Source organism: Delphinapterus leucas, chromosome 5, assembly GCF_059928025.1.
Source record: "Delphinapterus leucas isolate spDelLeu-1000000601 "Yukka" chromosome 5, BTC_Dleu_Yukka2, whole genome shotgun sequence".
NCBI lineage: Eukaryota > Metazoa > Chordata > Mammalia > Artiodactyla > Monodontidae > Delphinapterus > Delphinapterus leucas.
In genome coordinates, this window is record NC_143133.1 from 38,993,547 (window position 1) to 39,281,904 (window position 288,358).

General features: G+C 39.5%; 1 protein-coding gene, 3 long non-coding RNA genes and 1 other non-coding gene across 22 annotated transcripts; 4 read left to right on the top strand and 1 right to left on the bottom strand.

Annotated features, from left to right (window-relative positions):
• Nucleotides 1-10,216: 10,216 nt before the first annotated feature.
• HS3ST1 (heparan sulfate-glucosamine 3-sulfotransferase 1) lies at nt 10,217-40,921 on the bottom strand. 7 transcript variants are annotated; one of them, XM_089911677.1, is made up of 3 exons: nt 40,000-40,921; nt 16,775-20,169; nt 10,217-11,546 (listed from the first exon to the last, which is right to left on the bottom strand). In XM_089911677.1, exon 3 carries the CDS (start codon nt 11,435-11,437, stop codon nt 10,502-10,504), a length of 936 nt encoding a protein of 311 aa, XP_089767803.1. In that variant the 5' UTR covers nt 11,438-11,546; nt 16,775-20,169; nt 40,000-40,921; the 3' UTR covers nt 10,217-10,501. The 7 variants fall into 7 exon arrangements, with proteins under 7 accessions (XP_089767803.1, XP_089767801.1, XP_089767799.1 ...); XM_089911675.1 differs by having other exon boundaries at nt 16,775-39,692; XM_089911673.1 differs by having other exon boundaries at nt 16,775-39,692; nt 39,887-40,921.
• On the top strand, nt 40,533-56,204 carry LOC149749117 (uncharacterized). Of its 2 annotated transcripts, XR_016393234.1 has the most exons (3): nt 40,533-40,634; nt 40,745-41,264; nt 55,870-56,204. It is a non-coding gene; the product is annotated as an uncharacterized LOC149749117 (long non-coding RNA). The 2 variants fall into 2 exon arrangements; XR_016393233.1 differs by lacking the exon at nt 40,533-40,634 and having other exon boundaries at nt 40,641-41,264.
• A 13,675-nt stretch (nt 56,205-69,879) lies between these two features.
• LOC149749118 (uncharacterized) lies at nt 69,880-92,876 on the top strand. Its single transcript, XR_016393246.1, has 3 exons — nt 69,880-72,387; nt 72,631-72,753; nt 80,173-92,876. It is a non-coding gene; the product is annotated as an uncharacterized LOC149749118 (long non-coding RNA).
• Nucleotides 92,877-97,117: 4,241 nt separating this feature from the next.
• On the top strand, nt 97,118-242,364 carry LOC149749119 (uncharacterized). 11 transcript variants are annotated; one of them, XR_016393243.1, is made up of 4 exons: nt 97,141-107,648; nt 136,069-138,634; nt 140,021-140,070; nt 141,026-242,364. It is a non-coding gene; the product is annotated as an uncharacterized LOC149749119 (long non-coding RNA). The 11 variants fall into 11 exon arrangements; XR_016393236.1 differs by having other exon boundaries at nt 97,125-107,648; nt 136,069-205,184; nt 205,329-242,364; XR_016393241.1 differs by having other exon boundaries at nt 97,132-107,648; nt 136,069-155,661; nt 155,832-242,364.
• On the top strand, nt 150,829-150,922 carry LOC115801993 (small nucleolar RNA U83B). Its single transcript, XR_004022366.1, has one exon. It is a non-coding gene; the product is annotated as a small nucleolar RNA U83B (small nucleolar RNA).
• Nucleotides 242,365-288,358: the final 45,994 nt, after the last annotated feature.

Sequence of the window (288,358 nt, forward strand, 5' to 3'; positions counted from 1 at the left end):
TAAATTTTCATTGTATGGATAGACCACATTCATTTATCCAGTAATCTGTTTATGGACACTTGAGTTGTTTCTACCATTTGGTGATTGTGAACGAGAGTAAGACTGGATTTTAATAAATAGATGGTCATGGCTAAAATATCCCTTGAAATTTAAAACCCTTTCCAGTTTCCTTTTCAAATTTGCCATACCCCCTGGGTCAGGGGGGAAGGGGGGAACTAAGCAGGACATTGTACATTGGGAGATGGGAGAAACTGGATTTTAAAGGAATGATTTTGGTACAGATGAGAGAAATGACAGTTAATTGAAAAACAGTCATTTTATGTCCTTGGCAAATAGTTAGGAGCCTTCTTTATCAAAACAGGTACATTTACAAACTATTTAGTGGACTATATTTTCTTTCTAAATTACCTTTAATCTGCATCTGTCATGTATAGAAAAGAAAGGAACAAAGAGGCCATTCAAACTTATCTTCTTCATTATTTGAATATTTCAGGAAAACAAATAGACTTTTATTATTCATATAATTGTCTCAAAAGCTGTGTTTGCTTGTCAGTGGCCTGGATTTATGTGAATGTTTATGTTTAGAGGCACAACAAGATCTCACTGATTTTGGATGTGTTGCCCTTGATGTTCATAATGGGCACTGATACCCCAAGGGCTGTTCTATTCCAAAAGCCAGTTCTTTATCGCAGACCCTTTGGAGGGGTCCACAAAGAGGGTATTAAATGAACAATGGGGCTTCCCTGGTGGCACAGTGGTTGAGAGTCCACCTGCCGGTGCAGGGGACACAGGTTCGTGCCCCAGTCCGGGAAGATCCCATATGCCGCGGAGCGGCTGGGCCCATGAGCCATGGCCGCTGAGCCTGCACGTCCGGAGCCTGTGCTCCGCAACGGGAGAGGCCACAACAGTGAGAGGCCTGTGTACCGCATAAAAAATAAATAAATAAAAAATAATAAAATAAAATAAATTTAAAAAAAAATTCATTAAAAGAACAATGAATGCACATGTGTTGAATGCCTACTATGCACCTGGCTGTGCTCTTGGCCTTTAAGATAAGTAAATAAAAGACTGTGCTTTTGGCCTTTTACTTAAGAATTCCTTAAATAAAATCTTATTCCCATTTAACATATGAGCAAACTGAGCCTCTAAAATAGTTAATCAAATTTGTCTAGTATTACAACTAAAGTCAAGATTTAAAACCTAGTTTTCTTACTGGGAAGCAGGTAAACAGATAAACAGAGGGGAAAAAAATGTAAATCACAGCTGAGGTAGAGTCCTTAATTGTGTGGAAAATGTAAATTGTTACTAAAAATAGAACTTCCAAATTAAAGAAAGTAGAAATGGAATCTGCCATGCATTCTTTTCTGAATGTTATACACAGTTTCTAATATGCAGTGTTAAATGTCTCAGCAACTTTCTTTTTTTTTTTTTCAGCAACTTTCTTTTGTGTTTGACAGATTTTCTAAGATGTTCTGTAGGTTTGCCTACATTAGAGGACAAAATTTTCCCTGCTGACCAGAGTCCACAATTTGTTCTAAGTATATCTTTTTCTTATGTGGTTTCATTGGGCTATAATAAAAATACAGTATAAGCAACATGGAACAAATGATTCATGCAAAATCACTTAACACCATCACATGTGATCAAAAGATTGGACTGAAAATAGGCAAATGCTTTAGGTCAAAATTGCTGAAATTACATAGTAGGCCCAAGGACTTGTAATAATGATAGCTTACATTTGTATAATGGACTCTAAGGTTCATGAAAGCTCATACCTATATTAATCTCCCTTTTAAATATGACCAAAAATCCATTAAGTAGGTGTTCTGTCCAAGCATGAGAGCCAGTCCCCCCAGTGAACTACACCTCCTATTATTCAGCTCCTTATGTAGTACTTTCCTACAGAATCTGGGCTGGCCCCATTGGAACAACACAATGTAGCAGTAGTTTCACTATGTAACACTTGCAACTTTTGCTTCATTCTTCTAGAACAATCACTCTCATGGGAAAGTCAGGTACCATAAAAAACATTCCACCAATGACCTTAAGTCTATCATGCTATAAGGAAGTCCAAGTTGGCCACATGGTGTGTGTGTGTGTGTGTGTGTGTGTGTGTGTGTGTGTGTGTGTGTGTAGGATGCCCAGCCAGCCCCCAGGCATTTTAGTCATTCCAGCTGAGGCATCAAACATGTAATGAAAGAAGCCATCTTGGACCTCCAACACAGTCCAGCCTTCAGGCAACTTCAGTCCTAGCCACCATCTGACTACAACTGGGTGAGCACCCAAAGAAGAATTGGCCACCCACAGAACTGTGAGTGATAATAAATTGTTGCATTAGGCCACTGAGTTTTAGAGTAGTTTGCTACACAGCCATGGGTAACTGTAATACCACGTCTGCGTAGCTTTTATTGTTTTTCCCATTGCACTAAAAACACTGCTAAATGAGAACTTTAATCAGCCACGCTCACCTAGATATCAGCTTCCTGCAAAACACTGTGAGGCACTGGTTTCATAGGAAGTGCAGGCCTTCACCTGGGGAGCAAACTGTCTGGTGGGGAGTTAGACAAGTGATTAGACATCAAACATACAGTGTGGAAGGTATTAGGAAGTAGCTCTGAGTTCTCATATAGATTCAGCATGAACAGTGACCTGACTCCTCCAAACCTCACAACCTTCTTCCATAAAACAAGAAGATTAGCTTAAATGACTTCTAAGATCCATTTCAACTCTATCAATGGATAGGTATCAGCTGATGTTTACTCTCAGGTTGCTGAGTTATCAAAAAGATGTAATTTATTTTTTAATACACACACACATTCATGTGTTGGAAAAATCTGAAACTATACAAATCAAAATGTTGACAGTGATTATTTCTGAATAATCTTACTTGAAGAATCTGGTTTTCGTATAATGGACATGTGTTCCTTGGGTAGCAAAAAGTCATGCATTTTGTTTGTTTTCAAGAGAGAGTATAGAAAAGTGAGTATAAACTGAGAAGATGGCTAAAAAGTAGATTTAAGTCTTTGTATTAGTTTCCTATTACATAAAAAATTACTACAAACTCAGCAGCTTAAACCAACATACTTCTACTATCTCAGTTTCCATAAAACAGGAGTCCAAGCAGGCCCTCACTGGACGACAGTCAAGGTCTCAGCCAGAAGTGTTTTCATCTAGAACTTGGGGCCCTCTTCCAAGCTCACAGCTTGCTGGAACACTTGAGTTCTTTGCAACCGTAGGACTACGGCTTTTGTTTCCTTGCTGGATGCTGGCTAAGGGACACTTTCAGTATTGCTGGCCACTGTAATCCCTTGCTAGCCCTCTCACATAGCAGGTGACTTCTTCAAAACTAGTAGGAGAATCTCTCTCCCTCCCCAGTCTGCTAAGTTGGAGTCTTAGATAACCTGATAGGTCACATCCCATTATCCTTATCCATTATCCCATTAATATAACCTAATCAAGAGGGTAAACATCCCATCTTATTTACAAGTCCTGCTCACATTGAAGAGGAGAAGATTACATGGAGTGTGTACACCGGGGGCTAGAAATCTCGGGAAGACATTCTTGAATTCTGCCTACTACGTCTTTTTGCTGATTTTTATCTTAAGTTCCTAATCTCTATTTTTTTTCTTCTTTGTGCTCTAGCTCTTTTCATGGGCAGATATGTTGGAGAAAGGGTTCTCTTTTGCACTGAAAGGTAGGGTAGCCAGGAGGTTAAGTATGGTAGCCATGAAGACAGACAGCTCAGGGAACAGATCTGGCTCTGCTATTTACTAGCTATGTGATTTTGGGAAAATTACTTAATATCTCTGTGCTTTGGATTCCCCATCCATAGAATGAAGTTAATAGTAATATCTGTCTCAGAGGCTGACCTAAAGATAAAGTGAGATAATACACACCCAGCTTTCATTAATACTCAGTAATTATCCCATTAGCCTCTATAAGGGATGACACCAGTCATAAGATCTGAATTACTTTTCAATATTAGATGAATTTTTATAGAATTATGATCTCTTATATTTATACATTGGTCACTAACCATGCAATACTCATAGAAGCTCTGTGAAGAAGGCATGATTTATACTGTTTTGCAGAAAGTTACCAGAATTTCAGAGAAGCTAGGGAAATTGCCCAAGGTCGCATAGCTATGAAAAATCTCTAAGTTCAGGACTTCAGAACTCAAGGCCAGTGTTTCATCCAGTGTGCCAATACGGAAAAGTGGAATGAGACTTGGTCTCCATGATGCCCTGTGGTAAACTCATTTCTATTGGAGGAAGCTACGGGAATAGAGATTTAGTTACAGGAAGTGTGAATTTTAGTAGCCAATTTGGAGATGTAATGGGTTGCCTTAGAGAATACTGGATTCTCCACTAGTGCTATATTCAGGAAGTGTGGTTGTATAGTACTGCGTAGTGGAGAGAGCTTGGGCATTAGAATGATTCATTTAGTTAATAAATATTTGCAACTCCTATGTCAAGCATTGTTCTATTTGCTGGGGATATGATGGTAAGGAAAAAACAATGAGCTTGGATTGATTATTTCCCTAGGGTTTTCTAAGGATTAAATAAAGCAGTATATTGTGAAGTGCTAGCAGTGCCTGGCCCAGAGAAGGTGTTCCCAGGAGGTCAGATCATGAAGCTGGGATATAGTAGAGGGGATTTTCACATCAGATTGACAACTGGGCTAGAATTACAATTCAATCCACAAACAAGTACTTTCTGTCTACCATGTGCCAGGCACTGTGCTAGGTGCCAAGTTGTTGCAACCAAGAGCAGAAAACATTCATGCACAGGCTCGAAATGAAATACTTATTAAACAATAGAGATACGATATCCTGTAACATAAGATAGCGTGATGCCCTTATATTTGTGAGAACCAGAAATCTTTCATGAAGTTAAAGTTTGATGTTGATGCATGAACACTATGTTGATAGTCTGATAAGCCAAAGAAGAGACAACTATTATACTTGGTAACAATTGTGTCTATTATTGTATTTAGCTCTTTTATGTGTCAGAGGATAAAACAGACTCATTCCTTATTGTCTGTTATTTAACTGGAAAAATTATAATAACCCTGTGGGCTGGTCATATTACTCATATGAAATATAGAGAGAATAAGACATGTATGCAAGTTTACTATCTTAGATTGTATACCCTAGAGGCAAACCTGAGATGGGGATTCCTGTATTCTTGGGCAAGTCGTTTACTAAGAATGGGATTACAGAAGAAGCGGGTAACAAGGGGCACAGGATAAAGTAGAAGAAACTAAGCAAAAGCGTGGTTTCAGAAGTCTAGCCTCAGCCTGATCCCAGGAGGAGTTCTGGAGCATAAGTTGTACTATAGAGGTTGCCCTGCCCAGAGACCAGTAATCTGGGCTGCTTCCCCAAGACCCCACTCCACATCCCACATCAATCAAGTGTTACTCACAGGCAACCCCAAGGAGAGTAGAAAAGAAGGGTGGGCATAACTTCCCAGGTACCTCCAGGGAAGGCAGCAGCTGACAACTGAGAGAAATGCTCCAGAACACAGTACAGGGTGAGCTTTTAGTAGCCAACTCTTCTGATGGTGGGGAATGGGGACACTTCCCTGGTAAATGGGCTCTGGATGGTGCACCAACAGCAAAGGCTACAGTCCCGAAGCTGGGAAATGGATGGAGAAACCAAGGCAGTGGGTGCCTGCTGACTGTTTCAAAACCAGTTTTGGTCTACTTCCCAAAGTTCTAAATGCTCTTAACCACTAAGCCACATACCCACAGATTTTACAGTTTTTACTTATCTCATTGAATTCTCCCCCAAACAGAGTTAAGCGCATTTACATTGAGAAAGAAATTGAGCTTCTGAGAATTTGAACCTAAAAATTGGTAGAGGTGGGATTCACATCCAGGTCTCCTGGCTCTACTTGATTTTTCTCTCAGGTCACCTAACTGGGAAACTTGAGGAAAATGGAGTAAAGATATTGATATCAGGGTGAACCGAAGAACCAAAGCCATTTCTTACATCAAAATACTTCAGTCAAGCATCTCAATCAGAGACAGTCTGTAGCTTTGGTCCTCACCCCTTGCTTGCCATTTGGAGAGCTCCATTGTGTTGCTTTGGTCTCTAGCTCAAGCTTAGACTTTCTAAATGAATATCTGCTGGTAAGGAACATGCTTTATCATGTGTCCCTTGTATCAGGTCCCAGCCACTCCTGGCTTGAAGGTGATCTGATACAACTCTCTCTGTGCATCCTGGCATTCTGGATGCCCATCATTCTTCCAGGCTCTGCCTAATAGACAGATGCCTATGCTCTATTTCTTCCTCCCCTGTCCCACAATTGCATAGACTGCAAAGCAGCAGAGCGTGGACATTAGACCCTAAATTCCAGTTGTGGCAATCAATGGCTCTGGCATCATGGGCAAGCCCTTTAGTGTCTGAGTTTGAGTTTCCTCCTTTGTACAATTAGTACTATGCCATTTCCTGCTTCTCAGAATTGTCACATGGATTAGAAGCAACCTATTTCAAATGCCAAGCACATGGCAGGTATGCAAAAAATGGTAGTTATTTTTATATGATAGATACACCTGCACAGGAGACAGAGACACATGGGTGCCTTCTAAGCAAGCTTCCACCACTTGGAAAGCAGATGTCAAGGCCACAGAGTGAGTTCCCAGTGTGCTTAACTCACTCTCATGACCAGTAGACAGTCTCTTGCCTGCATCTCTCTACTTCCTTCCCCCTCTTCATCACCACTGTCGTGATTCCTCAAGCTGCCCTTGTTCAGAATGCCCTGCTCTGGTTATGTCCTTTGCCTCCTGTACTCCAGCTCTATGGCAATTTCACCAAGACTTCCTGTGGAAAGAACAGGGCCCTGTGGCCCACAAGGTAATGATCTGGTTCACAGCTTGGCCGTGCAGCCTTCGGGAAGATTTCCCATCTCTTGCTACTCCTGAGTAATGAAACATGTCTCTGTCATCTCTCACTTTCTGTGTATGATCCTTAATTCCAACATTCCCCATCTCTGGGACAACCATCCCCCTACCGTGAGTAGTATTCCTCTATTTATTCTAAAACAATGAGTACAGGTCCATTTCTTATGCCCAGTTTAGTCCTCTCTATCACAGGGCTAGTTGATTTCTCCCAGGGATGTTCTTGAATTCAATGAGAATGGCTGCACTGGTCAGTCTACACACAGTTAATACTACCTGCCTTTTTAGCCTTTCCATCCTTTCCATGTGTGTCTTTTTGTTTGTTTTGTTTTGTTTTTAATTTAAACACAGAACAGTTAATGACTATTCGTTATTGCATTAACATTTTCATACTCCTGAGGTCTTAATACCATGCTAAGCACATAGTAGGGGCTCAAAAGAAAAATACAATTTTAATGAATACCTGAACTCTTGGCAGTGATCTCTGATTCCACCTCTGTAAGTAGCAGGCACCCTGAGCAAGGGCCTCTTCTGCCTCACACCTCCCTTCTGCTGAGTACAACCTCCCAGGATAGAAAGGGCAAGGCGCTCTGCTCAGAGGCACATCATCATTTTTGCTAAAATGGCAAATTTTCAGGCTGGGAGCTGATAACCAAAGTGTTACCAGGGTTTCAGCACTATCCAGTTCCTGGAGGAGGGGAGGGGACTGTCCTGACTCAGAAGCATCAAGTGGAGTGAATATTCCAAATATAATAGCTGAGGCCCTTGCTCAACTGCCCTCAGCCACCTCTGGGAGGCTGTCATCCAGAGGCCCCCAGGCTGCCCCTGAGCCTGGACCAGTCCAGGCAGCAACCTCACTCCCTCAGCATCTCTCTCTTTGTTAACAGACTTAGTATTAGGTGTGTTTGGAGAGGGATCAGGTGCCCATCTGGCTCCCGAGTCATTGCATTTGTCTCTCTGTGCAGGTGGTCTACTGCAGGACCTCCTCTGAATTTGACAGAGCTCAGATGAGATCTACGTGCTTGGGCTAGGTCTGGAGCGATAGGCTCCTACTGCTTATCTCTTCCAAATGGCTGGCTCGGGTTGTACCATAAATAGATGAATAGAAATATTCATCTGACCCCTGACCCCTTGCCCATGGTGGACCCCATGAATGCATTTTTAGTCAAGACTCATACCTCCAAACCAACAATTATTGAATTTATACCTTCTGATCATTTTAAACTGGATCATCCCCTACCATCAGCTGTGTGAGCCGCAGCAGCTAGATGTGTCTCCAGTGCTTGGTCTTCCCCTCCTCCAGCCCCACCCACCACCTTTTGCCCCAACAGTGCAGGCTTTAAGCACACCATCCTTATCAGGGAACAGACATGCATAAGTATTTTGCAAAGAGCACCCTCTTAGGAGTCAGAAAACACACCCTGGAGTCTCCACTCTGTCAGCCAATTCCTGGGCGAACTTGATAACTCAATTTCACCTTTGTTGGTCTCTCTCTTTTTTTTTTTTTTTTTTTTGTGGTACCGGGCCTCTCACTGTTATGGCCTCTCCCGTTGCGGAGCACAGGCTCCGGACGTGAAGGCTCAGCGGCCATGGCTCACGGGCCTAGCCGCTCCGTGGCATGTGGGATCTTCCCGGACTGGGGTGCAAACCCGTGTCCCCTGCATCGGCAGGCGGACTCTCAACCACTGCACCACCAGGGAAGCCCGGCCTCTCACTTTTTCAGTCTTGAATGAGTGTGATAAAAGTAAGATCCAATGATGTGCTACAGAGAGAAACACTCTGCAAATGGCAAAGTACCATGTCAACAGGAAACCTGCTATATTTCTGCCACACCCTCTGGGGAGTTGGTTGTTTAATGACAACCTTAATAAAGGAGGAGAGAAGACATTCTCTGCTGTCTGTGCAAGGCCCAGGCTGGGGCATGGGCCATGCTAAGGTCAAGCCAGGGTGCAGCTGCAAAGCACAACCAAGGTGACTCATTTCCCTGATAGCACTGCTGAGAGAACCTCAGGCTCATTCTTGCCCTTTTCCTCTGGCTCAGGCTCACCTCTTGGGGTGGAAGACATTTGGCACGAGGGAAGGAATATGTCAGGAAGAACTGTCTCTGAGTCTGGGCCTTTCCATTTGAATTTAGAAAAAATTGTGTAGGAAAAAAAAAAAACACACAACCCAAAAACCCTGTGCTTTGGCTTTAAGTGGACTCTGAGCTCTGGCTTATAGCCAGTGTGAACTTGCTCAAGTTCCTTATCTTCTTCATGCCTATTTCTTCCTCTTTGAACTTGCTGTAATAATTCCTTCTTCCTGGGGTTGCTTGGGGGAAATTTCAATGAGTTCCTATACATAATGTCTATTTCATTCATAATAAGAAAAAATATCCGATTTATTTAATTCTGTAAAAGGCTGACTGAATGAAGAACGCATGAGAAAACTGAGGCACAGAAGGGCTTATTCTATCACTTCTAACAACCCAGTTGTTCGGGGCAGAAGTGAAACTGAAATTGGGCCTCTGGCCTATCGAGGCAGGTGCAAGGGATTCTTTACCTTTCACCATTTGCTTTGCACTTTTCTCTTTTCAATTGCAAACCTTGGGAGTTTAAATTTCCTTTCACCTTCAGGACTCAGGACTCCAGAGTCGATTTTTAACCATACATACACCTATGTCTCAAAGTATATGGAGTATAATATTTATATTTCAGGAAATAGATTAATAGACTTCCAACTCAAGGAAACAGTTACCACTTTAGTCAGCTTTTTACAAATGGGGACATGCATAGGTTTTGCAATTCCTCTTTTCTATTCTAAGTGGCTTTCCAGAGACCCACTGCCACCTGGGGCAAAGTACACAGCCCCAAGATCGTTCTGAGACCAGGTTTAATTCCCTTTATTGTAGTTTCACACATTGCTGCAGTCAGAAGTAAGTGCAAGCACTCTCTGAGGCAAGCCTCTTGCTGGTTAGTAACTACTTCTCCAGCTTAATTTCTTTGTCCACTTGGAGTTTACATGGGGTTAAAATCCACATTCAGGTACTTGCTGAAGTTGGGAATGGGTGAGACTATCACCTCCAAAAATAATAGGGGATCTCAATGAAGAGAAATCTCACCATGCAAGTAAAAAAATAAATCTGATGACCACAGCGAGCCATTAAAATTTTTAAAAGGTAATGAAGAAGGGAGAGAATGGGAGAGGAGTATAACAGCTATGAAAAACGTTTTTTTTTTTTTTAAGTAAGAAATAAAGGAATATGTGCAGTGAGTGAACACAGGCAGCTATCTTGAGTTGGGGGCAAGTTAACTACATTCAAAAAAGACAGCGTCTCCAGAATTTTTTTTTTTTTTTTTGCAGTGAAATATTTTAGTTCCTTCATATAGAGACATATTACACATGTTAACAACCATGAAAAACAATACAAAATGCCCTCAATTTAACAAGTAGAAAAATATAACTAGTATATATGGCAATTGTGAATCTAATACTGTACAGAAGTAATTTATGGATTTTACAAATAAATTATAGCTTAAATGCCCTTTTAAAATTCTCTTTCCCCCCTAGATGTACACTAGAACTTACAATAGGAAAGGTTCTGAGCCTAGCTTATCGCAAATCAGTGCCAGTCAAATGTTCTGCCGACAAGCTCGAAGAATTTCTTATTTGGCTCGTGAAAATATTCATGCAGTTTATTGAGGAGCTTGGGGTCGACTTGCGGGTGCGCCCGGCCTTTGGACTCGTGTAAGCAGCGGTCCCGGCCGCTGTCCCGCAGGCAGTAAAAGCCCTTGGTTTTGTTAAAGTAGAAGTTCGAGGCATTGATCTGCGGCGACAGCCTCAGGAACCTCTCGACCTTTTGGATCTCGGGGAAGGGGTCCCTGATGAGGCGGTCGCCGTCCACGATGTGGATGCGGCGCAGCGAGAAGAAGCGAAGCCAGTTCTGCATGTGCACGTGATACAGGCTGCGGTTGAGAGCCTTGTAGTCCACGTTGAGCCGGCCATCACGCACCAGGAACTCCTCGATGGACGGGTAGGGCTTGTGCTTCTGCATGTGGTTGTAGAACACTTGGGTGTAGTCGGACAGCACGCGCTCTGACGGGTCCCGCAGGATGAGCAGCAGCCGGATGGACGGGTTCATGCTGTGGACCCGCTCAGGCACTTTGGGCGACGTGAAGTACGCGGGGGTCTTTTCCACCGTGAGCTGGTGCGGGGAGGAGAAGGGCATCTGGCTGAGGTACCAGCCCAAGCCTTGGCTGTAATGCTCCTCCCAGTCGAAGAAGTGCACCTCGTTCTCTGCGGCCGCCACGTCGGGATGCAGGCTGAGCATCTCCAGCAGCGCGCGTGTGCCCCCCTTGCGCACACCGATGATGATGGTCTGAGGCAGCTGCTGGGCGGAGCCGTTGGGGGCCGCGCCTTCCCGGATCTCGTCCTGCAAGGTCGCCGCTTTCCTCACAAGCTCCGGCTGGCCCAGCTCGGCCCCGGGCACGGCGGGGCGGGAAGGCACTAGCTGGAGCTGGGCCACCAGCATCACCGCGCCCAGGAGCAGCGCGGCCATGCTGGACACCACGGTGGCTTCACTGGGCGGGGCGCCGCTGGGTCATGAAGCGCTGCCGCGAGGGATGCCTCCAGATCAGTGACACATGGGTGTCGCAGGCTTCCGATTACTAGGAAACAAAGGGGAGAAGTATTAACCCCACATAAATACTGGGCTTAATCAAGCTGACAACTCTGTCGTCTTGGGCACGACATTCACCTCCTGGGGCTTTCTCGGTTCCTTTATCCTATGAAGCAGGGGCGGCGAATGGTTTCTGTACAGGCAAGAGAGTAGATGTTTTAGGCTTTTGGGGACATATAGTCTCTATGACAACTCCAACTATGCTCTTTTGCTCTAAAGCGCCCATAGACGATACACAGAGAAATGGGTGTGGTTGTGTCCCAATAAAACTTTATTTATGGACACTGACATTTGAATTTCATATAATTTTCATGGGTCATTAAATATTCTTCTTCTTTTAATTTTTTTCAAACATTTGTATTTTTACAGCTCTGTTGGCACTAAAACCAGGCCAAGCTTTGGTCTGCAGTCATAGTTTGCCAACATCTGCTATAAAGGAAAAGGTTGGGAAGGACTTTTGGACCTTGGCAAACATCAGAGAATATCTACCAGCTGCCAGCCCCAGGCAGAGGGGCAAGCGATATGGAAGCAGGCATTGTTTCCAACCCACTAGGGGCTCCTGATCTAACAGGGCAGGTGAACCTGTTTGAAAGATTGAATGATTAACTACAATTCTTTACTCTTCCCTGAATCCAATTCTTGCTCTAGCCTCTTTGTAGGGGGAGTGTGCTTCCTAGCAATTTGATTTTTTTTTTTTTTTTTTTTTTTTGCCACGAGAAGAACATGCCCTGGCCAGCCAGCTGCTGGTCCCAGGAGGAAGACGAGAGACACCTGCAGTAGAGCTGCCCCATCAGCCCCCTGTGTGCAGCCCAGCCATCTCCCTCAGGAGTGAGAATGCATGCTTGTGGTTTTAAGCCAGTGAGTTTTGGGGTGGTTTGTATTACAGCACCAATTTGGCAAAGGTTAATTGATACAACCGGACTGCAAGCATCAGTGCCATATATGTTACGATTATAATTTAGGGAGAGTACTGTGAGGGCCTATGTTCATTCATTTTGCCTGAAATGATTAGGGATGTCTTCCAAGTAAAGCAAATGTTTGAAGTGGGCCTAGAGGGATAAACAGGCGAGGTTATTGGAAAGAGCAAAAAAACTTCATGCATGCAAAGGTTTACTATTTATAAAGAACAGGTCTTGCAGTCTGCTCAGTGGATTGTCATTTTAACACTACAGTGTAAGGTAGAAACGCAGGACAGTTATAGAAACACAAGGACACAAAAATTTAGTCCACTTCAAAATTCACGGTCCAAATTTAAAATTCGAAATTCAGGGCTCTTCCCGTGAACTGCCTCCTTTATACCTTTTTCTCTTTAACTGAGACTTATCACATTTGGGCATTAAAGTCCCTCAGGAACACGGGCACTGCTGGGCTACATGGCATGGAGTTCCCAAAGACACATGAGCTATGGTTGTTGTTTTTAGGAGTCTGATAAGCAGCAATCCGTGTTCGACCCTCTCCCGGAAAGAGCAGATTGGAAACTCTCTTTTTTTTTTTTAAAGTTTATTTATATTTATTTATTTATTTTTGGCTGCGTTGGGTCTTCATTGCTGCGCGCGGGCTTTCTCTAGTTGCGGCGAGTGGGGGCTCCTCTTCGTTGTGGTGTGCGGGCTTCTCAATGCAGTGGCTTTTCTTTTTGTGGAACACGGGTTCTAGGTGTGCAGGCTTCAGTAGTTGTGGCTCGCGGGCTCTAGAGCGCAGGTTCAGTAGTTGTGGCGCACGGGGCTTAGTTGCTCTGCGAAATGTGGGATCTTCCCAGACCAGGGCTCGAACCCGTGTCCTCTGCATTGGCAGGCGGATTCTTAACCACTGCACCACCAGGGAAGTCCTGGAAACTCTCTTTTAAGTAATCTCTGTCTAAACACAGCTCAGGAAGAGTTGCAGAGAGGCCCAGTTTGGGGACTATGGGATTTACAGAGCCAGAAAAATGTTTTCTATCAAGAGGGCCCATCATCTTCTTTATGCCAGGTTTAAAATTCACTTTATTAGCTTAAAACTTGTCTAGAATGTGTAAACAAAGAGCAACAGGCAGGACTTCCGTGTTTATGATCAGACCAATTGATCTACCTCCCTCAGATATTAACTGTAATAGCCACTTTGTAAAATGTATATTAAAGATCAAGCAATTAAAAAGCTGAAACCTTTAGAAAATCACAGAACACTAGAAAAGGGACTTGCCAAATCGCCTGACATACTTATTTAGGAAAAAGAAAGAGAAAAATTTAAGGAGGGATGGCCAAACAAGATGGGGCTCAAGGCTGGTCTTACTGATTGGATGAGCCCAATTTAATGGGCCATTTGCTTCAGTCAAATGAACGTTTTAGTATGTTTCAGTGACATTCTATTTCCTTCTCAACTGCTCATGTGGGTTGACCAAAGGGACCAGTTGTGCTTGCTTTTTACTTGTTTGGGGTATGTGTGTGCCGGTGCAAGTGTATGCTTTTGTGTGTTTATGTATGTATGTGTGTACACGTGTGTACGTGTGTGTGCACATGTATGTGTGTGCGCGTGCGTGTGCAGGGGGTGGGGTGGGTGAAGTGATGGAGAGAGTAGCTTCTCCACACTAAACTGCTATACTCTCTGTGGTGGGTATTGTCATCCCCATCATACAGCTCTGCATCCAGACTTAGGAAACAACCTGATCCTGCAACATCTAAGGGTTAGAGTCAGAGCCCAGATCTGAGATTCATATTATCTGACTATTTATGCTCTTTCCATTCTGTTATGAGGCATCTTGATTAGCACAGTGCACATCTGAGATCTTTTTCCTAAAGGGAAATCACCAGCAGACAGCAGAAACAAGAAACTAAATATAGTTTTTCCTTTACAAAAACAAAGCAAAAAACCCTCCCAAACAACCAAAAAACTGGGCAGTTTGTAGTTTAAAAGCTCCTCATTTATAATGTAATAGTTTCTAAAATGTATATTTACTTATTCTAAGCCATCTACATTACATTCCAAAAGTACTTGAGGTATACGGAAAAAAAAATCTTAGCTAAAGTCTCATATGTACACGTGTGTGTGTGTGTGTGTGTGTGTGTATGAAACTTTAGCTAAGTTTTATGTATATATTATACACACATATATATTATGTATATATACACACATATATTTGTACATCTAAATATATATAAAATGTAGTTACACACACACAGTGGCCATTGAGAGCCAAGTTCTTCCTGTTGTAGTTTGATAATGTGAATTCCTCAGTGGTACAGATAGAATTTTTGTGCCTTTTAGTAACATTCTCAGAAAAGGAAAGATCCCCAAGCTCAGGTGAACCTGTAAGCCAGGACATCTGGGCCAGCTGATCTTGACAATGGAATTATGAGCATCAGAGCATCATGTCATTAAGTCCCTTTTTTTCATTTTATGGGTGAGGAGGCCCTGAGGTGACAGGCCCAAGATCAGGTAGAAAATCAGAGCCTAGAACCTGTGGATCCTGAGTTCCAGTTCTGTACTCTCTGCTATTATTGCTATCTCCCTGGCATGTGGTCTTAAAGCAATGGCAGTGTTTTGGGGATCCTAAAGAAGAAAGCCCCCCGAAAAAACCTACCTAGCAGTGACAAGCCCTGGCTGCCAACTCCAGAATCAGCTGGTACACAGGGGATATACATATAGCACGTGGGTGAAACTCATTCATTTGTTCTACTCAGTAGAAGAGTTAAAGGAATCACACAGGCTATGGAGTCAGGAATCCTGTCTCCAGTTTTGACTTTGGTCCAAGTGCCATAAACTCTCTTAGCCTCAGTTTCCTCATCTGTAAAGTGGTAATAATTCCACTTGCCTCAAATGGCTACTTTGGGACTGAAGTGAGATGGGTTATCAGCACTGTCCTATAGAAATGTAATGTGAAGCACATATGCACTTTTTTTCCCAATTATCAAATAAATATTTATTGAATTCATGCTACATAGCTAGCATTTTAGCTAAGCTGTGAGATGAATTCCCGACTTTCACCAATACTTTCTCCCCTCCATTATGCCAACCACGATGCCTTCCCCATAGGAGTTATGCAGCAGATGAGTTGTGTAAATAAAAAGTGTAACACACAGTTTTACTACATTCGGAGAAAAAACTCAAATCTCCTTAGGCGATCTAGAGATGCTCAGGAAAGTAACAGCAACTCCCCTCAAAGGTGATAGCAACCACTATTTATTTATGTCCCTGACACTTAGTCATATCTTGCCCTAAGACAGATCATGTCTTATTGTTACTTTTATTATAGGTGTTAAAATGACCCACATACGCACTTGTACATTTTCCAGGAGCCCCTTTTTAAAAAGGCATCTTTTATGTAAGCCAGTATTTCCAAAATGTTATCACTCCAACACATAATCACTATATAAAATTAAGGAGATATTTCGCATTTTTTTTGTTTTCAAAATCCAGTGCGTATACATTTACTCTTACAGGACATCTCAAGGCCACATGTGGCTACTGGCAACTGAGGTGGACAGCAGAGAGATATTAGAACACTGAGCAGTGTTGCAGTTCTTACTCGGAAATCCCTTTAATTGTGGAAAGTGCTTTCTTAATAAGTAAGATACTCTACCCCATTCACAAATTAGGAGCTTCCCAAACAGGAAAAGGACCAGGAAGGCAAGTTTGAACTTGCAAGCAGCACAAAGATAAGTTGATTATTCTCCTTCCGGAAGTAAACTAGGTACTATCAAAGGAATCTTCTGAAAGTCTGGAGCCCTGAGCTGGCACAGGCACAGACAAAGACTGTTTAACAGAACCTGGAACCCGAGCCACATTCCTCCCAAAAGCAATGATGGCAGCTGCCATCTGCCCTCGCTACTAAGCGGACACTAGGCTGGCAACTTTGCACACAGGACCCCTGTGATGCTCACTGCATTCTCAATAGAACTGATAACATTATAAGAAAGTGAGGCTCAGAGAAACAGAGTGGTTTGTCTAGAAAGTTAGAGGCAGTACTAGGACTCAAACTGTCTGAGCAGGCAAAGCCAGGAACCTCACCACCCCTTACACTAGGTGGCAACACCCAGAGTTAGTGTATAAGTAGTTACTGGGCTCCTTGGTTTGTCTTTGGTCTTGTTGAACCATCATGCCAGCCACTGATTCTTTGATGAAGAACAGGATTCCTTGGAATGGCCCAGTCTTGCTAGAATGAGCATAAAATGAACCCCATCCTTCCCTTTGTAGATGGCTTAAAAGGTCCCCAAAAGAGATCCAGCCCACTCCCTGTTCACTCACTTTTATCCGGGAGGCTGTTTGCTTCATCCTGCAGTGATAAACCAAGCCCGGAGTTTCAAGAATTCCAAAGACAAGAGTCTTTCCCATCAGCAGCACTAGGCGTCCTTGGGCCCCACCATGAAGATGCTGACCATACACCAGGCATTGGGAACACATGGGAGAGGACACAGGATTTTCCAGATGGAGATTTCCTTGCATTAAAAATTAAATCGAGGGCTCCCCTGGTGGCGCAGTGGTTGAGAGTCTGCCTGCCGATGCAGGGGACGCGGGTTCGTGCCCCAGTCCGGGAAGATCCCACATGCCGCGGAGCGGCTGGGCCCGTGAGCCATGGCCGCTGAGCCTTTGTGTCCGGAGCCTGTGCTCCGCAACGGGAGAGGCCACAACAGTGAGAAGCCCGCGTACCGCAAAAAAAAAAAAAAAAGAAAAGTAAAAAAAGAAAATTAAATCGAAACTCCTCTTCAGGTCAGGAAGGAACCTAGGATGGGACCTGCCTGCCCCTCCCGCCTCCTTTAAGCCAAGCCCTGGTTTTTCTGTTCATTTGAACACACCAAGCTCACACCAGCTCTGAGCCTTGGCATTTAATACTCCCTCTTTCCAGGATGCTAGCCCCAGGCTTTGCGAGGCTGGCTCTCTCTTGTCATTCAGATTTTATTTCAAATGTTGGCTTTCCCGCAATGTCAGCGCCCCCACTCTCCTTTAATCACTTTCTTTGACATCATCTTGTTTTATATTCCTCATATACTATCCAAAATTGTTTGCTTGTTTACTGCCTGCCTCTCCACCCAACAATGTTAATTCAGAGCTTCCTTATCGATGTCCTGTCTCTCTTTGCTGCATCCTCTGGGGCTGGCATGATTGCTAGTACACATTGGGTACTAGAGATGCTATTTGCTGAATGAATACATTGAATGTTGTGGAAAGTCAGGCAAATGATTGAAGGCACTGAGAAAGGCTTTTAATTCAGCAGAGAAACTTAACAGTCTGTCCCTTTATGAAAATGTCTGTGTCAAAAAGTAGTGAGTTTTCCCTCCCTAGAGGGTCAAGCAGAAACCAGATGTTAAGAGGGGGACTCAAACTTTCTCATGGCGATTGGACAAGATCACTGAGAGTCTAAAACATATTTTCATTACAAAAGGAGGGGAAGCAGTGAAATCACCCTTCAAAAATATTTTAATTTTCTCCTTAAGTCTTCTTACTACATAATTCACATCATGACCCAGATTTCCAATGTAACTAATACAATATATTTGCTCTCAGTCCCACCACTGGAGTATATTCGTGGATAAAATGAAATAACTAGAATATTTAACAGGAGGGAAATTCAGTGCATCGGGAACAGTGACGCCTGCGGTCCCTGTGTCTGCAGGAAAAACTTCCCAGCCTCTCAACAAAAGACGGTGACCCAGCTGGCACAGGTGAGAATCTCCTTGGATAACAGGGACGATCAAAACATGGAGACCCAAGTCGTCTAAGGGATCTGACAAAAGGGTTGAAAAGAAATAGATTCCTCCCTGGGTGCCCACTGTGTATCAGGCGGTAGGCACTCGTGTATAAATTATCTCCTCTAATACTTGTAACGTTAGTAAGAGGTGGTTAGTCTCCTTTTATTTTATATATTTTTTAAGCAATGAAAAGGCAGTGTGCAGTAGTAGAAAAGCAAAGAAGCTTTTGTAATTGGACAGAACCAGGCTAGAATTCTTATACCTAACTGACCTCAGCTAAGTTTCTCACCTCCCTGGGGCTCAATGTGCCGTTCTGCAAAATGGGCTAAAATCTACTTCATAGGGATGCCATCGTGACTCAGTAAGATTACCCACGCCAAAGAGATAGTGCAGTGCCTGGCACTCGGTGGGCATTCAACAAATGTTAATGGCCTGTCTCTCTCCCCAAGGCAGACATGGAAACATGCTATTAAGGTTAAATGACCTTCTCAAGGTCACAGAACCAGGAAGTGTGATGACTAAAATTCCGCAGGCCATCTATAAAGCCCATTGTGCTGCTTTGCCTTTGAATGGAGATGCCTTCTGTGGGCAGCGGCAAGTGAATTCCCGGCAGAGGGGAGAGCTTACTCCAAAGAATGATGATAACATAGCAGGAAGGATAAGAGCTCTTGTGCTGCTCTACAAGAATTGTTTCTCTCCAAGCATCCCCGAGTATTGAGTGATTTAATTTTCTGGAATGCACTGATACCTGAGCCAAGACAGTTTGATCAGAACTGTCATTTCCATTATCCAACCAAACTTCTGAGCAATCAACAGTATATGATTTTTTGTTCATCTTTAGGAGAAAAAAATGTCTTCTCTTTTACCTTTGCACTGCTAACTTAAGAGTGCATGGCAGAGCTGTCAAATTTCTATCCTTGGCAGATCATCTTGGAAACCAAGAAAGAGGAAACAGATTTAGCTCATGCCTGTCAGTCTACAGAAGGACAGTGAGATCTCAAGACTTGCATTAATATTTATTTTCTTGAAATTGCCTACACATGACACTTGTCATCCAGTGTTGACATTCACTTCTGTTTGGGTTTACTTATGGTAATTGCTGTGAGGTAGGATGAGGTGGAAAGAGTCCAGGGTAGAAAAGACCCCAGGTCAGTCCACATAATGTTAATAAGTTTCTCTGGGTCACATTGGCTATCTGGGAAAAGGAGGAGTAATTGGCCCTGTTTTCCCCTTGAAAAAGATCAGGACTCTTCCAACACTCCCTCTTCCAGACTTTCTATGCTCTGTTGCTTCCATGGCACAGCTGGGAGGTTCCATATATACAAAAGGTTACCTGCATAATGAATGTATTTCTTCAGGATTGAAGGAAGGAGGGACCTGGGCCAACCAGGGAGGGCAGCATGGTGGGGCAAGGCTTTAGGGCCAGAAGATTTCAGTCACAGTGTTTTGCCAAGCTTCTGAGAATTCCATGATACTATGAGGATGATAAAGGAAGACTGTCCCATAGGTAGTCTGAAGTCAACCCATACAACGTTGTTTTCCAACTTAGTGAGAGATTAGGGTTGAAGCATCTAGAAAGGAGTTGCAAGTGGGAGGTGACTAAAGCATCCCCCCAGGAGCTCTGTCTGCCCCATGACAATCACCAGCAACAGTGCTTTGAAAACTTATACGTGCACACCGATCCGCTAGAGATGTAGTTCAAAATGCAGATTCTGATCCAAGAGTTCTGAGGAGAGGCCTGGGAGTCTGTGTTTCAATAAGCTCCCAGGAGAACTGGTCTGCCCACCCATAGCCCTCAGAATGGCAAGAACTCAGTGAGACTGGAACAACTGTGTTCATTCACATTCAGATCCTGATGCCCTTGGCCTTGGGCTGTGAAGGCTGATGTGCCTTTGTTTTTTGTTTCTTATGATTGTTGGGGCAGTTTGTTTTTAAATCCAGGTTTGGAACCACCTGCAGTAGACAAAATAGAGAGGGATCAGTCCCGTCACAGAGGTGGTGTTATCTGTGGAGGCGGGCAGAGGGGAGATGTTGGAATTCAGAGGATTAGAGCCAAAAACCCAGGCTCAAACCTCAGCTGTATAACTTAAAATCCACAAGACAGTATTGAAATCTCAGAGCCTTAGATTGAATGCCTTGGCCCAATATATACCAATTTTGAGGATTAAATAGAACAGTCTGTGTGGTGCTTACGAAGTTGCCATATTGCCTGGCCCAAGGCAAGCCCTTCAATCGTGGTAGCTATTTCTGTCCCTAAAAAAGAAGGCTGTGTGGTATAATGGGAATCAAGGATGATAATTAGTCAAACGCATTTGTTCATGATCCAAAGTACTGCAGTGACTCAACCAGACAGAGGCTTACAGAAGAAAGGACAGTGACACACAGAAGCAATCCAGGCTCTCTATCTGGGGAGGGGGCACACAGAGGGTCCTCCATGAATACCCCCTGCCTGAGTGATGGGCAGCCATATGTGTGCAGTGGGGAGGCCCCCAGGAGGGCTGAGGAGGGGCTACTTCTCCTCAACATGTTTAATCTGCGGTGCTGTGCACAGAAGGCAGCAGTGACCTAAATAAATCCTTCATTAGAAGCAGAAACACACTGGCACAGGCAGAGTTCTGTGACAGGAGGGCGGACAGGGCCTCTCTTATTACTCAGTGCGGCTGAGTGGAAAAGAGGGCCGTGCTAGCAGACAGGAGACAGGAGCTGGGCTGCCTCAGTGCACTTGGATATGCATGGCTCGATCCCTGCTCCAGCTGTGACCCAGCCTCCCAACAGGTACCATCTGACTGTGGGAACCTCCCTGGCTGAGGTGGACGGTGATCATCACCCCAGAGATGGCCAGCACCTATGAAATCCATACATTTCCCCAGAAATGGCAAGGAAAGACACACAGAGCATCAGAGGCCAAAGAACCCTGCGCTGTCATCTTGTCCTGTCCGTATCCCTGTTGATGGGGAAACAGGTGGGCACAGAACGGGAATCCCAAGGTCAACTGTGTAGGGGCTGAAATGAATCAGAAAGCAAGGTCTCCTGATTCCCATGCCACCAGGGCCCAAACACATGGGAATCTGTGTTTCTTTTATGTTGGGACAGGGAACATTAGAATACTTTTGCAGCTGAAAATACATATATACAAGCCAAAGTAAATTCTTCCCCTGGGTGGGGAAAGGTAGAGGGCAGATTTGTCTCATTTCTTGAGCCAGACTGTACAGAGAGAATTTTGTTTCCCTCCAAAATTCAGAGGTTGAAGCCCTTATCCCCAGTGCAGTGGATATTTGGAGATGGGGCCTTTGGGAGGTAATTAAATTTAGATGGAGTCCTGAGGATAAGACCCACAATGGGATGAGTGTCCTTATGAAAAGAGGAAGAGAGATTGGTACTCTGCCTGCCACTTGAGCACACTAGGAGACAGCAACCATCTGCATCCAGGACAGAGCTCTCACCAGGAACTGAATTTGTTGGCATCTTGGTCTCGGACTGCCCAGACTGGAGAGCTGGGAAAAATACATTTTTGTTGTTGTTTAAGCCACCCGGTCTATGGCATTTTGTTATAGCTACCTGAGCAGACTCATACATAGCCCTTAGAAGAAATAGTAAAGAAAAAGAGTCGGCTTGGGACTGCTTCCACTGTGTAAGTTTTCCCAGGGGTAGCACACAGCGGTCTCCTGGATCAGGCAAGTGACATCCACCTAGGAAGGCTGCTGGCCAGTGGGGACTGCAGCAAGCAGCCACGTGTGTACGTGGTCTGTCTAAGGAGCCAGCTGCTGCCGACTCTGGCAGATGTGGTTGGGGACAAGAGACCCGTGTGGGCTGATCTTTGGAGTTTTCAAGATTGAACTATGGATATTTATGTGAAAACTCATGATTATTATTATTTATGAATGTAATAGATGGCTATCAGTTGCCAAGACAGGTGAAGATGAAAAAAAGAAAAGATTAGAAAGCAAGTCTGCAAAGACTGATGCCTCAGGTCTATACTTTGCCCACAGGTGCCCCCCCAAACTTTTACAAGGCACCTATGATGTTTCTAAGATTGTAATGAGTTCCCAGGGACACAGAAATAACCCAGTCACCGTCCTCAGAGCACCTTGTAAAGTAGAAGATACAGGTGGAAGGAGACCTATTACCGTGTTCAGTGTGGGCAGGATCAGGTACAGTTGCATCAGAGCCCAGGGGAGAGAGGCTACACAGGTAGAAGACCAGGGAGGGCCTGGTGCCATTCTACTAAAAGGTGATCAATGGCCGGGTATAACCTGAGAGGAGGCTTGGGGTCTGCTCAGCAGGCAGTCCCCCAGGGACAATCATCCCAAATGGAGTTTGTAGCAGAATCAGGGCAGGGCAGGGCAGGTTGTGAGGACTCGGCCGGTGCTGGGGTTGGCTGTGGAGGTACAGTCTATGGGGGAGGGTGACAGATATGAGGCTGCAGGAGCCAGCAGGGGCCACGACTTGAGATTCGGAAACACAGTGGAGGGAAAAGAGCCATGGCAATGGAACAAAGCAAAAAGTGCTGAGCTTGAATCCCAGCAATGCCACTCACAGACTCCAAGATGGGGCAAGTTAATGGAAAATCTTGGAAACTACTGCTATCTTTTGGTCTAAGAGCTTGATTTTGTCTTTGCTTTGGTTATGCATGTTCTTGGTTTAACATGATCATTTAAAGGCAGACATTTAAGTGACAGCTTAGTACTGACCTTGAAACACACTGGGGGTGCAGTGAGGACTGACATCCCTGCCTGCAAGTCGCTGAGGGGGAAACAGGCATGGACAGAAAGCATGGTGCCATGGCTGGTTTTGATTTTACATTGTCTGTGTTTTTTTTTCTTCCTTTTTTGAATTAAATTGCTGCTGTTCCTGTAACAGCACTGAATACAGCAATGGTGGTGCATGGTTTTTTCCTCCATCCCCCCGCATACACATAGGGCTGTGATTTCTGTTCATCCCTTAAATTTTTTTTAAAAACACTCTTCAAGTTAAATATTCCTTTATTCTTAAGCTTCAGGTTTTAAAAAATGAATTAGTGTCTCATGTGCCTCTGATTTGAGCTTGAACTTATCTATAATGAATTTACTTTAAACAGGAAACACCTACCTTATTATCTCAGTCATCTTGAAATCTTTAAATGCCATTTAATCTATCGAAAAGATCTTGCACTTGACACAAGCTTCTCTGTGATCTCTTGTTATAATTTCAGTATCTTCAGATTAAATATAACACTCTACAATAAGTTCAGTCATCAGCCTGGTCATTTATTCTTTCTGAATGTTGCTGCAGAGTGATTTATGGTTTCTTCTTTTAAAATATTTTCAATTTATTATTACTTAAATAACATATTTGAAATGATCTGGCATCTAAGGGAGACATTCAGGAATCCTAAGATGAATTACAAGAGCTCAGAGGGGGCAGGCTGGTGGTTAAGAGTGTGGGTTTGAATCCCATCTCCATCCCTTACTCCCTCTGTGTGACCAAGAGCAAGTTATGTGTTCTCTGTGTGCTTCATCTGTTTTTTTTTTTTTTACCTGAAATGTAGGGATGATTACAGTATTAATTCTGTAGGATTGTCATGAGGCTTAAAGGAGATATTTACTACGTGAGTGCTAAGAAGAGGGCCTGGCATATAGAAAACCCTCACCAAATGTCATCACCAGCCCTGGCAGAACTCTGTTTTCCACTGTGGTGGCTGATAAAGGTCTTATTCAGGCAGTCAATATTGCTAACACCGATCATTCCAGGCACATAAAATGCATCTCCACAAAGTCACCTTTGCTTGAAAGGACCAGTGCACAAGAGTGAGCACGGTGCTGAGCTGGGGTCAGGAGCTGGGGTCTAGTCCCAAGTTCTGTCCTGACTTCTGTGTGACCTTGGCCAAGACAAAGAAATACTCTAAGCCTCTTTTACAAAAGGAAACAATAGGACCACAAATGCTAAGAACATCCGCCCTCTTATATCTATCTACAACGCAAAGGCTTTAGAGAATTAAGAAACATTCTTGACTATCAAAGCAAGATACTATTATCCAAAATTCCAAACAAAACAATTACTGTTAAAAATAAATCATAAAGATTTGTCACTTGGCATCAGTCTAACATTTCATGGGTTAAAGGTAGCAACATGTCTTGAATTTCTACACTGCCAAAGTCCTTTTGATATAAGGGAAAATAATACAGCTTCTAGCAGGAAAGACTGTCCCCTTGGGTAGGGTCTCCCAAACTACCTGCTGCTCTGGTTCTATTCAGATCGTATCCAGCGTTCATTCAACAAATATTAATTGAACGTAGCACCTGACTAAGAGATGGATCAGCTAGATTAGAGAACCATCTCCAAAGGATGCTTAGTCACCACTAGAACAAAACAAGATGAAGAAAAATAGCATTATATAAAAGGCTTCTCAGTGATAAGAAGATATACATTTAAACCAAGCCCTTCAGGCTAGGGTAGGGGCTGAGGGGTTGTGTGTGCTGAGATAAGCCTTCCCCACACCCAACTCCAAAGGGTCAGCTTCAGGACCTTCTAGGCTGGATAGAAGCAGTGGACTCTAGGGCTTTTGCTTGTGTAAGAGAGGGATGTAAGTTTGGGAGTGAGCAAAATTGCCTAAGACAACAGAAAAGGGCTGAGGGCTGCCACAGGGGTCCATTTTCTTGGTTCTGACCACACATAACACTCAGTCTCTCCCTAAATAAATGAAGATGCAACCTTTGAAGAATAGTAGGATGTGCAAAAACCCAATTATCAACCTGCTCAGCATAGCCACAATTCAGACAAGCCCTAAATAGACTAGCTGTGTATCAGGCACTGGGGAATTGGAGATACAGCTTTCATCCTGTTCCTTCCCTCAAATAACTCAGGTACACGCAGGGGTGCAGGGTGTACTGGGAGGCAAATGGAGGGAGAGGGGGCAAAATATGTGATGACTGCACTAAGGTTAGGGCTGAGAGATGGCTACAGATATGCTGCTTATTAGCAGAAAGATTCATAGACAACAGAATAATGGGAAGACATACATCACACATCAAATTATTTTGGTCTTATTAATGTGTCAAGAGATGAGAAGAATTGTAACAGAGTTACATTTAGAAATAGCTTGTTTTGTGTTTCAAAATCAAAGATGGAAAATGGCGTGGGAATGAGTTATCATGTCCCAATAACTGTATTTCTTTCTCCAATTCTTAGTGAACAAGAAGGAAAAAGCAAAGGCATTGGAAGAGGGAGTCTTCATGTGATTTTCTACATTGCTCTTTGTTTTCTGGTGTTGATTAGATTTGATGGAACTTCAGTAGGGCTCATCCATGGGATTCCCCATTCCAGTTCCTTCTGAAAGGAATTTGCTACATAAAATTGTGTGTGTGTGTGTGTGTGTGTGTGTGAGAGAGAGAGAGAGAGAGAGATAGCTCCAATGATGAACAAAGTTTTCAAGACTTCCTGCAACTTTCACACCCTCTCAAGGCCATCAATGCACTAATGAAGCTAACACGTGTCTTGAGGTCCTGCCCATGTGATGCTTCCATGACAATGAGTTTCCAAAGTTGTCAAAGAAAAAATCTGACTGTGTCCCCCTTGATCATTGAGCCACATTGCTTTCCCACTTTGACAACTACCTTCATTCCCCCATCAGCTGGTAGGAACGTGCAGGCCTGGCTTTGTACTCCAGATTAGGACCAAACTCAAACTAGCATTGGTGTCCAACATGCCAGGGAAAAGGAGGGGCTTGGCCAAAGCACAAGTGTTCAAATTAAATGAGGTTTTGAAGATTGTGCTGAAATTCATAGTTTGGCTTTCCACAAGTCTCCTTCAAATGTTTAGAGTCATAGGAAGAAAGACATTTAGTGTGAGTCACTAAATTAGATTTCAAGAAGATTTCTTCTTACACATATTACTCTCCTTCTTCCCTCAGACACCACCCAGGAGTCTATGTGATTTGCTCAGGACACAGACACCAGGCCTCCTGAGGGCAGGTCCCTTCCGGGCATTGCCCAGGGATACAGGAAGGAGACAGGTCCCCCCTCAGCCTCCAGGAGACCACTGTGGAAGGGGAAAGATGGATGTGGAAATATATACTTACAGCCCAATGAGATGGAAGAAGCTCTGTGGTAGACACTATTTTAGCAACTTAAAGGAGGCCAGGAAGAGGAAGTTTGTGACATGCTTCATGAAAAAAATACCTAAGAAACATTCAGAGGTCTGATGAGGACAAAAACCAAGCTCAACGCTTTTAACTGACATCCAGGGTAAAGTATATAAACAGAAAAATAGAGAAATAAATAGAACGGTGTGGGAAGATCAAAGCAAGTGAGTTGATATCTGCCAGAGTTTAAATCCTGGCTTAGTTATTTGATCACGGAAAAGCTACATGCCTCCCTGGGTCTTATTATTTCCCATCCAAAGATAGGGTATGCTTCCTACCATGTTGAGTGGCTGTAAGAATTAAATGAGATATTGCAGAAAAACACCTCAGTCCATCTGACACAGGGTTAGACCCTCAATACATAGGAGTTCAATAAAATTAGTTCAATCAACAGTAGTATGATGAATTAGCTTGAAGAGAAAAATAAAAGGACAATAATAGCAATTAAAATTCAGATTTTTGTAACAACTAGGCTGCTAAATAATTGTCGTAAGAAAGGAATTGCAACATTCCAAAAATTGACAAGGAAAAGCATTCTTCAGAGAAAGTGGAAATTTTTGAGTATTGAGAGCTATGCAGAGAGAGATAGATGGCAAAGAAAACAGCAGAATGAAAAGCACCAAGTGGCTCAATCTAATGTTTTTAAAGGACAACAATTATGAGATAATTACCCTTTGAACCATCTTTGCAGAGGACCGTAAAGAACTATTTAAGTAAGAAAAGGCGGCAGGTGAAGGCAATTCTGAACACATGCGATTGTTTAAATCAGCAGGGCCCGGTGGCTTGTGTCATCAGGATCCTCACTAATGGCTCCATGCCAACCCCGAGCCCTTCTGCTGCATCTGCTGGAATTCGTGTGATGGAGGAAGTGTGGCTGGGATCAGAGCAAGGCCAAGGCTGGCTCCACTTTCAAGAGTAAACAGTGTAGAGCCTTCCCTGGGACAAGGGCCTCCCAGGCTAGGGGAAGGCTTATGCACACAGGGCTGCCTGCAGTGAGAGGGCTCGGGAAAGGACAGAGCGCCGGGTGGCACTGACTTTACCCAGAGGACATTTTCTGGGGTCACTTTCATTCCTCGGTGGGTCACTAAGGACAGCTGCCCACGTGAGCTCAAAAAATCTGAACTAAAACATCAGGCTTCTCTCAAAGACTGATGTTTCTGTTTATGATAACGGTACTTTTACTTCCCAGCAGTACATTCTGTTGAGCAATCCTGCACTGAGATCAGGGAGCAGGTGGGAGCGGGTGCAAAACTCTAAGAGCAGTGGTTTATCCTGCTCTCTGGGGGCAGCTGTTTCCTGAGGGATGCGGTGAAGCCCACAGCAATCACAGCAACGTCACGGCACCAGAAGGAGCCAGGAGAACTGAGAATCGACCCCACATCTCAGTGCCTCCTCCCTCGGCAGCTTGTCCCACTCAGGTCGGTGGCAGGACTCTGCCTTGAGGCTCTCAGAGACCTAGAAAGACAGTGCAGGCCATCACGCCAGAGTGGGGAGAAAATGCACAGAACCTCAGCTGGCCCTTCAAGCTCCAGGAAGTGACACTTCACTTCCTCTTGCTTTCACTGCCCACAGCAAGTCACAAGGCCATCTAATCTTCAGATAGGAAAAATGCAACCCTACTCTGTGCCTGGAAGAGAGAGAGCCGCAGAGCTGCCACATGCAACTGCCACATGCACGTTATTTATTATGGATGGAGCTGGGGGGTGTGGTGGTTGGAGAGCATCCAGGACAGACCTAAGGGAAGGACAGAGTCTGGAGCTAATAAAACAGGGGGAAGCGCTTCCCTGCTGGCACGGTGGTTAAGAATCCGCCTGCCAATGCAGGGGACATGGGTTCGAGCCCCGGTCCGGGAAGATCCCACCTGCCACGGAGCAACTAAGCCCATGTGCCACTACTACTAAGCCTGCGCTCTAGAGCCCACAAGCCACAACTACTGAGCCCATGTGCCACAACTACTGAGCCCACGTGCCTAGAGATCATGCTCCGCAACAAAAGAAGCCACGGCAAAGAGAAGCCCGTGCACCGCAACCAAGAGTAGCCCCCGCTCGCCACAACTAGAGAAAGCCCAAAAAGCAACAGCAACGTGCGCAGCAACGAAGACCCAACACAGCCAAAAATAAATAAATAAATTGATTACTTTTTAAAAAAGGGGGGGAGGCTGTCAGAGGGAACAGCATGGGCAAAGGGTGGAATGTCCACATTCCTGATTTATCTGGGGAAACAATGGGCAGTCCTGTGGTCAGAACACAAGGTGTGTGTCAGAACAGAGGATGGTGAGGGACGAGGCTTGAAAGACTAGAATGTGAATGCCATGCTGCAGGATTTGAATTGCATCATTACTTATAATTATATTTTCAAAAAAAACAAAACAGCAAAAGAAAAACTAGGTTTTGAGCACCCACTCTGAGCATTAAATGTTCCCTATGCACCACCACATTTAATCCTGACAAATCAGAATTAAAAACAGAATATATTGGGTTCTTAGGTTTTTTCAACAGTTATTTCCTGGGTGCCAACTGCCTACCAGGCATTGGTTCAGAATTGATCCAGGGTTGTAGCCTCCATCCTCCTAAGATTTAATCTACGGGAACAGATTAAACATTAAATAAGTGTATGAAAAAATCCATAATTAAAAATCACAGAGTATGTGAGGTTTAGAGAGACGATTACCTTGCCCAAAGGGATACTGTGATGTAGCAACATGGCTGAGCCGAGATCTCATCTATGTTTAAGTGTCCTGCACTCAAACACTAATACTGTAAATCACGGGGATCCATGGGACATTCTTCATCAAGGGACAGGGCAGGGACCTGATTATAGTTGTGTTTTGTAAAGATTGTTCGGGTCAGGGCTGGAGAAATTAACATAGAGAAATACTGCAGATGCAAATGGTTGTAAAAGTTATGGAGCTGGGGAGGGAAAGAAAAGCATAACCAGGAGAATCCAAGATTCGTATTTCAGCTGAAGACAGAAATAAAAGATGTTATGAAGCAGAGCAGGATCCATTGCCAATTGCAAGATACAAACATAAATGTAATAGTTGCTCAAAGGCAAGAGGGATCAATTCGGGATGACCATATTCGATTAATTGGCCTCTTCCACAGTTTCAAATGTCTGTGCCTTAGTTTCTCCTTCTGTAATTCTAGCCTGTGGGCAAATTTTTGGCTAATGGGACCCACGGGGAATCTTCTGCAGGCTTTTGAGAAAGGTTTCCTTCCCCAATTAAAAGAGTTCCCCAAACTTGCTCCCTTCCTATGTTAGAGCAAAGGGATGAGGGAGGCTGCTGGGGCCACCATGGGATTCTCACCACCTAGACAGAGATCAGTGGAAGTGGGAGGTGAACTGGAAGGCAATACACAGCTAGAGTCTTAATAACATTCTTGATCTGCTTTTCACACAAAATCAGGCTTACCAGCAAGAAAAGCTAATGATCACTACTAAGTGCGGCATTATACACACTTCCTTGGTCCAGACTCTCAAATCAATGTTTCACATATGTTATTAAATGTGATTCTAGCAGCAAAAGGTCCATGAAGTGTAATTCCATTTAACAAGGCAACCAAGGTTGGTAAAAACAAAATCATTTTTCCCAATGTCAAACACCTCAGATAATACACTACCTTTTGGAGCAGGGACAGTTCTTTTTCGTGACCTCCAGAGTGCTCTGGCCCCGAGGATGCTCCCAGCTTGCTGAACAACTGAGGAGGACCGACCTGTCCCCCCAGAAAAGGTCAGTTCCTCTGATGTGTGGTGTGGAAAGTGCTTAAAGATCAGAAGGGAGGGAACCATTTCACAGGGAGAAATAGGGGCAGGAGAGATGCCACACTGAAACTCTCTCTAATAAGAGTCCATGTTTAATGAAGGGAAATGTAAAACTAAACCCAAAATAACAGACCCACCCCTCGCAGCAAGAGGAGGACCAAGATGGGCACGGTGGCTGTGTCCTCCACACAATGTCACTGGGTTCCCTTGTGTTCAGTTGTCATCTAGGACTTTATGCTGTTACAGAGCAGGGGGAAAGGTTCCAGTTTCTCTATTTCCATCACGTTCCACACTCTTTCCAGTTTCACCATTACAGTTCTTGCAGTCCTTCCCTCAAGGTCATAAGTATTAAGTTGGGGTACTGAGAAGACTTGGGAGAGGGAGAGGGAGTGGCATTTACTTAAATGACTACATCGGGATGGGATTTAACCAGGGACTTATTGTTACAAGATGTCACTGCACTTCCCTGGGCTTCAAATCCTCTGTCTTCTTACATTCCTTTTTTGCCCTGCTTCTCTCCCTTCTCTTCTCTTCCCTCCCTCTTCCCCAGGTTCTTCCTCCCTCCCTTTCACTCTCTGTACTTTGTGTCTTCCCCTAACAGTAAAACCTTTTCTACATTACTGCTTCTAAGCTATTGGCCCAGAAAATGAAATAATAAGATCTGTATGGATTATATAAATAAAGACTAAAGAAACAAAGGGCAAAAGACTCAGAGAGTCTCCCATGAGTATGATGCATGAGATTCAGTCCATGGTCTCTGTGACATGACATTGAGTTTGCAATCTCAAGGTCTACACTGCTTTCTTTTGTCGTCTTATTAATAACATTTTTTAAAAAGCTGACTATGAGCCAGGCACCATGTAAATGCTTGACATTGCTTATTTGGTTTAATGCGCACTAAGCAATCCTCTGCTATAATTTTAATTGTGCCCAATTTGAAGATGTGGAGACTGAGGCTTAGGGAGGGGAAGTAACACCTCCTACTGCATGGCCGAGAAGTAGCAAAGTAGATCTAACCAGATCTCTCTGGCTGATTAAGGCTGCATCCTCACCACCATGCCCCTTTGCCTTCTTTCTGGTCCATATTCCATATAAACATAATGCTAGTAAGCAGCTCAGGTTAAATGAGGAGTTAGTAATATAAGCTGCAACAGAAACTGATTATTTTGGCACGAGCAGTATCTCACTATAGAAGAAAGCATTAAATTCTGCTTGGGAAAAGTCTACCGGCAGCCAAAGTCTTGCTTATTGAATTCCCCAGCAGGTTATTACTTGAAATGGAAACACATTTTCATGGCCATCCTCAGAACAACATATTCTAGCAGTCCTGGGGAGATCTCAGACTCAATTCATAACCTGAGTTCATCTACTTGGGAGGAGCGGGTCTGAAAGGCCCTCTCACTGTTTTATGAGCTTTGGATTCATCAGCCGAGGGAGACATTGCAGGTGTGAGTTTTCAAAGCACAAAGTATTCCTTCAGTGTACTCAGTGGAACCCTTGTGTGTGCCTCGTAGTTCCAACTCCAGCCCTGTGCAGTAAATGAGCTCGGAGCAATATTGTTGAATCATGTGCTACGTTAGCGGACTGAATGCTTCCCTGGTAGCCTCACGGGATTAAAATACCTTCTTCCCAAAGGGTATTGGGAATAATCTGGTGCATGCATGGGAGATATCTGACTAACTTATTAAATGCACTCAGAGATCTGACTTTTCCACAATTCTTCTGCTTCTTTTAGCAAACAAGTAAGCTTGCCTTGGTTTAATCTGTTGCTAAGCTCATCAGAGAAAACAGCCCTTCCTGCTCTCCTTGGAACCCTGGCTAAGTCATTTCACCTCCAAATTACTGTATTCTCCCCTCTGTAACTGCCTACAGCTCTGGAACTTTCACCAAAGGCATCACCCAGAACTCTCACTGCAAGAATAGAGATACTTAATAAAATATAGGACTTCCGGTTAAATTTAAATTTCAGAAAAAACAATCAATCATGTCTTAATATTGAGTATCTGGGATATACCTATACTAAAACAGTATATGCTATTTATCTGAAATTAAAATTTAACTGTGTGTCCTGTATTTTTATTTGTTAAATCGGGCAACTCTGCATAAGATGAATATAAGTTTTCTTGAGCATTACACTAGGCATTTGATATGGGCAATCTCTTTTAATCCTCATTAGAATGTTGAAAAATCTGAGACCCAGAAAAACTGTCTTTTTCTCAGGGTGATACAATCAGTAAGGAGGGGAATCAGAAATGCCAACAGACATGACTTCAAAAGCCATGCTGTTTCCACCTCAAGAATAACTCCGAAATCTAATCCCAGAAATCTGTAATTGACACCTTTTCTGCCCTTCCTGTCCGGGACACTGGGAAAAATCTGGTTGAAGACGTAATTTACATCAAGTGCAAGTGAGTTTTCCAGAGACAGTGCCAGCCTGCTTTCACTCCATGCCACTTGAGTATGTATTTTTCTGAGCACAGCTAAAAGAGCATGCCTTTCTATTTCAGCTGCATCTGCAATCACCTTTCTCCCACTGTATTTTAACTGCTGATGCAGGACTCTGATTTACTCTCCTAAACTAAAGAGTGAAGACATTTACATAAAGCAACCCTATTGCAGGGTGTACCTAATCTGCAGAATTCTAGGGGAAATTCAACAAGACACAAAACACATCTCAGAAAGTGCTGAAATGGAAGTTCTTAACGAATCAAAGGAGACGTGAATGTTTGAAATCTAAATATATTTCTTCGCTTATGGAAAACTCAGTCCTCCAGGGATTTAACCAGTCTCCACCTTGAGCGATCTGCTCACTGCAGGCGGAGAAGCACAGCCCTGGATCCAGGGTCTGCTGCCTTCGTTCTGAGGATCTAAGAAAAGTCGCTTCACTCCTGGACCTTGGTTTCCTTAAATACAAAATGAAGATGCTAAGAGCTCCCTGTCTGCCTTGAAGGACTGGGTACAGAAGAAAAAGGAGACAGTGGGTATTAACATACTAGATGGAAGTAAAGAGTTATCATTTTCACTCTTTTCTCTCTTTTTCCATTTTTTTCAGTCTTTTTTAATCATTTTCATTCTTTTCATGCCAGAGTGCTTTGGAGCTGCCAGGATCTAATCAGGGAAGGGTTTGTATTTAGCATGTCAGCTCTTCACCTGGGCTGACCACACTAGGAATCCCTAAAACCGACAAATGAGATCGCACCTAGGGCTTGGGGCCATATTTTGATTATCTTGTATCATCATCATTCTTTGGCTTTTGTCTGCAAGCCTTTCTCTTTCCCCCATGAAGCCTTTCCTAATTCCCCCAGGCAGAAATGTTGCCTCTTGTTTCTTTTCTGAGCAACTACTTGGAACCAGACACACTGTTCTGGAAGCTGGTGGGAGAAACAAGCCTGCACCTCCAGATGCCTGCTCACACAGGGTGCATATTCTGATGGGGGCGTGAGAGATAGTGAGCAAGTGAACCAATGAAGTAATGAGAGGACTCCAGATAAACATTATGGCTACAAAACCATGCTGTGGGAGCAAGTACTGCAATGAGAGAAATAAATAGGGTGATTGTAAAGAAGGTGTTCTCAAGGACAGGCTTACCTGATGACACAGGCAAAGGCTCAAACAGGATGCATTTCTCAGCTCATATGCAAAAAAAAAAATTGCTAATTTATCTGACTACCATACTAAACTGTAAGTTCCTCAAGAACAAGAACTATTTTCTTTAATTTTCTGCACAACTTCCCTGGCAACAACAGTCACTGTCAATGGCTGGGCCAACTGGGGAGAGGGTGTACTAGAGTTTCAAAAATCATAAGTACATTTCACACTTAGAACAGATTTTTTAAATACTTTGTTTTCTTGACACAAAATGAAATTTGGTAATCACACAAAATGTCATGGCCAAGTAAAAAAAGCTTTAAAAAAATCTTCACTGATGATGGGGTCCAGGATTCAAATAGGTTGAGAAGCACAGACCTAAACTGTTCCTGACACATATCAGATGCTCCATTAAAAAGATGCTGAATGCCAGCATTCCGAATGTCAAAACTCAATAGTTATGACACCCTTTCCACCCTCCTTGCTCACTTTCGCCATCTACTCTTTTGCTATCATTTATTCATGTCTTCCATGCTGGTCTACAATTTCCTTGAGGACTGTCCCTTGATTGGTTTTGTCTGTTAGTGGATTCTAGCACCTAATCCAGCGCCTGGCACCTGCTAGACACTCAATGAATGGGCTCAATAGTTGATTTCATTAAAATTAAGATAACAGTCTGTTATTAGGGGTTTACCCACAATAGTCACTCCCAGAATATAATCCAGGGTCCAAATTCCCACACCCCAAAATCTTTTATTTCCGACAGTGAAACTTGACTTTGGTTATGCTGAGTCAGAGACTGAACTTGGAGATTCCTGCCCCGCCTGCCGCAGGTTTTACCCCAGCACCCTGATACTTCCTCTGATTTACTTTTATTCTTAACACATCTCGATCTAATCTAGGATAGATTGTCCTTACCCATCTTGCTTTTACCTGTCTCTTCCACTAGAAGACAAGCAGAAGGGCAAGGCTTTCCCTCTGTTTTATTCCCTACTGTGTCACCAATGAGAACAACTCTTGGTACATGACTGGAACTCAATAAACATATGTTAAAGGGATAAATGCAATTGGTGTAACTGCTTACAGGACAAGGAAAAGGAATACCGCAAACACAAATTCTGTAGACATGAAATTTAACTCACTGGAGCACTGTCTACACTACACTCCCAACATACCCTTGCCTCAATACTCCCAAGAACTGATTTTACTTAGCCTCATATTCCAACCAATTTCTTTTCTATTCCCAGAATCCAGAGGCCATAAATTGGAGGCCTGTGGGATATAGATGAGGAGGCCTACCTGTAGAATTGCTTTGAATTAGCGGCTGGTACTTAAAAGTCAGTAGATTCTACATAAAATTGTGAACTTGCAGCCTATCTTGGAAAAAACAAAACAAAACAAAAAACAGATGTGGCAAGACAGGGCCTGAGGTCCCAGCTTGTGTGCTGGGTCAGAGCTGCAGCCCCCCACCCCCCTTACCCTGATTGTTCCCAGGCCTGTTTTGCTCAGGCTATTCCTTGCCTGGCTGCTGAAGGCATTTGAGTGAGCGACCCCTGCTGGAAAGTTACCAAAAAGCATGTAACATGAAAAAAAAAAAAAAAAGAAAGAAAGAAAAGAAAAGATGTCCCCTGGGATCTATTTCCGTTATGTTTACGCTATTTCTTGGAAGAATAATATATTCATTTTTCTAGAACTCTGGTGGTATCACATAACAACTGACAAACTATGGCCCAGTAAATATTATTCTAACGGCCTGAAAAAGCTATGAGCTGAATTCCCTGTGGGTAGAGGAAGCTGAGAATGCTTCATGCCAGAGGCAGGCCTGAAGACAAACTGTGAACGGCTGTGCATCAGCTGGTTACAACTCTGGCTAAATCAAACAGAGAAAGAATTTCCCTGAAGACTGTGAGTTACCTCTAGGGATTAATGAGAAGCTGAAAAGCCAGGCTTGGAAATGAAAAGGAATGGAGGGAACCTGGCACCAGGGCCCGTCAGGATAATGACATAGGAATGGCATCCCTGGGACATCCTGTGACATTGAGGCTGCTGCTGACACCACTTGATTCGTGACCCATGGTCATAAATAAATGCTCAATTGTCCCTTTGTCCCTTAGTTAGTCCCTCGAGATTCCAAGTCTCAGGTGGGATCATCCAGCTGAGCCCCAGTTCAAGGCCCGGAGATGTGGACACAGAGAAAGAGCCCCACCCCACCATGGAAAAGTCCCTCCATGAGGGGAGGGTGGTACCCCCCGAATAAGAAGGGTGTTTGGTTGCTGGGAACCTTCCAAAATGCAGAAGTCCACTATGGATTAGGAGGAGATTTTAAGTGGTGATGGGAGAGGGAGGGCAACACAGGCAGTACAGAGGAATGGAATGAGAACAGACAGACCTGAACTCCAATCTGGAATCCTCTGTATCCTCAGAAAATTAATTAACTTTTCGAATCAGCAGATTCCAAATCTTTAAAACAGAAATGATGCCATCTGCCTGTGTACAGCATGGGGTTGCTTGTGAAGATTCAGTTCAATCGTTCATTCACTCACTTCAAAAATACTTATCCAGGGCTTCCCTGGTGGCGCAGTGGTTGAGAGTCCGCCTGCCGATGCAGGGGACACGGGTTCGTGCCCCCGTCCGGGAAGATCCCACATGCCGCGGAGCGTCTGGGCCCGTGAGCCATGGCCGCTGAGCCCGTGCATCCGGAGCCTCTGCTCCACAACGGGAGAGGCCACAACAGTGAGAGGCCCGCGTACCGCAAAAAAAAAAAAACAACAACAACAACAAAAACCTTATCGAGCATGTATTAGCCACTTAGCTAGGTCCTGGGGACAACTTTTGAACACCAAAATGCAATAGAGAAACACTTTATGTTGATGACAGAGGTAGACAAGGGAAACCCAGGTCATCTCCTGAAACGGATACACTCATCTGCAAGTTCCTCCTGTTTTGGTTAATCAATATAAGGGCCCTTCCTGAAACATATATTTCCTGAAGACATACGAAATGCATTAAGCTAAAATAACCAAAGAACACTCAGAAATTTAACTCTGGTTCTACAAACAAGAAACTAATAGTTCTCAAAAGCCAGGAGCCCTGATGCTGGTGAATTTCAGGTGGCATAATCACAAGGAGATACTGGTCCATTATATGGAATCCTCTCCCTCATTTAAAGTTTAGCATATGTAATTCACACAGACATTCACAGACTATAATAAAATTTAGCATTAAAATAGACCAAATGAAATTGGCAGGAAAAGCATATTAAGTAACCTTGTACATTTTTCACCAGTGTTTGAGAACTGCCCAAATGCTCTTCACATACATTTCTCACTTTTAATCTTTCAGTCTCTATTTTGCAGAGGTAAAATCTGAGGCTCAGAGATTAAAAAATAATTTGCTTAGGGTCCTGGGGCAAGAAGCTGGCTCCAAATTCAGCTAGCACTCTTGCCATTCCCCACTGGAAAATGTTGGCCTTGCTAAGAAGCACTGGGTCATTAGTGAGGTTGAAGGAAGATACTTACATCAAAGTGATGGGGAAAAACCCAGATCTTTTCCAACACCAGCTGGAAAGTTACTGCATTTCCCACAGAGCAGTTAGAAAGTTGCTACTCCCCAAAGTTGCCTTTACTCCTTTACACAGGCCTTTACTCCTCCAAGACTGTCTCTCACACAAGGACCCTGGCTTAGAAGCATGCCCTGGAACGTGGATTCTCAGCTGTGACCCTGAATACAGGCTCAGTTCCATCAGGACATCACTACCTTTTACTGTCCCTCTCTCCAAACTGGCCTCAATAGAGAGAAAATGACTCTGTACTCCCTGTGGGTATGGGCCACCCTGGGTAGATGCCCTGTTCTGGGAAAGTCACTGTTTATCCATCAAGCAATTTTACATCAGCCAGTCCACCTCCCTAGCCCCTTTCTATTCGCCATCAAATTTTAGTTCAAGATAAGAAAAGCTTCCACTTTGTATTTCCCTTCAAGGAGCACTCCAGACTTTTCCAGTAAGAGGATTTCTTCTTTTCACAACAAAAGTGCATCCCCAATTATATTGTGGAGTCCAAGGGTTCCTGAAAATCTACAAAGTGGAGGACTTGAAATTTCACACAAAGCACACCACAACACAGCTGAGAACCATGGGTTTTTCCTGATGCCCTTTGCAAGTTCAAGGTAGCACTTTCTCACCAGTTTCCCAAGCAAAGAATTTCCCATCTTAAAGCTACGGTGCCCTGAACAGCCCGCAGCTTCAGCCTGGATCTCTAGCCCGGAAACACCGCTCAAGATGCCTCCATAAGGGATCTTCACTGGATGTTACCTCCGTAATTAACTGCTTCGACTTAAGAGTGCTTAGTCACGAAGTTGCTGATCCCAGTCAAACTCGGCTGAAAGAGTTAGAAAGGACCCACTGAAGCCCTGAAAAGCTCCTTGAGAAGCTGATCTTTCCCTGCCTAGCGCTGGAGAAACCTTATGTAACACAATGGTCCATTTCAATGTTATTTGTGCAATCCTATGGGAGGGAAAAAAGAAAAAAATCTAAGCACTGGAAACACAAAGAGTAACGCGGGGATTTGTAGCAGAAGCGTCCATCTCCTGAGATTTCACTGGGTCACGTTTATTCGAATCGCACCCAATCGTTACTGAGAAAGCAAAAGGCAACAGTAATTCCGAACGCCAAAGGAGGGGTGTTGGGTTTTAGAAACCCATTTAGAAATGCAGAGAGGCAGAAGTTGGGTTATCTCCCCTTCCTTTTTTTTAAACATGAAATTCCTGAAATTAACACTTGAGTGGAAGTTGGTAATTACATTTCAACAAAATAAGGTAAGATTTTGAGGCAAGGCGAGAACGCCCGTGTAGGACCCAAAGGATCCTGCGTGTAAAAGGGCTGTGGCCACTAAAGTCGGTCAAGCACCTGCGCCCGGGCCCTAAGGAACTCTCCGGGGATCGGCTCCCGCAGCAAGCGGCGGGCGGAGCAGCCGAGCCGGTGGTGCCGGGGCTTCGAGAGCTCAGGCTGCAGAAGGAGAAGCGGGCGCACTCCATCCTCATCCCCTTGGCTGCTCCCTGCTAGCAGGGCACCGCTTCGGGGAGCGCAGCGAGAAGGCAGTAGATTTGGAGTCGCCTCCCTAGAATCCCCTCAAAAGCATCTCTGTACAAGTAGTGGATAAAAATAGCCGGCGGACAACGCTGTGGGGAGGAGCGAGACTCGCGCAAGACAAGGAACGGATACAACTGGTCCTGCAAAGTGGAGGGCGGAGGAAGAGGGATGCAATCCCCTCCCGAGAGAGGGGCCCGGGAGTGCGAGGAAGCGTGGACTCCCGCCCGGCGGAGGGGATGAGACGGAAGACTCGCAGAGCCGGCAAACGTCCGCGGAGCAGAGCACACCTCACACCCCGCGCCCTGCATCCCAGCTCTTGCCCCCGCTCGCTTCTCCATCCCATTTTTTTTGCCGGCTCAGGAAGCGGCCCTCCGGCTCCCGGCACAGGCAGGGGCCAGAAGGGTGAGCAGCGCGCAGTCGGCCACCTGGCTCGGAGGGCGCACCTGGAGACACCAGGCTCCGTGAGTGTGCCCCTGGTTCTGAGCCGGGTTCTACGCGTTCCCACCGCAGGTTGGCGCCCCTCCTCCCCTCACCTTCATCTGCCGTCACCACCCAAGGTGCTCGAAATAGAAACAGATGCAGGGGAAAAAGAAAAAGAGTAGAAAGTAACACGAAAAATCAGAACCGTGCATAATTGGCATTAGGGGAAAAGGGTACTTACTGTCTGTCGCCTCGATCTCTCTGCTCCCGAGCATCCCCGCCCCTCGGGAAATGCCCCATCTCTGCTCCGCTCCAAAAGCAAACCAGACCAAGGTTTCCCCACCCTGGATGCTCCCTCAACACACTGACTTTTTGCTGACTGTATCCGCGCCCCAAGTTCTCAGCCAGAGTGGTACCCGGGCTCCGCTGCGCTTTGAGCTCCTGCTACCCCTCACGGTCGGTCCTAGAGAGAAGCCTCGGACAGGAGCGAACCTCCTGACTCTGCTAGGGGGTAAGGGAAAAAAAAGAATCCAATTCACCAAATCAGAAACCCGGATACCTGCCTGTAAAAACCAGTCCCTGAAGACTTGCACAGCTGAGGGACCAAGTCAGGAGGTTAGGAGGATGGGAAAACCTCTGGCCTCTCCTTCCTTTTTCCCCCAATGTACACTCCACTTGCTCCAGCCTCAACTCACCTTGGGCTCTGCTCTTGCCCTAAGTCCGGGCTGCCAGGTCAGGGCACCTCGACGGCCCCTCGTCTTGCCACTCCCCAGACTGACGGCCCTCGCCTCGCGCGCTCGTCACTCACCTGAGCCGCGCCACCTTCCAGCAGGTCTGGCGCCCGAAGTCGGCTCTCGGGCTTGGCCATGGGCAGCGCCGTGGAGCACCGGCGGCCGGCGGAGCGAGCCTCGGGACGACCTGGGCAGGCGGGTGAGGCACGGGCGCAGGCACCCACTGAGACCAGGCAGTGGCGGAGGTTCGTGGCTGCCCGCGAGCCGGGGACTTTGCAGGCGCGAGGCTAGGTTATCAGACCCGAGGAGGGGAGGGGCAGGAGGAGGGGCAGGAGAGGGAGGAGGGGACGGAGGAGGCGGGCGCTGAGGGAGAGCGCGTTGGGCAGAGGAGGATCGCGAGCGCCCACTGCTGCCCGGCCCGCGCCGGTGCTGCCCCGAGTCGGGTCCGCTCGGTGACCGGCTAGCTACTTAGCGCTCGCGGCGGCGGGGCTGGGCTGAGGACTCCCGCCGATAGGTATTGAAAGAGTCAGTCCCGCCCACCTGACACGGCAGTTCCTCGGGTTTTAGTCCCGGGAGGCTGGGGGGTGGGGATGGGGGCTTGGGGAGGGGACCAGCGCTACCGGGAGGATGGGGTCTGTTGTGGGTTGGGTGACTCTGCCGTCGCTGCAAACCTGGGAAGTCCTGTCTACTCCGTCACTCTTGCTAGGGAAAGGTAGGTCCGAACCCCGAGCCCATCTCTTCCTCCACTTTCCAGCTTTGCAAGGTCCCCGATACCTGCGCTCCTCCCACGTGCGTCAGCATGGCCGGTTTCCTTCCCGGCAGGTGCCCTCTTTAGGCGTCGATGCTCCCCGCGCCGCCCAGGAAGTAGGGGGAGCCATCCTCACACACCGCAGCCCAACCGGGACGCCAGTGGCTGGGCACCCCGGGCCGGGATCAGCGCGAGCAGCCGGCTCCCAAGCGCTCCGTGTCGCCATGAACACGCCCTCCAGCTTCGGTTTCGCGTCCGCGAGCCGATGCCGGTTCACCAGGGGAGGAACGCTCTGCCTTTGCTAGTGCACCAGGATTGCAAATGTCAGCTCTGAAATTAAGCAGGTCTCCCTGCCCCCTACCCCGCGTTCCTGTGGCTGGGAAGTTTTGTGTGAGAACTAGACCGGCCTTCAGTTCAATTTCAGATTTAAGGTTTCCAGGGGCCTGGAGTTGGAATCTCCTTGGAAGCTGGGCTTCCTGCCTAGCCGAGCCAAAGCAAGTCGCCCTCAAAGGCAGATCAGCAAACACGTAAAAAAAAAAAAGAAAGAAAAAGAAAAAGAGAAAAAAGAAGGAAAGAAAAAAAGAAAAATGCCAGGTGAGCGTCAAAGTAATTTATTTTAGATGAAATTTCAGCAGCTCTTCCATATCTTAAATATTGGAAGATAAATACTTGGAATAATTCGAATCTGTCCTTTAAGTTAAAAAAAATCTTTCATTAACTTTGTTTAGATTAAAAATACTCTCCCATCTAAGTAATTAATGCTGTAGGAAATTGACCCCTTTCTCACGTACTGTTACCCAGTGCCCTTTTACAATAGAAAACAAGATAATGACCAACATTATCTTGCTGTCTAATAAAGCTAGTAGCATCTGGAAGGCCAAGGCCAAGTCTTATTTTGGAAAATAAGCTTTTAGGGGTTTTAATGACCCTGGTTACTTCTTTGAGCCAGACTAATTTTGACATGTCTATTTTAGATTGAAAAAAAAAAAAGGAAAAGAAAAAAGAAAAAGAAAAAAATATATATATATGTTTTAAAAAGTCACTTTAATCAGACTTATGGTTAGGGGCTGAGATTGGAGGAAGGTGGTCAAAAAGTACAAACTTCCAGTTATAAGATAAATAAGTACCAGAGGTATAATGTACAACATAATGACCATAGTTAATTAACACTGCTGTACGGCACATAGGAAAGTTGCGAATAGAGTAAATCCTAAGAGTTCTCATCACAAAGTGAATTTTTTCTTTCATTTGTTTCTTCTTTCCTTACTTTTTGTCGTGTGTATATGAGAAAATGGATGTTAGCTGAACCTATTGTCGTAATCATTTCACAATATATGTAAATCAAACCATCAGGCTGCGTGCCTTAAACTTACACAGTGATGTATGTCAAACTTATACAATGATGTATGTCAATTATTTCTCAGTAAAACTGGAAAAAACGAAGTCAGTTGAAAGCCCCACTTTGAAAAGCCTTAACATTCAAATTTACATTAGCTTTAAAAGAAGTGCTTTTTCCCCCCTATTCTATGAAGCCGTGTAAAATCATGTATGAGGCTGTGTGGGTCAAGTGGTAGTTTAAGATATACCCTTGCCAATTACTGGTGTCCTTAAGCTCCTACCAGAGGCTAAGCCCTGCACAGACCATGAGTTCTTCGAAATAGGGAGCGGCTTTGATGTACTAAGTTGGCATGATTACTTTTCCTTAAGAGTTCAAAGTGCTTTTGTGCCCATAGTCCGAATTTCACAACTCATTTGTAAGATGTGAAGGGAGGCTGGCAGTGATTCCATTTGCACCCTGGGAGCCAAAGTCGGGTGAACTGATCTGCTTAGTTCCCCACTACAAGTCCAAAAAGGGAACTAGAACCTCAGGCCCCAGCCTTGAGTCTCTGTTACAAGCTTCACTTGCACCAAGTGACTCAAAGCAGATCTGGCAACTGGCAAGAGTTTAAGGACTGGAATTTTAGCTTCTTTCAATTTTTGATTTTAGCCAACATTCACTGATCGATGGTGAGTATTCTTGTGCTTAGATAACTAAGAAAGAGTTAATTGGTTATTTTGTTATTTAGCATTTTTGTCTTTGCCAAAACATTTGTCATTTCTCCTGAACAACCTTCCCTGACCTCTTCTGGGCCTGAGTTAGGTTTTCTATCCAGGTGTTTATGTATCACCAGAACTCAGCTCTGCTATAACAACACAAACACTGTACTGAAAATATCTGCCTAGAGATCTGTCTTCCCCACTAGGTTAGAAGTGCTTTGAACATGGGGAGTACAATTTAGTTATCTCTTCCAGAAACTTGCATGGTGTCTGAAACATAGTATACTCTCAAAAAAGATTGTAAACTGAACTTCCCTGAAGGAGTCAGGGTTTAGGTCAGATGTGGTTCCGTTTTTCCATTTCAAAGCTATCAGTGTCAGAATGGATGGTCATAGGAGACACAGTAACAGTCAACTAGAAAAGTGGGTGTCACTCTCAGATGGGTGACCTAAGACCTTCTTACTCAGTGTCATCAACTAGAAAATGAGAGGGTGTTAGTAGGTGATCTCTCAGCTGCTCATATTCTAAGACACCAAAGTCTTTATAGAGCACCCAGTAGGTATGTGTTTACTACTATGCCAGGTACTCAGGAAGAGATCGCCACTGCCCTAAGGGAGCAGAAAATCTTATCTCAAGGAGAAACAAGACTGACAGAACCCATTTTTACCAGGACTCACTGGCATCAGTTAAGTTTCAGACTGTGTCCTGCAGAAGATAAAGGCTGCAGGAAAGAAATGGAAGCGGAAGTAACTGGCCTGTGTGTTGGATCAAGAATCAGGAATACCCCCAGCTGAGACTCATCCAAGGCTTTTGTGCCAGGTTCTGTACAAAGTGAATGATATGAACCTCGCCATTTGTTCTTTCATCGACCTTCTTGGAAACCATGATGTCCACATTTTACAAAGAAAAAAAAGGCACAGAAGTTTAAAGTCATGACATGAGTGAGTGGGAGTAATGAGGGCACCAGAGGAGGAAGTGATTTATCCAAGGCAGCTACCCTTCCAGTAAAACTTAGACTCCTAGCCCATGCTCTCTATACTTGAATAGTTTGCTTATGTTTGTTTTTGGTATTTTTGGTTGTTTACTTTCCCCCAAATATGTGATGGAAGAGAGAGGTCAGGAGAAGGGGAGTTGGAGAGAGAGAGAAAGAGAGAGCTTGCTTCCTTGGAGCACCTCCAGGACCCACGGTCACTCTACCTGCCTGGGCTCAACCTGATTTTATCTGTAAGGCTACCCTGCTCAGCCTCAGCCTTCCCTCCCTTAATGGCCATTTGACTCTTTCAGGTTAATAGCATGAATATTAAGGAGTCCAGTGGGATTCTTTATAAGCAGAGGAAATAGGGAGCAGGTTAAAAATCCAATTTTAATAAACTTTTCAAGTCTTGGTTTAGATAGAGCTCTAATGGCTCTCAGTGCTGAATCATCTTAAAAGTCAATATTTTTTGGGTTTTTTTTTTTTTTGCGGTACACGGGCCTCTCACTGCTGTGGCCTCTCCTGTTGCAGAGCACAGGCTCCGGATGCGCAGGCTCAGTGGCCATGGCTCACGGGCCCAGCCGCTCCGCGGCATGTGGGATCTTCCCGGACGGGGGCACGAACGCGTGTCCCCTGCGTCGGCAGGCGGACTCTCAACCACTGTGCCACCAGGGAAGCCCCTAATGTAGTTTTTAAAAGGTCCTTGCTGTATAGAAAGTTTGATGGGTATTGTTTAATTGTAGATTGTGCGTTCCTGTCTTCATAGGAGAGATCACATGTAAAACTGATCAAAGCAGATATGAAATGCCACCATCCACAGAGCTGGTTGGGTAGAGGAGAGGGAGTTGGGTTTGAAAGATAATTTTCACTCATTTGACCGAAACAAAGAGAGTATGATTACACTGTGTGGAAATGGTATCCTCAAATAACTCCTCTAATTTGATTGTGCTGAGGTCTAGAATTGTTTCTATATCTTTTGACTTGCTAATTAGCTGGAGCAGACGGCTTGTGAGAGAGAAAATGAGGGTCATATCCAGAAAACACGTAGGATCGTGGTTCCTTCCAATCAGCACACCCATCACGCGCCTCCCCCAACAGCCCGACCGACTCCCAACTTTATCTATATGTCCTTGAAAACGTTTCACGCCTCTGTGATTAATAGATGATTGGATGTTTTTCTGAAAACAGAACTTTCATCCCCTTCCCGATACCAGATGTATTCTTGGCACATGCGGTTACAGGGTTTAGTTCTAACTTTTGCCTTTATAGGACCTATCCTTCACCAAAATGAATGAATTAATTAAAAATTAAAATTATATTGCATGACTACATTGGTGTAAAGAAGAGTATATTATTCTTATTTATTTAAATATTTTCTGAGATATAAAGCTTGTTATGTCTTCTGATTTTAAAAGAAATTAAAACTTTTTTGAGAAGCACTGAAAGTACCTTGGGCTCTCATGACTTCTAATGGAGAGCTTGGCCATGTGTAGATTGTGATATTGCAAGGGATGAATGCTTAATTGATTCTGGTGAAGAATGTATGATAAACCCAATTTCATACTCATACCTTATAGTCCATTTGTTGTGTTGGGTAAACAGCTCTAGACAGCATACTGCTTTTATTTCTGATCCTGTGTCAAACTTTGCCCCAAATTACACACATCAGTGCTGCAAAAATTGCAATATTGCAGGTCCAAAGTGGTCCCCTTGTTCAAATTATTAGACCCTGCTGAGTGCTGGAAAGCCTTCAGGGCAATGGGAAATTTTGGCACTCTCTTTGATTTCAGGTTTGCTCCGACCAAAGCTGACTGATGCTTTGATGAGCAGGTCTTGCTGATTCTCTCTTTTAGGTCTTATTCAAGGATCCTGGGAGGTTCAAACTCTCCAGGAAAAAAAAAAAAAAAAAAGGACCTTTTCCTCTCTCTTCAGCCCTATCAGTTCAGTGGAAACATTTACTGGGTACATCTTATATAGCAGCCCCGTGGTACGTACCTGGGCTGAGATTTATAGAGAAGAATAAAATGTAATCCCTTACCCGAAGGGGCTCACAGATGAGCAGAACAGAAAAATTACAATTCAGGCTGACGATTCTCATGTGCTCCTGTTCTCTGTATACTAGGAAGGTCAAAGGAACATTTGGGCTGTGATTCTCACACCCTTACATTCCTGCCCTGAACTCTCAGCTTCAAGCAGCACATGGTATTTCTAGCCGCTCTCTCCTCTCCGAGTCCCCGCTGAAGCCCTCCAGAATGTGGCCTATTGTCCGTGAAAACCGGCAGGGCTGCCTTCTCACTTCTAAGCCTTGTTTTGATTCCATATTTAAAATAGAGCCAGAGCTATGAGAAGAGTCTTGAAAGATGCTCAAGTTCTCTTTCTGACTTTTGCTATACTTTTCTTATAAAGAGTTTGCAGTGACACTCAGAAGAGCTAGCTATATTTATTTTTTCTCCTTTATGGTAGCAATATGGACTTCAAAGAACACTTTGAAGCTCAGACGACTTAGCTCTAAATGAAAAACAAACATTTTATATTTAAAATGATCCAGCTGACGTCTCAATATATTAGTAACAATATTTATTATAAAATGTAAAAATGACTAACCTGCAAGTATGATACCTCAATTCCTTTTGGTAGCTGTCCTGTGACCATGAGAGACCTCAGCAGGGAAACAAAATCTGACCTCTGGTACACAGAAGATTTAAAAACAAGTGGATCAGAGAAGAATTAAGACAGAGCCCTGATCAAACCATGCTTGAATTCCATGTTAAAAAAAATGGTTAACTTGTACAAAGTTAGGAAAATATATTAGACAACATGGGAAATAAGGAGGAGGTATGTAGAGGTAAATAAAAATCATGACATTTATTGATATGCGTTATGCTAGGAGATTCGAATACATTCTCCTTTTATTCCCATTTTGCACATGGACATATAGAAGTTAAGTACGTTCTTAAAGGGCATACAACTAGCAATGCTGGATTTAGGGCCAGGTGAGCATCAAGTCCTTCTATGTCTTTTTCCTGTCTCATGATGTAATTCTCTCTTTCCTCTCTCTCTTTTTTTCTTTTTCTTTCCTCTCTTACCTGCATGTATGCACTTTAAAAAAGTAGAAAGAAGAGTCCAGTGGATTTTATGTCCTGTCTCCAAATGTAGAAGAGATCTAGGGTTCTCTTCATGCCTAGAAAATGTACTTACATTCTAGGAATTATCCATAAGGTATTTACATCCAATATTCATGCTGTAATTGCATTCAGTAAACTCACTCTAGACTTAAAAGCTCAGTTCTCAGTGTAATTGTTTTTCTCACCCCACATACAATCAGCCCTTTAATATAGTAGCTGTTATGGAGATGTATTTGCTGCAAGCTTTATCTCACATTGGGGTCCTTGATTTCATATGGTGCTTCAGATCTCAGCTCTAGTGTCTTATGGTCACTAGTTCACTTACTCCAGCATCAGGTAGTTTTCTAGCTCTTACTCTCTGCCAGGCACAGGGGTGGGCCCTGGAGATACAGGGTGAAGTGGAGACAGCACCTGCTGTCGTCTTAGAGCTGAAAATCAGGAAGGTGTCAGTACATCCTTTGGAGGATTGAATGCGCTTGCCAGCTCTTGCTCTTTATTTGGAGACAGCCTGCCTTTCTGAATTTATTTCTTCCTGGAAGCTGTTCTGGCTGGTGGGGACACTACCTGTCTAGGGAAATGGATGGACTGATTTGTGAGCAGATTGCAAAGAAGAGTAACTTCAGATGCTTCATCAGCTCTGCCCTTTCTCCTCATGGGAGCAGGATGCCTGCAGAAAGCATCCAACCTGCTCGTCTCCTCTGCTGCTTCTCTGGGCTCCTCCCCTGTGGGAGAGAGGTCTTTTCTGGCCTGGGGCTGTCTCTTCCTCCCTACGTAAGTGTACCCAGTTCTGGGGTTCAGCTAGCAGCCCTTTTGGCTCTCATGTGGTACGTTCTCCAGCGTAACTTCCCTCAGTAGTGAAGGACTTATTTAGCTTTCATCTGTCTTGGTGTTTATTTCACAGGCACGGAAGAGGGGTGCCACTTATGGAGGTAGATTTAAAATCTCCCAACTGATTAACCCTCTTTCTTTCCTGGTCCTAATTCACTTATCCCTTGCCCACAATTAGCACTCATTATGTACTGCCCTGTTCTCTAATTGTTACCATGGCCAAGGTCATTTCCTGGGGTTATTGTATGTCTATTGGGCTCATAGTCTATGCCTTTTAGGCCCTACTCATACTTAGAAAGAGAACATGAAGTGAACTCCTCCAAAGTAAACATTCAGGAGATATCGCAAACCCCAGGAGGGCAGGTTCCAGAACCAGATTGCTGGGGTTCAGATCCCAGCTCTGCAGAATGAGCTCTGTGACTTCACCCAAGTTATTTAGCCTCAGTTTCTTCTTCTCTAAAATGGTGAAAATAAAAATGGCCCCCTTCTCTTCGTATTACATGTAAAGCATACAGTACACACTGAATGCAAGCACATTATTATAAAAGGGAATTAAATCAGATGGTCCCGCCTTTCTTAAAAAAAGTACAACAAAACCCATCTACTTTCTTAAGCACCCTAAATGGCCTCTGGATTACAGACCCTTTAAGGGAACAGTTCTTCTTGTGAACTGACAACGTCTGCCCCAGAGGTCATTGCTGCTTGAAAATCATAGCAGTGAAGGGAAGGAGAGTTCTCAAAGAGAAAAGCTTGGGAGTCAGACAAAGCTAAGTATGATTCTCTGCCTTTCAAGTCTATTCACATTTTCCCTCTGAACCTCAGTTTTCCTTCTATAAGATAAACACAATGGTACTTAGAAGACAATATTTTGAGATTTAGGTAAGATGATGCAGCTAACAGTCACTGACTGTGTGGCACATATATTTTGGTTTTACTGAATACAAGGAATATTCCTTCTGTCACTGATTTCAAGTAGTGCCATTAACCAGAACTGATGTTGCTTCCTGAGTGGACTTGTATTCACTTGAAAGGCAAGTGACACGGAAGGGGTGGAACAGAGCAAGAGGAAGAGACCCCAACCCCATGGGAAATCAAACTGGGCCATTATCTTCTGAATAAGCGAGAATGGGAGGTGTTTCTTTTGCAGAGAACATCATTCTAAGTTTGCTAGTTGTACTCCACTCACAGGTGTGGCATGTTGAAGCATAAAGGAAACTCTCTTTCATCATCCACCCTTGATATATGCAGAATAATGGCCTCCTAAGATGTCCACATCCTAACACCCAGAACCTGTGAACATATGATCTTATGTTATGAGTTGAGTTGTGTACCCCGACTCTCAAATCCATATGTTGATGTCCTAACTCCCAGGACTTTAGAAGGTGACTGTATTTGGAGATCAGGTCTTTACAGAGGGAATTAAGAGAAAATGAGGTCATTAGAGTGAACCCTAATCTGACTAGTATATTTATATGAAGAGGAGACTAGGCCACAGAAATGCACAGAGGGACAATCATACAAGGTCACAGGGAGAAGATGGTCATCTACAAGCCAAGGAGAGAGACCCTTAGGAGGAACCAACTCTTCCAACACCTTGATCTTGGACTTCTACCTTCTAGAACTGCGAGGAAATAAGTTTCTGTTGTTTAAGCCATCCAGTGTGTGGTGCTGAGTCACGGCAGCCCTAAAAAATGAACACAGTTCCATAAACACTTTGTTGTTGGTTTGCAAGAGAATAGAGAATTCCTGGTCATTACTACAAATAAGGACATTGACTTTGTGAAGTCACATTTATACCACAGTACCCTGTTTCTGTTCTCTTTGCATATATACTATCTTTTAAAAAAATTTATTGGAGCACAGTTGCTTTACAATGTTGCATAGTTTCTACTGTACAGCAAGGTGAATTAGCTATACATATACATATATCCCCTCTTGTTTGGATTTCCTTCCCATTTAGGTCATCACAGAGCATTGAGTAGACTTCCCTGAGCTATACAGTAGGTTCTCATTAGTTATCTATTTTGTACATAGTATCAATAGTGTATATATGTCAATCCCAATCTCCCAATTCATCCCACCCCCCCCTTTCCCCCTTGGTATCCATACATTTGTTCTCTATGTCTATGTCTCTATTTCTACTTTGTAAATCAGATCGTATATACCATTTTTTTTTCAGATTCTACATATATACGTTAATATACAATATTTGTTTTTCTCTTTCTGACTTACTTCATTCCAATGAAAATTCTTAGTGTATTTCTAAAAGACATTTTAAAACAATTATACTCACCATATGTACTTCAAATAATAATAACATGAAGTGATGGCAGTTGGGTGTATTAGCTATATATTGCTGTGTAACAAATTAACCCTAATGCTAGTGCCTTAACACAACACACATTTTTCTATTGGTTTCTGTGGGTCAGGATGGCTAAGCTGGGTCCTCTGGCTCAGAGTAGCTCAGGTTCTAATCAAGGTGTCTGTCTGAGCTGCAGTCATGCCTAGGCTCAGAGTTGGAGGATCTGCTTCTAAGCTCACCCACTTGGCTGTTGGCAGGATTTAGTTCCCCACAGGTCATTGAACTGAGGACCTGGTTCCTTGCTGGCCATTCTGAGGTTTCCCTCAGTTCCCTGCCGTATGGCCTCCCCATAGGGCAGTGGGCTTCATCTGAGTTAGCAAAAAGCACACCCCAGATGGAAGGCAGAATCTTTTTATAACCTAACCTCAGAAGAGACATCCTGTCACATTTGTCACAAGCAATTTGTTATAAATAAGTAGCTAGGTCTAGCCTATGCTGTAGGGGATGAGGTTACTGGAAATATGAAGTTCAGGAGGCAGGGATCATGACAAGTTTCAAAACTGACTGCAGCAGCAAGCAAGTCCATCAACAAGCAGGCAGCGACATCAGCCTCATGACACTGCTTGGCTGACCACAATGGCAAGATGCCATCAACTGTGGGATAATCCCAATTTCACAAATATTAAAATGTAAAAAAAAACCCTTAAAGTCAGTGAAATACAGTATGTTATTTCTTAAAATCTTTGAAACGGCACCCTTAAGTGATGTATTATAACATTTTTTTTCCTGTAATTTTTCACATTACCTTTGTAATTACATGTTATAATAAGAATAAAGAAAGCCAAAACCATTGAATCAAATTTTGAGGTACTTAATTAGTAAATCATTCAGTCATTCAAGAGATGGATACTACTGTGTTCTATGCATGTGAACTAATCCTCAAAATGTTTGATGTACTCAGAGAAAAAGATCATTTTAACTTGACCATCAAGGCTCCTGCTTGACCATCAAGGGTCCTGCTTCCAAATGACTAGTCAGAGAATGGAAAGCCTCACAAAGAGGTGGGATCTGGGCCACATCCAGGAATCATGTGCTTGGTTTCTACAGAAGAGTTTCAAATGGCAAAATTCTCCACTGAATTTACTGAAAACGTCAGAGGAGAAAGAAACATTTACAGGCCCCAAGTGATACATGAATAAGGACTACATGCTACTTTTAAACTTCCGCATCTCAGTATTAACGGTTCAGCTAAATTTTAAAGTTTACTTTTGCATTTGTTTGATTATAAAGTAATACTTGTTCATTATAGCTAATTTGGAAAATCACAGAAAATTAGAGGAAAAAACAAAACAAAACAATAACACCACTACCCAAAGGCAATTCCTGGATTAAGACTGGGTAGATAATAGCTGAAATGAAAAATGAAATTGAAATTGCCAGTTTGTCCTACTAGGGTATTTCTAAGCCTGTAGCATTTAAAGTTGTTTAGTTTTAACTTTATTTAGCATAACATTTATTGTATATTTGGATTTCTAATTTCTTAGGAACAGGCACAAACAGGGGCCAGGTCTTTGCTTTAAAAAAATTAAATTAGTGTGTAATACTTCAACATTCACGTCATATAGAAAATGAACAAATATTGTCTGATGATACATGGAAGTCTGAAGAAGGGTAAGTAGTCAAACAAACTCACTTTCACCCAATTCATGAACCAGGAATGAAGAACTGGGTTCAAGATGTAGGGATAGGTCTTGTTTACCTCCGCAAGGCTCGCATGCCTCTTCCTCTTTGCACCACCCTCCCTCCTTCCCCAAAGCACCCACTCTCCTGACTTTTTAATTAGAGATTAAATTTGCAAACTGGAACGTTATTTACATACCATCATCCAGTATTCTTCTGTGTCTCAGTCCTTTCTTTCAACATCATTTATGCAATTCATCTACACCATTGCTTGGAGATGAAGTTCATCGTTACTGCTGAATCGTATTATATCGTGTGAGTAGCAGAATGTTCTTAGTCCTACTGTGGATGGTATTCAGGTTGTTTCCAGTTTAGGACTTTCCCAAATCACACATCTGTGAATATCCTGGTGCATGTGTTTTTGGTGCACAAGTGCAAACATTTATGTTGTTCTACACTTGGGAGTGGGATTGCTACATCACAGGACTTGCAAAAGTCCAACTGAGTGGTTAATACCAAACTGTTTTCCAGAGAATGTGTGCTGACTCAGTCCGCACCCATAGTGTGTGAGTTTCCATGGCTCTGCTTCTTCTCCAGCACTTGGTAGCACCAGTCTGTTTACTGTCAGGAACTCTACTGGGTATGTAATGCTGTGCCATTTGGGCTTTAATTTGGACTTTTGTGATTGCTAATGAAGTTGAGCAGCTTTTTTTCTATGTTTAGTGGCTATTTGGATATCCTCTTTTCCCCCCGTTTTACTGAGATATTATTCACATATAGCATAAATAAATTTAAGGTGTACAACATGATAATTTCATATATGTATATATTGCAAAATGATTATCACAGTAAGGTTAACACCTCCATTCCCTGACATAATTACTGTTTGTTTGTTTGGTGTTCTTTGGGGATGGCGGTGATAACATTGAATATCAACTTTCACTTTTTTAAAAAAATTAAAGTATAGTTGATTTTCAGTATTATATTAGTTTCAGGTGTACAGCATAGTGATTCAGATTCAGATTTTTGCAACTTATACTTGATTAGAGGTTATTATATGAAAATGGGTGTAATTCCCGGTGCTGTACAACATAATTCTGTTGCTTATCTATTTTATATATAATAGTTTATATCTGTTAATACCATACCCTTAATTTGTCCCTCTTTTATGAAGTGCCATTTATGTCTTTTGCCCATTTTTCTGTTGTGTTTTTGTCTTTTTGTTATTGATTTGTAGAAGATCTTTATATGTTTGGGGCAAGTTACTATGCCTCTGTTTCCTTGTCTACAAAATGGTAATAATAATAATACCTGCTTCACATGATGCTGTCACAACGATTATACGAGTTAATGCATGTAAACACTTAGAACCATATGTGGCACACAGTAAGTGCTCCCCTAACTGTTTCCTATTGTTATCAGCCAGGTTCCCATGGCTAGCAGGTTGTGGACACAGAATTCCAAAGAAGCTTCTAACTTCCATTCACCAGACATTGTCTTGCCAACAGCAACTTTACACATCCAGAAAGATTGAAACTCACCATAGTCACCCCTAATTGGGCCCACCCAGGGCCCCAGTGGTAGCTTTAGAGGAAAATGCTGGTTGTGATTTTATTATCATCACCACACTATTTTTAAAATATTAAAATTGTGTTTTTCCTCTGAAGAGAACAAGGTAGCTTTTTAATTGAAAATTACTGAAGAAGCACTGTTTTTTCCTCTGAAGAGAACAAGGTAGCTTTTTAATTGAAAATTACTGAAGAAGCATTTATCTCACAGCCACTGTATGGTGCAGTTGGCATTTGGCATGTTGATTCCAAAAGTTTTAACAAAATGATTTTGCACCAGGAGGGTAAAAAAAAAAAAAGAAAAACTCCCCGAACACAGGAATTAAATGTATTAAAAATTAAAGGACATGCAATGTGAGCAATGAAGTATTTTAGGCTAAGTGCCCATCCCAGCTTCTCCCCTTGGTTCACAAGCCACACTTAGGAAAAAAGAGATATTTTTTTCTTTTCTACTTTATTGCTCCCAGGGGCCATGGCAATAGAATTTCTTATAAACAAACAAATCAACAGACTATAATCAGCCTGCCTTGGCTCCTTCCATTTGTGAAATTTTCACAGATAGATTAAATAAATTATTTTTTGAGGAGGGAAGTGTGCAAGGGACCATAATTTAGACCTTTACAACCAAAAATGACAATATTTCATTTATTATTCCTCACGGAGAACAGCTACTAATATCTTCCTTCTAGGTCCCTTAATTAAATTCAGCTTCTTATATTTTTTTCTTGATTCACTCCCTTTCATTCCTGGATTAACCTAGTTCTTCATAGTTGTAATTTCTCTCAGCTGTTAAATTTCATTTACCTTATTTAAATTTCTGGAGGTTTCTTTCCCGAGTGGAAAGTGTTTATTTTTTCACTTCTCTCCCTAGGCAAGAAAACCATCCCACTTAGACCAGAGTTAACTAAGTTATAAACGTTCACACTGAAATGTATTATCCTATATAGTAAGTACATGTGTGAACATAGAGTGATTTTTGGAAAGGGAGAGTGATTGTCCCAAGACTGTCAAGAAAACAGTCTTCTCCATCCTTAAAGTCCCTTCAAAGGGTTACATCTCCCACAAAATCTTGTTCTCTCAACTTCCATAGAATGACTGTGAGGGTACTATAGTAAACTGTGTGGTTATTCCTGATATTTGCTCCCACCTTCCTGTATAGGGTTATACATACTTGCTTGTTGCTGTGTCTTACAGGGCCCCCTGTGGCAAGACTGTACTATTTTGTCCATGGACATTGGCACTGAGCATGTGACATGCTTCAGCCAATGGGATGTGAGCGGATTAGTCTCCTCTGAGGGGAAGCTTTCAAAGGCGTCACAAGTTTCCACCAACACTCTTGTTCTTCCCCTGTCCCAAGTTCCTTCATTCTGGTTCTAGAATGAGCAGGCAGATGGAACCCCAGGAGCCGAGCTGTGGCCTCCTACATGGGGCATGAGCAAGAACTGAATGTCTGAGGCTTGGAGGTTATTGGTTACTTCCTGTCATTGAAACTGTTTATTGACTTGTCTTATTCAAGGTATGTTCCTTGAAGACAGGGAATGCATCTTCTTTGTTGGGTATCTGCATATTTTGGTGCTTGCCCATCAGTAGGAACCAATAAAAGTTTGTTGAATAACTGAACGACTTGATGAAGATCTCCAGCAATAAGCATCTACCCTCTTCTATGGCAGCTATGCCTTTTGGAAAATGTTTCTCACCCTGAGCAGAACTCTGATTCTCTAGGACTTCCACTAAGTGTATCAGTTCTCTCCCCTGGGCTCACGTAGAACCACCTGATACCTCGTCCATAAGACAGACCTCTAGTGTTTGAAAACAGTGCTATTCTCCATTAGGGAGATTGTTCCTTTTGTTTTGTTATCTTCCATGCTTTCCAACTCCTCAACCTCCTGGGGGCTCTCCTTTCCAGGTTCAGGGATGTCCCCATGTCCCCTCTAGAACGTGAGATCTGGAATCAGCACAAGCCTCTGTGTGTGGTCAGAGTAGCACAAAGTGAGAAAAGGTCATCTCCTCTCGGGTAATCCTCCATCTGGACTAATTACACTGCATTTAACACAGCCTTTGCTATTCTTGGCAGCCACATCACACTGCTGACTCATATTGAGTCAATCAAATCCCTTAAGCCTTATTCACGAGTCTTTATGACCAAGTTCTGCCCCAACTTGTGAGGTAGGTTTAGGGGACCCAAATACTTTTCCTTGTTAAATTCTTTACCTCATTTCATTTGGTTTGTGGTTTCTGTCTACCTGGGAAAAGGAAAGCTTTGATTTCTGGGAATGGAAACTCAGCTATTAGCCAAGAGAGAGGAGAAACGACCTTGTCCCATCAACTGTGGAATGATTAGAGAGCCCCATTGTCTGGTCCAGCAGTCTGTACTTAACTATGTGATGCAGTTCATTGCCAAGCCTATGGTGTCTTCGCTGAATTTCTCAAGGAGAATGGAAGGATATTGAGAGCCAGCACCAATAAGCAGCTCTACTTATGTGTGACAGACTCAAAGTGGCTCCTGTGATCCCCACCTCCTACTAGCCACACCTTTGCATAATTCCCTCTGCTTGAGTGCAAGTGCATCCTCTAATTTGCTTCAAACCACTAGAATTTGGCAAAGGTGATGGGATGTAAGTGACTGCATGTACACTGTTATATAACACACGTTATATTACATGAGATTGTAATATTATCTTTCTAGGAGACTCTCCCCACTGGCTGTGAAGAAGCCATGAATGTTGTGAGCTGCCCTGTGGAGGAAGCCACATAGCAAGGAACTGAGAATAGCAGTTTCTAACTGACAGTCAGTTAGAAACTGAGGTCTTCTGTCCTACAGCTTGTAAGAAATGGATGCTGCCAACAGTCATGTGGCCCTGGAAGAGGATCTTTCCCTGGTCAAAACTTGAAGTGAGACTGCAGCCCTGGCCAGCACCTCCATTGCAGCTTTCAAATGAGACTCTGAAATGGAGAACCTTAAAGCCTGGACTCCTGATCCACAGAAACTGTGATATAATAAATGTGTGTTGTTTTAAGGTGCTTCGTTTCTTGTAAATTTTTACTCAGGGATACGTAACTAATATACCATGAACTTAGGTGATAGAAACCAAATTCAGCTGGAAGCCAAGGATATCACGAAGCCCAGAAAACACACACCTATTGTCTTTTTTTTGGTAGGGTTGATTGACTTATAGAATCTTTGATGAGCCCCATGTACCATACCACCAGGATGTTAAAAGGCCACCTTAATATCCAACCTCAGACAATAGAGATTTTTTTCTAGTATTTGTCCAAAGGACCTTCTGCTCTTTCATCTCATTCAATGGTCTACTCTTCTCTTTTACTACCTTTGGATTCCTTGGTACTGTACCTGAGTCTGAATGTTTTCTTCCTGCTCTCTGGTCTCTTAACTTTGATTCTCCACTGAAGCAGGGTTCCTAGTTTTGATGCCTCCTGTACTTTTATTGAGAGGAATCTCCATCTTGGTTCTGTTATATCTATGTCTTCCTGGTCTGGTTTTCCCAGACCTCCTCCCACCAAAGGAGAAGCATCTAATGTTCTAGACCACTTAATGGTGAAAATCCTCCAGGCAATAGTATGACCTTCAATACAATCTTAGATATTGCTGATGTCAGTGGGGTCACCTCAAGCCATTTTGTTATTTCCACTGGGGTTCTTTTCCTCTTTGAGCATAAACCTGATCATTATCATCATCATATTAAAATTCTGTGTATATCTTCACATATAAAAAGGAACTTGTGAGTACCAATGGCTGGCTAAGAGTCATTTGTATATACATGCTGATGGCCCATTGGTATGACCCAGCCGTGCCTTGTAGTTCCTGGGAAAGTGCTTGAATCCAACTTGTTATCTCAGAGACTGGACGCTGCAGCCTGAGAGAGAAGCTGATGAATGGGCCTTAGTGTTTATATCAGCCATGCTGTTTTTACATGCAGTTGAGCTTACCAGAGATAGAAAGGGCTCCTGGATTTCTTTAGACCTAATGTACTTTAAATACTATGTATATAGAGATAGAGAATCCAAGAGCCCAGGTTCTACTCACCCAACCTTGTTCTTTAAAAGCAAAGCAGTCTTTGAGCTTAGGGACACAGGGCCTCCTCATAGACTTGACATTTCAGGTTCAGGCAATTTCCCTTAATGTATTACTGCTGAGGAAAAACATATGCTACGAGCAACTTGAGTCATGTCCACGGACGACCTTAGAATAATAGAGAGATCAGAAACAGAACAGAGCTAACCACTCATTCCAACCCTTAATTTTTCCAACAGAAAAACAGAACCTCAGAAAGATCAAATGCCTGGATCAAATTTATGCATGGCAGTGTCCAGACTTGATTTCAGACAAGGTAGCCATGGTGTTCTTTAAAAGCCCATAAAGAAATGAAAGTCCAGAGGAGAAGGTCAATCACTTCTAATTACTCAGAGGAGAGGTGAGTTAGAACATACAAGGCCAGACCTGAAAGGACAGGCACCAGATCCAGGGAAGACTATTCTCCATCTCCTGTCTAGACTTTGAGGAGTCCAGATAACAGGTGGGGATGAAAATAGATATCCACTATCTCAAGGGAGACTAGGGTCTAAGAAGAGAAGGCGTTAGGCATGATGCCCTTTCCGCAGGGATCCTGTGTGGAAGGAGAAGCCCTCTTAGACAAAGTTGTGATATTATTAGGACTGTTTATTTCCTTGTTTCTGCTCCTGAGCTTTTAGTAAAAGGCTTATTGATTTCTATTATTTTTAATTCCAGCCTGGCCTCAGCTGTACAGTGGGGAGTTAATAGAAAGGTCTTTTCTGTCTGGTCCAGAATATTTGAAGATTACTACCCTCTAAGGCCAGCGGGATGGTGATAGTGGGAACCAGAAAGGGATGCAAAGCAAAGGAGAATCTGAAAAATGAGGTCAGGGCCTCAGAATCACGTGCTTCTTTCTCCAAGATATTCTCTCTTAAGTACCCACCTTGCAAGGACTTTTTTTTTTTTTTCCGGCTTATAATACATGTAAGGCCTAGATTAAAGGCCTCCTCTATCACCAAGTCTCCAAGATTTACCATTTACTCCCTCAACACTCTCTTCTGCATCCCCACAGCCTTTAACTGGATGTAGATGCCTTGCTAGCTGTAAGTATGCCTGTCCATCCTACCAGAGGGTAATCTTTCTCAAAGAAGGGAAAGTATCTTTTTTATTTTATATCCCCCTCCTCTAACCCCCACCCAAAGTGGCTAAAATATAAACTTAAATGTGGCAGATAATCACAAAATACATCTTCTGTTAAGGAGAAGTAGCAGCACATTGAGGTTGAGCCTAGAGTCGCTGAAGTCACATGGCCTGGATTGGATATGTGGCTCCAGTGAGCGCTCATCTTGTGACTTCCAACAATATCCTTGGCTTTTCTGTGCCCTATTTTCTTAATCAGTAAAGGGCCATGTTAATAGTACCTGTTCACTGGGATTAGTGTGTCTTAAGGGAGTTTGTTTCATGAAAAGTTCTTAGAACATTGCATTGTCTGGCATTTACAAAGCCCTCCAAAGGTAGATTGTATGCACTGGGTTCCATGGTCCAACTCTACACGTGGTGGCATCCCACCAGTGTATGGCAGAGTCATTCTGGGAGCTTCGGCCTGGTTCTTTCAGCTGTGTCCAGTCCCCACCCCAGCATGCCCTCCCCTTCCTCTCAGCTGTCTTCTCCCTGACGCACTAGGGATGTGTCCCAAGGCCCAGGTGTTTTTGTATCAGTTTCCTTGCTTTGACTCTGCCATGGGTCTCCCAAGGCTGTACTGTAGAAACATTGCCTCTGTACAGGCATCCATCTCCCTCCAACCTCCTACTTTATTCAGTTTCAGGAGGGTTAGGATTTGGGTTGCATCTCTGAGTCTACTGGATGACCACAATCGGGATTCTAGATTTTATTGTTTGATATATTGTGCAGGATGGGGAATCTTGGCCTCTGGTGCCTCAGGTTATGTAATTCTGGATTGAGGATCTCCTGTCCTTTTCTAATAGTTCATCGATTGGGGGAGGGGTTTCCTCTGGGAGAATAGGTGAGTGATAATTACCATGGCCTGACATCCAACATGAACACCTGTGGACATTGTGTTCCTTCTAGGTCAGTCATTCTCAAAATGTGGTCCAGGACCAGCAGCTTCAGCATCACCTGAGAACTTGTTAGAAATACAAATTCTCAGACCCCAACCAAGACCCTCTGAGTCAGAAACTCTGGGAGTAGAACCAGCAATCTATATTGTCACAAGCCCTCCAGGAGATGCTGATATGTACCATATCAAGAACCACTATTCTTGGCCTTCAAACCACCTTTTTTCTGTGATGATACTGCAGATGGCCAGGGAAATCCCTCCTAGGCGTCTATGTTATACCTTTATCAGGTAAGAGACTTTACAGTGGTGTTTCCCAAACTTCCATGATGACAAGAATCCTATGGCAGAACATGGTAAAAAATCATTCTCAGCTTTTACCCCGACCCTCTGAATCATGATCTCTGGGGGCAGCACCTGGAAAGCTACATTTTTAACTGGAGTTGCAGGTGAATCTTACCCATGAAGTTTAGGAAACTCTTCTTGAAGGTGGGCGTGGTGGCTATAGGCTGGGTGGACTTTTCCCACCTGACATGTTGGAGATGAGCATTGAGGGGTCAGGAGCTGTCAGAAGAACAGATTATTATCAATTTTTCATTCTTTCTGGCTCCACAAAGTGGACAAAACACAGCACTGGAGTCTACACAGGCTGCAGGAAATGTCTCTCCTGGCGTCCTCATTTGTCCCTGGATTTCCCAGACAGGTATACTTGCAGCCTCTGTGCCCCTCGTCTTTACTTCCCTGGTGTCCTGAGCCTCTGTGTGATGGGAATATGAGGAGGTCCTTGCTCCCGGGGTGTCAGCCACTCTGAGCAGCCTTCTTTCTGCTCCTTACCATCCAGGAGCATTCACTCCTGTGTGTCCTTTTGTTCTGATTGCCACTAGTTTTCTGGGAGGTCTCCATCATCTCTGGAGAATGAGTGCTGTGCTGAAAGAATTTTTACCCATTAGTAGCTCTAAAGTCCAAAATCCTAAATGCAGCCTGGCCCTGCCCACTGGTCTCCAACGGAGACATCTTTACAAGCACCAAAGACTGACTTGTAGCAATTTAGTTGAACGGGTGATTATTGAAGGGTTTTCAGGGCTCATAGAAACAACAGGAGGAGAAAGAGTAGATGTAGAAACAGGTAATCACCAGGGAGAGCTGACCATCAAAGACTGCAGCAAAGGTCATTACAGAAGCATGGGCTGGCCCTCTCAGGGCCCCATGGTGATGAAAATGACCTCTGTTCCCACATTATTGCGTCATTCTCTCAAGATCCAAGCCCTGGAATTGATTGCCATCTTGCAGAGTCCAACTCACGAGCCAGCTTCTTGCTGACCCAAGACAGGGAGAGAAGAATTGTATTGCTTCTTCTTCTCTAGTGAGGGGTCGGTGCTTCTCACCAGGACTCCAGCTAAGAGGAGTTTCCCAAATGGGAGACTGGGGATGGTAGGAAGAGGAGGCTGGTTGTCCCAGAAGCTAAAACTTCTCATAAGTGTCTACTAGGTGGATGCTCCAGCTTTTGACAAGGCAGATATTTAGAGAAAAATATAACTTAAACAACTTCAACTGCTTTCTTGAAATTAAAGGTAGCAAATGGCCTTCCCTTCCCTTCCCTTCCTTTCCCTTCCTGCTTCTCTCCCTCCCCCGACCCACCTCCCTCTCCTTTTACTGGCAGCAATGTCCTACCGCTCAGTGTTAGACAAGTTCTATATCCTTGGAGGTAAAGGTAGAAAAGTAATATTCTGAATTATGAGAAAAGAAATTAGAAATTGTGTTCATGGAAATTGCTGAATTAAAACTGCCAAGAGTTTATTTATCTTGTTTATGGGTCGATCTGGGGTCCTTTCTGTCATTCCACAGCATGCTAATATTCATTTTAAAAAGAGGTCCTTAGCAAGTACCTAATAGTAGAATCTAGGTTTGGGTATATGGGTGTTTACTGTAAAATTCTTTCAAATTTGTTGTATGTTTGAATTTTTTACTATAAAGTTATAGATAACCAACAAGAAACTATACTCAATATCTTGTAATAACCTATAATGGAAGAGAATGTAAAAAAAGAATGTATATATGTATATATATATATATATACACATATATGTATAACTGAGTCACTTTCTGTATACCTGAAACTAATGTAACACTGTAACTCAACTATATTTCAAAAAAATTTTTTTACAGTTAATAAAAAATAGGTCTTTAGAGTTTGTCATCTTAACATTTAACTTAGAAATTTCCTTATTTAAAAAAAATTTTTTTAATTACAAAATAATTGGGGAGAAGTCTTATACAGAAAGATGCTCATTTTAGCATTATTTGTAACAGCTTTCAAATTGGAAACAATCTAAATGGGATGAGTATCTATATGATGTACATACTTTATGGTATACTATGCTGACAAACCATTTAAAGTTTGTTTGTTAAAAAGTGAAGTGAAAAAAGCAGTGCATAAAACCTAATCACAATTATGTGGAGCAAATTAAAGGAACAAAACCTACCAACTGAGAAAACAGAGGAGTTGGACACAACATTATTACAGGCCTCGCCTTTAGATGATAGGATTATGAGTGATTAATTTAGAACATGTTTTTTTGGTCACCTCTTGCATTTCTTTAATTCCCCCTAATTTCAGTCAGAACATGCATGTATTTCTTTACACCAAAATAAAGTTGACTTCTGTTTACAGCGGCAAGAAAGTGTCCTTCCTTGGGCATGGATCCTGTGTGCTTCCACTTTGCATTGGGGTCTTTTGAGATGGCCACCCTCTTGCTGAGATCACCAATCATCCCTGGAACCAAATCCTGTAGTCATGTTCTGCCCTCATTTTACTAAACCCGCCAGCAACATTTAATATAGTTAATCAATCTTTCTTGACACTCTGTCAACTACTTTCTGAAACATTATTTTCTCCTGGGAACAAGCTTGCTTCTCTTCACGCTCTTTTGCTTCCTCAATTTTCTTTGATTGTTTTTCCTCCTCTGCTTAAGCTCTAAATGTTAGAATTACCTCCTATTTACACCTTCTTTTGTTACTGAAGGGATCCCATTCACTTCCCTTTCTGTTCTGACACCTTGTTGGTTTGTGGCTCCAACAGGTCTTCTCTTGTGATTGCTGGTCTAACTGCTTACCTGACATCTCCACTCAAATCTGTCTCAGATATTTCAAACTTATGTCCAAAATGGAATTCTTTATCTTCCATTCTATGACATGGAGATGAAATGAAGTTCAATGTTTCGATTGATATAGTCAACACTGATCAAATGTGATTTTCTTATTCTTTTAAATTTACAAATGAATGAAAATAGAAGTTCTAATAGTTTTTTCCTGAATCTCAGTGGCTCATCTTGGTTACCCTCTAAAGTATACACAATCCCTTTATAAACAAGTATTTGCATTTGCCGAAATTGTAGATGATTTTCTTCTCTGGGCTAGCTAGTAGGACTCTGATTCTCTTAAACCAAGAAATGAAACAGAAATTCCAGGCCTCAAAGAGGCTTGGACATAAAAGGGTTTTTCTACTATCATTTTATTTTATATCCAATGCAATATTAAATAACATTTAGATAGTACCTACAATAATTCCTGTAGGTGCCATCTAAATGTAAAAAAAAAAAGCCTGTGTTTGTGAGGATTTTTAAATAACATCCTAGGATATCTGGATACTACTCACCCACTCCCACATCACTGTAATGGGGGGAAAAACACAGAAAGTTTTTACTTCAATCAGAAACTATTTCAAAGTATTTTGGGGTCAAAAATTAATTGATTCCAATAAGGTACAAATGTAACTATTTCTTCATTGGAATGACTTCAGTGCGGGGGATCCCTCTTTGTTCTTTAGTAGCAAAATTTAAAATAATAAAACAGGATAAGATAATTTTGGACAAACATTTGTTATGGTGACTCTGTGACCTAACCATTCAAGGTCTAGCAATATGTGTTATGACCCGTGGAAGAGATACAATTATCTTAAGGTATTTATTAATTCCATGTTTTTCTTCTAAAAGAAAAGGAAGATTTGATTACATGATGAGCGTTGGTCAGCTTTGGGGTAGAAAAGGGAACTTAACCTTTTAGACTTTTAGACTCTTGTTTTAGAGTCTTGTTAGTTCAAATTTGACATAGGCACCAGCGGCACCTGGGAGCTTATTAGAAACACAGATTCTCAGGCTCCTTTCCAGACCTACTGAGTCAGAATCTACATTTTTAACAAGATGTTCAGATGATTCATTTGTACACTAAACTTTGAGAAGTACTGTTCTATAACTAAATATGTGGACTTCTTAAAATCTAGGTGTCTGTTGTTACCATTGATTCACATTCTATTTATAATAATCTTGGGTATTTGGATTTTTCTTGGTGAACAAAAAATTGTAAGCTTAAATATAGTTGTTGAACTCAGGAATGAGAAAACAACTCATTTAAAATCAGGCAAAAGGTTTGTGTACACACTTCACTGAAGACAATTTACCACGGCAAGTAAGCACATGAATAGATGCTCAACATCATTTGTCACAAGGAAAATGCAAATTAAAACCACAATGAGATGCCACTACATGCCTATTAGAATTGCTATAATAATAATAGTGCTACTACTAATACTAATATCTGACACTACTAAGTGTTGGTAAGGTTGTAGATTGACTAGTACCCTCATGCATTGCTAGAGGGAATGCAAAAGGGTATAGTCACTTTGGAAAACAGTTTGGCCGTTTCTTATAAAGTTAAACACACACTCACCATGTGATTCAGCAATTCAACTCCCAGGTATTTACTCAAGGAAGTGAAAACTTATGTTATACAAAAACATGTATGTAAATGATTATAGCAGTTTCACTGGTAATCATCAAAGCCTGGAAGCAACCCAAATGTCTTTTAACTAATGAATGGATGAATGAACACTGGTGTAACCATACAATAGAACGTTACCAGGCCATAAAAAACACAAATAACAAGACAACATGGATATATCTAAAATATATGATACAGTATGCAAGTGAATGAAGCCAGATTTCCACTTATATGACATTGTGTAAAAGGTTGGGGCTTCCCTGGTGGTGCAGTGGTTGAGAGTCTGCCTGCCGATGCAGGGGACGTGGGTTCGTGCCCCGGTCCGGGAGGATCCCACATGCCGCGGAGCGGCTGGGCCCATGAGCCATGGCCGCTGAGCATGCGCGTCCGGAGCCTGTGCTCCGCAACGGGAGAGGCCACAACAGTGAGAGGCCCGCGTACTGAGGAGTACTTGAACACAAAAGGACAGCAGTTGTGTGTGGATGGAGCTGTCCTGCATCCTGAATGTGGTGGTGGTTATTTGTCAAAACTCAAAAAAAACTCTAGGCATTTGTCAAAACTCAAAAAAAAAAAAGGTACACCAAAAAGTATAAATTAGGTGGCTTTCATGTCTTGGCTATTGTAAATAGTGCTGCAATGAACACATGTATCTTTTCTAATTATGGTTTTCTCTGGATATAGGCCCAGGAGTGGGATTGCAGGATCATATAGCAACCTAAATGTCCATCAGCAGATGAATGGATAAAGAAGATGTGGTCTATATGGACAATGGAGTATTACTCAGTCATAAAAAAGAATGAAATAATGCTATTTGCAACAATATGGATGGACCTGGAGATGATCATACTAAGTGAAGTAAGCCAGACAGAGAAAGACAAATATCATATGATATCACTTGTATGTGGAATCTAAAAAAAAAAAGATACAAATAAATTTATTTACAAAACAGAAATAGGCTCAGAAAAAAAACTTATAGTTACCAAAGGGGGAAGAAGGGGGAGGGATAAATTAGGAGTTTGGGATTAACATATACACACTACTATATATAAAATAGATAATGAACAAGGACCAACTGTATAGAGCAGGGAACTGTATTCAATATTTTGTAATAACCTATAAGGGAAAAGAATCTGAAAAAGAATACATATATCTATATGTATAACTGAATCACTTTGCTGTACGTCTGAAACTCACAACAATTGTAAATCAATTATATTTCAATAATAAAACAGTATACTTTAGTGTATGTATATTAAAAATAAATTTACACAAATCATGTATTGTTTACAATGTATGCACTTCATTTTTCAGCCATGCTGAAGAGACATGGTAGACCCAAACTCATCTCACATTCCAGGTATCCCTGAGACCTGGAATAAATAAAATAGCCCGGGAAGGCTTACATGCCTTACAACCTTAATGCAGCTGGTGTGCTGTAATGCTCAAGAGCAGAGCACCCGACGTCACAGTCCTTAGTGGACTGGCCTTTATCTCAGGCAAGTGGGGTCTTTCCAGTTGGATCTCTTCCTGACAGGTGTGCAGAGAAAGATGAGAGCCTGGCCCATGGGTGAATGATTGCTTCTCATCCATGGAATTCATTTTCATATTTGAAATGCTGCATAATCTGGTGGATAGAGCACTGAATTGGAAATCCAGGGTATGTGGACTTTGTAAGGACTTTGCTGCCAGCACCTAGGTGAGAGCTTTAACAGCTTAATGCTTGAATTAATTCAATCATTATCATGATTGGTAATTTGTAATAAAAATAAAGAAAATTTACACATGGTTTAAGTTTATAAAGTGCTTTCACACAGCTTAACCCTTTTAATCTTCGGGTTCACATAGGGAAAGAACAGCTGAGTGGTATTCAGTGTCTGGTTTTATAGGACGGGAGAGCTCTCAGCTCTTTTGTCCTTCCTTCCCTCTGTATTCATTCTGTAAAGATCCTTTAGTTAATGAAACAGATTTGGTCCTGGATCTGATACATTCCTGAATCACAGAATCACAGAAACCTGGCCTTTTTCTTTTCTTAGTTAAAAAAAACAAAACAAAACATTATAGATGAGTTAGTGAGGTCCAGAGAGGGGAACAAAATGGGTAAAGGTCATTCAGCCTATAAATTACATCCTTAGAAAATTAGGCCTTAAGCCTGTGAAATATCACCTTATGGGACCTAAATGTGTTCACATGTGTGAAAGGGGCTAGATTGCTTTGTATCTGTCCTGACAGTGAGGGAGGATACACAGAGGCAATTTATGAGGTACTTTGGGATTCTTTAGGGTCAATAAAGTGACTGCAAAATGGTGGTTGATGAGACATAAAAAGAAAGTAAAAAAGGAGACATGATTGCAACTGGGATGATGGGTTAAAAGTTAAGTTAAGCATAGTGAAATGGAAATAAATTTAAATAACATATTAATCTTTTTTAATAATTTATTAATCTTAAAGCTAAATTAGAGATTAATTGTGAGCCTCCTGACCTTGACGAGAAACAGATGTTTTCAGTTCTATCCCCAGGGTGGTCCAGCACTGGTGGTCCAGCACTGATGTCTCCATGTCCCACATCACTCAAATGCAAAGCATGGTCATGGACGCTGAGTGGCCACATCTCCTCCTCCAACACTAGGTAGTTCTTGAGCTGGAGAGAACCAAGGCTCCTTGGAGATCAACTGACTCCATGTCTTGGTATGGAGAAAAATTAGGATGAACTTTGAGCTACAGTGAGTGTCAGAAGTCAAGGACACTTTTAAAAATGTGTAGGGTCATCCTGCAAGGACAAAGGAGATAGTTTTAAGAAACTCCTACTTGCCAAGTTATAATAATTTGACCATCAAACAAGAATATTAACTATATCTAACTGGAATGAATTGAGTCTATAAGAAAGCTATGACATTCAAAGATGAAATAAGTTCATTAACACGTATAAGATGATCATTATAATACCAAAGAAGGGTGAATAAAAATTTTAAATGAACTAAAATTGATAAGGAACTATTGACATATATGACATACATGACATTCTGTTTTTCCAAGTACATGTTTATAAGTATTACGGTTTTTTGTTTTTGTTTTTGTTTTACCTAGGAGATCGAAATTATACCCAGAGCAGCAAAGGTCTGTCAGCTCAAGAGACCATGGGCAGAAACTAAGTGGAAAGCATACCAGTGGGTTGCCACATGATAAATGGGTCAAATTCAAGAAGAAGGACTGATAGGTCAACTCAGCCTCTTATCTCCTAGAAAATGAAACTTCTGGATGACTCAACCAATTTTCCTGAGATGCAAAGACTGTAAATCGAGTTAAATTGCAAGTTGAGGCTAAATATTATATATTAGTTTGCTAGGACTGCTGGAACAAAGTACCACAGACTGGGTGGCATAAACAAAACTTACCTTCTCACAGCTCTAGAGGCTAGAAGTCCGAGATCAAGGTGTCAGCAGGATTGGTTCCTTCTGAGGGCCATGAAGGAAGAATCTGTTCCAGGCCTCTCTAGTTGGCCTATTGAGGGCTGTCTTCTCTCTGTTTGTATCATCTTCCCTCTGTATTTGTCTATGTCCCAGTATACTCTTCTTGTAAGGACACCAGTCATATTGGATTAGAGTTCACCCATATGACCTCGCTTTAATTAAATTACCTCTTTAAAGATACAATTTCCAAATATAGTTTCATTCTGAGGTACTGAGGGTTAGGACTTCAAAATATGAATTTGGGGAGGACATAAGTCACATCCCATGATACAGATATAATGAAGGAAGAAAGCAGAGACACCAAGTTGCAGGAAAAGACATGGCTGTGGACATTCTCATTGACACAATGAAACAATCTTGATAAAAAATACCTGCTAGGGTTTGACTCACTTTGGAAATTCAAACAGTGGCCTTGGTGTGATTAATAATCAATTCACTGATAACAATCTCAGCTGACCAACCATAATCTTTTGGTTTTATGTTCAATAGGTCAGGTAACCCGGAAAGATACATTAAAATATATTAAAGTATGTGAATAATGGAGAAATTTAGCTAAACCTATAGAATCACTAATTTTCTCATAGGCTAAGTATGAATATAACAATATATTTTATAAGCATTATGATACTTTGTGAATATCACACATTTGTGAATGTGTTTTTAAGGTGTTTGACGCACTTAAAGGAATGCAGCACATTAGGCTCATGCTTTTATTGAGATAGAGAATTTGACTAAGGTTTGTTATTAACTTTTAAATGTGTAAGAGGTTTCATAAAGTTTAAATTTTGATTTATAAGTTGTGTAAATTTATGTTTAAATGTTTAGAGAAAATTTAGTTAATATAAGTATAATTACATTGAACATTAAAGAAAGAGCAAGTAGTAAATTTGATTGTTTATACACACAAAAGCCCCTTCAGAAGTAAAGCTCCATGCAGGACTGCGAAGGTGGTTGGAGTTGGAAATAGGTGTGATGGCAACACTCCTCGGCACCAATGTGTGGCATGAACTCATGGCCCTTGCATTCAGCCCTCCCCCTTCCCACCTCCCAGGGCCCTTGGCTGTTAATTCTAGTGTAAAAGAGGAAGGCTGGGGAGTTCCCTGGTGGTACAGTGGTTAGGACTCCACACTTCTACTGCAGAGGGCACAGGTTTGGTCCCTGGCCAGGGAACTAAGATCCCACAAGCTGTGTGACACAAACTAATAAAAGGCTTTGTTTTTTTTCTTTTAAAAGAGAGAGGTTTATTTTCAGTCATATATATATTTCACTAAATTTATTCTTTTACAAGATTAAGATCCCTGATGGCAAATAACATTGATCTGCTTCAGTGGAAAATACTATGGCTATTGTTGTACATCCTTTTTTTTTCTTTTTTAATAAATTTATTTATTTATTTTTGGTTGCGTTGGGTCTTCGTTGCTACAGGTGTGCTTTCTCTAGTTGTGACAAGCGGGGGCTACTCTTTGTTGTGGTGCACGGGCTTCTCATTGCAGTGGCTTCTCTTGTTGTGGAGCATGGGTTCTATGTGTGTGAGCTTCAGTAGTTGTGGCACGTGGGCTCAGTAGTTGTGGCTCACAGTTCTGTAGAGCACAGGCTCAGTAGTTGTGGCGCACGGGCTTTGTTGCTCCGTGGCATGTAGGATCTTCCCGGACCAGGGCTCGAACCTGTGTCCCCTGCATTGGCAGGTTGATTCTTAACCACTGCACCACCAGGGAAGTCCCTGTTTTTGTACATCTTAAAGAGGTGGGGATAATGCAAGATAATCTGCCACCAAGGAGATATGCATCAAAATAGTTCCTATAAACAATCACTGATCTTCACTATCCCTCTTTGTGTTTCAGATTTCCCCACATCCTTGTCTTTACCTGTTTTGTTACCCCCTCTTGTAGTACTCTCTCCGCTCATCTTTTCTCAGAGATGAGAAACGAATGGGTCTGCTCCCCAGGAAGAACCTTATAAGTATAGCCAGAATATGTCCCTGGCCAGAGTCTACTGTTGATGTGAAATCGATTCAATAAATTTAATTCAGTAAAAGCTTCCATGATTCAAGATATTATTAAAATATTACATTACTATTTACATTTAAAAATAAGGTTGTAGGAGAGACCAATGCTTAATTTGAAGAAATTATCTGAGTACTAGACATGAATTCAAATCTGCTTTTAATGGTTTTCAGTAATGGTACTGTTGTCATCATTTCAATATAAGTATAACTGGCACTCTCTTCAGGGAATGAACAGGAAAAAATGGTATTGTTTTGGCCAGAGAGAGAGATTTACTGGAAGGAAGGAGGAAAGAAGGAAGGAAGGAAGGAAGGAAGGACAGAACAGACAGTATGCAAACCATTGCAAGAAATTACAGGTAAGGAAGCTATAAGCAAACATATTTTTCTTTACGGAAGGTAAAAGTATCTTTAAAAGTGTTCTGAATATGCTGAAAACTTGGGAAGAACTGTCCCTTTGCCCTCCTGGAGCTGCTAATTCAGCTGCAGCCACTGCCTTGGTCTCCCCCTACTTTCCCAGTACCTCTAGGTGGCACAAAGAGTGTCACTTTGGTGGCCGTGACACCAGGGAGCATCTTCAGTGCTGCCATTCCTTCACAGGAATAGGCTAAAATAGATCTGAGTTTGCCTTCTCAAAGGAACTTCATGCAGCTTGGAGACCTCCCTTCTGTGGTTTTTGAAAGTTGTGGTAGAGACTTGATTCTCTTCCCTGGAAGCTGATTGTCTTTCTGTGCTGCTGCAAGGAGGCTTGGAGCAACTTTATCGGTATAAAGCCTTATTGTTTTACATTAGAAAGAAAGCATTCCCATCCTTGATTTCAGTTGAGCCTCAGATCCAGACTTTTAGTTAGTCTGGACAGGGGTAATCCTTGCTAGTTATTTCCTACCTGGAAGAACATTCCAGAGCCCAAAGAGATGGTGGTGAGTGACCAACCCAGGTCAGTTTCTGGAGGTGAAAGTGAGGTTCCAGGAGGGAGAAGTAGCTGCACCAGGCCTTCTATAACCTCTCAAGTTTCAGGGAACTCAGATCCCCCAGGTACACAGGAGGGTGATGGGGCAGGCCAGAAGCTTCAGCTTTCAAGATTTTTAATTATTATTATTATTTCTCCCCTCTTGGTCCAAATTACTTGTCCTTTTCACTCATTGTGATTGGTTTAGCCAGATGCAGCAATAAAACATGTTCTAGAGTAGAAATCAGAATGATACCTAGGATGAGGGATTAGTTCCTGCTCTGCCACTAATTAGCTTTGTGATTTTAGGCAAATAATTTCCCTTTCTGGGCCTGTATTTCTTTAGCAACACTATGAAGATATGCAACTTTCCCACTGATTACTAATCTCCAACCTTTTTTTATTTTTTCCCCTGCTATGAGATATATGTATCAGGTGAAATGTGAAATGTATGTTACCTGGAACTTGGGACTCCAGTATATGGAACGTGCACAAGCAAGCAGCTGAGTTGGCTGGTGTGATTGGCTGAGCAAAGGGCAGAGAAATAAGTCAGCAGAGCATCCTGCCCTTAGGGGGCCCCCTCCCCACTAGGCTCCTACACAGGTTTCTGGGGCATCACCAAAAAGAATGTGGAAATCCCTAAGCATTTTATCCACAAATGTTGTACATATTTTCCTAAATGTACTCTATACATGAAAAGAGATCATAGAAGGAAAAGCACTGAGCAAAACTGAAAGGATATTGTTTTGTTACTATGATGATTATGATCTTTGGATGGAGCCGAAGGGCCCTTGTTTCTGACCTACAGAGGCACGTAGGCTGCTGGTTTTGCATGACCTTGGCAAGAACAAAACCTGAGGCACAGCTTCGGGAAGGCGGCTTGGTTTTCCTCTGTGAAAATAAGAGCTTGAAAAAGTATTGAGCAAGTCAGGAAAAAAAAAAAAAATAGAGAGTGAGAAAGAGAGATCTGAATGTCTTTTCTTAATAAAACATTTCCTCTAATAGAAAAGCAAAACACAGAAGCCAGGGCAACAAGGAACCGCACCCCGCCCCCAACACACACACACAAACACGCACACACGCAGACTAGGGTTAATCACCAGCTGCCATCCCCAAATTCTTCTCAATATTCCATCACTGAAGGAAAGCCTGCTGAGACTGGTCCATTCTCTCTGGTGACCTGTAAGGATGACAGAGAGGTTCACCTGCTGGGAGAGCTCATCCCACTGGGCTCCTTGCAGGTGAGGATTTATTCACTCACTTAGTCATTCACTCTCTCATTCATTCATTCATTCACTCATTTAATCAGGAATAGTGCAGTCTGTACACAATGGAGAACACCTCTATTTCTTTTTCCAAGTTCACTAATTAGTGAGTTCCCTATACGTGCCAGGCTTTAGAACACAGGGGTGAGCAAGATTTCACAGGTTCATCCATCTCTAAAAATCCATTAAGGTGGCATCCCCTCTGAGAATCCTCCCAGTCTGGATGTGAGACCCATCCTTCCCAGGTGCTCCCATAGTGCTTGTGCTCACAAGCGTCATCATATCCACTGCAACCGAAGGTCTGGAAGGACAGAGCCCAGGGCTCTGCTGTCCACAGCTCTGGTCCCAGAGAGCTAAGCATAACACCTGGCACCTAGTAGGTGTTCAATGAACAGTGGTTGGAAGACTTTAACAGTACTTATCACAGCACTCTATGGTATCCAGTTACTTTTCTTTCTTTTTATTTTCAGTTTAATTTTTAATTTTTTAAATTTATTTCTTTTTAAAAAAAATGAAGTATAGTTGATTTACAATGTCATGTTAGATTCATGTGTACAGCAAAGTGATCCAGTTATACATATACATATATCTATTCTTTTTCAGATTCTTTTCCCTTATAGGTTATTGCAAAATACTGAGTAGAGTCCCTGTGCTATACAGTGAGTGCTTGTTTGTTATTTTTGTTTGTTTGTTTGTTATTTTGTATATACTAGTGTGTACATGTTAATCTCATCTTAATTTATCCCTCCCCCCTTAACCATAAGATTGTTTTCTATGTCTGTGAGTCTTTTTCTGTTTTGTAAATAAGTTCAATTTGTATCCTTTTTTTTTTCAGATTCAACATATAAGAGATATCATATTATATTTGTCTTTTCTATTTTCCTTCTCTACCCTCCCTATAGGCTCTGAGCTCCTGAAGGGTGAAGCCTCACCTCTTCCCACCTGACCTCACATGAACTGTCCCTTCTAGTGATAGGAAATGAGTCCAACCTGAATTCAAATCCAGGACCCTGCCAAGTCCTGCAGTGAGTATCCTGTTTCAACTTCCTCATATCAAAACATGAAAATGATTTCCACATCCAGAGCTATTTAAAAAGTTTAGAAAGAATGCCTGTAACCTGCCTAGGACATTCTATAGCAAATGATGGGCACACAGTAAGTACTCCCTATTAATAGAAATTTCAATTTGTTTAAACTTCTAAAGCTCATTGAATTGCTGGAAAAAAGTCTCTCTCTCTCTCTCTCTCTCTTTCTCTCTCTCTAGAGAACTTCTGGATATACTTCTGCCAGATTCACTGGTTTTTAACATTTTGCCACATTTGCTTTATCATCTTCTCTCTCTATATATGTAGATAGATAGATAGGTATACAGTTATATGTATACACACATGTATCTGCATGTACATATGTATGCGTAAATTATAAATTCTAAAATATTTATTTGTTTTTCTGAGCTATCTGAAAGTAGATTACATACATTCTGCCCTTTTACTTATTAATATTTCAGTGTGTAATTCCTAAGAACAAGAATGTTCTCTTAAATAAATACCCACAATACTGTTCCATTTAGGAAATTTAACATTATTACAGTACTTTCATCAAATCTACCTTCCAACATCCCATAGCTGTCAGTTGTCCCAATAATGTCCTTTAAGCACTTTCCCCTTCAATATAGGATCTGGTCCATTTAGTGGCCTTGTCTATTTAGTCTCCCTTAATCTGAAAAGTTTCTCAGTCCCTCCCACTTGCATACACTGACATTTTTAAAGAATCCAGACCGGTTATAGACAGTTCTTCCGTGTGGGTTTGTCTGGCTTTTCCTTATGATTAGATTAGTTGTGGCGCACGGGCTTAGTTGCTCCGTGGCACGCGGGATCTTCCTGGACCGGGGCTTGAACCCATGTCCCCTGCATTGGCAGATAGATTCTTAACCCGTGCGCCACCAGGGAAGCCATGCCTTTACTCTTTAACATTGTTTTTTTTATTTCCTTGGTTTGACTTAAAATCCTATCCTAAAACTTTGCAGAATCCAAGTTTTTTAAATAACCACATCCCCATTTTGATGAATGAATGAGTCTAAGTTTGCAAGCAAAGAGATCACTAATTTCAAGAGAGTCTCTTTGGGACCTCAGAACGGTGACTGCAGGTTTCTATAGAACTTCTTTACTTATGCTCTCTCCCCTGTCTCTCTGCCCCCCACCCCACCACCTTCCCTCTCCCTGTGTTGCATTATCCAGCTGATACCCGTCTTTCAGAATCTTACTAATTCTTCAGGATCCAGTTCAAACTGTTATTGCTTTGCAATACCTGTCCGGATTGTGATGGTCTTTCCTTCTCTTGATTTTCTATTATATTCTTTGGGTAAACCACTCATCATTTCACAAAGTTTGCATTGTATTGTTAACCGTCTTTTTATGCTTACACACCCTATCCCCTTATTTACACTGTATATTTCCTGGGATCAGCCAGTCTACCCAGTGCCCTGTAGAGCAACTCTACAGGGCCTGGTAGTGGAAGGAATTGCCAAGGCTTGCATGTGGTGCCTACATTCAGGATCTATGTCCGGCTCTGTCGCCAATACTAAGTTACTCTTTTTATGAAAAGGAGGGGGAATAGTAAGCATATACTCCAGCCCTGAAAGAAGCTCAAAGTCCAAAGCCCAAGGCCAGCTGTGTACTCTTGCAACTGAGTGAGACAGAGAATTGCAGGTCCATGATAACAGAGAAACAATCCTGGCCAGAGTTTAAATGTGATCAGGAGACATTTTTGGAGTGTACCATATTAAAAAGGAAATCTTATTTATTAAGATTTAATGTTAACTTTGAACATGTATTAAAGAAAGATTAAGAATTTCCTATACTTACTAATAGAATCTGAGAAACTCTACTCAATATGGGCAAGTCATTCATGTGACACAGCAGGTAAGCCTTGTTTTACCTTCAAAAACACCTTTCAGAACTTTTAAGGCTTGGAGGTCTTACGTTCTCTCCAGGCTTCAAGCCATTGTACATATTTCCCATCTGCCTGGAAGCAGCCTTTACTTTACCAGGATAACTTCTTTGCCAGGTGGTTTTTTGTTTGATTCTGTTTTGTGTTTGAATCTTTACCAGGATAACTTCACACATCTTCTTAAATATCTCCTCTTCTGAGAATTAAGAGTTCTCTTTTCCCATCTTTCTTCCCTACCTCAAGTTAAGTTACTTGCTTCTATCATATGCATTCTGTACTTCCACTATTCCAGCATGTTCCTGCTGTCATTTCTTATTGAATTATCCCTCTTTTCTGATAGAGTAAGCTCTATGAAGACAGAAACCAAGCTTGTCTTGTTAGCTGCTGAATCCTTCTTCCCTTGCACAGTACCTTGATACATCAGGCACTCCAAAAACATTTGTTGCAAAAAAATGAACACAGTCCCCAGACTTGGGCAATGAAAGAGGAGAAATCCAGGTAAACCAAACTAGAGTCTTATCTTTCAGTTATACCTGGCTTAAAATTGTTCATGTTATTGAAGAAAAGATTGACTTTTTTTCTAGAAATCTATGGTGCAGTATTTATAGTACAATATATTTATTAGGAAGACAGTAAATTATTTAGAGTTACCCAGTCATTTTGTGGGTTAATTGTACTCATTTTCACCTACATGGGACGCATTACCCTAAAGTTTCCTGCTAAAGAATCTGAACAAATTGTTTTATAGAGATATGTCTATATTCTGTCTCCCCCACCTGATTACTGCTGTCAAATTTTGTCCCCAGAATGGGGACTACATTTAAGCATCCACCTTACACAAGAATTGACTAAGAATCATTAATATTAGTTGTCAAGTACTTATTATGTGTCAGGCACTGTACTAAGGTATTTACATCAATTATTGGAGACTACAACCCCTGTATGAGGTCAGCACTATTATTATCCCAGTTCATTAATTTATACACCAGGCACGTATTGGGTTCCTGCCATACACAAGGCATTGAAATAGACCTCAGGGAATATGGCAGGGATTGAAATAAGTGTAACATTTTGCTCCCTTGGAATTTACATCTAAGTGGAGCAGAAGAGAGCAATAAGACAAGCATCAATTATGTTAAATGTTAAGAGTGTCATAAACAAGTGTAGCAAGGAAGGGAAAAGGGAGTGCTGGGCTATGCAATTTTGCAGAGAGAGCTCAGAGAAGGCTTCACTGATAAGGGACATGTGAGCAGAAATGGGAAGCAGGGAAGGCAGGGAGCCATTCAGATACTGGGGGGAAGAACATTGCAGGCAAAGGGAATAGCATGCACAGAATCCCGAGGTAGATGCATATGGGGTCAGGAGTGAAGTTAGTGTAGTTAGAATACCAGAGGTGAGTGAACAAGAAGGAAACTGTGAAGGAGGGGACAGATAACACAAGGTCTCCTGTCATTCTGAGTGACAGGAGATGTTGTTGGGGGTTTTGAGATGAAAATGACATGAGCTGGTTTACATTTAAAAAGGGTACTCTGGTTACAGTGTTGAGAATAGATTGGATAGGTTAAGAGTGGGAATAGGGAGTCCAAATAGGAGGCCATGGAAGTATTCCAGAGAGGAGGACATGCTGGCTGAGACTTTGTTGTACCGGTGCAGGTATTGAGAACTGGTTGGGGTTCAGTGTGGTTTTTTTAGGTGGAATCCACAGGATTTGCCGTTGGATTGATGTGGGCTATGAGAGAACAAGAGAAATCAAGGATGGCACCAAAGTGTTTGCCCAACTATAAATGTCAAGTTGCTATTTACTGAGGTGGGAAATACTGAAGAAAGGACAAGTTTAGGAGAAAAGATGACGAGTTGGAACTTGGACAATTTTGTCGTAGGTTCCTATTGGATAGCCACTGGAGCTGTTAAATAGGGATTGGATATATGTGCCTGAAGTTCAGAAGACTCTTTGGGTCTGGAGTCACAAATTTGAGAGTCTTTAACATACAAATGGCATTAAAACCCTAAAAATGAAGTGGGCTCATCTAGGAAATGAGAAAGTGTAGCGATTCAAGAACTGAAACCTGGGACAGCCCAACATTTGGGTATTGTGTCCATTCAGGGAAACAGATGCTCAGGCAGTGCAAGAGACTTCTTGGCCATTTTGTCTATGGAAGATAAAGAGGGAAGAAGCAGGATAGGGTGGGGAAAGACTTCAGGCCACCAAGCAGATTTGACACCTCTGAAAGGGAGGAGTCTGGAGGAAGCAGAGCTAGGTAGAATGAGACTCTGACACTGATGCAGCTTTGACAAAGTCTTGGCAATCCCAAGGGGGAGATTCAAAGCAAAGCTTACTCTTTAGCAGAGTCCCACATTGGACAAATATGGCTGGGGCCTAGTATCTGTCCATGCTCTGTCATTGCGTAGGGCCTTCTGGAAAGAGTGTGCCCTCAGCTTGAATTCTGCAGTGGAAACCAATGGTGCTGCGGCTGAAGGCTGATAGCTAATGACACTACTGTCAGCTGACTGTCAAGTTCTTTCTTGAAGATCTGAGCAGAATACAATTATCAGTTTCACCCAAGAGAACTCCAAAGCACAGAATGACGAGTTAACTAGACCAATGTCACACAGATCTTAGAATTTTAACTAAGATGAAAGACTGCCTCCCTCCAATGAGCATATTTCAGAGTGTCAAATAATGAATTAGATTTAATTTGGCGTTGTACAAAGAACTCAAGCAATGACCACCGTTGGTTTGAGAGAGCCTTAGGGCAAGAGTGTGCCTACTCAGTCACCCCTTTCTTTTTGGCTCTGAAATTTTCTTGGAATGTTTTCTACTCTTTCCTCCTCACCCAACTCCCCACACTCAAGCACTCAAGCACCATACATTTGATCCCTGGGCCAAACTTGAGAAACATTCATAGATAACTCAAAAATGCTTCCTCCTTCATGAAGCTTTCTTGTGTTCTTAAGCAAAAGTGATCTTTGACACTCTAAATTTTTATAATATTTTCATCTGATTCTCATCCACCACTTCGTGCCTTCTGTGATAAGTATGTTCCCCGTCTCCTCATTTCTTCATTCTCAGCTCTTGGTCATGGGACGGTAGCTTGAGGGATAAAACTACAGTGCATGACCCATTGTAGGTCCACAACTGCTACTCTTCAGCCACAAGACTTCTTCAGTCTGCTCTGCTTTCTCAGTCCTCTGTGCTTTTTTTACAAGCTACCCTTTCTCTTGGAATTACTGCCTTTTCTCCGAGGTTCGGATGAAGAGTCCTCTTCTTCAGAAAACTTTTTCCTCTTCCAACTTCTATGAGTCTCATCTAGATATCTCTTCTCTGTGTTCCTACTCACACCATATTAGTGTCTTTCAAAGATTCTTGACAATGACCTAAAGTAAAAAATATATTTTATATCATGACTTACTACACAAACCGACACATACAGAGCCTCCCTCACAATTGAAATACAATTGCTTCACCAGATTCTTGCATCTTTACACTGATATACTCTGGTCTGTTTTATTTCTTTTTTAAAAATGCTGTCTGCAGCCTACTAAATTGATTTAATGACCTGCCAATGGGTCCCAACATACAGCATGAAAAACACAGCCCTCTATGGACCTTCATTAATACACTCTGCTCACAGTACTGACATCATTAGTATACTTGCCTGTTTCCCCTGGCAGGCAGTAAACTCTGAGGGTAGGGATCATATCTTATTCTTATTTTCTCTTCTATTTTAGCACCAGTAGTCTGAGGAATGAATAAGAGAGTGCAGGCATACTCTGAAGTCTTGACAACCACCTACTTGGAGTTTGAAAATGTAACAGTTTCCAGGGCATTGAAATGTTTACATTAGACTTGGTAGAAACTTCTCCTTTGTCCCATGGCTGTTTGCCTCCATTGTGTCCTGGATGCTAATGGTATGGTCACCCCAGTAGGCTTACTGTTCTGGAAAGTTCTCTTTTCCACTTCATTTGTATTGTCAGTACAGGAGCTACTGTGAACATACAGAGCTACTTCTCTGGCTTTAGGTGATGGTCTACCAGTCGGCACACAACATGAGGTGAGCTAATTTCTAAATCTGTGACCAGGATGAATATGAGTCAGTCCTTCCCAGATCTTGGGAGATAAGTTTCCTGCTACTTGGAGCAAGCCCATCTATAGCAAGAGAGTAAGGCTGATGCAGTGACAATGGACACAAGTCGAGATAGGGATAGAGAAATAATGTATCCTGGCAGCATTCTGAGCCCCTGGTTCCAGTTTTCTAAAAACCAATAGATCCCTATGTTTCTGATATTAAGATATTTATTCCCTCTGTTCAAATACCCCAATATTTGGTGAACACCAAATTCCTGTTTTACTTTTGCCAATTTTATGTTGGTTTCTGTCACTGGGGAAACAAAATTCCCAAACCACACATATGACTTGTCAAGGAGTCCCAGACAAGCTTCTGGTTGGGTGCACAGTGACTGGTGGGTATGACTAAGGCTCTGTTCTAGACACCACCATCACCTCAGCTCCACCAGGAAGGAGGTCACAGAATATTTTGCATGGGAGTGCAAAGGTTCTTCAGTTTAAACAAAGAGACACATCCAGGTTGTGCTAGAAAAGGCAGAAGGAGAGTTTTTCTTCCCACTTATACACCAGGACAATGAATTCTGGTGTTTTGTTCCTCAATATTTTCATCTATAAGATCACCACAGTTCTAAGTCTAGTTGTGAAGATTAAATAAGGCTGTGAATGGGAAGGAGGTAACACAGTTTTTGACAAAAAGTAATCACTCCATATTGGTCTTTTGACCCGTCCTTTTCTTGTAAAAGCCATGATGTAGTCTTTTCATTTTTAAATCATGCTTCCTTTTAAAAGTTAATGTCTTTGGGTTTCCCTGGTGGTGCAGTGGTTAAGAATCCATCTGCCAATGCAGGGGATGTGGTTTGAGTTCTGGTCTGAGAAGATCCCACATGCCGTGGAGCAACTTAGCCCATGCGCCACAACTACTGGGCCTGCACTCTAGAGCCCGCTTGCCACAACTACTGAGCCCGTGTGCCTAGAGCCCATGCTCTGCAACAAGAGAAGCCACCACAATGAAAAGCTGGCATGCCACAACAAAGAGTAGCCCCCGCTCACTGCAACTACAGAAAAACCCGTGCACAGCAACAAAGACACAATACAAACAAAAATAAAATAAATTAATTTAAAATAAAAGTTAATGTCTTTGATAAAGCAGAGATGTCCTATGGCCCAATGGTACTTTTTATTTTCCTAGTCTCTTCTCATTTGCTGAATTGCTCTATCGTATCCTCATGATTTGAATGTTTGATTTGAGTCGTAAGTAGTGCTAATGACACCACATCAAGTAAAGATGGTTTTATTTTTTTAGAGCAGTCCTGGAAAGGACTTGTGAATGTCCCAGCATGGCCCTAGGTAACAAACATTTCCCTGGGTTGAGCATCTATCCCCATCAACCATTACTGACTAGACAAAATTGTTTGTTTCTCTTTCCCAGACAGATGAAAAAGATTGTCTTTTCGAAGCCGATGCTGAATTGTCAAGAAAAATTGAGTTTCTGAACCTACCATATGTGGGTGACAGTCTCTTGTGGTTGCCACATTTGACTTCTTACTTGTGTGTATTTGTCTGAGAAACTCAAGATTCTACCTTTGAGGCCTGGGACAGCCTCTGTCACCTAAACCTGTCAGGTAGAGATTGCTTTGGGCTGGGCTAGTGCCCTGAATTCTGAACACTCTGGCATAAAGCCCTGTCTGCACCCTGGCCCAGAAAAAGGCAACAGGTGGAAAATAAGATGATGGTGATAGTTCTATGTCTTTCTCCAGTGTCTACTGAGATCCTACACAGGGAAAAGCAGTGCATAGAATGGTAAGTTCGAATTAAGACAGACAACTACAAAAGACGTTAAATATAATCTAAACCCTGGTAGTCAACAGGGCTGGGGTAGATTGGGGAATGATGTGTCAAAATCACCTGTGAGACTTTTGTCACATTATCCAAGACCTTCCACCTTGAATACCGACATTTAAGGACACTATCAGAATTAATTTGGTTGAGGGGGGTTTCCTGTGATTGATCCATTTGCAATTAAAAAAAAATCTCCCAGGGCTTCCCTGGTGGTGCAGTGGTTGAGAGTCCACCTGGCGATGCAGGGGAGACGGGTTTGTGCCCCGGTCTGCGAAGATCCCACATGCCGCGGAGCGGCTGGTCCCGTGAGCCATGGCCGCTGAGCCTGCGTGTCCAGAGCCTGTGCTCCACAATGGGAGAGGCCACAACAGTGAGAGGCCCGCGTACCGCAAAAAAAAAAAAAAATCTCCCAGATGATTTCAGTATACTGCTGTCGTTACCACTTTCAGAAAAATAACTTTTCCCCAGCCCATCTCCTCACTGAAAACCTTCTCTACTATCCTGGCCATGGATTCAATTACATCATTCTTATACAGGAAAGAAAACTGGTGGTGATGGAGTTGGCCCTGGAATTTAGTGCCTCTGGTCTTTTGATCAGCTTTCTTTTTAATATTATCCCAACTTTTCCAAACTCAGAACCCTTCCCCCTCCACATCCCACAGTCTGCTTGTGCCCCAAAGAGAATGTGCTTCTCTTACAATCAATTCCACTAGTGTGGAGTGACTTATAGAACCATAAAACCAGAAGATGGCTTTGAGCTCACTTTGTTCATTCAACTCCCAATAATCCATAGACTATGAGTCAAGACCCAAGGAAGGAAAGTGAGGACTTAAGATGAACAAGGCTCTTGGTGAAAGAAGAAGGCTTAGCACTTAAGTTTCCAGAACTGAGTTTGTTTTACAATTGTCCAATCATGGTTATAACTACTATTAGATACCTTTTGTCATGTGATCAACACCAATAGGAAAATAACCTGCCAACTTGCTACACAGATCACCCCACCTTATTGTTATCTCAACATCATGTGTGTCCAGGATGAACAAAGAAAAATACCTCCTTTCAAGGATCCAACGTACAGGTATAGAAGATGAAGTAAGTATACTATGGCAAAGCTACTCAAAAATGTAGTCAGCTATGGTACTGCTGTTTATGCAGAATTTTTTTCAAAAGAATAACAACAGCAAAAAGCTGCAGCAGCAAAGACAACATCGCTACATGGACTTGTGGACTTTACCCCAATACTCATTCATTTCTGGTAACAGAACCTCTGTTTTCCTTCTGGAGAATTATCCCTCCTCCATTCTTATCCATGTGATATGAGTACACAGGGAGTGAAGATTGTGACCCAAGGCTGGCCTATTGGGTTCTCTTGGTGCAACTGTAACAAATGATCACAAACTTAGAGGTTTACAATTCTGGAGGTCAGAAGTCCAAAATGGTTCTCATGGGGCTAAAATCATGGTGTCAGAAGGCAGGGCTGGTTCCTTTCAGAGGTCCCAGGGAGAGAATATGTTTCCTGTCTCTTTCAGCTTATACAGCCTGCTAGCATTCCTTGGCTTGTGGTTACTTTACTCTAATTTCTGATTCCATCGTCATGCTGCCTGACCACTGATCCTTCTGCCTCCCTCTCATAAATACCCTTGTGATTCCATTGGGTGCACCCAGATCATCCAGGATAATCTTTTCATCTCAAGATCCTTAATTTCACCACATGTGAAAAGTCCTTTTTGCCATGTAAGGTATCATATTCATAGGTTCCTGGGATCAGTGAACATATTTGGGGGACTATTAACTGACCTCCCACAATTAGTTAATCAAAACTTGAAATTCTCCCAGCAATTGTCATTGTTTTGGATGAGCAAGTGACCCAGAATAGTCCAATCAGAGGGACTCCTAGGACTTGTGCATGTGCCAACAGGAAGAGGCTCCCTCTGCTGACCCTGGGGTTGTGGGGAATTGGACCAGTGCCAGCTCCACTGTAGCCAACCTGCCACGCCATGGGCAGGGCTTGTCTCTGAGTAACAGCCACTCCATTGATTGACTCTCTGGCCAGGTCTACATCTGGACTTTCTGTTTTGGAAGTAGATGTGATTTCATTTACTGAAGTCAGTTGATTTTTTGGTGTCTTTTGCAATAAAAAAAAATAAGTCCTCTTAGAGGTAAGCAATAATAATTTTATTGAGTTCTTACTTTCTACACAGTATTCTCCTAAGAGTTTTACATGGATCTGAGACAGGCTGGGACCTGGGACCTGGACCCCTTTGCTGCAGTGCTTGTAACTGGACAAATGTCTCCTCAAGCAACAAAATACAAAGAGATTATAAGGGACTAAAAATAACTGTGTGCATGTGCAGTTGGTGCAAATTAGGGACAACAAGATACAAAAAGATTAAAAAAAAAAACAAAAACCAACTGCCACTTCTGAAGAGCCGGGAGCAAAAACAGAGTAATGCATATGCCCCCTGCACTCAACACCTCCAAAGGGGTGGACAAACGGCCTAGGCCATCCTTCTGGCCCAAGGACACACCCCTACCCTCACCCCATATAAGGAACAAGCTCAGCATCCCCGCAGGGAGCAAGCAAGGGAAACTGTTGCTTGTTCTGGCCCCCTGCGGCTGCAGCAGGGGTCCCAGGAAAGCCTTGTCTAAATTTCTTGTCTGGCCTCTGATCAATTTCTATTGTGGGGAAGACCAAGAACGCTGGTAGGTATCAGATCATCTCACTTTACCCTCACACAGCCCTGTAATAAGTTGATGGCTTAATGGTTATTATCCTCACTTTGTATGTGACACTTTGAGGCTTATAGAGTTTTAGTGCCCAGGTCAAGGATACAGAGCAGGTTAGAGGGATATCCTGGATATCACAGTTTGTTTTCAGAGATTTAACCACTCTGCTAAAAATAATATTTGCGATATTGAAGGAAAAGCCTGGGTAAAATGGTAGGGTCTCTATGATAAAATTATAACAATGAAAAGAAACTCTGCATAACAACCATTAAGGAAGAGACAATATCTCTTGGGAGCACTAGGATACTTTTCTGGGGGAGGAGTATATTCTATTTTATTTTAATAATTGGTGTTTATCACTTTTTTAAATGGAAAATAGTTTCCATTTAATCAGAGATAAGCTCCTTCCTTGCAAAACTGTGTTTGAGTGTCGATTCTGTGATCATAAGTACTGCAGATAAGGTTTTGAAGCCTAGAATAAGAGTCTGCTAATTGCTGCATTTACACTCATTCTTTCTGGGAGTTGGGCTGGAAATGTACAAGTGTGCATCACCCATCATGCTGGTGACACTAATAGGAAATTTACATTTTTTTCTGGCAGAGCACTGGGAAAACAGTTCTCTGATAGATAGAACAATAGCACAGGTTTGAAATGAACTTGTTTTCTAGCAAACATAAAACTTTAATGTGCATGTATGTGTGTGTACATATACATATACATGAGTCTACACATAATTTTATCATAAGCACTTTTTCAAATTGCTGTGCAGATATTAACTCGGTTAATGAATTTCTCTTCAACTTTTCTTCCTGGGTGTCACTAGCTTGAGGTGACATGAAGTTGACATTTTGGGGACAGATATTGTGGACCAGGCATACTGTCAGGTAATTTAGTCATATCATCTCATTTAATTCTCAGAAAAACTCTATGATATGGGGAAATTTTTTTTTTTTAGATAAGCAACCTGCAGCTATGAGGTTATGCAATTTGTTCAAGGTCACAGAGCAAGTAAGGGTGAGAGCTGAGACTCAACTGTTACCGAACACAAGTTCATGTTCCCAATGCACCATGAGGCCAAACAATACCAAAACATCAGAATTTGGAGAAGAGAAAGGTTTATTGCAGGGTCATGCAAGGAGATGGCTGCCTCATGCCTCCCAAAAACCCTGAAAGCTTTCAGCAAAGCATTTTTAAAGGCAAGGTAAGGGAGGGGCATTGTTGGTTGTTGCAAAGTTCTTGGTGCAGGAATCTTTTGTTCAGTAGGTCCAGTCACGATGTTCCTGTAAACCTCCAATAGAACAAATGTTATTCTCTCTTCTGCAACTTTTTATCTCTATATGAATGGAAAAGTGTAATACCCTTAAAGGTCAGAGCCTTGAGAATAGGCTATCCTGTATATTTCAGGCTATAGGCAACATTCTTTACTCAAAGCAAAAACAACAGAATACAAAGATTAAAGTAAAAGAGACAGATCTAATATGGAGTCAGATTTGTTCTTCCCCATTACAGAACTAGGGTCTTTTTGATCCCAAAGATCATATTCCTTTCACTACACATTCCTGGGTTTTCATCTTTGAAATCTTGTAGCTTTACACTAAGAATCACATGGCTTAGTATTCAAATGTGAGCCATCTTCTTGTAACCTTGTATTGTTTTATTTATATTTATTGTAACCATACAGCTTTGTATTTTATACAGCACCTACTTCTGAAAAGGAGTGAGATTTAGGTAACCACATGACCTTCAGAATTAGATTTGGATTTTGGTCCTGGCCATACTGGACTATGTGATGGTCCAAGCCTGACTATGTGATGCTGGACAAGTTATGTAACTTTGCCAGACTCTGGTTTCCTCATCTGAAAATGGGGAAAATAATTGCGTCCTCACAAGATTGCTGAGAGCAGTAGTAAAGACATTTGTCCAAAGTTTGTGACAGTGGAAACTGGGTAAGTGTTCATTTTTCTTTATCTTTTTAGAAGGGTGGAACAACTCAGTGAATGTGGCCTGAAGTATTAGCTAAATTAAATGAAATGTAAAATCCTTCTTTCCTGTTCCCTAATTCCATTCCTCTTTCACAAGAAAGCATACCAGAACACGGAATAGCTGGCCTTCTGATGAAAATACTCCATCTTTCAGGCAAAGACAGAATTCATGTGCTAGATCAGAGCCGTGTGACAGTTTTCATTTTAATAGACTGATGAGTGGCACATTTTGCTTCTCTTATTTGCTTTTATCTTGAGGTCAAAGAAATGATGCAATGCATTATCACAAGTGCCCACCCTTCATTTCCCAAACATCTGTGTTCAGAGCATAAGCCTGCTGAGACAAGAGGATTCATCTTGCTGCTATCTGGTCTCTTATGTGCTGGCTCCTTTGAAGCATGGTACATTTATTTTGACTATTTCTGCTAAATAATGACAAGTTTAAGGGAAATTAGAAAAAGAAAATGTTTGTTTTCCATCTGGAAAGAACTCTGAAATGTTTATTAACCACCTTCCCCCTTAAATCATTAAGGTTTAAATATGTTCAAGAGTCACTAGGCCTGAGGTTATTACTACTGGCTTATCTTGAGCAAATTTTGGCTTGTAGCAAACACCCATGTAGTCTGAATTTCTTCCATAATAGGCTTAAAATATGAAAGTGTAATTAGTGAGTCTTGAAGTTGAATGAATTTAGGAACATGCAAACTCTTGAGATATGCCAAGTGCCTGTGGCAATACCCCATCCTAATGAGAGGCTTTTCAGGGATTTCCTGAAAAAAGATTTCCTCCAGTACCCCAACAGGACGGCTGTTGGAAGCTCTCCTTAGAACATCATTTGGGTAAGAAATTTGACACTTAGGAGGTGACCTCAATACATCTTTCCTTCCCTCCCTCAGCATCATGTCTTGTGGGTTATCTGCCAATTAGGCATCCAGTCTCCTTCTACTCTCAGCTCTTTTTACTCTTTAGCCTGTTTACCCTGAAGCCAACTAAGTTTTTCTTTTTCCCAAACACAAATCTTATTACATAACAATCTGCTCACCATTGTACCCCCATGATGCAGCACCATGACTGGTAATATTAGGTACTAAATAACTAATCATCACATGAAGGATGAATGGCTGAATAAGAGAACTATGGCATTTTAGGTAAATCCCACCTTCATTTTCCTTACTTGAGATAACTATTGGGATATACACAATTCAAGTGGATTGAGGAACATAATATCTGTGATTTAGATACCTGTGAACAGTAACATAGACCAGCAAGGCTGCTTAATTCAGTAAGAATTTTATTTTCAAATAGAAAAGATCTCTTTGAAAGAATTTAATAAAGAAAAAGCACCTTCCTCTGGTCTTAAAATAATCTTCATTCTGGTGAGCCAATATGATACCTTGAGACTCAGCTAGAGATTTTTGAAAAAAGAACATGTGTACTCACAGAATCAGTGCCAGCTGGCAATGATTGAAGTCAGTAAATGAAGATCATGTTAAGACAAGTTCTCAAACTCTGTTACACCAAGAGGCACAGTGCTGTGTGCTGAGGTAGGGAGGCCTAGGGAACATGATATACAAGGCTCACGGATAAACTTGGCACTCTTTCTGTATAACAATTTAACTTGAGTGATGGGGGAAGTGGGGAAACGTAATGTTTATGCTTTCCAAAATTTATGTCACATCCACCAAATCCTTGTTTTAATTCTGCATAATTTCATATTTAATTTATTTTATATGCCTCGTTTATGTTTTGATAATAAAAGAGAAAACATTAACTCCTACACATCAGATCAATTTTCTACAGCAATTACTCAAATTAGATTTTTGTTTTACAAACATGTAATTCTGCTAAGTTTCATTTCCTACCTCAGCTAGTTTTTTGAGTGAGTTTTGGCATTTGTTTTATGTGATTTCAGCATTAAACTCTTTAAATTGACACATCTTCAATCTTCCCTTGTTTCCTCATGTTGTGTATGGCAATTTGTGGGGAGGGGTGCTTAGAATCCACTTGCATGTTGCTCTCGAAGCCTACTTTCTGTTCCAAAATTACAGGTTTGCTTCAAGTAAAGATTATGATGCCTTATTCCATTTTGTTTTCCTGAAAGTTTCCAGTAGATTTTCTTTTGTTTTTTAAAAAATTTCTTGAAAATTATGCCCTTGTCTTATGCTTATACTTCTTTCTCAGTCTCTGTGGTTCAGGGAGTGCCTCAGCCTCACCACCAAATTCTAGAATTTTCTCAGTGGTGTCTTATCCATTAATAGTTGTTAGTTGTTCTTCTTGTGGGGTGTGGGGGAGCAAAGGTGGGAATGAACTATGTCACCATCTTAGTGATGTCACTCTTCCCACTCTACATTTTCAAGCATTTTTCTTCTTACTCTGCTTAATTCTTTTTTCCCTTTGCATCCTTCTTTCCATGTCCTGATTGAATCTGGACAGTATATTCCCTAAAATGGTTTCATAGCACCCTCTTCTCTGGGCTTCCTTTTACTGCTGTCTTGATTTAAATTCATTATTTTTTTTTTTGAAGCCATGTCTTTCTCTTAGTTTTAATTTTCATTCTCAAGTAACTTCCTAACAGTGGGTATTTAGATTATACACTTCATTAATTCTTATCTGTCCTGACAGTTGGGCTGCATATAAAATTCTGGATTGAAAAATTATTTAATTATTATTATTATTAAGTAAATTATTTAATAAATTATTATTAAATAATTAATAATTAAAAATATGTCTCCCTTAAAACTTTGAAATCCTCTCTCTATTGTTTTCTGGCATCCTGTGTTCTTGATGTGTCTGAAGATATTCTGTCCTTTATTTCTTTGTAGGTAACCTATTTTTCTCTATATAAAATTGAATACTTTGGTTACTCTTTAGTGTTTTGAAATTTCTTTTTTTTTAATTTTATTTTATTGTAGTAAGTTCACAAAGTGAGATCTAGCCTATTAACAGAATTTTAAGTGTATAATACATTATTGTTGACTATAGTTACAGTGTTGTAGAGTGTATTTCTAGAGCTTATTCATCTTGTTTGACTGATATGTTATGCCTGTTCATGAGTAATTCTCCATTTACCCCTCCCTCCCGCCCTGGACAACGACCACTCCACTCTCTGATCTATGAACTTGAATATTTTAGATACCTTCTGTAAGCGGAATCATGCAGTATTTGTTTTTCTGTGGCTGGCTTTTTAAATGTAGCACAATGTCTTCATGGTTCATTCACGTTATTCAATATTGCAAAATGTCCATTTTAAAGGCTAAATAATATTCTGTTGTATGTATATACCACAGTCTCCTTATCCATTTATCTATGAATGGGCCTTTAGGTTGTTTCTAGATATTGACTATTGTAAGTAGTGCTGCAATGAACATAGGAGTGCTAATATCTCTTCAAGATCCTGATTTCCATTCTTTCGGATAAATATCAAAAGTGTGACTGCTGGATCATATGGTAGTTCTATTTTTAATTTTTTGAAGAACCTCCATACTATTTTCCATAGAAGTAGCAGAATTTTGCATTTCCATCAACTGTTTAAAAGTGTTCCAATTTCTCCACATTCTCACCAATAGTTGCTGTCTTTTTGTTTTTTTGATGATAGCCATTCTGACAGGTATGAGGTGATACCTCATGGTGGCTTTTATTTGTATTGCCCTGGTGATTAGTGACGTTGAACATTTTTTTTTCATTTACTTATTGGCTATTTGTATGACTTCTCTGGATAAATGTCCATTTAAGTCCTTAGCCCATTTTAAATCAGGTTAAGTGTTTGTTTTTCACTATTGAATTGTAGGAGTTCCTTATATATTTTGGAGATTAACTCATTATCAGATGTGTGTGATGTGGTCTGACTGTTGGTAATCCCTTAAAATTCATATGTTGAAACTCTAATTCCAAATGTGATGGTATTAGGAGGTGGGACTTTTGGGAGGACTTAGGACCCCACATGAATGGAATTAGTGCTCTTATAAAAGAGATTCCACAGAGCTCCCTAATGCCTCCTGCTACATGAAGATACAAGGAAAAACCTGCAACAGGGAAGGGGAGCCCTCATCTGACTATGCTGACACCCAGATCTCAGATTTCCAGCCTATAAAATTATGAGAAATAAATTTCTGTTATTCATAAGCTACCCAGTCTATGGTATTTTGTTATAGCATAATGAGCAGTTTAAGACATATGATTTGCAAATATTTTTCTCCCATCCCTTCTATAGGTTTCCTTTTTACTGAGTTGATTGTTTCCCTGATTATGCAGTTTTTAATTTCATATAATCCCACTTGTTTATTTTTGTTGCTGTTGCTTGTGCTTTTGGTGTCATATCAATGCAATCATTGTTAATATAAATATTGTGAAGATTTTCCCTATGTTTTCTTCTAGAAAAATTTCAGTTTCTTTCTTTCAAGTCTTTAATCTATCTTCAGTTGATTTTTGTGTATTGTAGAAGAGGAGCCAAATTTATTCTTTTGCATGTGGATATCCAATTTTTTCAAAATCATTTGTTAAAGAGATTATCCTTTTCTCATTGTGTATTCTTGGCACCCTTGTATAAAAGATCAGTTGACAATTAATGCATGGATCTATTTTTGCCTTTCTATTCTGTTCCATTGTTCCATATGTCTGTCCCTATTCCAGTACCATGCTGTTTAGATTATTGTGGCTTTGTAATACATTTTGAAATCAGGAAGTGTAATCCCTCTAACTTTGTTCTTCTTTTTCAGGGTCAGTTTAGTTATTCATGGTTTTTTGTGGTACCATAGGAATTATTTTCCATTCTATCCTAGAATTGTTTTTTCTATTTCTGTAAAAAATGCTATTGTAATTTTGATAGTCATTGCATTAAATCTGTAAATCGCTTTGGGTACTATGGATATTTTAACAATATTAAGTCTTTAAATACATGAACACAGAATATCTCTCTATTTGTTGTGTCTTGTTTAATTTCTTTCATCAATTTTTTCCAGCTTTTAGTATACAATTCTTTCACCTCCTTAACTAACTTTATTTCTAAGTATTTTATCCTTTTTTGGTGCCAGTGTAAGTTGGATTGTCTCCCTAATTTTATTTTCAAATAATTTGTTTTGTTAGTGTATAGAAATACAACTGATTTTTTTCCATTTTGATTTTGTATCCTGTAAATTTACTGTATTTGTTTATTAGTTCTAAAGTTTTGTTGTTTTTGTTTTCTAATGGAGTCTTTATAATTTTCTATATATAAGATCAGGACATTTGCAAATGGGAACAGTTTTACTTTTTTTTCTTTCTAATTTGTGTGCCTTTTATTTCTTCTTCTTGTCTAATTACTCCAGCTAATACTTACAGTAGAATGTTGAAAAGAAGTGGTGAGAGTGGGCATCCTTGCTTCATTCCTCTTCTCAGAGGAAAAGCTTTCAGTCTTTTGCTGTTGAGTATGATGTTACCTGTGGGCTTGTCATATATGGCCTTTATTATGTTGAAGTAATTTCCTTGTATTTCTAGTTTGTTGGTGTTTATTATAAAAGGAGATTGAATTTTGTCAAACACTTTTTCTGCATCTATTGGCACTATGATGTGGTTTTTATCCATTGCTTTGTCTCATGTATTGTGCCACATTAATTAACTTTTTTATGTTGAACCATCCTTGCATCCCAGTGATAAATTTCACTTGGTCATGGTGTATGATTTTTAAAATATGCTGTTGAATCCAGTTTGCTAGTATTTTGTTGAGAATTTTTACATCTATATTCATCAGGGATATTGGCCTGTAGTTTTCTTTTCTAATTGTATCTTTGTTTGGCTATGGTATCAGGGTATTGCTGGGCTCATAAAATGATTTGAGAAATGTTTCATTCCCTTCAGTTTTTTGGAAGAATTTGAGAAGGATTGGCTTTAATTCTTCTTTAAATGTTTGATAGAATTCTCCTTTGAAGCCATCTTATCCTGGGATTTTTGTTGTTGCTGGGAGGATCTGATTACTGATTCAATCTTCATACTAGTGATAAGTCTGTTCAGACCTTCTATTTCTTCATGATCTTTTTTAATAGGTTGTATGTTTCTAGGAATGTATCCATTTCTTACAGGTTATCCCGCTGGTTGGCTTATAACTGTTCATAGTAGTTTCTTATGATCCATTTTATTTCTGTAGTATTAGTTGTAATGTCTCTTTCATTTCTGATTATATTTATTTGAGTCTTCTCCCATTTTTCTTAGTTAAGTCAAGGGTTCATCAATTTTGCTTATCTTTTTTGAAAACCTACTCTTAGTTTTGTTGATTTTTTCTATTGTTTTTCTATTCTTTATTTTATTAATTTCTGCTCTAATATTTGATATTTCTTTGTTTTTGCTAACTTTAGGTTTAGTTAGTTCTTCCTTTTCTAGCTCTTTTCAATGTAAATTTGGTAGTTTATTTGAGGTCTTGCTTCTTTTTTAATATAGGCATTTATTGCTATGAACTTTTTTTTTTTTACATCTTTATTGGAGTATAACTGCTTTACAATGGCGTGTTAGTTTCTGCTTTACAACAAAGTGAATCAGTTATACATATACATATGTACCCATATCTCTTCCCTCTTGCATCTCCCTGCCTCCCACCCTCCCTATCCCACCCCTCTAGGTGGTCACAAAGCACCGAGCTGATCTCCCTGTGCTACGCGGCTGTTTCCCACTAACTATCTATTTTACACTTGGTAGTGTATATATGTCCATGCCACTCTCTCGCTTTGTCACAGCTTACCTTTCCCCCTCCCCATATCCTCAAGTCCATTCTCTAGTAGGTCTGTGTCTTTATTCCTGTCTTACCCCTAGGTTCTTCATGACATTATTTTTTCTTAAATTCCATATACATGTGTTAGCATACAGTATTTGTCTTTCTCTTTCTGACTTACTTCACTCTGTATGACAGCTCTAGGTCCATCCACCTCATTACAAATAGATCAATTTTGTTTCTTTTTATGGCTGAGTAATATCCCATTGTATATATGTGCCACATCTTATTTATCCATTTATCTGATGTTGGACACTTGGTTGCTTCCATCTCTGGGCTATTGTAAATAGAGCTGCAATGAACATCTTGGTACATGACTATTTTTGAATTATGGTTTTCTCAGGGTATATGCCCAGTAGTGGGATTGCTGGGTCATATGGTAGTTCTATTTGTAGTTTTTTAAGGAACCTCCATACTGTTCTCCATAGTGGCTTTACCAATTCACATTCCGACCAGCAGTGCAAGAGTGTTCCCTTTTCTCCACACCCTCTCCAACATTTATTGTTTCTAGATTTTTTGATGATGACCATTCTGACTGGTGTGAGATGATATCTCATTGTAGTTTTGCTTTGCATTTCTCTAATGATTAATGACATTGAGCATTCTATCATGTGTTTGTTGTCAGTCTGTTTACCTTCTTTGTAGAAATGTCTATTTAGGTCTTCTGCCCATTTTTGGATTGGGTTGTTTGTTTTTTTGTTATTGAGCTGCATGAGCTGCTTGTAAATTTTGGAGATTAATCCTTTGTCAGTTGCTTCATTTGCAAATATTTTCTCCCATTCTGAGGGTTGTCTTTTGGTCTTGTTTATGGTTTCCTTCACTGTGCAAAAGCTTTTAAGTTTCATTAGGTCCCATTTGTTTATTTTTGTTTTTATTTCCATTTCTCTAGGAGGTGGGTCAAAAAGGATCTTGCTGTGATTTATGTCATAGAGTGTTCTGCCTATGTTTTCCTCTAAGAGTTTGATAGTTTCTGGCCTTACATTTAGGTCTTTAATCCATTTTGAGCTTATTTTTGTGTATGGTGTTAGGGAGTGATCTAATCTCATACTTTTAAATGTACCTGTCCAGTTTTCCCAGCACCACTTATTGAAGAGGTTGTCCTTTCTCCACTGTACATACCTGCCTCCTCTATCAAAGATAAGTTGACCATATGTGCGTGGGTTTATCTCTGGGCTTTCTATCCTGTTCCATTGATCTATCTTTCTGTTTTTGTGCCAGTACCATACTATCTTGATTACTGTAGCTTTGTAGTATAGTCTGAAGTCAGGGAGCCTGATTCCTCCAGCTCCGTTTTTCGTTCTCGAGATTGCTTTGGCTATTCGGGGTCTTCTGTGTTTCCATACAAATGGTGAAATTTTTTGCTCTAGTTCTATGAAAAATGCCAGTGGTAGTTTGATAGGGATTGCGTTGAATCTGTAGATTGCTTTGGGTAGTAGAGTCATTTTCACAATGTTGATTCTTCCAATCCAAGAACATGGCATATCTCTCCATCTATTTGTATCATCTTTAATTTCTTTCATCAGTGTCTTATAATTTTCTGCATAGAGGTCTTTTGTCTCCTTAGGTAGGTTTATTCCTAGATATTTTATTCTTATTGTTGCAATGGTAAATGGGAGTGTTTTCTTAATTTCACTTTCAGAATTTTCATCACTAGTGTATAAGAATACCAGAAATTTCTGTGCATTAATTTTGTATCCTGCTACTTTACCAAATTCATTGATTAGCTCTAGTAGTTTTCTGGTTGCATCTTTAGGATTCTCTATGTAGAGTATCATGTCTTCTGCAAACAGTGACAGCTTTGCTTCTTCTTTTCCGATTTGGATTCCTTTATTTCTTTTTCTTCTCTGATTGCTGTGGCTAAAACTTCCAAAACTATGTTGAATAAGAGTGGTGAGAGTGGGCAACCTTGTCTTGTTCCTGATCTTAGTGGAAATGCTTTCAGTTTTTCACCATTGAGAATGATGTTGGCTGTGGGTTTGTAATATATGGCCTTTATTATGTTGAGGAAAGTTCCCTCTATGCCTACTTTCTGCAGGGTTTTTATCAGAAATAGGTGTTGAATTTTGTCAAAAGCTTTCTCTGCATCTATTGAGATAATCATATGGTTTTTCTCTTTCAATTTGTTAATATGGTGTATCACGTTGATTGATTTGCGTATATTGAAGAATCCTTGCATTTCTGGAATAAACCCCAGTTGTTCATGGTGTATGATCCTTTTAATGTGCTGTTGGATTCTGTTTGCTAGTATTTTGTTGAGGATTTTTGCATCTATGTTCATCAGTGATATTGGCCGGTAGTTTTCTTCCTTTGTGACATCCTTGTCTGGTTTTGGTATCAAGGTGATGGTGACCTCGTAGAATGAGCTTGGGAGTGTTCCTCCCTCTGCTATATTTTGGAAGAGTTTGAGAAGGATAGTTGTTAGCTCTTCTCTAAATGTTTGATAGAATTTGCCTGTGAAGCCATCTGGTCCTGGGGTTTTGTTTGTTGGAAGATTTTTAATCACAGTTTCAATATCAGTGCTTGTGATTGGTCTGTTCATATTTTCTATTTCTTCCTGTTTCAGTCTTGGCAGGTTGTGCATTTCTAAGAATTTGTCCATTTCTTCCAGGTTGTCCATTTTATTGGCATAGAGTTGCTTGTAGTAATCTCTTATGATCTTTTGTATTTCTGCAGTGTCAGCTGTCACTTCTCCTTTTTCATTTGTAATTCTACTGATTTGTGTCTTCTCCCTTTTTTTCTAGATGAGTCTGGCTAATGGTTTATCAATTTTGTTTATCTTCTCAAAGAAGCAGCTTTTAGTTTTATTGATGTTTGCTATCGTTTCCTTTATTTCTTTTTCATTTATTTCTGATATGATTTTTATGACTTCTTTCCTTCTGCTAACTTGGGGTTCTTTGTTCTTCTTTCTCTAATTGCTTTAGGTGCAAGGTTAGGTTGTTTATTCGAGATGTTTCCTGTTTCTTTAGGTAGGATTGTATTGCTATAAACTTCCCTCTTAGAACTGCTTTTGCTGCATCCCATAGGTTTTGGGTCATCGTGTCTCCATTGTCATTTGTTTCTAGGTATTTTTTAATTTCCTCTTTGATTTCTTCAGTGATCACTTCGTTTTTAAGTAGTGTATTGTTTAGCCTCCATGTGTTTGTATTTTTTGCAGATCTTTTCCTGTAATTTATATCTAGTCTCATAGCGTTGTGGTCGGAAAAGATACTTGATACAATTTCAATTTTCTTAAATTTACCAAGGCTTAATTTGTGACCCAAGGTATGATCTATCCTGGAGAATGTTCCATGAGCACTTGAGAAAAATGTGTATTCTCTTGTTTTTGGATGGAATGTCCTATAAATATCAATTAAGTCCATCTTGTTTAATGTATCATTTAAAGCTTGTGTTTCCTTATTTATTTTCATTTTGGATGATCTGTCCATTGGTGAAAGTGGCATGTTAAAGTCCCCTGCTATGAATGTGTTACTGCCGACTTCCTCTTTTATGGCTGTTAGTATTTGCCTTGTGTATTGATTTGCTCCTATGTTGGGTGCATAAATATTTACAATTGTTATATCTTCTTCTTGGGTCAATCCCTTGATCATTATGTAGTGTCCTTTTTTGTCTCTTCTAATAGTCTTTATTTTAAAGTCTATTTTGTCTGATATGAGAATTGCTACTCCAGCTTTCTTTTGGTTTCCATTTGCATGGAATATCTTTTTCTATCCCCTTGCTTTCAGTCTGTATGTGTCTCTAGGTCTGAAGTGGGTCTTTTGTAGACAGCATATATATGGGTCTTGTTTTTGTATCCATTCTGCCAATCTGTATCTTTTGGTGGGAGCATTTAGTCCATTTACATTTAAGGTAATTATCGATATGTATGTTCCTATTCCCATTTTCTTAATTGTTTTGGGTTCATTATTGTAGGTATTTTCCTTTTCTTGTGTTTCTTGCCTAGAGAAGTTCCTTTAGCATTTGTTGTAAAGCTGGTTTTGTGGTGCTGAACCCTCTCAGCTTTTGCTTGTCTGTAAAGATTTTAATTTCTCCATCAAATCTGAATCAGATCCTTGCTGGGTAGAGTAATCTTGGTTGCAGGTTTTTCTCCTTCATCACTTTAAATATGTCCTGCCAGTCCCTTCTGGCTTGCAGAGTTTTTGCTGAAAGATCAGCTGTTAACCTGATGGGGATTCCCTTGTGTGTTATTATTTGTTTTTCCCTTGTTGCTTTTAATATGTTTTCTTTGTATTTAATTTTTGACAGTTTGATTAATACGTGTCTTGGCATATTTCTCCTTGGATTTATCCTGTATCGGACTCTCTGTGCTTCCTGGACTTGATTAACTATTTCCTTTCCCATATTAGGGAAGTTTTCAACTATAATCTCTTCAAATATTTTCTCAGTCCCTTTCTTTTTCTCTTCTTCTTCTGGGACCCCTATAATTCGAATGTTGGTGCATTTAATGTTGTCCCAGATGTCTCTGAGACTGTCCTCAGTTTTTTTCATTCTTTTTTCTTTATTCTGCTCTGAAGTAGTTATTTCCACTATTTTATCTTCCAGGTCACTTATTCATTCTTCTGCCTCAGTTATTCTGCTATTGATCCCATCTAGAGTATTTTTAATTTCATTTATTATGTTGTTCATTGTTGCTTGTTTCATCTTTAGTTCTTCTAGGTCCTTGTTAAATGTTTCTTGCATTTTCTCTATTCTATTTCCAAGATTTTGGATCATCTTTACTATTATTATTCTGAATTCTTTTTCAGGTAGACTGCCTATTTCCTCTTCAGTTGTTAGGTCTGGTGGGTTTTTATCTTGCTCCTTCATCTGCTGTGTGTTTTTCTGTCTTCTCATTTTACTTAACTTACTGCGTTTGGGGTCTCCTTCTTGCAGCCTGCAGGTTTATAGTTCTCGTTGTTTTTGGTGTCTCTCCCCAGTGGCTAAGGTTGGTTCTGTGGGTTGTGTAGGCTTCCTGGTGGAGGGGACTAGTGCCTGTGTTCTGGTGGATGAGGCTGGATCTTGTCTTTCTGGGCAGGTCCACATCTGGTGGTGTGTTTTGGGGTGTCTGTAGACTTATTATGATTTTAGGCAGCCTCTCTGCTAATGCGTGGGGTTGTGTTCCTGTCTTGCTAGTTGTTTGGCATAGGGTGTCCAGCACTGTAGCTTGCTGGTCATTGAGTGAAGCTGGGTGCTGGTGTTGAGATGGAGATCTCTGGGAGATTTTTGCCGTTTGATATTATGTGGAGCTGGGAGGTCTCTTGTGGACCAGTGTCCTGTAGTTGGCTCTCCCACCTCAGAGGCACAGCACTGACTCCTGGCTTCAGCATCAAGAGCCTTTCATCCGCACGGCTGAGAATAAAAGGGAGAAAAAGTAGAAAGAAAGAAAGAAAGAAAGAAAGAAAGAAAGAAAGAAAGAAAGAAAGAAAAAGAAGGAAAGAAAGGAAGGAAGGAAGGAAGGAAGGAAGGAAGGAAGGAAGAAAGAAAGAAAAAGAAAGAAAGAAAGAAAGGAAGGAAGGAAGAAACAAAGGAGGAAGAGAGGGAGGGAGGGAAGGAGGGAGGAAGGAAGGAAGGAAGGAGGGAAGGAAGGAAAGAAAGAAGATAAAATAAAATGAAATAAAGTAAGATAAAATAAAGTTATTAAAATAAAAATAATTATTAAGAAAAAAATTTAAAAAAAAATACGGATAGAACCCTAGGACAAATGGTGGAAGCAAAGCTATACAGACAAAATCTCACACAGAAGCATACACATACACACTCACAAAATGAGGAAAAGGGGAAAAAATCATAAATCTTGCTCTCAAAGTCCACCTCCTCAATTTGGGATGATTCGCTGTCCATTCAGGTATTCCACAGATGCAGGGTATAACAAGTTGATTGTGGAGATTTAATCCGCTGCTTCTGAGGCTGCTGGGAGGGATTTCCCTTTCTCTTCTTTATTCGCACAGCTCCTGGGGCTCAGTTTTGGATTTGGCCCCGCCCCTGCATGTAGGTCACCGGAGGACATCTGTTCTTTGCTCAGATAGGATGGCGTTAAAGGAGCAGCTTCTTCGGGGACTCTGGCTCACGCAAGCCAGGGGGAGGGACGGGTACGGAGTAAGGAGTGAGCCTGCAGTGGCAGAAGCTGGCGTGACGTTGTAACAGCCTGAGGCGCGCCCTACGTTCTCCCGGGTAAGTTTTCCCTGGATCACGGCACCCTGGCAGTGGCGGGCTGCACAGGCTCCCCGGAAGGGAGGTGTGGATAGTGACCTGTGCTCGCACACAGGCTTCTTGGTGGCAGCAGCAGCAGCCTTAGCGTCTCATGCCCGTCTCTGAGGTCCACGCTGTTAGCTGCGGCTTGCGCCCGTCTCTGGAGCTCCTTTAAGCAGCACTCTTTATTCCCTCTCCTCGCGCACCAGGAAACAAAGAGGGAAGAGAAAGTCTCTTGCCTCTTTGGCAGGTCCAGACTTTTCCCCAGACTCCCTCCCGGCTAGCCGTGGTGCACTAACCCCTGCAGGCTGTGCTCACGCCGCCAACCGCAGTCGTCTCCCTGGGAGCTGACCTCCGTAGCCCAAGCGTCAGCTCCCAGCCCCGCCCGCCCCGGCGGGTGAGCAGACAAGCCTCTCGGGCTGGTGAGTGCCGGTCGGCACCGATCCTCTGTGCGGGAATCTCTTCGCTTTGCCCACAGCACCCCTGTTGCTGTGCTCTCCTTTGCAGCTCCGAAGCTTCCCCCTCCGCCACCCGCAGTCTCCGCCCGCGAGGGGCTTCCGACTGTGTGGAAACCTTTCCTCCTTCACGGCTCCCTCCCACTGGTGCAGGTCCTGTCCCTATTCTTTTGTCCCTGTTTTTTCTTTTTTTCTTTTGCCCTACCCAGGTACGTGGGGGACTTTCTTGCCTTTTGGGAGGTCTGAGGTCTTCTGCCAGCGTTCAGTAGGTGTTCTGTAGAAGTTGTTCCACGTGTAGATGTATTTCTGGTGTATCTGTGGGGAGGAAGGTGATCTCTGCGTCTTACTCTTCTGCCATCTTCCCCTCGTCTCTGCTATGAACTTTTAATACTGTTTTTGCTGCATCCTCTAAGTTTTTGGTATGTTGTGTTTTCATTTTCCTGGCTCTCAAAGCATTTTCTGTTTCCTTTTTGATTTCTTCTTTGATTCAGTGGTCGTTCAAGAGTATGTTGTTTAAGTTCCATACATTTGTGAATTTTTCAGTTTTACTTCTGCTATTAATTTTTACTTTCAATCCATTGTGGTCAGACAAAAATACTTGGTATGATTTCAATCTTCTTAAGTGTTTTAAGACTTGTTTTGTGACCTAACATGTTATTTATCCTGGAGAAAGATCTGATCATTTGATGCTGTGCCAGGGGCTGGTCTTCTGGTGAGAGGGTGATCTGAATCTCCCTACTGTCTTCTGTTAGTCTGATTCACATTCTCCTGGGTTACAGGAGTCTTTCACCTAATTTCTGGATTTCTCAAAAAGGTAATTTGTCCATGAATTGTTGCTGAATTGGTGTGTTTGTAGGGGCAAGAAGATTCCAAAACTTCCTACTCTACCATCTTGTTGACATCACTCCTGAAATTTCTTAGTGACATATCCAATGTGGGTCTTAAAAATTATCTTGCTTGTTATTCAGTAGGCCTTTTTATTTTTATTGAATTCATATTTATTAAAGGGGAATTCACAAACAAGGTTATCCATTTTTGAAGAACATTTTGATAAGCTTTCACAAACATATCGTTTTAAATTTACCACTGTATCAAGGTACAGGATATTTCCAGCCCTTCCTGCCTCTTCTTAATCCCCAATCTTTCATCTCCCGTGCCTAGAAAACACTAATCTTATTTCTGTCTCTATTGTTTTGCCTTTTTGAGAATGTCATACAAATGCAATCAAACTGTATGTAGGCTTTTGTGTCTTCTTTAATTTATTAAAATACTTTTCAGATTATTCTCATTGTTGAATATATCAGTAGTTTGTCCCTTTTGGTTTCTGTAATATTCTATTGTTTGGATGTACCATAATTTGTTTATCCAATCAACAACTGAAGAACTGATGATCACTTGGGTTGCTTTTTTTTGATATCATATAAATAAAGCTACCATGAACACTTATTTACAGACTTTTGTGTGGGCATCTGCTTTGACTTCTCTTGTGTGAATAACTGAAAATAAGATTTCTTGGGTCACAACGTAATTACATGTCTAACTTTATATGATATTGCCACTTGTTTTCCAAAGTGGATGTACCTTTCTGTTTTCCCACCAGCAGTATATGAGAGCACTTGTTGATCTGCATCAGCCCCAGCACTTAGTATTTTCCATTTTAATTTTATTTATTTTCTATTGTTAGACATTTCAGTGTATATATAGTTGTATCTTGTGATTTTGGACCCTTTCCTTTCGAGGAGTCACATTTCCTTCAGTTCAGAAAACTTTTCTTGTATTATTTATTTGGCAATATCCTCCCCACTCACCCCCCCCCCGCCCCCTCCATCATCACCATTACTCCTTTCTAGAATTCCTTTGAGTCCAATGCTGGGCCCATTGGACTGTCTTCCATCTTTTCTCTCAAATTCTTCTCTATCTTTTTAGCTCTAGGTTCTGTGCCAGTTATTTGACTTAATCTTCAACCCGTGTATATGTTTTTCCTTTCATTTTATCTGTCATATATATTTTTCAACTCCAAAGAAACTCTTCTTTGTTGTTTTGTGGTTTGCTTCTCATGGAAACTTATTCTTATTTTTTGATAAGAGTGTGTCCTTAGATTTGTCGGGGTACTAATTAGAATCTGTTTCCTGTTAGAACAATCTATTTCTCCTAGAGTCTTTATTCTTCAACCAATTCATCACAGTCTTCATCATGGTTTCTTCACATTTCAGGAGTTTCTGTGTTGTCTAGTCATATTTAGGAATTAGGCAAAAGGATGAATTTTTGAAGTTTTGTGTACAAATGGGTAAGGTATTCAGACCAACAATCTTTCCTTCTATTTTCCTCCTTAACAACTCATTGCTCCATAGGAAGCAAAGGCAAGGCCTACAGCTACTGAATTACTGTAGAAGGGAATGTGGTGCAGTTAATATTTAGTAAGAATTAACACTGTGCCTGAACACTTTCAAATTATAGCAGTAAAAACAATTAATGGTTGTTATGTTATGCTTATAATCTGTCTGGCCCTCTTCTAAGAACTTTTCATATGTTCATTTCATTCCACTCTAACCCTGTCATGGATGCCTATTACTATTATCCCTCTTTAAAGAGGAGGACATTGAGGAACAGAGAGGTCAACTAATGTGTCCAAGTTTGCACAGCTAATAAGTGGCAAAGCTGTGTTTTAAACACAGAAGTTGGACTCAGTGTCTTTGCTCCTAAACAGTATGCTGCACTGACTCTCCGATATTGACTTTCTCCCTGAATCCTTTCAATAAAACTGTGATGTGGGTATTAAAAATGCCACTTTGCAAAAAAAAAAAAAAATGCCACTTTGCAAAAGAGAATGTTGAGGTCCAGACAAGTTAAATGAAAAACCTCATTCCACAAATCTCAGGCATGGAAACTGACTACAAAGCTCAGATTTGTCCAAAGGATGATCACTTTAAACACTTACAAATAAAGATTGCTTGACAATTAAATCAATGTTTATTTGAAACGGAGTAACATTTGAACTCCATATTTTGGTTTAAATGGTAAAAACAACAACAAAAAACTGTTACTAATGATCTGTACAAACTGCCTCTTTTACTTTGGAACCAAAAATTAAGATCTGAAATATCAATTATATTGTTTCTCAGTAACACAACGGATCAATAACCTTCATTTGGTGTTCTTGATTACTGCATGGGGGTTTCTACAGAAACACTCTGAAACAGATCTTGCGTATTAGTCTCTGCACACAGTTCTTGTTCCTTACAGTGGAGCAATCAGACCCTGATTAATGTTAGCATTAAACTAACTGCTATCTAATCAGTTGACAAAATGCTCCTTTTGACTCTAGTTTCTGGGGTCTGTTTGTTTCAGATGCTTCTGATTGGTGTGTGCTGTAGGAAAGAATAAATAAATAAGACATATATTATTCACTGAAGTGAATAAAAGGATTTGTGTGATATTCCCTCTGGCTTTGACAGAATGACAGAGCATTCTGTCAAAGCCAGAGGGAACTCAAGGCTTAAATGTAAACCACTGTGCTCCCCATCCTGCTATTTTTTGAGGACTAGAGAATTTAAACCAATCATCCAATAAGTAAAATATCACTCTGGAATTCCATGTTATGAAAAATGGTACCACTAGCCACCAACTTGCCCAAGGTGGAAAAATGGGAGTGAGTCTGTTTCTTCTCTTCCTTGTATTCTAGATTCCTTCAGATCCTCAGACCATTCTTTCTGCCCTAGTTAAAAATGCTGTTTACCATCTTTTTCTTCATCTATTTCCATGCCTTTGTAGTCATCCATCCCAGCATCCATTTTATCTTCACCCACCAGTCCTCCACACTGTACAGGGTGATAATCCCAATACATAGTATCCTATCATCCACTTCATGTTCAAAATTGTCCAGGGGATCTCTGATGTGTCCACTAGCTCTGCAGAGCCCCAGGGTTCAGTGAGGATGTCTCAGGGGTCCAGGTATGCCTGAGAGGAAAGCCTTCCACCTGACTTTTAAAAGAGCAGTTCTATTTTTATCTGCCTTCTATCAAGGGATTCTGAATCATATTTTATTTGAAAAGTAAAAAGGCCTGTAACTGAAAAGATTTGAAAACTACTGACCCACAAGAGGAAATTCACATTCCATCCCACAACATACATGTATAACATACATATACAACATTCATCCTGCAACATACATTCCATCCTCTATTATACTATGTCATATAATAACATAGAAGATTACCTGTGAAGAGGTCCCTGCCTTCCAGTCAATCCATATTATGCTCCCTATTCCAGGGCATCTTTTAAACATTTAGGTTTATTCTGATTTACTTACATCTCACTAGATGATCTGTGTCTTCTCATGCCTACCTTGGCACATTCTGTTTCCTCTGCCTGAAATCTCTTGCCTCTGCTGTTTTCCTGAAAGCTCCTATTTAGTCTTCATGTCTCAGCCAAGAGCTACTTTGGGTGAAGAGTTTCTGATCCTCTAGCCTAACGCTGTCCAATAGAATGCGGTACAAGATGGGAGTTTTCTATTATCTGCACTGCCCTGTTCAATAGACACTAGCCACGCATGACTGTCAAGCCCTTGAAATGTGACAAGTGCAAGTAAGGAACTGAATTCCTAACTTTACATATAAAATCGTTTTAATCATTTAAATAATCATACATGAGTGGTCACTACTGCTTTGGAAGAGCAGCTCTAGATAGACCTACATTGAGACTTACTTCCGTTACAGAACTTTTAATAAAAACTGCATCATAATTATTTATATGAACATTTTTTCTGCTGACCTACCAGCATCTGTGGGACAGGACTGTGTGTTTGCCTGTACAAACCTTTGTCACTAGCACTTTCTCTGGGACGTAGTAGGGATTCTTCGAATGTTGAATGAATAGGTAAAAGAAAGCAGCATTATCAAGTAGGAAATACAACATATAAAGGGAAAATTACAAGGACTTTAAATTAGACACTCCTGATTTGGAGTTCAGGATTTTGCAGGTAGTTGGTGAATGACGTAGGCAAGTGGCTCTTCCTGAGTCTTACATTCTCACCTATGTAATGAGGATGATGTATAATTTCCCTTCATTAGATTTGTTGGGAGGATTAAAGGAGCTATGATATATGAATTAAATACAAGTTAATTAGGTAACATTAATCCCCTTTCAAGATAACCCACTATGTATTTAACTACTTATATATTTTGTCCTGAAGCATATTTACATCACCTGAAATTCAAAATTCTAATGATAGAAATGTTTGAAAAATCCATACCAAGAAATAGCAGATTGTAATATATACAAACAGCCAAAAAATATATACTTTTAAAAGAACTACAGCTGGTGAGTTGCAGACGCAAGTCAGCACAGGTGTGTTCCTAACTTCAATGAAACCAAATCCGCCTCTACTTGGGTAAAAGTATTTGCAGAAATTTGCCAAGTGACAGGTGGTGAGCTACGCTAGCATGACTAATGTTGGAAGAAAAGAGGAAGGCAGAGGGAGAGAGGCTGCTGGTGGAAACACAGTGATTTATTATTTACTGGGAAAATGCAGTGTCAAGAAGTATAGGGTCTTGGCTGACATCAGTGCTCTGAATCAACTGAAACAGTTTTATTTGGGTGAGCTGCAGCCAGAAACAATTGTCCACCTTTGTCATCACTTTGTATGCCTAAACACAAAATGAAGTGAAGGCTGCAGTCAGCAGAAGGGAAGGAGGCCATAAGAAAGTATTAGAGTTTTGGCATATGTATATGTAGAGAGACAGCAACCCTGAAAACACTGTGATGATGTACATAAACAAACACAAAAATACATGCATGAAAATAACCTCATTTCCAAATCAAAGCCATGAATTCATCACAGCACACTCTAGGGGCAGTCTAGTGATCCTTGCTTTCCTACAGCTCCAAACCTGTTTGAAGTTTAAGCAGAATCCAGTTTAGGAAACCTGTTTGAAGTTTAAGCAGAATCCAGTTTAGGAAACCTTCTGTCGTTAATCAAATTGAGGCATTAACAGTAAAGCAACTTTGGTAACTTATAATTATTATTTAATTATTGAGCTTGAAAGTTGATGGACTCAACTGCAAAATATGCAAAACTGCAAAATTACACATTCACTTCTCAGGAGGTTTTTCTTTCCATTTTGTGACATTTCTCTTCCAGTTTGAATCTCTTCTATGGATCAATGTTCATCATGAGAGGACTGCAATCCATTTCTTTATTGTTATTTTAATTCTTTATTTGAGGTATTTTTTTCACTACACATGCAACAGAGCATTTAAAAGGATAATAATCAGTGAAACTGATGTCAGCTCAACCTAAAAATTAATACAAGGATCAATTATCTTTTATATCAGAAGCTCTGCTAGGTGCTGAGAAGGATACGCAATAAGATTTTCTTTCCATCTGCAGTAGGCAGAATGTCTAGGTAAGGCCACCAGAATCCACACTCTCTCTAATCCTTAGCACCTGTGAATGTGAGATATCACACCCATGATTGTGTTATAAAGCAAAGTTGACCATAAAAAAGGGATAATACAATATCTTGGTGGGTCTGATCTAATCACATGAGTCCTTAAAAGAAAAGAACTTTCTCTGGCTGGTAGCAGAAGAAGATAGAGGTAGAAGCCACAGAGTTTCAAAGCATAAGAAGTTGAGTTGATGCACCATTGTTGGCTTTGAAGATGGTGAGAGCCATGTGAGAAGTCAAGGAGACAGCTTCTAAAAGCAGAGTGGCCCTGAGGAGACAGCCAGCAAGGAAACAGGGAACCCAGTCCTATAACCATAAGGAACTGAATTCTGCCAACTTGCATAGTTGGAAATGGATTCTCCCCAAAGCCTCCAGTGAACACCCAGGCTGGCTGACATGTTGATTTCAGTCTTACAAGACACTAAGCAGAGAACCTAATTGAGCTCATCTGGATTTCTGACCTGCAGACTTTCCAGATAACAAAGAGGTGTTATTTCAAACCACCAAGCTTATAGCATTTTTTTGCACAGAAGTAGCTAATTACTACAGTATCCTTGCAGAACATAAAGTTAGCGTAGCAAGAAAGGAAAATGTCTGAGTAATAATTATAATGCAGTGCAATATGTGTTGATATAGAGAAAATTTGAAATGTGCATCTAGATGACATTTGACTTGGGATGTGAAGAATGCATAGAGTTTGGCAAGTGAAGATAGAACAGAAATACTACCCAGGCAGAGGACATGTATCTACAAATAGCCAGTATCACAGACTTGTTCCTTGGGAAGCAGACTTGGAGATGGAGATTAGTGTGCAGGAATTATTTTTTTTTTCCAGGAACGCCCTGGGATCTACAGCTGTGGAAGGGAGAGAGAGGAATCAGGACTCTACAGAAGGAGAAACTGAGCTGTGATTCAGCCCCAACAAAGTCTTCAGGCAGCCCTAAAGGGAGAGAGCTCATCAGAGATGTCCTGAGTTGGGGAGAGGGAGCTGGGACTTTATAACCTTGTGATGATTAACAATGGATGTAGGCTGCCTTGTGGAAGCAGGTGTGACCTTGTGTAAAGCCATCTTCTATAACTGAGACCATTCCCAGTGAAGCATGACAACTAAGAGCTTCTTCTTTCATACACATTTCTGAAGTGGGGTCTGAGAGGTGCACACGAAGGCATGGAGGAGTCTGCCCATTCAAAGATAAGTGGAAAATTTAATGTAGGTGAGGATATGCAGAAAAACAGAGAAGATTAGTAGGAAATTAGTCTAGAGAGATGGATGGGTCTCAGCTCATGGATGGGGTACCTTTGGAAGGTTTAAGAAGAAGGGTAACTTCGATTTGTATTAGTTAAATGTTCTTGTGGCAGTGCAGATAGAATGTGTGTCTGCTTTAAGGAATGGAGAGAAAAAAAGTGAATCAAGGGATACATAGAAGAAATCAACAGAATTGGGTTTGAAATGCAGGGGCAAAGCTGGACTCAGATATAATTTCATATATTTATAGTTTACATTTATAATGGGCTCCTGTGATATACTTTATTATTTGTGCAACTGGGCATGTATGTTGGTGCCATCTACTAAGCTAAGTAATAGAGGTGGAGTAGATTTAAAGGTAAAGATAATTTCTGTATTGAACATGTTTTTGAGGTGGTAAAGCTTGATATAAGTTGTAGGAAGTAGAAAATTTAGAAATGGAATAAAGGAGGCAGTACCACAGTAGAGACAGAAATCTAGAAGTCATTGGCAGGACATGACACTTCCTAAAGCTGAGAGAGGGTTAACATTTCCTAGATATAGCTCATTGAACAAGAAAAGAAGGTGACCAAGATAGAAACTCAAGGAAACCATATTTTAGAGGCGGTTCAAAAGCAAGAGGAGAGTGAAGAATTCTGAAGGAGTTTGAGGTGTAGGAGAAGATAGAAAGGTGGTATCACAGAAATCAAAAGAAAGCAATTAAGAGAGTGGATGGTCAAGAGTGTCAAATGCTGAGCACTGGAGATATTAATGGTAAGCAGAGCTTTGACATGTCCATTGACCTGATGGAGTTTACAGTCTAATGGAGAGATAGACATGAATTGAATAATTACAAGCACACTTGTAGAATATTACTGCCATGGCAAGGGCTGTGAATGGATACACAGTGTAGGATGCTATAATAGACCGTAGTGGGGAAGTCGGACTTCATTTGGCATATCAATAAAAACTTCTCCATCAAAGTGATATTTGAATTGAAATCTGAAGGATGGGTAGTATTATGGGCTGAATTTATGCCCCCAGAATACATATGTTGAAGTCCTAACCCACAGTACCCCAGAATGTGACTGTATTTGGAGACAGTGTCTTTAAAGAAGTAACTGAATTAAATTGAGGTCGTTGAGGTGGGTCCTAATCCAATACAACTGGTTTCCTTTTAAGAAGAAGAGATTAGGAGAGAGACACAGGCAGAGGGAAGACCATACGAAGATACAGGGAGAAGACAGCCATCTACAAGCCAAGGAGAGAGGCTGTAGAAGAAATCAACCCTGTGAACACTTTGATCTCAGACATCTAGCCTCCAAAACTGTGAGAAAATACATTTCTGTTGTTTATGCTCCCCTGTCTGTTGTCCTGGGTTATGGCAGCCCTAGCAGACTGATACAGGTAGGAATCCACCCACCAGAGTGGAATGATGGAGATGTGGAGGAAGTCAGTGGCTATGCAATGGGTATCATAAATCGGACTTGATGGGAATGAATTGGATGTTGGGAAATGGCGTTTGTTGCATATGGTAACACGGATCATGAAAACAGCTTACAGTGAGTGGTGGGTTGAATCCAGGATGCAGGAAGTTGGGAAGTTGAAGAGTGGATGAGAAAAGTGGAGGCTCAGATGAGAGTGTGGTGCACACATTCAGGTGGTCAGTTGCACGTATTCAGCATCTTCTAGCTCTCAGGCATGGGGGCTGCACTCTCCTTGTAGAATGGACAGAGGCCGCCCTCATGAAGCTTAGAGATTATTGAGGAAGCCAGATGTTGTACAAGCAACTACGCTAATAACTATTGACTGATGGATTAAGTCTTTTGAAGGAGAAATATGTTATGAAAGAATATAATCATGCAAGGAAGTAGATTGGGCTAGAGTATGGATGATTATTGCTAAGGAAGGGATTTTAGGATAGGGACAAATATGATCATTGAGATAAAGGGAAGAGGGAAAACCAATAGGTGATGTCAGAGCGGAATGGGAGCAGGAATTTGTAACCGTGAATCTACCACATCCAGTGTCCCTGTGGGAAGGAAGGTCATCTGAGCAGGCAGCCAGAGTGCTGACATTTATCACCATGGAGCCCAGCAGATACAGAGCCTGCTCTGACTGAGCAACATTCACAGCACTGTTCAACACACCTTGTCTGGGGACAGCCATGCAGTCTTAGTGCACTGCTCCAGCCAGGGGGCTAGCTTCGTGGATCTTCCATGATGGGAGAAGCAGTGAGCTGCTCAGACAGTCAAGAAGCTGCAGCTCTCCAAGTTGGAGGGGCCACCTGCCAAGGCTTTGGGATCAGAGAGGGAATGTCTTAAAGCGACAGTGTTCATTCACTCAAAACATATTTAATGAAAGCCTGTTGGGGGAAAGGCATTATGCTGGGCTCAGGGACTCAGGTGGTCCCCAAGAGAGAGAAGGTGTTTGCTTTCTGTAGTAGGTTATATTATGCTCTTCCCTCAAAAGAGGATGTCCAAGTCCTAATTCCTTGTACCGTGAAGATGAAGTTATTTATAAATAGCATCTTTGCAGATGTAATTTAGCTAAAAGTCTCAGAATGAGATCTTGGATTTAGGGTGGGCTGTAAATTCAATGGCTGGTATCCCTACAAGAGAAAGGAGAGGGGAATTTGAGACACAGACACACAGACACACAGACACAGAGGAGAAAGTCATGTGGGCCAGAGAGTGGTGTGGCACGTCTACAAGCCAAGGATCACCAAGGACTTCCTGGAGCCACCAGATGCTGGAGGGAAGCCAGGTAAAGCGTCTCCCTCAGAGCCTCCAGAAGGAAACAACACTACTGACACTTCGACCTCAGACTCCTGACCACCAGAACTGGGAGATAATACATTTCTGTTATTTGAAGCCACTCAGTTTGTGTTACTTTTTCTAGCAGCCCTAGGATAGCAACACACTCTCTAAGCTCTCTTTACTGGTAACAAAAAATGAACAAGTAAATAAATGTCAACTTAGGTACAGATCTTTGATATGTAGATTTAAAAGCTAACCTAGGGAAGGTGGTAGAGGACCAAGTAGGAGGGAGGCATACTAAGAATGAGATACTCAGGGAAGTGTCAGATCTATGGAGGTGACATCTGAGCAGACACCTGCAAGGTGAAAGTAGCAGTTCTGGGGAAGACATTCTAGGAGGAGGTAAGAGCATGGACAAATGTTCTGAGTGTGAGAGGGACAGAAAGGAGTGTGGAGCCAGAGCCCTGGAGGAGGCTGGAGACAGGTGCCAGGCACCTAAAGGCCATGGTACAGAGTTTGCATTTTATTCTTAAGAACAAAGGGTTATAAATAAACTCAAAATGTATTAAAGACCTAAATGTAAGGCCAGACACTATCACTCTTAGAGGAAAAGATAGGCAGAACACTCTGTGACATAAATCACAACAAGATCCTTTTTGACCCACCTCCTAGAGAAATGGAAAAAAAAAACAAAAATGGACAAATGGGACCTAATGAAACTTAAAAGCTTTTGCACAGTGAAGGAAACCATAAACAAGACCAAAAGACAAACCTCAGAATGAGAGAAAATATTTGCAAATGAAGCAACTGACAAAGGATTAATCTCCAAAATTTACAAGCAGCTCATGCAGCTCAATAACAAAAAAACAAACAACCCAATCCAAATATGGGCAGAAGACCTAAATAGACATTTCTCCAAAGAAGATACACAGATTGCCAACAAACACATGAAAGGATGCTCAACATCATTAATCATTAGAGAAATGCAAATCAAAACTACAATGAGATATCATCTCACACCAGTCAGAATGGCCATCATCAAAAAATCTAGAAACAATAAATGCTGGAGAGGGTGTGGAGAAAAGGGAACACTCTTGCACTGTTGGTGGGAATGTAAATTGATACAGCCACTATGGAGAACACTATGGAGGTTCCTTAAAAAACTAAAAATAGAACTACCATATGACCCAGCGATCTCACTACTGGGCATATACCCTGAGAAAACCATAATTCAAAAAGAGTCATGTACCAAAATGTTCATTGCAGCTCTATTTACAATAGCCAGGACATGGAAGCAACCTAAGTGTCCATCATCGGATGAATGGATAAAGAATATGTGGCACATATATACAATGGAATATTACTCAGCCCTAAAAAGAACTGAAATTGAGTTATTTGTAGTGAGGTGGATGGACCTAGAGTCTGTCATACAGAGTGAAGTAAGTCAGAAAGAGAAAAACAAATACTGTATGCTAACACATATATATGGAATCTCAGAAAAAAAAAAGTCATGAAGAAACTAGGGGTAAGATGGGAATAAAGACACAGACCTACTAGAGCATGGACTTGAGGATATGGGAAGGGGGAGGGGTAGGCTGTGATGAAGTGAAAGAGTGGCATGGACATATATACACTACCAAGCATAAAGTGGATAGCTAGTGGGAAGCAGCCGCGTAGCACAGGGAGGTCAGCTTGGTTCTTTCTGACCACCTAGAGGGGTGGGATAGGGAGGGTGGGAGGGAGGGAGATGCAGGAGGGAAGAGATATGGGAACATGTGTATATGTATAACTGATTCACTTTTTTATAAAGCAGAAACTAACACACCATTGTAAAGCAATTGTACTCCAAGATGTATAAAGACGTTAAAAAAAAAAAAGAACAAAGGGAATAGTCCTGAAAGGAAGAGGGGAAGAAGAAAGGCTCTGAGATAGGTTTGGGGAAAGTCCTCACAACACAGAATCAGCATTGGTAGAGCTAACAGGAATCGCAGAGAAGCAGCAGTTTTATCTTCCCAGATGTGCTTATGACTGGTAAGATTTCCATCCGCCAGCGATGTCACAAACGGATGTTTCTGGTCACTTTCTCCAGTCCCCGCATAAGCACAATGCCTTATGCCAGGACTCTAATTAAACTGCACTTAATGAAAGTGGAGACAAATCCAGCAGTGGTGGCCAAACTATAATAGTGAGAAGGTGAACATTTAACACTTTTGGGAGATATATATATATTTACAAACATAGATACACTGATTGCATGGCTCCATGCTTATCCTATGGGGTCAATGACAATCTTATGATTTTCTTTGGTGTTGGGTAGAGTTGGAAAGAGAATTAGGAAAGACTGGTTGTGGCCTCCTATGGAATGACAGTAACTACTCAGAAGAAGAAAGCAATGAATATTTTTGGTTTTAACTACTACATACCAGGCATTATACTGAATATTTTATATGCAATAAGCCAATTACCTTTTATAATCCTAGGAAGTTGGCATTATTTTCCATATTCTTCATCCAAAGAATCTGACACTCAGAGGGATTAGGTGATTTGTCCTAAGGCACCCAGAATGTAGCCAGCAAGCTGAGGCCAGGGACCCAGAGCTCATGTCTTTCTCTCATACCAAGCTTTATTTCTATCCCTGCCAAGGAGAAGATCCCGACTCAGTGGACCCCAAATCAGACACTCTCACACATGCCTCAGTTTCCTTCCCTGTTAAAGAGATTGGACTAGACGGCTAAAGAGAGGATTTGCCGAGGTTCCTGGAGTCCCAGAGCTTTCCTATTTACCCTGCCTGGGCAAATACATTTTGAGCATTCGGTATGCACAGTGAAACATATTCATTCCCTCTCTAGCTGCTCTTGGGGTTGTAATTCTTATCTTTATTGCTACCCTTGCAAGGAGGAGTAAATCATTATGTGGGTATTTTTCTTGGCTTTTTCTCTCTTTCAAAGTTAATCGAGTTACTTCCATATAATTTTTTACAAAGGAAATTTCCAACTACCTTTAACTACATATTAGTCATCACATTGGGCTTTTCGGGGTTATATTAAGTCATCCATCATAGATGCTGCCAATAATAGCTTAGGCTAAACGTTTCCTTGTTCAGGGTATTTATCACATCCTGTACTTGCCATGCCTATGAAAATAAAAGGCAGTGAGGCGGGAGTGAACCCGTTCATAGCAAGCACACAATAATAAATGTGAAAGAGCTGGAAAAACTGCAAAGGCTTCTGTAGTTGGGAAGTGATTTTAATTGTCATTAAATCACCCTTCGGCATAGTATATCTCTGAATGGTGAAAGGGGCCAAGAGGAAGTGTATACATGTTCACGAATACATAGGGGGCTGTGTAGGAAGAAGATGGCCTTTCATTCCTGGAAACCAAAGCTAACTTTGACCTTGGGCAAATCACTTACATTCCCCCCATGTCAGGCTCCTCACTTGTAAAGTGTGAATTGGAACCTCTACCCCATAGGGCTGCTGTGAGATTTAAATGAAATTGTGTTTGTGAAACATTAGCTGGATGCCTGACCCCTGGCATTCTGTAGATTTCGTCTTCCTCTCACTCGAGGCACCCGCCTAGAAGGGAATCTTGGAAGTAACAGCTGGATTCATCTGCATTGATTGTGTCACACCTCATGTATAGTATGTGTACTATAGACATCTGCTGAAGGAGTATGTGGGTTCATATATGTACAATATTCGTTGAATAAAAGAATACATGAACACACTGACCTTTATAAATAACTCTGTCTTGGTACTTGGACGAACGGGGATGGGGCAAACATTTAGTGGGCTAGGGGCTGGTCCTTTCAATGCATTTTTCTTTTTGAATGATAACTACTTCAATCTATCAGGTTGGGACTGTTATTCCCATTTGAGAGATGAGAGAGAAAAGAGGCTCAGAGATTAGGAATTTTAAGTAAAAGGAGGGTAATAAAGTGCCTTAGTTTCTCTGACAAAGAGTAAATCCTCAGTAAGGGCTTTCAAATAAATAAACACTTAATTGGTTACATAATCTAGGTTAGAAAATTATGTTTAGTCTTCCAGTTGTTGTGTTTACTATTATTATTATCATCACTGTCACCAGTTTAACACTCGTATTCTCGTTTAGGCAAATGAATTTGAATTTGTTCAAGGACACCTGACTCTCCATAAGAATTCATACCACCCAGATTCCTTTAACCAGAGGCACGTGATCATACTCCACCTGAGTTTCTCCATGGCCATGTGGCCCCTTGTTCTGTCTAGGATATGGCAAAAGTCAGAGGGTGAACAGAGCACATGTGTTGACTGTCTCTAACAGAGAGACCAATGAGTCCCAAAGTGAAAAGCCCCTGGGCACATGGTGACCAAGTAGGGCTGGGACTGTCCCTAGCCAACTTGGGCATGTGGTCAGCCTGGGTAGAGAGGCATGAGGTGGAGAGCTCAAAGCCTGGGCTTTGTAGTCAGGAATATCTAGGTCAATGCTTGAACTTGAGACAGTGGGAAAATATCATAACCTCTCCAAGGCTATATTAATAATGAGGATATAACCCATACTTTGTACATCTGTGGTGTGGATTAAATTAAATCACACATGTAGAGAACTCACTGAAGTGTCAGACTCATGGCTCATCCCAAGTATGCTGTAGCTACTATTGTTAAGTAGTCCTATGCTTCCCTTGTTCCTATGAAGGGGCTGAGACTCCAAGGGTGTTTTGTGTCAATCTCAGCCTACTGATAACCAATGCTGTGGTTCTTGTTAGGATTGCAAGACATCCTCAGAAATAACCATCAGGAAACTTTGAAAGAAATAAGGTTTATTACTTTCAGGTCCTGGAAATTACACAGCACACCTGGGGCCACACAGCAGGGTTGCAGTTAAAGAACACTGATCTGGGATTCTACTTTCTTTGGGGTTGAGGGTAGGGGCTAGAGTTTCATAGATTCACTCTTTTTTGTTGTTTGGTTTTTTTACTCTTTGTTGTTTTTTTTTTAAATAAAGTATAGTTGATTTACAGTGTTGTGTTAATTTCAGGTGTACAGCAAAGTGATTCCGTTTTATACATATATATATATATGTATATTCTTTTTCAGATTCTTTTCCTTTATAGGTTATTACAAAATATTGAGCATAGTTCCCTGCGCTATACAGTAGGTCCTTGTTGGTTATCTATTTTATAGGTAGTAGTGTGTATATGTTAATCCCAGTCTCCTATTGGTGAATTTAATGTATGAGAGGGGCAATTTAAAGCAAGGAAAAAGAAAAACAAGTGGCCGGAAATGTCAGTTATTTAAATCAGTAGAGATCTCTAAAACAAAGAGTCCTGGTGGTGGGGAAGGGGCAACCAGCTCTTTATCTAGTCCTGCAACTGAGTGTGTTTTTTGGATACACTTCTTTGAAATAGATGCTTAACTAAAAGCCTCAGCAGTCAAAGCTGAAGTCAGGGCTTACATTACAAGGGGTCATGGGACTTGTCCAAAGTTACCCAGAGGCAGAACTCACATAAGGGACAAGGTCTACAAAGTCCCTCATGTTCTCTGTCCATCATGATGTGATGCTCTGTTATTGCTTTCTTTATCACTAGCCACTAACACAGTGCTTGTGAAATGAATGACTCCATGCTAACAACACTAATAGTATCCTTCATAATGGGGTTACACTTTATTTATTCGTTCATTCAAGATTTATTAGACCCTGACTATTTTCTAAGCCTTTAGGTATAGCCAGGGGTAAAATAATGGTGAATACAGACAGGTGCCCTTTGTTTCATGAAGCTTACACTCCATTCTCAGATGAGTATGATACAGATTGTTTCAAAGGCTAGTTTCTCTCCACTGGCTCTGGGAAATAGAAAACGAGACCACTTTTTATTTAATATTTTTTTGATTTGATTTTTTTTTTTTTGATTTACAATTTTTCACTTCACCACTTTTATTCTGAGAACAATTTTCATTCCAATTCTCTGGCCTTACCAGAGTCACTAAGCAGAGATAATTCTTAAACAAGCAACAAGATGAAACACATGGTTTCTCTCTTTTGATTAATACATAACAATGTTTTTAAAAATCTATTTTGGGATACAACATCTTTTGTTCAAATTTTATATATAATGGTTTAAAGAAAAGAACAACTAAAGCATGTAAACAAGAAGCTTTGTATTCATATTTCAAATGGTTCATAAAAAACATTAGCTGTTTTTTAAAAAGCCACAGAGCTCCCTAATTATCATCAAGTGTTATTTTTTAAACTGACCACACAGGGCAGCTACTTTAAGATAAAAACAGCATAAATATAGAAGGCTGAGCCTGCACCTTCAAAATGAGATAAATTGGTCAACAGGTGTATAGTAAGTACCTACCATGTGCAAGACAATGTTCTAGGTATTGGTGCAAACAAGAGAGACATAATCATTGCCCTTAAAGAAATTATATTCTAGAGGAAGAAACAGAAAATGAATATGTAAATAAAAATGTTATGAGGATAATGTTGGGTCCCGATAAGTGCTATGAAAAAGAGAAAATTGATCTGTGTGTTAAAGAGGAACTGATGGTGCTGCCATAGCTGGAGGTGGGAGGCTCTGACATGACTTTTGTGGTGGGACAGAATGATAAGATCATCATGGGAAGGTCTGAAGGAAAGTATTACAAATAGAAGGAATGGCAGATACAAAGGTCCTGAAATGAATGTACTTGATGTGCTGTTCTTGGGAAAGCAAGAAGGAAAAAAAAAAAAAAAAAAAAAAAAAAGAAGGTCAGTGTGGTTGGAGCCTAGAGATGAAGAAGAATGTGACCAGAGATGAAGGTCATGAAAGGAGCAGGGACTACATCATGAAGGACCTTGAAGGACATAGTAAAGAACTTGGGGCATGGCTTTATGCAGGGAGATTACACTGTTTATAAAGCTCCTCTGCTTCTGTGTGGAGAGAAGACTTCAGGGCACAGGCATGGAGGTGGGGATAACAGGAAGGATGATGACTCTGGAACTGGGTGATGGACAATGCTGACCTGGATTCAGGTTTCTATGGTAGAGATGATAAAAAAAAAGACAGGATTTAGGATGCATTTTGGATAAAAAGCTCATAGAACTTGTTGATGGATCAGGTTGGGGTAAGGGTAAAGGAAGAAAATCAAGAATTGTTCCTAGTTTGGGGCTTTAGAAATTGGGTTGATGCTGGTTCCATTTGCTGAGATCCAGAGGCTTAGGGGAGAGTTGCTTTTGGTAGGGGCAGGGGTGATGTGGGGAAACAAGTGTTCTGTTCTCTTCTGGGCCTAGCTAAGTTGCAGGTTGTTAAGTGCACATACTGAGTAGGAAGTTATGCACATGAGCCTAGGACTCAGAGAAGTTATCAGGTTTAGAAAGGCAAATTTGGAAACCTTCCTGTATCTATATATTTAAAGGCAGGAGACTGTATACAATTACCTGAGAAAGAGTGTAGCTAGAGAAGATAAGCCATTTAGGAACAGAACCCTAGGTGCTCCAAAATTTAAGGATCTGGCAGAGGGGTAAGAGAGCATAAAAAAGATAAAAAGAAGGAAGGAAAACAATGTAGGGGACATATTCTTCTTGTCCTGCTCTACCCTCAGGACTTCAATTCAGCATGTCCAAATCCTCTGTTTCTGGTGAGTTTCCATCTTGATTGATAGTCCTATAAACTTCTGGATCCAGTTCTGGCTTGGGATCTATATCCTAAATACTCACTTTGAAGATCCATGAGCTTAAAATCTGTGAGGGTGTATTGTCAGGGCCAGAATCACAGGCTTTCCAATATAGAAGAGGTAACAAACAAAACAACACAAAAGACTGTGAAAAGTGAAAATTCTCTGGTTGTACTCATTCATTTTTTTATCGAACAGATAGCTTCTGTGTACACTTTGGGATAAGTAGGGACTGTGGTTTTAATCTTAGGCTCTGCTTTTATTCTGGTGCCTGGATAGGAGAGATGATGTTTCATAGGTGAAAGGCCATGGATCTCTGGGAGAAAGATCTGGAACAAAGTGTCTTATGGTGCCTGTAATAGATTGGTATGCTGATTTGTCCACATGTTTCTCCATCTTCTAGGCTATTAGTTTCTCATAGAATAGGAGCCATATGCTAATAATAATAAAAACAAAACTGATAAAACAACTAACATTAATTGAGGGTTACCTCTATGCTAGGCACCGTGCAATAAAGAGCTCTATTTCATCCTCAGAACAAACTTAAGAGGCAGGTGTAATTATCATCTCCTTTTCTGAGATGAGTAAACTTAGGCTTATAAAGTTGATTACCCTCTCAAGATCATAGAGCAAGAAAGTGGCCAAATTGCAAACCGAACTTAGATGTGTTGACTCCAAGCCTCCCAGTGACTTAAGCACTGGTTTAAAATACAGACTTAGAGTCAAACAAGCCTTGGGATCTTGTTGAAAATGCACATTCTGATTCAGCAGGTCTAAGCTGGTGCCTGAGAGTCTGCATTTCTACCTACCTCACAGGTGGTGCTGATGCTGCTGGTCCATGGACTGCTCTTTGAGTAGTCACCTGAAGAGTCTATGCTAGACTCCCTCTCATAGCATGTTTGCCATTTTATGGGTGTTGAGCAAAGATATATGGAGAGAATCAACACAGGAAGATGGGACGATGGGTAAGTCGTCTGATCGGCTTAGGGAAACTCAGATCAAAAGATTCAACCTGGGCTTCCCTGGTGGCGCAGTGGTTGAGGGTCCGTCTGCCGATGCAGGGGACGCGGGTTCGTGCCCCGGTCCGGGAGGATCCCGCATGCCGTGGAGCGGCTGGGCCTGTGGGCCGTGGCCACTGAGCCTGCGTGTCCGGAGCCTGTGCTCAGTGATGGGAGAGGCCACAGTGGTGAGAGGCCCGCGTACCACAAAAAAAAAAAAAAAAAAAAAGATTCAATCTGACCTCTACATTTCTTAACTCCCAAGTAAGGAAGGAGAGATTTCAGTTTGTGATTGGGTTATTATATAAGGCTGAGTAAAAATACATTTCAATCACATTTTGGCTAAAACTTAAATCAAGAAATGAAAGAAATCCTGAATTGGGTCAAGTGTCTTCTGGTTTGTACCTTTGTGTATAAGATCAAGGGGAACTTCACCCAGATGTCTCAGGCTTAACCATAAATTACATTTTGTGTGTGTGCATGGTAATTTTTTCCCTGCAGTATTTTTCTCCCTGCTAAACCCGAAGTCCTTACGGCCTTATCTCCCTTTCCTTCATGCTGCTCATAACATAGGCTAAGTTTTCTCTACTTTGCAAAGGAAGGTATAGGAAGCACAGATAACTTAAGGGATTTGCCTAAGGTCACTCTGGGAATCAGGGGTGAAAGAAGAAAGTAGACCCTGTGCTCCTAACTGTTGGGGCACGACACTGTCTCCTTCTCCACCCTTTGCTCTGTGCGACGTGCATTCTTTCTCAAGGAAACAGAATGCTGATCAAAGAGATGGACTTAACCTCAAAAACATGAAAAAAGGGTTTCTGAAAAACAAGTACTAGGAAATCTCTACTATACTCTTCTCATGAATTCACGAGGGATGCTCAACCCTCTGCCCTGTCATTGTGTCTGGACTACAAAGTGACCTTTCAGCTTTCACCTGCCCATTGACCTATGGATAGAAGTCACTCTTCTCATCCTTCTAACCACTACCATAAATTTTACAAAAAGCTGAACAGACAATATGGTGGACACATGATAGATTGTTTAAGAGAACGCTCCCTCTAAGTTGGAGGTGTACATCTGGCCCTTTAAAGATATCCAGAGACACTAAGACAATCTGTTAGAGAAGTTAGACTCTGCTATGCTCTGTGTTGAATTCTTCTTTATTACTTTCTCCTTTCTTCACTTGTTTGTTGGAGGGATCTAATTTTTTGTTTTTATTATATGTAATATATATTATATAATAAACTATATAGGTATAGTTTACTATAGTATATATACTATAGTCTACTATAGTATATAGTAACTATACTATATATATGGTATATACACTATATACCATACCTGTGTACCTAGTATGTTGATTTACTTATCTCTTCTTCACTGTCTCCTGGCCCCTTTGATTTTATTTGATTTTTACCCACAGTTTCCCCTGTTATAAGCTTCTTGTTCTTGGCCCACAATCTCACTTTGTAATTGGCTCAAGAAAGAATATTCAAATATGGAAGCTTGAGGCTGGCTCTTTGAAGTTAGTCCGACTGTAGTACTTTACCTACTCGACCCACCTCTTCCTTGCTTTGCTCCCTGGCACTCTTCATAAGTGGATGGGTTTGAAGCTGTCTGGTTGGTGGACACTGAAGGGCAGATCTCATTCCCAGGCTGATAAGCACCAAAGACTGAACACACAAATTGGTTACACAGGACAGCCAGGAGCAGGCAAATCTGGAGATCATGGGCAGAGCTAGGCCCAAGGGAGACTGTCAAGGATCTTAGCAGATTTGCCAAACCTACTGTCAGAATCGTGGAACCAGAAATAAAGATTGAAGAAAACTATAAGAAGCCAGGTTAACACAAGCATAAAGTAGGAGACATGAATGAAAGAGGGTTCAAGGCAACGGTGTTTGGGACCTTGTGTGCAGAGTGTTATAGGGATAGGGCTCCATTATTCTGGGGCTGGCCAGATGGTACCAGGCCGGGTTAGCCTGAGATGGAAACACAGCAGCCCAGCAGAGCCCAGGTTAGCTTTCTCCTCTAGGCTGTAAACACTTGAGAAAGGGAAATATGTTGTAATTATCTTGTATCTGCCACATAAATTATCAAAGTTCTTAGAACACAGAGTGTTCAGTGTATGCTCACTGCCTGTATTTTGTAATCTGTCTCATACAGATTCTGCTTCACTTATGAAACCTACTTTTCTTTTGAGAAAAGATTACAAGACATGGTGCTTAGTGGAAGATGGGTTCTATTAGTTAACTTGACATGAGATGATTTCAGGTGGCAGTTAATGTGTGGTTCGCCTTTCTGGGTTTGAATTTAGTCATGCCATTTGCTTAGCTGTGTGAGTTGGGAAATTAGTTAACCTCTCTGTGCTTCCATTTCCTTGTGTGAAATGGGGAAAATGACAGTTTCTGCCCCTCTGGGCTATGATGAGATATAGGTGGCTGTAAAACATTCACAGCAGAGCCCAGTGCTGAGGAGGTGGCTCAACAAATCTTAGCTATAATTATTATTAATTATAACTTCATAATGACTATCAGTCAGGGTTGACCCTTTAACAACATGGGTTTGATCTGCATGGGTCCACTTACATTTGGATTTTTTCGATAGTAAATACTACAGTACTACATGATCCGGTTGGTTGAATCCACAGATGCTGATAGGGAGGAACCTTGTAATGGACAAACTGGGGATACTGTTCTCCCCTCTCCACCCCACTCGTGTGTGTGTGTGTGTGTGTGTGTGTGTGTGTGTGTGTGGACAGAGAGACAGCAATTATGATAATGCAAATGTAATAAAATTGGTGAATCTGGATATACATGTTTTCTATACATCTCTTGCAACCATTCTGTAAGTTTGAAAATATTTCAAAATAAAAAGTAAAGAGAGGGAGAGAGATTTGTATGCAATTTATATGCCATTGTACACCTGGTTAAGGAGTGTCTACGAGGCTATCTCCACATCTGATGCTGAAGTTTGAACTTTACAGGGAGCATAGTCAGTAAGGAAACATCAGGAGCAGCCTGGAGATGGAGCCCACGGGTTCACGTTGGGCTTAGGAGGCCATGAAATTATCTTGTATTTATTCTCCCTTCTTCTTTCATGGAGGCAAATTAAACTTGCATTTCCTAAGCAGCCGAGGGCTTATACAGCTGCTCAATGAAGTCATGAAAGACCCAGACTGGTCTAGCTTCTAATCCACCATCTAGAGCATATAGTTCTCATCATCAGGGTTACAGGATGGCTGTTCTGCCCCCTGGACATTGATTCCATATTCCAATCAGAAAGAAGGAGGTAATAAGGGAGAATGGAAGCTTCTATGGCTGGAGGAAAAAGGTTTTCTTAGGAATCGGCAAGAGAACACAGTTTATGTCTCATTACTCAAAACAGTATCAAATGTCTACCTTTACTGTCAAGGAAGGCTGTGGATTGGGGCTTTGGGATTTTGTTTTCCTATGGACATGTTACTGCTTCAAACAAAATTAGAGTCCTGTTAGTAGAGAAGAAGAAAGAAAAGGTAGGTATTGGACAGGTCAGTGACTTTGACAGCCAGAGGGAGATAAGGCAGGAACTTTCAGAAGAAGAGTCTGGAGACTTGGAACATGGTGGTCATGAGTGGACCTGGTTGCAAGTGGTGAAGTCAGGATGCATTTTGAAAGCAAAGCAATCAGGATTTGCAGGAAGATTTTATGTGGAGTGGTAAGAAAAAAGGGAAAAAACAAAAACCTCATGAACCATTCTTGATTTAGGATAAGGTTTGGATATTGAACTTCCTGGATTTAGTGACAATGTCACAGGCTCAGGACTTCACCCTTACTTCTCAGAGATGCAGCTGGATGCAAGGAAATCCTGACAAAAGCAAGGAATGAGTAGCTGGTGTTTTAGATGATTGAATCCTAAAGGCTGAAAGAATGAGGCCAAACCTAGGTAGGTGTCTTGGCTGTACAATGAATGAAGAAAGTTGTAAAACTAAAAAGTGGGAAAACCAGGGTTGAGTAAATACCCAGCATCCTCTCTTAACCACCTGTGTATGCAAATGACCTACCTTCTCTGAGCCTCAGCTTCCTCCTATGCAAAAGCAGGAGATTGTCATTTGAGGGCTGTTCTGAGAATTACTTGGGAATCTTATATAAGAATAATTTAGCTTTCTTTGTTTGTTCCTGGCCTGGGAAAGTACCCTCGTTTTTGAAACCCCAGGCAACTCTGATATCAGACTTAGTGTTCTAGGGACAATCTGATATTGTGGAAAGGACTAGATTTCTGCATCAGACAGATATGGCCTCAAAACCTGCTTCTTATCAGCAATGCGTGACTTAACTTTTCCCAACTGCAGTCTGACAAATGCAAAACAGAGAGAATGATACTGACATCATGGGATTACTGAGAATTGTTGGGAGAATTAAGTAAACTTAAATGTAAAATATAGCACATAAAATTTGTAGCCCAGGACGTGGCATGTGGCAGTTAGGTTCTTATTCAATATTCATTCTCCTCCATCAAGATAAATAGGGAGATATAAGCAAGACAGATTATTCATCTTAAAGCTATTAGGTTTTCTGTGATACTGGCTTCTTAACCCAGGCCTGGTTGACAAATTTTTGCTAATTTTTTTTTTTTTGAGATACCTTGTGTCTCATTCTGGAAGCTTTCCTTACTAATTCCATAACCCTCTGGAATTAGGGGATCTGGAGACTTTGGATGGAGAATAACCCATTGTGCAATGCAGTCAATGTGTCCTTCAGCACCCTACAAATACAATAAGTCCTGGAATGATGCAAGCAAGGGACTCTAAAAAAAAAAAAAAAGGGTACAGGGATTAGCTAGGAAGGAAGAGATGGATTTCCCTTGAGCCAGTGGTGAAATAATGAATCATGAAAATAGAGACCTTGTATTTTAAATGACACACAAGGGACACCTCCCCATCCAACCTGCTTCCCACTTAGGGTTGTCAGCACAAATCAGAACTGGGACAGTCTGCCAAGGCAACAGGCTGGTTCAGCGTGTGACAGGAATGCTGTCAGGGAGTTGGGTCGTGCCTTACATGTAGAAAGCCTCCTGTCATCAGACTAATCACAGAGCCTTTTCCTTGTAACTAATGGGTAGTTTTCTTTAATCTCCAGAAATCTCTGATCAATTAACTACTATTTAAGCCAATCAAGGAAATTGAGATATGGGGTTAATTAGCTTTCTGAAGGTTACACACAGTATCAGTCAGCAGAGAAGCCTGAAGTGGAACTCAGGGCAGAGCAGGTAGATGTGCACAGCGTGAAAACGAGGTGACATCCAGGTGGTAATGAAGATGTGAATGGGCACCAGGAGATGAGACATTCTCCGCCCACCATGGGAAACCCGAGGGTCCTCTACTGCAGCTCCTTCAAGGAAACTAACTTCTCCATTGAACAATTAATTGTGTTTGTGTTGGTGTTCTTAAAGCACGTTTGACTTCACACTTATTTCTTCCTAGGTCAGCCCATGGCCTCATCAGCCTTTAACTTCTCTGGGCAATTGTGAGGAATTAGTGGTACAACATGTGTGATGATTTGATGGTGAAGATTTAAGGCTGTAATGCCCATGAAAGTTTTAGCCAGCGCCAAGCACACGAGGGCAATGATCAGCCATTATTATCACTGTTATCTGCCCCCAAGTTCTATCAGTGCAAACTCCCTGAAAAAGTTCTATCAGTGCAAACTCCCTGAAATATTATATTTTCTTTTCTCTCTCCCTCTTATTCTGGATAACTGCTTTCTCCTTTTTCAGTTTTAGGTGGCTTTACCACATGGTTAGTGGGCAGCCCTGCCCTGTCTCCCCAGTGCCCCCATATCATCCTGGTTTGGCATCTCTTCCCCAGATTTTTTTGCGTTCTGTCAAGCTCATGACTCAGTCAGTTTATCTGAATACAATTTGTTTTTCTGTGACAAAGTGTGACTTCTACTCAAAGGGATATCAGGCCGTGTTTCTTGGTCAGTCTAAGCATGGGATGTATTTGTTTCTCCAGGTGTGACATGGCAGAAATCCTGGGACAGATTATAGTCTTGATTTCTTTGGTTGTTGCGTAAGTTTCCTGTTGCTGCTGTAACAAATTTTCATAAATCTAGTCGTTTGTAACAACACACATTTATCAGTTTTCTTCCTCTCTCCCTCTCTCTCTCTGCCATACTTCCTTTCTTCCTAAGAGATTTCACAGACAAAGGATTATAATTTAGATTAGGGCTATAGAACAAACATTTATAGAAAGCTATATAATTTCAAAGATTTCATTGCATGCATTATCTCAGCAGATCCTTACAAGTCCCCATGGAGGTGTTTACGTTAATTACCCTTATTTGCGGATGAGAAGACTGAAGCTCTACAGCCTAAGGTCACATACTCATTCCATGAAATCACATCTCGCTTCTTCCAGCTCTTATCCTCTTTGCACTAGGCCACCACATCTCCCTGGTCCCCATTCCATCCTTTATATAGTTTCCTTCTGAAATTCCCAGTATGTTGTATTATCTCTGAAAATATCTTTGGAAGTTTTTTAGTTTTTGCCTGGAAGATTAACAGGCAAAATGCACTTTCTTGAAACTATTATTGATGGCATTTCCATGACTAGGGTCATAGGTTGGTGCTATTTATTACTGAGAATGTGAGGTTTGCTTTTCCCCTTTGGCAAAAATAAATGGAACAAAAGGAAAGTGGATAATCTGGGATCTATGAGAGTTCACACTCTAAACCCTGGGAATCAACCTTCCAACCTGCAGGCTAAGTGAGAACCACTTGAACTGGACATGGGCTCCACCTGAGATTCATAGTACAATAAACATTTATCCTAATTAGCCAATAGACATGAACTCAGAGGTCAGCAGGACTTAACCACCTGTCCAGATACCATGTCTCTCTGACACCTCAGACAAGAGGCCATGGATCAATGACTAATTTTCATTGAAGCTGAATACATTATTTGGAACTACACAAATTGCATTCCATTACAATGAAAAGCCTTGAAACAGAAGCTATAAGAAAGACACTGACAAGAGAGAGGCAGTGTAGTGGAGGAGAAAGAGTACAGGTTCTGTTAGAAGTGGATGGTCCATGGCTTTGGTCCTGATTACAGCATCCTCTGAGGCTTTGGCCACAGATTATTATTTTTGTCTGCTATTGCCAAACTTTGTGCCATTTAATTCCACCGCTCTGGTTACAACTGATTATGGTATGGAACAGTTTTCAGGCCTTCAGGGACCATGAATATGCTTGATATTATCAATAGTAATGACATGAGTTCACTGTGCAATAGACTTCCCAACAGAGACACTTCGTATTAGATACTGTTTATTGGAGCATAATAATGTGAAGAGCAGTGAAGTATACAATTGGCATTTGTTCATACCAATTTCTCTCTCCTTATACCTCCAGCATCTCTATCCTCTTCCTCACATTTAGCTGATAATCACATTTCTAACTTTACTGAGAAAATAGAAGCACTCAGAAGATCTGAACAAACTGCCTCAACTTTTATATCCAGCTACCATCATCCCTACTCATAATCTCTATTTTTACTCCTACTAATTTGTAGAGATGAATTGCCCATGTTTCTCTCTCTGACTAACGTTCTCTCTCTGACTAATGCTTCCCCTTGTGCAGTAGATCCTGTCTCTTTGTGCCTGTCCAAGGATATTACCCTTCTTTCTTCTGCATCAATTTCTTCTTCTATTCTGGAACATTATCATCAAGATAAAAAAACACTATTGTTTCTGCATCTTAAAAAAAATGTCCCTCTTGACTTTGTTTCTTCCTTCAGCTATTACCATCCTCGCTTCTTCTTCATAGGGCAATTTCTCAAAAATGATATATGTACTTACTGTTTCCAATCCCTCCCCTCCCGTTAATTTTTTAATGAGCTCTAATCAGATGTTCATTCTTACACTCCACCAAAACTCCTTTATAAGGTCACCAACGACTACTGTGATGCTCGGTTAATCCTGTTGTCCATCCTCATTTGACTTAACAGCAGCATTTGGTAGAGTTAATCACGCTCTCCTCCTTGAAATATTTTCTTTAGTTAGACTCCAAGATATTACACTTCTTTGATGTTCCTCGCTACCTCACAGTTCTCTCCTCCTCAGTTTTCCTTGCTGGTTCTTTCTCTATTCCTGACATTGGAACAACCCAGGGCCCAGTCACTGATTCTCATCTCTGTCCTATCTACACTCAGTTGTTGATTTCAGCCAGTCTGAACACAGGTAGCAAGTCCCGCCTGTGTGTTGAAGACTCTCAACCTTACATCTCTAGTCCAGACCTCTTCCTTGAACTTTAAGTTTGTATGTCCAACTGCCTACTGGCCATCTTCACATGGATAAAATGGATATCTCAAACCTAACACATCTAAAACTGAGCTCCTGATCTCCTCCAACCCCACTGGTACTCTAGATATTCTGCTCAGATGATGGAAACTCAATCTTTCCAGGTGCTCAGGCCCCAAAACAAACAAACAAAGAAACAAACAAAACACTCAGTGTCCTACTTGTCTCCTCTGTTTCTCTCACGTCACATATTCTACTCAGTTCATCAGGAAATCCTAAGTCGTGCCTTTAAGATAGTATATCCAGAATTTGACTCCTTCTCACCACTTTTACCATATTAACCAGGCCTGGGCCACCATTAGCTCTTGCTCTGGCTATTGTAATAGCCTCTTAATGATCTTTCTGCTTCCATCTTCACCCTCCTACCATTTATTTCCAACTCAAGAGCCAGAGTGATCTTGTTACAAAATAAGTCTGACCATGTCACATTTCTGCTTTAAAAAAATTCCTTAAAGTGGCCTATTAGGCCCTTCACAATCGGGCCAATGTTAAGGCTCTAACCTTACCACACTTACCCTCACCTTAGTTACTCCACTTCAGCCACACTGGCTTTCCTCTTCTCCTCTCGAACATGACAAGCATGTTTTGGTCTCTGTGCCTTAGTAATTTTTGTTTTCTCTGACCAGAGGATTGACTGATTCCTTCCTTTAAATACTTTCTTAAATGTCACCTTCTGAGGTTGAGGACCTCCATGAACACTGTATGTAAAATCACATTCCCAGCACGTTTCTTTCCTTCTTTGAACAATTTTTGTCCATAGCTATTATCACCTGCTAGTACAATATACGGACCATTTATGATTTTATTTATGTCTACCTTTCCAGTCCAGAATATAAATTTCTTGAAATGAGGTTTTTTTGTCATTTTTGTTTGTTGATATCTCTACAGCAGCTAAAATGGTGCCAAGCTTAATAAGCACACATACACATTAGAGATTTTCAGATTAAAGGGAATGAGTGAATAAATGAATAAAATAGACTTCTCAGAGAATATAAAGAGTACCTTCTCACAAGCACTCTTTTTATTGCTAAACAAAATAATATGTAATATGGAAATTTGGTTATGATAAAGGTGACATCACAACCCACCAGAGAAACATCAGAAAAATATATGAATTCATGTATATACAAGATTATTTGTTTAATTGTAATCAAATAGCCCTACATGGCAATGAAAAGTTCTTCAGAGATGAACTCAAGCTAAAATCCCACTACTGGGCATATACCCAGAGAAAACAATAATTCAAAAAGACACATGCACCCCAATGTTCATTGCAGCACTATTTACAATAGCCTGGTCATGGAAGCAACCTAAATGTCCATCAACAGACGAATGTATAAAGAAGTTGTGGTACATATATACAGTGGAATATTACTCAGCCATAAAAAGGACTGAAATTAGGTCATTTGTAGAGATGTGGATGGATCCAGAGACTGTCATACAGAGTGAAGTAAGTCAGAATGACAAATATCATATATTAATGCATATATGTGGAATCTAGAAAAATGGTACAGATGAACCAGTTTGCAAGGCAGAAATAGAGACACAGATGTAGAGAACAAACGTATGGACACCAAGGGGGGAAAGGGGGGTTGGGATGAATTGGGAGATTGGGATTGACATATATACACTAATATGTATAAAATAGATAACTAATGAGAACCTGCTGTATAGCATGGGGAACCCCACTTCGCTGTACAGTAGAAACTAACACAACATTGTAAAACAACTCTACCCCAATAAAAAAAACTTTTTAAAATAATATGTAGAGGAAATAATAAAATTAGAAAATCACTATTTGAAAACTCTGCTAAAATAATTGATTCAGAATGAAACCATTGGATGAAAGGTTGTTGAGGGAACTTCACAATGAAGGAATTGGGAATTAACACTTGAACCCACTGGTCCAGTTTAGCAACACTGAACTTGGCACAACTAACTTATAAGAAAAAAGGAAGCTAAAAATACCAGTTGAATATCACAATAAGCAAACAAATGAGTAAAGAATATGTGATAATCATATTGCCCAAACAAGGATTTTCTCGAGTTAAAAGAGGTGTTACCTAGGGTGGAAAAAAAGTATACATTAGAACGATCCCATGTAAAGTGTAGTTTTATTATTCAGAATATAAATATTCTAAGAGACAATTGACCTGTTTTTCACAAATCTATAAGAAAGGGAAAGAAAGGAGGGACTTAACAGATAAATGTAACAAATTGATATTGATTTTTGGTTTTGTGGATGTGCTTTTTGGATATGCTTTACAAAAAAAAGTGTAAAAAGACATTATGGAGACAAAGTTAAATTTGATTATGCCCTGCGTATTTGTTCATAATAAGGAATTAGTAATAATTTCATTAGGTCCTATAATGGCATTATAGTTTGTAAAATTTTGTTCATGTTTGCTAGCAATATATACTAAAAAATGTAGGAATGAAATGGAGTCCTGATTTGCTTTCCTCTACTACAGCAACACATCTTTTAAAAGAACAGGTTAATCAGTTATGGAAAATAATTGACAACTATTGAATCTGGGGAATAGAGATGTAGATTTATCAGACAATTCACTCTACTTTTGTGTATTTAAATATTTTCTAACAAATCTTAAAATAACGAGTAATGTTAAACCTTGGTGCTGCTCCTACATTCTAAAAGATGATGAACCATTGATCTCTTTTGCCATGACCTCAGGAGTGTATTGTACTCTTAGAAGTGATAAGACCTCAAGGGACTATTTCCTGGCACTTTTTTGGATTTCTATATGTCCTTTTCATTAACTCCCAACATAAGAAACTGAGGACCATAACTCCCTTTCAACTAGTAAGAGTCTAAATATAATACCTGAATTTGAATTCTAGTTCTATTAATACCTGTGTGAACACTGACAATTTTCTTTAACCTTAGAATTTCCTATAATATAAAATAATAAAATGAGCATAGTATAGGAATGCTGGGAGAATTTGAAGTAATGTGTATGAAACACTCATGCAGGGCTTGGCATACATCAGGTGATCTTTCCTTGCTTCACTTCCAGCAGAGTCATGGCCAGCACATAGATTCTTCTGAGTCAAACTAGCTATTGGAAAAAGCAACATAACAAATGAATGCCCATTGATTTTGCATCACACGATTTTTATTGAAAATGTATGTATCTACCCCTGCTTTTGACAATACATCCTCAAGTCCAATAAAGGTCATTGTGAGAACAAACTTGGTTCCTATCAAATTAAAAGAAATACAACCTCTAAAAAAATCAATGCTGTTTCCGAGTGGATTTAAAAAAAAAATGCAGGCATGGAGGGTTCCAATATTACAGTATAGCAGAGTAAAAACATAAACAGCATAAAATATATCTCCTGGGCTTTTTCTAATGCTATAAATACTATTTTCTTAATCAAACTGAAATTTAAAAAATTAAAATAAAAAGAACCCAGAAAGAGCACATATTTTATTTCTATTTAAGTTTAAAATAGACCTTTTGAGGAAGTATCAACTCTATTTCTCCTAATTAATCAGAGTTTGGTTGTGCTTGCCTGATGGGCTTACTTCTCTTTTACCTGGGCACCAAAAGCTGTTTCTTTTTAACTTGGCATCAAGAAAGATGTTGTTCTCAAACTTGGCTCTGAAACCAGCTCTTTCTAGGACACTGCATTATTTCCATAGCTGTTGTTATTGCTGAGAGTCAAACAGTCCCATTTCTTAAGAAACATCCCAGTGATACCCATTTGGATGAGCCAGATATTTATATGTAGTAGGTTTCCCCTCTTTCCCCAAGTTCCATTATAATGTCAGAGGTTATTTGTTCCCTTTTCAGGGAGAAGCACTGGGCTTTTCTTAATTCTTCAGAAAGGTTTGGGCTTGTGAATTCCTCATCCTGTGTTAAATGAGCATGCTCGAACACCATATGTTTAGAATAAAATTCAAACTCAGTATTCTGTAATAACCTATATACATACATATATATATTTATATGTATATGTATAACTGAATTACTTTGCTCTACACCTGAAACTAATACAACATTGTAAATCAATTATATCCCAATATAAAATGAAAATTAAATGTAAAATATTGAACAAATAAAAACCTCAAAATATGCCCTCAAGGAGTTTGATAATCTTTCTTCTACCTCTTCTCTAGCCTCATCTTCAGCAACTCTTCTAGGGATAATCTTCATTCCAGCTTTACAGAATTATGAACTCAGAGCCTCTTTAGAAATTTTCCTTTTATGTACTAAACCTCTCCTCTCTTATTTGCTCAGCTAATTTTTACTCATCCTGTGGTATACATCTCCTATTCCAGGAAGCCTTCTATATTAGTTTCCTGTGACTGCTGTGGCAAATACCACAAAGTTGATGGCTTAAAGCAACACATTTATGGTTCTGGAGGCCTGACATCTTAAATCAATATCATTGAGCCCAAGTCCAGGTGTTAGCAAAGCCTCATTCTCCCCTGGGAGCTCTAGAGAAGAATCTGTTCCTTGTCTTTTTCTGGTGGCTGTCAGCATCCCTTGGCTTGTGATCAACATGGATTCAATCTTTAAGGCCAGCATCTTCAACTGTCCTTCTCTGTCCCATCTTCACATTGCCTTTTCTTCTGTGTATCTTTGTGTCAATCTCCCCCTCTACCTCTCTCTTATAAGGATACTTGTGATTATATTTAGGGCATACCTGGATAATAAAGAATAATCTCTCCATCTAAAAATCCTAACTTAATTACATCTGCAAAGCCCCTTTATCCAAATAAAGTAACATTTACAGGTTCCAGTGATTAGGACCTGATATATTTGGCGGGACATTATTCAGCATGACACATCATCCTTGTTCTTTGCTTCCAACTATAGCTCTGCTTTACAGGCTGGACTATGAACCCCTTATCTGAATATTGATTTAAAACCTTGTATTTAACTTTATCATGGTACGTATAATGATGATGATGGCAATTTTGATGTTGATAGGTAAGATATATCAATTGCTTATAGTATACTGGGCACTACTGTAAGAATTTCACAGATATTATATCAATCAATTCATACAACAATTTTAAAATGTAGGTGCAATGCTCGTCCCCATTTTTCAGAAGATGTTACTCAGGTACCATGTCTAGCAAGTGGACTTTCTGAGATTTGAATCCAGGCTGTCCAATTCAGAGCCTGTGTAGTGTTGCACCGTGAATATCGATTCACCTGCTGTCTCCCCAACTCACTGTAAGGTCGTGGAAGCCAGCCAATATCCTCAGCTTCTAGCATACAGCTGATGCTCAGTGATGTTTGGGAAATAAGTTTATAGGCAGATTCTAAACTGGATCTTCCCTTAAATAGATATGGGGTCTCAGACGTGTGTGTAAAACTTTCTGGACCTCAACTATTTAATCAGGATGTTGGACTTTGGATGACCACCATGATCCCTAATGTTTTATGAACAGATCATCTCAGACATCCATTTGAAGTCTAAAATCTATTGGATTAAGGTGACTGATTCACTTGGCCCACGTTGTTGAGAATACTCAGCTCAGGGCACTGTTAACGATTTATCACACTGGGGAAGATAACTTTTAAAGTAGAAGTCATTTTAGAATGTCCATGTTCCAAAAGCTTTGAAGGAATGCCAGAAGTATTAATAACATCTGTTTTCCCAAAATAGGCACATCACTTCTACTTCTGGTGGGAAAGACTAACCTTTTTGGATTCTCTCAAAAGACTGTGTTTTATTCACTATTGCCTGTCATTTCTGAAGCCTAATGACACAGAGTCATTCCACCTAGGTGACCTACCCACATAATAAATGAATACTAATATCTCAATCTTGGGTTGGAGGACCCAGGTCACACATCTATATAACATTCTGCCAATGGGTTAATGAATAGTGAATCAAATAAATTCAGAAATTAACCTCAGATGTAAGAGCTGCATGCATGCACACACATTTAGTGCTTTCTACACAAGTTACTTAATAAAGCATTTCTCGAATACTAGAATGTGAACCTTCTAGACACTTATAAATATTAATTGACAATAAAGGGAAATACTGAAAAAGTTATTAGGAGCACTGTATAGTGCTGACTTGGTCTTCAAGAGCCCTCAGAAACCCTCTTCAGTTGGAATAATAATCATGGAAACATGAACCAAATAAAAGACTTTAAGCTACACTCTGAATGATGTTGCATATGATTAACTTTCATTATCATTAATGTGTATTATGGTCATATCCCCAATGACATGTGGCTGGGAGAAGAGCTCCTTTAGTGGCAAAACTGTTATCTTATTCCTGTTGTTGCTATTTCAGTTTGGGTTCCTGGTACGAGGTGATGATTGCACAGCTTGAAAGCTGCTTCCTTTAGTGGAAACAGCATAGGCTTTGGAGCCAAACAAGTCTGGATTCAAATCCCAGACACTGCTGGTGAGTTGTGTGGCTATGGGCAGACTGCCTGACCTCTCTTCCTGCAAAATAAGGTTTAATGGAGAAAGAGGTAGAAAGATGAGATGAGGGAGAGTCTATATGACCATTCCCACGCTGAGTTTCTCTGTCTCCTGAGGGAGAAATGCTTAGACAAAACTCCCTTCTGAAACCCACACAGAAAGTCGCTTTCTATATGGATGCCTTAGGCTTTGGTTCAAAGTCTGTATCTGTACTTCGTAAATCTTATTTTTTGTTACATCTTTGTTGAGATAGAAACCATATACCAAAGTTTACTTTTTTATAGTGTACAATGAATGATTTTTAATATATTCACAAAGCTGTGCATTGATCACCACTAATTCCATAATATTTTCATTATCTCCCCAAAGAAACTCCATACCCCCTAGCAGTCACTCTCTATTCCTCCCTCCCTCATTCCCTGGCAACAACCAAGCTATTTTCCATCTCTATCAATTTGCTTCTCCTGGACATTTTATATAAATGAAGTTATACAATAAGTGGTTTTTTTCATCTGGCTTTTTAAAATTAGAATAATGTTTTCAAGGCTCATCCAGGTTGTACCATGTATTTTATGCTCAATAATATTCTACAGTATGGATATATCATACATCAGTTAATGGACATTTGAGGAATTTCTACTGTTTGGCTATTATACATAATCCTGCTACGAACATTTCTGTACACATGCTTTTTACAGACATATACTTTCAATTATCCTGGATATACATAGGAGTGGAACTGCTGGGTCATAAGGTGTGATAATAAGAAAAATTGCCCTACAAAATGTACATATTCTAATTCTTGGAACTTGTGAATAAGTTATGTTCCATGGCAAAGGGAATTTAAGTTTGCGGATGGAATTAAGTTTGCTAATCTGCTGAGTTTAACATAAGGAGATTATCCTGATTAATAGAGAGGGACCAATGTCATTTCAAGGATCCTTAAAAGTGGAAGGGGGAGGCAGAGGCAGAGTTTCTGAGGGAGATGTGACTATGAAAGGATGGTTGGTCAAAGTGATGCAGGTTTGCTGCATTTGAAGATGGAGGAAAGAGGCCACAATCCAAACAATGGAGGCCGCCTCTAGAAGCATGAGAAAAGGAAATGGTTTCTCCTTTAGAGCCTCCAGAAGGAATACATTCCCACCGACACCTTGATTTTAACCTAGGGAGACTGTTGTCAGAGTGTCAACATCTCGAACCTTACGATAATAAATGTGCGCTGTCTTAGACGACTGAGTTTTACATATTTTGAACACCAACTCATATTAACACCAACTGGTAGTGCCACTGGGTCAGCTGTGATGTCAAATGATTGTGGCTTTGAGTCAGGTCAATAAACGATGAGTTCTGAGAATGGAAATTTTCAGTGAGCTTTCAGAAAGATCAAATAATGCAATTATCCAGGGAAGGGCTTTTAGGATGGTCCAAACCTGTTTTTCCCGCTCCTGTGACTTACAAGTTGCTGGCATAGCTAGCTAGCATAGTTGCAAGGCTGTTGGCTTTCAAGAGCTGGAAGAAGGTGATGGTGTTAGGGTGATTTAAAATGCCAGAGGCTCTCTGTTCTTATTTGATTCAACCATTTTTCCTGAATAAACACTCCTTTGATGGTTAAAAGCCCAAGTTCTGAAAAAGTAGCTTTTGACAATTTTTGCCAGTGTTCTCATTACTTTGTAGAGGAGTGGATTTTCAGAGGCCCTTCCCCTACCATTCTGGAAGTAGACCCCCCTTCTTCTGGATTTCTACTCTGGAGAGCGGGGCAGATTGAGAATGGGACTCAAGTCAAGCACTTTCAAGCTTATATTCTTCTCAAGATGAATCTGAGTCGCCTACTTTCCACCCCCTACTTCCAGGAGTCCCATCCAGGTTGTACTTATTCCTCTGGATCTTCCTGCTTTACCATTCTGTCCTTCCTCTGAGTCTATAGCATAAATGGTTTAACTGCCTACTATGAAGCTCCTTCCCTGACCTCACTGGCCTTTGAGGTTGATGGGGCCTTGTGAGGGTGAAGGACTAGCTCTTTTTGAAGGAGTCCTTATAAGTCTATGGTCTCTAGACTTACTTGGGGTCTAAGAGTTACAGGAAATCCTTCTCTGCTAGTTCCCACTCCATGTCTGTTAAGCTGCTACTCCTGACCTCTGATGCTCTTTTACTCTGCACTATGCTCTGAGAGCCAGAAAAATAGGCTCTAGTCCTGGATCTGATATCTGTTGGCTTCTTCTGTTAGACACATTATCATACTTCGCAGGAACTGATAGACAAATGGTGATAAAACAGCAATGTCACAAGACCGTTTGGACATCACAAATGATAATTTATTGGAAAGTACCTTCTGCAGTCTCTATCTCATTTGACTAACTTATCTTAGGCTGTAGGAATCCACACTCTTCAATTTTCATTTTGCTTGAACTGTTTTTCTCCAACTGTTGCTCTTGATTTCTCTCTAGAGATCCTTATCAGTGTTAAAAAAATATTTTTGTGATCAGTTTGAAGATACTTTTCAAAATTAATTTTAGTCTATTTTAGATTGCTTGGAGGACCACCTCGTAATTATATACTCTAGGCAAAAGTTTTTTCCTCATGTTTATTTATTTTTTATTGTATTGTTATCAGTTAGCATTACCTTCATTGTGGAAAAAGAAGCAAAGTAGGATTTAACATGAAAATGATGCGTGTATTTCAAATAGAAACTAAATGACATCACAAGTCATAATAATAAATTGAATAGAGGCATAAGTTGGAAGAACTGAATTATTAAATTACACAAAATTGATAAAAATAGAACACACATATGCACACAGACTTTGCCCGAGCAGCTATTACAATACTCACATTTCAAACAGCACTTTTGGTTTCAGCAAAATTATATCAACTGACATGTAAATCTGATGTTGATTCCTTGGAATATAATGGTTCTACAGTTTTGTTTGTGATAACTTGGTGAATATTTCCAGGTTTTATACCAGGGTAAGAGCCATAAGCATAAGGTGATTATAATGAGTTTATATGTACACCTATATAAGTTATATTGTAATAAAATTATGCAGACAGCACTGGGGGGTCCATGAAAATGTTTTCTTTGCAGATGGAATGTATACATTGCTCAAGTATGAGAGGGACTGCTCTGCATACAGAAACCAGGCAAACCTCTCAGGGAGCCTTCAGTTTATACGCAGGCTGAAGGCATGTCTTTAGGCCACAATGACAAAATAAAGAGACAAGAAAAACTTTCTCATATAAAGGACAGAAAGTTGTACATCACCAAAAGACACAGAAAAGTCTTGTGCAGAAACTAATTTAAAATAATGAAGAGAGTTTTCTTTACTGGAAAGGGAATAAGTAAACTATGAGAACGTTTTGGGAGCCCATTTTTAAGAACGTAGGCCTGCGAGAAAGAAGGTCTGATTTAAAGTTCTGTTTCTACCCCATATCTTTCAAGATGTCCCATTGGCTGCAAAGCTTAATGTTCCTAAGTCTCAGTTTCTTCAACTTTAAAATGTCTCCTTCATAGATTTGTTATGTGGGTCAAATAATATTGTAGAAGTTGAAAGTACTTTGTCAGACACAAAATCCTGATGGTGATGCTACTGTGTTTCATTTTGTTAGATGTTCATAAAGGGTCCCTGGAAATTGTTCTAATTCTTTGCAGTTGAACATCTCAGCGAGAAGATAAAAAGCCCTAGAATGCTCAAGGTCAGTGAAATAAACAATTCCTGCATCTAATCTAGGCTGAGATCTCAGCAAATGCACAGTTGATGTATTCTACAACACCTTAGGGTAATGGGTTTAGACCAGATCTCTAACTGACAGAAAATTTTGACATTTTCAATAGATTTTGATTGTGTTAATCACAAAGTTTCTTCTATAGATAAAATGAAAAAAAAAACACAACACCTCACATTTCTCATATCGGTGCACACATATATTCCTACACAATTCACCCACAGAAACATCCAGGCCCATCCATGTATTTGTGTTTCTGTAGAGACACACACGATAGTGTGCTTACACATGTGTGAACCACCTGCATACACATGCCCTACTCACTCTTGAATGGACCCAATTACCATTGACCATAGTAGCCCAGAGTCTATCATAGTTAGTTTCCAGCCTGTTTTATGAGGACAGGGCAAAAATGTCCTGGTCTTTCCTCTCACAGCATTTATCTCAACCAGGGATTCCCCAACATCCGATTCTTTAGATAATCCTTAGAAGGCATTTTGGGAGCCACAAAAACAGGTTTGAAAGTCAGTCATGCTTAGATTTGAATTATGACCTTGGACAAGTGACGATCATTTTGAGCCTCGTTTCATTGATTGTAACTTGGTGGTAGTGAACACTGCCTCATGGACACGAAGGCATTAGAGGCAATGATATGAGTTTCCTCTATGCTCTATGCTATGGTTCTATCTGAAGGTGCTTTTCTTCAGAATGATACATATATGTGGATAGTAAGAACCACAGAAATTTTAGATGAAGTCAGACAGGAGACGTTCTCATCCAAAATGGCCCCAGGATCCTTAAAGGGTGAAACTCATGCATCTCCTTAACGTGCATTTGTTACCAGCTTGGATCCCCTTCCTGCACATCTTCTCAGTTCTTACCTATTTCGTATTAACTTTTCTTTGCTTGCTCAGATTTGCTACTTGCTTCTGATTTTCCATGGCCTTGTTGGACATGGATTTACCTCAAGGCATCCTCTCGGCTTCTGACTCCATCATAATAGCTATGGTCTCACCGTGTTGCTCAGTTCCACATTTGTAAGAGAAGAATTTGATGTCAAGACACTTTTTTTCACACCAGGCCATACAAATTTAACTTTGGAGTCCCACAGACCTGAGGTAAAAAACTAGCTCCCACTTTTATTAACTCTGTGACCTTAAGCAAGTTGTTAAACTTTCAGAATCTCAATTTTCCCATAGTCATATGGGGAAAATTATGGTTCTTACATCCATTGGATTGTTGTGAGGACTAAATCCAATAATGTATGGTAAATGCTTAGTATAGTACATGGTATATATTGAACCATAAAGAAATGCTATTCTTTAGTGTCAGTTCTGGTCATAGACCAGAGGTCAACCTGAGAATAGGCTGACTTTTTGTCAAGTTCCCACCCTTGGTGCATTAGTCACAGCCACTGGACAACAGAGGCCATGGGTTGTTCCCTTAGACAAGAGTGTCAGCAGGACAGGCTTTCTGTAGCCACATCTACTCAAAAGCTTATGGGATGTAGTTTCCTTTAATTCTATATAAAGTTAGAAAATAATGCAATAAAATCAAGCTGTGTATATATGACTGTAAAATAACTTTGGGGAAAAAATCCATTAGTTTTCAGAAAGTTAAAACTTCTTCATATTCACTGCCAATATAATAAAAAGGGTCATCTGAGAAATCTTAAGAAGGAGATATTCTCAAGGTGTTTTGATGAATCCTCCAACCAAACCTGGGGACTGGGTAAGAGAGGGTGAGACTTCCTGGAGGTGATCCCATAAGCTTTGAAGAAAGACTATGAGTTACACAGGTTAGGAAGCATGAGCATGGGGACAGTGGTACTTTCTAGGGAGAAGATGCCATGTTCCCGTATTATACGCACCCGTATTACTGGCAGATGCACACCTACATGTTCAAAATGGACATCCCCATCCCACAACCCCATTTTCCTCAAAAAAGTGAATGACACACTAGTGATTTTAGTTTCTCAATACATATATCTTCCCTAACAAGTAGTTTAGGTTCAGAATGAGGGAAATCTGGGTGCATTAACAATTACTACTTCAAAGAGTTTACTAAAGTACTTGCCAAGTGTCCAACCCATGGGTTGGACCAATCCTTACCTGTTATTCTATAGATTCTACAAAAGGAAACTTCCAGAAAAGTTCTTGATCTTGAGCAGTGACCACAGGAACCCAGACTGCTTCAAATTGTCCTGAATTATTTCTGGGCTCTTCAGTGGAGAGTCAGACGAAGGCTCAGAAAACCCTCATTTCCACGGTGTTCCCCTCACTCTTCCAGGCACCAAGGTCCCCTCTGGGACTGCTTCAGACCTGAGGATGCCAAGTCTGTGTAGCCCACGGCAGGTGGAGGAAGACCTCCATGATCTGGGGTTTATGGTGTAACAAGGGTACAAGAGCAGCTGTGCTTGGCTCTCAGTAGGAACTTACTTGTCAAACAGGTATGCTTTTATTCTTTGAAAAAGTGAAAATTGAAAGATACAGAAGCAAAAAGAGAACAATTTAACAACCATCTGTATACCTGCTGTTTGCAATTAACAAGTATTAATATTTTATAATATTTGTTTCACAAATTGTCATTAATACAATAATATCACTGTCAAGTTGAAGCTCACTGCTTCGTCCCATTCCAGACCACCCACTCCTTCCCAAGAGATAACTATTAGGATGAATTTGACATATAACTTACCAACCAAATATTTGTACCTTGAATACATAAACCATATGCTGAAGTTTAAAAAGTTTTTTACAAATATTATCATACAATACTCAGCTTTCTGTAATTAGCTTAGATTTCATTCAACATGATGTTTTTTTTTAAAGGTCTGTGTTGGTCCACTTAAATCTAGTTCATTTGTTTAAATTGCTGAATTGTATTCCATGGATAGATGTATAAGTTGGGTTTTTAGATTTTACCTACAACATCTCTCTTACAAGTATCGAGGCATCACATTACAGAAACCTGTGTAGATTCAGATTTAGGAATAGACAGCCAACATGTGGCCCTGAGAAATCCATGGTTATCTCTAAATGAAGGCTATTTACTTATTTATTTTTCCTTTCTGAGTTAAATTTACCATTCAATTTTTTCTTAGGATGAATCTTTATTTTACTCACAGTGTTGCATATTGACTTTTATAAGGCCATGGAACAACTTCCTTGATATTTTTATATATGTCTGAACCCCAGGGAATGTTATAGATGCAGATTTCCATAGTCTGTCCCTTCAATTTACCAAACATTTTCATATATGCCAAAAATCAGCAGCAGAGTTGAGCAGAATACCCAAATTCACCAATAATGCTTCAGACCTGCCACATTTTTCATTATCCACTTAATTATTCTCTGTCTCCTACAGGAGTTTCCATGTACAAAATTGCTTTTATTAAACACTCAATATCTCTTTCCTTTCTAGAAATGAGGATCACATAACTGATCATGTACTATTTTTGCCTTGGCCACTAGGAAACTCAGAACCAAATTTGTTGCTGAGATAGAATCGTGGCCTTTCCTTGGTGCTGAAGGTTTACTTCAGCTTCATTTAGCTATTTCACAACATATTCCAACATGAAACAACTTATGTGTAAAAAAAGACCATAATTTATGTGACCATGCAATTACTATACAAACTGGACACTTTTAAAAATGAAAGGCAACAAAAAAGTAGCTAATATTGTATACCTTTTTGAGTTATCATGCTTTACATAGAGTGATATGTAAATGAACTTTCTATAGCTCCATGAGACAAATATTCATATTCAGATGTAGTCTAATTTAAATGACTTCCAACTTTTGAGAAAGATACTGATGCTTTTTTTTTTTTTCAGGGTTTGGGTCTTTGGACTGTGACATCACTGTAACCCCTTCCTGACTCACAGTAAGCAATATATATGATTTTATCATTTTTTCCTATCCTAGGATATAGTTTTATTCCAGTAATGGACTGAAGGTAATAACAACAACAACCAAAAAAACCCAGACATCATCATCACCATCAACTAGGAAAACAATAACAAAGTGTCTTTAGTAATATTTTCAAAACTGGTCTTATAATATGAAGACCTCTTATCATTTATTCAAGGCTTAATATGTCAGACAACTTGCTAAATACTTTGTCTATATATCTTACATATTTTACTCTTCAACACAGGTCTCTGATATAGATACTATTCCCTAGTTACACAGAGGTAGAATCTTGGGCTGAGAAAGGAAAAGTGATTTTCCAGAGTCACATAGCATCTGCATGGCTGAATGGAAGTTTATCACCTGGTCATTTTCTTCCAGAGCCAGTGTTGGTAACTACTAAACTCTCTAATATCAGTAATGTAAACAATTTTTTCTAAACTAGTGATATTTCTTATCAGCATGACCATTGATTGAATCTTAGAGTTGGGAAGGGAATTGTATTTTTTCAGCAATTATTAACTTAGGAATTGTAACTTGTAAAGAGGCTTGTTCAGGCCAGAGACATGATTAACAAAAATTTACCAGTTTTTATCTGCCAGTGATTACAAGTCCTCCTTGTGTGAAAGTTCCTCTCCTTTGTCAGGCCAAGAGGGGAAGGATATTTGGCTGTGTGTGGTGAAGACTCTCAGATGGCAGGGGTAGGAAAGGTGATTTTTTTCTGTTATGGGAGAAAACTTGTCTCAGCATACTGAGGCAGTTAGGTTCTTTAGGAGATCAAGGCCGTAGAGGGCTCAGCTCCTTCCAATGGTTAGGAGTCAGGTTTATATATACCAGGAAGATAGGGTCTGATCAAATGCATCTTCCTCTACTTTCTTCTTCCTGCTCCTTTCCCCATCCCACCCCCTAACCCCATCTCTTTCCTCCAGGATCACTCTAAGTTGTGTCACTCCCAAGAGAAGTTGCTAAGATGACTTTTGTTCCAAGTGGCATAAGCTGAATTTCTGCCAGCATCAGGCAGCCCCTCACCCAAGACAAACTGTGCCACCCATCATGTGCCCTTGGTACTTTTTGAATGATTCAGCTTCATAGGTTGAATTCAGCCCTGTCTGTGGTTCTCAAAGGAACCTCGGTATTCAACAGCCTGTTTTGAACCATCCTTCTTCTGCCTGCCCTACTGTCTGTTCTCTGATTATCTCTTTGGTATGTGTCCTTGGCCTTATAATATTTGGTATTCAAATTTTGTTCTTCTTAAAATGTTTAAATTAAAAAAAAGATTGCTTTTACATTTAAAGTTTTTTTAACTTTTTTTAAAATTAAATCTTGTCCTTATTTTGTTCTTATTTGTTCCATGATGTTTGCCTTTGTCTCTCTCTGTCCTGATTTTGGCTTGGCTCTTCTGGACAAGATTTACTTGAATAGACCTACTGGTAACATCCCCTCTATTTGGCAAGCTCAGAGCTGACCCCTCTTTGGATTCTGTTCTTGGAGGCGTTTCTCTTTTGCTTATTTTCTAGGATGGTCCTAGGTAATCTAGATAATAAGAGGGGGTTGTCATAACGTGTAAAAACAGAACCTTCGCAATTCAATTTACTATCAAAAAGAATTTTAAAAAATGGACATCATTCACAGAGCTGAACAAAGAGCGAAACGTACAGTCAACAGGTTATCTAGATGACAAAGACTATCCTAGAATAATTCCTGGTTTGCTATAACCAAAAACTCATATATACATAGCAAAATAATCAAGGCAAAGGAAAACAGTGAGAACCAATAAAATCTTTCAATTGTACAACAATTCTGCCTTCTATTTACCCTCCAAAGAGCCCATTGTTTTAGCATAGCTTTTGTTCAGAGTTGTATTTCATTTGGCAGTCCTGCATGCAAAAACAGTAATGGACATACATACATTTTTTTAATGACATAATTGTTTTTTCACCAGAGAAATGGCCCCTTTGATGTCCAGGGAGAAAGGAGGCAAATGTTCCTTTGAACTAGTTTCTTTGTTCAGCAGACTATTGTGCTAGTTATACTGCACGCATGGAATTCTGGAGGGAGCACGAGGTAACACATGAGAGTCTGGGTGCTGGAGTCAGCCTCCTGGGTTTGAAGTCTGGCTGTGCAACTTTCCAGCTGCATGTTTCCTAAGCTACTTCAGCAACGTCCTCCTCACCATCGCCCTTTATAAAATACTAGGAACTACCTCAGAGGGTTTTGTGAAGATGGGATGCAATTCTTCAGATCGAGAGCTTAGAATAGTGCTGCAAAACAGCAGTTCTCAATCTATTTTAGTCATTCTTAGTTTGTAAGAAAGCGAACAACTTTTACAGAGTGTGACAGGAAGATCACTGGCTCCAGAGTCACACAGTCCTGTGCCATTAGGTAGCTGTGTGATTCCTGTCCAGTCAGTCCGTGGAATGTTAGTTCCTCCATCTCTAAAATGTGGATAATCATACATAGTCCTAAAGGTTCTTCAAAGAGTTCATGTATGTAAAGCTTCAGGCACAAGATAGATGTCCAATACATCTCAGTTCCTCTTCACTGGAAAAGCAGTGGAACAAATGGAAGAGGGAGAAAATGGGGGCATGAATAGGAAATGCTTTTATAGGTTGCTCTGCACATTATGGATCAGTGGAGGAGTGGCTGGGAGCCAACTCGCAATGTAGGACTTCATTCTTTGCTTGACGATGCTCTTCTTTCCCTGCCGTACCTCTGGATGTCCCTAAGCCAGCCACTCTCCTGGGAGTGAGACAGGGAATAAGAACCAGTGGGTCTTCTTCCCTAATCTTCAGGACCCTCAGAACTCTGCCCACACAACCCCCAAGGGTTGGGGGTTGGTATCTCTGCACGAGTGTGTGTGTGTTTGCTTCTTTGCACATGGGTATGTCCCTGTGAGATAGTGTCCACCATCAAGGTTACCATCTCACCCTCTACAGTCAGATAGATCTGGATTGAAGTTCCTGCCTGGACACCTTGATGTGTGACCTAGAGGAAGTTACTTAACTGCAACTAAAAACTAGAAATGATGGTAGCACCCTCCACAGAGGATTAAGGTGAAAGACAAACTGAGACAAAGGACTGAAAATCATAATGGTTGGTGTGCAGTACATGCTAGAGCAAAGGTGACTACGTTGATTACGACAATCATCATTAATCTCTCTGTCGATGAGCAGATACAGGGCTGTGGCTGTGAGGCTCACATGGTGGTGTGGGAAGAAATCACATGGGTGCCTTCCTCTCTTTTTCTAAGAAAACAGGAAGAGGATTTGCAAGCCCTTCTTTCCTTAACCTGTATGAAGGCATCCTAGGGCTTTACCCACACTGAGTGATTACGTTGGCACAGAGCCATTCTCCTGGGCATTAGTCACGAGCTCACACTAACATACCAGGCAGTGGGATGTCATGGACAGAGTAAGAAAGACCTGGTCCCATTCCCAGCTTATCCCTTACTATCTGTGGAACTTTGGGCCAATTACTCTATCTCTGTGAATCCCCGTTTTCTTATCTGCAGAATAGATGATAATATTTATCTGTGAAGCTTAATCATAGATAAATATGACTGCATTTCTAGAACCAAAGACAGAGACCAGTGTTCATTTCAATCATATAACAAATATGTATTATGTTCCTACTCTGTGCCAGGCATTGCACTAGGCTCTTTGGGTGACAACATGGAAGTTGTCCCCTGCTCTCTTGGAATTTGGAATTACTGGAATCTAATAAATGTGTTCAGAGAATATGAAAATTTTCCCTTCTCCTTTCATCACTTTGTATGGGAACGCTTTATAATTTTGGTGACTTTGGCCTCTTAATTTCTGTACTCTGCCCCACAGGTGAATTTCAAGTTCAGTGTGCCTTAGGCAAGTCAATTATTTTAAAGCCAGGAAGTTGACAAGGGTAGTTTGGAGCTTGAGGGAGTTCGGAGGTGGGAGGGAGCATAGAGAGCATTGCAGAGGGTTCTTTTAAGGGAAGACTTGGGGAGCTGCCATATTCCTAATAAGAATGAATTTGCCTTTATTTAAAGTAGGAAATGACACTTTCCCACACAAAGGAGAAAGGAAAGGCTGTCTCCTCTGGCTTTGGTTACCAGTTCTGCCTCTCTGGCTGGGGGATTGCTACAGTGAGGAACGAAAGTGACAAATGTGGGCCTAGCCTTAGATAACTTCCCAGAGAAGTGAAAACAGAAGATAGAAAAGTGCCTGCTACTGGAAGGAATGAACTAGAACGCAAAAAAGGGCATTGCACCATAGCATTGCACATGCCGCGTGCGGTATGGGTCTGAAGGTTAGAGACAGGAGCTGCACTAGTACTGCTTATACTTATATCCTGGACACGGCAGAGATGGCTGGAGTTCGGTACCTCTCTCTCTGCCCCTCTGTGTTTCCCAGCATCCCCTGCAGTTAGATTGGGGTGCATGCGACTGAGCTCTGGTCAGTGGGGTTTGAACAGAGCAACTAATTCGATTCCTTGAGCACCTTCTCAGGTGCCAGCTCCTTTTCTCTGTTTTGGGAATTCAGCAGGAAACACAACCAACAGACATTTCTGCCCTCATGGTGCTTATATATTCTGGGAGGGTGGAACAGACAATGGACGTGGGGAATAAGTAAAATGTATAGCAAAATATATGAAAAAGTAAAATATATAAAATGCATTCATATATAATTTATAAAATATACATAAAAATACAAATGTTTACATATAATTTCCTAAATAAAAATAAAACTGTACATATGTATATATATATATATATATATATATCTGATATATATGTGTGTGTGGTGTGTGTGCATATATGTTGCAAAATATAGAGACAGAGATAACTGCTAAGCCAAAAATAAATTAGGTAAGGAGAATCAGAAGTACCAGGAGAAAACCTGTAATGAGGGTGTCCATTGGGCTTCCCTGGTGGCACAGTGGTTGGGAGTCCGCCTGCCGATGCAGGGGACGTGGGTTCGTGCCCCGGTCCGGGAGGATCCCACGTGCCGCGGAGCGGCTGGGCCCGTGAGCCATGGCTGCTGAGCCTGCGCGTCTGGAGCCTGTGCTCCGCAACGGGAGAGGCCACAACAGTGAGAGGCCTGTGTACCGCAAAAAAAAAAGAAAAAAAAGAGGGTGTCCATAGAGGCCTCATAGAGAAAGTGAAATCTGAGGAAAGAGCTGAAGGAAGAGCATGCAGATATCTCAGGAAGGAACATTCCATGGTTTTCATGGACTGCAAGGAGGCCAGTGGCTGGAGTAGAGGTTATAATATAACAAAAGAAGAGACCAGAGAGGGGACAGAAGTTTGTGTCATCTGTGGTCTACAAGGCCACTTTAAGGCTGTTGGCTTGTAGTTTGAGGGAAACAGGGAAGCCAGCACAGGAGGAGTCAGATGTGACATACTTCATATAACCTGAGAATCACTCGAGTTGCTGTTCTGAGGATACACTGAAAGAGATGTGGGGAGCAGTGGCAGGGACAGAAGCAGAAAGACCAGTGTGGAGGCTTTTCCAATGTTTCAGTTAAGAGATAAGGCTGACTTGGGCCAGGAGGTGGGAGTGGAAGTGGGAGACATGATCGGATTTGGATATATTTAAAGGTAAAGCAAACAGGATGTGCTGATGAACAAAATCTGGGGAGTGAGAACAAGAGAGGATCAAGAGTGACTCCAAAGGTTTTGCCTGAGCAGTGGAAGAATGGAGTTGCTATCAGTGAGATGGGGATGGTTACTGGAGGAGTTGGCTTGGAGGGATATCAAGAGCTCAAGTTCAAGATGTCCAGTAGATCAAAGTTTGGGGAGGAGGTCCAGGTGGAAGATGCATACTTAGTAGTCATCAGTGATAGAAGTCATCAAATATTTCACATAGTACTTGAAGCCGTAAGACTGAATGGGATGACTTTTCTTTTTGTTTCTTTTTATTTTTTTACATGGAATTTAATTTATATGTTGTGTTAATTACTGATGTATAGCAAAATGATTTACTTATATATACATATATACATGTATTTGTATGTGTGTGTATATATATATATATATATATATATATACACATTCTTTTCTATATGTTATTTTCCGTCATGGTTTATCATAGGATATTGAATATGGTTCTCTGTGCTATACAGTAGGACCTAGTTGTTTATCCATTCTGTATATAAAAGCTTATATCTGCTAACCTCAACCTCCCACTCCATCCCTCTCCCAGCCCCCTCCCCCTTGGCAACCACCAGTCTGTTCTCTATGTCCATGATTCTGTTTCTGTTTCATAGATATGTTCATTTGTGTCATATTTTAGATTCCACATATAAGTGATATCACATGGTATTTGTCTTTCTCTTTCTGACTTAGTTCATTTAGTATGATAATCTCTAGTTGCATCCATTTTGCTGCAGATGGCATTATTTCATTCTTTTTTATAGCTGTGTAGTATTCCATTGTATATATGTACCATATCTTCTTTATCCATTCATCTGTCAATGGACATTTAGGTTGTTTCCATCTTTTGGCTATTATGAATAGTGCTGCTATGAACATAGGGGTATGTGTATCTTTTTGAATTATAGTTTTGTCTGGATATATGCCCAGGAGTGGGATTGCTGGATCATATGGTAACTCTATTTTTCGTTTTCTGTGGAACCTCCATACTGTTCTCCACAGTAGTTGCATCAACTTACATTCCCACCAACAGTGTAGAATGGTTCCCTTTTCTCTATACCCTCTCTAGCATTTGTTATTTGTAGACTTTTTAATGATGGCCATTCTGACTGGTGTGAAGTGATACCCCATTGTAGTTTTGATTTGCATTTCTCTAATAATTAGTGATGTTGAGATCTTTTCATGTGCTTATTGGCTATCTGTAATTTTTCTTTGAAAAAATGTCTATTTAGGTCTTCTGCCCATTTTTCGATTGGGTTGTTTGATTTTTTGGTGTTGAGTTGTATGAGCTGTTTGTATATTTTGGAAGGTAGGCCCTTGTCAGTCACATCGTTTGCACGTATTTTCTCCCATTCTGTAGGTTGTCTTTTCATTTTGTTTATGGTTTCTTTTACTGTGCAAAAGCTTGTATGTTTGATTAGGTCCCATTTGTTTATTTATTTATTTATTTTTTTGCGGTATGTGGGCCTCTCACTGTCGTGGCCTCTCCTGTTGCAGAGCACAGGCTCCGGACGCGCAGGCTCAGCGGCCATGTCGCACGAGCCCAGCTGCTCCGCGGCATGTGGGATCTTCCCGGACCGGGGCCCGAACCCGTGTCCCCTGCATCGTCAGGTGGACTCTCAACCACTGCGCCACCAGGGAAGCCCCCATTTGTTTATTTTTGTTTTTATTTCTATTGCCTTGGGAGACTGAACTAAGGAGATCAATTTTCTTATCTTTTTTCATTCAAGGTGGTTGAATCACAGGTGCAGTGGCAGAAAGGGAATGAATCAGCTTGAAGAACAGGAACTGGTGAATAGAGAATGGTCTTACAGGGAGCCCACCTCCTAGGGAAAATTTTCTGGACTTCCCAGCAGAACCCACAGAGCATAAAACAAACACACACAAACCAAAACCCAAAACACTTTACGGGAATTTTACTAAGGTGAAAAAAATAAGCTAAATTATTTACTACATTACTTGGTAACCACAGGTGGAAGGCACCCCTTACTGCCGTGATATTGGCATGCGTAAAAGAAGGTATGCATGTTCTGATGAGTCATCCGCTTATCCCAGTCATAGGTCATTGGGGAACTCTGGGGTCATTCTAATGCCAGTCTTAGTTCTGAGGTCATTTCAGTAAAATAAAACAGAATTACTTGTCCACTAAAAGCTGAATAATACTTGACTGATTAACACAGAAATCACATAATTAAATGCGTGCATAGGCCAGGCAGGAACTATAAATACATTTAAATGGCCAGGTGTGTAGACAGGAGTGGTGGGGGTCATAACATTGTGGCGATAACAGTGAACATTCAGTTGAGTGTTAACATGCAGAAATAGAGGCCTCATTTTCTGCAAATTTTCAACAGTCTAGGAATCTGGATTTTATGTAGAAATGATTTCAATATAGTTTATTTTACTAAACGTTGTGTACATGAAGCAAAGCCTATCTTCTGTCTAGTTGTAGCTGATTGAACACAAATTTTCTACCACTAGTGGCCTGTTTTTGCACAACCATTTACTAAGAAACTACTATGTTTTTGTTGGATGCAAGTGAACCAGAACTGCATGTGGAAAGATTAAGTTCAACCTAGTGGGGAGGTAGACAGATCAATATGGGGTATGATGCTTTGAGTATGTAAAAGATGAGTCTTAGGCAACATGGGAAGAAAAATTATCTCTGCAGGGACAAGCAACTGGAGACTTCATGGGGGAAGTGGGACTTGAGTTAAACCAAACTTGAGGGATGAAAGAACGTCAAGGTGTTAGAAGTTTGCCAAACTGTTGCATTTGGTTAATTTACTCTTAATGACTAAACTGTACTGTATTGTTAATGAGATTGTACTGCTTATCTGTCATTTTCCATTAAGATCTATGATCCATTTCAGCCACTCATTACAACTTTTTAAAAACAGTTTTATTGAATTATAATTTACATAGTATACAATTTACCTATTTAAAGTAGATCATTCAACATGTGTTAGTATATACATAGCGCTCTGCAACCATTAGCACAATCTAATTTTGGAATGTTTTTGTCCCTTCTAAAACACATTCCACACTCATTTACAGTCATTTCCCATTCCCTCCTCCTCAGCCCTAGGCAACCATTCATCTACTTTCTGTCTTTATAGATTTGGGCATTTTGTAGAAGTGGAATATTCCAATATGTGGTATTTTGTGACTGCTTTCACTTAGCATAATTTTTTTCAAGGTTCACTAACATAATTTTTTCAAGGTTCATCTATGTTATAGCATGTATTAGTGTGTTATTTCTTGTTATTGCCAAATAATATTTCACTAAATGAATATACCACATTTTATTTACCTATTCATCAGTTGATGGACATTTGGCTTGTTTCTACGTTTGTTTTTCGTTTTTTTGCGGTACGCGGGCCTCTCACTGTTGTGGCCTCTGCTGTCACGGAGCACAGGCTCCGGACGCGCAGGCTCAGCGGCCATGTCTCACGAGCCCAGCCGCTCCGCGGCATGTGGGATCTTCCCAGACCAGGGCACGAACCTGTGTCCCCTGCATCAGCAGGCGGACTCTCAACCACTGTGCCACCAGGGAAGCCCTGTTTCTACTTTTTGACTATTATAAATAATGTTACTATAAACAGTGGGTGCAAGGTTTTATGTAGACATTTGTTTTCTTCTCTTGGGTCTATACCCAGGAGGGAATTTTTGGGTCATATGGTAACTATGTATAACATTTTGAAGAACTGCCAAATATTTTTCAAAGTGGCGGCACCATTTTACATTCCCAGCAGCAATGCGTGAGGGTTCCAGTTCTTCCACATCCTTACCAACACTCGATAATATGTCCTCTTGTCTATAGTTAGCCAGTTGGTGTGAAGTGGTATCTATTGTTTTGATTTGCATCTTCGGTAACTGTTGATGTAGAACAAAAACACTGCCAGTTATTCCTCAAACAAAAATGGGTTTATTCAGGATTGGCAAAGAATTGCCACATGGGATCTGCAACAATCATGAGCTACATGCAAGTCCTCTGCAACAAGGAGAGGAAAACTCATTAAAAGAGGGAAAAGGGGGACTTCACTGGTGGTCCAGTGGTTAATACTCCATGCTTCCACTGCAGGGGGCATGGGTTTGATCCCTGGTTGGAGAACTAAGATCCCGCATGGCCAAAAAATAAAAAGTAAAAAAAAAAAAAAAAAAAAGGAGGGAAAAATAAAGTTGGGAGGCCTATAGCAAACAGAGTATATTGGAAGAATTGAGAATTTGAAGTATAATGGCTTTTCATTGGCTGAGTTGTGACAGCCTCTCATTGGCTGAGCTCTCGCCAGGCAAGAGAAGGAAATCTTTCTTCTTCCTGTTGAGCTCTGCTATCATTGTCAGTAGTACATGAGAGCTCCCCCTTCTGGCCTCTTCACTCTTTTAACTGAGGTTTCTGTTTATTCATTTTTAGATAACATAATTTACATAATATTTTCATGTAGTTATTGGATATCTGATATATTCTTTGGAAAAATAACTATTCATATTCATTCCCATTTCTAAATTCTTTTCTTGTCTTTTTCTTATTGAGCTATAGGAATTTTATATATATGTATATTCTACTTAAGAGTCCCTTATCAGACATGGTTTGTAAATACTTTCTCCCATTCTGTGGGCTGCCTTTTCACTTCTTGATGGTATTGTTTGCATCACAAAAGTTTTTCAGTTTGATGATACATGATTTATTTTCTTCATTTAATGCTCTTGCTTTTGGTGTAGCTAAAATTTTTTAGATTAGATTAAGCTAATCTAAAAATTAGCTTAACAAAATCATGAGGAGTTACACTTTTGTTTTATTTTAATAATTCTACGGTTGTTGCTCTTTCATTTGGAGTTATACTAAATTTTGCATTAATTTTTGTGTATGTTGTGAGGTAGGAGTCTAACTTTATTCCTTTGTGTGTGTCCTAGAACCAACTCTTGAAAAGACTGTTCTTTCTCCATTAAAATTTTCTGCACCTTTGTTGAGAATCAATTGAGTATAAATGTAAAGATTTAATTCTGGATTCTCAATTTCATTCCATTGAACTATATATTTATTCTAAGCCTACACTTCATTAGAAATGGTTAATTCTCCAACTTTATTTTTAAGTTTGCTTTCCCTTTCAGTAATGAGGCTCCTGCATGATTGCGGGGCACAGTGTCAGAGTCAGACTGTGGAAGTATTCCTTGCTGTCTTCCTTCTGAGAACAGCTCTGGTCAGGTGACTGGGACCACCAGAATCTAGGCCGGGGGTGGGGGGGGGAGTGGCTCATGTGTTGTCAGACCTGTCTCCAGCCCCATGCTGGATCTGTGCTGAACCAATGGTCTTGCACCTTCCCAGGGTGATTTTGTCCACTACAGTGAAGTGACCAATTAGTTTATCATGCTCAAAAGCTGCGTGGCGGGAACCAACAAGCGAGTGCTCACCCTGCCCTAGTACTTGCTGGTGCAGACCAAATGGCGGGCTCTGGAGAAGACTGACCTCAAGTTTATAGACACCACCGCCAAATTTGGCCATGGCTGCTTCCAGACTGTGGAGGAGAAGAAAACGTTCATGGGATCACTTAAGAAGGACCGAATGGCAAAGGAAGAAGGGGCCTAATGTCAGAACAGATTTGTACAGCTGGTAGAATCTCAATAAGGTTATTTTCCAGTAGGGGTATGTGGGGAAGTTTGCTTTCTCGATTCTTATCATCTTGCAATTTCATATGAATTTCAGGATGGACGTGTCAATTTCTGCAGAAAAAAAAAAAGGCAGCTGAGATTTTGATAGGAATTGCATTGAATATGTAGACCAATTTGGGAGTGTTGCCTTATTAACAATATTAAGTCTTCCATTCCATGACAATGGATGTTCTTCCATTGATTTAAATATTCTTTAATTTCTTTCAATAATTTTTTTGTAGTTGTCTGTACCCAAGTCTTGCACCTAATGTTAAATCTGTACCTAAGTGTTTTATTTTTTTTATGTTATTGTGAATTGTTTTCTTAATTTTATTTTTGCAATAATTGTTGTTGATGTGTAGAAATATAATTAATGTATGTATACTGACCTTGTATCCTGCAGCTTTTGTAATCTCATTTACTAATTTTGCTAACACATATATATGGAATCTAAAAATTTTTTTAAAAATGGTACTGATGAACCTAGAGGCAGGGCAGAAATAAAGATGTAGACATAGAGAATGGACTTGAGGATACGGCAGGGGAGGGGGAAGCTGGGGGCAAAGTGAGAGTAGCATCGACATATATACACTACGGAATGTAAAATAGATAGCTAGTGGGAAGCTGCTGCATAGCACAGGGAGATCAGCTCTGTGTTTTGTGATGACCTAGAGAAGTGGGATAGGGAGGGTGGGTGGGAGGCTCAAGAGGGAGGGGATACGAGGATATATGTATGCATATGGCTGATTCACTTTGTTGTACAACAGAAACTAACAGTGTTGTGAAGCAATTATACTCCAATAAAGATCTATTAAAAGAAAAAAAAGAAATTTTGTAGGATTTCCCATATGCAAGATTATGTCATCTGTAAACAGAGATAGTTTTACTTTTTCCTGTCCAATTTGGGTGTCATATTTTTCATATTTTTGACTAATTACCCTGGCTATAACCTCTATTATGATGTGGGATAGAAGTGATGAAAGCAGACATATTTTTGTCTTGTTTCTGATATTAAGCAGAAAATATGCAGTCTCTCACCATTAAATACGATATTAGCTGTGGGTTTTTCTTAGATAGCATTTAGCAAGTTGAGTAAATTTCCTTCTATTTCTAGTTTGTTGAATATTTTTATTATGAAAGAATATCTAACTGCTCACCATCCATAATTAACAAATAATAACATTTTTTCATAGTTGCTTTATTTTTTTCTTCCAGCTTTATTGAGTTATAGTTGATGTACAGTGCGTGTATAAATTTAAAGTGTACCACATAATGATTTGACTTACATACATCACGAAACGATGACCAAAATAAGTTTAGTGAACATCCGTCATCTCATACAGAGACAAAATTAAAGAAATAGGAAAATGAGATATTTTTTTCCATGGGATGAGTACTCTTAGGATTTAGTCTCTTTCATATATAACATACAGCAGTGTTAATTATATTTATCATGTCATACATTACATAAATAAATACCTAGTACTTATTTATCTTATAACTGGAATTTTGACCGCCTTCATCCAAATCCCCCTCTCCTTCCCCCTCCCCCTGCCTCTGGTAATCACAAATCTGATCTCCTTTTCTATGAGTTTTTTGTTTGTTTGTTTTTGAAGTAGAATTGACATACAACACTATATTAGTTCCTCTTACATGACATAGTGACTCAATATTTCTATACACTTCAAAATAATCACTGCAATAAGTCTAGTTACCATCTGTCACCATACAAAAATATTATATAATTATTGATTATATTCACCACATTGTACATTTCATACCCATGACTCCATAGTCACTTTATATTTAAAAATGTTTAATATAAATAATACTGATAATTACTTTAACAAATACCATTTACATCCCTTAATTCTTTTTCCCAGTTTCATTCCTCTCACCGTCACCTTGACCAGCAGCAGCAGATTATGAGGTTATTGCATGTTCTTGTCCTTGTCTTTATATTGTCACAACATTGTGTGTGCATGTACATAATATATAGTGTCGTTTGCCTAAGTTTTAATGTTTATAATGTGGCATATCATTGCATACATTTTTTTCCCATTATTATATATATATATATATATGTTTTTATATCTTCTAGGCTGATACAAAGAATGATTCTTTTATTTAAGTTTTGTATAGTTTTCTCTCACATGAATATTCTTTATTTTATTCATTCATATCCTCATTGATGGATATTTAGATTTTATTCTTAACTTACTGTTTTTATAAGCAAAGCGGCAGTGAACTTTTGGTGCATGGCATTTTATGCCTATGAGTATGAGTTTTTTCTAGAGTATAAGAAAAAGTGGAAAAGTGGAAATTGTGAAGTTTGTATATTTTTTAATTTACTAAATATTACCAGATTATTCTCAAAAGTGTTTGTACCCATTTCCCTTTTGAATGAGAATGTCCTTTCCATACACCTTTACCTGCATCTGGAATTGCAGGACTGACATTTTAAAAGATGTGCCTTTGAGGTGCTCACAATCTAGAGCAGCTCTGTCTGTGAGAAATTTCTGTGATGATGGAACTGTTCTTAATCTACACTGTCTAAAATAGTAGGCACTAGTCACACATGCTATTGAGCAGTGGAAATCTGGTGACTACACATGAGGAACAGGCTTTTTACTTTAATTTAAATTTAATTTGAAATGTATATAGCCCTATGAAGTTAGGAGGAACTAGATTGGACAGCAGAGCTCTAGATGGAGAGAAAAAGATCTCCCAACACCAGTAATATCTGACAAGTGTCGACTGGAAGAGATACATTAAATGTTGCAAATGTTTAGAGGAGGGAGAGACAGCTTTAGGGAAGTTGGAGGTGATTTGGGAAGGAAAGGTTTGAATTAGGTGTAAGGTTTGTGTTGGGAGAGAAGTCTGGGCAAACCAGTCTGCAGTGGGGAGATGAGTTATTACTAAAAATGACAGTTATGGCAACTATATACAATATGGATAATAGTTTGTGATACAACATAAGGTGAAAAAATAAAAGTAAGAAATGCTGTGATACTCTACAACTTCTAAAATGTTTAATGCAGACTGGAATTGAATGGAATTGTGTTAGAATGGAAAATTTAAAAATCATTGTTTATTTTTTTCAAACTGTCTTTGGTTCTTTATGATATTTTTTCTTTTTTAAAGATTAGTAGATTTTGTGGAATTATAAGAATAATTTAATGAACAATTAAGGACCAGATTTATCCATAGTAATAAGGTAATGTTCTTGAGTTGGAAAAATCTAAACATAATCTTGACTTGAATAGCAGAACTTCTAAACAGAGAATCACACAAATAGAGAGATTGCTGAAAATTCCTGACTCTACATGTATCCTTCAGCAAAACCTTATTATGGCACATTATGGATTGATTATTCTAAACTACATGCTGTGATCTTAGTCAATACAAAGCATGAATTATTTAGGAATCAGGTTTTGTTCTTTCTTATAGGAGCACAAGACAGCCACTAGTTCTTTTCCAAGTAAAAAGAGACACCAGCAAAAAACCTCTACAGAAAAAAACAAAAAATATGATAGAAAACATGCACATTAAGGTTTTAATTTAATTTTTCCCTCCTCCTTGGTCTTTGCATATTCAAAGGGAAGTGGAGGTTTGGTATGTATTTCCAGTTGGTTTGAGGAAAAATAGAATCTATTTCTTGATGGTTTTGGTGGAAATGGCCTTGGGCATCCAGCTGTTGTTTCAGTTAATCAGAAAAAGGAGAATGAATTTTTTAATAAAAAAAAGTCTTGAACTTGCAGAAGAATTATAAATGTGGAAGAAAGAACTTTGAGGAAATACTATTAACCTGAGGCACTATTCCCCTTCAATACTGTAGTATTTATTTTCTCTCAACAAGAATATTCTTCTACATAACCATAGTAACATCATCAAATTTGGGAAAGTAACCTTGACACATTATTACCATCTAACCTTCAAATTCTATTGAAGTTTTCCAAATGTCCCAATAATGTTCCTTTATGGTGAAAGGGTATAATTCAGAATCACATGTTACCCCCGGAATAATTCATTTTTTCCTGAAAGTTCATGCTCTTGACGCTTTTGAAGACTGCAGGCCAGTTATTTTTACAATCTGCCTCAATTTGGCTTTGTCTAATATGCCTCATATTTAGTTTCACATCACACATTTTTAACAGGAGTATCTCAGAATTGATGTTGTGTCCTTCTCACTGCATCTGTGACAGCCTGCGTTCTACAAGATGGCTCCACAGAGATCTTCCACCTCACATGCTGTCCTTTTTAAATTTTTTTCCCCTGTGCTATATGGTAAGTCCTTGTTTATCTATTTTATATATAGTAGTTTTGTATCTGTTACTCCCAAGCTCCTAATCTATCCCTCCTCCACACATTTCCCTTTTGGTAACTATATGTTTGTTTTCTATCTCTGTGGGTCTATTTTTTTTGTAAATAAGTTCACTTGTATCATTTTTTTTTAGATTCTACATTTACGTGGTATCACATTTGTCTTTCTCTGCCTGGCTGTTCTTACAGTGTGCTGTTGACTGTTCTCCTCCTGCCAGGTGGGATATGTGTTCTCTTTTCTTGATATGAGTGGGCCTATGACTATGAAGGGACTGATACAATGTATCTTCCAAAGTCAGGTCACAAAAAGCAGTGTAGCTTCCTGCTGGCCCGTTTGCCGGCCCGTTTGCCGGCCCGTTTTGAACTGCTCACTCTTGGAACTCTGTCTCCATGCCCTGGGGAATCAGAGAGACCATACCAAGTGGCCATGTGTCGGTATTCTGTCTGAAATTCACAGGTGACACGCCAGCTGACAACAAGCATTCACTTCCAATGTCTCAACAATGTCCTTTATAGGTGAGTAACTCTTCAGCTGAGTCTGGCCTTCAGCTACTGAATCATCTCCAGCCTTCATTGTTCTTTGCTGAGGCTTCAGACAACATGGAACAGAGATAAGCCAGGGCTCCAAAGCTCTGTTCTGGACCATCCTGGCTCTCCCCAACTGGGTCTAGAGGCCAGTGCTCCTCTGCTCCACCTCATAGCTTTAGGATTGAATTATTTGGAAAGGAAAGGGAAAGGGAGAAGAAGAGGACTAAGATTTGGGAGTTGATCAATCATATTCATATTCTGGTGTTGCCATCTGTAAAGAGTCATCTTTGGCTTCCTGCTAAACCAGACTCGCAGTTTCCTCCTCTGTAAAACGTGGGTGATGGTGAAGATTACTCCCACCTGAGGCTGTTGTGAATGCTGCACCCTAACATCTGCCCTTTCCTTGTCCTATGCCCCCACACAGTCCCACATACACACTGACACAGATGAGCCTGCTCCTAGAAGGCACGAGGTGTTTATGTATCTTTATATACCTAGTGCTTAGCTCGTAATAAGCATTCCATAAATTTCATATAATGAATGAGTCAGTTATATTTAAAAATCTTTATAAATTGTAAAATGCCATGTGAGCAACAGCTATGACTAATGAATAAAGATTTCTAACTCTCTGAAATATTCACCTATTTATTAAAATATATTTCTATATATAAACTTTTTTTTAAACTTCACACGACTTCTAGCACAATTCCTGGTATATGATAGGTACTCAATAAATATGAATAATCAGATAAATGGATGTGGGGTTGGATAAATGGAAAAATAAGTAAATAACAAGTTAGATGTTTATACAAAGAGGATATTCTGGGATGATTTAATTTCTTAGACCTTGTGCAGATGGAAACCCTTAGGAGTTGCCTGTGAATTAAATTAGGGAAGTACTTGGCCAGCCACACAGCCCAGAACTGATGAGAAATTTGCCAATTCTTCAGTTGAGTGGATTGTTTAGATGTCATAAATGGAGGGTTTAGACTCAGAACTGTTACATAGTATAAGAAACCAAATGTGATTGTTATATTGCTGATTTGTGCAACTGTTTTGCAATATATTACAGGATAAAGTCCAAATTTCCAAGCATGTTTTTCCAAGTGCTTCCCCATCTGGCTGCAACCTATACCTCCAGCTTCTTCTGGCATTTCCTATTCTCTCCCTTTCCCTCTCCTTTATATATGTTTACGAGTTAAACATTACTCTTTTCTTGGTATTTGTGTTCTCTTGCAAAGTGGAAATAAAAACTTCCCTGAACCTCTCATTGCTGAGACTCAAATGATACAAAACATAACAATCAGTAAATGTAATTTGATCTATTAAATATTTACTGATTATCTAATTCATGCCATAAACTGTTGAAGGCACTGTGGATAAATAACTCATAACCCTCATCCTCACAGCAAAATGAGAAACCAAAAACATTAGAATGGTCATGTCCAATAAGATGCTATAAGTGCTATCAATCTGCATTGTAGATATTATTGGCACACAGTTAGTTATTATTATTTTTTATTCAACAAGTATTTATTGAGCGCCCACTATGAGCTAATCTACTTGTTAACGTTAACATAGTTCAAATGATACAGTCTCCGTATTAAATAGAACTTATTTATGGTAGTACAGTGAATAGGAAATAAATAATCAAATGGATAAGTAATGTAATTGAACTTGGAGATAAATGCCATGAAGGAAAATAAAGGAGAGAAAAGGGATAGAGACTAATGGGAAGTGGGAACCAGTTTACTTGTCTTATGGAAGGATGGCTTCCTCGAGGAGGAAATTTTTGAGAATCAGGGACTTGTAAATAGTAAGGGGAGACAGAGAGAACAGACAGTGATAAGGCCCTGAGGCAGGAATATATTTGTGAATTATGGGAACAGCAATAAGTCCAGTAAGCATAATAGGCTGAGTGGGGTATGTGGTGTGAAATGAAGTTGGAGATACTGGCAGGGTCCTAACCCTATAAGACTTTGTGCATATTAACAGAGCTTAAATTTTATTTATAGTGTGATTGAGTGTTGTTTATCTGAGCTTTGAGTAAGGGAGTGGCATGATCTAATTTGTGTATTAAAATGAAAATATATAGTTGATTTACAATGTTGTGTTAGTTTCAGATGTACACAAAGTGATTCAGATATATATTCTTTTTCAGATTCTTTTCCATTATAGGTTATTACAAGATATTGAATATAGTCCCCTGTGTGAGTCAGTAGGTGGTCGTTGTTAATCTTTTTTATATATAATAGTGTATATCTGCTAATCTCAAACTCCTAATTTATCCTCCCTGACCCTTTCCCCTTTGGTAACCATAAGTTTGCTTTCTATGTCTGTGGGTCTGTTTCTGTTTTGTAAATAAGTTCATTTGTATCATAGTTTTAGATTCCACATATAAGTGATGTCATATGATAATTTGTCTTTTTCCGTCTGGCTTATTACTTCACTTAGTATGATAACCTCTAGGTCCATCCATTTTGCTTCAAATGGCATTATTTCATTCTTTTTTATGGCCAAGTAATATTCCATTGTGTATACGTGCCACACCTTGTTTGACCATTCATCTGTTGATGGACATTTAACTTCTTTTATACAACATTGTAAATCACCATACTTTAATTTTAAAAAGTAAAAAATAAATAAAAATAATAAGAAAAAGAAAATATAAAGAGGAGGGGAGCAAGAATGGAGGACATTGCAGTGTCCAATGAGAGCTTTAGCTGATGAGGTAGTGGTGGAGTTGTTGAGAAGTGGTCAAGTTCACAACGTAGGTTGGAAGTAACTGGAGAGACCTGCTAATTGATTGAAAATGGGAGTTAAGAAAAGGTAATCAAGGTTTTTGACCTGATCAATGAGTTATTAGGTAGGTAGCTGGTTATACCAGTCTGGAATTTGGGGAGCAGTCAAAACTGAAGATATAAATATGGGAGTTATGGGCACGTATATGGTATTTAAAATTATGGGACTGCTTACTTAGGAAGAGTGTGTGTGGTTAGACAAGGGCTGAGGGGCAAGGGCTGAGATCAGAAAACATCAGTATTTACAGGTGGTAGAGGAGGAGCAGACAGCAAAGGGGTCTGAAGAGAACAGACTGCTTTCTCAGAAGACAGGACAAAATCAAGACTGTGGTTTCCCAAGTGCCAAGTAAGAATGTGTTTCAAGAAAGATGAGTGGTCAACCGTGTCTTGAGATTCTAAGATGAGGATTGAATTTGAATGAACCAATGGCTCTGCTAGCTTGGGGGTTGCTGGTCCCTCTGAAAACTACAGTATCATTGTAGTGGTGGGAACAAAATCCTCACTGAAGTGGATTCAAAACAGAGTAGAGGGCTTCCCTGGTGGCGCAGTGGTTGAGAGTCCGACAGCCGATGCAGGGGACGTGGGTTCGTGCCCCGGTCCGGGAAGATCCCACATGCCACGGAGCGGCTAGGGCCGTGAGCCATGGCCGCTGAGCCTGTGCGTCCGGAGCCTGTGCTCCGCAATGGGAGAGGCCACAGCAGTGAGAGGCCAGCGTACCGCAAAATAAATAAAACAGAGTAGAAGGTGAGGAAGAGGTAAAAGTGAGGCTAGACACGTAATTCCAAGGCTCAGGTCATTGGATCCATCTTCAGCTCTACTGAAATCAACAAAAATGATAATCAGGAGGAATGATGGAGAGAAAGATGGTGACCAAGTGTCAAATTCTTTAATGAGTGAAGAAAAATGACAGGATTGTGGTTGATCATTTTCATAAGGAGAGGTAGGGGTGATGTAATCTGATGACATGTATTTTAGTGGAACTCTGATGGAGTTTTGACAGGGAAGAGGAATGGTATCTCAAAGCAGCATGAAAAGCAAAGATAATACCTCCTCTACATTTGTGTCTTGCAGTACATGGGCTGTGGGAGGAAAAAGAAAAAAAAAGCTATTACTTTTGTGAGCTTCAAGGGAAGCTCAGGACAATGGGCAAAAGAGCCTGTGAATCAGGGGCAGCCAGGGAGGGCTTCACAGAGGAGGTGATACTTGAAGTGACCATCGAAGGGTGAATAGGTGCTTGTCAGGCAGGTGACAGGGGAAGGACACATCATGGAAAGAAAAGCATATGACTAACCTCGAGGCTGAGAGACAGCAGACAGTGTTTCAGACCATCAGCAGTTGAATCTGTGTAAAGAATTCACTAAGACCAAAACATAAGTAAGGAATGGAATAGACGATATACAGCCACTCAGGTAGACAAGATGCCTTTAAACACACTTTGAGGAATGTTAAACCTATAATGTATTAGTTTTGTATGACTCATACCTATACATACTAGATAATAAATAAATGGTTTTTAATAATTTAAGTCAGAGGATAAATGCAGGTAATATCAATCAAGCACATACTATATTCTAGGCCCTGGATTACATGCACACACCGATATATTTGCTTCTAACACCAAGCCCAGGGTAGGCGGTGCAGCATTCTGACTTTACAGGTGTAGAAACACAGAGACATCACTTGTTTTGCTCAAATTTATGAAAGTAGTAAATTGTGGACCTGGGATTTAAACTCAGTAATTCCAACTCTAGAGCTGGGTTTTAACTACATTACTGCCTGAATGCATCAACAGTAGATTAATTATAAAGCCAAACTGGAAGTGGAGAGATCTAGGTTCTAGTTTTATGTCTTTTACTCATGAGCATGTGGATAACACTTGCCCTCTCAAGGATTCAGTAAATGAAAGCGTCTGCACTCGACTAGCATTTCCAGCACTTGTTCTGTGGAACAGGAATACTAGATCCTTGAGATGCTGCCAGGTCTTCATTGAAAACTATTCCAAAGTTAACTAGGTTAGAGACAGAGTATTCTCTGTCCCATTATTAGATATTCACAGTGTGCCTTAGGGTGCTAAAGGCTCTGACAAGTTCTGCTGCAAAGATGCCAGTTTACCATTAATCCAGTGCTAGCCAAACATATGTGGCTTAGTCACTTACTATTAGGAGAATCAATTGCCAAATCAACAGACACAAGCTAACGATCTATATTGTGATCAGTATGAAGCACTTGTAGGAGTGAAGCAAGATGGGAAATAAAAAAAGAAATGCTAACAGTGGCCCTTGAATCCAAAGGGGAGAGATATTAAAACAATTGCTTAGAAGTTGCTATTAGGTATCAGACACCTTAAAAATGTAGCCTTACTTCATCCACATGTTAAATCAGTTGATGAGCGCTCTTATCCTCATTTAGAAACAGGTTCAGTAAGGTCAAAAGGCATATCTGAAGTCATCTATCTCCCAAAGTGGTAGAGAGGGCACTGTGACCTAAGACTATTGGCTTCAAAACCTATACTTGGGCCACTATATCATGGTGTCTCTCCACAAGTGGTCATGAGAACAATATTCATAATTACAGTAATACCTCACCTTTATATAAAGGAGGGACTGGCAATCTTTTTCTACAAAGGGCCAGATGGAAAATATTTTAGACACCACATCTCTGTTACAGCTACTTAATTCTGTCCTGGTGGTACTAAAGCAGCCATAGGTAAAATGTAAATGAATGGGTTTGGCTGTGTTCCAATACCTTTTCTTTATGAAAACAGGTGGCTGCTCAGATTTGCCCTGTGGGTTGTAGTTTGCTGACCTGTGATATAATGTTTGCAGTTTCTAATGCTCTCAGGCCATTAGGTTATGTAAGCTTCCCAGCTTCTGTGTAAAGAAGACATTGTTATTCCATTTTACAGATCAAGTAACCAAGGGGACACAAACATACATCCAGGCCACAGCATCTCAGTCTGAGAAATGGAATTTTTAATTGGTAAATGAGAATAAAGAAAGTCACTCAAGGTTAGGGCACAAGAGTGATGTACAATTCATAAGTACTGTATTCCTTGGAATTTTCTTGGCCATGACAGTGTTAGTAATGTGATTGCACAAATGATATGTTGAAACTATCAACATATCATTAGAGGAGGACTAAATACCTCCATGGGTATTTTATTTGTAAAACATATTTTCTAAATATCCCCAGGTCTTCTTTTTTATTCAAAAGTAACTTTGAGATACTTTGAGTATCTTGAGTATCACTTGAGTAATACTTTGAGAAATAATTAAATCTCTATCAGTCAAATGACTTTTTTGTAGCATAGGTATTTTGCATGGATTTTCAGACCACAATCTTTGTATTTTTAAATATGTTGCACCCAAATAATCAAACAATAGAATACATTAATATAGTAATTCTTCACTTGAAAAAACCTTATGTGTCTTCTAGCTGCCAGTATCTTGTGGTTAGTTGAGAGGACAAGAGGTTAATAAAAGCATTTTTATTCATGGGAGAATATTCCAGTCTCTCACCCCAAGAATATATTACTTTGATGTGCACATTTCACATATACAGTAACATTTCCTCTAGGGTGTAAGTTTATGAGTGTGGGAGATGGGAAGATCTGTGTTAAGAGTGAGCAGTGTGGCATTATGACAGTAGGTTAAAGACACACAAGAGCCTGATACTGATGGAGAAGACTGAAAATAAGAAGTCGAAGCACCAAAGATATGAACCAAAAATCCTAGCAATACAGAGCCGTTCAGGGCAAATACAAACTATCTATTTAGGTCTCAATAGGCCTATTTACGTCTTTAGACCTATTTAGGTAGGTCTGAAGAGACCTACTCCTTTTAACGTTCATAACCACTGCTTTCCTCCAAGATTTATATTATGCTTAATTTATGCTGTTTTAAGAAGTGATCAATACATTTAGAAAGAATTCCATTGAGCAAGTTTGTTATTATCAATGCCCATGATGAAAATAAACTCACTCAGACACGTATGTTGATGAGTTCTTCATGGAAGGTATTCTTGGAGTTTCAACTAAAGCTCTAGAGTCTATACCTGCACTGTCCTAAGGTGGTAGCCGCTAGCCACAGTGGCTATTGAGCCCCTGAAATGTAGCTAGGTCAGACTGAGATGTGCTGTATACAAAACCATTGGATTTTGAAAATGGTACAAATATAAAATATTTTATTTATAACTTTAAATTGATTATACATTGAAATGGTGATATTTTGAGTCTATTAGATTTTTTAAAATTCACCTGTTTCTTTTCACTTTTTTTCATGTGTCTACTAGTTAAATTTAATTAAATTTAAATATAATTTGCATTATATTTCTATTGGATGGTGCTGGTCTAGAACAATTGCTGCTTTAAGGGACTTACAGTCTTGCTGGGGTAAGGATATTTATTTATTTATTAATATTTATTTATTTATTAAGATTTTTTTTTTATTTGTTTGTTTATTTATTTATTTAGGCTGTGCCAGGTCTTAGTTGTGGCTTGTGGGATCTTCGTTGTGGCATGCAGGATCTTTTAGTTGTGGCATGCGGACTCTTAGCTGCGGCATGCAAGCAGAATCTAGTTCCCAGACCAGGGACTGAACACAGGCCCCCTGCATTGGGAGCACAGAGTCTTACCCACTGGACCACCAGGGAAGTTCCTAATTAATTTTTATTGAGAATAGTTGCTTTACAATGTTGTGTTAGTTTCTACTGTACAGCAAAGTGAATCAGCTATACATATACATATATACCCTCTTCTTTGGATTTCCTTCCCATTTAGGTCACCACAGAGCACTGAATAGAGTTCCCTGTGCTATACAGTAGGTTCGCATCAGTTATCTATTTTATACATTGTAGTATATATATGTCTATCCCAATTTCCCAATTCATCCAACTCTCCGCTCCCCCGCTTGGTATCCCTACATTTGTTCTCTACATCTGTGTTTCTATTTCTGCTTTACAAATAAGTTCATTTGTATCATTTTTCTATATTCCATGTATAAGTGATATTATATGTTTGTTTTTCTCTTTCTGACTTACTTCACTCTGTATGACAGTCTCTAGGTCTATCCACATCTCTGCAAATGGCACAATTTCCTTTTTATGGCTGAGTAATATTCCACTGTATACATGTACCACATCTGCTTTATCCATTCTTCTGTTGATGGAAATTTAGGTTCTTCCATGTCCTGGCTATAGTAATTAGTGCTGCAATGAACATTGGGGTGCATGTATCTTTTTGAATTATGGTTTTCTCCAGGTATATGCCCTGGAGTGGGATTGCTGGGCCATATGGTAGTTCTATTTTTAATTTTATAAGGAACCTCCATACTGTTTTCCATAGGGGCTGTATCAATTTACATTCCCACCAAGAGTGAAAGAGGGTTCCCTTTTCTCCACACCCTCTCCAGCATTTATTGTTTGTAGATTGCAGCAAGATCTTTTTGGACCCTAGAGTAATGAAAATAAAAACAAAAATAAACAAATGGGACCTAATGAAACTTAAAAGCTTTTGCATAGCAAAGGAAGTCATAAACAAGATGAAAAGACAGCCCTCAGAATGGGAGAAAATATTTGCAAAAGAAGCAACTGATAAGGGATTAATCTCCAAAATATACAAACAACTCATGCAGTTCAATATCAAAAAAACAAACAACCCAATGAAAAAAAAGGGGAGAAGATCTAAATAGACATTTCTCCAAAGAAGACATACGGATGGCCAACAAACAAATGAAAAGATGCTCAACATCACTAATTATTAGAGAAATGTAAATCAAAACTACAGTGAGGTATCACCTCACACTGGTCAGAATGGCCATCATCAAAAAATCTACAAAAGATATTTAATATATGAAAAAGTAACTGAGTAAGTCCGTGAATCACCATATACCAAGCTACCTGTAGCTTTGTATATTTTATTTTATATTTTTAGACAGGACAATGACTTTTTTGCCTTTTTTAGTTTTTAACTAAAACGATGTCTTCAACCTAATGAAGGTCAGAACAATAGAGAACTAGAAAACGTATTTTTTGTTTTGTTTTGTGTTTGGTTTGATTTTTGAGCAAAGCTTTTAAATTTCCTCTTCCTTTCCTAGCAAAAAGCCAATATTTTTTGCCTTTCTTTCCAATATACTCTTAGGATAATAATAAAAACAACTGTAATGATATCAAATATTTTTTAAATGACTACTAACTACTTTTCACTGGAAAAGGCACTTGACATTCAATGTCCTGTTATAAATGAAATTATAAATGAAAATTGAGTAAACTCCTCTACTAGAAGTCATAAGTCCTTGAGACTTGGACAATGTTTAATGGCTTAGAAGGTCTTTCAAATAATTATGATGCTTAGTTAATATTTTTTGGATGGGTAGATGAAAGAATATTGCATATAAACAGTGCTTGTTAAACCTGGGCTTGGGTACAATGGAATTAGGGGGTGGTGGTTACTCAGAAACCTGCCTGGGAAATTCAGGTGGTGGTTACTCAGAAACCTGCCTGGGAAATGCAGGTTCAAGGGCAAAGCATACCACATCTTCCCAGAAAGCATAAATTTTACTTAATGGTGGGAAATTTAAACCTCATTTTTATATCAAGGTAAAAATGGAAGTATTGTAGGGGAGACTTAAAATCTCATGAATTTTTAAGACAGAACAAATAAGGGGCTTCAAAGGAATGTCATCCTCGTTGCAGACTTTTTAAGGCTAAATTCTCAAGCTTCTGACACCTTCATTTCTCACCCACCAGCTGGTTCCTATCTATGCTTCAGTGGAAAAGTGTGCCTGGAACTGCTCTAAGGGAGACACCACCATCCTTATTAACATAGAACCCGCTGGTGGCAAGCATCGTATGGGGGTCCTGGGTTCTTGCCATGCTAACCCACACTCCAAGGGGCTTATCAAACATCAGTGACCAGTCAACAAGGACTGACTGTATTGCACAGGGAACTCTTCTCAATATTCTGTAATAACCTATATGCGAAAAGAATCTGAAAAATAATGGATATATGTATACGCATAACTGAATCATTTTGCTATACACCTGAAACACAACATTGTAAATCAACTATACTCCAATATAAAATAAAAAATTAAATTAAAATAAACAGCAGTGACCAAAAGCCTCTTCCTTGGGGATGTGGTGGATAGAGTGTTGATTTCTAGTTTTCTTCTGCGAAGACACTAACACAATCACCATGATGCCACGATGTAAAACCCTGAATCTCCAAGAATGACAATTTAATTCTCAATATTCTTACATTCTCCATGCCATCTCCCTTGGCACCACCAAGCTGCCCATACGGAGGTAATCTCCTTTTAGTTCAAGTGTCATCTTGTGTTCGTGTCTTGCATAAAAAACCTAGACTCAGCTGGTTGGTTCAGCAAGAGGAAGATACACATTAATTTCCTTCACATAGTGGTAGCCATGGGGAACTTCAGCTCAAATAGCATGCCTGGCTACTTTTCCTTCCTTCATTCCTTCCTCTCCATGGGAGGATGGGCTGCCCCTCTGACTGGTGGGTTTGGTAGAAGGAGCTGAGCATCCTTGCCCAACACACTCTCCACATGCATTCTGGTTTGCCCCCTGTCATGCCCTACAAGTGAGGCCTGGATTGGCCCATCTGTGCTGGTGGCTGTGTGTGTCTATCTAATTCAGGGAGAAGCATTAGCAAGCTCACCTGGCTGCAGGTGAGTCTATGTCCTCCAACCCTGTCTTACGAAGCTGTGCAGCAGAAATTAGCACAACATTTTAAATCAACTATACTTCAGTTAAAAAGTATACTATATATATATATTATTTTAGAAAAGCAATGCATCTGATTATTTGGGCCTTCATCTGTCTGATTCTTGCGTCTTTCTTCACTTGTTTCCAAATTCAGGAGGGAGAGAGGGGTTGTTATTGGTGGGCTTGTAAGTCTCTAGTGGACCTTGATTATGGCATCAGAGAGCGTCAAAGAGGAGTGAACAAAGTATCATTAAGTCAGAAAACTGAGTTTATAACAAACACCTACTTAGCTTCTGATTGGGGTCTTAGGCTACTGTCTTGCTGGCCTCTTTTGTGGCAGGGATGCCCTTAAGACTGCCAGCTGGAACACACTTAATATTCCATGGAGTCCCCAAATCTAGGTCAGGCCTAATAGAGACTGGTCTTCAAGAGCCAATTTTCTGTCTTGCACTTGCCTTTGCCTATAGGATTCACACCAGGGATGAACACCCCTCCTGGAGAAATCATATCCATGTGGCAGGAGGGGGTGAGAGAAACCTGTAAAGTGATTGCTGCAAGATGGTAGGAGCTTGGACCTAGGTGGAGATAGACAGGGACAGAGATAAGTGATATAAGGGCCTTTTTACCTCTTAAAATATTACCTTGAAGCTAACTTGGAATCTTGCTCTTGTGCTCATCTTTCTTCTCTTCCCACCAAAACAAATCACCACATAGACAGAGAAGGGTGTAAAGTAAAAATTTTTGAAATTAGTGGCAGGAGGAGAGGGGAGCAAAGACCAGGGACATGCATTTAAAATGGAGTGGCTTGAAGAGAGCCCCATTATCTACTTATTGTAAATCTTAAAAGCCATAAGCATTAGTTTTATAATCTTACAGATGTCAAAAGCCTCAAAGGTTGGAAAAAATGTTAAGGATTCTTTGGTTGGAGAGGTAAGTGTCCACGTGAACAGGAGCACAGACCCACTGGCTAGCAGCTACCATCTGATAACAGATGAGGACCACTTTATAACATGTGAATGCAGCATTCTGAAGGTTACTAGAGACCATCAGCATTGGCTCAGTCATTGTGTAGCAGCCTCACCTGGGGTCTCCCCAAGAGGATGGTTGGGACCAATGTAGGAATTATATCTCCTGGTTCCAAACCAAGACCCCCTTTGACTTTCCACCTCTGCCGACAATACTTATAAAAGGAAATACTGTAAAATGTAGAGATCATACTTTGCATTAAGTAACATTAAAATTTCTACTGAGTTTCCATATTTTTAACATAATGCTGAAATTCATTATGCAATTATTGATGACTGTATCTTTGTATGATTTAACATTTAGCTAAAAGATTTCATCTAAGTATAAATGCAGAAAAAGTTCAGCAAATGAGCGTGGGAAATATAAATAAATCTTCACTTGAAAATAATCAAAGTAGAAAAGATCAATCTCTTTATTGGTACACTTTGTTCATTTACCAGAAATCTTTTATAAAGTGCAATCAGAATTTTTATTTGGGTATAAATGATGATAGAAACCACCATTGCCCTTAAAGCTAAGGATTCAGATTGAAGATCTGAAATGCACAGTGCTCCAAATTATGACATTAAACCAACTGAAGAACATGTGCCTTGATCTTTCTGCAAAATCTCCTCCATGACCCCATTCTCTTCTTATCATTCCACTTTTTCCATGTTTCCTCCTTTTTAAAATTGTCATGCAGTAAAATGGACTTATTTTTGTACACTTCCCTGGATTTTAACACATATATAGATTTTTTTAATCACCAGAAAATCAGAATTCAAAACAGTCCTATCACCTGGAAAACTCCTTTGTTACACTTTTATAGTCACACCGTCACCTGTCCCTAATATGCAGCAACCACTGATCTGTACCTTTCTCTTATTATCTAGATTTTAAAATAATACAAATTGTGTGTAAAAAGTATGTTAAAAAATTCTGGAAAGAAAAGGTATAAGCTGGAAACTTACATCAACAAGATTTTTAAAGAATTGGGTTAATTTTGAAAATCTTCTGCCAACTTTTCTCAACTGGACATTCACTTTCCCAATTTCTCCCAAGGATACTCCTAGTACCATTCTCAGTGTGTTGGAGAGAGGTTCATTCACTACATATGATGGATGACTCAGAGTGTCAGGGCCTGTTTCTTTTCAGAACCAATTATAAGAAGCTGCCAGATTCATTACTAAATAGTTAGGAACTCATCCTAAAATAATTACTATGCAGGCCTAATACACAGGCAAAGATTTACATACAAGGAGATTCATGAAAAAATTAAGAAGTGGAAGGAACCCACATGTCCAACAAAAAGGCATGCAGTTAATAAAATATGATACTTATAGATGATAAAATACTTTGCAGCTATTAAAATAAAGTCTTTAAATATTACATGAGCTAACACGTGCTCATTATATACTGTGAAGTGAGGATGCATGTAATTTAATGGAGTAAAAGCAGAGGCATTATTTGTGCGTGTGAAATGTATGGCTAGTGGTGATCTTTTCAGAGAGGACTTATGAATGAGTATTATTTTGTTCTTCATATCTTTTTCTGTTTTCAAATGTTTTACAATGAACCATTGTTATCTTTATTATCAGATGTAAATTAATAACTAATAGTCTGTCATTAGCACTTACCATGGGTGTGAGATTGTCTTTTAAATGTGTCAACTTGTCTAGCCATCAGTCACCACTTATTCAATTGAATGCTAATCTAGATGTTGCTATGAATGTATTTTGTAGACGTTATTGAAGTACATAATCAGTTGACTTTAAATAAGAGAGATTTCCCCTAAGTAATCTGGATGGGTCTCACTAAATCAGTTGATAGGTCTTAAGAGCAGAGCTGAGGCTTCCCTGAAGAAGAAATTCTACTTGTAGGGTGTCTCCAGCTCCTGCCTGAGAGTTCCAGCCTGCCTGGTCACCTGTCCTACAGATTTTGGACTTGCTTAGCCAACCCTCACACTCCCATAAGCCAATTCCTTGCCATAAATCATCTCCTAGTGTATATTTCTCCTATTGCTTCTGATTGTTTGAACTCTGACTGATATAATGGGCTAGGGAGTGTGCCAAGAATTGAATATGCAATCACGCAGGTGTTACACACCATTATTCTCTGTGGTGTTTGGAGTTCCCCTAGAAGCTGACCCTGAAAAGACAAGCAGTTTATTTAAAAGGTGATCCCAGGAAATACAAGTAGGGGAGAGAGGGAGTAAGACAAGGAAAGGAAGACAGTAAATAAATGGTATGCTTTCAAGCAAGTTAATCCTGTGGGCAGCTAGAGAATGCAGTTTGCCAATTCTGGAATGCAGGGTACATTGATACAGAGTTATCTCAACCAAAGGGTGAGTATGAATGATGGTTACCCACCAACTCTCCAGTCGTTGTTGGGTAAGGAGGCTCCTGGGGGCATTCACTCTGCTGCTCTCAGGGCTTGCTCTGCCCTTGAGCTCACGAGCTGCTAGCTCAGAAAAAAGATCCAGAAGGCAGTTGCAATGACGGTCTCTATAGGTCTTCTTTAAAGGCAAAGGCTGAACAGAAGTGTTGTGGGGAGAATTGATGGCATTGCTACATTTTCTTAATTTTTACAGATGAGCAAACAGATGAGGCTGGGCAGTTAATCTGCATAAGGTAAAAGCTAGTAAGACTCAACATAGATCTGTCTTCAAAACCCTCTTAAATGTTTAGAACATGTAACTAATAATAATAAAAGAAGTCAGTGCCAACAGTAACATCCATGCCCACAGAGAGTTAGATTGGCCATTAAGGCTCCTTTTTGTTTCTTTTTTGTTTTTTGTTGTTGTTGTTGTTGTTGCGGTACGCGGGCCTCTCACTGTTGTGGCCTCTCCCGTTGCGGAGCACAGGCTCCGGACGCGCAGGCTTAGCGGCCATGGCTCACGGGCCTAGCCGCTCTGCAGCATGTGGGATCTTCCCGGACCGGGGCACGAACCCGCGTCCCCTGCATCGGCAGGTGGACTCTCAACCACTGCGCCACCAGGGAAGCCCCATTAAGGCTCCTTTTGCTGATGGGTCACACTGATTTTTAGGAGTGCAGGAAATGTCTGTTTCCCCCTTCAAATTAACTAAGTTTCTTATATTTTTGAACCTCCAGTTTTTCTCTTCCCTCTTGTTACACACCTCAGGGCGTGCCTTGAGCATCTTAGCAGAGGTGGGAGAACTCTGCAGTTGGAAGTGCGGGTGTCTGGGTGATGGTTTCCAGTGAGGACCTGAAAAGATGATTGCACATATTTTGTTTCTCCCTCTGTTTTCACTTATCAAGAAGTTTATTTTGCCAAGAAGTTTATTTTCTGTAACAGTGAGCTCATCTACATGATTCTGATAATGTCTGAGCAAATCCTTCATCACTTCCTGAGACATTTGCAGCACCTTTCTGAGTAATGTGCAAGGTACTATATGGAAGGAAAGTGTTGAGGAGAAAGGAAATGACATTTATTAAAGACTTACTGTGTGCTGTACAATGGATAATTCACCTTAAGTATTTAGTCTTATTTAGTAAGTTGAATTGTTTATAGGTAGGGAACTGGAGATCAAGAAGCCTGGGTATCCTCCTTAAGGCCCACAGATAACAAGTGGCTGAACTGAGATTCAGACACACGACATTCATTTTCACTGCAAATGTTCTTTCTGTCAAACCACACATGGTGCTTGACCCAAAGGATTTTGATGACAGATGACAAACAAAGTTATACAAGAGGTACAAAACAATGGTGAAGATGCCAGAAGGGTGAACTGGGTCTTTATCAAAGGAATGATTCAAGCAAGATGTGTCATGAGTTTTCTATTAAGAAATCTCATAATTCAAAAAGACATATGCACCCCAGTGCTCATTGCAGCACTATTTACAATAGCCAGGACATGGAAGCAACCTAAATGTCCATCAACAGAGGAATGGATAAAGATGTGGTACATATATACAATGGAATATTACTCAGCCATGTAAAGGATGAAATTGAGTCATTTGTAGAGATGTGGATGGACATAGAGACTGTCATACAGAGTGAAGTAAGTCAGAAAGAGAAAAACAAATATCACATATTAACGCATATATGTGGAGTCTTAAAAAAAAACAGTATAGGTGATCTTATTTGCAAAGCAGAAATGGAGACAGAGATGTAGAGAACAAACGTATGGATATCAAGGGGGAAGGGGGTGGGATGAATTGGGAGATGGGGATTGACATATATACACTACTGATACTATGTATAAAATAGATAACTAATGAGAACCTACTGTATAGCTCAGGAAACTCAGCTCAGTGCTCTGCGGTGACCTAAATGGGAAGGAAATCCAAAAGAGAGGGGATATGTGTATACGTATAGCTGATTTACTTTGCTGTACAGTAGAAGCTAACACAACGTTGTAAAGCAACTATACTCCAATAAAAATTTAAAAAAAAAAAGAAATCTCAGAAAGATCTCAGTAGGGAAAGTGAAACTTAATCAGTGAAGGCAAAGATAAGTGAGCAAGATGCATTCAGGTCAAGAATGGGTGTGCAGCTGAGCCGTGGTGGGTGTTTTTGTTGGTTCCGGATGTTGAGCGTGTGCAGAGCCTTCTTGCCTTGTAGAGGTGTAATCTCAGATCACATGGTGCTTCTTCTGTGAAACCTTCCCTGATATCCTGACAGAGTTAGTCTTGTTTTATCTGTGTTCCCAGAACCTTCTCTTCTAACTTGCAGCACAATAGTTTAGAGTGAGGGCTTTGAAACTGAGACAAATTGCGTGGATTAAAATCCTAGCTGTGACTTTGGGTGATTTATTTAACAAATCCATGCTCCATTTTTCTCATATGAAAAGTGGATAATAATGGTACTTGCTGCATAGGGATGACATAAAGTTAGTATCTATCTATCTATCTATCTATCTATCTATCTATCTATCTATCTATCTATACGTAACCGAGCAGGACCCTATGGGGCCTTTCTGGGACAGGGCTTCCCCCACATGCTCTGCTGTAGCTCCTCTCTGAAGGAACTAGATAACAGTATTGGATGCACATTTCCTGAGTAGTTTTACAGCTGTGGACCGCCCCCTCCCCACCCCCCCAAAAATGGAAGATGTTAACCACTTGATGACCATGAGCACATAGCCCCAGCCCTCCTGGAGCCTAGGGACTGATAATGTTAACCCCTGTGACACCATCCTGTTATCTCACCATCAGCCAATTGTGCACGAGCTGGTCACATACCCTGCGGCCCTCCTCCCTCACCTGGCTTTTAAAAATGCTTTGCCAGAACCCTTCGGGGAGCTCGGGTCTTTTTAGGGTATAAGCCACCGTCTCCTTGCATGGCCCTGAAATAAACCTTCCTCTGCTCCAAACTCTGACGTTTTGGTGTGTTTGGCCTCACTGTGCATTGGGCTTACAAACTTGCGCTAACATATGTGTATATATATATATATATATATATATATATGTATATAACTTAGACTCAAGCTTGGCATGATCTTCTAGACCCGTTGTTCCCCAGTGAACAGAGATGCTGTTAAAGTAAAACTCCTGCAAAAGCCTCCTCCCTACTCCTTCAACAAAGAATCATTTGGTCCAAATGTTACTGATGTTGAGTTTGAGAGATACTGTCCTAGACTGTGGACTTTGTGTGAACCGAGAGTGTGCTGATTGTGTAGATTTCTCTGTATTCATAATACTTCTTAGTATGACTTCAGTGATGTTTATTAAATAAATTTTTAGGAACTTAGCTATCAGTTGTCAGAGTGGCTGATTAAAGCAACAAGCCACAATGGAAGTGACAAGCAAGCTTTGAATTACTGGCTGCGATGACAGCAAGCATCCAAATCAGAGTAGATGTCGACTCCCCCAATTCTCTTTCCGCCCGCCATAAAACAGCACACCAGTACAGGTCAGGTGGATCAGCATAGATGGGGGGTGTCTCACTGCAGGGGAAGCCCCAAACAAAAGGCTCCTACAGCTTATGGACCAGGGGGTTGGAGGGAGGTAAAAAGGGGAGGGCTAAGAGAGGAAAAGCACTGAGTACTGAGGCAGAGTGGGGAAAAGTGTCCTCAAGCTTCCCCCCTCCTTCTCCCTGAAGGAGGCCTTGACAGAAGTGCTTGAAAGGAAACTTGGCTTAAGGCTTCAGCTAAAGAGACTTATGAATGAAGGCATCTGGGCTAGGAATGCGAATATGCAAAGAGCATGACTAGCCAGAGGGACTTGAATCTTTGGCTGCAACTTTCACCTTGTACTGGTTGTGCCCCACGTCTGGCGTGGGGAGGGCAGCTTGGCCTGCCAGGCAAAGCCTTTATAATTGCATTAATTTCTTATAATTGTAGTGCCTTAATTTTTTTCCAGCTTTATTGAGGTATAATTGAGAAAAAAATTGAATATATTTAAGGTGTACAGTGTGATGTTTTGATATATATATATATTGTGAAATGATACCACAATCAAGCTAATTAATCGCTCATAGAGTTTTTATTTTTTGGGGGTGAGGTCAATTAAAATTCACTTTCTTGGCAAATTTCAAGTATATAATACAGCATTATTAGCTATAATCACTGTACTGTGTATTAGATCTCCAAACCAGTTCACCCTGAATATCTGGAACTTTGTACCCTTTGACTAACATTTCCTCTTGTAACCACCATTCTACTCTCTGCTTCTATGAGTTCAACATTTTTAGATTCCACATATAAGTGAGATTGTGCAGTATTTATTTTTTGGTGTATGGCTTATTTCACTTAGCATAATATCCTCTAGGTTCATCCACGTTGTTGAAAATGACAGGGTTTCCTCCCAGCTAGCCCAGTCCACAGGGTCCTTAAAATCACAGGTTCTTACCTGGGAGCTGGACTCCTCATGAACGAATTAATTAATGAGTAGAATTATATATCTTAAAGGAGACTAAATCTAACCAACGTATATATGAAGATGTATATACTTCCATTTAGCCATTGCAAATGGTAACAACCAGTATTTGTGGATTTGTTAGTTATTTTGGATAATAGGAAGATAAAGCAATCACCACACATTTCTATCATTACTATTAATTTTTCAACCAAACACATTTTACGTTTTTACCTGACCTAAGGTAGCACGGCAGGCCATTTGAGATTGACTCTAGCAAATGGACCACACATGCCCACTTTTGGGGGTAGCATTTAATTGTTTATAACTAAACTCAAGACCAATGGCAATGCTGTATTAAGGTGAAAACACTAAAATGTAAAAAAATTTGAAAACTGTAACTTAAACATCCTTTCATGAGAGACAGTCTAGAGTAGTGTTTAAGAGCGAGTCTCTGGAGCTAGGCTGGCTGGGTATGACCCTGATAATGCTGTCTCTGACATCCATAGGCTGTGTGACTTTGGGAAAATTACTTGGCTTCTCTGTGTCTAATTTTTCTCGCCTATGAAATGGGGATAATAATGGTGTTGATAACGATAATAACAATGTGGCTCTTTTTGAGGATTCAATGTGTTAATTTCTGTAGAGTTCTTAGGAGAATAACTCGCATAGAATAAGCCCTATATAAATGTTTACTGTTTCAAGGTTGCTGTGGTGTCAAGGAAGACTTCTGGCCAGAAGTCATTATCAGGCTGAGAGCTGTAGGTAAGGCAGTTAGCCCAGTAAAGCAGATTGTGATGGACAGGCCAGGTAGAGAGAGTGCTAGCGCTTGAGGTTAAAAAATACAATCCACAGGTTGATTGTAGATTTCAAGCATACTGTGATGGGAGGAGCCTGAGAAGAAAGAGGGGGATGAATCTTGTATGTCAGAGGAGGGTTTAGAATTTTACCCTAAATTAGCATATCGTTACTGAAGGAGACTGAGAAGGTCATAATTTTTCTGACTGTTTCTCACCTGCTCCTGATGCCCCAGGCTCCACCACCACAGTCGTGCACTGGTGATTGACATGAGCTCTGCTTCCTCTGATATCATTTGCAGCTTGTCTCCTCTAATAAGACTCAAATTTGCACCACTGGTTACTTCTGCCCCTAGCTACAAAAATGTGGCTTTTTCTGTGCTGTTTTTAGGCTGCTGCCCTGGTAATGGAACATGCAGCCTTGGGGCAGGGGAAAATTAAGGCTTTCAGAGTTTCTCTGCACTAAAAAATATATAGTACTTCTCATATGCAATTCTAAATAAAATTTTATTATTTTGAATTTCTGATATAAAAAATACTCTTTTAAAATAAATGTCCTAGGTGCACGATTCTAGAGAAATTTATTTAGTTATACTTATGTATTTATTTGTTTGTTTACTTTTACTAAGGTATAATTGACATAATACTGTAGGTATATTTATATATCAATTGATATATATTTTTGTATCATTTGATATATTATATATATTAATTTGATATAATATATATATATATCAATTTGACACATATTAATATATGTATATTAATAGAATTACCACCATGGTGTCAGCTAACACCTCTATCAAGTCACATTATTATCATTTCTTTTCTGTGGTCAGATCAATTAAGGTCTATTCTCTTAGATACTCTGAAGTTTATAATACAGTATCATTAACTGTAATCACTATGCTGTAATTATATAGTTAGATCTTCAGACCTTATTCATCTTCTAGGTTGCAAATCTGTAACCTTTAAGGACATCTCCCCCACTTCCCCACTCCCCAGGCCCTGGTGACTACCATCTATGTATTGTCTGCTTCTATGAATTGGGCTTTTTTAGATTGTACATGTAAGTGATACCTTCCAGTATTTGTCTTTCTCTGACTTATGTCACTTAGCATAATGCCCCAAGGCCAATCAAGGAAAAAAAAAACACAAACAAATGGAAAGATATCCAGTGTTCATGAATCTAGAAAAGTTTATTGACCTTGATGTTGCCAGGTATGTGGATGTGGGAACACTGGCTGATATTCTTTATCATATTACCTAGTCATACTTCTCTCTGCTTCACACTCTCTGCTACTGCTCTTCCACTGATTCTGCAAGGTACAACGCACAAGCTACTTTCTTGGAGGCTGGAGTGTCCAATTACCTTTTGAATTAATTGAAAAAGGCTTAAAGTCTGGCTGGATATTTCTATCGATTAAAACACATGGTTAAGGCACAAGCAAAGCAGGCATAAGAGAAGAGAGAGGAATTCAAGGTCAATCCTCAGGATATCCAGATATCCTGACTTCCTGGGTATTACCATCGATGTTATCAATGACCAGTCCTTCCACATGTGCCCAATGTCCCATCACCAAGTCAAGAGCATTGCTGCAGCCAGTCTCCCTTCTCCCTTCAGCATACATAAATGGTCTCTCTATCCGCATCATTCCCATCAGCATAGAAACCTTCTGCTATGTATCTCATCTTAAAAACAAGCAAAAATCAAACCCAAACAAAACATCCTCTTGACCGTATTCTCTCTAATACATACCAGACCTTTTCCCTTTGCAGTAAAATTACTTGAAAAAATTGTTTTTACTTCCTGAGTCTGATTCCTCACCTCTTTCTCTCTTTTGCAGCCTTTGCCTCATCTCTCCATCCTTCTGATGTGCTCAGTGCTAAAACTGACTGAGTTGTTGACTAAAAAAGAATGCACGACTTAAAAGTTGGGAGTTATGTTTTATTTGGCGAACAAAACTGAGGACTTAAGCCCAGGACACAGCATCTCAGATAGCTCTGAGAGACTGCTCCGAAGAGGCAGCAGGAGAGCCAGGATATATAGGGGTTTTTGCAACAGAGACCAGGTAGCCGGAACATCACAATATTGCTGTACATTAAAGAAAACTAGACGTCTCAGGTTAGGGAATTTAGTGTTTTTCTATGTACAAGAAGATTCAAGAATCTGGGCTCACTGAAATCATTCCATTGCTCTGCACCTCAGCTATCTGGGGCCAGTATCCTTTGTTTCTCATCTGGAGTCTCCTCAGGGTGCACTTTTGGGGGTGGGTGGCTGCAGGCGCTGACAGCTAGATGAGGGTATCCTGCCTCCATCCTGAGTTACCTCGGGGCTCACCATCAGGCAGCTGTAATGTGATGATTTGATGGCTGCAGCATCCTTTGTTTACTGATATGGCAGGCAATATTTATCATTCACGCAGTGATCAGTTCTCAGTATACATCTATTTGACCTCTCAGCACCATTTGATATAGTCAGTCTCTCTTCCTTGAAAACCTTGCCTCACTTGGTCTCCTACAGCCCTTTCCTGGTTTGACTTCTGTCTCCAGTGTGCTCTCTTCCCCACCCTCGTGACCCTGCTCAGGGCTCCAGTCTTGAACTTGGCTCTTCTCTTCCACACTTACTCCCTTGTTGCTCTCATCCAGTCTGATGGCTTTAAATGTCACCTGGATACTTACGGTGATGAATGATTTAAGCCCAGCCTCAGCTCTAGACTTGTACATCCAACTCTCTACCTGAAATTTCTGCTTGGATGTCTAATTGTCAGTACATATTTATCATTGCCACACCTGACCCCTGATCTCTTCTCTATGACTTACAGCTTCCCTTTCTCAGTGGATGGCAATTCTACCCTTCTGGCGCTCAGGCCAATTTTCCTGGAATTGTTTAGATTCTTTCTCTCATATCCCACATTTAAACCATTGGGGAATCCTTTTGATGCTGCCTTCAAAATATACATCTAGACTCTAGTTCTCCTCTCTACCCATTTTGAGCCACAATGTCCTATTGCCAGAAATACTACAATCACCTCCTAACTGGTCTCCCTGCCTTCATTAATTTCATTTCATTCATTTCATTTCATAGCCTGTCCCCCTACAGGTTATTCTCAACACTTCACTGCCAGAGGGATGCTATTAAAGATGCCATCACTCACAGTTGAAAACCCTCCAGTGGCTACTCATCTTACACAGAGTAAAAGCCAAAGCCTTTACAATGTCTATGTGACCTGATTTCCCCGTTACTTTTCTGATCTGATCTTCCTACTATTTTTTCACTTACTTGATCCAGCCTAATTGACCTTGATGTTCCCCAAATTCACCAGGCAGGTTTCCATCTTTGCCTTAGATCTTCCCACTGCTTGGATGGCACTTGGTCCAGGTATCCTCAGGGCTACATTCCTCTCCCCTCCAAGTCTTTGTTCAAATGTCACCTTCTAATGAGCCTCCTAATCCACCTGTTTAAAATTGCATGTCCTGTCCTATCACCCCAACCTTCTCCTCCTGCCCTCAAGACTCCTGAGGTAGGCTGAAAAAAATCTCCCCAAGAGAGCTATTATTATTCAGGGACCTACAGGGAAGTGCTTCTTACACAATGATTCTGCAACGAAGTGTTTGCTGTCTTCAAACCCACTTTGAGGTTATAGGATGACAAATTCAACAGCTTTTAGCTCATATAAAAGTAATGAGATGATCAGGGAACCCTTTGCACCTGTGAAGGGCTATCTAGACACCTCATAATAACAACATTCAGAGCTGGGCATCCTTTTAAGAGCAGTTACATTCCTCTTCTGTCTCTCTCCCATCGCATTACTCTTGTGAAAAATAAAACATTAACTATCCAACAAAGAATAGGGTGTTCAGCCTGTTGGTTGACCAGACAGATTGCTTTTATGGGGTGGTGAGGCAGCTCCACTCTGTAATACGCTGGCCTCAAAGATTCACATTCTTTTCTACCAGCTTTCATCCTGGTGAAGTTTTTGACAATTTTCTACAACCTGACTGTTTCTAAGCAATATATTAAATGCAAAGACAGGCAAGCTCTATTGTCTACGGTTTTTTTTTCTTTCTTACACATAGATTAAATCACATATCATTTGAGATTGAGTAGCCAAAAAATGGAATGTGTGTGTGTGTGTGTGTGTTTGCGCGTGCACCAACACTGAATGGATTTTCAATGAATTACCACACTTCTCTTTATATAGAGTCTCCATTTTGGGGAGCTGATGGGGTTTTTAGGTGTTATTTCATTCAATCCCCTTATTACAGAGATGAGAAAACTTCCCAGAGCGGTTAAATGACTTGCCTAAGGTTATGCAATGAGTTAAAGGCAGTGTTGATGGGTAATCACCAACTGTCTCTTCAACCTGAAAACTTTTAAGGTCCCTTCATATCAGGTCTTTTGAAAAATGGGCTGGCAGGGCATCCTGTGATAGTCTGTTTAAAACAGTGACAGTGTTAAAATGATAAGTTGGTGGTAGAAACTGTCTTGAGTTCTGATGCGGCAAAATAATGCAGGAGTGAACTCAACATCCCTCGCTCAGTAGCCATTGATCACTGGCATTCTCTTAGGTGGGCACTTTCTGCTCTGGCTCTTTCCTGCGTTCTTTCCAACATTCTCATTATAAAAAGTTAACTGTTGTTCTGAGATTGCATATTTGCACACGTTGGCTCAGCAGGATCTTGTTCCTGATTAAAGGGCCTGTTGCTGCCAATTCTCAGGGAAGGCGGCTGCGACTGAAGGCTTGATAATCATTTTTTATGCATCAAGGAAGGCACAAGAAGCTTCAAGCCATAATCATTTCTATAAACATAGACAAGCCGTAAATTGTGACTGATACAAATTAAACTATGTTCCTCAGTAATTATATTTTAGAGATTGTGCATCACATACCCAAACACAATTTTAAACTCAGAAAACTGTAATTGCATGTTTAGTGCTTAGCACTCTTTGTAGGTTTCGCTTTGCATGAGTTATTCCAAGGAAATTGATTTCTTGGGCACATCATGAGAAGGCTCATTAGGCCATTGGTATGACTTTCCCTACATTATTATTATTCTCATCATGTCAATCGTATTCTTTTGGAGGGGGAAGTAGGACTTCAGGCCATCATGATAAGGAGTATCCACATCTTCCCAAATGTCTCTCTAATTGTTGTCTTGTCTCTATCGTCATTGTCACTGTCATTGTTGAGCTCTTCCATATCTCCTTTCTGGAAGAGTTTCACTGCCTCTAGTTGGTCCCCATGTCTGCAGTCTTAACCTCTATTGCAGTTTTATAATAATGTTTATTTGACCATGACCTTGAGTAAAAAATTACATCACAGCCCTAGACACACACACACACACACACACACACACACACACACACACACACACACCCCAGAGAGAAAAGTTTTACAAGGCAATACTTATGGCTCATCTTATCATCCTTATGGACTGTGAAGGCTTTTCTAAAAGTTGTTTAAAGCATCAGGAACGTCTACAGACATATCTATGAAAGGTTCTGTGACATGATCCAAGGCTGTGTTGTGGTTTGGATTTCCTCAAAATCAAACCCCTAGACAAGGATTTGGTACCCAGTTTATTTGGAAAGTGGTCCCAGGAATCAAATATGAGAAAATGGGAAAGTCAGAGATGGAAGGGAGGAAAGATACATGGGTACATTAACAAGTAGGTTACAGCCATGGGAAAATGGGGCTCAGTCTTGCTGGCAGCAGTCTGAGAACCTGGAACCTGAAGCCTGAAGTTTGATGACATTAGGACATTTATCCCTGATCTCACCTTCCATTGATTAACAGATTCCCCTGGGGATGTTACAACCTACCCCTTACCATACTTCTCGGTTGCTTCTTTGCGCTTTAAAGAAAATCTCCTTGGTTACAGAAAAAGCTCTCAGGGTAAAAGCTACAGACTTGGAGCCATAGAATTGTAGGTCCTTGTGGTGAGAAGCTGCCACCAGGAGGAAAATTCATCCTGGGCAAGCTCCTCAGTCGAGCTCAGGTGGGCTAAGCCATGTGGGACAGGATGTCAACAGCGTTTGTTACCACAAGGAAACCATATTATTACAGCATCTGCCTTTCAGTCTTTGGTGAGTTTCCACTCATAACCTACAAGGGAAAAATTGAACAAAGTTCTTTCTCTATGCTTGACCCCAATCCTCCCAAATGAGCTCTTGTTTAGTAGTCCTCTTTTGCTAAACAAAGTGAGCTTTTGCTCACACAGTGAGCTGAGGACCATTTCAGACTTAGCATGTAGCCTGACTTTAGCTGCATCACTGCTGTCCAGCATCATCTCCACTTGGCTTTTCCCTCTTTTCTTTATAGCAATTCCACTCTCCTCTGCACTTCACATTCTAGCTGTATTGAACGGGCTCTATTGCCTAATTATTTTCTCATCTCTCTAGCCCCTTATTTTTGCATTTGGTTTTCCCTCAGCTTAGAATACTCTTTCCTTCTCTTCTGCTACCTCTTACTAATCTTTTACGCTTCAGCTCAGATAATATTTCCTCCAGGATGCCTTCTTTGACTGCTCAGGTACAAATTAGGTTTCTCTCCCAGGCACTATCATAGCTCCCTGTGCCTCTCCCAACATATTACTATCTATTGGACTCTGTTTATCCCTGAATCTCACCCTCCATGTCACCTTCCATCCTGAATCTCACCAAACAAGATCAGATGCTTGTTTGTCTTGTCCAAAATAGATCACGATTGCATCATGACTATAGTGGCCCCATCTCTTATTCATCACTGTCATTTCAGCACCTAGGACAGTTTGTCTTGTGCAAGCTCACTAAATATATATTAAATGAATAAATGAATTCTCAAGCCCTAGCCCTATATTTAGCTAGATGCACAGTATTTATTTAATGAATAAATGCAAGAAACAGAGAGAGGACCCACATCCCTGATGAAAGGAGGCTGGTAGGTGTTCCAAGTCAGCAGTATGATCAAATATGTAGACACCAGAGGCAGGGGTCTGTGATGTGTTTATAGATAAACACATATTTGTAGATATATTTGTAGACAAGTAAAGAAGTTTGCCAAAGGAAACAATGAGAGGTTCGATTTCCTAGGTAGGCTGGAAACACATGCAGAGCCTTAAATACTGGGCAAGGGCGTTTGTCTGTGTTTTGTAGACGAGGATGAGTCATCAGGTAGAATGGCTACTTGTCTTCAGGACATGGTCCAAACTCATTAGGAGGTTGTGGTGGGTCCTCCACGAACTGGCTCCTGCTTTCCTCTCCTTCTACTTTCCTTGTAGCACTTGATCAACACCACTTTCCCGCTTGTTAACACCCACATGCTCGCCCGCTCTGTGGATGAGTTTGTGACTCACATGTAATTACTTAAACTGCTTTTGCCCTCTCAGATGAATATGGTTATTACAGGTCGACCCTAGGATGGGGTGAGTGGACAAAAAGAACAAGTGGATACAAGAGACATGAACAAAATATTAGAAATTTGGCAAACCACAAAAGAGACCCCTAATTTCACCTTTGGGAAATATCTCCTGCTGAGGTGTAGATTTCAGGGCTTTGTAAAATACCCATCTCTTTGCATCATGTAGCACCACAACTTAACAAGGGAAGCAAAAGGAGGGACTGGAGGGACCCTGCCTAGGCCCTCAGAGGACAGCCCCTGCTGCAAAGCTGTTAGCCGAGCTGGCACGCTCCATGGAACAGATGAGCTTTTAAAAGATTCAAGTTTGGTTCAAAATTCACAACTTGTGAGTTCCAAATGGTTCTAAATTTGGCTGAATGCATTTTTCCCGAGCCGTGTGCCACCGAGCAAGACTTAGTGACTTCATCGAGTTAGAAAAACAAAGAGTCATTACTGCTGCTCCACTGAAATAAACTCGATGAGGACAAAAGTAGTACATTGCAAATACAACAGCAGAAGACCCTTAATTTTGTGTATTTTCCACTCAAACAGCTTTCTCTGGCATCAACAAAGCCATTCGTTGAAAGAACACCACCAGTTACAGGCTTACTTATAAGCAAAGTGGCACTGAGTTATCGTTCAGCTTTGTTGAACAAGTAAATTATATAGTAAATTAAATCACATTTTACTGTTCAGTTGGTATGGTGCAAATTAAGAAGTGCACTTTGATTCAACCTTGCTTCTCCTGCATGTTTCATACACTGGATGTTCCAATGTCAATACAGGATCATTTAGGAGAGGACTCCTGTCAATTCTGTTTTTTTGTTGTGTTTACAATTTCATTGTGAGCAGCCTACTCGGAATAGTGTTGGCCTGATACCAAAGTGCAATGCTTTGTTTGGACAGAATCTTTAGCTTCTGGTTAATTATTTAAGTGGATGATGTCTTCTTCCCTTTTTTTTTTTGTATGTCTTCCAAGAAACCTAACCAAAGTCTTCATACACGCACATGCATTGTTGCTAAGTCTAGAGGACTATAAAAAGAGTGGATTCCTGAAGACAATTAACTGATCTCCAGGGAAGGATGCTAGCTAGATTCCTTCTGGCACATGATGGAAGGAAAAGTGACTATTCCCTGAGTTTGACAGACCTTGGTTGAGTCTTGGCCAATATTTTAAGTCATGTGAAACTGGGCGTGTTAATTACCTTGAGATTCCATTCCTAAAAGGAGGTTATGGATGTGGCATGAAATTACTTATGTTCCAAATTTAGGGCAAAACAAGTACCCAATAAATTCCATTTCTCCTCTCTTATCAGGTCTTAATAATGATTGCTTGAAGATTTGGAAATACCCACTTTGAGTGTCCTTCCTCTTCTCAAAACAAAGTCTGTTTCAGAATGGCAAGTGTAGTTCAGTTGGTATTATTATGACAAACAGAAAAAAGAAAAAGAAAAAATAACTGTCATTTCAGGCTTGTCAGTGTGAGGCCTAATGACACTCTTTATATATTTTTTTCAGTGAAAAAGTCACATGGGTCAGCCCACATTTTGGCATGTCTGACAAATGGGTCAGTGAAGACGGGAGTGTTATTTGAATGGATGTGTGGCAGTGGTACTCTGCAAAAAAACTGCTGTGCCAGGATGCTCTGTCAAAAAAATAAGAATGAACTGACAAAACCTCATACACCCGCTAGGTACAGCCATATCCACTTGAGCTCTGTAGTCACCCTGATTCTCCTAAGTGTCCTACATCTGGTGACTGGGAAAGACGTTTAACTCTATCCTTACCATTCTAGGTTTTGCAAACCGTTTTCCTAGAAGTCAATGTATGCTACTTGAAATTTTTTTTTTTTGTGAAAACATTCTCTAACATTCCTGGGTTTAGTATTAGCTACTGTTAAAGGACACTCTTTTGCCTTATTTTGTATCTTTTTATGTTACACCACATTATATTTTATTAGTTTTCAGGTCTCTCAATTTTTCTGAAACTTAGTCTGCTAATTCCTAAAAGAAAGGTGTTGAACCAGGTGTTCTGATGACCCACTGTGGCTCTAGAGGCCTCAACTTCTGTAGCAAGAGAAATCCTGTTAAATGTTTTAAAAAAGACTGGGTTCACACATTTTATGTTTCACTTCAATTGAATCACCATAGATGGTGAACAAAGCACGCCCGTCAAGAGAAAGGGAACCCAGTAAAATTGTCAACATTTAACCATTTCATTGGCCTACAGATATGGTGCTGTCATGTGATTTGACCTATAATGTTGATTGAATCTTTGAATGGTGGGGTGCCAGCATAGCCTTCAAACCTCACACAGTCCTGTGAGATGTGTATTTGTCAAAATTCTCTCCAATAAAATTTCTTCTAAGTATCTCAATTCCATCCATTCCTCTCCATTTCTACCAATCATCATTAATCCAACCTACTTCAACATATCTTTTGAGGGGCATGATTCAATCTATAACATTTTCCTCAACTGTAGAACATGAATTCTTCCCTTCAGTTCGATGGGGTTATACGTCTGCTCTTAGATCAGTAATGCTCAGCATGGAATATGATGTGTATATTGGTTGGGCTAATTGAGATCCACCTCTGGAACTAAAGATGGTAGAATTTTTGAATAAAACAGCGTTCTGTTAGAAAGGAGGAGGAGAAAATAGGAATGGATGCTGAATAGATAAGCAGAGTTTTTATAATACGTTACTATGTGTGTATATATGTAAGAAAGTATAACTTTTCTTGTTATAATAAGAGGATTTTAAGGGAAGTTCCAAAACACTTAAAGTCACTAGGAATAAAGGAAATGAACAATTACCGAGGTATGTGTTAAGCTCTATATAAATATTTACAGATATATTATGATTTAATTTAGCAAAGGCCCTGTGAGGTAGATGTAATAATTATCTTTTTTATATAAGAATAAATTAGGCCCATAAGAGGCAAATGAATTATCTCAAGTCACCTGGATGGCCAGTGTCAAAATCAGGGTTAGAATTCATGGTTATTGGGTTATCAGTCTTATGATGATGTTTACTCTGTGCTGCCTCAAGATGCAGTGAAAGGGATGTTGGAATTTTCAGTGGACTTGGGAGTCATTTTTTACTTTTCTTTTCAGTTTTACATCAATCCTATGTGGACACTAGGAAACACAAATGTGAATAGTATCTACTCTTTCCTATATTTAAGATAATTGGGCATGGGGGCTACGTCAAGAGCTATGAGGGGTCTGAGATTTTACTCAACTTGCAGATTAACAAGTTAGCCTACCCCACGTTCATGGAAACTCACAACGGACACACAATTAGTGCAGAGACAAAAGATAGTGTATTAGTCACAGCAATATCAGTAGCCTGAGTGATACTTTTCCACTGGCTTCCTTAGCCCCAGTCCCCAAAGGGTGACTACATGAAGTGAAGGTGCTGTCTGGCTATGCAGTAGATTGAGTTCTAGAAAAGAAACCCTGGGATTGGAAAACCACAGTTTTATATAAGGGGCTGCTGGAAATCCTGCTCAATCTTTGCCATAGAAAAAGATATCATTTTTATTCCTTTGGCCAGTAAATAAATCTGCTCCAGATGGAGATACTCTCTTTTTTCCGAGGTTGTTTTTATACAAATATCCTTGAAATGAGAGTCTGGAACAAAAATACTGTTTATGCCTTTGCTCAAAAGATGTTCAGAAATGTGAGAAACCCAGGGACAATGTCACCCAACAAATTAGATCTTCCTGCACTATGATTTTTTTATCATATATGTTTACTTTTACAAGTCTAATAACCAATGGCAAGTTCATGTCCTACAAACTTATATAGTGCAACCAATAGGTGGTTATCGCTTGATTTTGCTTAGTGACCAGGAAAGTTTTCCCAGGGCCCTTGAGATGTAGCTATTTAAATTTTTTTAAAAAGATACAAATGAGCTTTTTTACAAAACAGAAATAGACCCACAGACATAGAAAACAAACTTATGGTTACCAAAGGCAAAAGCAGGGGAGGGATAAATTAGAAGTTTGGGATTAGCATATACACACTATTATATCTAAAATAGTTGACCTACAAGGACCTACTGTATAGCACAGTGACGTATACTCAATATTTTGTAATAACTTATAAGCGAAAAAAATCTGAAAAATAATATATGTATATTCTGAAAAAGAATATATATATATATATCTTAATCACTGTGTTGTACCTCTGAAACTAACACAACATTGCAAATCAACTATATTTCAATTAAAAAAATGCTTTTCTTCTTTTTCCTTTTTCTATAAAAATGTGTTTATCAAAACACTGACACATGAATTTAAGATGCTACCCTCTTTTTTTTTTTAATTTTTATTCGAGTATAGTTGCTTTACAATGTTGTGTTAGTTTCTACTGTACAGCAAGTTGAATCAGCTATACATATACATTTATCCCCTCTTTTTTGGATTTCCTTCCCATTTAGGTCACCACAGAACATTGAGTAGAGTTCCCTGTGCTATACACTAGGTTCTCATTAGTTATCTATTTTATACATAGTATCAATAGTGTATATATGTCAATCCCAATCTCCCAATTCTTCCCACCCCACCCTGCCCCCTTGGTATCCATATGTTTGTTCTCTACATCTGTGTCTCTATTTATTTCTGCTTTGTAAATAAGATAGTCTATACAAATTTTTTCAGATTACACATATATGCGTTAATATAAGATATTTGTTTTTGTTTTTCTGACTTACTTCACTCTGTATGACAGTCTCTAGGTCCATCCATGTCTCTACAGATGACCTAAGTTCGTTCCTTTTTATGGCTGAGTAACATTCCATTGTATATATGTACCACATCTTCTCTGTTGATGGACATATGGGTAGTTTCCACATCCTGGCTATTGTAAATAGTGCTGCAAAGAACATTGGGGTGCATGTGTCTTTTAGAATTACGGTTTTCCCTGGGTATATGCCCAGTAGTGGGATTGCTGGGTCACATGGTAGTTCTATTTTTAGTTTTTTAAGGAACCGTCATACTGTTCCCTCAACATATTGTATTCAAAGAGCTAAAGAGTCACTCTAATGAATGTGTTGGCCTTTGTCTTGGCACATAATTGATATCTATGGGATGAATTAATAAATAAATGAATGAACGAACTGACAACTAGATCACAACTGAATCTAATTCAGTGTTTTGCTTCAGGTTGAATTTTTTCCAGCTACCTTGAATCTTTATACATTATAATATCATGTGTGTGGCAATTGACTTTAGTAAATTTAGTAATTTTAAATTTAGTGACTTTAGTAATTAAGCAAATTTAGTAATTTGACATTAGTATAAACAATGTAATGTATATATTTGCACCCGAATTAGCTTTAGTCTATACTTACTGGCAGTTAAATTGCTTTGGAACTGGATCAGGAACCACGAGCACACAGTAGCTATTTACAAGTGCTTCAGATATCAGTATCAAAATTTATACAAGAGGATCCATTAATTAGCATGAGATATGTTAGAAATAATTTTTCATTGGTGAAATGAGTAGTGTTCAAAATATAAGACTGACTAGAAAAGCATCATGAGCTGCAGTGTCCTTGGATCAGTGAGGAATAGAGTCCAGCAACTCAGCAACCTCATGGCCAATCATCTTCACAACGTCTGTATCTAGAGCTGCCTTTGGTGTCTTCACATATTAAAGGCTTCTCTTGCTTGATCTGATCAGAGAGATGGCTTAATTGTCTTTCAAACCATTGATGCATTAACCTCTAAGTGATCTTTTTGTCTTTTTCTTTTTTTTCTGTGTGCCTGAATAGACCAAGTGAGGACTGCATAAGAATAGACTGGGTCATTTTTTGGCCTTACTAATAAATTTTTTAATGTTTAGAAGAATTGGGTCTGAAGTTTATTTCTATTGTAGCACACTTTATTGTTGTCGAGTTGTTAGGAAGGGGATATATAGCTTCTACCTTTTTCTAACGATGGGGGGCAGGGGTACTACTATTTCACAGATTTAAATATTTAGCAATATTTACCAAAGAATCACTAGGACAATCACTAAATGGACCATTTGCAGCAACACATCTCTTCAACATCTGTCTCAGCCATTCATATGACATGAGTCAAAGTCTTCCCACGTAACCCTAGTTCTGTATTCACAGGCTTAAGGAATACTGGGCTTTAACCATTCTCATGGACATGTTTCTATAATGTTCTGGCGTGAACATTCTGTTTACTACAAAGGAAGTAACCTGAAGGAAGCTCTCTATTTGCCCTTCCAAATTCCTCTCTCTGGGTTACTGCTATTTTTTTTTCTCTTTGATCGGTATTCATTCATTCATTTATTTTTTCTTCAAATATTTTTAATGCCCTAAATAAAATAAAAATACATGTCAGGTAATAGGGTAAGGGCTGACTCCACAGTGATAAATAAGATATGTTGGAGGCACATGCATGCACGTATACAGAAAGAGAAACAGAAATAGCACTAGAGAGAGAGAGAGATTCAGAGACTGAGGGGGAAGCAATAATTACCCAATAGTGCGTTATCTTTTGCCTGCAAGAGATAGTTTATGTCATCCTTTTCAATCAGAAGAAGCAATTTCCCATCTTGAGAGAGTTATCTTCTACCTCCACCCCCCAATCTGGTGTTGTCCTGAAATTTGTATAACATCCTAAAGATGACTCATGAAGCCTCAAGGACTAACCTATAACTTTAACAAACATGCTCATTTTACAGATGCCAAATGATTTTTCCAGTTTAAAACTTAAGCTCAGCAAATTATTATTTTTGACAGACACTTAGAGCATAACAAGATTTTAAAACAGAGACAAAGCCAGTTTGCCAACAGCCCCCCAGGGCCAGAATATCTGTCAGCAGAGCCGCCCACCTCCATGGTCCAGAGGCCTCATGACCCAGTTTGAAAACTGCAGCCCCTCTCTTGGTCTCTCTAGAGCCCTCATCTGCCCCTTGGAGGCCTGATTTCTTCTTCAGGCTTTTTCTGAGTGCATGGCATCCAAAACCAAGCTGGGGAGGAAGAAAGCAAACCTGTATGGGGATTCCATTGGAGAGCATGGATGCAGGAGCCAGTTTTATTCATGAGCTCCCTGATGTGTAAGAGTTCAGATGGGGGGACTGGTATTTTCTGGAATAGACTCCAAATCTACATCTTTTACTCAGCTCCTGCACTTGTGAAATGATGAGAATCTGTGCATTAATTTATACCACCAAACTTTGTTTAGCCCTCAGATGCCAGATTTTAGGGACTCAAGAAATATATAGGTATACACTTGAAAAGATCTGATCATGCTTATTCTGGTTTAAAATGGCAGTCTGAGGGAATATTTACTTCTTTTGCCTCTTTTGAAATTTAGTATCCACAGTAACAAAAATTGAGAAATCTGACTTCAATAAAAGGAAATGACCCCCTGCTCCAAAAAAACCTTATGAAGAATATGCATCCAACATAGAAACATGTAGACATGCTGTTACTGACCTTAGCCTCCTCAGGCTCTGGGCAGGGTATTGATTTCTTTCAAAATAAGTGTCACAATACTGAAAGGCCCCGTCCAATGTATCTTTGATTAGATTAATGAGATGGAGAAATATCAGGAGAATAAGGGAGAAATGGAAAATATTGTAATGGAAGTTGAATCTCATTGCCTAGATCTGTAAGAGAGGTGCTTTGGAAGACAGAGAACACACACACACACACACACACACACACAATCCCCACATCATTATTAAGTCCTCCAGGAGTGGATAAACTACTGACTATCTGGTACACACTCATGCTTATTTAAAACTTTTTTTTTTTTTTGACCTCACCGCTCAGCTTGTGGGATCTTAGTTCCCTGACCAGGGATTGAACCCCGGCCCTCAGCAGTGACAGCACAGTTTTAACCACTAGACTGCCAGGGAATTCCCAAAACTCCTGAGCTAAGAATGGTTTTATATGTTTAAATAGTTAACAAAAAAGCACATTGCTATGATCTGAATGTTTGCGACCCCCAGTGCAGATGTTGAAATCTTGATGTTCAATGTGATGGTATAAGGAGGTAGAGCCTTTGGGAGGTGCTTAGGTCAGGAAGGTAGATATTAGTGAATGGAGTTAGTGCTCTTATAAGAGAGGCTGCACAGAGTTCCCTAGTCCCTTCCGCCATGTAAGGACACAAGAAGTCCGTGACCAGGAGGAAGGACCCCACTCCATCATGCTGGCACTTTGATCTCAGACTGCCAGTCCCCAGAATTGTGAGAGATAAATGTATGTTGTTTATAAGCCACCCAGTTTATGGCATTTTGTTATAGCAGCCCAAATGGACTAAAACAAATATGAAACAGAGACTATATGTATCCCACAAAGCCTAAAATATTGACTATCTCTACCTTACGAAAATGGCTAACTCCTAACCTATTAGCCAAGGCACATGGATGGAGGTAAGTTTGTACTAAATAAGAGAAAAAAGAGCAATAATTCTAGACTCCTGACACAAAACTTGTAATTAGGGGATTTTATTGGAAGAATGAATGTGACTAGGAACACAATCAAACAGACTTAAGGAAATTACCAAAAATGAAGTGGAAAATAACCATGTTAAATATTGGTGAAAACATTACAGACAAGGAAGTTAAGCAAAGATTAACATGTACAGTATTATAATAATTAATATTATTTACCACTATTTTACATTTACTAATTCACATAATTCTCAAAACAACTCTGTGAAGTTGATACTTTGACAGATGAGGGAAACTGAGGCATAGAAAGGTTAAGTACCTTTCCAAGGCCACATGTTCAGTAAGTAAAGAAGCATGTGTGTGACTCCATTCTCTGAACCATTCCATGATACTGTCTAGAACAACAACAAAAATATCCATATGTAGGCTAGGAAAAAATCTATTTAGAATTAAACTGTAAAGCAATTATATTCCAATAAAACTTAATTTTAAAAATGTTTTAAATATAAATAAAATTAAATGAAAAACCTATTTAAATTTATAATCTACACATTGAAAAAGATCCCTGCATCCTAGAATTGGATTAGGGGAAAGAGTGTGAACAGAAAGATCAGGTAACCTATATGGTCAAATCATCTGGCTGGCCTCAAACTCTTCAACAATTTTTAATGTTAGAGGTTTGTAGAACATGTACACAAAATGAAGAAAAGCAATTGCAGCCCCATCATTTTTCAAGTATGAAGGCAACAGACAGACAATTTCAATCATGAGAAGAAATCAGGAATATAACACCTGTTCCCCCTCATTGAAAAGTATTTGATGACAACAATTGGTCAATCCAGAGACATACCACAATGCAGAACTCGCCAAAGAAGACCACATGGTGGTGGTCTGATGGTGAAATCAAATTAATTTGAATAGAAAACTCTTCCTAAACAAAGTGAGAATGTTGAATGTAGGATAGCATGTACATAGCTTAGACCTCATTAATGTAGAAATAACATAACTAATAGAGTTCAGATTTTCTTGTTATAAGAAGCCAGGGCTTCTATAACCATACACCACACACTGGATGGCTTGAACAATTGAAATTTATTTTCTCACAATTCTAGAGGCTGGAAGTTCAAGTTTAGGGTGTTGGCAGGTTTGATTTCTTCTGAGGCCTCTCTTCTTGGCTTGTAGATGGCCACCTTCTTGCTGTGTCTTCACTTGTCTCCTCTGTGTGTATTTCCCCTTTGATATGTTCAAATTTTCTCTTCTTAGAAGGACACAAGTCAGCTTGACTTAGAGCCCACCCTAAAGGTCTCATTTTAACATAATCACCTCTTTAAGAGGCTTACCTCCAAATACAGTCACATTCTGAGGTACTGGGGGTTAGGGTTTCAATGTATGAATTTTGAGGTGACACAATGTAGCCCATAACAAATACTCTATTCTCTTATGAGAATATATATATATAATATACATATTATATATATGTTTAAAACAGTGTGATGTTCTAAGAATTGAAAATACCATGTAAAAACTTTTCTGAAATGTAAGGATTCCTTTAGTTTCATGAATTTATTTATATTCTACTAACTATAGGTAAGTTTAAAATAAAACTTTTTATTAGAATATAATTAGGTGATATATGTGCATTTTTGATAAAATTATTTCTATTTACCCTCATTTCTACAAATATGCAAAGAGAGATGGCTAAAACTATTTCACTAATTGTTGATAGAAATTATTTTAGAGATTATTATATTTGTGTTATTTGGGATGATTTTTGATTGTCATTTCTGCTATGTTTGCTTGTATTTTTATTCTGAGGAATATGACATTATAACAAAAGTAATGGAGTTATTTAGGAATGTTTAGAACATTCTAAGAGGTATATTAAGGGCATAGCCTGTTGAGAAAACAAAAATAAAGAAATCACAGTTTTCCTTGGAAAGTCAGGGAGGACTTCATTGTGAAAATTAATTTGATTTGGATTTTAAGGATTGAGTAGGAATTGTACACATAAAGAAGGAAGGAGGAAATCTTAAGCTAAATAATGTCACTTTTCTAGGCAAAAAAATCTTGAAAAGTTATGCTTTTTAGGATATGGACGACCTGGTTAAGCATCAGAAAGATGCTATAAGATGTTACTAGAGTATAATTGCTTCACAATACTGTTAGTTTCTGTTGTACAACAAAGTGAATCAGCATATACTCCAACAAAGATGTATTTAAAAAAAAGAAAATTCATATAGAAAGAGTTAGAATGAAAATAAAATGAACACACGAAAATACTGATGTCCTTAAAGAAAAATGTTTTTAAGTGAATATTAACATGGAGCACCATCACATCTTAAATTATGGATGAAATCTCATGAGATCTGCTAGATAACAGACAAAACTGCACACTAGTGCTTTCGGGGAGGTTGCAACACAATTTTAAAATAAAAAACCATGATTCAATCAAAAAACAGATGATATTAGAAAGTTTGCATATGCTATATTAAGGAGTTTGAATTTCAGCTGATCATAATGGGAGCCTCACTGGAAGGTTTTAAAGTCAGAGATGCCAATGTTTTCAAAATAATGGACCAGATAGTAAATATTTTCGGTCTCCCTTCAGTCTCTGTCACAGCTACTTAACTCTGCCACTGCTGCGTGAAAGCAGGCACGGACTTTGCCTAAATGAATGGGTGTGGCTGTGTGTCAACAAAACTGTCATCAAATTTTTATTTACAAAAAGCTAGAGCAATGTCATTTGTCTTGGGATCATAGTTTGTCAAGTATGAGAGTAAAGAAAGGGAGTGCCATGATTAGAGTTGTGTTTTAAATGGACTATTCTGGAAACTTGTGAAGAGGATGAATTTAAGAAGAAACTGGAAGTTCCAAAGGTAGAAATTGGCAGGACCATATACATATCCCCATTCAAGTTCTAAGCCTAGTTTATTACCATTTAAAACATGTATTTGTCTTCCTGCTCAGACTTGAGGTCTTTCAGGTAAAGGACTGTATCACATTCATTATTGTTATCCTAGTGTGCTCTTATTTGGGGCCTTGTGCTTGAAAGCTGCTCATACATATTTATATATTTAATAAATAAGTAAATGAATGGGTAAATTGGTTACTGATTAGATAAGTAGAGAAGAGAAGCAAGACATGTTGTAGCCCAGCTTTTCTCATATAACTTTCATCATTTTAGTCATTTCAAAGTGCTCCTTATTATTTAACACTCAAATTGTTCTCTTTTAAACAATTCTAGATTATTTATTTTAAAGGAAATTTTAAGATACTACAATACCTGGAAAACCAGTATTGCTTGCTATACTTGGAAAACAAAAATGTATACATAGATATAAAAATAAAAATGACACATATCCACCTAAATTAACCTTCTGTATTGACATATCAAAAATATAATACAATACCCTTGATTTACAGGCTATGAATGTTGACCCAGAGAAGCCTCATGGCTAACTCAAGGGCACAGAGCAAAGGAGCAATGGAACTGGGTCCAGAAGACCAGCTTTCCTGACTCAGCGCCCTTCTGAAACAATCAGCCTTCAGGGCAAGGAAGAGAAAACACTAAGCAAAAAGGGATATAATGAGTAGAAATAGGTGGTTCCAGAATTGCAGGGTTTCTAGATTAAGTCTCCAGGAATGATTGTGTGTACATTGCAGATACGTCTGCATAAGTTTCTTATTGCTGCTGCAACAAATTACTGTACATGTTGTACCTTAAACCAGCATGACTTTATTACCTTACTGTTCTGGATGTCAGAAGTTCAAAATGGGTCTCACTGGGCTAAAATCAAAGTGTTGTCAGGTCTGGATTCTTTTAGGAGATTCTAGGGAGAATCTGTTTCCTTGCCTTTTCAAGCTTCTAGAAGCTGCTCACATTCCTTGCCATGAGCCCCACACTATTATAACTTCTGCTCCCTTTGTCACATCTCCTCTGAGCCTTACTGTCCTGTCTCCCTCATTTCACTTACAAGGACCCTTGTGATTATATTGAGCCCATACAGATAACCCAAGATAACTTCTTCGTTTCAAAATCCTTCGTTTTATCACATCCCAAAATTTCCTTTGCAACATAAGGTAACATATTCCCAAGCTCTGAAGATTTAAACATGGACATTGTTTGGCTTGCTACAGTGACTCACCAAGTTAGATTGTCTTCTTAAAATGAGGTGGGAAATGTTCCTTCCTCCTCTATCTTCTGAAAGACTTTGTGTACAATGGCATCTTTTCTTCCATAAACATTTAATGGAATTCTCAAGTGTAGACCTCTGGGTATGGATTTTGCTTTTCAATTTCTTCAACATATATATGGGTATTTTGATTTTTAATTATTCCTGTAGTCATTTTAGCTATTTGGATTTTTTAAGAAATTTGTCTATTTTACCAAAGTTGTTGAATTTATTGATTTGAAGTTGCTCATAATATTATTATATTTTAATATTTGAAAATCTCCAGTGACATCCATTTTTCCATTACTGATATTGGTATTTATGGGTTCTATTCTTTCCTTTTTCCCCTGATTAGTTCAGCTAATTTTATCAAAATGGGTTTAACAAATTTATTGATCTTTTCAAAGAAGAAAATTTTGGTTTTGCTGATTTTCTCAGTTTATTTAAACTTTCAATTTTATTTATTTCCTCTCATATTTAGTCATTTCCTTTTTTCCTACACACTTGAGGTTTATTTTACTCTTCTTTTTAAACTTTGGCATATGGGAAGTAAGATAATATATTCATTTAAACCTGTAACTTTTCTTCTGGGCACTATTATAGCTGCCTCTCTAACATTTTGTTATGTTGTATATTCACTACAACTCAGTACAATTAATTAATTAACTTAACAATTAATTAACTTAACAATTACTTAATTAACTTAACTTTTAAAATATACAACTATATCCAAACACTGTTCTAAACACTTGGAATGCATCAATGAGCAAAGCAGAGAAAAAATTTTCCCTTATGGCAATTATATCTAGTAAAGTAATCCAGAGAATTGGGAAAAAATGAAATTATGATAACTTAGAAGGTCCTATGAAAAAAAATAGAGCAGCATTAGAGTTTCAAGGGTTGTGAGTGGTCACTACAGATTGCTCTGTTAAAACAGACATCATGGTGGATTTAACTGAGAAGTTAACACTTAAGCAAGACTTGAAGGCATTAGCTAGACTTGCAAATTTCTGTGTAAGGGCATTCCAAGCAGAGGGAAAAAATAAGTTCAAAATTGTGTCAAGTTGGAGCATTTCTCTAGTGTGTGAGGAAAAACAGGAGGCCATAAGGCTAGGGTAGAATTAACTCCTAGTCTTTCCTTCTATCTTCTTAGCTCAGCTCAAACAAACCACATTTCCCTGAATTCTCTGAGTGAGATCAGATTTCCTGGTTATACATTCCTGTAGGTTCTTGTACTTTCCCTTTATGGCACTTATCCCAATTTGTAACTAGATAGACATGTAATTATTTGACTAAACTCTTTATATTCCACTAGAATGTGTGCACCATGAGAACAAAGATGTTATTTTTTATACTGTGTATCCCTGAGTGTATGATAGGGCTTGGACTTTGTACAGACTCAATAAATATTTGTTTTCCCATGAATTGAATGGATGAATGGTTGGAGGAGTTGATGGATACGTGCTTTGTGAGACAAATCCCTCCTACCAACTCCTACCAGTGAATGGAGTTTTTCATTTATGAGCTCTATATCTACAAACAATATTATGGGCCCTGCCACCTTCTATTTTGGAAAAAAAAAAAAAAGAAATGAGAGATTTCAAAGACCAGCAATACACATTTGGATTCTAAGAGATGTTAATAGATCCTGGGGAAAAATAATCATCAGTGGTAGTATTTTTTTCTTATAAAATATATCTTTTAAAATAAATATAAGAAAATAGATTAAATGTATTAAGAGAATAACTCTTGCTATATGTGACAATCTGTCTTTAACAAAAGTTGGACCATACTTAAGAAACGCAAAGGTCATATGGTCCTGATGTATGAGCACATAGTATCAACATTGGACCTGACACCAAACACAGTATATGCAATGGATCCAAGGGTTTCTGGTCTAAATTATACATCTTACCTTATATTTTTGCTTTACATTTGTCATATTATTCAATATTGATTATAAATTAAACTTTAATTACTAAGAAAATTTGTTTCTTTGTAACTGTTGCTAAAAGGTAATATAAATCAAATTTGTGTTTGATTTTCCTTGGTTTGTACGAAATGCTTTCTGTGTTTCATGAATAAAGAGTAATTTTAAAAGGTTCCTACAATCACATATTATTGGGAAACGCCAGCCGTATTCATGTTTTAGATGAGAAAACTGAGCCCAGAGAATTTAGTGCATTCTTTCATCCAATAAAACTCCCTCCTCTGTGATTTCATGTTTTCTTCCTAGCACTCCGTATTGTCAATGCTTGTTTAAAAGCTTTATCTCCTTTACGTTGTTATTAGTCACACAAGGGCAGGAAGTGGGTAAAAAATTTTCTTGTCTTACAGAGCCTAGAATTGTCTGAGTCCTTAAGGACTCTGCAACATAATTATGTCTGAAATAGGATTAAACCCAAGGTACTATTTTTACTAAAGCATTCTCACTGCTTTTATCATTTGAGCTTTAGCTCTTCTGAAAATTATTTTCAATATTTTTCTCATTGGCCTGTCAAAATATATTATTGCTATATCCATATATGTAAAACTACTAAAACTGTACCATATATAAACAAATGCAAGGATATATATATATATATATATATACATATCTATCTATCTACCTATCTATCTATCTATATACACACACACAGTCAACAGTTTTAGACATGCTATTCAGCCATGATTATTTCCTTAAGATAAATTTCTAGGAATAAAAATATTAAGTCAAAAGAGAAAAAAATATATGAGTCTTTGATACATATGTCCATAGTTATTAGAATACTTGTTTCCCTCAACTTTGCAAATATTGGATTGCATCATTCTGTTTTTAAAATTAATATAATTTTCTAAGAAAAGAAGTCTCACTTTTGTATTATTTTGATTCACAAGGAAATTGAACTTCTTCTAGGACCATTGTTTTTCTCTTTTCGTGTTCATACCCTTTTTCCATTTGTCTACTTGAGAGTGAGGTGCAGGCATTTATCTATTTATTTAAATTTGTTAACTCTTTATATTATATCTTTATGTATTAAGGATATTTTTCTGTCATATAGCTTTCAATTTTATTTTCAGTGTTAGACACATAGCATTGCAAAAGGAAATATGTTCATATAATACTCCATGGCAATTAACAACAAATGGATTCTGCCAATAAGAGGAAATAACAATATTAAATAACAATTAAATAACAGTAAGTGCTAAAAAAAGAAAAAAAAACTTCAAAAATCTGTTTACAGTTAAATGATAGTCTAGTTTGGCAATACATATTGGAAAGGCAATCTATTGCCCTTGAGAACATGTTTTGCCATTTGTTAGGTCATCTTAGAAAAATTTATTTCCTTCCCTGAGCCTCCATTTCTTCAATATAGAGAGTCTGCACTCAGTTGTTCATAAAGTCTGTCCTAGTTTGACTTTCTACTCATCTTTGTTTATTCAGCTCCCCACAGAATGATCTCACTTGCTCAGTCAATCAGCTAGACCTTCAGTCTGTACAATGCATTCAACAAATATTCATTGAACGCCTGTGCTGTGCACTGTTTTAGATGTTGGAGCTAAAGCAGTAAACAAGAAAGAAAAATGTTCTGCCCCATGGTACTTATAGAGGGAAGGAAAACAGCATACAAGTATCTGGTGACTGTGTACCAAGGACCATGACGAGGAGAGTGACACGGATGCTACTCAAAGTGGGTGAACAAAGGAGGTCTTTCTGATGAGTGCAACATTTATTTTTTTACCTCTGACTTTCTTTATAACCTAATGGAGGAGTCTGTTTTTAGTGGGGAAGGAAAGATTTTATATTCATTTTAGATGTGTTTTACTAAAACCACCTGTGGTTTATTTAGTGAAATTTCCTGCATCAAACCCATCCCTCAGGTATATCTCATTTCTGTATACTCTGTAAAGCATTTCCTTGATTATACTTACTTGCAAATGAATTATCCCCCATTTCATGTTCTCAGTCTCCTTTTCTAAAGATCTCTCCATGAGTGGGAGACACTGAGTCATATATAAAAGAAATTTCGCATACCTGGCTCCACAGCTGTGATGACCCTTCCTTTAGGTCTCCTACTGCCCTCTGGCACAGTCTGCTAGCTGACCACTCTCATTATCTGCTTCCTACTCTCAGAGTCAGGCCAAATAGTTCCACCCAATAGTTCCACCTTCCTTGCATTTAGATGGAGTCACAAGACAGACTCCACTCTAAGGGAATGTAGAGGAATCCCTGTGGGGTGCATCCATGCCTGGTCCATGAAAACCTCCTCATCCATGTCCCTTCATGTTCTTTTTCAATTCAGGTAAGCTTCTTGCTGGAGTTGTCGGAACCGCCATCTTCTTGGGTCCCTGAACCACTGTATAGAGCAAACATATATCTCAACTCCTCCACCCCAAACCTGTCTGTGACCTAGAACTGCCCTTGAATAATTTTATTCTGTGGGGGCATTGCATTTTCAGTGTATGTGTTACAAACTTTAGTTGTCTACCTTAAGTCATATCCCCCGGCAGTGGCTATCAAATAGTATATCCTACATGAAGTGGACACTCTATGAAAATTTTATTTGATTACTCAAAATTGGGAAGAGCACATGGAGTAACAGAATTAGAATTCCATGTATATTTTTCAGCTTCATGACCCTCATTTTTTTTTTTTTTTTTTTTTTGCGGTACACGGGCCTCTCACTGTTGTGGCCTCTCCAGCTGCAGAGCACAGGCTCCGGACGCGCAGGCTCAGCGGCCATGGCTCACAGGCCTAGCCGCTCCACGGCATGTGGGATCTTCCCAGACCAGGGCACAAACCCGTGTCCCCTGCATCGGCAGGCGGACTCTCAACCACTGCGCCACCAGGGAAACCCCATGACCCTCATTTTTTATATCATAAAATTTCTGTTAAGTAGACCCCACAAAAATTGAGATAATTAAATGCTCATGGGGAAGGTAATCTGACAAAAAAAAAAATCTACTTCCTGCTGGGCAAGTTGGACTATTTATTGGCTTCCCTGTCGTTTTTAATCTCAACTTTTATTTACTTGTTCTCTTAATGTCTTTCAAAATATTTACTCAGATTTTCTCACCCATTTCCCATATTTACTCTCTTAGCTAAAGTATTGTATTTTATCCAAGTCTGTTACCATCTCCTGATTCGCTCTTCACTTGTTTTATTTCTTAACATCCTGATATATTATCTGGGCAATCTATCAACACCATTTCTCTCAACCTCCAGAGATCAGCTAAACAGTCAGGTTTCTGTCAGAAATCATATGTGATGATGTGAACTGGAGTCTAGATATGCACAAAGCAAAGTATACCTAGAAGAACTTTCTCCACCCAGTACATTTCACATACGAAAATAGAGATATATACCAAAATTATATAATAGTGAGTGTTGGGAGGTTAAAATGTGGTTGAGGTCATAAAGTCCCTTCTTTCCAGTTGTGTGTTTTTTTTTTTTTTTGTCTTCTTATAGAGTGAGGGAACCTGAAGCCCAGAAGAGCTTGATGACTTGTCTAAGATCTCATAATTGTGGTTAAAGAGGAAATCAGGTCAATGCTTTTTACAGAATGAATCAGAATAAAGTGGATTTCCATTCCAGAAAGGACATTGGCAATGGGATTAAACCTGAGATTTCATACTAGGGACAGAGCGCATAAATACCTGTCAGTTATCTAGATCATCAAATATATTATGTCTAACCCTTATAACATTTCCAGGATGGAGGTTTTATTATCTTCATTTGAAAAATGAAGAAAATGAGGTTGGTACTAATTGATGTTAAGAAACCTATACAGACTTTTAGCAATATGCTTAGCTGGAATTTAACTTCAGGTCTTTCTGGACGCCAAAGCTTCTGATTTTTTCTGACATGGTGTCAGAATCAGTTCTGTAAGGACTTGTGCACGTTGTCCTAGATACTAGCCATTCTTTACTATAACCTCAAAATACTAAACAGTTTCCTCACTCTAAATAATCCTCTAATTTACTCAATGTATTGATCCAGAGCTACACACATTACTAAAACAATCTTTTATATCAAGACACTCATGGCCTGAATGAGGAGAAAGACACATTATTTCTATGTGTCATTAAATTATTAAATGTTCATTACTATTAAATTATTAAACTACTATACTAAAATATAAACTACATTATTAAATGTTCAGCTCACACTAACTTTGGATTTTGCATCCTGTCTTTTCAAAATGAAGTGTTTTTTTTTCTCTATCAGTTCATTCAAATTTTGTCAAGTTGAAATCAGATGTGTAATTATTTTTGTAATCAAGAAAGTATTTAAATAGTAGTTCTTGAATTTATTTTTATTTACTAATTTATTTACTGATTTACTTCTTTCTTCCTAATAAGTTGCAGTGTAACATATAGCATGGGTTCACGACCTTAAGTCCTGAGTGACAGCCTGCCTGATTTTACACTAAGACACGTGGCCTTGAGCAAATAATTGAGATATTGATACTTTGGCCATCAGCTTCTTAAGTCATTCAGAAATTCTGGGTGTCCACTACCTCCTAAGTAAGCTGTGCACCATTTGCTGATTCTAAAGCTGTTGAGTGAAGGAGGTGAAATAGTGGATCTGAATGCAACTTGGGAACTTTAAATTGCTAAGAAAACTTAACGTTTTAATAAGCACCATCGCTTGTTTATTTCAAAAGAGCATAGCTATATTCCAGGGCAAACAACTGATCACACACCATGACTTGTAGAAAATTACAGTGATAGGATCATGTCTTTTTCTAAAAAAAAAAGGAATTTGGAAAATTTCTATTAGAGAATTTATCTAGATTTTATTGTTGTAAATTGGGATGGTGGAAATAGAAGACATAAGAAATAGATGGTATACAGTCAAAATGTGTTTGGATGAATATCTAACCAGGAGTGCTTGGAAAGGATGAAGAAGAAAGTGAAAGTTAATGGCAGAAATTAAGATTCTTAGAATCCTAATGAACAAGCTACTTCCTGAGATTCATTTCATTGTCAATCAGCATGATACATTTGTTAAGGAAGTACATGCTGCAGTATCAAAGGGACATGCCACATCATTTTAAAATGGTGGAGGGATTAAAAAGAGTCAAGTAGTCTTCATTTTCCTGAAAGTGCAAATGATTGTCCTTTAGCTCAGTGTCAGAAAAACTTGTGTGAAGAGTTGCCTCACATTCATTGGCTCTCTCAAATTCTCCCACGGATCCAGCTCTGAGAAGCTGAAGACCCAGAATCCAGTTCAGAGAAGTCATGGAGGGAAAGAAACACAGGATGTCTTCACCCTCCCCAGGCAAGAGCACACTTCCAACAACTGCTCTGCTCAGTAGGAGAGAGACACCTACCACAGAAGCTTGATTTCTTTGAGATGATAAATTTTGTAATCTGTTCTAGGAAACAAGAGTCTTCCTCCTTAAACCTTCTCCTCAACTTCAACTTGCTTCCCAATTTTTGTCTGTTGCTAACATTATTCATTGACCAAATCCATCCATCTCTCTGGGGGTTAGATTCATGACCTGTGAAGGTCAAGAGTGAGTCCACTCCTGTTTCTGTTCACCTTCTTGGATGAGAAACATTTACACACAACAGGCATTGCTCGGTCTGGAGAAATGACCCTTCTGACTCAGCTAACCTGTATTTCGGGAAAGTCAATGAGTCTATTGGACTCCATAAAATTCCATTCCTAAGATTCCAGCACTACTGGCTCACTCTTCCCACTGGGTAAGTCAGTTAAGATTTTCTGAGCTGTAGTTTTCTCATCTTTGAAGCTATGGGATGCAAATGTATGATCCCCAATGTCTCTTTGGCTTTTAAAATTCTCTGGACGTGATGTCCATGGAGGAAGTTTCTACCATTCATTTTCTATTTCTCTAATCTTTTACAACTTTGATTTCATAGTCCTACGACTTGAATGAATGCTTCCAGCTTTGCCTTTTTGTTTCCTAGCAATATGGCTGTCCCTTTGATGATCATTACCTATGCCTTTTTAAAATTTGCTCTGAGCAGGTTCTTCTCCACAAACTGATTAGCTGGTAGAATGCCAGGGTCAACTAAGATATAATTTTTGCACCCCCTTTTTATAAATGTAGAATGAGACCTAGAGAGATATTGTCTTTCCTTCAAAACACTTAACATAATATGGTATAAAAATTTTTAATATTTCTTTAATATTTGTCTTCTCCATGGGGCTGCCAGAACCATGAAAGCAGTGCGCTACTTGTTTTGTCAACAGTTTCTCTGTGACCAAACTTTAGAATATTCCTGGCCCACAATTCTATTTATTAAATTAGTGAATAGATTGGATACTATAATGAGGACCACTAAACTTGACTTTTACAATAACCAATGTCTTCAAATTTAGATCTTTGTTATTGTCTCCAAATGAAATTACACATGCAGTAACATATAAACTTAAAGAATTGGGGAAAAAATTCATAGAAATTTAAAGGTATGTCCCATTTTCTGACCACTCCTACTATAGTGACCTAATGAATTATTTTTATAAATTTGATCTTAAGATAATTATTACAGTGGTATTTTCTTCTGTAAAATGAGTCAATGTTAAAAGGAAGTATTTTTGAGAATTTGTTTCATTTTTAATACATCAGGAGCATCAAAAAATTAAGGCTGCTTACCTGTATCTCAACCTCAGAGAGACTCTATAAACGAATGAATGAATGAGTGAAGTGCCTTGGTATCTCTCTCAGCACTGGGCTTCATACCTGCACCTCCTAACTCTTAATCCAGATTCTGAATGTCTTGAGGGCATGTGCTAAGATGCTGTCATCTCTGAACCTCTGTGCTTGGCTTTCTCTGAATGACTCACTCCCTCTCCCTTCTTAACATGGATAACGTCCTAGTCTTTGGCAAGCTGAGATGTAACCTTTTCCAGGAACCCCTCCCTAATGCACCTTTCCTTCATTCTGGCTTATGTGCTTCCTGCAGGCAGAGACCAAACCTGTTTCGTTCATTTCTTTACACAACGTCTGATACAGTAAATATGTGCAGTAAACATTTTCAAGTTGTTGAATTACTTAATTCTGTGTAACTAGCTAACCATGGTTAGAGCTGGCCATGATCGATACTTATTGAAAGTGATCTGCTCTGCAACTATGTCTCTGCCGTTGTGGTGGTGGGGTCTCTTGTCCTTCTCCTAGGCTGCTGCCAGTATATAAAGTAAGATGAAAGGCGAATAATCACAATACATTTACCCTCCTTCCAGGCAACTGTATTATTCTGGACACAGTGACAAAGGTAGGGAAAAGTTGTCCTGACTTAAACGCGTTTGGCTGGACTTGAGCTCCAGGACTACACAGCTGAATTATCAATTTCATCCTTTAGAACTTATTTTTGCCTATGCTTACTTTTCTCATTAGCTCTTGTATGGTTAGCTGAGGTCACTCAGGACAAACTGTGACATGGCCACTGTTGCCTTTTCATTATTTAATGGCCTTTCATTTAGACTTCTTTTGGTTCTTCACCCAGCTCTGCAAAACACACTAGTATATTTAATCAATAACTAATTCAACAAATATTTATTGAGTACCTACTGTATGCTAAGCACTATTTTAACTCTGATGCTATAGCAGCAAACAAGACAAAAAAGAATCCTTACCTTCATGGAGTTTACATTTTAGTGCTTAGTTTAACTCAATATTTTGTAAAAATGTCTATAATTAGTTATTTCAGTTGATGTAGCACGTATCATTGGTGTCTTTTACCACCACTGTCTTCATTTTAACTGAAAATTTTCCCAATTTTCATCAGGTAGGTGGTAGTCTTCTGTTTCAGGAGTAAGTGTGTCCCTCCTCAGTCCCAGGGAGTGTATCAGGATTGGACTCAGTCTGGCCTTTTGCATCCTGTCTCCCTGGTAAGCAACTGGTTTGGAAAGGGGCATGTTACACATCTCTGGCCAACGGTTCAATAAGAACCGTTCTACCAGGAGGGTCTGGGAAGTCTTGTCTCATTCTTAAAATAGGACATGAGACATGGATGCTTGTGTTTCCCCATCTAGACATTGTCATTCCATGTGACATCTGGAACTGGAACAGCCATCCTGCAACAGTGGGAACAAGCCACACTGAAAGTATCAGAAGGAAAGAAAGAAAGAATCTAGGTCCTTGGTGATGACATTTGTCTGCTAATTTTATTTACCTGGGTTTCCCACACTACCACCTTCTTGTTCTGTGAGAGTGTATAATTTTCTCAATTTTTCAGTTGGGTTTCTGTTGCTTACAGCCAAAACTGACCTCACGATGTACTTGGTAATAAAGATCTATTTTTATTGTCTAGTGTAATACAGAGGTCAGAAACCTTTTTCTGTAAAGGGACACATAGTAAAGACTTTTGGCTTTGTGGATCTTGTGGTCCCTCTCACATCTATTCAACTCTGCTTCTGTGGCTGGAAAGCAACCATAGATAGCATACAAATAAATGGGCATGACTGTGTTCCAATAAACCTTATTTACAAAAATAAGACCTGGGCTGGATATGTCCTACAGACAATTGTTTCTAAACCCCTGGTACAATGCAAAGCCCATGGATATTGGAGTTACACACAATTTGTCTAAAACCCATTTCTATTATTCTTGCTATGTTTTATGGTATATATTTAAACCTAAGAAGTGTATCTATTTTGTTGTTTATATTATCCATCTTTCCCATTAACATGTAAGAACCATAAGGGAATAGTCTTTCTTCTTTTATCTACTACTGTTCCCCAGTGCTTAGAAGAGTGTTGAGTGACTTAATCAATGTGTGTGTGATTGAAATTCTTAGTTATGTTACTATTTCTGCAAGGGGAGAGTGACCTCATCATACACATGTCACCATAGCATCTTAATAGGACTTTCACACAAAAAAATTCTCCATGCAAGTGAATTGATTGCAGAATTAATACAGTCTCCTTTAGCCTCTGGCCACAATTTTCAAAATCCCAACCATCTGCCATCCAGGTAAATGTTATTGGTGATGACATTAAACTGTAGTATTACATTAGTCGTATATATGTGTATGTGTGTGTGTGCGTGTGTGTGTTGACCCATGAACAATGAAGGGGTAGATGTGCCAACAACCTCCAGCACAGTCAAAAATCAGTGCAAAACTTTGTGGTCAGTCCTCCAGATCCACGGTTCTGCGTCTGCCTCTCCATTACCATGGATTCAATCAACCAAGGATTTATTGAAAAAATATCCATATAAGTGGACATGTACAGTCCAAACCTGTGTTGTTCAAGGGTCAACGGTATATAAGGTACAATTTATATGATCTAATGTACATTTCATGTATGCCTTGGAGACAAGAGACAATTTTGTGATTTCTGTATTGCACATAGTGTCTTCAAACTGCCTGAAATTCAATTAGTGCCTGCTGAAGTTCAGTTTGTTTTCCCATTTAGCAATGGGTCAATACATTTAATTAACTTATAAATCAAAAGATGATTTCAAAGCAAAGAAACCTTAAATAAGCAGTTGCTGTGAGCCCAGATTTCTACTTATGGACAATTTAAACCTATCACAGTCTCCTCCTGAGGGATGCTAGTTAGTAACATTTTACCTGTAGAGAGATGGAATCTCACAGAAGTTAAGTCCTTTACGTACAGGTCACAGGAGTGGAACTGGTATCCAGACACTGGCCTTTCTCTCTAAAGCATGAATTCTTTGCAGAAAAATATACTTACTGATTACCAAGATCTGGATTTCAAGGAAGGGGACTCATAAAAACTGGTTTCTTATGCTTCCTCTCTTTACTCAGGGGATTTTAGAACTCCTCACTTAGTTCTAGCCAGTCATTTCATGGGGCTTCTCATCAGACCTTTGACAGACAGACCCCAAATGGGATACAGGACTGACAAAATTCCATTATTTTTTTTTTAAGGAGTGCAAAAGCCAAGCAGGAAGCTGACTAAGCTAAAATAAAGTATACTTGGTACAGAAAAAGAACTCATGAAAAACTCTTTTTTTAGAACAAAGCAAGGTCAATGACTTTCTAAGTACTAATTCTTGGGTTACAGAAGAGTTTCTAATTCTAGCTCTGTTATAAGTGCTGTGGACAGAGCGAGAGAATCTGAGAGATTCTACTTATACCTAGACAATGAGAGGAAACTGACAGATACGGGTGCCTACTGAGATGTAGACACTGGACTAAGATTTGATTCATGTGAAATCATCCACATTTTCATTAGGACATGAATCAGACCTGATCCTATCAGAGACCAGGCCTATGACTAGTACAGTGGAGCCCATTTGCTTTTGCTATTCAAGGGCCTTTATTTTCCCCACTGAAATGGTCTCCTTCATTGTGATTTATTCTTGTTTACTGAATTATTAATATATTCTCTATCTCCCATCTCAAAAAGCCAAATACTCCCTAAGCAATCTTTGCCTCTCACAACTTCCTCCAACCACTGTCCTATTTTTCTGCTTTGTCTTATAGCAAAGGTCTTCAACAAATTTATTTGCTGAATTCATTTTCTCACTTCCTGGTCCCTTCTTATCTTACCACCACTGTTGTCTGAAGCTTCTCTTGTGAAGGTCATTAACACCTCCTTCCTGCTGGATCCAAAGGTCAGTTCTCCAGCTCTTTGTAGTCAGCCTCTCAGCAGCCTATGACACACTTAACCAGTCTTTCTTTAAATTATTCTTCACTTAGCCATCAGGATCCCACCTTCTCTTGTTTAGCCTACTCCTTCAGTGACCACTTTTCTGTCTCCTTTGCTTAGCCAGCCCCCTTTTATCTAGATTTTCTCCCTGGGAGATCTTACCTAAGCCTATAGATTTACAAACCTACTATGTACCAATGTCTTGAATGCTAACCCTTTCCTTGGACCTCAGGTTCAAAATCTCCCCTTGGCCTCTAGTAAGCATGTCAACCTTACCTTGTACAAAATAAATATAGGTCCAAAATAAAACTCTTGACTCTTACATTTCAAAATTTCTCCTCCTCTAATCTTCCTCATCTTGGTAAATACCAACATCATTTACTCAATTTCTCTTCTCTTTGCTCATATGTTATTATTAATCTATTTGTAAACTTTGTAGGTTCAAAATTCAAAATATAATGCAAATTTGAACATTTTACCACCTCTTTTGCTAACACTCAAGCCCCTCCAATCCATCAAGATTTATCCCAGCCTCAGGAACTTTGCATTTTCTCTTGGTCCTTGAATTTTAATCACGCTGACCTCCATAGAGCTCGTGCCCTTGCCTCCTTCAAAGATTCCACATCCTTAGAGACCTCCTTTGACAGCCTTTCTAAAACAATTTTCACCATTGTGACCTCCTGTCACTCTGGTTTATTTTTCTTCATAGCACTTATGTCCATCGGAAATTATATTTATTTATTTACTTTCTGCTGTCTGTCTCTCCAAGTAGGAGGTAAGATCTGTAAGAAAAGGGGCATTGTTTTTGTTGGGTTATTTATTCTTTCCATTTACATGGGATCTTATACAATTGTGTGGACAGCTATTTTGCCAGTGCCTAGAAATGGACCTGGCATATGTTAGACATTCAATAAATATTAGTTGAACTAATAAATTTTTGGCACTGAGTCCTTATATTTGCATGTTGCTTCTGAACTTTCTAAGTTGTTCTTTCATCTAAATGTCATATAATGGTAATATTAACCTTTATTACTTGCTTACAGTATGTCAGGCCTTGTACTAAGGATTTTAATCAGCATTATCTGATATGTAGGATAGACTCTTTTACTCCAGAAAGAAGTAACACCACCTGGTTAAAGGAAATGGGAATGGTATGACATTGTTATTTCTTCCACCTGGTATTGTTGATACAGAGAAGCCCTTTGGAGCCTTCTGTGGCCAGCCTGGAATTACAGGCTCTATTTGTTTCCCTCACGGAGCTGAGTGACTGACACACCCATTCTGCTGATGCTGGGCTGTTGGTCTGCAGCCCAGGTTGCCTGATGTGTGGCCTGAGCCAGGTGCTCAGCTCAGATGTTCTTTTTCTATGCTGGCGGGACACTGGAGGTCCTGCCCAGGGTCTCTCCTGGTGAGCAGAGTCAGCTCAGAGAGCTGGGGCTCACAGTCAGGGGCATCTCTGTCCCATTTCTAGATAATTTGGCAGCAAATGCCGATGGCACATTTGGAGAGGTTTCAGACTCTTTGTTTAACCTTTCCCCTAAATGGACAGGTGCTTTCATATGTATTACCTTAGTAATCTAATTTAAACCTCACATCATCCCTATGAACTAAGTATGAGTATTTCTCATTCACAGAGGAAAGAAACTGTGACATGTTCAAGGCCATGAAGTGACAGTAGTGGAAGCCAATCCTCATGAATTATGCCTCGCTTCATCCCTCCCTCCCCTAAACAGGCACGCACACACATACACACATGTGCACACACAGCATGCAAATTTTCTCTAGCCATAATGACAATTTGTTAGGTCTTTATACTCCTCATTCCTGCCTCAGACCCGGGTCTTTACTGTTTTCTCATTTCCTCTCCTGGGAAACTAGACGTCCCCTCTCAAGCTTTCTGTCTCTGGCAACTTCTCTGGCCCCCAGAATCTCTGTGTTCCCACAGAACTTTGCATTTTCACTATTATTACTCTATCCGTCAGATCTCTTTTTGTTGTAAAAGATGGAAACCCAGTTCCACTAGTTTAGGAGAAAGGTTCTGGGGTTCTTCTGGTTTCAGGTGTTGCTGCAACCAGGGGCTCAAATTATAGTATAAGGTTCTTCCTCTCTCTTTCCCTCTGTAGCAATGCTTACCTCTGTGTACCTGCTCTCTTAATCAGACAGACTCTCTGTATGGAAGGAAAGAAGGCAACTGGCAGTACTGTGTCTCTGCAACCTATACTCCTAGAGGAATCTCAGTAGATTCAGGAGAAAAACAATATATACATGCATTTATCAAACATATTCTGGTTCTTCCTCTTCATGGATGAATTCTGTGGGCAGGACATAGGCTAGACCCATCCAAACTTCATGGGATGGTAAAGGTTACAGGAAAGAAATTCTGAGCAAAAATATATGTCCACAATAAACACTTGTCTCACATTTTTAATATTTTCTTCTTTTTTTTTTTAATGTCTGTCTTCTTAACATTTTCTACTCTAGTTCCATGAGGGAAAGGAAAGGGTCTTGCTCACCCCTACATCGTAAATCCCTAACACATGGCCTGACATACATTGGAAACTTACTAAGTACTGCAAAATGAATAAGTTAGACCAATAATGACAAGGTACCACATTGATTTTTCTTAATTACAAGACTCCTGTATTGGCTGACATAGCAGAAAATGCGTCCCTGACTCCCGTGCTCTAGTCGTCAAACCAGCTCTCCATCTCCTGCTTGCTTGGGAAGTTACCCGATGCCTGATATTAGACCCACTTGTTATGACTTGCTTCAGTTACCTATTGCTAATTCTAATTAGCTCTATCCGCCTACCCAACCAGGCTTCCTCTGACTGTTTCTGAAAGCTAGACCTATTGCCTTCTTTGACCTACTGTGCCTGTCCTAGTCTCTAGATATTAGGACAGAAGACAAGATAAAAGCAAAAACAGCAACACACACTAATATTCATGTCCTTTATAGCTTACAAAGCAGTTTTCTACAACCAGTCTTTTTTTTTTAATTGAACTATGGTTGATTTACAATATTGTGTTAGTTTCAGGTGTACAGCTCCAGATTCTTTTCCATTACCAGACTCTTTAATATTTACTGTGAATATCAGGATTTTGTTACCATTTTAGAGATGAGGAAACTGAGACTAGGCGGTCTTATTACCAACCCAGTCCATGCCTTGGCAGGTAATTCTGCCTCTATTCATAAGCAGCCTGTGATATGCCTAGAATAGAAAGATTCAAATGAGACTTTAATGATTAGAGGAAAATATCCTACCCCCTTTTATAACAACCATCTGGTGAGGCAAATATTGTTTATTTATTCAAGATAATGAAATTGAGAGCTACAGAGGAGAGAAGAGAGTTGCTCTAGGGATAGGCCAGACTTCAGCCTTAGCTTTAAATTATAATTTGCCAAACTGCTCTCCTTGATTTTCTACGGCCCAAGGCCTGTCTCCTCTGGGTCTGGACCCATCATTCTTTTTTTTTTTTAATAGATCTTTATTGGAGTATAATTGTTTCACAATACTGTGTTAGTTTCTGTTGTACAGCAAAGTGAATCAGCCATATGCATTGAACCCATCACTCTTCGATAGACAGTCTCCTGCATCCTGGTCACTATCTTCAGCATATTCCACACCCTCTTCATTTCAAGGGTGTGTTCTGATGGCACGGAGGTGACCTCAGGTGTAGATGAAGTGTAACTGACATATTCTCCAGGTATCTCAGAATGACTTAGCAGGTGGCTCATTGAAAATGAAGCATGCTGGTTAGGTGTGTCAGGAGGTCTTGTACCTATGCCAAAAGGCTCAGCTTGTCAAGGTTAGCACTATAGGTGGCCTCCTAGACCTGGGGTCTAGGAGTGGGCTGCTCTCCATCAGAGTCCTGGGAACACCATTGGAGCTTCTTCATGGTCAACAATAGAAATAGACTTCTCAGAATTACAGTTTCTAGGTAGGGGCTAAAGGCCAGCCAATGTATCCTCTGGAGTGCACCCTGATTACAGAACACTCAAGAAAGTTTGAGGCATTTACCCATATGGCATATCTTTGAAGTGGCAGAGCAGGGATTCAAACCCAGATCTTTCCAACCTCCAAATCTCTGCTTTTTGCCATGCACAATGCATATGAACCTGAGGACTTCGGGGAAATGAAATCCACACATAGAATCCAGGCAGATTTACTTATTAAATACTCCTTATATCAACTGAAAAACTTGAATTCGTTGCCTACACTGTGTGAAGTCATATCTGTTTAGTAGGGGTGAGGGAAGGGGGGTGATAAAGTCTGCTATTGTTTCTCCGAGCAGCCTTAGGGTAAGTGTAGATATTATTCCCTGTGGTCAGAACAATGTTAGCTGTTTTTCTAAGAAGGATCTGGTTGACCTCGCAGCCTGTAATTTCCTGACTATCAAACCCAGTGGATCTGGGCCATTCAGGCAAACCCCAGGTGGCCCCAGGGTAAAAGGACAGATGCCTGCCTGCTTGGATTCATGTCCTCTCAGGCAGGAATTGGGAAAGTGCAGGCGCCAAGAATCAAGGAAGAGGAGGAAAAAGTCTTTCTTCCGTATTCAGTGTGTTTTCCATATCGTGTTGGTTATTCAGTACATGGGAATGTGCTGCTGGCCTGCTGTGTGTACTGAGAGGGGGGCTGGGGTGAGGGGAAGGGCACCAAAGGTTTAGAGAAACAGGATTTGCCTTAGGTTTGTGTTCAGGAGAGGCAGGGTGGGTTATGGAAAGCGTATCTGACCTGGAGTCAGAAAGTCACAGAGTTTCATATGTTTGCCTCTTCCATGAAAACTCTTGAGCTTTAAATTCCTTATGGGACTGAGGTAGAGACATGGCATTGTCTTGGACAATGGAGATAAAAATACCAAGATTTCAGGCTTATTGGATGATGCAACAAAAAAACAATGCTGGTGACCCTTGTTACCTCTACCAATGAATAGAAAACTCAGGACCCATTGGGAAGACAAGACCAATCTCCCTGAAATTGGAAAGAACAGTTTAAGATGGTGTTTAATTTGGACAAAGCTACGTGGCATAAACTCCTGGTCTTATAGGAAAATAGAGGTAAAAGATGGGACTCAAAACAGCTAAGAAATCAAGAAAAATTCAGGGTAATGGTGAAACTTAAGGGAGAAGAGAAGGAATCAGATGACTATATTTTCAGTAATTTGTGTTAAGTTTCTACAGCACATAAACGTAAATCATATAATCCTCATAAAACTTGTGCAGTGAATTTCACTGTACTTAACCTTGTGTCCACAGGTTCAGAGAGGTAAAATCTAGGTTTTTTTACAGTGTCACAGATCTTTCAGCAAAATCACGTGGGATGCTTGTTAACAGAACATCTTGAATCCTCCTGCAGTCCTACTGAATCAGAATCTCTTGGGATGAAACCAGGAATTTGCATCTTTATAAGTTCCCTGGGTGATTCTTACACACAAGATAGAGAACCACTGTTTGAATTATTACCTGCACCTGGGAATCACCTGAGTACCTTGAAGCATACTCATGCCTGTGTCCTACCCTCATAGATAATGATTAAGTTATCATTACATCTTTGGCTCTGGGCATTGGATTTATAAAGGCTCTAAAAGGACATTCCAATGATCAGCCTGGTTTGAAACTTGCACTGAGAGTTCACTTATATTTGTGACAGTTATTATTCCAGTACAGATAATGTTGCCAGATAAAATACAGTACACTCAGTTAAATCTGAATTTCATATTAACAATGAATTTTTTTTTTTTTACTATTTGTCTGTTGCCATGATTGCACTGAACGTATTCATACTCAAAAATTATTTGGCAAATCTGGCAAGTGTAAGTCCAGAGTTGGTGTCTTTAATGTCAAAGCTCATTGACTTTTAACCATACTGTGGTGTTTCCCTTTCTCAGATTTGAAGGATAGGGCACACTCATAACTAAAACCATCACCCACAGACATCTCCCAATAAAAATAAATTGATATCAATATACAAATACTGCATGGACATTATATGAAGTGAGAATCCCTTAATAAGTCAAGACTTATCTCCTGTATTAGTTTTCTACTTGCTGCTGGAACAAATTATTATAAACTTGATATTACATGTATGTTATCTTACAGTTATGGTTCATAAGTCTGACACAGGTCTCAATGAACTAAAATCAAGATGTCTGGAGCTTCTAAGAAAGAATCTATTTCCTTGCCCTTTCCAGCTTCTAGAGACCACCCACATTCTTGGGCTCATGGATCACTTTGTCTTTCTTCAAAGGTAGCAGTGTTACATATTTCTGACCATTCTTTTATAGTCATGTCTTCCTTGGACCACAGCTGGGAAAGGCTCTCCCCTTTTAAGGATTAGATTTGGTTCATCTGTATAACCCAGGCTACTCTCCCTACCTCAAGATCCTAATTTATTCACATCTTCAAAGTCTTTTTTGCCACGTAAAGAAACATATTCACAGATTCTGGGCATTAGGGCATGAATAGCTTTGGGGGTGCACATTATCCTGCCTACCACACCTCCTAATTCATTTCTTTTATGTTTAGATTTTTAAAAAATCTTGATTCTCTGAAAACAATGCAATCTTATACAACATAATATAAACATCCTTGTGTAACATAATACATGATTCCTGAAAGCTGACGCTAAACTTTTATTTTTCAGTAGAATCAATGGTGAAAAAGGTGTAAAGTGAAAGTTTCAAAGATCGTTACTTATTCTAGTAAGCAAACACCTATATAGTGCTTACATTGTGCCAGGTGCTATTCTAAGCACTTCAAAGATGTTAACTCATTTAATCCTTACAGAACAGCTCAATAAACTAAATGCTAATATTACTATTCCCATTTTACAGAGGAGAAATAAGGTCCAGAGAAGTTTATTAACTTATCAAAATTTACCAATCTGGATTTACCACCAAAAGTGGTAGAACTAAATCCCAAAAGAACATTTCAGACATTCTTCTCTCCTTTGAGAAGAATGCTCACTGCATCCAGTGACAAAACGAACAGGACTCAATGAATACTCAACCATAGAAATGGCATTTAGAAATTCCTACAACCTTAATCTGAAAAATAGGAACTTGAGTAAATGACTATTGGCAACAGCATTTCTTAACAACTATTTAGTAAGGGGAATGTGAAGCTGAAGAAGAAATGTTGGGTGTTGGTTTAGTCTAAACATTTAATTTAGGTTTAGGATCTGTTTTAGGTAATCAGACTGTCATCAAGTGGGACTCAGTAAGTCTGAGCTACAAATAAGGCAGGACCATGGAAGGTTCCACTGTGACCCAGCCTCAGATAGTTAGGGAGCAGGTCCCAGATGACTGTAAGCTCAATACTTAGGGGTTGTGAGATTCCTCTTCAGAGGGGTTGATGTTGTTTGGAAAGACAGTAAAGCTAAAATCCAAATATTAACCCAGTATTTACTCTTCAAAAACTCCCAGTAGAAGTCCAGTAAAGGACTTCCCTTGCTCAGCACTTCTCTGTATAAGTGTAATGTACGTCTTCAGTGTCTATTTATGTTTCTACTTATTGCACTGTGCGCATTTAGGCAAGCCATCAAAAATCCCTTCTAGAATAGGTATTCCAAGTCAAATGCGTACTCTCCAATGTCATTCTTATTGGAAAGACACTGATGAAAAGAAAATGAAAGCAGAAAAACAAACACCCCTGGATCAATGTCCCCCTGCCAAGTCCTCTTTATCATCACAGAAGCACCTGGAATTCATTTAGGTAAAAACAACAAAAACAACAACAAAAATGAGTAATGAGTTCTATAATTAAAATTAAGGCATTTCTTCTCTTTCTGCTTCACTGTTATTGTCTGACTGTTTGGGGTACATTCTACTTGCCCCTCTGGATTCACTCTCTACCGTTGTCCACTCTGCTAGGAATCCTGGGAAATAGCCTTGTGTGGATTGCATCAGGTAAGCTCCTTATCATCTGGCTTCTCTTTGGACTTGGTCAGTGGGATGCACCAGCAAAAAAATAAAATAAAATAAAATAAAGGTAAAATGAAAGGGAGGTGAAGGGTATGTATTCCTGTGGTCCCCTCTCTGCCCAGTTGACAATAACCATGTTCCTCTCTGGAATACAGCAGCTCCTGTGGGAATCCTTTCCCTATAGCTTCAGTTTTTACTGGGTTCCCATATCTGCCCTCTCCTCTTCCCCCTAAGTGTGCCTGAAGTACCTATCCTAATCTAGACATATTCTAGGTGCAAGAGATGGAGTAGAGAATAAAACTGAGAAAAAAATAGCCTTCACTGAGTTTATAATCTAATGGGAAAGACAGAAGATAAACAAAAACAAATAAACGAAATAAAATATGCCAGATGGTGGCCGATGTTATGAATAAAAACAAAGCAAGGGAAGTGGGCTAGTGAGTGCTGGGGCAGGGAAAGTGTGACTATTTTCAAAAGTTGTTCCAGGAAGGCATAGATGACATTTGAGTAAAAAATTGAAGAAGGCAAAAAGCAGTTATGAAAATATGGGAAAGAACAATAGTCCAGGTAGAAGGAAAAGTATGTATAAAACCCAAAACAAGAGCACTCTTGGTGTATCCAGAAAACATCAAGGGGTCGTGCAACTGGAGAAGAGTGAAGGAGGGGACAGTGGAGGTCTGGGAGGTCATGGGGGCCATTCATGTAGGGACAAATTCTAAGGAATTTGGTTTTTATTTTGAATGATGTGAACCTCTTGGAAGATTTGTGCTGAGGAATTATATGGTCTGGTTTACCTTTTTAAATATTCACTCTTTTGTCTACAGGACATTCTTTGTTATTGTGTGGAGGGGAAGGAGAACAATAAGGAGTTATTGCAATAATCCAGAGAGAGGCTGTGATGGCTTGAGTCAAGAAGTGGAGGTGGTGAAAAATGGTCAGAATCTGGATTTATGAAGAAGGAAGAACCAACTGAATTTTTTAATATTAGTCAGGGTTCTCCAGGGAAATAGAACCAATAAGCTCTATCTATCATCTATCTATCTATCTACCTATCTATCTATCTATCTATCTAGAGATTTAGTTTGAGGAATTGGCTCACAATTGATCATGGAGCCTGAGAAGTCCCATGATCTGCCACCTGCAAGTTGGATGCCCAGGAGAATCAGTGGTACAGTTCCAATCTGAGTGTGAAGGCCTGAGAATTAGGAGAACCAATGGTGAAGGTTCCAGTCCAAGTCCAAAGGCCTGAGAAAAAGAAGAGCAGATGTTATAAGTTCCAGTCCAAGTATAGAAGACTGATGCCCCAGCTTACAAACAGTCAGGCAGAGAGTATCTGAAGAGTGAGAGAAAAGAGTTAATAATGGCTCTGAAATTTTTGACCTGGCCAACTGGAAAAGTAAAGTCTCTACTCATTGAAATTAAGAGATTTTTGTAGGCACAGCTGGGGGTGGGCTGGGAAATAGTAGAAAGTAAGTTTTGGATATGTCAAGTAAGAAATATCTCTTTAGCCTCCAAGTGGTGATGTCAAGTCGGCAGTTGGACCTACAAGACAAGGAAGGGTTCAAGGGAGATGTCCTGGCTAGAGATGTACATTTGAGATTTGCCAGAGCAGGGATGGTACGTGAAACCCTGCATCTGGATGGTATCCCCTAGAAAGCAAGTCTCAATGAAGAAAGTGCAAGGTCTGAGGCTCTTTTAGATGTCTTGAGAATGAGGTAGAAAGAGCCCAGTCAACTGTGAAGAGGCTGCCCAGAAGGAAACCAAGAGAGTGTGATGTAGAAGACAAAGGAAGAAAGTATGACCAGAAGGAAGGAGGAATCTAATGTTTTAAGTGCTGATAAGTCAAGCCAGATGGACTGAAAGTTGTGCATTAAATTAGCAATATAGAGAACCTTGGAGAAAGAAACAGGAGTAATATCTGTGGAGCAGTGAGGAGATCAAAATGATGGGTTGAGTTCAAGAGAGAGGAGGAGGAAAGAATCTGGAGAGTGTGAATGTTGACCACTCATTGAAAATTTAACTATAGATGAGGACAAAGAAATAAGGTAGTGGGAGGGAGGCTTGAAAGGGAGGGGATATGGGGATATATGTATACATGAAGCTGGTTCACTTTGTTGTATAGCAGAAACCAAGACAACATTGTAAAGCAGTTATACTCTAATAAAGACGTAAAAATAAATAAATAAATAAAAATAAAAAGCTAATACATTAAAAAAAAGATATGGGGCGATGATTGGAGGTTAAGATGTAGAATCAAATGAGGATTTTATTTTTTGAATGGAAAATAAATAGATCGTATATAATTTAATCAGACTGATCCAGAATGAAGGAAAAATCGATGATGCACAAAAGAAAGGAAACAATTGCTGGCTATATTCTTGAGTAGACAAAATAAGGAGACACTGACAGTTGGGCAGTAAAGCACATTGGCTCATTGAACCTGGTCCTGGGAAAATCAGGATTGAATTATTTAGAGCCTTCTCAGCATATTAATGTAGGTCAATAATAAAAGATGATTCATAACCACTTTTGATGTATATACAGCTATTTGGGAATATTTTTGCTAAGTAAAAATTAAAATATGCAGATGCATAGCTCAATAGTACAAGAGAAACTCTTGGGCTAGGAGACTTTATTCTGGGTTGACAAGGATCATCAAATCAGGAAACTCCTTTTACGTTTTGAGCTCTAATCTGTTCTTCTGTATTTGTTATTCACTGAGCCCAGTTCTTTCAGAGTCCTTGTGGTGGCACTTTCTATATTCTGTGACAAATTTTCTGTGCTCCCAAGTTCTGTCCACTTCAGGTTAACCATCTGAGATTTTCCAAACTTTATTTTCATTTCTAGACTCTCCACCATTTCAGTCATTCTCCTCTAACCATGTTTCTCCTTGCCAACATCATTTTTGGTGTAATCCTTGGAGGTAACAGCAGGATCTGAGTTTGACCTAACCAGCTTGTATTAGATATAGCACTCATTGTTTTTTTCCCGGTCACTTCATTTCCATATGTGCCCTAATGTTGTATTCTAGTTCTCTTGATATCCATTTTAGGCTAAAAGCTCATAATTCTCATCTCAGTGCCATAGTAATATGTTGAAACATTACCCTAAAGACTATACCTGCATTATATCATCTAACACTGTCAATCACCCTGTGGAGTGTGTATAGTTAATATCATTTTACAAAGAGAAAATGGAGACTCAGCAAGCTTAAGGGGTGTGCCCAAATCCTACAGCAGTAATCAACCTGGACAGATCCCAGGTCTGTCCAGAAACCTGGCTTGCCCATTGCTCCAGGCTGCCCTCAAACTCAATGACTGCCATGCAGATATGGGCAAGGCAAGAAGAAATACAAAATGTGATTATGGAATAGGTGAAACAAAGCTAATTCTGCTTTACAGGGTTACGATCATTTCAGAGATCCTCAAGGTAGGGAACTCATCACTTCTCATTGGTGGATGTAGCATAAGTATGAGAGCTGGAATGAACCAGGAAGTGGCCTCATTAGAAGGAAGTGTCTGGTTAGTTAGTTAGTTAGTTAGTCATTGCTTTCCTCCTGTAGCCCAAGGACAACACCCTGGTACCAATGAGCCACCTTCCTGCCAAGGGTGTGGTAAGAAACAGAATTCAAGAGCTACAAGTCACTACTCATGGGAACAATTTTTGCCTCATATCTGTTAAAAGTCAGACTTTAAAATGGCGCTTTCTGGATGGAATTTCCTAAAGCGATAGGTGAACGTGAAGGTACTATAACCAGAGTTTGAGTGGAAAAACTAGAGTTACACAAGCACGTGTTTACAGGATGCCCAGAGGTGATAGAAACTGCTTAAGGTACTAATAAAGCCATCATAATGGAAGAACATTGTGATTTAGCCTAAAAGCAAATCCTTAAACACTTGGAATTTCAAAGATAATAATTACTGCTATACCTAGTGGACTTCCTGGTAGCCATTCCATCCTAAACGCATCTTTGCCCCCCAACCTACCTCTGGCAGCTCTCCTCACTTTTCCCATCCTTAATCCCATCTGAGAGGCTCACCAGGGCTACAGTGAAACTGACAGCAACATTACAAAGACCACAGGAAATTATCTCTTGCATCAAAACAGCCTTGTCAAAATGACAGAAGGACAATGTCCTGCTCTGGGAGGTGTGTACAGTTCAATTCAGACCTGTGGATCGGAGCACTGGGAGATGGGTGGAGACCCCAACAAGATTTAAGCTGCTCACTAGGGTAAGGTGAAAGCAAGTCATAGGGCACAGGTTCCCAGGTAAAAGCTACAAGAAAATTCACTTGGCAGGGAGAGGATGATACTGAGTCTAAATCCTGCTAAGCCTGATCACAAGACAAGTGAGAAAGGTAAATGCTCAGGAGAGGAATTGAGGGAAGTGAATCTTCACATTTTTAGCCATGTCACTCCTATGACTCTTTCCCACCTCACTGTCCAAGCCAGCCCCACTGGAGGTAGAACATTCCCTGAAAGGGCTCTGCGTGGGGATATCTCTGCGTTTTGGCTGAAAAAAATGCCCTTTCCCTTTCTATATCTATCAAAATGAACCTTAAATGTAAGCCACATTCATCTTGAGTCCTTCTCAGATCCTTCAAGTCAGAACTTCAACTATACTGCAACCACTTGTACAAAACTCTCCATCCTTCATGTGGCTTTAGAAAGCTTCGAGCCTTGGCCAAAACTGGATTTCTGAATGGACCTGAGATGTCACCAGGTATATGTCACTTCCTACATTAACTATACAAGCCTTTTGCCCTCACTGTACTTCAGTTTCCTTGTCTTCAAAGTAAGAGCTGGATGAGATGATGCATGCTGAGTGCTTAGGGTAGGGCTTTGTACAAAGAGCACAGATATGACTTGCACAAAATGTGAGCCTTTTTTCCTCATCTTGACCCCACCTCCCTTGTGTACTTTGGTCCACCTTCAGGTCAGGGGGCCTCATTGCACTTTTAGGTGTTCCCTTGAAGCTATGCCAGTATCTGCATGAAAGGGTTACATATATTTCAGTTGAACTGAGTACAATATTGCTACCAAAAATTTCTCTTCTGTAACAGATTAATTCTGTTGTTAGAAGGAATTTGATGAGTACGGGTGATCCAGGCTGCATTAGTTAGCTAGGGTTGCCATAACAAGAAACCCACAAACTGTGTGGCTTAATCAACAGAAAGTTCTGAAGGCTAGACATTCACGATCAAGGTATCAACAAGGTTGGTTTCTCCTGAGGCTTCTGTCCTTGCCTTGTAGATGGCTATCTTTTCCCTATCTCTCGCCATGGCCTTTGTTCTGTGTGTGTCTGTGTCCTAATCTCCTCTTCTTATTAGGACAACAGTCATAGTAGATTAGGGTCCATCCGTATAACCTCAATTTAACTTAATTACCTGTATAATGACCTTATCTCAAAATACAGTGACATTCTGAGGTACTACAGGTTAGTACTTCAACAAATGAATTTTGGGAGATATAGTTCAGCCCATGACATAGACTATTGTCAAAACATACAAGCCTGGCTGTTTTTTTGTTTGTTTATTTGTTTGCTTTTTTCTAGAGCTGCAATAATAATAGACCATGAATGACAACTCAAAATTCTTGCAGCTCCATGAGCCTTGGCAGGGGATGGGGGGTGGGCGTGGACACCTCTACATGAGACCAGACATGCCTGGAAAACTCAATGGCTGAGGGAGTTCTAGGAAGAAGGAGATGCAGGAAATGGGGAGACAGTAGTCCTACCTACACAGTGGACCGGAAAACAGGCAGCTGAGTCATGGGAGGTGTTCCAATCTGGCCTTCTGGGGGGTGTACTGAGTTGGGTGAGGAAAGTGAGGGCTCTAGACTTAGATAAAAATGAGTTCCTACTCTGGCTCTGCCACTAACTGAATACAACATCAGTTCCTTAACCTTAGGAAGATTTTTTTTCCTTCTGTAAAATGAGTTAATGATAATACCTAACAGAACTATTATGAAGTTAAGTAACATAATGTATTGAATGCATTACTTATAGTGCTTGATACATTCTAAATGCTTAATGATTGAGAATTATGAGTATGATCGTTAGTAATAAATTATTACTCTTATTACTATAATTAATACAGTTGTTATTACTTTACAGAATAGGAATGGCAAGCTTGCTTTTCTCCCCATCATATGAACCTATATTTTTACTGCTGTGGTTCATACCCTTCATTAAGGCTCTCTTAGGGAACCAGTGTCTTCAGAAATGATGGCACAGACCAGTGGGTGGAGACTGATAGCCATGGAGGAAATCTTTACAGCAGGAAATTAGCAAATGCTACTAAATCAAGGCTTTTTCCCCTTGCTGTTAAACATCACCAACACTTCACTGAGATGGGAAATATACCCAAGAGCTCTCATCTCATCTACTCCCAATGCCACATGGGTTTTTTTGAACTCTGTAGCAAGCACTATCTTCTTTTCCAAAAATTCCACCAAGCCCTACTGAAATTTCATTGTCTGGCTGTCTGACTCCTAGTTTCTACTTGGATTCCAACTGTCTGTAAACTCTTTGGGATCAATGATTTCACTGGGTGAAGAGACAGTCTTGGGTATTTGTTCTCACTTCATGAATCTGTTTTGTGGCCTGTTCTTCTCAACAGCCTGTGAGAAAGTAATTGTTATGAACTAAATGTTTGTGTCCCCCCAAATTCATGTATTAAAGTCTTAACCCCCAATATAATCAAATAGCCTTTGGAGACAGAACATTTGGGAGGTAATTAAGTATAGATGAGGTCATGAGGGTGGGCTCCTCATGATAGATTAGTGTCCTCATAAGAGGAGGAAGAGACCAGAGCTCCCTCTCTACCTTGTGAGAACTCAGTGAGAAGGGGACTGTCTGCAAGCGAGGATGAGTATCCTCACCAAAATTCCAACTAAGATGGCACCATGATCTTGAATTTCCCAGCTTCCAGAACTGAAAGAAAATAAATTTCTGTTGGTTAATCTACCCAGTCTGTGGTATTTTGTTATAGCAGCCCAAGCTGACAAGACAGTGATCCACTGCCCCAGTCTGCACTGAGGAGTCCAGGTCTCCAGTTGTTTTGGTTGCACTGAGGTTTTAGTCACTTGGGAGACAATTCAGTGAGGAAGCAGTTGTGGAAGTCCACAGAAGACATGGTAATTTGTTTAGAGTGGAGTGAGTTAGCAATTTAGTATATATTTTGAGGTTAGAATAGACAAACTTTGCTGATAGTTTGGATATGGTCTGAGAGAAAAGAGTCAAAGCTCCAAGCTTTGCCCTAAGTTTTTTGTTTGTTTGCTGGAATGGATTGCCATTTACCGAGCCGGGGAAAATGGGAGGATGATCAGGTTATGAAGAGAAAAGTCTAGAGATCTTTTGGAAGTGGAGAGATTAAAGAAGAGAGATACTCATGAGACATAAGGAGAGAAGTCATATAGGTAGCTGGATGTCCGTGTGTGGAATACAACCCCCTCTCCAAATTCTCAAAACCTGCCAAGGACAGTGCAAAGGCATGGAGAGCCCTGGTCTTACCAATGAGTGGATTTTAAAGAGGTCTTGAGGATGTGTGCTTCTCAAGGGAAGAAGAAAGGAAATAGGTTTGGAGGTGTGAAAGGGCATGAGCAGATTAAGAATTGATATTTGTGATAAAGTTACAGCATGAAGAGTTTGATCCTGAACTTGGATTATCACTGTCTTTTCATAAAATCACACCATTAATTAATTACTTAATTCAACAAATATTGATTGACTGCTTATGGTATGCCAATTCCTAAAGATACAGATTTAATTTGAGTAAGTTCTAGAATCCTCTTTACCACCTAAGATTATTTCATGACAAAAGGTTATAATTTTACACTATTTCTTATTTTTATCATAGAACCAAAATTCAAATATATTGATTACAAGCGTTTATTATTCTACAGAAAATGATCACAGCTGTCCATCCTAAAGCTGAATAACCCCAGTGTTAAAGAAAATGCTATTTCTGAAGACATCGATTAGAAGGGTATTATTTATTGGGGTCAGTTCAGCTTAGCCCACTGAACAACTAGTGTTTTCCAGAGTCCCATGCACTATTTTACAGATGTTCTGTCCATATCAGTCACACTGTGAATGTCAGTGTTCTCTATCATTGGAGGTGTTCAGGCTTGCCTAGGCTGGATACCTTGTAGGAATCTATGGCAATTTGGTATAAACATTGGAAACCCAGAATGACCCCAAGGCATTATGCTAAGTGAAATAAGTCAGACAAAGAAAGACAAATACTGTATGATATCCCTTGTGGAATCTAAAAAAACACAACAAACTAGTGAATAAAACAAAAAATAAACAGACTAACAGATATAGAGAACAAACTAGTGATTACCAGTGGGGAGTGATTACCAGTGGGGGGGAGTAAGGGGGATAAAAGGGTTATTATGGGATTATATGAAATCATGTGTGTGAAACTTTTGAAAATTGTAAGCATGACAGAATTTAAAGAAAGTTTCATTCAATGAAAAATAAATAAATGAATAAATAAAAATAAATTTATTGTGATTTCCAATAAACAAGATAAAATAAAGAATGACCCCATGATTCAAGCATCAGAATTAGGCTGATGGTTTTGCCATTCTTGAGACTGAGCTATGTGGGTAGACAAAGGGAGGGTGAAAATGATGTGTTGACATAATAGCATTTCAAATTTGAAGCCCTTTGGGGTAACTAACTGGAAAGACCTCGTTGGCATTTGGATGTGCAATTCTCAAGTTCAAGGTTGGTGATAAGGAATACCAGAAAGCAATGGAATCACTCATAGGAAGCTTGTGAAAAGAAAAAAAAAAATGAAGGTGAGGAATAGAGTTCTGGGAACTATCAACCTCTCAAGAACAGGGAGAGTAGAAGCATCCCATGGTTGGTGAAGGAGGCATTCTATGCCTTTTCCACCTCTCATTTAGTGACAACAGCATCTTGAAATGAGTATCACGAACCAATTTACAGATGAGAACATATTAGCTCAGAAATCTTATGGGACTTGTCCAGGGTCATAAAGCTAGTGAACAGTAGCCTCAGCATTTACCCTTGCTCTCAGGAAAAATATTAATACATCAATCCTTGTATTTCCATTTGTCAACCCTGACTGTCACAAAGCCTTTTCTTCTATCTGAAAGCTGAATTTCTCTCACTTCTAGTAAGTTTTTTTCCCTTTCTTATTTTTGCCCCTCCCCAGACAGAAGGTGATTTTTCAGGATGAGAGACGTTATTTTTAATTTAGACTGGAGAATTCTCGAAGGCACAAAATGGGCCAGTGATATAAGTGAGGGAGTAGCATACACACAGCACACATGCTACCCTGCTCCTCTCCGCATAGCTGCAGACCAGCTCTTCCTTTGATATCAGTATTTCATATGGTTAAATTCAGGTAGGCACCATGTCACTTCCAGCAGAGAGCAGTTGTACCATCCACATCTCCCAGTTATAGGAGAATGTCTTATAGCTCAAAATCATGGATTTTTAGTGGACAGACATGTTCAAACCTGGATTCACCACTAGTATCTGTGTATCCTTGGGAAATTTTACAAACCTCACCAAAACTTATTTTCCTTATCCTCAAAATGAAGAAATAACCTATAACTAAAATGTTATTTATTAACAATAATGTTTGTAAAGTTACTGGTACAGTGTCTGGCTCAGAGCAGGCACTCAAGCAATATAATCTATATATTTTTTAAAAAAGACAATGACTAAATATAAAAATCAGCAGTTCTGGAGGTGAAATGATCCATTCAGTTTTTCTTCCTAGAACTGAGGCTATAAGCAGATTAATGATAGAATGAAAAGCCCAAATGAGTCCTAGGTAAATGTTGCCACACTTTTCCCAGTTCTAATAGTTGTAGGTCCAAGCTGTGATGAGGCTTTGATGTAGGCAAATGAGGGAGAGGTTACAGGAAGTGAAGATGCATCACATTTTCTGGAAACTGCATAGTTAAAGGAGAAAAACTCTGTGCTGTTTGATATAGGTCAAGCATAAAATTTCAAGGTTAATTAGAGTTATATATATATATAATATGAAAGTCAGGCTACTGCAAAACTAAAAACTCTCTCTAAGCACAAATTTACTGAACACCTATTATTTAAATTAGCTGTTTAAAAAATGTTAAAACTGGAATATTCTGTAGAGACCATCTAAACAGTGCTAAGATGGCCTCAACTGAAACACTCTTATCAATATGGGTAGGATAATTCTTCATATCCCAGAGTGTTGCTTACATTGTAGAATGGTTAATATTCCCAGTCTCACCTACTAAATGCCATGCCGATGTGACAATAAAAATGCCTCCCCACTTTCTATATGCCCCCTGGGGCTCAATAACACACCCACATGAGGATCTTGCTCTCTCTGACCCTTATTTTTCAGATGAGGTAAGGAGATTCAGAAAAAGAAAATGTCTGACTCAAGGTCAAACAAGTATTTCCTCTTGTTCTTAAAGCTTGGACCAGGAAGCTTTTCAATTTCACTGCTATATCAAGTCTTAGCAAGTACATTAAATTATTAAATTCTTTGATCAAATCAAATTTCTCTTTGAAAATCGGAAACTTGGAATCCATCAGATGCAACCTCCTCGTTTGGCCAATGAGAAAATGAAGCACAGGGAAAAGGATAACTTGATGGATTAAATTCAGTCTCTGGGAGAATGGTGATAACTCCAGCCATTGCTGACAGACGGATACCTCAGTGAAGCTGGTTTATGATAACGTGTTAATGGAGTTGACAGTGACACTGGAGAAATACAAGGCCTACGTAACCATATGATTCTAGTCTGGAGGAAAGGGTTGGTAATAGTGGCAGAAATGAGGATGTTGTCAGGAGGGGGACAGCATTTTGCATAGAAAGAAGTATAGTTGATACCAAACTGATATCCAAAGACCAAAAAGATGAATTTGAGGGCAGCATCTCTGGTATTCAAACATTTATTCACTGACTTAATATTAACAGTAGTAATTATGGTAACTGTCATTTTTCAATATCTTACTGTATGCCAGGAACATTGTCTTTCGAGTTTGTGTAATTCTCATTCCGTCCATATTACAGCTCTGGTTTTTCGGTAGGTAAACTGAGATTCAGGGAAATTCAGTAACTGTTTGAAGTCACACAGAGAGTGTCAGCAGAATATGAACACTCAACAAATAGGTATAGAATTTTTTCTATATGTCACTCTCCGGAACACCTGTTAGGGATATACAGTTAAGAAAAGATCCTTGCTTTTGGGGACTTGGGCCCAGTGGGAAGGTTACTGTGAAGCAGACATTCTTGCCGTGGATTAAGAGGGCTCACTGAATGATGGAGGCTGGGTGATGACAGAAAGAGATTTCAGGAAAGTTTTCCTCCAGGACTCCTGCATTAGCTTAAGCTTGAAGAGTGAGTAGACATTTGTCAGAGAAAGGGGGAATTAGGGTAATGAAAAGCTGGTGCAGGGAGAAAGCCAGAACTTCTTAGGATGGGTGAAGACCCAGCAGCCAGAAACAAGGCTCCTTTGTGGAACTATAGCTTTAATACTTAAAGCATGAGCCACTTGTTTCCATCGCAGAGCTTGGATATACTTTCCCCTGCCCAGGTGACTCCAAGATAAACAGCCTTCTGGAACAAGGCCTCAGGAACAAAGGAGACACGAGCAGTGTGGGTGAATAGAGGGAACCAGGGCTATAGGGTCATGCACCTTGGTTGTGAGTCACCTCAGGGCTCTGCCTCCCTTGGTTCTTTAAATATCTGGGAGCTGGAGTACCACGCAGAGGGTCAGAGATGGGAAGCAGGCAAAGTAGCGTGTTCTTATCCAAGAGTTTACCTGGCCTCTTCTTTTCTGGGCATTTTCTGCCATTTAAAAATTGTTCCTTCTCCTCTGCCCTCTCTCACTTCCACTCTTTTTCTGGCTACCTTGTCCCCATTCATGAATCTATCTGGGTGTCTATGCTTATCCATTCTGTCCTTCCATCAGAGTTTAAGCACTGGATCTGCCACTTCCTGACTGTGTAATCCTCAGAAATCACTTCACTTCTCTGGGCTTCTGTTTCCTCATGTGTAAAACGGGAAGTCTCTCTCGTGGAGGGCGGAGGATCACATTTGAGATGTGAGAGCTTGCTGCAAGCTGTAATGGGACACACAAATAGCTTTTGTGATCAATATCATCATCCTGAGTTGATAGTTAAGGATAACCATACCTCTTAGAGTTCCTAAGTTTTGTCGCTTCCTGTGTGTAACTGTGAAGAAATACAGTTATTTGCATTCAAATACAAGTTTAAATCCCTCCCGTCCAAAAGCGATAATAACTACCCCAAATGAATTATACATTTTCTAATTTTAAAAGGCTGTTTTATGGAAATGAGGTTATTTGTGCTGCATGGTATGTTCTTGTTGTATCAGTGCAAATGCCAAAGGGTGTGATTTATCCAGATGACACCACCGATGGGAGGAAAATCTAGGGGCCTGGTTTGTATCACATTCTAAATACCCTGTAAATGTATCACCTGCAAAGCCCCTCATGAGGAGGAAAGAGTAATAACCATTGTGGGGATTTCATATTTTTTCTGCTGAGCTTGGTGACAACAATTTGCTCTCGTTAACCAGTGTGGAATGAGTGGTAAATCCAGAAGAAATGTGATCTCATTTTCAAAGATTCAATGGGAGCTGATTTGTATGTACAGTCCAATATAACTTTGTGAATGTGAGTCTTACGCTGGGTTTATAGTCACAGTTCCCCAAATCTGAGTGTGTAAATCCAATTTGCATGTTCAATTACATCCATTTGAAAAACACTCTTTAATAAAATTGCCATGTTAGTTTTCAGAGTCAGTGACAATGACCACCACTTGCAGTCGTGGCTGGCAGGAATGGCTGTCATTACTAGGGTGTACTGTACTGACTTTGAGGCCAGTAAGAAAATGCCTACAAAGCCTGCAGTTACTCCTTGGTCTCAGTCACACACTCAGTATCTGTGGGTTGGGGGGAAGAGGATGGGGCGGGAGCGGGGCTGTAGCAGAAGTTTCCTGAAAACTTTCTCATTATTCATTGATGAATAATGCCCTTTCAGATGTAAAATAATCCCTAGGGAAGAAAAAAGGCTACAGAAAAATACAAAATGCTAATGATGCTTTTCCCATGAAGTGTAAATAAGCACAGATTTTTTTTCTTGTAAGAAAAAGGGGGAAAAACAAAAACAACTTCCTCTGGGAACCAACTTATAATATATCTTGTGTGACATTTAGAAGTCGCTTCAGTTCTTGGGGTTTGCATATTTTAATAGTAAAATTAGGAGTTTGTACTAGTGATGCTCAAAGCATAGCAAAGGAGCCCCTTTCTTTTTGAATGAGGATTGGAGCCCCCATGAATAAAATGAAGAGAACCAGTATTTAACTAGTAAAATTTACTTAATAACATTGATAATGTTTGCTTATTTTAATATCAATCAATAGGAGAAAAGAGGCAATTCTAATAAATGCAACAGCTATAAATGTGCACCTTTTGGCCAAATTGTGATACAAACTAGACGGGACAACATGACCCATGATTGAGGTCAAAATTTTGCTCTTACTTCCCAGCCCTAATATGAATCTTGAACCTGCACATTCAGATGACTTTAAAAGAAAGTCACCCAGATCTGTGGAGCAGATGGTTATGGAGATGTTGTGGAGTGTCTCTGGAACTCAGAGATGGTCATAGAGGCCTGACCATCTGGAAGGCATACTTTGGGCCCTGTCCAGGTATATTTACTACACGGGAGAGGGAAGTCCTTCCTGCACAGGTATAAGAAGTGAACAAAGAGGATGAGAGGATACCATGATGACCCCAATAAGGCAGAGCCTTCCGACACAGAAAAGTCCGTGCTCACTGGCACACTATAGCCAAGGTGGTAACCCTCTCCACCCATCAAGTAAAACTTAGAGAACATCAATCTTGCATTTCCTCCTCCAATACAAGTGTCTAGTGTGGGAATGGTGAGTACAAGGACCATGATACTCTTTCCAATACCCCTTGAATCAGCAGAGCAGTCATGATGCTTTCTGATTCTTCCTTTGCTCTCCAAATCAAAGCACTTGAGAGTGAAATGGAACATTACTGTTAATAAATCTAGGGCAAGGGCACAAAAAAGAACTGTTTTTAGCAAACCAGGATTCTGCCCCCTTAATATGATGTTTTTCACAATCTCAAGGACTCTGTGCTCCCTCCAGTGACACCCCAAAATGGCACTCTTCATGTCCTCATATTTCCTACCAACTGCAGTTTCTTCTGGGATCATTTTTCCCTGGTACCCCTTACAGTGAAAGGGATTTACTAGGTTCTCAGCAAATAGTTATTGAACTGAACAGAAAATTTTCATCCCCTACACAAAGATGCTATCTTCTACCGCTACTTAACTGTGTGTTATAAACCTTGGTTGCCTTGTATGTACAAATGAAAATTGCGGTATGTCTCCTGAGAAAAACAGTCAGGCCCATTTTCCAGACTCCTAAAGTTTATTATATGGCTGCTGCTTTTCCTTTTCTTCTTCTTCCTCCCTCCTCCTCCTCCTACACTTTCTCTTCTTTTCTTAATCTATCTCCTTCTCCTTCTTTCTATTCCTATTCTTAATCTAAAATTTTAGCAGTCGAGTCAGGCAATGAATGATTTCATTTGGGTAATACAAGAGTGATCCAGAAATCCACAATATGATTATAAGGATAATTGTGATTTGTAATGATGTGATAAAGTAGTAATTTTTCAAAATTCTCACACATTTCTTTCCATAGCCCTTTCTTTCTGGATCCTGTGTGTAACTTTGATTACCTATTTTATAATACTAAGGCACCCACTCAGGCATTTTTATCCCTGGGAGAGATCTATGTCTTGACTTGGCCATAAATCAAACACTGAGGTATCACACTAGGACTGCTATATAGGTACCAAGCACAGATAAAAGAAAGTTGCATCAACTTTGCTTTGCCCAGGAGTTTCTTTTCTTAGATTTCATAATCATTGTATCGTTCAGAGTTCTTGGTTGCAGAAAACAGAATTCACCCCAGTTTGTGTAAACAGCAAGATTATCTATAAAGGGACATGAATAGCTCACTGAATTATTAAGGGGACTGAAGAAACAGAATCTAGGCTGAGCTTCCAAGAGTGCTTCCAGAGCCATTCTGCAGAACTGGACCACCAAGGAAAGGGCTGCACTTGCTTGATTAGAGAAGCTGCTGAAACAGGATGTTGCTGCTACAACGACTAACTGTAGAATGGTACCACTCTATCACAGGAGATGGAGAGGGAGATGAGGAAATGCAGGACTAAAAACACAAAAATACTGGGGGGAACTAACTATAAAAATGTCAAAATTGTCTAATTTCAGGTGTTCTGTGATACTTGTTTTATCTCCTACCCCTTTTCACATTGCAGAACTCCAGCTGAGGATCCTGCCCTACTTATCTGTATGTCCCTTTCTATTAGCCATCCTTCTGCCTCCCTTACCTCAACACCATGCTTAGCTCAGCTCCCTGTCTTTGTGTGACCTGGTCCACTCTATTGAAATCTTTCTGTCTCTCTCTTTTTCTTTCTCTCTGTGTCTCTGTCTCATCTCTGTCTCTTTCTTTGGTATCCAACTCCATTTTATGGCACCAAGTAGTTTTTTTTGTTTTGTTTTGTTTTGTTTTTTTGTGGTACACGAGCCTCTCACTGCTGTGGTCTCTCCCGTTGTGGAGCACAAGCTCCGGACGCGCAGGCCCAGCGGCCATGACCCACAGGCCCAGCCGCTCCGCGGCATGTGGGATCTTCCCAGACCGGGTCACGAACCCGTGTCCCCTGCATCGGCAGGTGGACTCTCAACCACTGCGCCACCAGGGAAGCCCAGCGCCAAGTAGTTTTAAAAGAGGGAACTGAATCATCATAAACTGCCCTAGAGAAATCTAATCATGGTTTTAGCCTCACATCTAACTTTGGTATATTTGCCTAGAACATTACTCTATCAGGCATACCCATTCTTTATCCTGGATTCTTCGGAGATGCCAACTTTCATCCACCAACTTGTCCTTCCCATACTGCTAGTATAGCCAAATGAAAGGCAGCTAGCAATCTAGGGCATCCTGGGTTACTTTTGCCATCAATTAACTTCACCAATTCACCTTTGCCAGCCAGGCAATTTCAGGCTAAAATCAGGCTCTTTGAATTCTATGATTCATTATGAATTTTCACTTACAACATGCTCCTAATTCTTTTGGCTTCTGGTCTGAGTTATTTGCTACTGTATAAAACCAGGTGGACCTTTAGGCCTGACATTTGGCCCTGGTTCTGCAGCTCTGAACTTTGACTCCCTTCTTGACTACAATTAATTTTTCATCACTTGATTGTGCTTCTTTCTACCCTTATAGAGTACTTTAGATTACTAGCTCACCCTGCCCAGTCAGGCCAGTCTGTTCACTATACCTTAACTGACTTGTTATCTTAATCCATCTACAATCCCAGATATCTTCCTGATAGAGTCAACCCAGAACACCCTAGCCTATAAGAGAAATATTACCAATGCTTCCTCTAAGCATGGTTAACTTAAATGAGCTTTAAGACCTCACTCAAATAGTATCTTTTCCAAGGGCTTACAAGATTACCCTATTTAAATTGCTAAGATCTCCCCCAGCACTCCTGATGACCTTTACCCTGGTCTACATTTTCTTTTTCCCCTATTATTTATTGCTTTCTAATATATGATATAATTTTATGTATTTATTACGTCAAAATTTTCTGTCCTACCCTACTGGAATATGACACCATGAGGTCAAGGTTCACTCTTGTATTCCAAGAGCATAGAATAATGCCTGGCACATAACAGGCAGATAATACATACTTGTTCAGTGATTGAAGGGTATATCTACAGTTCTGGTCTGAGTCTTTCTCTTTGAGCTAAATGGTGGCTTCTGTTTCTTCTTTGAAATTTGTGAGTCTCCTTGTAGAAACTGATGATCAAGAAGATGAATAAAAAGCATGTGATAAAAGTTTATGTCAAACTTCTCTGCTATATTAAGTAAAATAATGAATGCCTGCAATTCTCAAAGACTATTGGAAGGAACTTAAATTAAATAGTGGAAGATTAACCAGACATGACTTGTGTAGACTTGCCTATAAATGAGCAAGAAAATTCTACTCTGTACAAATGGTGTCTTTTCCACCCTGAGATTTGACCAGGCATAAAATAGTTTCTCTAGGTTAGAAAATTTGGGGTTCACATTAATATAATGCTACCATAAATTACTACTTTTCTTCTCTACCTTCTTTCAAGTATATACTCCATTTTATTTAGTTTGAATGAAGATTTCTTTAAGCAATTTAAGAGAATAAAACGAAAATAAAGGAGTCAAAATATTTACAAGAAGATTAGCAACCAAAGAATGTGTACTTACCTGTTGACAGTCTCCCCTGTCCTCCAGCGGCATAGCAGGAAAAACACTGTGTTTTATTCATTTATTAGTTGGGCAAGGTAATTAAATTATGTGGGACACAGGCTCCTCACCTGCAAAATGGGAGCAATAATAGCCCATTAAGTTACTGAGTGGGATAAATGAGGATACATATAGGAAACTCCTGGTACACCATCTGTTACATAATGTACAGTAAAAAAAAAAAATGTTAGTGAATACTGCTTCTGGATTTGAGTGTCAGATGCTCATCATTCAATTTAAGCCTCATTGTGTGTCTCACAAATTTGACCTATGGGCTTGCTCTACCCATGAGGTCTCCCTCAAAGTTCTCCAAAATCATATTCACATTAATCACCTTCATCTCTCACCATTCTTTGTCTTGTTGCTTTATGTTAACTTAAAATCTTCCTATTTCTTTTTCTATTTTTTTCTTTTATTTTGTTTCAGGGGGTCATCAGAGACTTGTGTTCATAAAGCAAAACAAAAAAAAAAATTATTGTACGCACCCATCCAGGCTTAGCAGGATAGAATGCCATGATCCTTTGGTCATGGCTGTCACTGGCCTGGCACAGGTAGAGGTGAACACATGCAGGACATTGGCCAACATAGACTAGGATGAGATAGACGTAAAGGGAAGAGGAGAGAGATGTCATGAAGAGAGATTTCAGATGAGGAGAACCTAAAAACCGTTGTGAATAGTCAAGAAAAGATATTGCATTCAAAGTGATGAGAGACCAGTTTGATTATAGAGAGGATTTATGCTGGGGAGAAATCGATTGTACATTGGGAGGAGTAAGGAAATGGTAGATTTATGGGGCATGTGAATATTAGATAAAGAGGATGATATTAGCTGCAAATAGAAAGGTCCATTTTTAAATCACTCTGTGAATGGAATAAGAAGATGGAGAAAAACTCATCTTTTACTTAAGACAGTCTATAAAAGCTAAGAGCAGAGAATGGGTATTGACAAAATTAATGAGTTCTCTCCCCACCAGTCCCTTAGCTCTTTGACTCAGACAAGGAACCAAATGTGTCCCAGGGAACTGAGGCCTGAGGAATAAGAAGAGAGACTCTGACCTTGTCAAAATGCATTTCTGTCTGAATTGGGGCAAGGCTATTTATCTTGTGAGATAATCTCTGCTCAGGGTATGAATATTTCTTTCTTTGTGAATGTTGGTGACTACATCCTTTCAGAGACAACTCCCCAAAGATGTCATTCTCTGAACAGAGAAAGAGTTGTTTTCACATACAGTACTGTACGTTCTGAGTCTGTTCAGAAGAATTTAAATAAATCTTGACAGAGTTTCAGAAACCTCTGTCAATTAAAATGACAACCTATTCTCTTAAATCCACAGGCTCATAAACAAGGACTGGTTTGTTTTAATCCAACAAAAGATTCGCTATCCTTTCCCAGTGTAAAAGTCACTGGGACTTTAGAATGCAATAATAATTGTTCTTTCTAACTTCAGACAGTGGCTTGTTTTCAATTTTTAGCAGCATACCACAGACATCTATTAAGACATTAGCATGCAAGCTTCATTATATATTGTTTTTATGGTTAAAATTTAAAAACAAACAATGAAAAAAGCCACCCTCCTGTGATATTGGAGTTAGTATTTCCATTTTGCAGACTAAGACAAGACCTTGGAGTTGTTTAATTTTTATCTCCAGAAATAAATACAGAATCAATGTTACTTAAGTCTAACCTTATTTTATTGTTTTATAGTTTAGAAAAAATATCTCTACTTCCTGTTTTCAGAACACATTTGGGGACTGACTTCTTTTCTTTCCTTAGCAAACACTGTACTTGATGTCTGGAATAATTCTTCACTTCTCTGTCTTTCTAAATCTTACCCATACCCCAAGGATAACCTGGATTGTCAACTTGTAAAAATTGTCTTGGTTTACCCAGGTGAATACTGTCGCCTTCGCCTCAGGACTCTTCAAGGCTCACTGGGAACCTTTCATTTCCTACCTTTTATGTGCAATGATTTGGATACTTATTTAGTCTGCCCAAATAGATTATAAGCAACTCCCAAACAGGGACCAGGCAACACCTTATTTTATAGGTTGAGTTGCATTCCACCCCCCAAATACTAATGTTGAAATCTTAACCCCCAGTACCTGAGAGTGCAAACTTATTTGGAAATAGTGTCATTGAAGATGTAATTAGCTAAGTTAAGATGAGGTCCTGCTAGGGGAGAGTGAGCTCCTAATTCAACAAACTGATTAGTGTCCTTATAAAAAGGAGAAATTTGGAAACAGACATGCACACAAGAAGAATATCATTTGAACGCAAAGAAGAACATCGGAATGATGAGTCTATAAGCTAAGCAACGCCAAAGATTGCCAGCCATCCACCAGAACTAGGAGAGAGGGACGGAACAATCACAGTCCTCAGAAGGAATCAAACCTACAAGCTCCTTGACCTTGAACTTCTAGCATCTGGAGCCAAAAAATAATAAATTTCTATTTTTAAGCCACTCACATGTGGTACTTTGTGTGACTGCTGCCCTAGCAAACTAATCCACTTACCATCAAGGTCTTGCAAATTATGACTTTTTATGATATTGAGATTCAAAATAATTGAATATTCTAACAAAATCTGTGATACAAGTAAGATACATGTCACCTTCTCCCTCTGAACCTTAATATCATTAACTTAAAATTATAGCAATAGCAGTGCTTACTTTGTTTTCTTCACTTTTTGTGAGCATTAAGTATGATCACACATATAAGGATGTTTTCTAAGCTGTAAAGCACCAGAAAAAAATGTCAGTTATAACTATTTTTGTAGACAGCTAATACATCTCTGTTGACAGGCTGAATATAGGGAAATTAAATGTGCCTGGTGTGGAAATATATTCAGACACTATCATTAATGATGACCCCAAAAAACACTGATCCTGAGAACTTTCACCTAGTGAAGGCTATTTTATGCAAATACACTCAAGTACTGTGTCTAAAAGGGCTTAAGGTCGTATTCATTTAGCTTACATGCTCTAAACGTTGATACTCCAAGTATGGTCCTCTGATCAGCACTGTCCATGTCACTAGGGCTCTTGGTAGAAATGCAGAATCCCAGACCCACCCTAGACTTGCTGAATCAGAATCTGTATCTAACAAGATCTCCAGGTGATTTGTATGCAAGTTAAACTTTGAGAACTGCTCTAAAATGCATTTGCTGTATAACTCATATTCCTAGAACATAAACAAATGCAGTAATTAGTGAACATTCTTTCAACCACGACATGCAATATTGGATAAAGCCCAAGCTTTAGCATTTGATAGATCTGATTTTTAATCTCATATCCATCATGTAGTTACTTAACATGGCATGGACTCAAACAAGTTGATTTATCTCATGACAGCTTAGCTTCCTAGCCTGTAAAAGGGACTAATAGTACTTAACTTGCATGGTTCTAGAAGATGACTAGAGATAGTGTATGTAAACCAGTAGGCATATATCAGGTACCCAAAAAACCCTTGGGATTCTATGCTGCTGACAAGTGCCTATTCTGGCACTTTATTTCTTATTAGTTAATCACTGTAGAGGACGAAATCAGATTTTCCAGGGGATGAGGGATCTCAAAGGGAGCGAAGGACTTTCATTTGTGGATTTCCTCCTGGAGCATCTACTTTATGACTTAAAGAGCTAGAGGGATTTGATGCTCACTGTGACTGTGCCATTATCCTCTAGAGGAAGTCTTTGAGGTTTTCTGCACCACCATCCTTCCTTTGGGGAGATGGCATATGTTGCACCAACACCTCCTCTGTCTCAGATGTCATGGCACCACCAGCAGAAAGCAACACTTGAGTAGAGTTCTCCATGGGAAGCACCTCTTGGAGATGCAACCAGTTCTGGCATCATTGAGCAGAAGTATGTCATTCCTGCAGAGACTGTTGTCACTTCATTTTATTATTTTGATCTTTTGAGCGTCTTTTCAATGCCAACCAAAGTCAACGCATTCTTCTGGGAGAAGCCATCAGTGCACTGGTAATGAGCTGTGAAGGGAGGCCCTGTCATTGGCATAAGCTCCGGGGAAACAGAGGCACTTTGTTCCCGAAACTCACATGGTGTGACCCGCTCAGTGTGTGAAATGCTAATATTTTGCTTCGTGCTTGTCTCCCAGTGCCACTGCCAGCACTAAGTAAGCTTCTGGGGAGTTTGCTGTACATTTTGTGAAAACTGCATGGAGCCAAGCCAGATGTCAATGTGTGAATCAGAGCACTTCTCTAGAATTCGTGACTGTTCACTTTATTCTTTACCAACTCCATAGAAACTAAAATATGTATGTTTGGAGAGGATGAGTTTTGCTTTCTTGTCCTCAGTCAGATGGTAATATCATGTGGCACGTGGAGGATGGTGGCAGTCAATAACTACTTTCTCTTCCATCATATCAATTACCTCCTTAAAGTCCACTAGATCCCCCCACCCTCCAGAGGTTAGTTAGTTTCAATTTTCCCAATGAATACAGAGGCATCAGTCTTTTCTATTCTTCTGTTTTCAAGATTTGGCAATTCTCTATTTTTTCTCTTTTTTTCCTTTTATTTTTTTCTATATTTCACTGAAATAAAGGTGATCTCTAGATTTAAGGACTATGATATAAAGAAATATATTTACTTATATATAATTTAAAGGTAAATAGATGCATTTATTTATTTAATATGTATTTAGTATCTTCATAATGTAATTATGTATGAATTCTATAGTATACAAATATTACATGTAATATTGATATTTTAAAATACAGATGTAATATATAAGTACATATGATTATATATTCTACAATATATAAATATATAAATGACTATAAAATTATATTACATATTATGTATCTATATATAAATGTATTATGTACTTATATATCAATATTATAGAAAAATCTTTATATTAGCAACTGACATGGTATATGGCAAATACTTAGGTCTCTCCTTGTCTACTCTACCCTTTACAAAGCGATATGTTTTAACAAATCCCCTACATGGGATACATATTATTTTCACCATTTTGGAGAAATAGATACGGAACAAGTAACTGGGATGGAGGGGAGGCAGACTGGATTGAGGGTGCTGAGACCTAGAAGTAGGTAAGTCCTCCAAAGAGAAAAAGAGCTGCTCCATGAGCAGTCCAAGAGGAGAAAAACAGCAGGAACTGTAGCTCTTTTGTTGTTTGTTTGTTTAACCATTAAGAAGAGCCATCCAATCACAAAGTAGAATAGCCAAATACTATCACAACTGGAAACAGGCAGTTAGTTACCACACTCACTGTGATGGAGGTAATGGGAGGAAGCTATTGAAATGAGAAGCATAATTTTAAGAACGATGATCCATGAATTTGTAAAGTTCTTTGGCAATTTAAAACAAAATTCAGATATATAAGGAAGTGTACCGTTGTCTGCAAGTTACTTGAAAATGCATCCAAAACCAAGATGGATTGGTGAATGGAGTGATGAATAGATAGGCAGATATGTGGTAAAGCAGGTGTAGTAATAGGTTAATCATAGATTTTAACTATACAGGTGTATAGGTATTTAATGTAAAGTTCTTTCAGCTTTGCCGTATATTTGAAAATTTTATAATAAAAGTTAGGATGAAGTAACTTCACAGACTTGACCTTATGCAATCAACTCTGAAATCCTGGGAGCTAGTTTATCTTCCTCATTTCCTTCTTGGGGAGATCGAGGCTCAAGTAAGTGGTGTGTGTAGTCATACGTGTGGCAAATCTATTGGGACATGGCAGTGAGGTGGAAGGGTTGAAATTCTGACTCCAGGTTGGTTTCCAGCAATGTGTTCTTGAATAGCGCCAGCTTCCATGCTCTGAGCTTCAGTTTTCTCATCTATCAAAGGGTAGAATAATGCCTTTCTCATAAGGTTGTTGTGAACATTAAATGAGATAATCTATGTAAACAGGTAAACTACATACTCGTTTAAAACCCAGATGTGAATCTGGTCCTTCCATTCCAGTCAAAGTAGCCCAAGGCCAAACAAGAAATGAAGATCATTTAGTAGAAGTGAGCTGAGAAGCTAATATTGTTAAATTTTGTATTTCCAGGGCAAATATCAACTACTCTTTATTTTAGTGTCATTCATTCATTCTACAGATATAGGACCCCTTTGTTTTGATTTTTACCGTTTGATGGAGTGAAAAATCATGCCATTTTCTACATTTTTGCTTTTTTTTTTTTGCCCTATCTGCATTATTTCTGCTCTCCTAGTTTGCACATTTAGCGCTTTACAATTAAGTATCAGTAGCAGGTTTTTGTTCCTCTGTTTTCATTTTTATTTAATCTCTTCATGTTAATTAAGATCCAACCCCAAACTGACCTCCTCTTGCTTTATTACTCAGCACTCTAGGCTTCTTCTTCACCTGCCCCTCCAAGCACCACTGCTTGTAGCTAAATGTGATGGAACATCCAGTTTTTATCAAGGATTTTGTTTCACTTCTTCATCAAGTCTTGGTTCCAATGGCTTGAATTCCATTTATAGTAAACGGGAAAAGAAATCTGTCCTAAACTTGCAATACCAGCTCAAATTGCTCATTTAATCTAAAACTGCATCATCTGTGAAATTGCCTTCATCTGCTAAACATGCAGGCTATTTCTATTTCTCCCTCCGCAATGTGTTTCCCCCTTCACTCCTCAGCCGACAGTATCTTTCCCTCCACAATTCATCCTCCCTGCTCCTTTAACACCTTCAGGTCACACTCAGAGAATTTCAGAATCATCTGGGGAGGTGGATGAACAGATTTAAGTCAGGGGGTCTTCATCCAGGATGCACATTAGAATACTTTGAGGAGGTACGTAAACTGGGACCATCCAACTACCAGACACTCTGATTGAATTTATCTGGGTGGTGGTCATATTTTAGTCATCTTAAAAGCTTTCCAGAAGATTTTAACGGACAGGCAAGGTGCATAACCACCAAGTAGGTAAGTCAAATTTCCTAGAAGTGGAGGCAGTCCATGAAATAGCATTTCTAACAAGCATCCCTCCCCTAAGCATTTCATGTGTCTAAAGAATGTGAGATAAGCTGGCTTTGATTATTTCTAAGGTAGAAAAAATGAGTATCTACATGACTGTTGCTGTGAGGATTAATTAGTTTAAAAATCCATGCCAGTAACTTAGAACATACTTTAGTAGTACCCTCCTTATTGTCATTTTTGCTTATGATTTAAAACTTCTTTATTTATCTGGGGAAAAATATCCAAAAGAGATTAATTGATCCAACGTTATAATTAGTTAATTATATAACAAGCACTTGAACTCAGAATTTCTGTCATAGAATCCACTTTTTATTCTTATTTCCACCACACTATGCAATTTATTTGCTTTAAATAGGAAATTGCTATATAAAACAACCCACTGACTTTGGCTATTATGAGAAACTGCAAGCAAGGAATAAGGACATTTCAATACAAATACAAAGTGTCGCATCTTTCTGTCTCTATGCCTGAGCTCATTCTATGATTGGTACGGCTTTCTGTGTTTAGTATAACTTTTCTTTCAGGTTCATTTCAAATGCCACTTCTATATGGCCCCTTTTCTGGTGTTCCAGCTAAGATCTCTCTTTTCTATGATTTCGCAGCACCTTCTAAATTATTATAGCACTTACAAACATGCATTGTATATACTATCTCCCCTACTTCCCTTTGTTGGAAGGGAACTTGCTTTATAAAATTTATGTTTTAAGAATGCAAACGATTTATTGGCCCTGCAAACACAACTAGTAGCTGGGTAACTGACACAATTTTGTTGAATGAATGATTAATAGATAAATGGCTGCTTGGATGGACTTATGAGTAAATCATGGAATACGTTTCTGTTCCTGGGTTTGGTCTTGGGTTATACAGAGTTCCCTAAAGTCATAAGGGAGAGACTTTCAGAGACACAAGCTACTTTTAAAAATGTGTTGGTCTGTGGTTTATCCAACCACTAATTTTAACTGTTTACATGACCATCTACTTCAGAGGATAAAACGTTAGTGCCCCTTAGAATTGCTGAGAGGGACAGTTGGTAAGAAGCAGAGTTCAGATTTTTACACAAGTCATATGTTCTCTTTGGGGTTCATCTTTGAAATGATTTGCTGGAGTTATATAAGTGTTCTTCAAATTGTAATAATGTAGACTTTGAAATTTCATGAGTTGAAATAAGGTTTTTCACTGAAAAAGAATAATGATGAACTTTCTCAATCATAGAAAAAATGCTAATGCACATGATTTTTAAATTTGAATTTCCTTTACTTCTTCCATAATGAAGACAAAGGAAAGACTTGGGAACAGAAGTAAATCAGGTTTCTGGGTTCTTGTTTTTCTCTCATCTGCCATTAATAAGGAATCTAAGTAATTAAAGACTTTTAAAATACAAATGTGTATGAAGAATCCAAACAATAAAGGGGCTGGTGGCACACTTCCTCTGAAACAGGCGTGGTAGACCACAAACTTCTAGGAGAAGTTCTGCTTATAGAAATCACAGCTTCATCTTGACTGTTGCAGTGTGACGGTACAAGTCTATGGTGGCAGCATCAGAGTAGGGCAGCTGGACACTGAGTAAGTGGTAGCATTCTTGTTTCCCAATGGTCTTCAGGAGATCATGGTACTCCCATGTGCCTAAAGGAGACTTGATGTTTCTGAGAGCAAAGGATCAAGGCTAATGAGACTCTAGGGAAGGGCGCTCCAGGGGCATGGACTTATGCGGATGCTCACACAGTATTTCCCCAAAAGTGGTGAGAGACAGCGCAACACAGTGGATACTAATACATGAAAGAGACTGATGTAGTCTTTGCAGGCAAGGATCACCAAGGATGCAGAGGATGCATTGTGTGGACCCAAGGACCTCCTTCAACACACAGCTTCTATGAGGATATAGTATGCTTCTTCTTACACTCTTATGGCATCTTGAAAAGAGGACTGGGGTATGGGGTGGGAGGATGGGGAATCTTAGACTGAGTATTGCTTACAGAGACACTTATATTATTGCATTAGTAAACCTTTGCTAGATTATACTTAATTTAGACCTCCTCCCCAACCTAGACTAGCTGATATTTGAGGGAGGGCTCTAGTGAAAGATCAATCACTTTTAGGCAAACTAAATAACCTACATTTTCTCTGGGTAAACACACACACACACACACACACCTATGCACACACACACACACACACACACACACAATGTCTTCTTAAGCAATTGGCATATGCTACTACTTGTCTATACATACTTAGCACTTAGTTATTTTAAGTTTCATGTTTAATAGTGTTCTGAATAAAACAGCTTAAATCCTGGATGTTCTGGTACCTGACCCTCCCCGCAAAAATGAAAAGAAAGAAAGACTCTCTGAACTAGATAACCTGTGAAGTCCCTCAAGCCTTAACTACGATTTGAGTAATTTTAGTTTATCCTTAAATAAACTTCCAGTTTTCATCAGGCATTCCTATTTTTCTCACTTGAAATTCGTATTGTGTCTTCTGTAACTTCAGCAAAGATATTGGAACTAACTAATATTAGACTATCTGGAGTCATGTTTCGAATTCAAACAAATAAGTGTAACTTTGGCCACCTATCCAACCAGTAAAGGGTTTAATGTGTCTCTGCCTCAGTTTAGAGCGTGTGTATTAAATACACCATGATTTCCCTTCCAGGCTAGGGGAAGGGGCACGATGCAGCCAAACACACGTATTGATTACACCAAAAATCTTGGCTGTAAATTCCAGTTTTGCGATTTTGATGGTTGTTTGATCTTGGACAAAAGACTCTGGCTTATGTCACCTAAACTCATCTATCATTCATCTATGACTCTAACTCATGGTGTTCTTGAAGAAAACAAGAAGACTGCAGAATGCATAGAACATTGGGATTTGCTTATTTTCTTCCCTGTCCCTCATCCCTAGAATAGGACAGGCTCTCACATAATAAAGTTCAGGATGAGTGGATGCCCCAAGAAATATGCAAAGAAATGTTTTGTCTTTTTTTCTGCTGCTTTCATATGTTTTATTCTTTGGCTTATTTCAAGCTGTTTCATGTGATCTTATTGGCCGTTCTCTCCTTCAGCTTTTCATTCAGCACACATTTTCTTTCTGCACCTACTAAGTGTTAAGCATGGTGCTATATACTGTGAATATGGAGAGAAACAGGTCTGTCTCTAACCTTTGGCATAGTATGGGATGGTGGAAGGGGGCAAACCATCCCAAGCATTCTAAAAGCACTTGGTGAACAAATAATAAGGATACGATTTGGGTAATTCAGCCCTAGAGAAGGAGCTCTTAACACAATTTAAGGAGGTCACAGAGGTTTCTTGGAGAAGATGTTGATGGAACACACCTCCAAAGATAAGTATGCAAGATTAGGCAATGTAGAAGCATTTTATTTCTTGAGAAAAAAAAAATGTTCAAAGGCAAAGCGATGATTATATTGGTGGTGTTGGAATACAGAGGGGGAAGCTGTTAGTGATACAGACGAGGTAGGCTGGGGTGAATTATAAAAGCTCTTGTATTCCCAAATGTTGAGAGCCTGTTATGTCCCAGGCACCCTTCAAGAAATTAAGGATCCAGCGATGGATGTGGCAGATGAGTTCTCTCTTGTAGCTTACACTGGAGTAGGAGGCAGACAGCAAAGGATAAGCCTAAACTTAGGCGATATTTTGAGATTGTAATTAATATGCGAGAAATACAGAGGGCAATGTCAAGAAGGTGACAGGCATTGGGGAAAGAGTATTTTAGAAAGGGCACATGAGGACAATTTCTCTGGAAAGGCGACAAGAAACCTGACAGGTTTAGAGAAGTCATCCACGTGAAGAACTGAGGGAAGGGCATGCCTGGGAGAGGGAACAGAATGTGCAAAGGCTGTGAGGTGGGTTGGAAAAGAGCTTGGTGTACATGAGAAACAGAAAGAAGATGAGCAAGTGTGGAACTTGGAGGTTCAGAGGAGTGAGATTAGAAAGGCAGGTGGTGGTGAAATGTTTCCAAGCCTTGTGAAACCAACAAGGTCTTCAGGTTTTGGTCTGAGTGTGTGATGGCAAGACTTGGAGGTATTTTAAGCAGGGGAGTGACACAGTCTTAGGAACATTTTTAAAAGATCACTATGCAAGTTCCATGGAGAAGCACTGTTGGGAAAAGTGTGGACCAAGGGAGCCCAGGTATGATGGTTTAACTGTTGTCCAAGTAAGAGGTGATAAAGGTTTGGACTTTATCCTTTTACTGGGCTGCTCTGTGAAAGGTGAAATGTGGTTGTGAGATAGCTGTGACCACTATCTCTCTCCAGGATGCATGAAGAGTAAGGGTGAGAAGAAAATAAGTACACTTTAGAACAAGACAAGAAAGAATCCCTAGTATCTGACTTTATTTCAGTACACTGCCAGGTTGCAATGATCTTGCTACATTAGACAGCCAGCCAGTTGGACAGGCAATATCACATTTTCAATAGATAAACTGGAATACTAAGAATTTAGATAACTTTTGTCAAGGTTACCCATCTAGCATGTGGATTAACTCAAAACTGAACCAAGTTTGGACTCTTCTTAAGACCTCATGGTCCCCTAGTGGGACATAACACATCACAGATCAGTAAGATTTGTTCTTTAAAAATCCTTAAATATTAATTCCACTCAACAATCCCTCCAAAGGCCAATGGTGAGTAGTTCTAAGGGTTTGTGACCAGAGCAGGTGAATTCAGATGTGCCACATGTAGCCTGTCACTGCACCTCTTCATGTAATCTCAGCATAATGTAAGTTATTTAATTAAGGAAAGAGAAGTTTATCAGTGCATAGTGGTGCTCAGTTTGGAAGAGGAAAAATGGTAAAGTTTCAAAGTTCTGGCTTAGCATGTCTCTACAAATGATAATGCTTAATAAAGACAAAGCTACCACATTTTGGTAAGATCATCGACTCACTAGGCAATTGGGTAACTTATTCTGATGTAACATTTTTGTTTTCAGATGTCCTAAAAAAACAAAACTCTGAGGTGGGGAGTAGGAATAGCAGTGCTGCTCTCTGAGAAAGTATTGTAAATATGCACGTAGGTTCCAAGCAGCTTTTTCCTGAGATTTAGAATGCTCACTTTAACAAGTCTCATGACTTTGAATCTGGGTAAAGCCAAATTTGATACTGAGCATGCTAGGTCTGTCTTTTATATAAAAGACTAGTGTGTTTATTTGTCATACCTACTAACATCCTGAAATGTCAACTTTTAAAAATATCATGTCAGGGCTTCCCTGGTGGCACAGTGGTTGGGAGTCCGCCTGCCGATGCAGGGGACACGGGTTCGTGACCCGGTCCGGGAGGATCCCTCGTGCCACGGAGCAGCTGGGCCCGTGAGCCATGGCCGCTGGGCCTTCGCGTCCGGAGCCTGTGCTCCGCGGCGGGAGAGGCCTGCATACCGCAAATAAATAAATAAATAAATAAAAATATCACGTCATAATATTATTGAAGATGTTCTTTTTGAAAAAAATGTGATCTTATTGTTTCTACTTGCCATGGTTGAAATAGAAAATAAATCAGAAATTTGTTATGATTCCCAATTTAAGACTCTTAAATTACTCTATATCTGGTGAAGCATGCTCACACATAGAGGTGAATGTCACTTTGACCTCATCCAGGTTAGGGAACATGACCTACAATGCTTTTCAAGCTCAATAAGAGTATTGCACAAGTAGAGATGATTCTACTATAAGGAAGAAAAAGAGAACAGAACACTATAATAAAGATTTCCCTATTCAGAATATATATATATATATATATACACACATACACATGCTACACATATTATTTATTTTTATATTCCACTTTATTATGACAGCACCTGCACCTGTTCCTGAATAAAGGCACAACAGGGGAGAAATACTGTTATGAAGCAAGTTAAAATACAAGTAAGGCTTTTCTTGTTATTTAAACGAAACTACCACCCACACAACGAATAAAGCTGAATAAAATATTTCACAAATTTCTTAAAACCATCTAAAAGCTGACAAGATATTAATAAATTATCAGGATCAACTCAAGGAAAACTGGAAACCCAACAAGCTAAGACATCTCCCAAGCCACTTTTCTGCTAACTTTTACAATCCACAGAAGAGCACCCTCTTCTGTGGCCTGTGGAGTGTAGGGCACGGAATTCAAAATCCTGGGTCTGCACAAGGAGGGGACTGAGCAGGAACTCTCCCTTGGGGACCTGAGACCCAGGACTATGCCCCAAAGTGAGGGCAGTCGGGCAGTGGGCCACCTTCCAGGGGATTACATTCTGGGATCCAGTCATAAAATGGGACTAGAAATTAATGAAATATATGAAAAGCATATGATAGAGGGTCAGTAAAGTTGAAAATCAGCAAAGACACATAAAATCATCTAAACTCTGGCAAGACTGATTAAGAAAAAAGATGGCACAAATAACCAATATTAGAGATTTAAAAAGTCACTTTAAGACCTATAGGCACTAAAAAATAATGACTTAAGAAGACTTTTATAGCAATACATTTGAAAATTAGGAGGGATTAGACACATGTCTAGGAAATATAACTCTCCTGACATTGACCCAGATGTCAGAATTTTCCTGCAACCATCACAGACATTTAATTATAACTGGGAATCTTCCCTTAGAGAAAAGTTCAAGTCTAGAAGCCTTCACCAGTAAGTTCTATCAACCATCCAGGGAAGAAAGATTTTCAGCCAATCCTACATATATTTGGAGGTCTGTAATTTAACTGGCTGTATGGCAATGAGTAACTCAGTAACTCGCCAAAACTCTTTGGAATATAATTTTACTAAATATACATATATATATATATATATATATATATATACATATATATATGTATATATACACACACACATATAAAAGTGACATATATTGTTAAATCTAATACATTTAACATGTTTAATATATATATGTATATAATATAAATATATATATTAAAATATATTTATGCATAGTCCTGTATATATTTCTTATATATTTATCTATGTAAATTTAAAACAAATATATATACATATTATACATACATATATATATAAAAGCAAGATTAAAAAAATAGTAAACCAACTTCTTATAGAAATGTGTAAAAGGCATACTATATCATGATCAAATTGCTTTTTTTTTTATTGTTTCTTTTTTTTTTAAACATCTTTATTGGACTATAATTGCTTTACCATGGTGTGTTAGTTTCTGCTGTATAACGAAGTGAATCAGCTATACGTATACATACATCCCCATATCCCCTCCCTCTTGCTTTTATATCAGGAACTTAAATTTGTTTCAACATTAGCAAATCAATCAATTTAATTTTACCAAATTTATTAAGTGATAGGAAAAGTCATGTCATCTCAGTAGATGCATTAAAAATCTTTCATAAAATTAAAATCCATTCATGGCAAATTTTTTTGACAAACTAAGAATAGTGTGGAATTTCTTCAATATGATAAAAACTATAGCAAGTATATTCAGTTAGTAAGATGTCCTCTGAGGGGGTAAAAAAATTATAATAATAATAAATTTTTTAAAAAGCAAACATATTAGAAAAAAAATAAGGTGGTATTATTTGCATATTATATGATTATGTGTGTAGAAAATCCAAAAGCATCTACAGTTAATTATTATAATTATTAACAAATATTTTAGCACGATTTCTGGACACAATGTCAATTTGAACTAAGAGCAGAAGAAAAGATTAAATTAAAATAAAGCATTTACAAGATTACTGTACCTCTGAGAAGAGTTAATTCCCCTGGATCAGCTCCCAGCAGCTATGGGTCAGAAGTCTGTGGGTGAAGACTTCAACATAGAGGCCTTGAGGTCATTTTTGGAAGCTCTGTATCTCTGAGGTCCTGGTAGACTCAAGGCCCAATGTCTAAGCAGCCACAGCTAAAACCATTACTTATTGCTTGTCCTTATTCTCTTCTTACTCTATCTGCTCCCTCACTTCCCTTTCTTGCATCATTTCTCAAATGAAGTTCCTACATCCTCATCTTTATCTCAGCCTCTGCTTTGGTGGAAATGCCAAAATACCTGAGCACCAGGAAGAACATACAAGAGTGTATACATCAACACTGCTCATAATAGATTAAAACTGGAAACTAAACCAATGCTTTCCAACAGTGGGATGCATATACAACCTGGGGTGCATTTATTAAAGGCAATGTTACCCAGCAAAGGAAAAAGATTTTTCCTACCACGTGAATCTTGCAAACAAATTTTGGGAAATAAAGGCAGGACATTAAGAAAAGAACACATATGGTGCTATTTCACTTATATAAAATTAGAAAGCAAGTGAAACTAAACTATTTTTAGGGATGTATATAGGTAGTAAAACTATGAAGGAAATCAGAACATGATGATCAGAGACACTAGAATAGTGCTCAATTCTGGAGAGAGAAAGATGACGGGAAAGGAAAGGCCTTGGGACTTTGTGATACTGGTCATAACCTACTGAATAATGGCTTCATGGTTACATGACAGTTCACTTCAGAATTATTGATCAGATTGCAAAATTATTTTATGGTATTTTTTCTACATGCATTATATTTTACAATATAAGGTTAACAAATACAATAAATTAGGAGAACCAAGGCCAGGAAAAAGAGGAAATACAGATTCTTAGCTGCTTTAAGTGGGAGTCAAATATGGAATTATTTTGTTCAGCTGAGCAAACAATGATTTTGTTTTTGAAATGACTGCAGTGGCTTTGAAGTTATTTGACTGGACTGCAGGTAAGATTTCCAGTAATCTTGGCAGTGATGCTATTAGGTGAGTGTAATGATTTCCATTTAATGAATGAGGAAACTTAAGTCGTTGAGAGGTTATCTAATAGCCCAAAGGCCAACTAGCAAGCAAGTGGAAAAGAAGGAATTAAAACCCAAAATGATTCCAACACATAAATTTTCAAGCTTACCTGGGTAGCACTGAATTTGTGTCCTGTTTCAAGAATCCCAACATCCTGCATTAGTTTTTACCACCTCCCTCTCCCAGACTAGTAGGTAACATGGGATTGTACAAAGTAAAGCCTGCCTGTGAGTATTAAAGTAGAGGAAAAAATCCTTGTGGAATGCCACACCCACAAGTAGGAGGCCTGCTCTCACCTCCTATAAACCTAGTAACTTGGATTATTCCCTAGGAATCAGCCACACAGGAAGGTCAATTACCATCCCTCCAGTCTAGAACTGTTCCAAGCATCCTTGTCATTGGTGCTTTCTAAGAATAACCATCATCAGCTATATCGGTCATAAGAGTTTCTAAATAGAAGCTTCAACACATGCCTGTAGTCATGATTTTATGTGACACAGACACACAGCCTAGGATTTTACAATAGGAATGTGTACAGAAGACCGGATACTTGAACTGATTCTTTGCTATTTAATGGATTTGTCTACAACTCACACATAATTTAAACTGTTTAATAAATTTGTCTATAACCACAAACATGTTTAGAAGAGAAGGGAGGGATTGTTAGATAGTTAAAGATAATATACATCAGTGCCTTAGGAACGCAAGAAAAACAGTTTTTTTAAAAAATAGAATCATATAATTTGTGAGAATTCTGTTTGTTAACTACTGTTTCCAACTCATTATATACATATGTATATATAAGCTCATATATATATATATATATATATATATATATATATATAGTTGACCCTTGAATGACCTGGATTTCAACTGCACGGGTCCACTTACACACATATTTTTAAAAAATAAATACATACCATGGTACTACATAATCTGTGGTTGGTTGAATCGTTGGATGTGAAACTGCAGATACGGAGAGCAGACTGTGAAGTTATATGTGGAGTTTTCATTCGGCAAGGTGGCACCTCTAGCTCCCCTGCATTGTTCAAGCATCAACTGCATATAGATAGATAGATAGATAGATAGCATTCTACCTGGCAATTTGCCAACAATGTTTTATTCAATCCTCATAATAATACTAAAAGCTGTGAAATACTGTTTTTAATTTAACACATATGAAATTACTTGTAAAGGATTTTGGTAAGTTGCCATGGTCATACAGTTGCTTAAGTTAAAAAAAAAAAACAACCTCCAAATCTGAGTCTTTCCAAGTCTATGGAAAGAGGGTGGAGAAAGGTAACATATACAAGTTCTCAGATTCCAACCATGATATTCTTCTATTTAAACAACTACATTTATCATTTTTTGTATTTTAAACTTTGTCCATCATAATTTCTTTAAATCATACAGCCAAAAGCCAATATAGATTAGCACACTTAGATATTGTCTGGAAGGTGTATCCTAAACACCAGGATTAGACCAAATGATGGGTGATTACAAATGAATTATCTAGGTGCTTTATAGAATATAGATATGGAGTTCCCACTCCTGGAGATCCTGATTCTGTATAATGAGATGTGACTTGAGGATCTATATTTACAAAGGCTTCCCAGGAGATTCTGACCACAGCCAGGTTTGAGAATGGCTATCCCAATGTCACTCTTTTATATCTTTCTACCAACAGGTTTTCTCTTAGTTTACCCAATTAGCACCTCCACTGCTTTGCTCCTGCTCTGTCCTTGAGCTTGAGAAAGGATTGTTTTCCTAATTTCTATAGAAATCTACATAGGACCCCTTGACATTGAGCCTCTAATGGCTCTTCCTGCACCTACCTTGAAGTACCTGTAGACCCTGTCACTGGTTAGCCTTAATTCACTTTGGCAAAGCCCCTTCCCAGTTTGCCTACAACCTATCTGAAAAGAAAATTCTATTTCTCTGGAAGAAATCTTATCAAGAAGTGGACATCCTATGCTTGCGCTCTGTTTATATAAGCAAACTTATGCAACAATCTATTTCAAATGGGGGCAGCAACTACTGGATTCTATGGAGGATATAGGAATTGCTCCAGCTGTTGTGTAGGAAATTTGGGATTCAAACCCAGGCCTGTACAATCCCAAAGCTGGACTATTTCCATAATGTTTGACAGATACAGGATAAAATATCTATCTATCCCCAACTATTCAGGTTAAGAGAGAGGTCATATAAATTTCCCAATGGATATAAGCAGGGTGACAAAAAAATGTTTAACCACTGGAATGGCACAAATTGTGACTGAGCAGAACAGACACTGGCTGAAATGGTCAACATGGCCTTCCCAGTGTGAGGCTCTGTTGGAGATCAGCCTTGGATATAAGTACTTTTTCTAAATAAGAAATCATAAAATGTGGAACAGTTCATGTAAGTGCAAAAACAGATCACACAGTAGCAGAAGAATTGATATTATTAGTTTTCTTCTCTTTCAGTCCTTATTTTTACTCTCTGTTCTAATGTTAAATAAATCAATTTTCTGCTTGGCTTTTGGAGTTAGAGTGTGTACCTTGCTTGATCTGATCATGTGCCTCGGGATTGGAGATCAAAAATCACAAAAGTTACTTATTCTAAAGAAATACAATTTGTCTGTTCTTACTTTGAAATTAATTTCATGGATTCATAATCTCTTGATTGTCAGAACAGAAAGGGAATTATTTTTAAAATGAAGGGATGTGGCAGAGAAGCCAAGGGCTCAAGATCCCAATTAACTCACTAAATAGTGAGGTGGCCAGGCCTAGACACAAGATCTGCTGACTTGCCACAATTTGCTACTGGTTTAACAGAAAGATCATGCTTTTATTTATTTATCCAGTCTAGTCATTAATTTTCAAACTAATCTAGAGTACTTTCCCATCACATTTTCTAGACAGTGGCAATTTAACATGTTTGGTTTTTATTTTCCCTCGGTAAGAATCTTTCTGCATCTGAAATGTGCATGCTGAAAAAAAATAACATAATTAGTTATCTCTGCATTATTCAGATCTTCAACTGCTGGAAAATTCTGTTCACCAAGGGAAATAATCAAACGATTCATTACTAGAAAATAAGTAATGAATGCAATGTAAAACAAATTCACATACATTAGAGAAAAATTTGGAAAAATTAGTTTTTGAGTTCCAAATACTGTTTTCCGTGGGTGAAATGACACAGGGTCCTTCTAGGCAGAACCATTCCTCTGTATAGAGAAGTTATCCCTAGAGACCTCCAAGATTCTAACAAAACTAATAGTGGCAGCAATGAGCACAGACAACACTATTACAAGATAACAACAAATATCAAGTTCTAAAGTTTCTTTACCTAGGTGATTTCAACATGTCCTTGAGCATTCCCTGACCTCCTGAGACTGATTTAGATGTCCTACCTTCCTGCATCTGTAGCATGGCACACATGCCTACATGGTACTTCCAACAATGTAATGGAATGCTCTCATATATTGTTTGTATTCCATGATGGACTTGAATATAGGAGCTACATGTAATGGACCTTTGTGACAGAGTGTCTAATTCATATTAGGTGCTCAATAAATGTTTGTTGAGTAAAGGAACAACAAAATAAATAATCAGTAAATGGTAGACTTAGAGATATCAGGACTCAACTTCAAACGGACCATCCATTTGAAGGGCCCTATCCCATCTCAGCACCTGAAACTATTAAACCAGGTGTTTTCTTTCCTGATTATTCATTGTAGCAATAATATAAAACTGAAGCTGCAGAATTATCATATACAAAGAGGGTGCATGAGATCTCAACCAAAACACACAACCAACATTTTTTTTTAAAGCCTAAACCATACAAAGGGAGAAAAGTGATTCCCTTCTGCATCATTGGAGCATCTGGATTCAGCCACCAATGAGCCAAAGGTTCCACTGGGTTTCTCAATTACATGAGATAAAAATTTCCTTTGGGCTTAAACCAGTTTGAGCTGTGTTTCTGTTCTGTCACTTTCAACCCAAAGAATCTTGATTAACATAAAGAAACATCAAGGATGGGAACCTGGCTAAGAGTTGAGTATATTCCTCCTTCCAGAGTTGAGCTTTGTCCAATACAGAACTCACTATTTAATGGACTGTAGAGATGCCTGAGATAAAGAAAGCAACAAGGGAGTCTCTGTACCTGGGGCTCATTGCCTGGCAGGGAATTCAGCCCTGAGTGTGTCTATAATACAATGAAACAAAGGCGTGAGACAGTGCTTCACAAACTTAAGTCACCAATATTTCATTTGGAGATTTTTTTGACATTTTCACCAGTCAATCTTTTAATTATTTGCTTGTTAAATTTTTATACCATTTTAATTATACATCATTTATGAATAATACATGCTATCATTTACTGGATACATCATATCATTTCTATTGCATTAAAATAAATGTACATAAGTAGTGAAATATAAAAGGGGTCTGTCCATGTGTCAACTAAAATCTTGTCACCTAAACCAGTGTTAGGCATCTTAAACTCAGTAAAAAATTAATATCAAGGATGCACACATAAGATTCCATAGGAGTACAAAGAGAAGGTGATGGGGTTACACTCTGAGCACATTTGCACTTTAAAACAATCACGCTGGCAGATGAGGGACAGGGAGTTTGCAGGAATGAGTCTGAGGCTATGATTTCTCTTGAGAAGCTACTGAAAGTACTTGTGAGGATTGATCAGTGACTCTTCTAAGGTGGCATTAGTGGGAACGGATCAGGAGGGGCAGGTGTGAGAGATATTTAAGGGCTAGAATTATCAAGATTTGGTGCCTGTGTAGGGTGAAATGAACACTCAGGAAGAGTTTGGTTAATTAGAATAATGCTTGTGTGCCATTTACCAGGGCAGGAGACCAGAAGGAAGAGAAAACATAGGGGTGAATCAGGAGAAATTAAAAATTGTTTCTGGGGACAAAGAGCTTGACTGACTTATGGTCCAGCAGGTCGAAAGCCTTATAGACAATATAGTCTGGATTCCTGTGGTAGAAACTGGTTCAGTCTGATCTTCCACTGGTTGAGACCAATCCCTATTCTTGGCAGGATACTCAAGATAACATGGCAGGCCAGAAATCCTTCCACCCCCCTCTGTCCTGAAGGACAAGGCCCTGGCTGGGGGTTGGACTTCTGGGAATGATTAAATACTGAAACTGGGTTCTAAAAAAGTACTTATTTCCACTCTGTTTCATTCCTTAGCCTAGTTATAATTTTAGTCCTAGATAACATGTAACAATAGTAATATGATAAATCGTTGATAATAACAATTCTGTAACCATTATATTATTAAAATAACTATAATTAATAATTGCTTACTATCATAATCCTTTTGATTTTAAAGCTCTGTATAGTTTAAAAAGCACTGTCATGTGCATCATGTCATTTAGCCCCCATAGAAATAAAGCAAATCACATTTATTAGGCCATTTTAGATCTGCAAATTGAGAAGTGAATAACTTGCTCAAAGACATCTTGTAATAATTGGCACAATTTCTTCTGCCTGTGATCTTCAGACATGGATTCTGGAGCTTTTCTTCTTATCAGCTGTGTGATCCCAGGAAAGTTCCTGAACCTCTCTGCCTCAGTTTTTCATTTGTAAAATGGGTATATTAATATTTGCTGGGTTGTAGGTTTATTGTGAGGAAAGAGAAACAGACCAGCATGACAAGGTAGAGACCTATTTTTAGAGCAGATCCTTCTTATTAGAATTCTGCTGGCTTTTGAGAATAAGAGAACAGGTCTCCTTTTGGACACCCTGCTGGATCAAGACTGTCCTGACAGATGGGAGCACAGGGCAACCTGATGTCTCTGTGGCTCTTCACTCTGCCCTGGCAGTGTTCCCTCTGTCATAGAACTCAGAGTGCTGTGCAGTACTGGTTTGTTTGCCATTCTTTCTCCTCCCTCCAGTGGAATGTGAGCAACTGGATGGTTGGGCTTATGCCTCCACCTCCATCCCCTTGCTGCTAAGAGGGATCCTGGCACATCGCAGGCTCCAGGTTAATAGTTCTTGAATGAGACACTATTATGTTGAGAAGATGCAGATTTGCTGTAGGCAGTTGGAGCCAGCAAAGTGACAATAACATGAAAGGGACCCAGCCAGTTTAGGTGTTTCTCCTCAAAAGAGCCTGAAGGAGTCACATACAGGTATAGATCTATAAATAAATGACTACATTTAGATAACATATTTATGTGTTTGGAAATTTGGTAAAGAAAAGTACAAAAGAAAAATGTTTTCCAGTCATCCAGGTTTATCTTCTTCACAATTATACCTACCGTTTATTCAGAAGTTATATATAATAAGTAAAATATATACAATAAAACTATATAAAATATATAATTAAATAATATATGCATATGTACATATATATACACACACATATATACACACAGGCTCTGTTCTAAATATTTCTGTATATTACATTATTTAATCTTTACCAATCTGTTATAGGTTCTATTATTATGCCCATTTTACAGATGAAGAAACTGAAACAGAGTGTAGCTAAATTTAGGGTGCTGAACATTTAGGTCACACAGCATTCTGCTTTCTATATTGTGTGTGTGTGTATGAGACAAGCAATATAAACATGGATTTTCTTTAAAATGTACCATTTATTTACTCAAAAATTTTTAAATTTAAATTTTTAAATAGTTAGTACCATGTGCCAAATATCATTCTAAGCGGTAGGGATAGAGAGAAAAATGAGAAAAACACAAAGCCCATGTCATTTTGTACAGAAAGTGGTGAGTAGAGTAGAGAGGTGAAGTGGTAGATTCTAGAGCCAGCCTGTCCAAGGGCAAGTCTTGGCTGTGGTGCTTACTCACTCTGGGATCTCCAGCATGTAACTTAGTGTCTCTGTGCCTCAGTTTTTTTCATCTGTATAATGGGGACAAGAATGGCACCTACCTTTTTTTTTTTTTTTTTAAACATCTTTATTGGGGTATAATTTGTTTACAATGGTGTGTTAGTTTTTGCTTTATAACAAAGTGAATTAGTTATACATATACATATGTTCCCATATCTCTTCCCTCTTGCATCTCCTTCCCTCCCACCCTCCCTATCCCACCCCTCTAGGTGGTCACAAACCACCGAGCTGATCTCCCTGTGCTATGCGGCTGCTTCCCCCTAGCTATCTACCTTACTACGTTTGTAGTGTGTATATGTCCATGACTCTCTCTCGCCCTGTCAAAGCTCACCCTTCCCCCTCCCCATATCCTCAAGTCCGTTCTCCAGTAGGTCTGCGTCTTTATTCCTGTCTTACCCCTAGGTTCTTCATGACATTTTTTTCCCCTTAAATTCCATATATATGTGTTAGCATACGGTATTTGTCTTTTTCTTTCTGACTTACTTCACTCTGTATGACAGACTCTAGGTCTATCCATCTCATTACAAATAGCTCAATTTCATTCTTTTTAAGGCTGAGTAATATTCCATTGTATATATGAGCCACATCTTCTTTATCCATTCATCCGATGATGGGCGCTTAGGTTGTTTCCATCTCCGGGCTATTGTAAATAGAGCTGCAATGAACATTTTGGTACATGACTCTTTTTGAATTTTGGTTTTCTCAGGGTATATGCCCAGTAGTGGAATTGCTGGGTCATATGGTAATTCTATTTGTAGTTTTTTAAGGAACCTCCATACTGTTCTCCATAGTGGCTGAACCAATTCACATTCCCACCAGCAGTGCAAGAGTGTTCCCTTTTCTCCACACCCTCTCCAGCATTTATTGTTTCTAGATTTTTTGATGATGGCCATTCTGACTGGTGTGAGATGATATCTCATTGTAGTTTTGATTTGCATTTCTCTAATGATTAATGATGTTGAGCATTCTTTCATGTGTTTGTTGGCATTCTGTATATCTTCTTTGGAGAAATGTCTATTTAGGTCTTCTGCCCATTTTTGGATTGGGTTGTTTGTTTTTTTGTTATTGAGCTGCATGAGCTGCTTGTAAATTTTGGAGATTAACCCTTTGTCATTTGCTTCATTTGCAAATATTTTCTCCCATTCTGAGGGTTGTCTTTTGGTCTTGATTATGGTTTCCTTTGCTGTGCAAAAGCTTTGAAGTTTCATTAGGTCCCATTTGTTTATTTTTGTTTTTATTTCCATTACTCTAGGAGGTGGGTCAGAAAGGATCTTGCTGTGATTTATGTCATAGAGTGTTCTGCCTATGTTTTCCTCTAAGAGTTTGATAGTTTCTGGCCTTACATTTAGGTCTTTAATCCATTTTGAGCTTATTTTTGTGTATGGTGTTAGGGAGTGATCTAATCTCATACTTTTACATGTACCTGTCCAGTTTTCCCAGCACCATTTATTGAAGAGGCTGTCCTTTCTCCACTGTACATTCCTGCCACCTTTATCAAAGATAAGGTGTCCATATGTGCGTGGGTTTATTTCTGGGCTTTCTATCCTGTTCCATTGATCTATCTTTCTGTTTTTGTGGCACCTACCTTTAAGGGCTGTACTGAATCTTAAATCAGTAGACACACTTGGAGTTCTTGAACAGAGAACCCAGGCACATAGTCAGAGTTATATATGTGATTTTACCTTCTAGAGAGAGAGAGAGAGACAATAAATACTTACACAAATCAATGTAACATTGATAAGTGCTATGGAAAGAATTAAAGCAAGGTGATACCACAGACAATGCTTGGGTGGCTAATTTAGATGTGTGCCCAGGGCAGGACACTAGTGCTCCAATATGAATGGCAACAAGGAAAAGTCATGGATCCCAAGTAGAAAGAAAAACATTTTGTAACTCTGTATAGTGATAGATGTTAACTAGACTTATTGTCATGATTGTTTCACAATATATACACATATTGAATCATTATATTGTACATCTGAAACTAATGTAATGTTATATGTCAATTGTACCTCAATAATTTCTTCTAAATTTCTTTCTCTCATACCCACAAACCCAGTCTCTTTTCCCTCCCCTATCTATGGTTAATGACTAGCATGAATTTGGTATAACTGGTATGTGACTTTCAAGTTCATTCTTAAAAAATGGATTATGCACTATTTCATAAGCATGAAATCTTTATGAAGGCTCACATTATAAATATTTGTGTGTGTGACCACCACTTAACCACCTTTTATTAAGAAATAAAACCTTCCTTCCCAGGAAGACATAACCCATTAATATGAGGTGTCATTTTCTATCCATTTTTAAAACAGTATAATGGTTTACACTGTTTAGAACTTTAAATATCATCCTGAATTTTACTCTATAGTTTGGCTTTTTCACTCAAAATTTTGTCTTTGAAATTAATTCATTGTATGCATATAGATCTAATTAATTATTTTACTGTTATATAGACACTTTTGTGCCTATTCCACAATTTTTGCTCTGTTTTCATAAAGATGGGTATTTGAGTTTATTACAAACAACAGAGACAAGGTCATTCTAGTATATGTCTTTTCTGATACACAAAGCAAAGTTTATCTAGGAGTGAAATTGCTGAGTCATGGTATACTTGCATCTTAAACTGTTATAGATAATACTGAATTGCTTTCCAAAGCAAATGTACCAATTTACACTCCTACCACTAGTGTATGAGGGTTCCCATTGCTCCACAGCCCTGCCCAACCTTTCAATTTTCAGACTTTTAAATGTTTTGCCAATTTAGGAGGAGTGAAATGGTATCTCATTGTGATTTTTAGGTTGGTTTTCCCAGATTACTAATGATGTTGATCATCTTTGCTTTATTTTTTTTGGTTGATGTGTTTTCATTTTTCAGCACAATATCTGTTCATGTCTTTGGCCATTTTTCTATTAGGCAGCTTGCTTTGTTTTTCTTACTGGTTCCGGGAATTCTTTATAAAGCTTATACGTGTGATAAATAACTATTTCGTGTCTTTTTTTTGCCACTATTTTTGTAAATGGTGTATTTTGGTATAGTAAGCTTTTATTAATTAGGTAATTAATTTTTTACTGTTTCATGCATTACAATATTTACTTGTGAAGTCTTACTGGCATAAAAATACTATTTTCCTTAAAAACTTGAAAATTTTTCCTTCATTACAGCTAAGAAGAATTATTTTTCTTTTTCTTTTACTCACCCCCAAGGACAAGTCATACTGGCATTGAGGCTGGATTTTTTTCTCACCTCTAAGTTCATTGAGGATGTGGCCTGACCTGGGCTGATGCAGCCTTTCTATTTCAGCTGCTCACTTTTTGCAGGCCCAAAGCCTGGTCTCTGTCCCCAGTGTATATTGTATTCAATAGGAGCCTAAAAATTACCAGGGATTAGACAATGATTTGGGGCAGCTACCAACTTCCCTGATAAATAATCACTCAGGATTCAAGATTCCGACTTCATTTTGAGCCCTAAGAATTTCCAAAATTTTTTTGGAAAAAAAAATTGTTTATTCATTTAAACAGGTTTTTAAAATACATTTTTCCTTATAATATATGTATATTTCACACAAAAAAGTTCTTTTTTTCTTTTTTTTCTTACTAGGTGGCATTTTTTTTCTTTTTGAAGATATCTAGATCATCATTTTTTTAGGAACAGAGGTCTTATGGCTATTTTTTTTAACCTTTATATGTGTGATAGAAGATATGCAGTTTATTTATTTACTTGCTTATTTAACTTTTAAGAAATGCTTTTTCATCAGAAGTAGATTTTTAAGATATGTCTATTTATAAATGTAGTTCATTTCTTTGATAAATATTATTTTATTTTATTAAATTAATCCCCAAATGTGAAAACTTAGTGTAAACACTTATATGGAAAACAAGAGACTCCTTTAAAGATGTAAACTAAAATATTAGAATAAAAAATTTTTCAGGGACTTTGCTGGTGGTCCATTGGTATAGAATCTGTCTTCCAATGCAGGGGATGTGGGTTCGATCCCCAATCAGGGAACTAAGATCCCACATCCTGCGGGGCAACTAAGCCCGCACGCCACAAACTACAGAGCCCACACCACAACTAGAGAGAGAAAACCCACATGCCACAACTAGAGAGAAGTCCAAGCACCATAACTAGAGAGAAGCCGTCATGCCACAACAAAAGATCCCGCATGCTGCAATTAAGACCTGACACAGCCAAAAAAATAAAGGAAATAAATAATTAAAACAATTATTTTTCAGTGTTTCTGCTCTTAGATCTATACACCTACATGGAGGAAAGTTTCCACATTGTGAAAAAACAAACAAACATTGTTTCAGTGTATTTCTGGTGTTAATAACAAGCCCCTCACCCTCATTAAATCATCAGTCATATCTCCTTACTGTGTTTCTTCATTATTCCCAATCTCCAAGTCCATTGCCCCAGGCTGTTCCAGGCTGGTCCTTGTCAAACTCTTCACCCTATCAGAACAGACACATCAAATGTGCAGCCTGTATCCTGTGGTGCCCTTTGACCTAAACAGTTCATGCAAGGATGTTCTGGGTATGGGTGCAGGATTTCTACCTGCATTATTATCATCACCAAAACTAAAATTGCTATCATTTTATTTAGCACCTACACTGTATCAGATGGCATACTGATACAATACTAATTGACATTGTAAAAGAAAAAGGTTTTTAATTCCATTTTATAGATTAAAAAACCCCTGAAACTCAGCAAGGTTAGAGAGCGTCTCCATACTACAATGCAGAGTCTGGGTTTGTATTCAGCCCTTTATGACATTTAATGCGACATTGCCCACCACAAGCAGCAATCTACAGGACCCAATTGCTATGGCGTATCCTAGTCAAATACGATATTTTCCCAATCATTCTGCCTGTGATTTCTCTGAGTTATTTTTTAAAGGACTGAGAAATTCTGCTTTGCTGACTCAGTCTTCACTGGTTGTACTTTCAGTGTTGTGTCCGTTTAGCTGATGCTGCATTACAACTGCCCCAAACAAGAAATGTGAAACAATAGTCATTTTATCCATCTTATAATACTGTGGGCTGGATGTTTCTTCTGGTCTGATCTCTGCTGGATTCTCCATGCATTGGTGGTCAGCTGGGAGACCAGCTGGTTTCAGGCTGGGGATGGTCTCACAGGTGTATCTGGCAGCTGGTTGGCTGTCAGTGGGATGCTTTTCCTCCACATGGGTCCCATAGGCTAGCTTGAGCTCTTTCATATGGCAATCTTAGGATTCTTAGGATTCCAAGAACAGCAAGTGGGCAAGCCCTACTCACTAGTGCTTGTAAACTTCTGCTTGAGACATTTGCTAATACCCCATTTGCCAAAGCAAGTCACATGACCAACTCAATTTCACAAGATGGAAGAATACACTCTGTCACATAGAAAAGAGGGGTACATTCAGGCACAGGGAGATTTTGTAGCCACTTTAAAATCTATCACAACTATTATTTGCTATTTTTGTTTTTATTTGCTATTTCACATATTCTGGAAATAATGAAGTTGTGACAGACTTTCCATGTGAGCATGCCTTCTGCAGAAATTCCACGACTGCTTTCTGAAAAATGTCTCCTGTGGGAGTGGTACAAACCCCCCTGGCTTCAGGTGGAAAAATAACAGTTTCAGGAATTAGTGCTGATGGGAAATCTCAGCCTCATTATCCATAAACCATTTGTTTCCGGTGTCACCTCAGATGTCCCACTCGTCTATCCCATCCCCTGCTGGATATCTCAACTGGGATCGAAATTTCTCTGCTGTCCATCTCGTGATCCTGTGGTTTTACTGACTTATACTCACTTAGGTGGGCACTGCCTTAGAGCTGGAATTAACATCGTCTCTAATTCTCTGGTAATAAAGTTAAAATAATAGCCTCTAAACAGGGTATATATTTTTAATTAAGATACTTTCTTGATTATTCTGAATTTTGATATGTGTAACTCCTTATTAAACCAGAATCTCTCATGCTTCATTTATAAGAAACACACACACACACACACACACACACACACACACACACCATCTACTATATATCTTCTAAATGATACCAGGAAATTTATATATATACACAGACATATTTCATCCACTTACACACAAGGAAACTGCATCTAAGAAATTATTTATATAAACTGAATTAGAATCAAAGATGCTGGTTTCAAATTCAGCTTTACTAATTAATGGCTGAGCAAACCTGTCTAAACTTAAGGTATTTAATCTGTAAAACAATGCTAAGTTAATACACACCTCAAATATTACTGTAAACATGAAATTAGATAATGTATGTGAGAAAACAATGTAAGGTCATGGGTAAGAACATTTATTAAAGTTAATGTGTTTTAGTGGGAAACTGTAGAGCCCTGGGTTTGTAATCAGCTCAGTCAATCTCTAGCTGGAGTGAAACAGGGAGGAAAAGGAAGAAAAAAGGGATGTGTCACTAATTTTTAACTCTAAGTTCAACTGTACAAACACATTTAGGCACATACAGCCTGGCAGACACTGGGACCACCAGTGCTATGGAAGTTGAATTTGGGATTAAGGGGACTTTTCCAAAACGAAAAAAAGTGATTTTTGAAATAAATTTAAACATCTAATTTTCAGTGCTTGGAGTAGAATGCTTTCTCTCAAATATCTTCACAGTAAATTCCTAATCCTGAATTTCTTTAAGACAAGATTTTCATCCAGAGACTTGATAATGGGTCAGAAATTAGGCATGGGAGTATACCTGTGTTCATGTTTAATCACACACCTTCTTTCTTGTCTCATAAACCAAACTGGGTGGATAAGAAAAGACTCCCTCACGGGTATCCTGTGTCATGTTCTTTACACTGATTTCTGAGTTATTGTTGGATTCGAGCTTGCGAATGACCAGATAACCCCCCCATTCCATCTTTTGGATCTACCTAGCACAAATATTTTCTTGTTCATTAATGATTCGTGGAACATTTCTTCAAAGTACATTGAATTATTCATACACAAATAGATATTCAGGAACTCTGTAACTGCTAATGTTTAGCATGGCCTGATAGTGAAATATGCTTTGGTAGTTCAAGAATTGAAGTTAAAAAAAATCTGCTACCTAAAAGGATGATTTCTGGAAGAAGAAAAAGAGTTTGGCTTTCTAGTAAACAACATCAGAGTGAAGATGATATCTTTGCCTCAGTTTGAAGAATATAAAATTTACTAATTTCTCTAATAGCTGATATACACATACAAATATACATGTTTATATAGACCCACATACATATATATGTGTATGTATATATATCATGAATTTTGATAAATTTGACCAATTACTATCTCTGTGTATGTTTCATTAAAACTAAAAATCAACACAAACAAAATTTAACCCTATTATCAAAGCAGCATCTCTCTACTCTTTCATGAAGAAGATGGGAACAAAGATGGTAAAGCTGGTAAGAGCAAGAGAAAACAATATTGCCTATACACACTACTCAAAAACTACTGTTCAGTCTTTTTCTTTTTTTTTTTGCCAAAAGCAGTCATTTAATAACTTCGGTTAAACTTTCAATGAACTTCAATTGAGAGCCTTCCTGAAAGCCTTTTCCTAAAGGAACCACACACAGTATCGTAAAACAGCTTTTGTCTTTTTTTTTTCTTCTTTATTCTCTCTCTCCTTTTTTTTTTTTTTTTTTGACTCTTTCCAGCAAAAGAGCAAATCAAGTGATTAGCATTCAGTGAACGAGGAACCACCTTACGTGCAATGGGCAACTTCATTTCTCAACACGATTATTTTTGTAATTAATTTTTTTTCTATTTTAACTAATTATACATTTATTCATTAACTGAAGAATATCTATTTTACATCTACAAAATGCTAGGTACAGTTCTAGAAACAGGATTACCTTGTTGTACAAAATTGCAAATATTCCTGTCCCTGAGAACTTGTATTTTTATGGAGGGAGATTCATGATAAACATACTATATATTTGATATTAGAACTTAAGTGTTATGGGATATAGAAATTGGGGTACTTAATGGGTATAAGGGCTGCTATAGGAGAGGTGTGAACACAATTTTTTAACATTTATTTTGTTTTAGTTGCCAATTTGTAGAAAAGTTCCAAAAATAGTACATGAATTCCTATATTTGCCTACTTAGATGTATTCATGGTTAACATTTTGCTATATTTGCTTTATCATTCTCTCTCTCTCTCTTTTTAAGGGGGAAAACTATATTCTCAGTAACAACAATTGCATTGGAAAACTAATTCTAGATCCTCATTCTTTCATTAATTTAAGTTGTGAGTTGTACTCATAAAATTATTTTCTGCCAGAAAAAAAGTGCTTCTAACTGCACGCTTCATTTTCAGGGCAATAAATATAGAGAGATTGACTTCTCCTAATTTCTCCCAGAATGCAGTGAATTTAGATGCTCGAAGGAATTGGGCTGGTTGCATTCTTATTAAAACTAGGAAACATAATGAAGAATTTCACCAGCTAGGTGTTGACATAAGTCTCAGAAGCAGCAAGGGAAAAGTGAATGTCACTGGTGCCTCATTTGAGGAATGCCACACAGTGTGTTGGGTCAAGTCTGCAGAGGGATGAAATACATCACTCCAGAATGGAGGCATTCTCAGAGGACATCTTATCCTTTGTCAAGGGTCTCCACTGACACCATCTGTAAATGGCAGGATTATTCCTCTTGCAACTTAAAAAAAAATAAAGCTGTGGCACTACAGGCATACTTTGTCCATTACTAAAACATACTTTGTCAAATTAGCTAAATTTTTTTGAATGAGACATACTTCCCTGAATCGAGCCTTCTGCCTCTATGACAGAATAAGTTTTTTTCTACAATGATAAGCACCATGGGAGCATAACTCTATGTATTAATAAATTCTGAGCGAAACAATGACTGCTTTCACAATCCAGGTGTTTCTGCTTTCTTTTAAGCATTTACTGAGGATATTTTGCATATAAGCCAAAAATTAATCTTTTAATCAACTTGTTAAAGAGAGATTTTATTCAATTCTACTAGAATTATTATTGTGTATGACAGTGAGGGAGCTGCTACTTATTGTCTATAATGGTCCACGAATTTGGGATACATCTCATTTTGGGGGCATTTTTAAGACTTTATTTTTAAAGCAGTTTTAGGGTTATAATAAAATTGAGAGGAAGGTACAGGAATTTCCCATATACCCCCTGCTCCAACATATGCATAACTGCCCTCATTATTAACATTTCTCACCAGAGCGGTACATTTTTTTACCAAGAACAAAGCTATGTCGACACATAATCACCCAAAGTCCACAGTTAACCTTAGGGTTCACTCTTGGTGCTGTATATTCTATGGGTATTGGCAAATGCATAATGTCATATATACATCACTATAACATCATACAAAGTATTTTCACTCCCTTAAAAATCCTCTGTGCTCTGCTTATTCACCTCACCCTGGCAACCACTGATCTGTTTTTGTCTCCATAGTTTTGCCTTTTCCAGCATGTCATAAAGTTGGAATCATACAGTATGGAGTGTTCTCAGATTGGCTTCTTTTTACTTAGTGATGTATTTAAAGTCCATCCATGTCTTTTCATGTCTTGATAGATAATTTCTTTTATTTTATTCTCTGAATAATATCCCATGGTCTGGATGTACCACAGTTTATTTATCCATTCACCTACTGAAGGACATCTTAGTTATTTCTGTTTTTTTATCCAAATAAATCTTTGTTTATTACTGGTAAACAAAAACAAACAACAGTATGGTATTAATGGAAGGAGAGACACATATTTGAATAGAGACCCCAGAAACTGTCCAACATCAGCAACTTGATTTTTGACAGGGGTGTAAAAGGAATTCAAAGGAGAGTCTTTTCAACAAATGGTGCTGCAGTAATAGGGCATACACAGGCAAAAAATGTGTCGATTCTTTGGGATCTTCTCTGCTGACCATAATGCCATCTGTAAATAGAGACAGTTGTATTTCTTCCTTTCCAATACAAGTGCCTTTGATTTCACTTTCTTGCTTTATTGCACTAGCTAGAACATCTAGTGCTGTGTTGAATAGTAGTGGTGAGGGTGGATCTCCTCACCTGGTTCCCAATCTGGTGTGGGGGGGTGGTTTTACATGTTATATACCAAGTTGAGGAAACTCTCCTCTATTACTAGTTTTCTGAGAATATATATCATGAATGAGTTTTGAATTTTGTCACATGCTTTTTCTGCATCAGTTGATATGATCATGTGATATTTCTTCTTTAGCCTGTTGATATGAAGAGTTTATAGATTGATTTTTTTTTAACATCTTTATTGGAGTATAATTGCTTTACAGTTTTATGTTAGTTTTTACTGTGGAACAAAGTGAATCAGCTATATGCATATGTATATCCCCTTATCCCCACCCTCTTGTGTCTCCCTCCCACCCTCCTTATCCCTCTCATCTAAGTGGTCACAAAGCACCGAGCTGATCTCCCTGTGCTATGCAGCTGCTTCCCACTAGCTATTTCACACTTGGTATTGTATAAATGTAAATGCTACTCTCTCACTTTGTCCCAGCTTACCGTTCCCCCACCCTGTGTCCTCAAGTCCATTCTCTACATCTGCGCCTTTATTCCTGTCCTGCCCTTAAGTTCATCAGAACCATTTTTTTCTTTTTGGATTCCATATACATGTGCTAGCATAAGGTATTTGTTTTATTCTTTCTGACTTACTTCACTCTGTATGACAGACTCTAGGTCCAATCACCTCACTACAAATAATTCAATTTCATTTCTTTTTATGGCTGAGTAATATTCCATAGGACATATGTGCCACACCTTCTTTATCCATTTATCTGCTGATGGACACTTATGTTGCTTCCATGTCCTGGCTATTGTAAATAGAGCTGCAATGAACATTGTGGTACATGACTCTTTTTGAATTATGGTTTTCTCAGGGTATATGCCCAGTAGTGGGATTGCTGGGTCGTATGGTAGTTCTATTTTTAGTTTTTTAAGGAACCTACATACTGTTCTCCATAGTGGCTATATCAATTTACATTCGCACCAACAGTGCAAGAGGGTTCCCTTTTCTCCATACCCTCTCCAGCATTTATTGTTTGTAGACCTTTTGATGATGGCCATTCTGACTGGTGTGAGGTGATACTCGTTGTAGTTTTGATTTGTATTTCTCTAATGATTAGTGATGTTAAGCATCTTTTCATGTGTTTGTTGGCAATCTGTATATCTTCTTTAGAGAAATGTCTATTTAGGTCTTCTGCCCATATTTGGATTGGGTTGTTTGTTTTTTTGATATTGAGCTGCATGAGCTGCTTGTAAATTTTGGAGATTAATCCTGTGTCAGTTGCTTCATTTGCAAATATTTTCTCCCATTCTGAGGGTTGTCTTTTCATCTTTTTTATGGTTTCCTTTGCTGTGCAAAAGTTTTAAGTTTCATTAGGTCCTATTTGTTTATATTTGCTTTTATTTCCATTTCTCAAAGATGTTGCTCAAAAAGGATCTTGCTGTGATTTATGTCAAAGAGTGTTCTTCCTATGTTTTCCTCTAAGAGTTTGATAGTGTCTGGCCTTACATTTAGGTCTTTAATCTATTTTGTGTTTATTTTTCTGTATAGTGTTAGGGACTGTTTTAATTTCATTCTTTTACATGTAGCTATCCAGTTTACCCAGCAACACTTATTGAAGAGACTGCCTTTTCTCCATTGTATACCCTTGCGTCCTTTATCAAAGATAAGGTGACCATATGTGTGTGGGTTTATCTCTGGGCTTTCTATCCTGTTCCATTGATCTATATTTCTGTTTTTGTGCCAGTACAATACTGTCTTGATTACTATAGTTTTGTAGTATAGTCTGAAGTCTGGGAGCCTGGTTCCTCCAGCTCCGTTTTTCTTTCTCAATATTGCTTTGGCTATTCGGGTCTTTTGTGTTTCCATACAAATTGTGTGTTTTTTGGTTCTAGTTCTGTGAAAAATGCCATTGGTAGTTTGATAGGGATTGCACTGAATCTGTATATTGCTTTGGGTAGTACAGTCATTTTCACATGTTGATTCTTGCAATCCAAGAACATAGCATATCTCTTCATCTGTTTTTATCACCTTTAATTTCTTTCATCAGTGTCTTACAGTTTTCTGCATACAGGTCTTTTGTCTCCTTAGGTAGGTTTATTCCTAGGTATTTTATTCTTTTTGTTGCAGTAGTAACTGGGAGTGTTTCTGTAATTTTTCTTTCAGATTTTTCATTAGTGTATAGGAATGCAAAAGATTTCTGTGCAAAAATTTTGCACAGAATCCTGCTACTCTACCAAATTCATTAATTAGCTCTAGGAATTTTCTTGTAGCAATTTTAGGATTCTCTCTGTATAGTATCATGTCATCTGCAAACAGTGACAGTTTTACTTCTTTTCTGATGTGGATTCCTTTTATTTCTTTTTCTTCTCTGATTGCTGTGGCTAAAACTTCCAAAACTATGTTGAATAATAGTGGTGAGAGTGGGCAACCTTGTCTTGTTCCTGATCTTAGAGGAAATGGATCTGCATCTATTGAGATTATCATATGGTTTTTATCATTCAAATTGTTAATATGGTGTATCACATTAATTGATTTGCACATATTGAAGAATCCTTGCATTCCTAGTATAAATCCCACTTGATTATGGTGTCTTATCCTTTTAATGGGCTGTTGGAATCTGTTTGTTAGTATTTTGTTGAGGATTTTTGCATCTATGTTCATCAGAGATATTGGCCTATAGTTTTCTTTTTTGTGTGACATCTTTGCCTGGTTTTGGTATCAGGGCAAGTGTGGCCTCATAGAATGAGTTTGGGAGTGTTCCTCCCTCTGCTATATTTTGGAAGAATTTGAGAAGGATAGGTGTCAGCTCTTGCCTAAATGTTTGAAAGAATTCACATGTGAAGCCATCTGGTCCTGGGCTTTTGTTTGTTGGAAGATTTTTAATCAGAATTTCAATTTCAGTGCTTGTGATTGGTCTGCTTATGTTTTCTATTTCTTCCTGGTTCAGCCTCAGAAGGTTGTGCTTTTCTAAGAATTTGTCCATTTCTTTCAGGTTGTTCATTTTATTGGCATATCATTGCTTGTAGTAATCTCTCATGACCCTTTGTATTTCTTCAGTGTCAGTTTTTACTTCTCCCTTTTCATTTCTAATTTTGTTGAATTGAGTCTTTTCACTTTTTTTTCTTGATGAGGCTAGCTAATAGTTTATCAATTTTGTTTATGTTCTCAAAGAACTAGCTTTTAGTTTTATTGATCTTTGCTACTGTTCCCTTCATTTCTTTTTAATTATTTTCTGATCTGATTTTAATGATTTCTTTCTTTCTGCTTTGTTTTTTTTTTTTTCTTCTTTCTTTAGTTGCTTTAGGTGTAAGGTTAGGTTGTTTATTTGAGATTTTTCTTGTTTCCTAAGGTAGGATTGTATTGCTATAAACTTCCCCCTTAGAACTGCTTTTGTTGCATTCCATAGGTTTTGGGTCGTCATGTTTCATTGTCATTTATTTCCAGGTATTTTTGAATTCCTCTTTGATTTCTTCAGTGATCTCTTGGTTATTTAGTAGCATATTGCTTAGCCTTCATGTGTTTGTATTTTTTAGGTTTTTTTTGTTCCTGTAATTGATATCTAGGGTCATAGCATTGTGGTTAGAAAAGATACCTGATACAATTTCAATTTTCTTAAATTAACCAAGCCTTGATTTGCAACCCAAGATATGGTCTATCCTGGAGAATGTTCCATGGGCAATTAAGAAGAAAGTGTATTCTGTTGTTTTTGAATGGAATGTCCTATAAATATCAATTAAGTCCATCTTGTTTAATGTATCATTTAAAGCGTGTGTTTCCTTTTTTATTTTCATTTTGGATGATCTGTCCATTGGTGAAAGTGTGGTGTTAAAGTCCCCTACTATGATTGTGTTACTGTCGATTTCCCCTTTTATGGCTGTTACCATTTGCCTTATGTACTGAGGTGCTCCTATGTTGGGTGCATAAATATTTTCAATTGTTATATCTTCTTCTTGGATTGACCCCTTGATCATTATGTAGTGTCCTTCTTTGTCTCTTGGAATAGTCTTTATTTTAAAGTCTATTTTGTCTGATATGAGAATTGCTACTCCAGCTTTATTTTGATTTCCATTTTCATGGAATATCTTTTTCCATCTCCTCACTTTCAGCCTGTATGTGTCTGTAGGTCTGAAGTGGGTCTCTTGTAGACCACATATATATGGGTCTTGTTTTGTATCCATTCAGCTAGTCTATGCCTTTTGGTTGGAGCATTTAACCCATTTATATTTAAGGTAATTATTGATATGTATGTTCCTATTACCATTTTCTTAATTGTTTTGGGTTTGTTTTTGTAGGTCTTTTCCTTCTCTTGTGTTTCCTGCCTAGAGAAGTTCCTTTAGCAATTGTTGTAAAGCTGGTTTGGTGGTGCTGAATTCTCTTAACTTTTGCTTATCTGTAAAGGTTTTCCTTTCTCACTCATCAAATCTGAATGAGATCTTTGCTGGGAAGAGTAATCTTGGTTTTAGGTTTTTCTCCTTCATCACTTTAAATATGTCCTGCCACTCCCTTCTGGCTGGCAGAGTTTCTGCTGAAAAATCAGCTGTTAACTTTATGGGGATTCATTTGTATGTCATGTTTGCTTTTCCCTTGTTGATTTTAATAGTTTTTTTTTTCTTTCTTTTTAATTTTTGATTGTTTGATTAATATATGTCTTGGTGTGTTTCTCTCTGGGTTTATCCTTATGGTTTATCCTGTATGGTACTCTCTGTGCTTCCTGGATTTGATTATTTCCTTTCTCATTTAGGGAAGTTTTTGACTATAATCTCTTCAAATATTTTCTCAAACCCTTTCTGTTTCGCTTCTTCCTCTGGGAACCCTGTAATTTGAATGTTGGTGCATTTAATGCTGTCCCAGAGGTCTCTGAGACGTTCCTCAATTCTTTTCATTCTTTTTTCTTTATTCTGCTCCTTGGCAGGTATTTCCACCATTTTATCTTCCAGCTCACTTACCCATTCTTCTGCTCAGTTATTCTGTTATTGATTCTTTCTAGAGTATTTTTAATTTCAGTACTTGTGTTGTTCATCACTGTGTGTTTGCTCTTTAGTTTTTATAGGTCCTTATTAAATGTTTCTTGTATTTTCTCCATTCTTTTTCCGAGATTTTGGATCATCTTTAGTATCATTTCTCTGAATTGTTTTTTCAGGTAAGTTGCGTATTTTGTCTTCATTTATTTGGTCTTGTATTTTTTACCTTGCTCCTTCATTTGCAACATGTTATTTTGTCTTTTTTTTTTTTTTTTTTTTTTTGCTGGGTGGTGCTATATTCCTGTCTTACTGGTTGTTTGTCCTGAGACATCCAGCACTGGAAAAAAAAGAAAAAAAAGTGAGAAAGCAAGAAAAAAAAGGAGCAGTACAATATCAAGGATACAAAACAAAATAATGTTAGAAAGATAAACATTATAGTAGGAAATAAATCTATAATTGAAACAGCTGCAACAAGGTAAAATAAAACCACAACAGAAAAAAGAAAAAAAAGGGGTGGGGGGAGAACAAGTCTAAAGGAGAGAACAATAACAAAGTATAAAGAATAAAATAACATTAGAAAAATAAAAGATTTATTAGGGAAAATAAAAATATAAAAGAATCAACAATAATGAATCAACAAGGTAAAACAGAACCCCAATCTAAAACAGGAAAAGGGGAGATTGGCTCAAGATTGGCTCAAGATGGAAGAGAAAGATGTGCTCTCACTCCCTCTTGCGAGAGCACCGGAATCACAACTAACTGCTGAACAATCATCGACAGGAAGAAACTGGTACTCACCAAAAAAGAGACCCCCACATCCAAAGACAAAGGAGAAGCCACAGTGTGATGGTAGGAGGGGCGCAATCACAATACTATCAAATCCCATAACTATCAAATCCCATAACTTCTCGGTGCGTGACTCACAAACTGGAGAACACTTATACCACAGAAGCCCGCCCACTGGAGTGACAGTTCTGAGCCTCACATCAGGCTTCCCAACCTGGGGTCTGGCCACAGGAGGAGGAAATCCTAGAAAATCAGACTTTGAAGGCTAGCGGGATTTGATTGCATGACTTCGACAAAACTGGGGGAAACAGAGACTCCACTCTTGGAGGGCACACAAAAAGTAGTGTGCACATCGGAACTGAGGCGAAGGAACATTGACCACATAGGAGACTGAACCAGACCTACCTGCTAGTGTTAGAGGGTCTCCTGCACAGGTGGGGGGTGGCTATGTATCACCGTGAGGACAAGGACACTGAAGCAGAAGTTCTGAGAAGCACTCCTTGGCGTGAGCCCTCCCGGAGTCTGCCATTAGCCCCAACAAAGAGCCCGGTAGGCTCCAGGGTTGGGTCCCATCAGGCCAAACAACCAACAGGGAGGGAACCCAGCCCGACCCATCAGCAGACAAGCAGGTTAAAGTTTTACTGAGCTCTGCCCAACAGAGCAACGGCCAGCTCTACCAACCAAGAGCCTCTCCCATCAGGACACTTGCACAAGCCTCTTAGATAGCCTCATCCACCAGAGGGCAGACAGCAGAAAGAAGAACTACAATCCTGCAGCCTGTGGAACAAAAACCACATTCACAGAAAGATAGACAAGATGAAAAGGCAGAGGGCTATGTACCAGATATAGGAACAAGATAAAACCCCAGAAAAACAACTAAATAGAGCGGAGATAGGCAACCGTCCAGAAAAAGAATTCAGAATAATGATAGTGAAGATGATCCAGGACCTCGGAAAAAAATGGAGGCAAAGATTGAGAAGATGCAAGAAATATTTAACAAAGCCCTAGAAGAATGAAGGAACAAACAGAGATTAACAATACAATAACTAAATGAAAAATGCACTAGAAGGAATCAATAGCAGAATAACTGAGGAAGAGGAACAGATAAGTGACCTGGAAGACAGAATGATGGAATTCACTGCTGTGGAACAGAATAAAGAAAAAAGAATGAAAAGAAATGAAGACAGCTTAAGAGACCTCTAGGACAACATTAAAAGCAACAACATTCACATTATAGGGGTCCCAGAAGGAGAAGAGAGAGAAAAGGGACCCGAGAATATATTTGAAGGGATTATAGTCGAAAACTTCCGTAACATGGGAAAGGAAATAACCACCCAAGTCTAGGAAGTGCAGAGAGTCTGATACAGGATAAATCCAAGGAGAAACACGCCGAGACACATAGTAATCAAACTGGCAAAAATTAAGGGCAAGGAAAAATTATTGAAAGCAGCAAAGGAAAATGACAAATACCATTCAAGGGAACTCCCATAAGGTTAACACCTGGTTTCTCAGAAGAAACTCTAAGAGCCAGAAGGGAGTGGCATGACATATTTAAAGTGATAAAAGGGAAGAAACTACAACCCAGATTACTCTACTGAGGAAGAATCTCACTCAGATTTGATGGAGAAATCAAAAGCTTTACAGACAAGCAAAAGCTAAGAGAATTCAGCACCACCAAACCAGCTCTACAACAAATGCTAAAGGAATTTCTCTAAGTGGGAAACACAAAAGAAAAAAAGGACCTACAAATGCAAACCCAAAACAATTAAGAAAATGGTAATAGGAATATACATATCAATAATTACCTTAAACCTGAATGCATTAAATGTTCCAACCAAAAGACACAAGCTCGCTGAATGGATATAAAAACAAGAGCCATCTATATGCTGTCTACAACAGACCCACTTCACACCTAGGGACGCATACAGACTGAAAGTGAGGAGATGAAAAAGATATTACATGCAAATGGAAATCAAAAGAAAGCTGGAGTAGCAATACTCATATCAGATAAAATAGACTTTAAAATAAAGAATGTTACAAGAGACAAGGAAGGACACTACATAATGATCAAGGGATCAATCCAAGAAGAAGATATAACAATTATAAATATATATGCACCAACATAGGAACACCTCAATACATAAGGCAATTGCTAACAGCTATAAAAGAGGAAATCAACAGTAACACAATAATAGTGGGGGACTTTAACACCTCACTTACATCAATGGACAGATCATGTAAACAAATTTCATAAGGAAACACAAGCTTTAAATGACACAATTGACCAGATAGATTTAATTGATATTTATAGGACATTCCATCCTAAAACAGCAGATTACATTTTCTTCTCAAATGCACAGGGAACATTCTCCAGGATAGATCACATCTTGGGTCACAAATCAAGCCTCAGTAAATTTAAGAAAATTGAAATCATATCAAGCATCTTTTCTGACCTCAACACTATGAGGTTAGAAATGAATTACAGGGGAAAAAAATGTAAAAAACACAAATACATGGAGGCTAAACAATACGTGACTAAATAACCAAGAGATCACTGAAGAAATCAAAAAGGAAATCAAAAAATACCTAAACAGAACTGACAGCAAAAACATGACAATCCAAAACTTACGGGATGCAGCAAAAGCAGTTCAGGGCTTCCCTGGTGGCGCGGTGGTCGAGAGTCCGCCTGCTGATGCAGGGGACGCGGGTTCGTGCCCCGGTCCGGGAAGATCCCACACGCCGCGGAGTGGCTGGGCCCGTGAACCATGGCCACTGAGCCTGCGCGTCCGGAGCCTGTGCTCCGCAACGGGAGAGGCCACAGCAGTGAGAGGCCCGCGTACCGCAAAAAAAAAGAAAAAAGCAGTTAAAAGAGGGAAGTTTACAGCAATACAAGCCTACATCAAGAAACAAGAAAAATCTAAAATAAACAATCTAACCTTACACCTAAAGGAACTAGAGAAAGAAGAACAAACAAAACCCAAAGTTAGCAGAAGGAAAGAAATCATAAATATTGGAGCAGAAATAAATGAAATAGAAACAAAGAAAACAATGGCAAAGAACTATAAAATAAAAGCTGGTTCTTTGAGAATATAAACCAAATTGATAAACCATTAGCCAGACTCATCAAGAAAAGAGGGAGAGGACTCAAATCAATAAAATCAGAAATAAAAAAGGAGAAGTTACAAAAGGCACCGCAAAAATACAAAGCATCCTAAGAGACTACTACAAGCAACTCTATGCCAATAAAGTGGACAACCTGGAAGAAATGGACAAATTCTTAGAGAGGTATAACCTTCCAAGATTGAACTAGGAAGAAATAGAAAATATGAACAGAAAATCACAAGTAATGAAATTGAAACTGTGATTAAAAATATTCCAACAAACAAAAGTCCAGGAACAGATGGCTTCACAGGTGAATTCTGTCAAACATTTAGAGAAGAGCTAACACCTATCATTCTCAAACTCTTCCAAAATATTGCAGAGGAAGGAACACTCTCAAACTCATTCTATGAGGCCACCAACACCCTGATAGCAAAACCAAAGATACTACAAAAAAAGAAAATTACAGACCAATATCACTGATAAATATAGATGCAAAGATCCTCAACAAAATACTAGCCAACAGAATCCAACAACACATTAAATAGATCATACACCATGATCAAGTGGGATTTATCCCAGGGATGCAAGTTTCTTCAATATTATCAAATCAATCAATGTGATACAGCATATTAACAAATTGAAGAATAAAAACCATATGATCATTCAATAGATGCAGAAAAAGCTTTTGGCAAAATTCAACACCCATTTATGATAAAAACCCTTCAGAAAGTGGGCATAGAGGGAAACTACTTCAACATAATAAAGGCCATGTATGACAAACCCACAGCAAACTTCATTCTCAATGGTGAAAAACTGAAAGCATTTCCTCTAAGATCAGGAACAAGACAAGGATGTCCACTCTTACCACTAGTATTCAACATAGTTTTGGAAGTCTTAGCCATGGATATCAGAGAAGAAAAAGAAATAAAAGGAATACAAATTGGAAAAGAAGAAGTAAAACTGTCACTCTTTGCAGATGACATGACACTATACATAGAGAATCCTAAAGATGCCACCAGAAAACTACTAGAGCTAATCAATGAACCTGGTAAAGTAGCAGGATACAAAATTAATGCACAGAAATCTCTTGCATTCTTATACACTATTGATGAAAACTCTGAAAGAAAAACTAAGGAAACACTCCCATTTACCACTGCAACAGAAAAAATAAAGTACCTAGGAATAAACCCACTTAAGGAGACAAAAGACCTGTATGTTGAAAACTATAAGGCACTGATGAAAGAAATTAAAGGTGATACAAACAGATGGAGAGATATACCATGTTCTTGGATTGGAAGAATCAACATTGTGAAAATGACTATACTACCCAAAGAAAACTACAGATTCAGTGCAATCCCTATCAAACTACCAATGGCATTTTTCACAGAACTAGAACAAAAAATTGCACAATTTGTATGGAACACAAAAGATCCCGAATAGCCAAACAATATTGAGAAAGAAAAACGGAGCTGGAGGAATCAGGCTCTCTGACTTCAGACTATACTACCAGGTTACAGTAAGCAAGACAATATGGTACTGGCACAAAAACAGAAATATAGATCAATGGCACAGGATAGAAAGCCCAGAGATAAACTCATGCACCTATGGTCAACTAGTTTATGACAAAGGAGGCAAGGATATACAATGGAGAAAAGACAGTCTCTTCAATAAGTGGTGCTGGGAAAACTGGACAGCTACATGTAAAAGAATGAAAGTAGAACACTCCCTAACACCATACACAAAAATAAACTCAAAATGGATTAGAGACCTAAATGTAAGACCGGACACTATAAAACTCTTAGAGGAAAACATAGGAAGAACACTCTTTGACATAAATCAGGGCAACATCTTTTTTTGATCCACCTCATAGAGTAATGGAAATAAAAACAAAAATAAACAATTGGGACCTAATGAAACTTAAAAGCTTTTGCAAAGCAAAGGAAACTACAAAGAAGACGAAAAGACAACCCTCAGAATGGGAGAAAATATTTGCAAATGAATCAATGGACAAAGGATTAATCTCCAAAATATATAAACAGCTCATGCAGCTCAATATTAAAAAGACAAACAACCCAATGCAGAAATGGGCAGAAGGCCTAAATAGACATTTCTCCAAAGAAGACACAGAGATGGCCAAGAAGCACATGAAAAGCTGCTCAACATCACTAATTATTAGAGAAATGCAAATCAAAACTACAGTAAGTTATGATCTCACACCAGTTATAATGGCAACATCAGAAAATCTACAAACAACAAATGCTGGGGTGGGTGTGGAGAAAACGGAACCCTCTTGCACTGTTGGTGGGAATGTAAATTGATACAGTCACTATGGAGAACAGAATGGAGGTTCCTTAAAAAACTAAAAATAGAATTACCATATGACCCAGCCATCCTACTACCGGGCATATTTGCAGAAAGAAACATAATTCAGAAAGACACATGCACCTCAATGTTCATTGCAGCACTATTTACAATAGCCAGGTCATGGAAGCAATCTAAATGCCCATCGACAGGCATATGGATAAAGAATATGTGGTACATATATACAATTGAATATTTCTCAGCCATAAAAAGGAACGAAATTGGGTCATTTGTAGAGACGTGGATGAATCTAGAGACTGTCATACAGAGTGAAGTAAGTCAGAAAGAGGAAACCAAATATCGTATATTAATGCATATATGTGAAACCTAGAAAAATGGTACAGATGAACTGGTTTGCAGGGCAGAAATTGAGACACAGATGTAGAGAGCAAACATATGGGCACAAAGGGTGTAAAGCGGCAGGGGGTGGTGGTGGTGGTGGGATGAATTGGGAGATTGGGTTGACATATATATACTAATATGTATAAAATAGATAACTAATAAGAACCTGCTGTATAAAAAAATAAAATTCAAAAATTTAAAAAAGTAAAACATTTAAGAAAATAAAAGAGGAAAAGAAAAAAATAAAATTACAAAAAAGTCTTGGTGGGCTCCCCTGGTGGCGCAGTGGTTGAGAGTCCACCTGCCGATGCAGGGGACACGGGTTTGTGCCCCGGGCCGGGAAGATCCCACATGCCGCGGAGCAGCTGGGCCCGTGAGCCATGGCCGCTGAGCCTGTGCTTCCGGAGCCTGTGCTCTGCAACGGGAGAGGCCACAACAGTGAGAGGCCCGCATACTGCCGAAAAAAAAAAACCGAAAAAAACCTTGGCTATGGGTTCAGAGTTTAGGCTGGGGTAGAACTTGGGCAGGGGTGAGACCTAGGTGGGTGGGTGGGTTACGTTTGAGCGTGGGGCGGGGCCTAGGCGGGTCGGGGGGGGTTACGTTTGAGCGTGGGGCGGGGCCTAGGCGGGGCGGGGGGGTTACGTTTGAGCGTGGGGCGGGGCCTAGGCGGGTCGGGGGGGTTACGTTTGAGCGTGAGGCGGGGCCTAGGTGGGGCAACTTTCAAGCTTGAGGCAGGGCCTCTGCCGAGGAGCTCCGAAGAAGGGGAGAGGCAGCACTTTGTACGGAGAGTCTCTGGAGTGTGCTGTTCCGGAGTTTGGAGGTAAGGCCCTGGGTGAGGGTATGTGGGTGGGTTTTAGGCCCGGCACTTTGGAGGGGGTCTCCGAGTGTAGAGGTCGGGCCCTGAGTGGTGGTGTAGGGCCGAGGCTTGTGTTCTGAGCGGCAGGAGGGAGGTTCCGAGGGCAGAGGGTTAGGCCTTGGAGCCCAAGAGGCTTCCCGGTGCCTAAGTGGACAGGGAAGGCACTGGTCCTGTTCCCTTCTGTTCCTTCGCACCCCTCCCCCACTGTCTCCCCCAGGGTCTCCCCTGTCGCCGCTGGACCCCTAACCGTGCGTGGGTCCCGCTGGGCGTAGGAACTCCTCCCCTCCCCCAGCCACCTCTCAGTGGTGCTGGTCCCCGAGGTCCAGCCTTTACTTTTGCCCCCTTTCTCTCCCTCCCACTTCCTCAGGGCCCACGCGGCTGGAGGGTCCTTGATGGGCAGAGGATTAGGCCCGGCATCTCAGCAGGTTCCTGGGGGCCCAAGTGAGTAAGGGAATCCTGGCCACGCTCCCTTTTGATCCTCTGCCCTCCCAGTGGTTCCCCAGTTTCCCCGTTCGGCCGTGGCATCCCTTCACCTCACAGGTAGAGAGGCCTAGATGCCTGCAGCAGGAGACTTCACGCAAGTACTGGAATGGTTAGTGCCAAGAGTGGGTGGACAGGGCACCAGTCAAACCTGGTACAATGCATTGTGTGGCAAGCTCAAATAAAAGCTCAGTTCTGGATGCCCAGCCAGTTTTGGGAAGCAGTGTGGGGTGACAGAGAGACTGAAGGCTTGGGAAACCATAGAAGGAGACCCAAGTTTGAATCCTAGCTCTGCCAGTAAAGAGCCCTGTAACCCTGGGAAATGATTTAATGTTCCTGAGCCTCAGTGAAAAATGACAATAATTATACCTTCATGCAACTTGAGGAATTCAAGGAAATACTGCGTGTAAAATGCCTGGCTCTTTCTTTGACAATGTGAGTAGCTTTCCTTCTAGGTGATGGCCAGGGTTGTGGACCATCTGCCTCAGACTTTGCCTAGGCTTTTCCAGCAGTTCCCATTTCCAATTGGAAAAACACTTCTTTCTTTTAGGCAATCAATTTACAGAATAGCCCCACTCTTTCCATGACACCTTATCCCATCCCCTCCAAAAAAGGAAGTAATTTTAGCCTTTTATGCCAGCAGAAAAGCCACTGATAAGTACATTGGTGGCATATGTACAATATGAATGCCACATCCTCACCCAAATTCCCCACTCTGGCATGAGGAAAGGAACCTCAGTGCTTAGAGTATTATGGTGCTAAGGATGGAAAAGGATGTTTCAGATGTTCTTGAATCAAAATATTGAATTAAGAGCTGAGTGGTGAAGGAGTGAAAAAGGATGGGGTATAGTTTAAAGAAATATTTAGGTCAGTAAACAAGAATAGAAAACCTGAATTGCTCATTGAAGCAAATAATAGGACAAAAGCATTTAAAGAGGCCCACAGTGTGGAGTCAGGTAACTTGAGGCAGATGGCTGACAAGGGGAGCAGTATAAAGTGCTTCAGCACTTTAGGGGAGAGACTTTCACTGTCTTGTTTACATCTGTATGCCCCAGCATCTAGAATAGTGTACCCAGAGTGTAATATCATCCACAGAGTTATTGGATGAATGAGTAAGTAGTGAATTACCTGAGGGTGTACCCTCTTGAGATATTTTTGGAAGGACAGCAATGCAAACATGGGCCAGGAATAGAGCTGCTGCCTTCAAAAGCAGCAGGTATTCTCTCATACTTTTTTGCCTTACCAACGATTGCCCTCCTACACAAGAGCAAACTGATCTTCTTACCAGTCCTTATACAATCTGACACTTCATTAACTCTGCCCCCCGTCCCCTGTGTACCTTGTGTGTCCATTACTGGAGATTTTTCTTCCTTTTAATTATCCAAACCCCTTTGACAAAAGTGATATCTCTGTCCTATAACCTCCCCCCCAATATTTTATGTCTCCAGAATGCCTTTGAACAGCGTCTCATCCTGGGCGCGCGCACACACACACACACACACACGCACACGCACACACACACACCCCTGGTTTAGAAAGATCCTCTGATAATTCACTAGTTTATGAACTTCTCATTCACCATCATCTTGGAGAAGCTCGAGTTCCTTGCACCAGCTCATCACAGAATTAATCTGGTCTGATATTGTACTCCTATGGCTTTTTATATACACTTCCATTATTAGCACTTACTACCGTGTTGTGTCTTTACTTTTGCTTTTTAATAATTGCAACAAGGATCATGTATGTGTGTATGTGTACTGCAAGCTTAAAATGCAGTCTATAGATGCAACATTTATCTTTAGGTCTGAGAAATAAATCACGTCAAGAAAGATGTAAATAAATGGAGAGATAGTCCACGTACATGGGTTGGAAGACTCAATATTGTCAAAATGTCCGTTTTTCCCAACTTTATCTATAGATTCAACACAATTCCAATTAAAAGAAAAACAGCAAGTTACGTTGAAGATATCAATAAACCAATTTTAAAGTTTATAGGGAGAGACAAAACACCCAGAATAGCCAGCTCAACGTTGAAGGAGAAGAACAAAGTTATAAGACAGACATCACCCAACTTCCAGACTCCCTATAGAGCTATAGGGATCAAGGCAGTGTGGTACTGGCAAAAGAATAGGCATATAAATAAATGGAACAGAATAGAAAGCTCAGAACAGACCCAGACAGGTACAGTCAATTGCTCATTGACAAAGGAGCAAAGGCTATTTAATGGAGAAAGATGGTCTTTTCAACAAATGGCACTGGACAACTGGACATCCATATATCAAAATGTGAATCTAGTTACAGACTTCATACTTTTCACAAAAATTAATTCGAAATGGGTCATAGACCTAAATATAACAGGCAAAACTATAAAGCTCCCAGAAGATAACATAGGAGAAATGCAGATAAACTTGGGTTTGGAGATGGTATTTTAGCTACAGTACCAAAAGCATGAGCCATTAATTTTATTTAATTGAAATTAAAAACCTCTATTCTGCCAAAGACACTGTTAAGAGAATGAGAAGATGATCTACAAATTGGGAGAAAAAATCTTTGAAACACATATTTTATAAAGGACTTATATCCAAACTATACAAAGAACTCTTAAAACCCAACAATAAGAAAACAGACATCCCACTAAAAATAGGAAAATGATCTGGAAATCTCACAAAAGAAGATACATAGATGGAAATAAGCATGAAAATATGTTCAACATCAAATGTCTTCAGGAAGTTGCAAATTAAAACAGTAACACACCACTACACACATATTAGAAGGGCTAAAATCCAAAACATTGTCAACATCAAATGCTGGCAAGGATATAGTGCAAAAGCAAATTTCATTCACTGTTGGTGAGAATGCAAAATGGTGCAGCCACTTTGGAAGACAGTTTGGCGATTTGTTACAAAACTAAGTATAGTCTTACTATATAATTCAGTAATTGTGTGTCATGGTACTTACCCAAACGAACTGAAAATTTATGTCCGCACAAAAGCCTGCATACAAATGTTTACAGCAGCTTATTTCATAATTGTCAAAACTTGGAAGCAACCAAGATGTTGTTCAATAGGTGAAGAGATAAACTGTGGTACATCCAGGCCATGGGATATTATTCAGAAATAAAAAGAAATAAGCTATTAAGCCATGAAAAGACATGGAGGAAACTTAAATGCCTATTGCTAAGTGAAAGAAGCCAATGTGACAAAGGCTTCATGTGATATGATTACAACTATATGAAATTCTGGGAAAAGCAAAACTATAGAGACAGTAAAAAGTAGTTACTAGGGGCTGGGGAAGGGGGAAGCTAAGACATAAATAGGTGGAACACAGGGGGGTTTTAGGGCAGTGAAGCTATTCTATATGATAGTTTAGTGGTAAATATATGCCACTATGTATTTACCAAAACCCACGGAAAGTACAGTACAAAGAGTGAACGCTAATGTAAACAATGGGCCTTAGTTAATAATATTTCAATATTGGCTCATCAATTGTAACAAATGTTCCACACTACTGCAAAATATTATAATAGGAAAAACTCTGTATGGGGTAAGAAAGTATATGAGAAATCTCTGTACTTAACATTCAATTGTTCTGTAAATCTAAAACTGCTCTAAGAAATAAATTAGTAAAACAATACTACCAAATAATTCACAATAAATAAATAAATAGGTCATACCTTTATGGTCTTTGGTCCTTGGAGAACTTACATTGTATATTTCATAACATTTATTACAGCCTTATAATTTTAAAAAAACAAAAATAAATTAAAATTCTCATGAAATACCACTGCCCATAAATAAATACCATTACGTTTGGAAATGTTTAACAAATGAATATTATCTATTTCTCTGGTCACTATTCAGTTCTGGCATTTAATTAGCTATGATCTTGTCTTATTTTCTGGAGTATAGGTGTCCTGAAACCAAGGCCTGTGTTTTTCCTAAAGTCCATTTCAGAGTATCTTGTATGTAGCCTCTGCTAAACATATTCTTTTATTAATTGATTCATTAATCAGTGGGGTCCCTCTGTCTGGGCCTGCTTCGGCACTCATGGCTCCTCAAATCTCAGTCCCACATTTCTGCTTAGTATCAACTGAGTAAAAGGAAGTGTTTGCATAAGCAGAAAGCTTTGTGATTGTCTCAGAATGGCTGCAAGATGTGGGGATAAAGGAGAGAAAAGAACAAGTAGATTCTGATGCCAGTCCCTCCCCATCTGTCTGTGACTGTAGGCCGGACAGCAATCTCCTCTAAGCCTCACTCTCCTCTCCTATGAAATGGGTCATAATTTAAGCAGACACATCATCTTGTTCACAGCACATTAGGTAATTCTTAATTCTTTTCCTCTGCACCATTCTTTTAGCTGACTGAAGAGCTCTCAGTCTTGCACCTGGACTCTTGCCAAACTAGTTAAATAGGTTTATTTTGATTCTGCCTTTCAGTTTAAGCTGTTCTTTCTGACCGAACAAGCCCCAGAGTTGAAGCCTTGCTATTTATAAACAACGTGACTCTCCTGTTTTTGTCAGAGACTCTATTTTTAGCTTTAGCAAAATCACCAAGATTTTGTGTCTGTTAAATGCATGCAGCAGAGATTTTTTAACTAAAAAGTGGGATACAGAATAATTTCTTGAAGAATAAAACTTTGCCCTTTAAATTTTTCGTTAAGTAGTTTAAAGACATGTAGATAACTAGGTTATCTACTATGATGTTAGAGCTGAGAGGGACTTAAGCTGAGAGGGACTTAAGAAATTATCTGGTCCACCTCCTTTATTAAGGATGTGAAAATTGAGTACCAGAAGGAAGCAACGTTCAAGGTCACACAGCTATCAGAACTGAGATTAACAGCAAAGTGCATTAGTCTGTTTCACCAAAAAAAAAAAAAAAGTAAAAAAAACAGTAAAAATTGAGTGAATGTAACTACTCATGAGATGATTACTGATAAGTCATGGGTAAATGCATAAATTCCACTACTCTTCTTGTCCTTGTGAGAGGAAGTTTCTTAAAATTAACACCTCTAAATGAGCCTCATTTTCCTAAGGGTGTACCCTCAAAGTAGATATAAGTTGGAATACATATAAGTAGGGTGTTTGGAATTTTGTTTGCATGTGGGCAGAGAAGTAATAGCATAAAGATTCTAGCCATGTTAGGTATTTCTTTATAGGCACTCTCCGTTCTTGTAAGTAAGTGCTGGATGCAGGTTGCTACTTGTACTATGGGAAGGCATAGACCAGTCTGGATCTAGACTCTGCCACAAATACACTCTCTCAGGCTGTCTCCCCGCTCTGTATTCATTTTTTCCCTCCTTTGCTCAGCAAAACTTTTTACCATAATTTGAATGGTGAGTTCAAAGATATAGGTTTGAGCTTAGGGGAAAGAAAAACACTCTAGTTTTTTTTTTTAATTTTATTTTTTTTGTACAGCAGGTTCTTATTAGTTATCAGTTTTATACATATTGTTGTATACATGTCAATACCAATCTCCCAATTCATCCCACCACCACCACTTTCTCCCCTTGGTGTCCATACACTTGTTCTCTACATCTGTGTCTCTATTTCTGCCTTGCAAACCAGTTCATCTATACCATTTTTCTAGATTCCACATATACGATATTTAAACTAGAAACGACTAGGTCTCCACATGGTGCGTCCAAGCTCCCTCTAATCTACATGGCTTGAGACAAAGAGCCAGATATTAGTGAAGTGTGCCTGACTTTCATTTGCCTTTGTATTCTCCCCAGTGACCTAGCAGAGAAAAGTGGCCGACCAAGGCAAGACATTAGTATCCCTGGATCCCCTGTACTAGCACCTTTTACCATCTTAGCATTATCCCAGCCTTACATTGCATCCTGTTAAATCCCTAGCAAGGAGTACCTGTAATGTACCAGACATTACTTGAGGTGCAATATTTACCTTATTTCTAATCTTCAGCAAGCCCTGCAAGAAAATAAAATCTGGGATTGAAGAGTGAAATCCTAGATCTCTAGACTGTCAAGTCTTCTTACTTCCTAACACTAAAACAGATGGAAACAAAGGCTGGCACTGAACAAAATGATACATTGTATTCACCATTCAACTAACACCACCAAAGGCAACCCCAGGCACACAGCTTAAAGATGACATTATTTACAGTTGGCCCTGTATATCTGCAGATGGGGGACCCACAGACACAGAGTGCTGACTGTACTATGCCATTTTATATAAGGGACTTGAGCATCCACGGATCTGGGTATCTGCTGGGGTCCTGGAACCAATCAGATGCCAAATAATGACTGTACATTGTAGCTGTGGAAATTGAGGCTAATGGAAATTATATTTGGTTCTCCTTTCCGACAGATTAGTTGTAACATAATGGAGTTTAACTCAGGGATTGCATTTTCATATATAACTCTTCCCATAACAGCGAGAGTCTATATTTGGCTTGAGAAATGATTGATGTTCCCTTTGAGAAAATGCTTTATAAAGATACACACATTTGTTCATGGGTGTGTCTGAAGTTCTGGGAATGAACTACAAATAGAGAAGACAAGTGCAGCTACGAAGGGCCAGCTCTTGGGTAGTGAGGAAGCTATTAAGATTCTCCATCCTGACCATGCCATGGTTGGGAATAAATAGCAGCTTTCCTTAGAGACTTATGAAAAAAAAAAAAAATCAGAAGGAGGGGCTGTGAGTAAGATGTCACGGAGTCCAAAGTTTTCCTGACCAGATGGGAAGTTCATGAGCAGGGTAAACAGAGAAAGCCTAGTAGCCCCCCAAGGCATGTAATTTAATAAAGCACCAGCTACTGTCCATAGGAGTGATTTTTTTCAGTCATTTACTTAAAAGTCAGTGGAATCAATACCGTTTGCTTTACCTAGAATGCCAGTCTTGTCTTTTCTGCATTGTGAAAATATATTTATTAATTAAAAGACCCATGAAAAAGTCACTTCTGTAAAAGCTGTATCCATTCCCTAGTTACTCTTTTCTTTACATGATAATACATATTATTCTGTATTATAATTCTAATAAGTTATCATGCTCTGCTTGTATTCATTTGGGTGCTATCAGGCAAGCAGCCCCACTATGAGTAATATGTTAAAAAAAAAAGATACCTATTAAGCCATAGATAATTGTGGGAGATGGATATGAGGTCTAAGGAAGACAGTTGGCTCAGCATCTGGCAGTAAGATCTAAAGTCGCTGAATGTCTGTAAGGCCGGTAGTTAGGAAAAAAAGCTGGAAGTAAAATTGAGAACAGCTGGACAAACTGAAACCTGTAAAGAAAACTGGAATCCATGAGAACAAAGGGGAACCTACAGTTGTCACTGCCTCCAACCTCAACCGTATGGGTGACCTACAGAGGAAACTGATGTTCCTCATCTAAGACTTGAAAAAAGTCCAGATATCCAGCATCAGGTGGAGGAGCTGCAATTTTAGCACAACCTTAAGCCACTGGTTTTGTACCAGCTAGCAAGTAAGTCAGCATATTGGCAACAAAATATAAATGTTGCAGTGGCTTGTCACCTTAAACCAACATTTGGAAAATAATAACGGTGGTTTCACTTCTACATTCCAAGTCATGCTCATATTTTTTCCTGTGTTAAATCCTAATGTGGATTCACATAGAGAAGAGAATTCTGTGAAGGTTCAACTTAATTAAGTTGATAGAGTGTAAAGCCATCCTGTGCTGTGATTTCACTGAAGAGATGCTGCATGTCATATTCACGTTTGTAAGACATTAAAGTGCCTAACCTTGTGTCTAGACCACAGTAGGAACTTGTAAAACTTTAAAAAAAAAACAGCCTCCAGGCTTCCCTGGTGGCGCAGTGGTTAAGAGTCCGCCTGCTGATGCAGGGGACAGGGGTTCGTGCCCTGGTCCAGAAAGATCCCACATGCCACGGAGCGTCTGGGCCCATGAGCCATGGCCGCTGAGCCCGCGCGTTCGGAGCCTGTGCTCCGCAACGGGAGAGGCCACAACAGTGAGAGGCCCGTGTACCGCAAAGCAAACAAACAAACAAAAAACAGCCTCCAAATTCTTTGCAGTGGGGCCTATCCACCTTCTGCTTCTGAACCTAAGGAAAAGGCACCTTCCACTTCCTACTTCTTGGGACACTTGCTGTTAGACCTCAGCCATGCCACAAGGAAGCCCAGGCTACATGGCGAGACCATGATCCAACTATCAGCTCCAGCACAAGTCCCACTGACAGGGTACATCAGTTGCTAGACATGTGAGTTTGGAGGCCTTTGCAAGGACTTGAAATTTAGACATGTTCTAACGACACCCATATGAGAGACCCCTAGTAAGAACTTCCCAGTGAACATAGAGAATCCTGCTTAGTGTATATGTAGCTGAGTCTAGTCAATATACAGAATTCTAGAGACAGTAATAAAATCATGCTTGTTGGTTTAAGCCACAAATTTTGGGGTGACCTGTTATGAATAAATAGATATTTGAAATAGATTTTAGTATCAAAAGTGGGGTGCTGCCATAATAAATAAAACAAGTGGCAATTGGCCTTGGGATTAAGCAGTGAAAAGAAAGTAGAAGGACCTTGAGGAGACTGCTAGTAAGAGCCTAAAATATCTCAAGAAGTCTTTCAGTGAGAGCTTAGAGAAAAGTAAGAATAATCTTTTTAGAAGCTGGAGGAAAGAGAACTTGTGTAGTGGCAGAAAGTCTGATTATCTTGGCACTATGGCAATGTATTAATTAGATGATGTAACTAATGATCTCAAAGATTTTCAGCCGGTGTCTTTGTAAAATGGGAGAGGAAAGAAATGAACTAAAGAACAAACAGTTAAATGTAAATGTGTCAGGGCTTGCTGCTTTCCAAATTCATGCTGTTTTCCATTTCCAGCCTCTCCAGACAGCAAATGAGTCTAAAATTAAGAATGGCTTTGGACAAAGACCAAATAGAGGATGGGCTGTTCTGTGACCTGAGAACAATCAAAGCAGTGTCTCATAAAAATCTTCAAACAAATAAGAGCTCATCTATGGATTATAATGTGACACCTTGCAGATTCTCTCCATTAAACAACGGGCTTCTGATCATCTCCAGGACATTTTCTGATAACAGCTTCACAGGAAACCTGAAGTAGAAAAGAGCTCTTCTAACAGGGATGCATGATTTGGTTTATTGTAAAGGAGAAAAACCACATAAAATTTATTTTAAAAAGTACAAATATTTTATTTCTCAAGATGATTTTGGCTATTTGAGGTCTTTTGTGTTTCCACACAAATTTTAAAATTATTCTAGTTTTGTGAAAAATGCCATTGGTATTTTGATAGGGATTGCACTGAATCAGTAAATTGCCTTGGGTAGTATGGTCATTTTACCAATATAAATTCTTCTAATCCAAGAGCACGGTGTGTCTTTCCATCTGTTTGTGTCATCTTCAATTTCTTTCACCAGCATCTTATAGTTTTCCAAATACATATCTTTTACCATCTTTGGTAGGTTTATTCCAAGATATTTTATTCTTTTTGATGTGATGGTAAATGAGATTGTTTCCTTAATTTCTGTTTCTGATAGTTCATTATTAGTGTATAGAAATGAAACAGATTTCTGTGTATTAATTTTGTATCCTGAAACTTTACCAAATTCATTGATGAGCTCTAGTAGTCCTCTGG

Bases quoted from the DNA above. Each gene is read 5' to 3' on its own strand.
- HS3ST1 (XM_022566996.3), bottom strand. From the start codon at position 11,437: ATGGCCGCGCTGCTCCTGGGCGCGGTGATGCTGGTGGCCCAGCTCCAG.